The sequence below is a fragment of the Protomyctophum bolini genome, assembly GCF_963924005.1.
Source record: "Protomyctophum bolini genome assembly, chromosome: 24".
NCBI lineage: Eukaryota > Metazoa > Chordata > Actinopteri > Myctophiformes > Myctophidae > Protomyctophum > Protomyctophum bolini.
The window spans coordinates 15387825-15676182 of NC_137885.1; the positions used below are offsets into that span (position 1 = coordinate 15387825).

The window sequence follows — 288358 nt, forward strand, 5'->3', positions numbered from 1 at the left end:
CTCATATCCCCACCCAACACAACAATGGTCCCCAGGTCGATTCTAAGTCAGAGTGGTGGTCTCCCTCGTTCACAATTAGTTGAAAACCCTGCATTACTGCAGTAGTAAAATATTGCTGAATTAGCAATACAAGACTAGTAGTACTAGTGTTGTTGGTACAAGTGGATAGTTATCTCATGCAAGCTTTTCATTTTCAAGTTTTATAGGAAGGGTTGTGTGAATACACACACACACACACACACACACACACACACACAAACACAAATATATAGGCTTCAGGGTACCGTATTTATATTTAAGAATACAAATGAATATAATCATTTTCCTTGTTTGATGTGTTTTAATTTGAACTTTTTAAGCCATGACAAGGAGCTGAGACTGTGGCAGAAATAATAACATTGGAAGGACTTAACAAAATCCTATGGAAATTTTAAAATAACCATGACATGAAACCATGTCAACTTTAAAAGAGTCAACTTTAAAATAACTTCTCCAACCAATTTGGGCGAACATACAAAACTTAAAAATGCACTTTGGCTTTTATATTATCTTTTAAATTATTTGAGACTTGAAATGCCAGCAGCAATGTGGACATGAACAAAAGAAAACTATGTATTTTAAAACCAAACTTTTGTCCAAATAACATTGACTTCAAAACACAAGTTCTTAAAAAGCAATCTTCATGTCAACATCTTACATACTTATTTTTTCTTCTTTTTTTACATTTTGCTTTAGCTTGCTGCCAAGCACACATCCTCTAAACAAAAGTTGGATTCACTTGTATCCCTTTTGAATTGAAATTCATTGAAAAATATCTTTAAACTTTAGAATTTCAATTCATATCCCTCTCAGAACTGGCTGCAACCAGAACTATATTGCTGTCAAATACGTTTTTGTGTGTAGCTATGAATTTGCCACGGTGTCAAATGAATAAATAACTTTTGTCTTTAGAAAATTAGAATTTTCTTTCTACCTGCATTTGTAGCAGAAGTGGTAGTCGTTTACAAATGTAAAACACATACAAAACAAAAGGCAGAGTTTCTCAAACTCTGTGGACCCAGAATTCTGAAGGTCTTCAATATAGCCGGCTTGTCAGGTACCCGTTTTTACCTGACAGTTGAATGCCGTTAACTCCCTGGGTAGACTTAAATAATAGCAGGTTCAAATCAAATTCATCACCTCCCGTCACTACAAAGGAGGCAGAAACATCTGAACCTGGATCGGTGGGGAGAAGAATTACGTTCATGTCCCCATATCCTACAACGCACTCGTCTCCTCAACGGGCGAGGGCCGATTCACCACTTATTTACGTGGGGGAAAAAACACGCCTTTGTTTTTTAGCTTTTGTTTAGATTGACATGGAGGAGTGGACAAAGACCAGACGTGTAGCACGGAGACATTCGGCCACAAATCGGCCTCATACACGCAAATGCACATACAGGCGCACACGCACTCACACTCACACACACACACACACACACAAACACACGAAGGGAAGCACGTGAGCTCATTTAATTGCCGTTGTCTGAGGAGCTGGGCCACGGCTCGGAGCTGCGTCGGCCGAAGGTGGGTCCCCATGTGCTCCAGGGGTTGTAGGTCGGGCTCAGGTTGCCAGCGGAGTCCCGCGCCACCAGCGAGGGGGCGGGACTCCTGCTGTCTCCCACGCAGCCCATCAGGTCGGCCAGGTGGGAGGAGGAAGCCGCAGAGGGCACCGGCGCGAAGACCGTCGCAGAGGCCGGCGGCGGGAAGGAGGACACGGAGGGTGTGGGTGGGAAGGTGGAAACGGACCCCGGTGGAGGGAATGAGCTCGCCGAGGATGGCGACGGGAAGGAGGCGTGCAGTGGGGCGGAGTCCACACTCGTGGACCAGATGGAGGGGCTGAAGGGAGGACTGGTGGACCACAGGCTACTGCTGCCCAGAATGGACTGGGGGGGGGGGGGGGGGGGTGGACAAGAGATAACAGCTTTGTTTCAATTGAACTGTTACGCAACACTATTATTATTACTAATATGTTTATAATGTTTTTAGGATTGATTTTAAAATTATTTTACTTTTCTATAAAGCTCTCAATGGTCTCGCACCTTCCTACCTACATGACTGCCTGCCTAAATATGTCCCAAACCGCCGCCTAAGGTCTTCCACTGCTGGCCTGCTCGCATTGCCAAAAAAAAATGGCAACAAAAAAATACGGGGAAGCAGCTTTTTGCTTCTATGGGCCGTGGAACAAGCTCCCACTGTACCTTCGTCAGGCAGCCTCTGTAGACATTTTTAAAGCTCAGCTCAAGACCCACTTCTACAACATTGCTTTTAATTGAGTTTTAATTTGCACGTTCCTACCCTGCCCTGACTGATTTGCTGCATGTGGTGTTTTTATTATTATTTTATTTGTTTTTATTTATTTTATGTTCTTATATTCAATTTTGTTCTTTGCCATTGTTTTATCATTTTAACTACTTATGTTTTATTGTATTCTATTTTTGCCCTGTGAAGCACTTTGAGCTACATTTATGTATGAAAGGTGCTATACAAATAAAGTTTATTATTATTATTATTATTATTATTATTAATAAAGAACCCTATATACTTTGTTGACTGGGATGCCTCAGGGGTCTATTACTTGGTTCCCTCCTTTTTCCCCCCTCCACGTCAAATCTCTTTGGCGAACCTAGCATATCCAAAAAGTCGCATTGCAAGAATAGCTGATTTAACACCACACATTGGGACGTGTAGTTTTACTGTACTGTAAGTATAATTCAGGCTTAAGTGGCTATGCCAACTGATCCAACTAGACACCAAATGGTCATGGTAACACAGACTATTCACAATCCATGCACAGTCAACACGGGAAATGACACTGCTCACTGACGGATGACAACTTATGTTTTTTAAATGTCTGTCTTATGGTAGATGTTGTTTACCAAATGACAAGCTATTACATACCGAGTGTGTGTGTGTGTGTGTGTGTGTGTGTCTCTTACAGTGGGGGCGGTGGTGGTGGTGGTGGTGGACCTGGGGGGCCATGGTTCCAGAGGGTCGCTGGGCCACATGGAGGTAGGGGAGGTGGAGGTGGGCGCCGGGCGGGAACCACCGTGGCCAAACTCGGGCCAACCCTGCCGGGGCTCGGAGTTCCTCGAAGATGCGATCCCACTGAACACTGTGACAGAGAGAGGACATTCATAATTAGTATAGAGTAAGAATAAGTTAGCCCTCAAATTCATCTCAAGGTGCTTTACAACACTGGAAATATACAATGTATTGACACCAAGTTGACAAATTGTGCACTCAACTCTATTAACAACATCCACATTGAACACATATATCGGTGATTCCCACTATGTTTGTGGATATGCTTAACTAAATAAATCACCATCTAATGGGGACCACACATGATACGATATCAGCAGTGCTAGTACCTTCATCTTGGATCATACAGTGTGACAACATAAAAGGGCAGCCACGTTCTGGCTGTGACAGAAAGCTTGGGCCATGTTTGCAGTTCTGGCAGGTGCTACCTGTCTATATTATGGTTTGTGTTACAGAATCTGCCACTTTTACTGGGAAACTTACTATAAAACATTTATAGATTTTTTTATAAGAATCAATGACTATATGCTACTATGCTAGTCTACGGGCAGACAGTTTCATATAACATAGCTCAAGATAATATTATCTCCCTTAGGAGAATTGCAAACCTGTTTTATCAGGATCGGGTTCAAAATCTCCTTTCTTACCCTTCCTACTATATTAAAGTAAAGCAATTGGCCCGGCATACTGTACGTCTGTCAATGTGATAGGGAAGCTCTACTCATGTAATGAATATGGCCAAGGTCCTGCAGTGACCTAAAAAGCCTCATTTACAGTCGCACTGTGCATGCACAATGAAAGGCCAGTTCATTTATTAGTGTGGGGACTGTGGAGACAACAGTGTCATGCAAGACCACTGTATGCCCACTAGATGGTAGTGTAAGCACAAGTATCAAAGTGCAGGCACAGCAATTCTATTCAGTGACAAATCTTACCTCCTGACAGGTTGAAAAGGGGACTGGTCCCAAAGGCTGAGAAGGGGTTGCTCGCACCGGGGCTCCTTCCATTCTCAACCGGGCTGAGTAGTCCAGGACTGAGGAAACTGACAGATTCAAGCAAAAAATAAATAAAAACAACAACATACAAGGTCATTGCCGTTACAATATAGATATATTTTAGCATGTGTTGAGCTGTGAGGACGGCCTTGAAGTCACCTGTCTGAACAGTCGCTGTCTAGAGAGGACAAGTGGCTGAGCCCGGTCCTACACATGGCCCCTCGGTTGGAACTACTGCCCCCTGTGGGACAACAACATGGCACACTTTAATACAATGCATGCACTCGTTACGTTCCACTGTGGGGGACGTTGACAAGACGAATTGGAGGAAACGGGACTAAGCAGGGTTTCTCCAAGAACATTTTAGTTTTTTACTTCAGTCAGTGAGCAAGAGGCAGGGAGGAGCAAACGAGAGGCGAGTTTCAACCTCAAGACGGGGTTACATGGGAAGCCTGAGATGTGTCCTGACCATTCACGGGTACAGACTTTGGTTCCGACACTATTATTGGTCCGACAGTCATTAGAGCGACCTCAAACCATAACCCGTCCTAACCATAACCGCAAGCACGGGAGCAGCGCATGTTCGAGCGCTAGTCTGACCGTTCTTCCCGCATGTCGGACTAATGCTCCGTCGGATCCCACCATTCACATCAGAAAACATCAGTAAACAATGGTGTGTTTTTTTCTTTCTTATGAACACTAATGAAAATCCCTGCAAATAGTTTGGATTACGTGTTCTTCCAGTTTTGGTTTAACCCTAAATGGGTAAAAAAAGAACAGACCAGGAAAACGGATCCCATCGGCAGGCATGCCACTCACCTGGGCTTTTGTCGTATCCTGCAGCCACAGCAGCGAATGTGGGGTTCCCATTCTGACCGGGAAGTGAAACAGACTTGATGAGTTTGCTTTTACTGCCCACAGCAGATTTAGGCTCCATTTCACTGTAAAAAAGAAAAATAAATTACAAGGTAGATGTGATTATGGATGATGATCGTGTGTAAATGTTTACACATGTGTCTTGAAAAAGCAATGATTGACATGGATTTTTCTTCTTTACTGCTGGCCATTTTACCAAGCATTACCAACATTTGTATTTTTGTATGTGGAATAACAACCAATATTCCCCCATATATTTTATTCAAATGTGATGAACTAATCTAAATTATCTGCTTCCCCATTCATGTCACCATTGAGAAGTCAAGGACATTAACATTGTCTGTGAAACAGTTGTCTCACAACAACATTACTAGCGGACGAGTAGGACAGATTTAAGAACATCTGGCCTCATATTCCAAAAATAGCAACCAGTCAGTGTTTAGGGAAACTTGGAGGAGCTCCATTTAAAACATATTTTGGGCCAGATCTGCTGAATGACATCACAAGTCCTAAAACACGTGACCCCTGCAGATGTTTTAATCAAAGGCTTTCAAGGAACATACCGTGCCTTTTCATGTTCTAGCCCAGTGACTGCAAATCATGTATACTTTACATTATTGTTGACCATTTTACCAAGCATACCACCAAAAAGCAGCATAAAGTTCAGTGTTGAATTGTCTGTGAGAAACTACTTGCTTCATAGTACTGAAATGAATGAAATCCTATGACTTCCTGAACATTTAGGCAAATGTATATCAAAATGATGGTAATGGCAAATTTGGAAAATGTTCAGCATGTAATGAATACTATACAATGTGAACTGGAGTCAATGTAGTCCAATTAGCATACAGTAAATGTTTGTTGTGGGTTTACATTGGGCTATAGCTTGAAGGGCTGCCTGAAGCACAGGTGGAGATTCTGGCAGAGCTTGGCGAAGGGGTCCCGATGGGTCTCTTCAGGAAGGGGTCTGCATTTATCGTCTGCATGGAGATCTGCTGCAAACTGTCCATTAAGCCTGGGGGAGAGAGAGATGTCACTGACAGAGCCGACGCTGCCATTAAAACAAATAGTGTAAACTACATGAACCCAATCATCCCTAATCTAGGCGTGTCCAGAGTAATCTAGTAAGAGAGTGGCGACACTAGCGTTGACTCCCATTGTAACAATGGAATGCAGAAGTGCTCATTCTATCTCAATGGAATATTTCCAATGTTTGGAACTATAGCCCATAGGCACCCACTTTGCGGCGAGATCAAAGCGTGTCGCCACTCTTACTATTCCGTAACATTCAGCGACAATAGCAGCTCTATAAGCTCACAACACACAGAGCTTGTAGATCGACTATTTTTGTGGAAGAGATTTGGTGCAGAGAGAAAAAAGTACAGACCCCAGAGGGACGAGGTATAGGGTTTTAAGTGATTCAAGATGCTGACTATTTATTTTGGCCCACCATTCATTAATGTCATTCAGTCAGTCAACTTTGTAAACGCACTGTGATAACCCGTCTTTCTTTGAATTCTCAGCTGAGCGATTGGTATTCAAAGTGTGACGGCTGCAGCTGCAGGGTTTTGACCTATTGATCAAACTGTGAACGATGGAGCATTCACACACTCACCACTGCTGCTCTTACACAGCGGCACGCAGTCCCACTCCGGAGGCGGGGAGATGTTGTTCTCTCCTTCCGATCCGCTGCTGCTACTGCTGCTTCGGGGCCCCCCAGCCAGGAACTTGGACAGGGGCGAAGGACGAACGTCGTCCAACTTCCCACGAGGCACTGGGGGAAATTGGCGTGAGGCAAACAGTCACCAACATGTACTGTTCAGGTTCTGCATGAAGAGAGTCTACTGTACTTGCAAGGTGATAGAACAGCTGCACAAGCTGCAACATCGTGATGCATTTTGCAATGCAAATGTCAATTAATCATCCTTTTTTTTTTTTTGCGTCGCCTTAATGAGCGATCGGTGAATATTGCCCACTCAGACACTAATAAAAAGCAGACCGAAATTGTATTTCAGTTAATTACGGTATCGCTCACCAAACACGGCGAATGTAAATTTACTGGACAATCACCGGGTGCATTCAGATATAGAACAGTTTGAACCAAAGCGACTTAGGTCAAGGGTCCTGCCTGCAGAAAATCCGTTGCATGTCCGATGCTACCGATACGGAATGTTGCGTTCTTACATACAGCCCCTCCGTTTTTTTGGAAAACTTCCATAATACATATAGTATTATGGAAGTATAGGGAAACGATTCAATGACACTTCTGAAATACATACCGGTATACAGCTTTTCATTTAGAGGCTAAATGTAGGGCTGTCACGATTACAACATTTACAAGACATTTTATTTAGAATTGGCCTCCTTCCTGAATGGGTTAATAAATAAATAAAAATTGTGACAGCTCTAGCTTAATGGTATAGACCAGCGGTCCCCAAACTTTATTGGCCCTGCACCCCCTGTTACCTCCTGACCTAGCTGTCGCACCCCCCAGGGCTCAGTCTCAGTATTTGGCCGAAAATGATACATTTAGACATATAGACAGTTGTAACCACATCAAAGTATCAGACAGAAAACCAGGAAGCTGTGTTGTTCCTCTGAAAGAAAATACAGTATTTTCTTTCAGAGAAACAACAGCTTCCTGGTTTTCTGTTCACGTACGACTTAAAAACAAACAGAGAGAGAGAGTGAGAAGAGAGACTGACCTCTTGGTATTGAAGGTAAAACTTTGGTATTTGCTGATGAAGTGCTGGCTAGTGCATTAATAACACTCTTGGTGGAGGTAAACGCTTTTCTCTTGTTCTCCAGTGGGGTGACGTATGGCAGCTCCAGTGAACTGGGAGTAAGACAAATAAATTAAAGAAGACAGTCTATAATAATCCAGTCTTTAGCCATTGACAGAAAGCTGAATCAAGTAAAATTGAGGCCAACCTTGACATTTGGCTCTTTTCCTTTGTATTGACTGGCTTCTTGTTCTTGGACTTTATTCTGTGCTCCGTCATTTCTTCTTTGTCCTTTTCCAGTGTGAGTGGTCTGCCCTTCTTGTTAGTCAGCTCCTATATGGAGTAAAAGAGACTTTGTAGAGTGCATCCATGCAAATGGCTGACAAGAACCCCCTACCTAAACGATGTAGGCAGATGTTCAAAACAAAACAAAGTGCTGCCTTGTGTTACAGCCCAGCGTTACCTCTTTGAGGCTGGCCTCCGTGTCCGTGTAGGAGGCTTCTGTTGTGGTGGAGGAGCTGTCATCATTGTCCTCCCGCTGCGCCTCCTCTCCCTGAGCCTTTCCCTTTGGCCTCCCGTCGCCCTCCTCTGCCCTCTTTGGGGTTTTTGGCTTGCGTTGTACCTTCCCTTTAGCTCCTGAAGAGGGGTGAAGTTGAACGGTTACGCTGAAGTCTGAACACTCGCTTACACACACACTTAAACACACACAAATAAACAGCTCTGAGAGGAATGTATGTTTGACAAAAATATCTTTGAGAGAAAGTGTACTGCTAACCAGTACAAACACTTCCTGCAGTACCTTTGCCCTGAGCACTGGAAGAGGACTCCAGCTCTTCGGCTGTGATCTCCGGTCTGTCCAGGTCCTTGTCCATGGCCTCCACGAGGCTGGCATACTCCTGCTCCTCCTGCCCAGGGCTGGAAGCTCTGGACAGGAGAATCGGACCCTGTTGGCTGGCTGTAGAGCTGGAGCTCTGCTGGGGCTGTTTAGAGGCTGTGGTTCGAGCCTTGCGGTTGGTGATCTGGTTTGGGGATTGGGTGCCTTCGGGGGCTTTAAGCCCTAGCTGAGATGAGGAAACCGGGGTTTGGGTTGCGGAGCGGTTACCGCCTCCTCTGGAGTTTCTTGCGCTTGACCTAGAGAGAGGGGGAAGATGAGACATCATAAAATGCTTAAAACACCAAAACGCTGGTATGGTCCTTTAAGTTAAAGGACCATAAACAGCTCAGGCAAAATGCATCAGCTGCAACTAGTTAAATCACTACAACATGACTATCTCAAAATGAGATCGCTGCATGACATTCTATTGTGCAAAACGTCCCAATTTTATACATTGTTGGGCTCAACAAACAAATATTTGAATATATAACATATTGTGGTGACCCACATCTGGAGACTGTGAGAGACATTCACCCAAGGGGTATTGTGCCTTTAAGAGCACGGGGAAAAGATGGAGAACTCAGTGCTTCCGGTTCCGGGTTAATGTGTTGTTGTTATTCTCACAACAGAGTGTCTGTATTATATTTATGTGGAAGATCAGTAAACTACTCTACGCAATTTGGGTTTCCTGTCTCGCTGTTTCCTACTCCACAATATCATCTATCGGATGGAAAAATTCAAATAAAAAAATAGCGGAAACACCAGATCGACAAGCTTGGTGATCTGCTATTTCTTATACTTTTGTGAGATGCTGCAGTGTTATCAAGTAGGGCGCTGATGTACGCCAAACCACAAACTGTTAGAATATGGAGATAAGAGGTTTCTGCGATATGTACTATATATATTCTATAATATTGACAGTAAACTTAAAAAGGAGATACCAGATAACAGGAGATACCAGTTATTCATCCACAACAGGGTCGGGACACCTACTGTGCGTTGCTGCTCTGAAGCCGCACTATTTCCCTGAGGTCAAACGGTTTGCCCGTCTCCATGGAGGTGGCGGACGACTCGAAGCACAGGCGCTTCTGGAACAGATCCCAGATACCCAGAGCCTCCAGGTACGCCGTCACCACCACCAGCAAGAACATGGAGCTACAGCAAAGGAAAGATATGGGGAGGGAGTCAGAGGAACTGCTGCTAATTCCATCCAAAAAAACAACAGAAACGGCGTCTTGATGCTTCCCATTTAATTGCACCACCCAAACGGTGGAAAAAAATGCACAGAATAACATTTTCAGTGTTCATAAAAAAAAGGTACAGGTCCATTTGGTTACATTTGTACATGCTATGAGTTGCAAATGGATAAATAACGCTAAACTTGGAGAAAAGGTGTGTGTGTGCTTGTCCTGACCTCATGGTGAGAGAGATGAGGACATACAACTCCAGCTCCCAGGTGGGTCTGGGGAGGGTGGTGGAGCAGGATGCCAGCATATGGTAAGGCAGCGAGGCGTTCAGGGAGAAGACGAACTGAGAGCCCCCCGCCGTGGTCAACTTCATCTCTCGGATCACCCTGGAGGCCGTGAAGTCCGGCGTGAAGCTGGGGGGGGGGCAGAGAGGGAGCACACCATCACACCCGGAACTCCGAAAATGGAGGATTCACCGAGTGGCGTTCGCGCATACAAGAGGTGTTCACACAACCTAAGTTCTTTATATGCAGAAATGTATATAAAGAAATATTCCTATATGTGTCATGCGCCTGGACCACTAGGCCAGCGGGCGCCCCCATATATACTCCGTTTACCAGGGTTCCCAACTTCACATGTGAGATTGTAGATTGACAATTACGACAAAATGTTCGCCTATTATGACATGCCCAGAACAGGGATGCTAGGGCTCATGTAAACAACAACAAGGAATTCAACGCCAGTGAGTGAGTCATATTAAGCACATTGGCTCAATAAGGTGGTGTGGTGTATAAATAAAAATCCCCAAGTGCAGACTACACATGATAACAAGCGTGTTACTTACAGAATGAGCAAGTCTCTCGAGGCATTTGGTTGTAGGGAGAATTCTTGGCAATTGAGCACTTTGAAGCCGTATCCCTCACACGGGCGTCCGTTTATTTCTATGGATAGGATATCTATTTGCAGCTGGCCCGTGTTCTCCATCTTGAACGATCTCCTGAGGGTGAGGTTGGGCTCCCTTGGTTTACTTTCTGAGGACAACAAACAAATTGTCTCACATGTCTCGCATGCTCAGAGATTGCAACTCGATAATCAAAATGACAGGCCTGCATTGGCGGAAAGTGTTTGAATGAAGGGTGTTACAAGCCAATGTTGTCAACAACTTTATTCTATTTTGGTACTGGATAAGTGGATATCCATCTAGTGCAGCTGTTTTGGCCGGCGACCCCCAGCTACTCACCAATCTAACAACATACACACACTGAACAAACAGGTGTGTGCACACTGAACAAACACGTGCGTGCGTGCAGGGTGCACACACATACCGACTGAGACTGCTATACTAGATTAAAATAACTACATTAGTTCATCGTTAAGACTTTCTAAAACAGGGGTTTTGATAAGGAGAAACAGTAGAGTCGAACCTTGCATCCAAGTGGACAATATACGCACCTTCACACAGCTCCAGTAGCCAATGGCACTGGCCACAGACTGTAATTCCACCACTGATTTATCAATGTATAATTTGCCTGATTATCAATTTATCAATGTTTGTTTTCACTGACGTTAGGCTTTTGTGTGTCAGAACCTCTGAGGTTCACAGTGGGGCAATGCTCAGCCTCAACTTGCCCACTGTGAGCTTCTCACTTACGGGTCGAAGTTGACAACACTTGTGTGGTGTTAGGCGTGTTATATCTTTTCATCTTACCAACAGCAAGATGTATTCAACACACTGTTCCATCCACCGCCCACAGACTGTTGAGAGCCAACGTTTCATGTACAGTACTGCAACAGTTTAATTTACATTAACTTTTCACAGAGCAAGTTAAGTTTAAGTGGCAAAGGCAGGAGTAAATATCCCTTGTGCTCCAGTGTGAATGGTCTGTCTCAGTGTGACCAGGGCCACACATGCAGACGTGTGAATCCAAAACATTTTACCTACTTATTATTGGTACCTAAATATTCTGTATTGTGACTCTATATATTACTTTGAGCATATTCAGAAAAGCCACAGGTTGAAAACCACTGATGTAGCGCAGCCAGTGATTTTGATTTTGTGCCCAAGTCAAAATCTCAATTTGTCATTTTGACAACTAATGCCTATAGCAAATGGCCTTAGCATTAGTTTAACCCTCCGTTTTAAATTAACCATGAGAATTCCGTGCATCGACGTCCGACTTTGTACATTATTAGGGATTGGTTTTGTTGGAGATGTTTTTAAATATTCTTTATGTAGTGTATCACAAAAATATTTGCCTGGTGTGATGGACTGAGGATTAGCCCCTGAAGGCGGAGATACTTACTGTCTGTGCATTCTTTTAGATGGGACTCCACCATCTTAAACCTGAGGAACCCCCCAAGGCCAGGAGACTTGCCTCCCAGTTTTATGCTCTCATAGCAGCCGCTGCCCTGGACTACCACAAACTCCAGTACCGTCAGGTTGTTCCTACACACACACACACACACACACACACACACACACACACAAGATAAAACACTCAACATTCTGTAGCGAGTTTTTCTTGTTCACAGGTTTTCTACATACACAACAACTACTTTACAAGCACCTCCAAGTTGAGTGAATTTCTCCAGCGCCTCGCAGTCTTTAGATACATTATTCTCTAAAGTCATTAAATAGCAATTCGGTACTCCGTTCAACCTTATATGCTTTGGTTTGATGGACTTTTAACCAAACAACGTGTGGATGTGTTTCTGTAAGTGTCTCATGCCCATGTAGACAGAGTTGTCTTTGCACCCGTTAGTCGAACTTAATTCGAATTTAATAATGTTTCATATCCTTTTTAAATTAGTCTTTATGGAGTCTTCAACTAGGATCTAGTGCAATTGTATTTTTCTCCATCTCTTTAAACCACAAACGGTTTCAAATCGAGGGCCCTGGTAACGGGTTTCCTGCTCTGATGCACCTGCAGTTGGAGCAGTCGGCGAAGAGCAGGATGTAGTCTATGACATGCACAGACTGTCTATAACTTGTTTAAACTCCTGACTTGTACTGTAATCTGTGCTTCGACTGTACCTGTATGCTTGATGCAACCTGGAGACATCAGCTGATTATAAAATCCCCCTTACCACTTTGCACCTCGTCTCCGGAATCCTTTGTTTTGGTTATCACAGAGTTAACTCACTGGAGTTGTCACATTTGCACAACAGTGATTTCTGTGCTATGGCATTTGGCGATGCTTTGCGAGAGGACACTGTACAGAAAACCAAGTAATATCCTGTCTTTAAAAAGAAACGCGTTTAAACTTGCAAGCATATTCAAGGATCTCCAGCATCTGTGTAAGGACTGTGTTAATTTAACATTAGTGGACATAAATGACCCCATCTGTGACCTATGATGGAAATCCTGCTTCGAGTTACCAAAGACATAGTTGTATAATCAGCTAAGACACAAGAACAGACTATTTGCTCAAGGAACAAAGGCTACATGAGTGCTCTCAGAGTTCTAAAGGTGACAACACCGGTCCAGACGTTCATAGATGAAAGCACTTAGGTGAACTCCAAGCACACTCAGGAGGAGAGAGTATTTGTTACCTGAACATGAGCAGTGAGGTGACCGTGTGGTTGCTGATTGGAGAGAACTTCACCCTCAGGGTTTTGACTTCGTCTGGCTGCAGGGGCAGGTTATAAACATAGGGCATACGGGACCCCTCCACAAAGCCTGTCTTGCTTCTGGGCACAGCTCCCTGTGCAGGAAGAGAATGCTGATGAAATTGTGCATATCGACGGTGGGACATTCTGCACCTTTGCATGTCGTCGCTGCCGAGCGGAAAACCTTGAATGTCCAAAGCGGTTGCTTTTCACAAATGGAAAAATAACCTGTGGTCCAATGGATAAACTTTTGATAATGCTTCATTGTTTAAATATTGATCAAATACACAGATAGATTTACCCGTTGGCAACCTTATCTTATCTTATGAATTAAAAAATAATACCGGTAATCAAATATAAATATACAAGGTTTCTTCCCGACAGTGATGACATGAGACTTGAATTACTGCCTACTCTACATTTGATTTTTGGATTACCGTCCATTACTTCCTTCTTCCTTCTTCCAAAGTGCCTGTATCCACAAGAGCCATTATGCTAATAACACAATGGGCTGACAAAATAGGGTTGGGTTGATCTGAAACAAGGCCTAGGCCCATTTAGATAGGCTTGATCTTGTAGGTCTGCTATTTTTGAAAATTTGTGAAAATGTGCCTCAAATCTTTGAATATATATTATTACAGAATGAACATTTTAACTCAAATCTTTGCTTCTGGGGAAGTCCCTGGAACAACATATTTTTAGATGTGGGGGCGGAAACATATTACATATATTTTTTGGGGTCTTTGACATAAAATATGGAGCACCACTGATACAGAAACATAAGGTTTTTCAGAAAACTGTTGAAGACATTTTTTAAATGTCGACGTCAGGCCTAAATGACTTAAGAAAACGATTTAAGCAAGAGCGATAGGCAGACACCAAAGGAGTCAATCTCACCGCTGTAAATTACTGATATTGTGGTGTTGACATGAAAGAAAAAACTCCAGCACTGCCAGGGATTGAAAGTTGATAGGACTTCTATAGACAGACCTGGTTTCCGACGACTTGAAACTCCAGTGTTCTGGGGCTGAAGTGGGGTAGCCTCTCCAATGGGAACCTGGCATGGAACAAGGTAGTGTAAAAAGAACAAATGTAAAGGGCCACATACCAGACTTCCATGATCCGTCTATAGCAGGCCTTGGCAAGTAAGTTTGGCCTCGGGCCAATATTTTTCTAAACCATTAGATGGCGGGTCAGATCAAATTAACGGCTAGTTTAAGAAATATAATTTGACCACCAGGAATATACAATATCAATAACTATATACCAAAGCTATGAAAGTTGATAAATATCTGTGTGGTATAACTGCATACTGCTATAACTGTGTAATCAAAATGTTCCAAGTGCAGATAGAAATGCTTGTGTAGTCATTTTATACAGGCCACATTTTTCAATGTTGCACTTGCAAGGACATTTGGTTCATTAAAAAGTGAAAAATAAGATTTTATCTGAAGCTATTTGTTCAAGGTCTCTTCTTAGATACGGAGAGGAACCAGGTGTTACAAGTGAAACACAAGGGCCCATTATCTGCCAAACACATCACTGGAAAATGTTTCCTTTTGGTAGGGAGGCCCTTACTGTGCAACATACACTGCTGGAAAGATTTTCATTTCCCCCCCCCCCCCCCATCTTATCTTCCCTAGACAATTCTCAATGTGTACTGTGGTTCCTGTCATGGCCAACCCCCCCACACGATTGGCCCGGGGAAGGTGTAGACTACCATGGCATGTGCCTCCTCAAATACAGCAGCAGCGTCTTCAACTGTACGCCATGAGAATAATCTCGTCAGGATCATGCCACTTACATTTGTCCCAGCTTCGCAGTGACAGAGCAAAGGTTGGGGTAGTGGGCAAGAGGTAGGATCTGAATGTAGAGAGGGCTATCAGATGGATTCTCCAACACAACCTCCACCTCCTAGACAGCATAGAGAAAAAGAATAATTTCAACCAAACTGATTTTCACCCAATTTCCTTCCCCTTCAACTTGGGCTATTGTATTTCCTGTTTTCAGTAATGAAAGAACATCAATTGTGGAGGTACGGTGTTGAATTCATGTAGTCAACACCAGCTGTAAGTTGAGGTGACCTTGACAGATGAAGGCTGACGTGACTAGATTAGAACACTCAGCATTGTTGAAACTCTGCTCTTCTCAACGGGGGCAGAGCAAAGGCCTATTATTCCCTCAAGGTTCAAGAAGGAAGGACTACCGTAACTCCTGAGTTCCCATTAGCGTACGCAGTACGACTCCCTCAAGATCAAAGAAAGACTCTTTGTCTCCATATCGGGTACAGGATGTGTCGTGTGTCTAGTCCACTTAAATACATTTCAAATACATTTCATCTAATCAACCACAAAAACAGAGGATATTATACAACATCTGAAATCCCCCTACTATTGCCTTGAAATTGTTCCAACAGTCTATTTTAAATGTTTCAAATTGCATGGCCTCAGAACTACACATTGTAAACAAATCTGTTCTATCAGGTTTCTTCCCACGGGACCTGAAACCTGTCATCAAGCCAAACTTAATCTAGACACACCACTAAGAACAATCAACACTAAAATCATTGAAAGACTTTCAGCGGACTAAGAATCATAACATGAACCATAATTATCCAAATGACACACACATTTACATAACCGTATAACCAGGGGAGTGGGCTATTATACAAGCATTGAACAAATCAATGCGTTCGCATTAGCGTACGATGACTCCTGCAAGATGAAAGGACTACTGTACCTTCTGTGAGATCACATTAACGTAAAGATTGTGACTTCTGTTGTGTTCTTGTCTCTGGGCTTCTTAGCACATAACACTTTATATAAGGTTCAGCACACAAAAATGTGAATCTCATAAGAGGCTCAATTGGGGTGACTCACTTACCGAGGAGCTGTTAACACTCGTGAGGGGGAAGAACACACCAAGCCTTCCATTATCAGAGGATTTGATAATGGAAGGCCACTTGAGCTGAGCAGACACTCTGGTCTGCACGCTCTTCTGGAGGTCCGCGTTGGCCTCGAACGTCGCCTCGGCCCTGGTGAGAGGGTGGAAGGAAGGTCTGGGATGAGAATAGAGTTTTGGACTCACAGGTCTGGGAAAAAAGTGGTCAGAACTTGGGGTTGCTGAACAAAGTCTATTGTAGAATACTAGAATCCAATGCTTTCTTGCCACGTTCAACATTTGGGTTAAGCAAATCATACATGGACCAAAATATAGAAAGCAGAAATGGAATGCACTTTCAGTAGATCAATTCTTAACCGCACAAACCTTAGCGTCCCTATTCTGGGGGTGAACATTGGTGAAAAGAACCAATCTACAAGCTCACAATGCATGACGGAGTTTTGTTAGAGAGATTTGGTGTAGAGGGAAAAAGGAAGGGCCTAGTATAAAATCTACAATGCAGAAAATAATTAAAATAATGAAAGGAAAGGTGTGTCCAAAGTTCTCCAAACTTTTGACTGGTACCATTCTAAATTGCTCATTTCCAAATGACAACATACCTCACCCTCCCTGTTGCAAAAATAATCATTTAAGCGCAATAAATACATTTTACATTTATACATACGTATATTGTTGGCTTTCGTCCAGCTCTGCCCATCTTTTGCTCAGCGTTTGAAATAAATCAACATCTGTGTCCCACATGTCCTCCTGCATGACCATGCCTATCCCTGGTGGCCGTGCCTCCGCTGTAAACAAGGCACACAAATGGTTAAACGCAGACAACAAGAAGGCACCAATAATTCTGTAATGGCAGAATTGGTGTGGCTTTCAAAATTACTTCAGATCACTGTATAGGTGAGATTCTCCATGTATATTTTATTTGGTAAATGGTAAAGGGTGCATTTATACTTATAGCGCCTTTATCCAAGGCACTTTACATAGATAATAAATAATCCAAATACTCACATTTTGTAATAAATGGAACTCCTACATAACAGGAGTCACCGCAGGCAAGGCTGGCATCAAAATATATTTTGGCCACCTACAAAAAGGGCAATAATAATTATAAAAAATAATATAATAATTAAAATACACCGTGTGGGTGCATGTGTTATTATACATACACAATTATATAGATGGATAGATAGACAGACAGACAGACAGACATTATTATTTCCTCCCTATATAAAAAAAACAATTAGAAAACAAGACCATTTCACATTGGTCTGGGTGGTTAAACTATAGAAATGCAAAGTGCGTGTCATAGGAGGCGTTATGGCAGGTTTGTGTGTTAGATAGCATTTGAAACAGACTTATAGCATGTTATGTAGACAGCACTAGAATTGCATTGTATATAGTCATAGCACGCCATAGTACATATGTATAGCATAGTAGTATATATGTAAAGTTTATACGTATAAATTTCATTATATAGATATTCCACTGTTACTTTCTTAGCTTACGCATGTTTCATGATGAATGTTTTTATGTGATGTATTCCCATGCTTTTGTTCTTGCTTAATGTAAGTCGCTCTGGATTAAGAGCGTCTGCTAAATGCCTAAATTGTAAAATTGTAAATTGTGTGTGCAGGCGCTACCTTTGACTTGCGTTTGGGCTCCAGCTCATCTCTGCTGGTCTTGAGACGTCTGTAGTAGAAACGCTTATCGTTGCTCACCGAGTGGATGCGCAGAAGTCTGACGCTCTGAGAGAAGGTGCTGATGATGCTGAAACTCTGGTGAACAATTTTACCCTGGGAGAGAAAGAGATGAGGCAGGCTAGTAAATACGAGAAAAAAACCCAACATAAAGATAGCCTGATGAAGGCCTCATAGACCGAAACGTTGACGTTTCCCTATTAAGGTTTTTTCACTGCATTTGAAGACGGGTGTTAGTTATTTTTCATTGTCTGGCACTTTACCCTCTCCTACACACCTGTAGGTGTGCAAAAGCCTTGCTTTTTATAGGCTAGTAAATACAAAAGGGACAGACACAAGTCCACATTGGTGGAGCTTTGACTCCTGTATCCTGAGATTAGAAACATCATTCATGAACAGAGGCAGCAAAGTTACTTTTAATTTGTACTTGGTGGCTCATTCAACAACATTACAGGAGCCTATTTCACAAGCAAAGATGCTGGTGGATGAAACAAATAGTTTGTATAGTATACCAATACTACATATAGTATAGACACTAAAGACTGTACTCTACCAAGTATATAAAGGGGCTTTTGGAATATATATTAAAGACACATGTATAATAGGCACATGCAAGTATAACTGACACACAGACATGTAGCAGGGTGAAGATTCATAAGCCTGTACCTCTTCTCTGCCTCAGAGAATAAGTGCACATTATGATTCAATAAGAAACCTTTTTCCAACAATGGACAGTTCATGCAAACATTACAACATTACATGACATATTTTTAGTAGGTTCATATATCCTCTTGAATGGAAGAGACGATTTTCTTGCAAAGCAGGTTAAACACAGACTACATCACAGTTCCACCACCATACTAGTAGCTGGAAGACTGGGCTTTTACAGTGCATGCTCTACAGTATATAAAATAAATAAATATGCTGTGGCCAAACAGTCATGAACAAGTGCCCACATAATGCCTCATCAAGTTTGGCTGCAGTAAGTAGTACTCTTACCGGGAAAGATGGAGGCAGCACCATGAGCTTTGGGAAGCTGGTCAGTGTGCCGACTGCAACGACCGCTTTAACTGGTATGGTCAATATCTGTGGATTGGAAATAACACACACACTGCATAAACATAAATGAGACGCGCACCAACACACAGTAAACAATGTACTGTTGCCCAATAAAATGTAGACCCTTTTGAAATGACACTTTAGATGCTCGTTATATGCTTTGCCTGGTTTTATAAAGCTCTTCACACACTCTGCGATATTAGAGCAGCTTTGAAAGGGCAATTAGAAGACAGTTAAGAAGTACACTGGAAGGGAGTCCATGCTAATTCATACTTTGTTGCTCGGCAAAAATGGCTGATGTGATATTCCATTTTCAGTTTAAAGTGTTGTTGCTGAAAATAATACAGGTTGGTCGAACGACCGAAGTATATATTAGGCTTAAGTGCATGTCCAGAGCCAGGATACATGTGAATCACATAACTGAGACCTGTATATGTTCCCTCCTAACACACATACCTCAAAGTCTGTGGTGATGTGTATGGCTGCATTGTAGAGACCCTCCAGGTCTTTCGCCAACAGTGTGACACGGAACACAGCGTAGTAACCCGAGGCCAGGATCACCTTGGGTGTGGGGTGGGCAGAAAATCAACATAAAGTCCAATAAGTGTATGTGTCATTGTGAGAACAGTTTTTTCACCAAACAATGATCTGTACCGATGGGGATTCATGGAAACCAGTAAAGGGGGTGGGGGTACCGTTTTATGCGGGGAGGAGGAGATGTTATCTAACTCGTTCATCCTGGAAAAGAGATTGGTCCTGTTGCCTCGCTCTGTCTTCAACAGCTCCACACTCACACTCTCACCTGTCACCTGCCACGGCTGCAGCACCAGCTGAGAAAATGGAACGGAGGAGTAAAGGTGTGAGAATTACAGACAGACAGAGGGAGAGTGAAAGAGAATCAATTTAACACTATGGGGTGTTAAATTGACCAGACCAGACACTAGCTGTGTCCCAAATTTTCAGGGGCTGCATCCTTCAAAGACCGCATTTGAAGGCTGATTACCGTCACAGCTGCAACCAAGGCTGTTCTATTTCGAAGGCTACATTCACATGCAGCTTTCAAATTTGGCCTTCTTTTCCCGAATTTGAAGGCTGCATTTGATGTATGCTTCGGGATGGCCTACTTCCAACCACAGCAGCGGCAGACAGGGCAGCAATGAAGGAGGAAAACATTAACATTACACTAGAAGAAACCTCAACCAAGTTGTGGGAGTGCGACGCAGCAGCAAATGTGAAAGAACACACTGGAACAGCTGGGACTACTTTGAGCCTTTTTTTATGAATAAAGGTGCTGCTAAGACGACAAATGGGTGAGTTTCGATGTCGAGCTTCTCCAGTGTGGTCATTCACGTTTGCCAACGTTCTACTAATCCGCGCATTCACGTTATCACTGTTCACCTTTTGTCAATACGAGCCAATGATATTAAGAGTTCAAGAGTTCATTCATTTCATTAATATTTATTTAAATATATTTTATTGTATATCGGCCTTTAATTTGCACTATACATACAGACAAATGGACTGCAACATACACCCAGGTCATTGGAGCATCACATAATAACAAGGCCTGGTTCCGGCTCTTGCATCCTTCAAAGAAGGTGGCCTAAGCAGCCTTCGAATTCTGCAACCTTCGAAGGACGCAGCCCCTGAACTGGGACACAGCTGAAGTCTCTGTAGACATCCTGTAGCGTGGCTTTTTCAGCTCAAAACAGCATGACTCTCTTCCTTTTAACCTATTAAGACCTGAGACCGCTTATAAAAAGAAGTCTTCTAAATCCAGTTTTCTGAAAAACTCATGTCAAGGACCTCCAGAATTATCTGTATTTTGCCGCAGACCCCCCCCCCCCCCCCCAAGCTTGAGCTATGAGTCTCCAAGCTTGTATATGTGCTATTTTTCAACAGCTAAAGTTTAAAATAATGGTTAGTGGTCAAAAGCTAAGGTGACAGATGCGTTCCAGGTCAAAAAAGTGTTTCTTAGACTCTTTCACCATTACATTTCTCCCAAAAAAAAAGACTTATAGGTATAAAGGTGTTGAGGCAGTATTGCTTAATGCAAGATTTAAATAAAGTAAGTGGGCGACAGTGGCTCTACAAATCACTGAGCCAGCTACATATACTATTTGAACAGTTTAACTAAATTTGACCCCCACACACACACACATTTGTAAGGACTAGGTCTAATGGCCCCGTCAATTTAAAGTGGCACTTCCCTCTTGAGCTAGGCAAACGCAGCACAAGATCTGCCAATTGCACCTGTTTTTGTTTCAAGCAGCTAACAATTTTTTAGTTAGCTTGTGGGCTTACTCATGATGTGTATCTGTGCAAAAAGATATCCGATCTCGACTTCCTGTATTGCATGCCCTCACGTGCCAAAACAGGTTAGTCTCATATCACTTAGCAAGAAGTATGTGGCAGTTTTGCCGTAAGCCAGATTTATACTCAACGCGTCACATCACAATGTGTTGCGAGTTTGTAAATCAGCTATATTCGGTGCACTAGTATACAGCAGCACTATACAGCAGGCAAACTAGTATAAATCAGGCATTATTTGTGCGATGCATCATTGCAAATCTACTTTTCAATACAATTTCTTGAAGGACACTCCCCTGGCGAGATTTGCGCAACATTGTGTAATAAAACTTTCATCTTTGGACGGCTGCATACCTCAATGGGGTTACTGTTGAAAACCACGAACAGGATGCTGCTAGCATCTGTGGCGCTGAGCACACCGAAATCCAGGAAACGCTCACTCAGACTGGGGAGCAGAACCAAGGGCTGGCAGGGGTGGAAAGAGAAACCAGACTTTACATCCATAAACATGTCTTGTCTATGCATTTTTAACAGGGACACTATCTTGCTTTTGACATGTTTCAGTTAACTGTCGATGTTACCATAGTCTACAGAAACAACAATATTTACAATACAATATTGTTTACAGTGGGAATTTTAGTTTTAGGCTCTCTTTGTTCCTACAATTCCCAGAATGCATTTCACAGGTGAGCACAAAGCTACCACTATGGTTTTTGGCTGCTGATTGTTCTGCAGCCTGCATTTTAGACAAAGTACTGTGCAGATTTATGACTACTAATGCAACAAATATATATACAATTACGGCAAATATAGAGATCAGTTTGAGATCGACAATATCGTCCCTTAAAGAGAACATTTTGCAGAGAGAGACAAAAGGAAAGAACAAACGTCATCGCATAGCGTCTGCTTTTGAAAAGGTTAAAAACAAACAAGCAATCTTTCCCCACAATTACCTCCAGAAAGCCTGTGTAGGCCCTGATGGGCAGGTGGAACTTGGAGGCATTCGTCACCAACAAGATATTGCTGTCGATATGCGTGGAGGGCCGTAGCGGACTGAACTCCAAGGAGAAGATATAGCGCGACGCCTGGGGAGGGATCAGCACCGGATCGGTGAAGTTCAGCACCTGAGGGGGGGCAAATGCGTCGAACAACAACTTCAGTATATCGTTCCGTGGACTCCCTGGGATGTTAAGATGCTGTTAATGGGTAATTAATGTGATGTGACAAGAAGGTAAAAGGATGCGTAGGATACAAATAAGTTAATGCCCAAGGAGGTGAGTTGTTTACACACTAATTGACCATGAGAATGTTGTTACAGTATTCATAAAAAACGGCAACAGGCCATATGGAAATTAAAAAAAAAGAAAATCTTCAGCTTTTCACAAATCGAGTTTGCACACACTTCCTGACCTTATGGCTTAATTAAAAGATAATTTGAATCACCAGCTGTGACCACAAGGTTGTACCACATACACATGCATGAATCTAAAAGCAATTATTTATGCCATCTAATGATGTAACCACTTAAGACCTATATATATATATATATATATAACTCGTCCTATGACAAATAGTGAGAATAGCAGGTCAAGTTGTGAGCTTAAACAAAGCCCACCTTAAACATGGCGTGGGCTTCGTCAGGCAGTGCCACGTCATGGACGCTGATGTCAAAATGGAAGGTGTTGGTGAGGTGGATGGGCTTCACCACAGGTTCCGTCACACTGTCCCGGATGTGGAAGAGCGTGACCGTATGGTCAAAGCCCAGATACCTGCCACAAAGGACACAGGAAGAACCACCGTCAAAAGTGAGACAAGACGAGAGGCGGAGAGGGGCTTTGCGTTAGGGATGGAGCTTGTTCATTTTTCTACTGATAACGAGCACCTTATCGAGCCGGGTCCTTATGGAGCATTTTGTGGAAAGACGGTAGACGTAGACGACAATACATTATGAACAGAAACGGTATCTTTTAGGGCCTTCAAATACAGTGATTTTTGTTAACAGATGGAAGGCAATTGACCATTTTACTTTGACAATATTATTGAAGAAACTGTTATCTGGTTAATATGTGTGTACAGTCACTTTAAACGTGTAAATTTGTTTACCCGGACAGCACTGTTTGGCAAGTATCAATACACTTTTAGACTAAACAGCATGGATGATTACAGATATTTCTTGATCGCCTCTTGTCTTGATTGTTTAAACATGATGTCATGGGCCGCTATGCTCCATAACAGGTTTGATACGCCCAAAGCTTATCGTTACCGCGCATGTGAATGTCAAGTAGCAGAGTAGATGACTGCACAGTGCTGTTGTTTGCGTTTACCTCCAATGGCTGTGGGACTCTATTGCAATGTTGGTCCGTCAATCGATCTGTCTAACAATTTGGTCTTAAACATGATATTATGAAAACTACTGTCTGGATTGCCATATCTTGTTTTCTGTTAAGAAAATGTTCATTTATACATATAAAACAAACTGTCCACTAAATGTGATCAACATGGATGTTGGACTTGGGAAATTGACACAATGGGTACAGTACTACGCGATGTGCGGAGAACTGTGCAGTGCCGAGGTTGGTGCCTTGGGCCCAAAAACATGTGCACACCGCATGGTGGTTTACTCTCCATCAGTCATAGAAACGAGAAGTCAAGTAGGGGAAGTGTTGGAAAAATGCAGGATGAATTCATTTTGACAGTTTGATAAGCTATATTCAAACTGTCTGTCTGGGGTAGAAAGCTCTGAGCTGAGTGCACTAGTTTAACGCCCTAAACTAGAGACAGTACAATTATATAGCCAGAAAGTCTCAAATGTTTAAAAAGCTCACATTTGTGCAGGTATATGCAGACAGGTTCATAGACACTCAAGATTTACACACATGTATGTAAAAGTGAAAGAGACATACCCATCTAAAACCTCGGCTTGATAAGGGATTTCAAGCTTAGAGTAGCTTTTCTCTTTCGCTTTCACAGTAATTTTCCCTGAAGACTGGGAGGTCTTTTGAACCTTGGAAGCTGGAAAACGCAGAGATTATGAGCACTCTCATTTGAGCGGAACAGGTACATTCAAAAGCCATGAAATAAAAATCGAAAATACAAATCATAGCATGAAGATGGACATATTAGGACTATATTTAGTTTAATGTTAATGTTAACAAACACTGTTCAAAAAGTGAAAATTGTGGCATCTCCTGAACCTCTCAACAACTTACCATCAAAAATGATGCTCGCAACTTTGGTATATTTATGCTCGGCCGCTTTGAGCGTAACCGCTTTAAAATCTATTGTCACAGCATCATTTGATGGACTCACTCGAATACTCTGAAAAAGAACAAGTGACAAATTCACCAAATGTGCATACAGTATCAGTATATGTAATTTTCTTCACTATAGTTAAATATACATTGTGATTCTGATCATACTAATGTGTGTACTGTTCATCAGAAGGTACTCACTGTAATCTGTACATCTTTTGTCCCCGAGTTTAGGAGATGTAAATTCAATAGCTTTGGTTTGTCTGTGAGCAGGGAGAAGATACATTTATTTCCCCATTCAGTTCAGAGCTGACAAATCGCTCTTAAAAAAACAAAACAAAAAATGGTGTCTTTCCGTTGAGAAGATAGATGCATGCTTTTTTGTGTTTTAAAATCATAATAGTACATTCATGGACATGGAACAAGCTAAATCGACCTTTATGTGTTACAATTACCACCGTTTTAAAGTACATTATACAAATAAAAATAATTTCTTCCCACAAAAAAGTAAAAATGTTAAGCGTTCTGAATCTTGACACACACACAAATGTGTAACAAATATACAGCATAAACAACATTCTTCTGTGAAAGGATAAAGGTGGACTAAAGAAAGCAGGTTTACCTTGTGAGCGTAGGGTGCCAAAGTCGAGCATTTCTATTGAGGAATAGATTCCTGGTGCTGTGTGTGCACAAAACAAATAAAAATTATAAGAAACGGTGAGGAAATTCCTGGAGAGGAATCAACAGTGACTCCTCAGAAAAGCATTAATGGACCCTAGCATCCCTTTTCTGGGCACATCAACATAGGTGAACATTTGGCGAAAATAGTGGGCATTGGGATATTTCCGATAAATCACACATGTGTGAAGTGAGGGGCGCTGTTATCATCATACATCATTATACATCATCACATTGCGGCCAATTACAATTGGCATCCTCACTGTTCTGTAATCTTCAATTTTATGCCCTCACTTTTAATCCTCAATATGTAATTTGCTCAGCCAATCAAATCATCACTATGGGGTGATCATCAGCCAATCAAATTCACATGCACACACAAAGCTTGGTATAGGAGGTTCTAGAACCTAGCGCCCCTCAAAAATGGGCCCTGTATAGCCCTGGTGTACCCCAGTCAACAGAGTGTGTGTGTGTGTGTGTGTGTGTGTGTGTGTGTGTGTGTGTGTGTGTGTGTGTGTGTGTGTGTGTGTGTGTGTATGCATGTGTGTGTATATATATATATATATATATATATATATATATACACACACACACACACACACACACACACACACACACAAATCCACTTTAATTCAAGCATAAAACACATTTTAAAGGCCAGTGTCTAGGAAAAGTGTCTACAGCTTTCACTGTAAAATAATCATCAACTGAGGAACATTGCAATTCGAATCAGTAAATCATCCATACAGTGCAGATCTTTAGTGCCTTGACATTACACAGGAAACATCAGCCCACACCACACATACCCTAAACCGCCATTGCTAGTTAGCAGCTGCAGAGAAGATGCTGATGTCTTAAGGAAGAATTCAGAAACTTTCTGCGGTGACACTGGTAAGAGGTGTCGCAATTGATTTCCCTGAGACAGACCATGCAAAAACAAGACTAGATCAAAATCTAGGCTCTACCCTGCATGGAACAGTGGATACACATGGATAAACAACTGATACTGGAGGCGGTGAAACTCCAGCCAGTGTAACTTCAATCAATTGCTCACGCCAATTTAATAGATCTTCCAAGCTGACTGGAACCAAGCAATTAAGATATGTACTTAACTACTGTATGTCTCTGCAAGTTGAACCAGCCCCGGCATCTAATCATAAGAAAGGTTATAGGGATAGAATACATCCCATAGCCTGGAGGGCTCTGTGATTGGCTAGATCGTTGTTAGGCCAGCCTACTGCCCAATTGTGCATCTTCATTAGTCAGTGACACACTGGCACCAATCTAGCAGTCCAGCAAAACAAAACAAGAAAACACTTGAGAATATCAAAACTGTGCCAAAGGTCTTTGGTATCAAATGGTGGGAAGAAATCGGGCAGGCAGAGCTAAAAAGAAAAAAGGGCATCCGTCTCTTCTGTCTCATCCAATTACACCAAGGTGCCTTCGAGGAAGGAACCTCCAGGAACTCAATCCCCGGACTTGCAGTGGAATGCTGCTCAACAGTTGACAGAGGGTCGTGGGTTGTATGAGAGAGCTGTCATATGTAATAAATGGGGAAAGCACTTACACATGAATGAGTGTTTATCTCCACATGAGCGTTTATCTCCATGCAATGATTGTGCGACAGTTAATGGATGGCAGAGTGGTGCACTCATCTGGGCTTCAGGTAAAACATGCCTTTTCAAGTTTCAACCCGTATACTTTACGATCAATCTGGAACCCAGGCCAGACATCAGTCTGCCATCGCTGGTAGCCTACTAGCCAGGACAGGCAGTAAGTAGCCTTCCTCCTTAGATGGCATAGTGTTTAGCCAGCTCGAAAGGCCTGACGCCCCCCAGAGGGGGCCTTGCACCATCCCCACTGAGCTATAGTCTGCAATTAGACGTCTTTCCACAAATGGGTTAAAATTGGTCTAAAAAATGAAAGTTTTACTACATAAAAATGAGATGTGCCCCTCGCCATTTTCAACTGCCCCTGCAGTAATTTCAGCCTCGAAGCCGAGCCTGCAGCTCGACTGTCCTGCTCCGACAAGCGGCGAAAGCCAATGGGGAAAATACACTTACTGAGATGGCATGCGTTGCTTTTCTGCTTCATTTAGCAGCAGTGTGAGACATTAAGAGAAAAAGGATGACATGACAAAGGTCATGAGTCTAATCCACAGCCATGACAATTCAGGACCATGACTGTCAATGTGATACGTTTATTAAGGCCGTGCGGTCTCAGCTCTCCTAACTGTAATAAATGTGACACAGAAGTTGGTACGTATGCACATATGCTTTGGAAATGTACAAAGATACAGGTGTTTTGGAATGAGGCGAAGAATGAGCTGGACACCTTGATTGGATATAATTTGAACTTGTCACCTCTCCAGTGTGTACTAGCAGCTAAGGACGGTATCCAGTGCAAGGACCAGACAACACCAAATTAGTTGGAATACTACATAGCGAGAAAGACTATACTCAAGCTTTGGATACAGAGACACTCCTACACTGGGTGATTGGTACAAGGAGGTAATGACTGTGGTTCCTCTGTCTAGAGAAATTGACTTATCTCCTCCGCGATAACATGGAAGGGTTCACGAAGGTAGGTCTTAGATACAGTGGACCGGACCCCTCTAGACTGCGCTTTAATGTACCTTATTGAACAGTAGAGAAAAACTAAAAGACTCTAGTAACTTGGAATGTACAATCATGTCAAGACTGTGGTGTACTCGTTTGTCTTGTTTTTTGTTTCGTTTTCGATTGTGTAATGTAATGTCCGTATTGTGGTATTTGTTGGTTTTCTATGTTGTGTTAAAAAGAATGGGTGGTTCTATATCTATATGCATGGTATTGCGATCGAACAGCTGCGAAATTTCAGAGCCTCAATAAAAATACATTGAAAAAATAAAAGAGAACAGGCCGTGTGTGTGTGTGTGTGTGTGTGTGTGTGTGTGTGTGTGTACCTGAGGTGACTTCCACCTCCACAGGGAGGATAATAAACTGGTCTGGGTCTGATGCGTTGGTTTTAATCCTGATGAAGGCAGTGTGGTTGTCTGCCTCTCGTGACGAGAAGCTCGCCCGCATCACCCCTTTAGTCTCAAAGGGGGGTATCTCCTGAGAGGGAAAAGGCCATTTTAAAGTCATTTCACAAATTCAGAAATGTGCCTTCCAATTTATGAGCTGCATTTTGAGAAAGCAGTGATCAGTACACTGATTAATCTCTAAACCATTTTCAAGCGCTTAACTCTTTGCTGAACTTGAGCAACACAACACCTTCAAATCCAGATGGGGTACAATTTCTTCCACTCCCAAAAAATAAGTCTCCTACATGGAGCTCATCAAGTGTACTCTTGAATTCAATAAACTAAAATATTTATATATATATTTATTTATTTTTTCTCTCCAATTTGTATGCACCAGTTTCATTTCAGTGTCTCTACTCCATTGCTGTTATTTACAGTTAACTAGCGTTGGTTCTAGGGCATTCACTTCTAGTCATTTTTACTAGTTGACTACCGGTAGTTGCCTAGTTTACTACTACTACTTTATTTTTTTTGGAAATAAATACCTGATCTTGAGGCCTACAAATTCAGAAAAGAATTGTCAACTAGCACCAACAAGGTCGACTAGTGGATTTACTAGTCGACTAGTTGAATAGTCGACTAGTTGCTTAAAGCCCTAGTTGGTTCACCACCACCGCTGAGCTCTATTAGTATTTAGTACACACTGAGTGTATGTGTAGCGAAGAAGGTATGACAAATCACATATTTTATGATTCATAATTCATGCCCATCCTTGTACGCACCCACAAGTTTCGGGTACCTCCCTGTTGCCCTGTGGGCAGCTCCAGGTGCAGGTCACCCCCACTGGAGTACATTTCCACCACCTGTGAAGAGCAGGAGGCAATTAGACAAAAAGCAGTTACTTGTCATAGAGCAGTGGTTCTCAACCAGTGGTCCGGGTCCATTTGGTTTAATTTTACTCTCTCAAGTGTTATCTGCAATACTTACTTTACAAGAAGTCTACACTACAATATTAGAGAATGTAGAAGAATTGTTATCTTTGGTTTGCCTGTTATCTCTCCTAATGGTACCAACATCAATACAGAATGTATTGAAAAATATTCTTTCGTTTTGGGTCTGAGGCTAAATATTCTTTAGTTTTGGGTTTGAAAGGCTAAATCTCATCAAATCATCATTGGATACATTTTCATTGATTTGATCATCGTGCTGTTCAAGGAGGAGACTGCAAATCGGGTATGCAGAGGGGACGAGTCACAGGCATTTCATTAAAAGCTGGGGCAACAACTTTTTCACAGACATCCTGGAGTTATTTCAGAAATTTGATCCGTGAGGGATTTTATTTTTTGCAGTTATTTCAGTCAAACAAAAGAACATTTGTGTGACGGAAGTCATCGCTGAAAGGAGTCTTTCATGACTTGGGTCAGAACTTAAGGAAACTAGAGGAACACTTAAAGATGATTTTATGTTAAAATTTGCTTCGGCTGTCAATGTGGTTTCCAGAAAATTTAAAGCAAACCAAATGAAAGAGACAAGATCATGGATCATCATTACCCAACAACCAACAACCAAGGAACAGTGCAGAACGTACCATTCCTGACAGCAAGTACCAGGTGTGAGGTTGAGTTTACCTGTAGTGGTTCGCTGTGGGGGTTGTGAATGTTGATAAGAGGAGAGAAGCTGCTATTGACAGGCACCCGGGCCCCAATGAAGGGCCGTAATCTGTATGGGTTGGGTATGCCCACTCCGAATACCTGGAGAGAAATTTGGACAAATGACATTTTCCCAATTTGAGGTTCCACACTTTTTTTCTTCACTGCAGAAGAAAATGCAATCGGTGCACAATAGCCAGGGCTCTCCATTCATTTATCTATTATCTACTTCACACCAACCTGATATGTAAACACTCCGTGATGTGAGGTATTAATAAATAAAGTATTCTCTACGTTGCCGACTACTCGTGCCAAGAAAACTACGTCAAACGACGTGTTCCCCCCCGGATGAATTATCTGTAGAGAAAGGAAAGAGAAAAGGGTAAATCTGAATATTTCTTTCATCTAGTCAAAATGCAAGCTTGTCATTTGTTTTGGTGAGGTTACTGGACAGGTAAAGATTTAATATCTATGGTATAAATTCTCAAGGGAGATTTTCATTACATTTGGAAGGCACTTACTACAGTCATTTGCGCCTTCATTTACATACCATTAACGTAGACATTAACATTTTGCTAAAGTCTGCAATAATGGTGTTTTGGGCCATTTGCAGATCAGGCACAATATAAAAGGGGCTATTCCATGTCACTGTATCCCAAATATATTTCCATTCTTCCATTCCGTCATAGGAACACTGAAATGATGATTTGGTTTAAATTAAAGCATGAGCAATTGATTCATAGTGGGGAGCTAGGGACAATGAATCATAATGTTAGAAAAGTCTGATTTCTGTATTGTTCCAATTTCAAATGAATAAAATTCACTCCATGAACCCTAGGAGTTTGACTATGCGATTCATGTTAGATACATACTCTTGACTTAATTTGCTACTCTCAATGTACACCTACAGAGTAAACCTAGTGAGGTCACTGACTTTAGACTGCTTTAGATCATTTATATACTTCATTACAACGTCCCTTTTGACAAGTGTTGCTCGAAGGTATATAGGTCACGTGTGCGAGTGTGTCCCTAGAGGAGAAAGCCTTGACCCAGAAAACCACATACATCACACAATTTTAACTAATGACACTAAAGGGTATTTATTCTCAGTGACTGTATAGCACAATGGAAATGTTGAGCTTTAAATTTGAGAAAGACATTTTCTTCATTTACTCAGAATCCCATGAAAAACAAATTAAAACAGCCAATGATGCTTCAACTGTTAATGAAACATTCACAGCAGTGCCCATACCCGAGGTGGGGTTGGCGAAAGGGCCTTTCTGTGTGGAGTTTGCATGTGGAGTTGCAAAATCGTGGGATAAAATTTAAAGAAACATTCACAGCACACATGCATTCATTCATTTTTGGAGGCTTTTTTGGGCCTCCACCTGACCGGTAGGGGGGAGGGGGAAGAGAGAGAGAGAGAGAGAGCAGGGGAGTGACAAGCAGCAAATGGTACGACCAGCCTGGAATCGAACCAGGTACTTGTTGGCATTTAGCCTTGTGCCAGAAATACACACAAATACACACACAAACACGTGTCAATAGTGTCCTAAACACACCCAGTCAGTGGACACATTCAAGTCAGAAGACACTTTTGGCCAAATTGTATATTAATTATGGGTAATAATAAAGGGTAATAATAAATCAAGACTGCTGGTGCCACAGGACTTCCTGTCGAATTAATAACACAAAATTCAAAAACCAGGGCATGACAATGACTTTTGATTTACAGAAAATAAAATAAAGAAAAATCACCTACCCTGTTTTGAAAGAATGACGCATGGAAATGCGCAGTTGTGGCTGATATCGATATTAAGCTTATTTCCTCTTGGCTTGGGTTGTGCAAGTAAACTTTTTCCATTTTTGGCATGCCAACAGGCCTGGGCATATATGTGTGGGGCATCACATAAGGGACAAATACAAAGAAAGCACACACAAACATGTCAATAGTGTCACCAACATGGTGAGGCAAAGCAATGTTGTTTTATGCTTTAGCTTTTTGCTTTATTGCTCTGTAGTGTAAAGCACTTTGAGCTGCATTTCATGTCATGAACGGTGCTATACAAATAGTTTTATTATTATTACTAGTCATTAGACAGACAACCTACCTCAAACCCCAACCTAACCCTAAGCGCAAGCATGGGAGCAGTGCATGTTCGACCGTGTGCATCCCTCCAGAGAACAATGCTGTTTGTACCAGCTTGATATTATCAGTGAAGTCTAGAAAAAGATTGTTGAGTTTGGCGAAAGCAGCATGAATTTGACAGTCTCAGGACCCAACGTGGTAAATGACTAATTTTTGTATTAAGAGTTGTCGATTGAGAAAAACAGGAGGTAAATAATGCTGAGACAAGATTCCGGATGAATGAGAATAAGGGACATGGTGTGAAACACTACAGGTTACAAAGGTTTGACATACCTGTAGGCCTACAGAAAACAACACTTTGCATTGACTGCAAAGAGAGTTGAAAGGTAAATGTTTCTTGGTTTCCGTATTTTTAGGTCGGCCTGCGAGATTGTACAATCTCGGTGCGAGTTAAAGCTTCCTTTTGGTCCACTCTAGTCTTCCGCTCAGCCCTGATCTAGAGCGCTGTGGTGAAAACACCTAACAGATAAATCTAAATGCATTCGGCAGGTGCTGCAAATGTTGGCGCTTGTTGGGTCAAGTGGCCCTATTAGAACGAAAGGTAGTAATTATACAATTAGTACTTCTGGGAGTCTAGCCAACTCTTAAGGCAGTCCATGACTGACAGTCCAATACAATCTATACTAAACTGAGACCACTTAGCAGCAGCATCCCAGAGAGATCGAATTTACATTATACTTATACAGTCTGAGAAACTTAAAAGTGCAATGAGCTTCAAATGGTAAATCAGCAACTTTATAAGCAACCAATGGTACTGAAAACAAGGTTAGAGCTAGCATAATGTGCTAGTTCCATTACAGGAAATAATGAATACCGTATAACCTACATCATCCGAGTTAAGAGTTATTCCTTTCAGCTTTTCATAATATTGCAGTTGCTTTACATTTGTCAGATTCCTCTGGTTGCCAGGTGGCCAGTGATGGCATCGTGAACAGGTGGTCAGAAACACATCAAGAGTCCACACTGTCACACTTTCCTATGTTTTGTTATTCCAGACATTCCATTCATGTTGCACAGGCTGATTTCACAGATTTAGCAGCATGGCATTACGTCGGGGAAAAAACCACGAACATACAGTCGATACACAAAGATCTGCATGTTCTACATGATACAGTACAGCAACGCTCTGACCTACAGTGCGTGGGAGATAACGACAGACAGATTTGCTGGGAGTGGCTGAACATTAAGGATTTTGTACTCACTGTTCATGGAAGTCGAGCATAGGTGGCTCGAAGCGTATGGGCCTGGTGTTCCCTCTGTGCAGAGGCAGGCTGGAGGGACAGACAATGAGACAGGTTAGGAGGACACAGACAGCGGTGCACTGCTGTGTGTTCATGTTAGTGCCACAGTGTGAGTGGTGGTGGTGGCACTGTCAAAACAGACATACCTCGGAAGTTAAAGGGGTTTTGTGTGTGTGTGCGTGTGCGTGTGTCACACAGTTAACAGGAAACCTGTCAAACCTGAACAGGATGACGACAGGGCAGTACATATTATTTCTCTCCCGTTACAGATTATTCACTTCTATAGCTCACCGAGCAGTTTCATTAAAAAGAGAGTGCCAAAAACATTGGAGGCAGCGCAATGGTTATTGTTGCTTGGCCCCTCACTATTGAGACGCCTGCACAACACCAATGGCCACAATCAGTCCGCAAAAGGTAGCCTGGAGGTTCACATTTTGCATGCGTGTTTGCAAGAAGTCCTACAGCGTAAATAGATTTGAGAACACAAGCAGTTTGAAAGCTCCAGATTTCTGCAAACAGTGCATCAGAGCTGTAGGGTAAGGTTTGCAAGGTTAAGTCATAAATACTGTGCGAGAGTATATATACACAGAGTTCCTCCTGGGGGAGAAAAAATGTTGCTGTGCGAGTGCGCGTCATGTTAACATTTTTAATCATGTCATTTTCTGATTGGCCCACGACAGCACAGTGACACAAGACACAAACCGTATGATGGCAGTAGGTGATTGGTGTAAAAAGTGCTAGCAGAAGGCAGGAAGGTGTGAAATGGCCCACTATCTGTAGAGGGATCCATCAGCACTGCAAAGCGACCAACAGGCTGACCACAAGCAGCTTCCTGTTCTAGATGAGCGAGAGAGAAATACCCTATGAGAATTTAAACTCAGAAATGCTTCAGGGGCTCAATGATAAATGCAACGAAAAGTCGAACTAAGTGTTTCAGTTCCGTGGGAGGTGGGGGGGCAACACATTGGCAATTCATTTGGGTTAAGTTTGACTTTTCTGATTGTTGAGGAAACTTTTGTTGCTCCGTATCCATTTTAGGAGAAAATATTGACACAAAAACACAGAACGTTTAAGTGCATGTGGAAATTTGCCTGGGCTCTGCAAACTACACTACCGGTATATTGCCGTTTTGGATTACAAAAAAGAAACAGATTGCTGATACTGTAGAATCATTAGTCATTATTAAGAACTAAGCCTATACAGGGTGATAATAGACCCCAATGTGTATTTTGGAGGGGCCTTCATCGACCTGATAGTTAATTCAGTGATAAGCATTATTACGTTAAATCAATAATGACCAAATCAGAGTTTTAAATTCACAGCTCCTCCCGAGGCAATAGGCAAATTAGTGCCGCACAATTAATCGAAAAAGGATCAAGATCTAGATTCTGGCACCTAATGCGATCTCATTTCTAAATTTTAGCAAGAATCGTGCAGCACTAGTTGGCTGTCGAATTCATTTTAGTTACTCTTATGTTTTGAGAGAGGGTTAAGTTGAGCACTTTGATGATATCTGTTTAAAGCCACAGTAGTAGTTGGCTCCAGGTCTGAGGTGCCACATTTTTGTAACCCAGTTTTTATTTTCACCCAGTGCCAATTATCTAAGTAATCCTGGGCGCTACACTTCCTCTGCCAACCTGGGGGGGCAGCGGACTGACCTCATGCCTCCTTCTATGCATGAGGAGTCCAAGCTGCTTCTTTTCACCTGACAGAGGGGAATTTCCCCGGCCGGACGTAGCGCGTGGAAGGGAGTCAAGGGACACGTTATTCCGACCAGTTCCTTTCCCCTCCATCAGGCGCCCCGGCTGGCCAGGGGGAGGTAGTTTTAGAGACCAGGATTACGGCATGTTTTTGTGATCTCATTTCTTGTGGACGAAAATCGAGATACACATTTGAGCAAGAATGGTAAGGCAAATGCAGAAAATCCAGACATACTATATAGACACATCTTTGAGGGCTGTATAGAAAGGGGGGTCTGTACAGTATTAGCCAATTCAACTGCAGCAGCGGTGGTGATACAGTATCCTTATCACAAGAACTAATAGACACATACTGATCCAGTCGGCGGACATTGACCTCCTATTATCATCAAGCTAACTTTTCAAACACATGACTTTGGCTACAGTGTCCTCCCTTACAAATGACACAGTGAAGTACGCTCACAGCGACGTAGTGGCATATTACCAAGTAAAACTACAGCTACTGTATGCAAACTGAATTCAAAGCTTTGCCAATGAAAACAGGTGACATCTTCTCGATAGAAGCTACAGTCTGTTGTGTGTGCTTATGAGCCCTGATAGTAATCGGCTTTAATTGTATAGCACCTTTCACACAAAATATGAAGCCCAAAATGCATTACATTAAAGAGGTAAAAAAGAAAAGTTAAGATAGGGTGAGAAAAACGACAGGGCATTAACTGATTTATTAATGTCTACCTTGGCAATATTTCCAAAACAATGCTGTTGAGGTCACATTGTTAAAATAACACAGGCATATTATTTGTGGTTTGATCAAGGGAGTCAGGTTGCCAAGTAAATATAGCTTGTCTCTTTTTTCTTTGGGGCCAACCAATAAGGTCTAATCCTCTTAATGTTTAGAAAGTTATTATTCATCCATTATACATTGATCACAGACAGACAGGTGTCAGGCAGCTTAAGGCATCTGCGTTGTTAGGTTCAACAGCCTACTAATGAACAGTACAATTGTGCATCATTCGCTTCGACATTGAAGTTCAAATTAATGATATGACCAGGCTGAACTATATTTTATGGTTAACAGCAAAAGCCCAAGGGCCCTTGTGCAACACCACATTTTGAAGGATAAAGGATAGAGGATAAACAAATACAATTTTAAATGATGAAACAATATAATTAAGAGAAAATTGGAACCAGAATTCCATCACATTGAAGCTGATTATTTGTATTGGGTTCTCTGTCCTGATTGGATAACATTGGATTCTTGACAAGAACTTTCGTTTTTGTTATAGCTTAATCAAAACTCTCTCTCTCTCTCAATTAACCCCCCCCCCCCCAGTTCCCTCTATTTGTAGGCGTTTTCATCCTAAACATTGTGACTCTACGTTGTGTTTTAGCTGTGAATACTATAGTGGCTATTTCACTGGGACCGGAGATGGGGAGGGGCATGTTCTCTTTCAACCCATGCCCAAGGTGATGTCATTCCTAAGGCATGCTGTGTCGGGTACATGTGGAGGGACGCATCCCATTGCAAAAGGGATACTGGTGCAGGGCAGAGTTGAGTACACACACACACACACACACACACACACAGGACATACAGCTCTCACCCAGCCAAATTCACACGTGGGTCTCTATGGGCGTGTTCACAACAAGGCCAAGCAGCGCATGCCTCTGATCTGGAGAACTGTGATTGGACGAATTCCAGAGCATGAGAGCTGGACTCGCTTTTAGGGGATGTAAACCACCAGGAGGGGGGGTGAAAACAATTGCGTAGGATGTGCGTGTATGTGGTCAATAATCTTGAAACGTGCATACGTGTAAACACACATCACATGCCTAAAATACCTTCGAACTTTGCCAGAGTTTTTCCATTGTCGTTTTAATTTTCAAGAAGTCCAGACATTCGCCCTAACCTACCTGCTACTCATTTCCTTAGTGGAAGCACTCTGAGCCCCCCACCACACATATAAAAACTTTTTGGCCAGAAAGGGATTTTTTTTTCACCGTAGGAAAAATATTGTCTAAGAGGCAATTCTCGGGGCAATATCGGTAGAAGGCGCAGTGGAGTAACTAAAAGTATTTTTTTTTCGGTGGAAAGAAAATCCCCTTTTGGCCAAAAAGTACCGTTTATACGTGTGGTGGGGGGCTCAGAGTGCTCCCAGTGCTCCCACTAAGGAAAGTAAGCTTTCTAATGACACAACCCGCCTTTGTTTTGGTGAGTAGCAAAAACGTTTTTATTTACGCTAAAGAGGAGAGGCTGGTCTGCATTCATGCGAGCGGTGGAAGTTGAGAGTAACATAGCTCTAAATGCAACGCATTAGAGCTATGGACCAGAGCTACCTATAACCCTATGTGTATTAGTTAGATGACGATGCATCTTCAAATAGAATTGAAACAAATCTCTCATGAAAGTCTGACGAATCTAGTGTCCTTTCCGCCCCTGGGCAATCGGCTAGCCGACAGAGGCTGCAGGAAAGCAAGGTTGGAAACTAGGACAAGGTGTGCTATACTGCAAACGGTGACATGCTTCACTGCCACACCTACCAAATGCCAAGCCTCTTCGCTACAGCCATGGACCATAGTCACACTGCGGGCATGTTGCCATTTGGGATTTTTTTACTGGGAAAATCAACAAATCCTTGCATTGAAGCTCAGCTTACAAAAGCATGCATGCACTATGTGAGATTTCTAGTGACTGTAGCCTGAAAATATGTTTCAGGATGGAAGCAATTGCTATTATTGTGCCATTATTAAACCCTTCAAAGTTATCCATTGTCTTGCGTGCATGCGTGTGAGAGAGAGATGGGAATCCATATCTGCATCACAGAGAGGAAGGCTTTTTAGGACGGAATAAAATAGGCAGTTGCACATATTACATAATCTAATCATATTTGTAAAGATCAGGAAAAACAATTTGGATCGTTTCCACCTGCTGCTTGGAAATGCAAAAGTGAGGCGTTTGTCACATGGGACATTAGGAGTAAACATGTAGACCATGCCAGAAATACTTTGAAAAGGCAGCTCGACAACACATTTCTGTATACCTGACAAGTGACAACTTGCCTGACATTGCATTGTTCCGTCCTGGACTACTGATGCGATGCAAATGCCACATATGTGTCCTCCAACAACAAAATCTCCTCTCCCATCCGAGTCTAGACAATAAAGTCTAATCTAATCTTAGATTAGTTTAAAACAAAACGCCAAGGATTATTTATGAAAACTGTCCGACGCCTGTCAGAGACAATAATGCAATAGTAAACATAATCAAGTCTTACCTTTTTTGATGATATGAATTTATGTCAGACTCTGTCTGTAAAAGAAAGTAAGAATAGTTTCATTGGACATAACAGGAAATAGACAAGTTACAAATGTAACTAAGCTATAACCTTTGCAGTTTAAAAAAAACCATGATTAAAGTGCTTAACTTGAGGTATTACTCATAGGCTAAGAGATGAGATTCAGAATGCACTTAATTATATATTAAATATTTTGGAACATAATATTTAAGCTGTGCCCCAGGCACTGCTCAGTGGCTGCCCACTGCTCCAAAAAGTTAGGTGGGGTCAGGCAGAGGACACATTTCTCCACAGGGATCAATAAAGCATAACTCATCTTAAAAAGTCAGAGGGCATCTAGCAAGACAGAGGGGGTGCATAGTTTAGACTAGTCATTGGTTAGATATGAGTTACGGTTAGGTTTAAGTGTGCTGCCCCGTGGGAGGTTAGGGTTTGAGATAGGTTGTAGGACTAATGACTGGTCTAACCAATGACTAGTCTAAACCAGGTACTGTCATCGTTCACAGTCCTGAGTCAAATAAAAAATAAAGCTAGTCAGAAAGTCTAATTTTCTGGCTCCTTCCCCTTGAATGTGCACGCACACATTACATCTCCCGACTTGTTAGTTGTTATAAGGATTACGAGCTTGTCATAGGATAGTTTAGTGAGAAAGCGGCCAATGAATAATGGAAAAACTTGTGGTGCTGCTGAACGATGCCTTCAGCAGTGCACGTGAGGTCAACTCACACTCACGTTAGAGACTCTCTGGCTCAAACAAGAAGTAGCAAGTGAGGAGGTTAGGTTTCAGCACCACTAGCTACAGTATTGTGTTGCCAGCCACTGCTGCTCTGCCATTTTTTGCAGTTAATAATATGACTTAAAGCTGAAATCAGGCGCATACGCCGACAGCTTGGCTATATGAAATCATAAGATTAATAACAATGAGTTTCAAGTCAACACCTCAATCACCTCAACACAGAATTCTGTGTCCTTCTATTTGTCGTTTGAGCAAAAGAAAGAAATTAGGCAAATCGGTGGTTATTGGTTTCTGCATGCCTTTAGCACGTCTTAATAAATAATTAATAATCAATTTCAGTTATACTAAGAGGGCATTTTAGCATTGAATAAGGATGAACACCAGTGCAGTGAAGTAAATAAATATGTTTTTGGTCTTTTTCCCCCTGTCTCTTTCGGAGGGATGAAGAGCAGGGCATCAGGCAGCACATATTTTTGTTTATCTCAACAGAGGGGGTGCCGAGTATAGTTGATAGCAGCTATAGAACTTTACTAAACTAGCACTAGAGTTACAAAGCGCCACGATCATGCTGCCCCTTCATCATCTGAAAGCTTGGCATGCAACAGACCCTGCCGCTGACAAATGGCTACTGATAACGGTCTTATAGAGGAAGTAACGCAGGTGATACCGATCTGAACTTCACTCCCACATGGACCTAGCAATGCATGCATAGGTCCTGATAGTTTATCATACACCCACCCCATGGTTTATCAGCCAGACTAACCAGGAGGCAGGAAATGAGACTCATCTTACCTGCAAGAGGCCTTCATCCCCAAAGTGAAACACCTCTAAGATTGTGTCTGTCTGAATAAAAGCTGTGGAGAGAGAATGGTCAGCAGTCAATTTTTTTTATAAATACATACATATCCTACATAATACATACATGTTAGGTACAGTTGATTTTTTTTATCATTTTTAGTCAGATGCGAGCACCAATTATCAATATTCTATCAAAAAGGTGCAAACGTTTTTAATTTATAAAGAGAACATTTAACTATACTTGTATTTAAACTCTTACGCCATTCATTGTCACTTAAATACCAAATACACACGTATATCTTCTTGTAGATCTGCTATTTTTGTAAACTTTTGAACATTTTGACTTAAGAATGACATGCCCAAACTATAGGGACGGAGAGGTTGAAAGTGGTTAAAAATCAGGACACATCGTCTGCTACTGCGATACCAAAAAAAGAAAGTCATAAAGATTGATATATGGGTCAGGCTTGCACGTGTGTGTGTGTGTGTGTGTGTGTGTATATGTATGTATGTACGTACGTATACACACACACACACATATATACAGTATATAGTATATACACACACACACACCAAAATTACCTAAGCCAAGGCCACTTAAGCATCTCTCTGATGAATTGAAAATGGTGGACCCCGTTGTAAATAAGTGTAATGCTTTATCATGGTGTCATCTACAGTAACAGTTTTTGTATTGACTTGTGCTTTCGTTTGAAATGTACCCATTCTGCAATCAATCAATCCCTGATAACACTGCTTAAAATTAAACATTCATGACAACTTTTCTCCGATTGCTTTCAAGGAATAGTGGAAGCAAACAGCGAACAGTACTGCAACCATCTGTCCAGAACTTTTTCATACCTAGTTTCAGTGTCACTGTAACACGGACTGGAGCCTAAAAGCCTGGTTACCGAGGCCAACTGGAACCTAGCCTTCTTGCCCTTAAAAATCCTACTCCATTCTGGGAAACAAAACTGTTTTGTTTTTGTACTGCAGTATTACCTGTAAGACAAGTTGGCTTAAAGTCATCTAAGGTATGTGAATATATAGGTTTGTGATGTTGACTTAACTCTCTTCTCCAGGTAACATGGCATTTTATTCTCTTTTACTTTAAGCCAACTTGTAAAGTCATCTAAGGTAGGTGTGCAATGATGTTGACTTAACATTCTACAGGTAACATTGCATTTTATTCTCATGAGACATCCAACCAGGCTTAGTTATAATAGCTGCTACAAAGTGTGTGTGACAACTTACAAGTGACAACACCATACATGTTTTTGCTGTTTGTAAGTATTACAGTTTCGATTCACATAACAGAGCTTGGATTTGTATGGCAGATTGAAAATATGCCATATGGAACTTTATTAACCTATCCAATTAAATTAATAATAATAATAATATCAATAATGTAGCCCTGGATCAAGACTATCAAAGATGCATTTGATAGATTGACATTTGCATATCTATCATATATGCAAATGTGAAAATCTATCAAATACATCTATGATAGTATTGATTCTACGGCTATGATTAATTGTGAAAACAATTGCCTATACATAAGTTATTCACCGACTACAAACATAAGCAAAGAAAGTTGTTTTCTCCCCGTTGTCTCCATAGAGCTGATCAGTCAACCTTCCTTGAGAATCAAAACATGTCTGTCTCCATGGCTATGTTTTATTTGTGGTGGTGGGTGGCCAAAAACACAGTAGAATATTCAATCTTGTACTAAATGTATCCATCCATGTGTAACTCTGAGAGGGTACAAGAGAAGTTAAACAAAAAGGGAACAATTTACAGCACATGTCTTAACTTTTCGGGCAAGAGACGCCTGCGGTCGCAGAGAATAAATTAATGTGGGTGGTTGGTTGGGTTGTGTAGGAATTGGACTTCTACTTTCAAATATCTATTTTGGTGGTGGGTGCCTGGGTGGAGGCGGTGTCGCTTGCCGAAAAGAAACTGCTATATATTATAAAAAAGGTATCAATTAGTAACTCTGGGAGGATACAAGTGTAAAGGCTATATGAGAATGGTGTACTAACCAATGTAAATGTCTTAAATGTGGCCGCACAGAGTGTAAAATGAAGGTGGTTGTGTAGGAACTAACTTGCACTAAAACTTCACGCTAGCTCTTCGGCTAACTTCGTGTCGCTACCGCGGTAGATAAGGGAGGGCGTCCTGGTCAAACTATGGACAGTTTTGTCGTTTGAAGAAACATTTCACCGTGAACCCGAGCTATACAACCAACGACCAAAGCCGTTTTTAAAGAAGACCCAAATAACAAAAACAAAAAAACAAACAAACTAAAGCCACTTGTAGGAGGCTAACTTCCCATAGCTGCCCATTTAAAAGGCTCGATGACTAGACACGCTGGCTGGCTGGCAGTTCGGTTGCTGCTCCTCCTTCCCTCCCTCTGGAGTTTACACTTTATTACTTTACAGTCAAATTAAAACCCACAAACAACACCCAAAACGACAACAACAACAAACCTTTCTTGTTCGCCTGCGCCACGTGGAAAAGAGCGACGAATAGAATCCGCGCGAGGACGAAAAAACGCGTCCTTCTCGACATTAAAAACTCTGGGGGACTCGTTGCTCCTCTGTGCGCCATTCTCCTTCCCTGGCTGGCTTCTTCTTTCTGACTAGTAACTGACTGCCGTTCTTCTAACTTCTTCTCGGACTGCCTCCGATGTGATGTGTGTGCGCTCAGCAGCAGACGCGTGTTTCTCAAACATGACAAGACGGGTTTGTCTGTGTGTGGGGGGGGGGGGGGGGGGAGGGGGGGGGACAGAGTGGGGACAACAGTTGTGACATAGGCTCACGTGGACGCGCTGGAACAGCAGGGGGCCATGGGCCAACGTTTCAGAACACATCTCTTTTTTTAATGTCACGACAACCGTTCTTGACTGGTCTGGTCGGTGGTGGGGCCCGGCCAGACAGAAAATAGAGCCAATAATGAGAGTTAATGAGTGTATTACATTTTAATATAGTAGCTGAATGGTGACTACAGAGACATTATCATTAATATAAAGTTAAAAATGTGATGACTGAGCAGGCTACATTTTAATAACGCTAGATAAGTGGTTCTCAGAGAGATCCCTCATGGTAATTATGGGGCCCCTGACCTATTCACCAGTTAGTTTAACTCACTGTTTAATATAATAAATTAACCCTAGCACCAGTAGTATAGAGGGCTCCACTGTACTAGATTATTCCTCTTTTAACTTTATAGAATCAATTAACACTCAAACTTTGACACATACCAATTCAGAATGGACTTTCTCATGCTCCAAAAACGTTTCGCTCTCTCACGATCGTGACAAGTACACAGTTGCCATTGGATTCCACAATGGAGACTTCACTGCATGTAGGCCTAGGCCTACTGTAATGTAGTCCACTGTCTGTATTCAGATTGTATAATTGCATGAGATTAAACATTTATCACCAATAATACGGTACCAGTGGCAAGGCCCAGGTGAATGAATGAATTCCGCTCACAAGACTTGAACTATTGTGCTGAATTATTTGTGCATGTATGTATAATTAAACAACCCTGCCTTTTTATTATTATTTTTGCCTCTTGTTTTTAGTTCAATGTTTGTTTTAAAAACGCCATTGACAATGAAGGGAAAATGTACATCATATTGTCTCTTTATTGTTAATGGCATTTAATATTTGTGTTGGCACCGTTTGTTTTACAAGCATTACATCACCTAATCAACATGAGTTAGACTTTAATATATTAGCGCCCCTCAGTTCACACGGGTGTGATTTTTAATTTCTGTGTTGTGCTGAGTCAACTTGGCAAAAGCCTGACTGCTGGGCGCCGGGCCAGACGGCCAGTACACTTTGTTTAGTCATCTATCCAAAACCAACGATGTTTTTGTTTGGCAAGATGTTGTACAGTACGGTAGGTACTAAACCTTGCACACAGGCTCCACGTGAGTGTGGATTGAGTACTCTAGTCTACTAGTAATGTATGTCTCTGGTTGAACTCAAGAGGGCAGCAGAACAACACAGGAATGTACAGTAAAGTTAGCAGAGCATTTATTTTCCCTGTAGCCCACATTTTCCATGTTTCCTAAAATGTAAAGAGAAAGTTTGGTGACACTTTTTATTAAGGTAGGTAATGGTATACATTCCCCAGTCCCATTAACTAGTCGCTTATTAGCATGCATATTTGTAGCATAGCCTATTGCCTGTCATTGCTGTAGTTGCTGCGAGAGTGAGGTCTGGCCATCACCAACTCAGGATTCCTGGATCGCTGCCCTCCACAATTTCCTATCCAACATCAGGTTCTTGAGCTCTGCAGTGTTGTCAGCCAAGTTGTCGCGCCGCAGCACGTCTACATAGGTGGTACGGTTCTTTCCCCTCCTGGCTTTGCCCTGGGTTGGCTCCCATAGGGTCAAGTTCTGGGTGGCTGACGCAGTGCCCTGTCAGCCTCATCCTTCACTCTTTGACTTTGTCCTTGACCCGTGGTAGGTCCCCATAGAGGTCCACATTTCTGATGCAGTTCATGTGACACCTAGTGCCATTCGTAGCATTCTTGTGTATACTCCATCCAGAGCTTTTTCCTGTTGTATTGTAAAGGTCCATGTCTCGGCCCCATACAGCAGTACTGACTCCACAATAGCTATGAACAGCCGCCTCTTAAGGCCTTCTCCCATATCTGATTTCCACACTCTCCTCATCCCTGTGCAAGGCTTGTCATATAAAGCACTAATGCCGTAATCTGCATGGCCATATTCTACAACTACCAGACCATTAACCAAGATCTTTCCCTCAACAACCTCGTATTGATATTAAATCAGGTGTTTTCCTCAATATGGGGCTTATAAGGTGTTGGTGCCTCTATAGGCTAATAGTCTGTTTCATGTGACCAAACACACTTTCAGTGTTACTACCCAAAGTTCCAGGAATGTTTGTGAGTCTTTCAGATTTGATTGGTCTTACGATTCAAACTGTGCTACTTAAAGGAGATGTACCCTACAATAAATTGGAATTGAGGTCCACATGACAATCAATCCCCAACAAGGTCAGACAATCAGCTATGGAATCTTTAAAGATCCCTGTCAACTCAAGAACATTTCCCCGGTCCAAGTTACATCCATTCCACACTAATATGTTTTAGGTTTAAAAAAATACATAACTTCTGCTACTTGTAGAGGCAATTGCTATATTTCTTCTATTTTAAGGAGGAGTTTATTTTGTTCACTTGCAGAAACAGAACACAGTCTGGACTGAATGAGAAATATCTCCTTCCTTTAGTGCCATTGTATCCATATATGGTAATGAGAGCATACTATGATGATAATGATTAGAACCATGCAGACAGGAGGACCCTATAAATCTGTCAAGTCTTGAACAGAAGGTCATGGCAGGTTCAACTGTTGCTAATTTAAACACTCACTTGCCCTGTGTTTGCCCATCATATCTGGACAGAGACTTGTCACATACAAGAACATACAAGGAAGATGTGTCAACTTAAGATAGACAAGGAGTTCAAGCAGAACTGGCTACTTTCAATTATGCTTGCACCTAACATCCACACTATAGCCTACTCATAATCATTCTAATCTATATTATTTATTAAACAACTATTTTCAACTATTCACCGGCTCTTTGCGCCTCTGTGCTGGCGATGGTAAAGATTGCCAGTGACTTGTTATCAATGTTCCACCAAGGGGGAAGAACATGATGCTTCTAATGAATTTAATTGTTAGGGGTGGTAGGTGTGCTGTGACACCGTCTTGTTAGCACGTCAGCAACACTGGGAATTGATTAGACATGGTGATGATAGAAGCACGGCCCACTGAGACTCTCTTCAGGAGAGCCCTGCGTGCTGTTTCTGCATTGCAGTCACAGTGTTTGTCAGGTGACTCGGTTTTTCATCAGGGCAGAGTGTTTTACTGGAGGTTTCAAAACAAGGTCTTTCTTTGAGCCTGTATGCTTTACTTTAAAAACAATTAATCTACCTCTAATCCATAACTTTATTTATTTAAAGAAAGGTATTAAATAAGGAATTAAATAATACGATTCTGAAACACTATCATTACCCTAGCTTTGGTCCATAGCTCTAATGCCGTTGCATGCAATGGCATTAGAGCTATGGACCAGAGCTATATTACCCTAGCCTAGCATTTATGAATAATTATTTGGCTTTATTGAACTCTACTTTGAGTGACTTACGTAAGGCTTACGCAACAAACCCACTGATAGTAGTGAGTCATAATTGATCGTTTCATTGCAGACAAAGAGGCGAAATCTATGTCACAGAGGATTAGTAATAGAGGGGATGCGTGTGACATCATCATCATACCAGGAAGTTATGCGGAAATGCCTTCTGAGTGGCAAAAAACTACTTTCTGGCCTTGACAGCCCATACATCCACACAGAAAAGTCATATTTGATTGCATTAAATTACTTTAAACAACGTTAAATTCACTTTGTCACTCACTTTGCCACTCATCTGGCCCACAGATCACTCTGTCTTCCTAACCTTGCATCACCAGGCTTTCCACCTCAGAGGAAAGACTGTCTTCCTAATCCTACAGATAATAGAATTAGGGAACAACATAGACCAGTGCACCTGCTGGGAGCCTCAGGAGTCAGCAGGGTGAATCCAAAGGAGGTGGCCAATTATGAGGGCACCTGCCTGGGCTCAACCCACAACATAACCAAATGAGTTGGGGAAACAAGCCAAACAAGAGGTTGCTCTGATGCTCTCACAGGTAAGGCTCTTAGTAAGGTTGGAGACTCCGAACATGGCTTGAAACAACGGATAAAGATTTGTGTTGTTGTTGCTACAATTCACAAACTGTATGCACGAGCGCTAAACACAAATTGGAATAGCATTGCACAACATTTTCTATATTTTCCATATCCCTGGAGAAAGTAGTAAAACAGGCTGGTGCTTTGAATTATGGTGTAATGAAGCTGCAATAAGAAAAAATACATGCAACGTCTAAAACAATTACAGTATTTCTGCCTTATGCCCAGAAGTCGAGCCATGCAGACGTCACATTTACTATGAAAACATGATCTACCGTCATCACACCTCCATATATGGTCACGCCTCGTGACATCACGCCTCCATCCAGATCACAACACTGACCTCATCCATGGCTCTGACCTCAGCTAACCCTGGATACATGGAGAAGACTGGATCATCAAGATCTGCATATATGGAGCCGGCCAGCAACTCTACATCTGACCTCAAACCTCTAAAACCTTAGATCTCCATATATGGAGCTGACCTGTGTTGACATTCTATATGTTGTTGATTTGACCTCATCAAACCCTGTACTGTACACTCCATATATGGCCAGTACAGAATTAATTCCATATGTTGACCCCCCGTGCCAAAGCGCCAGCGCTCAGCAGTCTGCTGTCATCCAGGCGGATGCGTGGGTGACCCAGGCGGAGGTTGCTTCTCGCCCTCAGGGCGTCTTACTGGTTGTCATTAATTGTGTTTATGTTTCAGGAAAGTCTGTACTTCTTGCTTATTAGGAAAACAAACGCTTTACATGATTACTGACAACAGACATAGGCCATGCAAAAAAAAAGTTTTGCCATTAATTATAATAGTATTATTAATTTCTTTAAGTATGCTATATCGTCATGGCTGCACATCGCCCTCAGCCAGAAGATTAGTTCCAATCTCATTTGTAGTCACTAATCTCTCTTGACAGTCTGGTAAGAAAAAGGCCTCGTGCCCTCCTCGGGAATCAGAAGTCAGACATATTTCAACGTGCTGTGAACATTTGTTTGTAACTAATTACTGAGATTGTGCATGTATGGGTGATAGCTATAGGGAACTTTTTACATAATAATGTAGATAATAGCACTGATTGCCATGTACGGTATGCATTGTATTGTAACATACTTGATAACTAACAATCTAACGAATGACCCAGAAGGACTAGGAAAGTGTGTTCTTTACTTTTCTTCACGTCATCTGTCTCAAGACATTCAAAGGGGAAGGATGTCACCCCAAAATTGGCAATGCTATAAGGTGTTCACTGCCTTGGCATCTCAAGTCACTGGAAAGGCATGACGGATGCTGTTCTGTCTATTTAGTATTTGAGATGTGGGTGTGTGTGTGTGTGTGTGTGTGTGTGTGTGTGTGTGTGTGTGTGTGTGTGTGCTGGTTTTATGATGTGGAGGAAGAAAATGTCAAACTGTAACAGGATATATATATATATATATATATATATATATATATATATATATATATATATATTTATTTCTTTCTTCTTATTTTTACCTGCCAGACTGCCAGTGCCTACCGATGATATCACTGGTAGGCAGATTTCTGAACTGACAACCTGACATGTGCTTGCAGTTACAGTAGCTGAGGCAGACAGCCAGCCAGTGGTATTAGCAGAGCTCAGGGATACACCACACATTGATCTAAGATTAGCTTCTTCTCTTGAGCTGCAGCCTGCAGGTTGCCCAGAAGGATTTCCCTCGTATTTTCTGCCATTGGTGGTTGGAGCCTTGTGGCAGTTTTTTTTGTTTTGTTATCCATGCAGCCACCAAAAAAAAGCTTTGGTGAGAGTGGCGTAGAGTAGACTCTCCTATGTCAGCTGGGCTGGGCTTTAGTAGGCCTACTACATTTACATGAACCATATAGGCTATGCAAAATAATGCATATACAAGTGGCACCATACATATAGGCTAGACTTCCTTTGGGAAGTCAGCTCTGCAAAAAGTAATTGTGTTGTATTGCTTTCCTAGATAAATGTCTGACTCCAGCAAGTATAGATCAGATCTGGGTGGGTTAAACCAGTGGTTCTCAATGTGGGGTCCGGCCGGGGACCCCCAGGGGTACCTGAGGGAGTTCCAGGGGGTCCCCAGCTAAATGATAGTTTGGAATCAAATGGACCCTGACGGGTCCATTTGGTTCCATTTGTACACTCTGAGAGTTAAACTAACATTGATTTTACAATATAAATTGGGGGTCCCAGAGTTAGAAATGCCATTAAACCCATGGGGGTCCATAGACTAATGCATGTCAAACTGGTGTCCTTGAAATTAAACGGGTTAGGATCACTGCTAGAGCCGTAAAAATCTTCTCTTATGGGGTCCCTGGTATATATTTTCAAATTGGGGTCCGCGGGCTAATGAGTGTCAATTTGGGGGTCCTTGACACAAAAAGGTTTGGGAACCACTGGGTTAAACGTGTCCTACACTGCTTCCCAGACAACACGTGCCATAATATGAGTCATTTCCTCTGACTGCAACATGCTCCTTCAGTCCTTCTGCTCCGAGAGTGTAGCCGGCTACATAGTACACAAACGGATTTGGTTCCAGTTACACTCTTGGAGTTAAATGCACACCGAGTATTTTACTGTGATAGGCTAGTCTCGGCCTCCCTCCCCCTACCCTTTGTACCTTCTGGACTGGTGACTACAAAGCGCGCGCGCACTGCTGCCCAGATGGCCAGATCAGGTATGCGTCAACACGCGCGGAGCGGCGCTGTCCAGGCAACGGTGTGCTGAAGGAGCGCAACTTTAAACGCTAACCATGCAGTCAAAAATGACACATTGTTGGATTTCGAGAAGGATGTGATTTCCCCCCCGTCTCTCTTTACGCGAACTTTCTTTGGTATACGGATGGGGAAGAGCCGAGGTTGGAACTAGCTGACTATTATGTTGAGATTAATTCAAATTTCAAAGTGACTAATTGGATAGGGAGGGTCACGGTTTACCATGGCCTCGTCAACAAAATCAAGGTAGGCTGAATCGCATTTGTATATAGGCTATATGGTGATGTGTCGATCATGTGTGGTATATTTTTGTTAAATATGTGTGCAAGAATCATACACTTAAAGCTTGGAGATCAACAGGTCTCACAGACCTGGAGATCTAAATTTAGACTGCATAATCTGAGCGAAAAGGATTTGAGTTAAAGCTCTGCAAGCTAATAGGACTAAAATAGTTTGAACAATACTGCTCCAGGTCAGAATTATAAAGGTTGTGAGTTGAATATTAAAGCATGTCCAGGGAAATGCAAAGAAAACAGTGTACGGAATGGATATCAAGACCGATGAACAACCATATAAAAATAGGTATGTACCCATGCATGCTGCATTTGACTTCGCGAACACTATACATAGATATACAGTAACATTGATAGTTGAGAGATACTAGCCATGCCTAATTTAACTATAACACGTATTTATATCACGTTGATATAAATACGTGTTATAGTTAAATTAGGCAATTTTAAATGCTTGTCCCCTCATCACAGCACCAGTTAGCTATATATATATTTTATATGATTTGATCTGTTAATTCTGAACCTGTTCTACAAGAATCCCTTTGATTCACAACGATAGTTTAAGTTTTAATATCACATGCAGTGAGTGTTGGTGGTCAGGTGGTCCAAGGCATCTTTAGACCTCTTGAAGCAGTCAGTGTCCTATAGCTGGTTGGCCTACAGTAACATTGATAGTTGAGAGTGAGACCCCCTCTCCACAAAAAAATCTTTGTGTGATTGATGGTGGTGTTTTTGAGTGGTGCAACCTTAGGGTGCAGCCCTTAGAGTAGGTGCAGCCACTCCAATGCCCAGCTTTGTCCGTCCACGTGCGGTGTCTTGGTGTCCCTAATGTATGTTTATGGTACCAATAGGGGGCGCTGTTGCACCACTCACTTCAGACAGGTCTGATGTTTGGAGCTTGCATGACAACCCTGCATGGTGGTGTCTTGCACTCTGCATTGTATATCTCTTTTACCACCAACATCTGGTTTCAGATCAGCTCTCCCTGATAGACTCAGGGCACAATGCAGAGTGTGCGTGGTGTGTGATGTATAAAGGCCGGTCCACACCAAAGCAGAATGCAACCGTTACTGCCATTTGGGATAATGTTTGTATGTTGAAAGTTGCATCACAAATCATTGGTGTGGACTGGACTAAGAAAAGAAACCCACACAGACGCATGGACACACTCACAAACGCACATGCTTGTGATGATGCTTGGATTGTGTAACTGTAACATCACACCATGCTGATAACCTCCGAGTGCCCTGAGTCAAACAAGTTTTCAGTAAGATGGGTGGTCCCGGCATGGCACAAACTGTTTTCATGCAGCCAAATACGTTTTGAGGGTCCTTGATTGTACAATTGTACGATTGTACAATTGTAAAATGTTAGAGAACCACTGCAACAAGGGACAGATGTAAAGTAAGACAAAGGGTCAAATTCCAAACAGCTTCCTTGATACAGTATGTCCTGACCTACAGTACATGTTCCATATAGGCTTGTTTCCATCATTGAGAAGAAGAGAGTACTGCCGAAGCAGACAACCACTCCAGGTTAGAGAAGCAATGCTTCTAGGTGCAAGGCTTGATGATACATGATAGAATTAAGAAATGCCAGCACTCAATATACGTATGTCCTTTTCACATGATTTAGTTACCTCTGACGAGCAGTCAGGGGTAAATAAATCATGTGAAAAGGACATATATTGAGTGCTGGCATTTCTATTTTCCCCACTCCTTTGGGGTGTTATTTTGTCACATTATTATTATGTATATAGACAATAGTATGCATATACCGGTAGGTGAAATTCGTCCTCTGCTTTTACCCATCCTATAACAACTAGGAGCAGTGAGCAGCCATTCTGGCTCTCATGGAGCAATTCAGGGTTAAGAGTCTTGCTCAGGGACACATCATCGACACATTGCTGACCTGGCCTGGAATCATACGTTGGGACAACCAGGGGCTCTGGGCTCCCCAGGCGGTGTAATGATTCAAGGTGGCGACCATCTCTAAGGCCTCTAGAAGTCTTCATTCTAAACCTTTTGGGTGGTGGGGCGAGGATCCATCGCGTCGCAGGCACGCCAGAGAACACATGCCAACACACACTGATGCGTTACACATACATTCTAAAGTTTATTGAGCACACACAGAGGAATATATACAGTGGATCTATAGTAGATCATTGAAACCATGATGAGAACACAATGAGCAGGAACACGCAGGCATCTCATATCATATGTCCTCTGATGCGGTAGTAGACAATCATCATGTCATGGTTATCAATTTGCTTATGCAGCTATATCACTAACCACTCAGATATGGCCACCCATCCACTCAGTTATGGCCACCCATGATGATGGCCATATCCACACCACACGTGGTCACACCAGAGTGGGTCATAGAATTGTCGGTTGAGCCCCATGAAGCCTTATGAAGATCCAATCGAAACAATATCACTGACGTAAATTATTTTTTATCTTGTGCCCATCGTCGTACCTCTTCTGTCCCCCAGCTGTGTGTCAGCCTGACATCCTGGTGCAGAGAAAAGCCAGCGAGACTCACCAGTGAGACGACGACATGCCCAAGATTTGCACGGAGCACTCGCATCCCGACCCCCCCGTCCCCCCTCCATCTGCCCACAGCACTGAGGACGTGCAGGAAATGGAAGGTGGCAGCAGGTTAGAGCCATGTAGAAGGTTTACATACATAGAAGATCAAAGTGTGCCATTGAAGGACAACTTCACCCCTTTTCAACCCATCTTCATATAATTGATCATCACTAATGTTCATGATAAAATACCAAAATTCTAATTCTACTAATTCTGTCTCATAGGAGGGCTAGGGGCAGTTCAGAAACCCGTCTTCCAGTGATATCATCGTTAGGCAGATTTGTTTTATTATCGTGAGAACGATAGCTTCCATTATCACATTTCAGGAATAGAAAGCCTGCAGTTTCTATTAGCTTGATTCCCCGTCGATGATGTCACTGGAAGACGGGTTTCTGAACTGCCCACAGCCCTCCTCTGATACGCAGATCGAGTAGGAAAACAATTGTGGTATTTTATCATGAACATTACTGAGGTCCAATTATATGAATATATAGGTTGTAAAGTGGTCCTTTAAGTCTGCGTGTATTAGTCACGGTTATGGGTTTAACATTTTTGAAGGATGAAGGAAGACACTATGCGACGTTTTGGAATAATGTTTTAGACCTAATCTCAAAATAAAAGTTTAACACGTGCTGGGTATACAAAACTAAACTAATGTCTGCATACCTCCATCTGTACCTCCAGGCTGTCCCGCTTCATGCCTTCCTTTGCGAGGGGCTGGGGTTCCCAGGGTAGAGACTACCGGGTGGTCCCTGCAGGCTCCATCATGGCCAGCCACACTGAGTTCAGACAGGCTTGGAGGGCTGAGAGCACGACTTCCCCAAGGAGCCCAGAGCAGCTCCTCTGCGGGAAGTGAGTTCAGCTCTCGGGTCAAACAGTGTTTTGTCTGCGTTTCCTGGTTTGTTTGTTTAAGCGACACTGGCTGGCATTTTGCCTCAGATACTGTATATATGACAACACAAACTAATGAGAGAGTTTCGATAACGCATTTGAGGACCAGCTCATAGTGTACGTTGTCTGTGATTTGAGTAAACAAAATGTGACTCAACATACTGATTGGGGTCAAAGAGTAGTCCGACCTTTTGAAAGCAGGTCCTGGCCCCCCATGTGAACTGAGATCAAAGAATAAGAGAGTAATGTTTGGACCCATACTCTTCTTCAGACTGATACAACAACAAAAACTGCTACGAGGATAAAAGCAGAAAAAGCACCAAGACTTGTTTAGATAAGGGCCCTCCATTTTCAATTCATCAGAAAACTGGACTCAAATCTGTAACTGCAAAATAAAAAAGGGCAAAGGGAGCTATAGTGTGCAACTCTAAGTTTTACTCTTTGATCTCAATGTACTGTTACAGTAGTCGATACCCCCACACACCTATCTCTCTCACACACACACACACACACACACACACACACACACACACACACACACACACACACACACACACACACACACACACACACACACACACACACACACTTATTTAAACATATATAATATAAACTGATGAGTCCATTTTCTTCCATTTCAGCAATGGTCAGTTTCCACTGGCTGCACTGAACATGAACAACTGCAATAATACTGAGTAAGTGGAGTATGATTGAATAATAATAATAACATTTATGTATTTATTTTTGATGGTTTCTTTTAGTCTACTCTGTTAGAGCAAAACATCACAAAACCATATTATACTGCCCCCATGTGGTCTGTGAATGCATTCCACATGAAGTGAGGTTATGAACTGCTGCCGACCATTTGTGAATGTTGTTCACAGCAAAAAGGATGACAAGAAGGATGAGAAGAAAGATGAGAAAAAAGACGAGAAGAAAGAGGAGAAAAAAGAGGAGAAGAAAGAGGAGAAAAAAGATGAGAAGAAAGATGAGAAAAAAGATGAGAAGAAAGATGAGAAAAAAGAGGAGAAGAAAGAGGAGAAAAAAGATGAGAAGAAAGATGAGAAAAAAGACGAGAAGAAAGATGAGAAGAAAGATGACAAAAAGGATGCCAAGAAAGATGACAAAAAGGATGACAAGAAAAAGGAAGAGCCCCCGTGAGTATGGCCGCATGAAAATAGTAAACATGATGTTGTAATAAGTCATTCACTAGTTTCTAATTAGAATTCTAGTTCCTAATTGGAAATCTAAATTGCTTCTTGCATTCTTAGCTAAAGGGGAAGTTGCTTGTACTTGTGTAAATCATCTAATCTGTAACCACCATAGAAGACGTAATATAAGAACCTCTCTTAACACTTTATATATTTCATCTATTTGTTCTTTGAGCAAATTACTGTGGATACAACGTTTTGGTGGATCAAAACTACATTTTCTCTTTCAGGAAAGAGGTGTGGATTTTGGACCCTGCAACAGACACATACTACTACATGCTGGGTGTCATCTCCATTCCCATCTTCTACAACCTGATGATTCTGGTGACAAGGTCTCATTCCATTCCATACTATTTATTCAATAACGAATTTTACCCATAACACATCACCATACACTCAACTGGATTCTAACCTTCTGTGTAATAGAAGAGATTATTATATTTGGTTGTAATTCTTTTTTTGCTTTTGTTTTATATAACTAAGCAGCGTTATTCACTGTACTAAACAAGTATAGTAACTTGAAACCTACCGTTTCCCCAACATAATTTGTGAAGGCTTAAAGAACCATACAAGTGGTCTGGCTTGACGCAACTTGACCATTTTCCAAAGCAAACCGTGGTTCGTTTGACTTTCAAGGAAGTTGCGGTAGGCTATCATAGCCTACGGTATGACAATCAATTTGCACAGACTGTAAACTTGCTTGAGATAGCCAACATAGTGAACATTATGGCCCTTTTGTACTTTTGGCAGTTATCACTGTGTTTTAATTTGTTTTAAGAGCAGTTGAAAAGTTTAACTTAAACTAGTCCCTGGAGAAAATATTGATTTATAAATACAATTTGAATATTTACCAATGTACTGTTAGACTAATATTGAATCGATGATTGAGGTATGTTCTGTAACATTTATGATGATACAATATTACAATACAATATTTGGCCAAAGTTGTGAATAAACAATGACATACAAGTATTGACACCGTTATAGTCCTTTAATCACATGGCAGGTTTTCATGTGGTGGTTTTCGTCTTTAAACATTTTCATCTGAGTGTTCTTTTTTGTGATGCATCCCCTTGTATTTATGCTTCCACCACAGGTCTTGTTTCAATGAACTTCAGAAAAATAATCTAACACTCTGGCTGGTTCTCGACTACTGCTCGGATGTTATGTACTACATAGACACATTTCTGAGAACCAGGACAGGTAAGTACTTTGTTGAATATGTAAACACATGCAGTATTAAATAAAAATGTACGTACGTGTTTGATTAATCATTCATGGGTTCCAATCGTCCTGTGTGAACAGGTTTTCTGGAGCAAGGACTGCTTGTGAAGGATGAGAAGGTCCTGAGAGAAAGATACATGAAGACAAGGCAGTTCAAATTGGACGTGATATCGATATTTCCCACTGACTTTATATTCTTACAAATTGGCATTCATAACCCAGAGTGGAGATTCAACAGGCTCTTCAAGATAGGTCGCCTCTTTGAGTTCTTTGACCGCACCGAGACTCGAACCAACGTCCCCAACCTCTTTCGAATCGCTAACCTTGTGCTTTATATCATCATCATCATCCACTGGAACGCCTGCCTCTACTTTGCCATATCTAAGACATTAGGCTTTGGGTCAGACACTTGGGTGTATCCCAAAGTCAACCACCCTGTGTATGGACGCTTGGCCAGACAGTATGTCTATTGCCTCTACTGGTCCACACTCACCTTGACCACAATCGGCGAGACGCCGCCCCCTGTCCGAGACATAGAGTACTTTTTTGTGGTTTGCGACTTCCTCGCCGGTGTCCTGATCTTTGCCACGATCGTCGGTAATGTTGGTGCCATGATCTCCAACATGAACGCAACGCGCGTCGAGTTTCAGGCCAAGATCGACTCCATCAAGCAGTACATGATATTCCGAAATGTCACCAAAGATCTGGAGTTAAGAGTGGTCAAGTGGTTCGACTACCTCTGGACCGAGCAGAAGCACTGTGACGAGAAGCAGGTGCTGAGGAACCTCCCAGACAAGCTGAAGGCAGAGATTGCCATCAACGTGCACCTGGAGACGCTCCAGAAAGTGCGAATCTTCCAGGACTGCGAGGCCGGTCTGCTGATCGAGTTGGTCCTCAAGCTTCAGCCACAGGTCTTCAGCCCCGGAGACTACATCTGCAAGAAGGGTGACATCGGCAGGGAGATGTACATCATCAAGGCAGGGAATCTTGCGGTGGTGGCAGACGACGGCGTCACGCAATTTGTAGTCCTGAGCGACGGGGCGTACTTCGGGGAACTCAGCATCCTCGGCATCAAGGGCAGCAAGGCGGGCAACCGGAGAACGGCAAACATCCGGAGCGTGGGATACTCAGACCTCTTTGCTCTGTCCAAGGACGACCTGGTGGAAGCGCTGCTCGAGTATCCAGACGCCAAGACCGCTCTGTATGAGAAGGGCAAGTCCATTCTGATGAAAGACAATCTCATTGACGAGAATCTTGCCAAAGCTACCGATATGAAAGACCTGGAGGATAAGGTCCAGTTGATGGAGCGCCACATCGACCTCATGATGTCCAAGGTCTCTAAGATAACGGATAGCTATGAAACCCACCAACGGAAGCTCAAGCAACGACTCACAAATATCGAGAACGAGGTCTGCACTGTAAGAGATTAGGATATCCCAGACATAGGACAATATTTAAAAACAAAATTGTGAAATGGCAAATATACTAGTATTACTGTGATATACTGTACTTTGTATATTTTAGTTTTTTCATCACAAGATATGTACTCCATGGGTAGAACCTGGCACTAATAATTAGCTTTCAGCTCAGCCCTGCTATATGCATTTACAGTTCAGTACTGTAATGTGTTTTGGATAAAAGCATCCTCTAAAAGGCAGCTAGGTAACATTCAGTGTAATTTAGTATTGACACTGAATGTTTCCTTCTATCCAATATATTCCAATATACTGTTATAGAATAGTGTGATTCCCCACAATTCTGACTACTGTATTTTCCTAAACCACACTATGCATTGTTGTAATTATTTTACAGCCTACTATATTGATCGGGCAATGTTGTAAATATTTATATTGGTGTAAAAAGAGTTGCTTGTTCAAATATAGCTTATATTAACTATCATTAACGTTACACAAAGTTTTGCACAATTACATCATTTGTGACGTCTTTACCCTTTAAAATAAACTTATTTTAATACTATGCTATTTCAAAACACTATTTTAAGTTTACAGTATATCAGATTGTAAGTCACATACAGTACTATATATGGTGTGCTTTTGATGAAAACAGAATTAAATATAATAGTGATCAATTGTTAAGACATTTTCATGTTCATAATAAAACAAGGATCTTCTTAATAAAACAACATATCCATGGAGTTATATTAGTGTTTCTCAGTGACATTTCCTAAACGTTCAGTATACACATCCAGAAACTCTTTGAAAGTGCTGACAAACGCCTTCAAACTAGGAGTTGACATTATATACCAAACTGCTAAGAAGCAGCAGTTTTAACTGCCAGGGACATACCAGTAGCTGACCATAGATAGTGTGTTGACACAAATGCAAGGTCCCGGGTCCAACTCTGACTAGGGACCCGTGTTGTCATCACACCTGAGCCTCATCTCTTTTCACTGTCCGGTCTAAACAAAGCCAAAAAGATACATTCAATCTCAAATTCTATTATGTTGAATACCAAATTAATTCAGGCAGTATAGTCAATTCAACCACGTAATGTATTATTTAGTGGCATAGTTTCTGTCACAACACCTTTACAGCAGAATCAAATTATATATAAATATCAAAATATAGTCGATAAGGGAAGATAAAGACACCGAAAGTCAGAAAGAGCATGGGGAGAGGAGGGAACGAGAAACCCTTTTACCGTGGACTAAAAAGCAGGATTGTCAGGCAACAAGAGATGGAAAAAAAAGCAGTCACTTTTATTTAGCATGTTTTTTTTCACAACACAATACTTTTTTTTAATTTATTTTTTACCTTTTAATCAATTTGTATCCTTTAGAATGTAACTGTCGGCTCAAACCAACCTACAGACAAAGAACTGCTTCCCTTCCCGAGAACAGGTTTCAACCTTTCACCTTTTTCCTTCACTGGGCCCTAGAGTCCTTGTACATAGCTAGGTGAGCAGCATTTTCAGCAGTACAAAACAAGAGGTACAAAGTAAAGAAGAACAGCTGAGGCCAGACCTGGGCTTCAACAGAAATTGCGTTGGGTTTTTTTTAGCCCTCAGTGTTCCAGGGAGTGTAGCAGACAACGGGGGACATCTCAGATATTATCGAGGGAAGTTCCCGATTGTGGAAACCAATAATACATTGAAATGTGAAATACTTCTGTTGTGATAGGCTAACCTTCCCAGGCATGTGCTGTTGCTGTCCCATGTGGCAAATCTCCCCTTGTCTGGCACAGACAGTAGCAAAAAAAAAGAAAAAACGCTATAAATGATTTAGAAATGGTCTACCACCGTGGTCTGGCTGAAACCAGGAACTAAAGGGGGCAAAGAAAAAACAAACACAAGAGCAATGGAACACAGAGAGGAAGGCTCAGGGCAGTTGTGTACTGTTGCATTGGCTCTCGTCTAACACACAACCCCGAGCGACCTTTGTTTAGTGGCATACTGTGAGCGAACAGAGCTAGCATCTCAGACGGACAAAGAGTGCTTCAACTTTCCAGACGACATCCCTCTCTTCCTCTTGTCTCCTACTACTGCTCTGACAAGGCTGGGGTCAGGGTTTAGAGAAAACGTGGTAGGCACGATGCTCTCTCCTCTCATCCCTCAAATGTATACTGCTGAGGCGCCCTTGAGCAAAGCACTAAAACCCCCAGCTCCCCCTCCAGTTGTGTGCATACGAGTGTGTGTGTATGGGTGTGAAGTGAAACACTCACTACTACCTTGTGGCTCATGGGTTTTTCCACCTTGCAGAAGTCTGGAAGTTTGTTTTGCTCAAGTCCGATGAGAGCAGGCATGAGGTAGGAGACAACAGGAGTCGGGAGTGTCAAGTTATGTGACAGCGGCCAGACGCTTTGTGCAAGGACAGCATGTAGGCGGATGTCACTAGTGTCCTTATTATTTGCGTCCTTTTATAAAACAGTGATTACACCCCTATTTAACTGTCCAAAACCTTTTCTTGGAAGAAAAACAAACATCTAATAAACCCAAATAAAAAGGGGAACTGATGGGTGTTTGGGGGTGCGGGCTATTTTCACAGTTGGCATTCAAATCGAGGTACCCCGACAAAACAAAATCGATGCCATTAAAGAATTGTTACACAGTCAAGATAGAGGTCCATTGGTTTGCTGGGGGGGGGGGGGGGGGTGGGAGGTTTTGTAGGTGACAAACGTCTGTAGTCGATTCCTTTTTAACAGAAATGCAATGTAGCATAGCACACAACGCCTTGATTCTACAGGTGGAGGGTTACAACTAAACATAATCATAATTCATAATTCTCATAACAGGCTCTGCAGTGTGATGGTGTCTATTCATAGAAAACGACACAACGCGCCTGCACCGAGCAATTAGCAGGGAAGCGGATAGGGAAGGGATTAGCCAGTCAACTGGCTATATTAGTTGGCACAACAAGTGCATGCTGTATCTCTCGGTACAAACTCTTTGGCTCTAAAAGCGCTACATCACACTGCTGAGTCTATGTTTTGCCATCTGGAGTGGTCTAGAGGGGTACAAATCCTCCATTGGGAGGAGTGCGCCTGTGTGAATCCGTTTACCCCCAACCACACCGAGATCTACATTATACTGTTTTTCTCTTTTTGTTTATTGATAACTGTCAACACAGGAAGACGCAAGAAAATTAAAAACAAACAATCATGGCAACCCGTGGCCGAAAAACAACCAAATAAACAAACATTCTGAAAAGGTCTAAGTGCACTTACACAGCTCTGACATTTCAGTCTAACCCGCGGTATTCCGAATGGTGAAAATAAAGAAAAATGAAGATGTGCCATTTCTTTAGGTTTTTCTTTTGACAAAAATGACAATCACTTTCCAAATGTTGTAATTTTATGAAAAGTTGACAATATAATAATAATTTAAAAAAAATCCACAATCTTGACCAATGGTTGTGAGCTGAATGGCTGGGGGAGGAAAGTTGAGGAAAGTTGTTTTCAAGTAACCCAAGACCACTCTAAAATGACTGTGAGAGCTGTCATCAAATGTCAAGGTGTGTATTTATTTGATTATGCATTGTCCGGATTCATATGCATTAATAAGCTCGACTGTCCCATTCCCACAAACGTAAGAAGGAGTCACCCCAGTCACAGGCATGGAAAAGAACCGATTTCAACCATAAAATAAATAATAAGGAAAGACAATTCCTCTCTGTACATAGAAAAAAAAAGAAAGGGGGAATGGGAAGGGGCTGCAGCACATTCATGTACTGTGTGTAAGAGGAGGGGGAGGGGGTTGATCGCATGTTTGCTACGCTCGCACCGAGAGGATGTGGCTTTTTACAATGCAGGATTGACCAGAAGGACTACTGCTAGAACGCTCTATCACGTGAACCATCATGACCACATCGTCTCGCATTTCATTACATTACCGTGGAGTTATTTTGTTTGTTTTCTATTTTTTTTTGTTGTTAAGTTCGCTTTTTACTCAGATCCTTTTTTTTCTTTTCTTTTTTTTGTACTTTTCCCCCCGTGACCTGTGTTTCTGTCAGCTTTTTAGATGGGTACAGATAAGGGGGGGGAGTTAGGGGCGGTTAGGTGTGTTGGTGGGGATTTGGGTGGCAAGCCTCAGAGCATGCCAAACCCTTTGGCGTAGGTGACGGCTTTGAGCAGTCTCTCTCTTAGCTTCTCCTTGGTGTTGTACTCGGGCAACAGCAGCACGTTGAAACAGGTGTGAGACGTGGGTAGCCTGCGGCACAAGAGAGAAAGATGTACACCCAAGACAGTGGGACAAAGAGATACAGTATATACACACAGTATATTACTACTTTTAAATTTATAATGGAATCAACTGTGGATGTCAATGGAAGACTCAAACTTAGATGACAGTGAAATGTCACAGACAGACAACACAAAACCCGCCGTTCATGTAAATCACGTAAATAAGCTTTAGTCTGGCCACCTGCCGATCCTGTAAGTTACGTGATACGGGTCTTTTATTTAACTAATTCATGTTTTGATCCGATCGAGTCGACAGCCAAGTCCCGTTAGCATGCTAGTGTCGAGTGTGACACTGGACGGCGCCATCTTAAGTTCCGCATGCATCTACGTGCGTTCTATGTGCTGTTTTCAATGGCTTTTATCTCCAAATCGGCGCCATGAATGTTGTTTCTGGTCAAAACACGGTTTTTCAATGGCCGACAGCCGCTGTGATACTCGCGGGAGGGGGTTACCTGTCTGTGTCTGGGCCATTCTTTGCGATGATCATCTTGAGCTTTCCCAGACCGCCCACAGGTGCTCGGTCCGTGCCTGTGGTGAACTGTAGGAACAGTCGCTTCTGCTCCTCACCAAACGAGTGCAACGTTTCCCAGAACTCTCTGTCGGCACACACACAAACAGGTTTGAGGGTTGAGTGGGTGATGCTTTAATTCCAATGGTTTTGGTAACGGTTTTAAAGTAGGATTACTTTCAACAAGTGGCTGTTGCAAGTCATTCGGGGGAAATGTAGTAAGTTAGCAGTTTGTTTAGGTATAGTATACATTTCATACCATTTATTTAGGAGACAATGGGTAGTAAGAAGTACCAAAGACCATTTGGTTAAGTGTTACATTACAAAGATCTCAAACATTTACCAACACACATGGGTGTATAACACTGCTACACCGATGCTGAATGCCTTTATGCATCACTTGTACTCATCCAGAGTGACTTATAATAAGAGTGACATTACAACCGATAGTGAAGCCACAGAGTGAAAAAGTCATACATGCAGTGTCTTACTTGATGATTCGAGAATCTCTGTTGTAACCGCCGTCATATTCCGTCGTTTCTTCAAGTGCTAGGAAGTCTAGATTCTGTGTGCACAGTGTGACAGGAAGGATGGAATTTAAGGATTGTGAAACTAAATGAAAACACAAAGGAAAAGATTTACAGGTACGGAAGGGGCCCCCCTCAGAAATCTGAAACTGAAGTCAAGGAATTAATCTGTGTGAAACGTGTACTTACTGTAGAATCCCGCTTCACCAGAGAGTCCAGACCCTGTTTATCTGAACTTAACGTCCAACCGACTTGACTTTTCCTCTCTTTGTTGTGATCTAATGTACTGTAAGTGTAGTGACACATCAACATGCTGTGCGTTCAGATGCTTTTTTTTTTTTTTTACATTTAATGTAAGCTTGGCGTATTATTTTATGTTTATTATGGATGATATTTATTTGTGGTGAAGTTTAATCAAATGTCCCTATTCTGTGGGCGAACATTCAGCAAAGATAGCAAATCTACAAGATCACAAAACATTGCAACAACGCTTTGTGAGCTTGTAGATGTTCTCTTTTTCTCTCTACTCCAATTCACTTCACTGAAAAAAGCAAAGTATAAAGCCCTGGGGAACCCTGGTCAACTAAGTATATAGGATTTAAGTGGTTAAATCATTAAAGGCTGTGTAGCTTTTAACAGTTTACACAGAGGTTATGGTTAAAAGAAAGTGGCAGTACACTGTATTGAAATTCATAAATGTGATGGACAGACAGACAGAGGGCGAGTGATTACTATGACCGATTTAAAATGCTTAACCCATTCTGGGCGGGAACCCCTTTTGGTGTTTTAAGCATTATGTTATACTATAGCTATTGAAAAATAGCAGATCTACATATTGCACCGAGTGCCGTGCTACGAGCTTGTAGGTCTGCTATTTTTGAAATATCGTGAAAATGTGGCGTAAATCTTTGAAAAAAAAATATATATATATTGTTTTTAACTCAAATCTTTGCTTCCCTTCCCTGGAACAACATATTTTCAGATGGGGGTCGGCGGCCAAATACAGATATTTCTGTTTAAGAACCACCTGACAGAAACATGGGTTTTTCTGAAAACCGTCAGGATTTACACTAGAAGACATTTGTAGAATCAAACCAAAGGCTCACTCACCCTGCTCCCACAGATTAGGAGCTCAATCTCCTCTGGTCTGAACAGGTATTTGAGGGGCGACTCATTGGTCACCATGTGAAAGCCTCTCCTGAAGGCTTTGAACTGCTTCTCCACACTCTTGTTCAGCATGTACTCTGCATACTGGGTCACAAACTCCTGCACCAGAAGAGGAACAACAATTCTGTTACAGGCAAGTTTCTGTTCCAGAACGGGGAATTGCACTTTCTCGTGCTTCAATTTTTTTTTTTGCCAAGTAAGTATGTGCTGGAATATGTATTAGTAATTAAGACACTGCTGCGGTCGCTCTGCTGTCTGTATGCATTTCAATGCAGAACAGCCGATTACTATAGGAAATCTCTACTAAAACCATGTCCTGCCTATTTCCTATCATTGCATGCGTGATGTTTGAGACATTTTGAGTGTAAATTGCTACCAACTAAATGAGGACTTTGAGCTTTCTGATGTTTATTTTTAAATCTTTCTTGAAATCTTCAAAAATATGACGTCAGACAACACATCAAACCACACCAGGAGACGGATGTAAAGGAAATTAAATAATATGCAACTGAGAATAAAACACAATGGGAGGGTGGGTTGCATTTCAGGAAGACCTACTTCTGCCTTTTAGATTCAAATTCAACAGGAGAGAAATGATCAACCTTACTATCATTAAATTAATTGCACTGTATTCAGTACATTTTAATACATTATTATATAACATGGCCTGTGTTCTACACACTGTCTCCAATTAAGGCCTGGTTCTATCATGTGATTGAAGTCCACAGCTAACGTTCTCAAAGTCAATTTCAGACATATATTTTGAGGGGTGTAAGCGAACACACCTATAATGTTAACAAAATTCAAAATGTATTTTCCCTGTAGAAGTATAATCCACTCAAGGTATTTGTGTTAATCGCTGTTCTATGGACTCCAGTGCAACCAATCAGTGTGTGTGTGTGTGTGTGTGTGTGTGTGTGTGTGTGTGTGTGTGTGTGTGTGTGTGTGTGAGAGAGAGAATCACGCTACTTGCCTTCCTGTTTTCGTTTGTGACAGGGATCTTGTCCCCATTTTCCCTTAAGTCGTAACTGAGGGGGTTCCCAAACAGGTCCGTGTGAGAGATCTGAAAGGTGATCATCATGTCTTCCTCCACACTGCCCTCATACACCAAAAGGTCCTTCAGGCTCTGGTACAGAACCTGGAGGAGCAACACACACAACCAGACTGTTAGGGTGTCTACTAACCCATTTTTGACTGAGGTCGATAACAAAAAGGCTTCTAAATCCTAACATTTCTGAAAAACCCATGTTTCAGTGGTGCTCAACCTTTTTCATGTCAAGGACCCCCAGAATTATCTCTATTGGGCCAAGGACCCCCATCTCAATATATGTAGTTCCAGGGACCCCCCAGGAGCCAATATTTTTGTTAACAATGTTCGCTCTAAAATATATATTCAAACAAAGATTTGCGCCACATTTTCATGACTTTTCAAAAATAGCAGACCTACAAGCTCGTAGTGCGCCACAGAGTGGCGCGCTATGAGCTTGTAGATCTGCTATTTTTCAATAGCTAAAGTAGAACAGAATGCTTAAAATACCAAAAGGGGTTCCCGTACAAAACCGGTGAAAAAACTAAAAAAAACAAGATTCCAATGGATCCAAAGTAATTTAGTCTCAAGCTCTTGTTTATATTTTTCATTGGTTAAGTATTTATAAAAGATCCATGTAGTAGAAAGATGCAAATAAGCACTTTCACTTTCCAAAATTTCAAAAAAAAAAAGTACAACACATCGTAACTCGTTGTGAACTTGTAGGCTATTTTTGCTAGTTTTTCACTTAATTACTGTGGTGTCGAAATGTCCTGTGTCACAAATAAACTTGCCATGACATAATCCACTTTGTTTGCATTTGTTTTTGCGCTAAGAGTGTCATTTTGAGATAAAGATGATCGACCCTATTTGCACTTACACCATGCCATGTTCACTACACCGGCGTATACAACACAGAGTTCTTCCAAAGTTCAACATAGGTTTCAAGAGTAAAGTATAAAGAAGCATACGCAAGGACCGTTTTGAGTGTGCCTGATGCGGTGTACCTTAGTGAGGACTAAGGTACACATCATGCACACTCACACATCTGTATGTATGCATGTGAATACATAAACAAAGTTTGCACTGTTGTCTGGACAACCAGAGAATCATCACATTCCTAGTGCCTGCCTTTTAGTAACAAGATAAATCACATTTGCAGCAGTCCCGGACAGAATTCAGGTACGTTGTCCAACCAAAATGACCCAGGGGTGTGTGCATTACCCAGAGCAGCAATTTGGTTGAACCAATATTTCAGAGAATCAAAGAAATGTCAATGTTTGCATGCGTCTGTCCCCGACTTGCGTGGTTCCAGAGGAGGCAGGTGCGCTTTATGAAAATGTGGGTTGTTGTTTTTTAATCCCCCAGCTCTGGTGAGGAGAGGAGCGGAGGACAGGAAAGAAGGGGAAAAGAATGAGGAGAAAAAAGTAATGATCAAAGAGGTGAGCTTCCTTACTGGGTTGGAGTCGGCCAGATCCCTGAAGGTGCCTCTCTTGCCCATGAGTTTCCTGTAGACCACCATGGGGAAGTGCACGTCCAGAATGCAGTTGTTGTAGATGGCCAGGCCCAGCACGATGCCAATCAGTGTGTACTGCCCGTCGTTCTCGAACGACGACGCGTTGAACCAGAACAGCTTGGTGCTCTCGTCGTATGTGAACATTCCTTCATTTGGAGAAAAGAAAAAGCAAACATGGCAAATTGGGCTTTTTATTTCACCGTGGAGTCAGGTAAGAAGCTGCATACCTATGTGCAGAATTAAAACGCAACTTCATGCTGAAGCCTGCAGCATACTTCCAACAAAGTCAAACTTCTTTTTTGGCCTCGGCAGGTCAATAAAAACAAAATGTCATCATTGCAAGAATTTCTAACCAGCCGAATATCACTGCAGAGAGACCAATGTGAACAGCATGTATTCAATGCGCAAGTTATTTCAGCACCATGGACACGACAGTTCTGAAGAAAGCTTGTCTGAGGAGTTTTGGAGGTACTAGTACACTTCTATAATCCCTCTCCGGGGACAACAAACACAAAGTGATTGGAATTACTTAATGGAGACAGAGCACACACATTGGTCGACTGTGTCAGGCATCAGAAATGTCAAAATCTCTGAGACAAATTATGTCTAAGGCACAAAACAAGAACGAAGAGTGGAGATTGGACGTTAAATCACCATTCCAGCAGTGTACAATATGGCCGGGGTTTAACGCTCAGGGGGTTTAACGAATCAGCGAGTATGAGACAGTTTTGTCCTTTAAGAACTTTGATAATTTTGACCAGCTGCAAAACCTTTGACTTTGTTTGGAGTCTGCTGCCAGTGCCAATGTGTAGTGTTGTACTTGCACATGTTGAAAGTGAAACTGACAAATACTGTAGGTTGCACTACTCTGGCTACAATTGCAATGTAACAGTACCTGTTTTGCCCTCAGGTGTCAATGGTTACACAGGTACAATTACATCATGTTTAGGGTGTGGTCTGCAGTTGAACATATAGTTTAAAGTTTCAAACTACAGTGGAGTCCAATGCAATGGTAGTTTTCAGCTTCATATAATATGACTGAGGGTAATGTAATGCATCCGATGAATTGAAAATAGTGGACCCTGTTGTGTAAATGCTTTATCATGGTTCATCCACAAGTAACAGTTTTTGTATTGACTTGTGCTTTCGTTCGAATTGTACCCAGTCTACATACTGTGAAATACAAATTTCAATCAACTTTTAACATTTGTAACATCGTTTCCCTACCGATGTCTGGGTTGAAGATTTCCTCCACCACGAGCTGAAAGAACTCTTTGGAAACTCCCCCTTCGTCGACGCCTTGCTCTCCTTCAAACTCCACGTATAGCTGCTTCTTCAAGTCTGCAGGATTCTCCATTGCTATCATCTCCAACTGCATGGAGCAAAGCCCATGTAGTATAAGACTATGCATGCATTAAGCTTCAAAATATTATGAGATGGCATATGAGGAACTGGCACATGGAACCGTTTATACCTCATTTAAAGGAGATTTATATACTAACTGTACAGTAGGCTTGGCCACTGCTACTGGACTGCTGCCATTTCATCACTTATGTAGCAATTTCCAACCTTGCTGTTGAAATTAACCAATTTGAATACAGTTTCATATATTGTTATATAGTGGTGATCTGCTAAATTTGACTTGTTTTGTCTCTCCCTCGAAAAGAGAAACAGTAGTTGCGAGTGCAACAATCTTGAATGTACCACAAAGGTTTAGATGGAAGCCCATTTCCACCACTAAGAACAATTTTAAAAGCCTGAATTACTTGTGAGTTTGTTTCTCGCTAGGCTGACTTTAAATCACAGCAGTAGTTAGTTGTAGGTTTTTTTCCTCGCAAATGTGAGAGAAAAGGGAATCTCAGAATTCAGATATTCTAACATATAAGTTACAATTGTGGACTGAGAATTAGAACTTTAGTCGAAACGCGTCAACTCTCACAGTTTAGGCCTTCTAATTTGTATTCAGTGGTGGTAATGGGCTTCCATGGGTTAAAAAACTGAAGGGTCACACATACCCTGACCAGAGCATCGTCAATGATGTGGTCCCTGCGTACTTTGAGCCTCAGGTAGGGGTTGAGCTGCTGGCCCTGCACCAGGCTGTAGAGCACGGTGATGCGGCGCTCGCTGTACATGCGGATGCGGTTGTCATAGTAAAGGCCCAGGTTCTTGGTGACGGCGTTGAGGACGAAGGGGCACGTCATGAAGGAGAACTTGTTCTCTGTCTCCACCTTGAAGAAGGTGTAGTCCTTGTCCATCTCCAGCACCTCGTTGAGGGGCTCATTGACAAACTCCTCGAAGGCCACGAGCGGGCGCCGGCAGTCGTTGGTGCGCACGCCCAGCTCCGTCTCCAGCGGGTCGACGCGGGGCCCCTTCTTGTTGCGGCGCTCCTCGCCCAGCAGCTCCTGCAGCGTCAGCTCGCTGGACTCCGGCACGGGCTCCTCATCCACCTCGTCGGTGTGGCCGGTGTCCAGCTCGCCGCCCAGCGCGTTTGCATAGTAGACCACCTTCAAGCACTTGGTGGCCGCCACCACGGCGTCGTCGTCGTTCACCAGGTTGCGGCTGCTGAACTCGTTGCTGATCACCTTGTAGGTGATGAGCTGCTGGAAGGTCTCCATCATGCGGCGGATGCGCTCGGCGCCGTGGCACGACCACAGGCGCGCCAGCTTGGCGAGTGCGGCCAGCGGCAGCTTGCTCATGGCCTTGCAGAACTGCGGTAGGGCGATCTCCAGGTACTCGGGGCTGTGCAGGTTCGTGTTCTCCATCACGATGACAAACAGGTTCAGGTAGTTGGGGTCGCGCGAGTACACGTTGTGGTACGTCAGGTCGCACTCCACGTTGGGCGACAGGTACACCAGCGCGTTGAGGAACGCCGCCTCCACCTTCTCGTTGGAGAGCAGGCGCTCGTAGACCCGCCGCACCGCGTCGATGTCGACCGTCACCTCGTCGGGCCCGAGCTTTTGGGCGTCGTCGCCCGCGGAGCTCTCGCCGAGCCGCGACGAGGCGGAGGACGACGAGGACGACGAGGCGGGGGAGTCCTCCTCCATGGCCGTGGCGGAGCAGGCGGCCGCCTCCTTCTCATCCTCGTCTTTGTCCTCGTCCTTTCCCTGCAAGGACTTCAGCTCCTCCTTGGTGTGGGGCTTGGACCTCCGGAAGCTCTGCACCAGGCCCTCGGCGCTGGAGTACACCCGGCCTATGACCCGGATCAGAGGGGAGTAGTCATCCTTCTCAGTGCACAGGTCCAAGATCTCATACACCTTCTCCTCCGTCAGGTAGGTCACATCTAAGGAGAAGATCGGATGGTATTTGGTTATAAACAAAGAAAGAAAAGGGCCTACGACCTTGGGGAATGTTTCATGAATATCGTGCACCTCTGCCGAAGACCGACTAGAAAATTAAGAATCATGTTTTCAAGCCTTTTTTTGATAGCTCACAAAGATGAAAAATGATAGTATATATATCTGACATTTATACCACTTAAATGGTGTAAAAGATCGGTTTCTCCAGATAGTTGATATATTGGCCGATATGGCCGATCGGCGGCCAATTATCGGAGCATCTCTAATAGCTATAGTGGAGACAGACAGGAAGGAAGGAAGGAAGGAGAGTGTGAGCCTTAATTGTATGCGCTCACCAGGTGAGCCACCTGGTGGCAAGAATCATACTTTGTCCATTTTATGGACTGTACTCCCAATTTAGTCGCAAGCGCTTAATAATCTTCATAACATGCATCACCTTTAAAGTCGTCCCTCACAGAATGCACGTCCTTGTGGTTCATTTTCTGGCTGTTGCTGCACGCCGAGTTGTTGTGGGCACTGCTCTCCAGATAGGCAGAGGTGGTGCCCTTCTTGGACGGGTGGGGGTCACAGAGCTTGGCGTTGATCTTGTACAGGTCCAGGGCCTTGACGGCCGCAGCGTTGTTGTCCATGCGGTGGAAGCCCGTCGACGAGGCACACCAGGAGTTGGAACACGAGCCATTTCCGCAGCCCTCGGTTAACTGGTGGTAATAGCGCTCTATCAGATGCTTGGCGGCCGCACGCTTCCTGCGTTATCAGGGGGGTGAGGTCAAAACACCAGGGGTTATGATCAGATCAAACTCAGAGTCAGTCCCACTCCCAAAAGTGTCCACTTATTCGTTAGAAGTTAAGGACCTCTTTATATACGATAGTGTGATTTGTATTAGAAATACCATGTTCTCATGCTCTCAAACACAAAAAAGAAATCATGCTCATAATAAACATCCAGTAATTTGCTGGGAATTCAGTGACAATAAAAAGGTAGAAATGGATAAAGGTAAATGTACAGAAACAGAGAATATGCAATTGTTGCTGGAGTTAAAGAGAGAACTACAAAACTGGTCATGCTTCTGTGTTGTGGGTTTTACTGGTTGAAAGTTAATATTCACATGCATACACATCTGTATACTAGCATGAGATTAGTTTGACAATAGGTCTAAAATATAACTTACATTCGGCTTGCTTCTGGGTTTTCTACTTCGGGCTCCTCGTATTCTCTAATTGAATAACAACAAAATGATTGCAATGGTCAAGCTTGTTCCGAGTCGCTGGCATGACATTCAGGACAAAGATATGAATTAAACTCAGGTTGGGTGGCGGTTGATGTCTCATCTTATCAGACAGTTAAATAATACAGTGGTGTACAGTCCAACACTGCGGCACCGGGCTAGGCGGCTAGCAGGATGCCAGAGCCGGTGTCTCATGCAAGCAAAGCCCGGGTCAGCCCATGTCCTGATCAGGACCAGCCTAAAGATGACAGTGCACCATGCTAAAGTTGCTAACTGTGCAGCTAAATGGGAACTGACTGGCGCGTGTACTGTACTTTAAAGCAGACCAAACGTTAAAGACAATTGCCACTACAGACCCCAAAACCTAGCAGGGAATTTGAGCAGGAAATGCTCCCGGTTCCTCAACAATCAGACGGTTGGTCTTGCAGGAGCTTCATAGAGCAGTAGAGCCGGAGCTAGCTGGCTAATAGGATAACAGCACCAAGGATTCAGCAGGGATGTCACAACCAGAAGCGCCTGTCAAGCAGAAGTACTTTGCTCAAAACGGCTCTCAAAGGGCACCTACTACGGACGGCTGCAATTCGAAACTGGCCCAAGTCAAATCTGAATCGCCAACCCACCCCTCACCCCCCCGTACTGTATATGTTTTCTTTTCCCTTTATAATGATTTCCTGTTTTTTTGGCTATAAATAAGTGTATATTTGTATGTCTTTAAATGTTATGATCATCATAACATTTAAAGAACTGTTCAATTCATCATAATATGATGAATTGAACAGGTGCACCCTCTTGAACAAGTGTGGGTCGTCCACTCAGTTACGTTTTTTTGTATTGAGTTGTGCTTGAAATGTACCGTTACTGTAATTCTGCAAACTATAAATACATACAAATGCAATACAAATTCAATCAGCTCACTTCTACCCCATATAACTTTGTATTCCTTCTTACTCTAGTTATAACTAGTTGGTGTTAAGTGAATACAAAAATAAATAAAAACGGTATTGTGACGTCACTGTCAATTCCTTGCTCGCTTAGCAGCCTGCTCGTATTAATGACGTTTACCGAATTAGCATCCTAAGCTAACACGGTGAAATCCTACCTAAAAAACCATAACATTACTTTCTCCTCCAAAAAAACTCAACGATGTCCAACAAGACGCACGTTGCGTAAACCGTTACCACCTCATATAAAAACGGCTTATACGTGGCCGCTGGAGCGCAACGACGGCGCACAACTCAATTGACAGTTAGCATTAAGCTACATACAGGCTATATGATTCAATCCCCGGTCCTCTCCATGCTCCGTTGCCCACCTGTCGTATCCTCGTGCCGGGGTGGTCTCGGCCTGTGGTGGCGCTGCACACTCACAGTCCTCCTTCTCGTCGGGATTCATACGAGACTTTATATCCCTCTGTTGTCTTTGTTATTCTTCTGAGTATTTATGAACGCAGGACTCCCTCCACAGGCCCAGTGCAAACCGCCGCAAAACACGGGCGTCGTTCTGATCCAAGACGCTCTGCAATATTCGATATTTAACTTCATTCAAGGCCTTTTTGCTACATGCTCTTTCCTCTTTCTGCTGTTTACAGCCATCTTGACTTCAGTAACTGACATGACATCCCACAATGCACCACTGCTGTCCACTGCCACTGCCAAGTAAATGTTTTGTTCAAAGCAAAGCTGCAGGGCTCTGGTTCACTTCTATAAACACAGATGAGCTGTCTCACACTGCAAGAAATCTGTGTTCCAGCATGCAAACCAGGCTAAACACACTAGAACTGAACCATGTTTATTTACATTGTGAACAAAGGTTGAAATCAAACACTGTTCAAAGGTTTGTCCTTTTATTGCAGAACATAATGAACGTAAGCTCTACTATTATGACGCACAAGACTACTTTTACATTGTTATATTGTCAGCACATTGAAGACATTGTCGTTCGACACTTGTAGCTTAAAGCATAAATTGACCTGTTACTCGTCTTGTTTAAATTAACCAAGATGCAAGGAAAGTATGCAACATCTCCATGCTTGGTTACATTTCAGGTATGTCCAGTTGTCCACCTTAATAAGATGCAAGGAAAGTATGCAGCATCTCATGTTTGATTACATTTCACATCGCAGTGATGTACTTTATATTCCAAACCAGAGTAGGCCTATGTGACCTTTTCTTTTTAAGCAACTATACATATTTCCAGTTAAGCAACACAGCAACTGGAACTTTGAATGTCCACTAGCCACACAAAGCATGAATTGACCTAAACTGTAAATATTATCAAGAACTCGCTGTGAGATGGCCACAGCATATCAAATAAAATTCTGATACTTATTGACAAATAAGTAATACAAATTTTCTATAACTTTTTTTAAAGGCATATTTTCAAACAAGAGCCATGGCCTCATACTGAACCCAACTATAAAACAAATTCAGCAAACAAAATGTAAAAACAAACACTTGATGCATTAAACGTTAATGCATTAAAAAATTGACAAATGGCTACGTTAAACTAGCAGGAGAGTGGCAATCTATTCCCACTCATCATATTCATTCTGGGAAGCTGCTGGCTGGCTGGATGCAGAGTTAGCTCCCCCCTGAGGGCAAAAACAGAAGCCATGTTGTCAAGCTTAGGTTTGCTATATTGCACTTGCCTCCAGACAATGGGTTTGTTTGGATATAATGAATATGTGAGTGCACATATCCAAACGCACCCTATATGCACAAAGATGTGTGTTCTATATATGTTGCTATTCTATTGCTGCACCCCATTTGGTGCACATACTTTTTGTACAGTTCATATGTTTGATTGTTGTCTGTATACTGAACGTTCACATGGACCACCATAGAAACAAGCCTTTGGCTTTTGTGATTAACCCATTTGGCTTTGGTATAAATATTCAATCAAAAAGTATATTCTGTTAGCATGTGATGTCATTTTAACTGCTCATTTGAATTTCCATTTGTTCCAATTTCTGACGTGTTTTTATACATACTTTACTCACATCAGAAATATCCAATATCTTTCCACACCAGCATACAGTCTGTTCCTGTCCTGACTAATATAGGTTCTGGCCACATGTAAATGACCTCTGCAAATGTATAGTCTCTTCATGTGCTAAATAAAGTTCATAACATGCTGCGACACTACCATATACTGTCTTCATCAGGATAATTCTACCTTCCTAGAGTCTGTGGAAGCAAAGGTTCCTGGGTTGAAGCCTGTAGATCCACCGCCGCCCATCGCTGAATCCTCAAGCCATTTAGGCACCGCCTGCTGAGCCTATCGATCAGTCAAAAGAAACAGGAACCATTAGAGCTGTATTTTTAAGGCATTGTCAGAGCATGTTGAGGAGTCAGGTAACCTACAATATACAATATTGATAAACACGCAGTGATCACCGATTAAACTAATACCTAACCACTGTCCACCGACACTATAATTTAATCACAAAGCAAAGCAGGCACAATTTTCAGTAGAATGGGTGATACTATACCATGAATTTGCATGGGATCGGTTACTTAAAACAGAGTTTGGACCCTCCACCCAGTCACATCTTCAGTCTACATCCACCTTGAGCAGAGCACACAGAATAGTGCTTCATTCATCATTATCAAACAATTCCGCTTGCTTATTTATTTGAGACAACAGTTTTCATACATTTTCACCATGGACCAGTGTTCCAAGTTCTCACAGAATGCTCGCACATTTCACAAAAGTTCCACCACCAGATAGATACATACCTGCTCTATCTGGTGGGGCAGTGTGTGGGAATCACTACAAAAAGATGGCAAGAGGGAATCCAGTTTTCTGTTTCATTTGATTGTCATGTTCTCAGTATTAAATTCCATTCAAGGCATTTATGAAACTGTAGATGTTCTTTACTTTCTGCCGTTTTATATATATATAAGCGTATGACTTGTGTTCAGTGACACATCCTGACCTACACAATGTACCAGCTATCCACTGTCTGCCAAGCACGCGTTGTTCAAAGCAAGTTGCTGCAGGGCTCACTTCTAAAACGTAGACTGAGAAGTTGAGAACGGGTGTCATAATGTCATGCAATACATTTAGGCTCAAGCATACAAACCAGACTAACCACACTAGAAACACTCAACACATTTATTCACATTATGGGAAAAAAAGGATTGAGCACAAACATTGCATTGAATACTTTGTTCAGGCCTGACAGACATCTTTAAAAAGTGTTTGCCTCTTCCAAAACTTCAGTGAGCTTGTTATTGGCACGACTCAGAATTTGTTCTGTGTCCTTTTGAACTGGGTTTATAAGCTCCCTATTCTTTGTACGTAATGATTTGTGTATTTTCTGTCTGTTCTCTCTCCCTGGTCGTTCTCACATAGAGTGAGAAACAGGTTTCACACATCATTCCTCTTCAGGGATGGTATGGCCAGGATGTACCTGGATGCAAACAAGTTGCCCTGTATTGCTCCTGTGACATCAGGGGAGACTGACAAAGGAGAATCGGCCATCCGTAAATAATGCATCATGTCCATCAGCATGCAGAGCTGGAAGGACCTAATTGATGCTTTTGAGATCACGGCGGCCATGGTCCCCAGCAAATAATAATAATAAAAATAAAGTATTCAATCGTCCAAATAACTATTGATAGCCGCCCCCAGCAGGCTCAACATTAAATAACCAAAAGATAATACAGATAACCAAACTTCAATCTTTTTTAACACAAAGTAGCCACAGGCTCATACGAAATCTTATTCAAACTAAAACAAAATGAAATAAAGAAAACCAAAAAGAACAGCACACTTCATGCATTAAAACACCCGCATGCAAGTTTTAAGACAAAATAAAACATAACATAAAAAAAACTGCAAGAAACTCTTGTGGCGATTTATTCCCACTCATCATCTCCTCCATTCTGGGCAGCTGTTTGTGGCTGGCTGTCAGTGGGGAAAGCTCCCCCCTGAGGGTAAATAAAAGAAGCCAAGTTAGAACATTGACAGTCAAATACAGAGGAAACGCTCAAGTTTGCTTTGTTTCACTTTGCCATGTAGTATTTGGTCCACGTGTGCATGACATCTGCAAATGTATATACTCTGTGTGTGCTTAATAAAACCCAGAATATGTCGTCATCTTGTTCTGACCTTGTTCTTGCTTACAGATGGGAAATTATGGCGAGCCACCACCTCACTAGCCCTAAAAGGTCACATTGAGTGTTTACTTAATTCATGACAATTACCTTCCTAGAGTCTGTGGAAGCAAATCCTCCTGAGCTGAAGGATGAAGAACCAGTGGCGCCCATCGCTGAATCCTCAAGCCATTTAGGCACCACCTGCTGAGCCTGTAAATCACAGTCAAACCAATAGGAACCATTAGGGCTGGACATGGTGCTTTTTAAAGCATTCAGAGTGGCGTGCAGAGTAATCAGATCACCTACACTAGAGAGAATTTTAACAAGGTCGCGAGCCATTTGGTTGTCGTTTTCAGGATCATAGAAGGAAATGGCTTTCCCAGTGTTGCCACAACGACCGGTCCTCCCGATGCGGTGGACATATTCGTCAATGGCTTTGGGGAGGTCATAGTTGACCACGTGCTGCACATCGCGTATGTCCAGACCTCTTGCAGCCACAGAGGTAGCCACCAGGACGGGACATTTTCCAGAGCGGAAGTCGTGTAGCGCCTGCTCTCGCTCACGCTGCTCACGGTCGCTGTCGAGACAATAAAGTTAAAATGCTGCTCCATTTGAACGCATACTGGCTATAAAAACGTTTTTTTTAACAAGCTCCTACTTACCCATGGATACTAGTAGTAGCAACCTTCTCCTGACAAAGGAACGTTGCAATGAAATCAGCTTGTCTCTTTGTCTCCACGAACACCATCGTACGCTCAGATCCTGCATGAAACAACAAAACAAAAACTTGAAACAATTGTCGTTTATTTTTCAAGCCTATTCAGGTTGTTAATAGCAGAGGTTGGAGACGTTACCAGTGGTCTTTAGGACGTCAAGAAGTTGATCTCTCTTGGAGAACTTGGTGACCTCAATCAACTTCTGTTCCACATCACTGCAAGCTCCGCCCACCACACCCACAGCCAGGAACAAGTAGTCAGTCTTGAGGAACTCAGAGGCCAGCCTGTAAAAAACACCATGCAGAGAAATGGATCAGTATTGAGGAGTTTCACATAAAAACAACCTATAGAAGATATATAACGCAGTGTACCTTTGGATTGCCTCAGGGAAGGTGGCACTGAACATCAGGGTCTGACGCTCTTCTTTTGGTGGTATACCAGGAGAGCCCACCAACTTGCGCATGTCAGGCTCAAAGCCCATGTCCAACATCCTGTCTGCTTCATCCAACACCAGGTAACGCACCTTACTGAGACCCACCTAAAGGGTACATCATTATAGAAAGAATAAACTTATGAAATCCATCTCTTTAACAGTCAGTAGAAATAAAATGCAATGCATCTCAACAGATCCAAGCCTTGAACTAAGAAACCGGAAAGGTTCACTACCATCAAAAAATGACTGGTGAGACCTTAATTACCTTTCCTCTTTGAATCATATCCAACATCCTTCCTGGAGTCCCACACAACACGTTGCATCCCCTGCAGATGTCTCTGATTTGGTGTCCAGTTGCGATTCCACCATACACCACAACAGGACGCACACATGTCCTACACAGGTCAGATGAAAAGAAATGTGTCTATTCATGTACATGGTGTGTTTCATTGGCCTCTGGCCAGTGTGAACTTTTACAGACTCAAATTATTACTTTCCCTGTGCTACTACACTAATGAGTCTGACAGCTGTATGATCTAAAGTGATAAGCTATACATGTCACTTCCACTTAATAGTTAGAAACACTAAGGACTGCCTACGTGCCAAAACGCAGCCATTTCTTGTTGGACTGTTGCTGATCTCCATTAAACAGGACGAGAACGTCTTTTGGTGTTTTAAGCATTTTAGAGCTTGTAGATCTGTTAAATGGGAGTCCTCATCTCCTCGGGCCAAATACAGATAATTCTGGGGGTCCTTGACATTAAATAAGTTGAGCACCACTGACATAGAAACATTGCTTCTAATAGGATTTAGAAGCAATTTTTTTAGAATCGGCTTCAGGTCTAAATGGGTTAAAAGACTCCTGAAACTTAACGGAGCATGCAGATAATACTTTTCTATCCAACTATTGTGACAATACACACCCATGGGCGAACTTCCTGGCCTCCATGTAGATCTGATTGATCAGTTCTCTGGTTGGGGCAACGATCACGACCTCAGGTTCCTGCAGCTCACTGAACTGACTTGCTGCCACTCCGTCTGCCATCAGCTTCTGGAGCATTGGCAGCAGGAAGGCAGCCTGTAGGGAGGAAAACAGAGAACCAAGCTCACATCCACTACACCCATATGTAGTGGTTCATTACACCACTTGATGTATTTTTAATCTGAACAATGTGTCCTGTCCTGAACCATAAGTCATTTTAGATGAAAGCATCAGCTGAATCTCACCGTTTTGCCTGACCCAGTCTGGGCACAGGCCATGAGGTCTCTGCCCGCAGCGATAATAGGGATGCCATGCTTCTGCACTGGAGTTGGCTTCACATAGCCGGATTTGCTCACGTTCCTTTTCAGGGACTCGCAGAATTGTGCCTCCTCGAAAGTCTGAAAATGGAGACAAACAGGGTTTCATTGCTGTCCAAGAAAACTACTCACGACTACTGAACTGATGAGAACACTGGTAACAGATCATTACCATGATGGCCTTTGGTGGGTTGCTGCCACTAACATCCACCATGATCTGATCATACTTGTCAAAGTTAATGCCAGATTCGTAGTGGGAAAAAATGGATTCTTCATCCTCAGGGAGGGCTTCAGGAATATAGGTCACCGGCTTTCCTAGGGAAAGGGATAAGGTAAAGGTGGTTTAGTTAGAATGACTTTTGGACAAGTATACAAGAAATGTATCACAATGCATTTATTTGAATTACTTACTCTCTTCACCTCCATCTTCAGTGTTTTCTGTTGAACCTGTTACAGGTCAAATATATATTTTTAGCATGTGTACCCAATGCAAGCTGAAGCTAACCAACTCAAACATGGAACCTTATCCACACAAATTACCTTTAGAAAAGACTTCTTCATCTTTGCCACGATATCCTGCAACATTACACAAGAAGGATCAGTTGACATTCACTCATGAACATGACTTATTGACATTAATTCACTTTACAATTATGAATCATGATAAATTTACCTCCTCCAGAACCTTCTCTTTCACCTTCTGTTCCACCTAAAAAGACATGTCATGTCATTACACTTACATCAAATTTTTGCAGTTACACTAACATAGAATTACTTCAGGAATACATTTAAATTATTTCTCTCCTTTTCAGGCAAGTAGAGTACAGTTAAAGTACAAAGAGAAGATTGATGGCAGTGAGCAAACATTGCAGCTGCCTGTTTGCTAGTCGATAGTCAACCATTCCACAACGATCCGCCTCCATAAACTCCTGCACAGGAAGCGCTCATCCGTTCGTAATTTCAGGTCACGAAAATGTTTTTAAATATCTTTTGACATATATTTTTGAATTTCCATTTCTGCTAAGAAGCAAGATATAGGCTTCAACTAATTTAAATACAGGATTTATTTATGCAGCTGCAATTATGAATTGAAGTGGCGCAGGTGGGACATCTGAAGCATTTGTCAGTCTGTCTCAAGTCTAGCGAGTCAGTTGTGCAGGTGCAATACACCACGATTAATGTAAGACACTTCAGGACTGTCTTTTTTCCACAGTCAATTTTGACATGTTGGGATTCTACAAGCTTGTTGTGGAATTTTCCAGATAGAGCTGACTTTAACAAACTTTATTATTATTTATTATTACCAGAGAACTTAAGTTGGATTTTTTATACCTTGACGGAAGCCACCTCTGCCTCCACCTCCAAACCCTGGGAAGAAAAAATAATACAATCAGTTTAATAGCAAATCATTTATGGACAATCCAGTGGCCCAGTTCATCTAGTTTAATCCACTTCTCTCCTTCGTTACCTTCTGTAGATCCTCTATTATCTCCATCACTTCGACCTCCTCTGCTGCCTCCTGTCAAGTACAAATATTACCGTCATAAGCTGTAAGAACCCGATACATATTATTTTACTGTGTATACTAAACTTATTCCTTGCTTTATATTTCCTTTCAATTTTCAATGTCTATTTTTGGTTGTGGCTCTTTTGGAGCGGGACATTTGAGAGGTGGGAGGGGTGACATAAGAACCACTGATTTCAATGGCTGTCTTGTTAAAGCATGTTTTCACATGGATTTCTTTCAATAAGCTACTTCACCAGAATGAATAATATGTAGATCAGCCACAGCCCGTCTCACCTCTGCCTCCTCGTCCTCTTCTCTCTCCTCCTTCACTGTTCCAGCTGCTGCCGCCTCCTCCACTGTTCCAGCTGCTACCTGCTTCATCTAAAACACAATACACAACTCAGACATAGTATAATATAAACATGTACATTTGAGTGCCAACAGTCAACACCAATAATACTACTAGTACTTACCATTCCCCTTATCATCAGCTCCTGCAAAATAAGGTCAAAGGTTTAGCTATATTTAAGCTATCAATGTCACTGACACATGTACAGTATGGTAGGGCTTCATGAGACTTGAAAATAGAATTCCAGAATAATGTAATCTTGATTAATTTATACATTGCATACATTACAAGCATGTATAAGGGTTTAATGGTTTGAGTAAAACTACCGGTACAATTAGTTAATGTTACTGTATGGTGAAAGCAGAGCTGTTTTGACAGGCTTGCACATAAAAATGTATGTTTACTTGATTCATTCTGAAATGCACCTTTCTCTTTTGCATTCATGCGTGCATGAAGAGTTTTCTGCCTTTGGCAGTATCAAGTGAAGATGGATGGGGAGACATACGCAGCAAAGGTCGTCATGAACGGGACTCGAACACATGACGCCCTGGCAGGCCAGAGCCCATGTAGCATGAGCCTGGGCCACTTGGCCAGCGGGCATCCCTTGGTAACTGTCTTTACTTATCATGCGCAGTAATATCGATAGTATACCACAGATTTGTATGCAGCCCAAATGTGTTCTTACCCGAGTCGCTCCTAAATCCTCCTCCTCGTCCTCCTCTGCCTCTTCCTCCACGACCTGTATAAAACACAGGCAACCTCAATTTGGTAAATGACATCTAATGCTGGATGTTTATTGTTGTGTTTAAGTTATTAACCCATTCTGACCTGAGCTCAGATTCTAAAAATGTCTGTTTGAAAATGAGTTTTCGGAAAAAGCCATGTTTCTATGTCAGTCGCAAGTTCGCAACGCAATTAACTTGCCCCTTGAGACAGTAGTTCAATGGTTTTGAAATGTGGGACCCCCGCATCTTGCATTTACCATAAAGTCAGAGCAAAGTGTAAGACATTCAACTACCAAAGCAATTGAGCCGATTCAGACATCATGCAACTATTATCAGGCCCAGTAACAGTACAAATTTAAGGAATCATATTTCCCATAACATACACTTACCTCTGTCATTGTCATCCCCTCCTCCAAATCCTCCTTTCCAGGAGCTCCCTAAAAGACACATACATACATCACAGTCACCCTTATGAACATAATTCAACTGATAACAATATTAATTGTCTGTTGAGCCCACTGTTACATACATAAAGGTACACCATCAAGTCACTGGTAGCAATGTTCTTTACTTTACTTTAAACAGTATATGGCAATATACTGTAAATGAGTGTTAAAGCAAAGGGTTCATTTTCAGTCATAGTTAAAAGAACAGTCAGGATTTTGCTGTGTAGCTAGCTATGCATAAACCCACCACTGCTTGAAGCCTGGCTGGTGACTGCACCACCGGTGCTGGTTCCCTGTAAACATGGACACATTAAACGTGTTATGAGTTATGACTTCAACAGTCTCTCAATGTTTCAAACAGGTCAGTTAAATTCCCTCTCTGAAGTTACCTCTTCCTCCCATTCGTCGGCCATGGTTGTCAAGGTAGTATGTAGCCTATAATAAATAAATAAAAAGGCAATCTTTAAGGCAAACATGTAAAGTGAATTCATAGAGCATAATGTCTAACATTTAAATGTCAAGAACGTCCACATTGATATTAGGCAGTGGCCCCGCCAATTGAAACGATTTTAGTACCAGATGCACCCATAAGAACATTTTATTGTTGTATTGTAGAATTCTACTGTCTGTGGGGAGATAAGTGGAACCTATTATCTTAGTCTTTTTTTAATACATTATCTCACTGGGTTAACTTATAACTGGTGAAATAGTGGAAATGTGGAATTCAACTTGATAGTTTTGCTCAGGGCCCACATGTAACTTCCTCAAGGGGTCCCCTGGATTAACTAATTTTGAATACATGATGTTTCACAACTGTTTATTACAATTCACAACATCAACTCAAGTTAGAAGACAAAAAGACGACTTTGCATGTCGTTGAGCTTTAAGTGTCATTTTATTTGAATTTCAGATCAAGGAGTTAAAACAGTGGTCATGTTAATATAACTTAGTTCAGTTCGTTGTCCCTTCTAGTTGATTGAATACTTTTAAGTTTGCAAATAAAAAATAAAGTACAGAGGTACAGTTTCATACAAAAGTATGCTAAAACGTCGATAAACCAAGAAAGCGTTAGGCTATGGCTTGTTTCCAACTTTCCATTGGGGACGTCCCGTGTCATTTTATCGATATACTATGCAAAAAAGTTGGACGCAGTCACCCTCGAAGCATGCATTTATTGAACATAAACCAAACTAAATACTTTTTTATTAGGGTAAAAGTCGTGTAAAAGTCACCACACGTGGTGCGTTGTCTCATTCACTCACTCAATGATTACCCTACCGCGGTTCGTCGAAACCACGTTGGTTAGCTCCTCTCGGGACCCTCGCCCTCGGTTATACCTTTTCTGTATTTTGGACGGCGTTACCGAGAGCCCCGAAAGGGGCTACCACGTTGGTTTGTGTTTAATATAGGCCTAAATCCATCCACATCGTATCATGACGAAGGGTTCCGGCTTTTAAACTTTGAACGTGCCGTGGTCATGGAACCTCTAAACATCGCCTCGCCTTACACATTATTATAATGTTAACTCTCATGTATACATTCAGGTTTATTTATATTAAAAGTCGTGTTGCAGGCGGCCGACATTCTGCCTTCCATGGTGCGGCCTCTTTAGTCTATCATGACATCAATCAACTTATACATTCACGTCCAAACAGTCAAACTTAGCACTAAAACCCTGCTGTTTGTAACTACAGTAAATATTTCGACACCAAGTCACGCATATTATAACACATACATTTACATGAATACATTTTGCTCTTCGTCTTTTCGCCGACCTTACCTCTTCAAAGTTGAGAAGAAAAAGGATGATTAATGCACGATTGCACGTGTGCGTACCGAGCAGAGGAGATGATTGACAGGCTGATTGACCTGTGACAGGTAGCACAGAGCCTTTAGACCCGCCCTGCCACGCCCCTAAAATCGCGGCGATAAGACTCCCATACCCCGGCCGGTGGGTCGCACCCTGATTGGTTAGAACGTCGCCAGGCAACGGTTGGTTTCGTTTTGTTTGTGAAGGGGGCGGGTGGAGGTCGGGGGTTTGAGGAGTTCGCTGTCGCCAGGGTAGCGAATGGAGTTATTGGAGTATAATGTATAGGTGTAGCCGTGTAGGTAGGTAGGTGTACCATCATGTTTCTGAACTTTCATCTGTTCTGAGGAATGCACTGGACACTGGAGCTTCTAGATTATCTTGCTAGGATGAGGATCATGAGGATGATCATCCCGGACCCGAAATCCCGATGAGTTTCTCGGCATCTGGCAGGGTGAACTGTTAATCTGAGTTCCGTGCGCGCGCGCACACACACACACACACACACACACACACTGCCCTGGGCTCTAGCAGCTGAGCTGAACCAAAGTAAATGCAGATTGTGGTTTTGATTATTCAGAGGAAGATGCCTAATGTAAATTATGTAGTGTTGGGTGGAAAGTTGTTTCATAGACTGAAATCACTGTGGTTATGGTTAAACATCGGTATCTGTTCAGTGTTTCCCATTGGAAATACGGTAATATTCTTTAGCAGCAGTTGGAATATTCTTTAGCAGCACTTTACTCCCCCTAGTGTCACAAGGTAGGTAGAAGGCATTGTGACCAGCTTGGAGGAGGATGGATGTGTGAAACTGGAGTCATTAAAGTGAGGGGAGGAAAGTTGTAGCATGAGAAATAAATAATGCTCTCATTACATCGCCAAAATACTAGTGTAAAATATAATATAAACCTTCCTTTCAAAATGTAATTGTTTTTGTGGTAGCTGAAGCAAATGTGCTGCCTTGAAGACTAGGAGGGGCAAGTACAGGAGTCAACCCACAGAGCCTAGTCCTTCCATGACCAGATTGAGATTCAATGTATTGTCAATGTACAGTACAAGTACAGTACAGCAAGTATTTTCGCAGCTCACCAAAGAGCAATTTGGTCATGGACCTCCATCTCAAAAAATATTTTGTGCCAGGGACCTCCACAGGCAAAAAGTGAAAAATGTTTGCTTGAAAAAAATATAGCCCTATACTTTTCTAAAATAGCAGATGAAATACAGCTATGACCTCGTATATCTGCTATTTTCAAATAGCAAGTATAACATAATATGGTAATATGGTGACCCCTACCCCCCAAAGACCCTAATATACACCGTCTTCCTTCAGCTAGTTCTGCGTCTACTGGTGTGAGTAGATTGAGTTGATGTCTCCTATTTGAGCTGATAGGAGAGCCCTTCAGTACTGTTCAGAATGAAAGAAAAAGAAAAAAAAACTCTAAACAAAGGACATTTATTAAATGCAGTATATTGTATAATTAAATATTCAATTATTTCCTTTCCACAGAATCAAAGGTTTTATGCTCATGATTCACCAGGATGGCTTGATTCTAGGCTTAAAATAATTAATGAATTTAATCCATTTATTGTCAATGGGAATTGTGTAGGACAAAAATACAGATTTGCTCAGACACATGAGGTAAATTCTCCATTCACTGTCAATGGCATTTAATGTTTGTTAGGACGAAAATCTACACTAGCTGAATATACGAGGCCCTCCTACACTAGTTGAATATAAGAGGGGCTAGCGCCCCTCAAAAAGGACAGAAAAGTGAAGAGGCAAATGGCGATTGGCCGGAATGTGATGATGTATGACATCACGACAAGAGCACCCCTCACTTCACACGGTTGTGCTTTTTTTGATTTACCGAGCCGTAATCTTCCAGAAAATAAAAAAAGAACGAATAGCCTTTTTTCCCCCAAGATTACAGAAACTGGAGAATGAACCGCCATTACATGTATGAACACAAATGTAGCCACTACCGGATGACTTCCAACTTTAGTGCCCTTTGCTTTTGTCTTAAGAGGAACATCATATTGTTGCAAAGAATCCAGCAGATACTGCACTTCACAAGCAGAATGCCCTTTAACTGTCCAAGTGGAATGGTGTTTTATTATTAGATTACTGTAGATTGACCACCTTTCATCCCACCTTTTCATCCCACACTTTCTGATTTGCCTGTCCAGCATGTGGCATTCACTTTCTTATTTGCCTGTTGTCCCAGGACACATTGTCCATAACAAACTTCAAAAGCCTGATTGTTATTGAATGTCCTAAATGTATAATGTAAAACTATAATATAAAAAAACTATAAACAAAATGCTGCTCCAATATTGATTTACTCGTTTTAGTTCCAACTAGCAAACATGGCCTGCAGCAGCCTTTAAAACGTTCAAAGATGACACATTCTTCAAAATTCTCTCAGCTGGAATTTTATTAGTTGGTCGATGGCAAATCTCCCAGACAACAATGATGTGCGTTAACTATATCATTTTGTTTTTCACCCCAAAAAGGAGTGAGAGTTAGCCACTGACACACATGCTGTTAAGTCTTCTGACATTACCCCCCCGTGAGCTGGGGGCAAACAGATGCCATTTGTCCCCCAGGTCACACACTAGGAATTACAGATCAAGAAAAAAAATAAAAATAAAATGAAATTAAACAAAAATAAAATGATTCACAGGAGGCAGGCAGTGATCACCCCATGTGCACAGTGCACACGCCCCCCACCACCTCGTACAATTCAGCAGTCAAAGTCTCGAGTCCCATCCCCCTGTTTCACCATCTCTGGCCACCCAGAGCACTGATAATTCCAACCGTTAGTTTTCACTGGGCAATATTGGAGTAAAAGAATATATAAAGAACATCCCCATGAAAGACACAGCTAACCGTCAGGTAATGCACTCCAAGAAAAAGTAAATGACCAGATATGAGATCATTTCATTTGGAGTTGAGGGCAAATAATGTGATATACTCTTAGCTTTTCCCTCTGCGCCATGTTGAGAACCAACATCACTTCTGTCCGGAAGTAGAGAGACAAGTCTGCTCAGTAAAAGGATGGCGGGCGTGGCCCGACAGGGTTGTGGCTGTGGAGATGGGAGGGATATTGTCCATGGAAAACCAAAAGCGAAGGAGGGAGGGGGCCCTCCTTGTCGCTCAGTCCAATCTAATCCAGCACTTCCGGTACACCCAATTTCACAGAAGGTCATTTCATTGACTTATCGGAGTGGAAGGAAGGATTTCGGGTTGGGGTTGGGGGGGGGGGGGGGGGGGGGGTTGGGAGTGTGTGAAACCAGAGCCAGGCTACAAAGAAGTCCATACATACACACGCTTGCTCACTACAGGTCAGAGCAGGAGGGATTCTATGAGCCAGATGTTAAGTCATGGTCTGATTACATGGTTGTTTGCAGGTGAGGTGAGGAAGGGGTGGGTGGTTATGATGGTTCAAGCCGTGTTGAGGAGATCCTGGATGGCTTTTTGCTGAGTTTCGTTCAATGTTGACACACACTGCGTCCACAGTCCTCCAGACATCTGGCGGGGCAGAGAACAATATGGTAAATTGATTTGGGAGCAGCATTTAGATATTTTCAGGGTTCAATATACCGGTACTACATTTTCAGGGTTCTTGTCACCATTTTGAAAGTAAAATGTGAGACCTTTTATAAGACCATTTTAACTAAGACCTCGACAAAAGTAATTTAAGACCCAAATGAATGTTAAATATATATACATTATAAAAAAAATTAAACACTATATAACGTCCTGCTTCTCAAGACATACTCAATAACTGGGGAAAAAAAATACATATACATAAAATGTATATTAATCTGTAGTATTGGCACAACAGAACGTGAGAAATACCAGTAGTAGGCAAAGATAGATTTAACATCGCTTTAGCTTAACCAAATACAGTACATCGTCACGATTACAGTACAGAACAGTTCTGACCCTCCAAATGAACATAATTATTTTTTCAATTAATTTAAGTCCCAAGTTTTTACTTGAGCAGAACTAAAAGCCTATGGGTGCTTTGTCACTTTGTCAAGAAAATAAAATGGACAAAACATAATATAGCCTAATACAGATATAGTTATAGAAAATACCCCAATACTAGGGACATACAGCTGCTGCCTCACAGCTGAGAATGGCAACAACAAATGCATTGATTAGGTCACGTCACCGAATCGATGCAGAATCATGCACGGCTGCAACACTATGCAAGCAAATTGTCTTCATCTAAATGTTTTTAAGAAGGCCACTAGTCTGCCACACTGCATGTTTGTTTACTGTGCCGTGGAGTGTGCGCGGCTGCACTTTGCTGCAAGTATGGGCAGTTTACGTCACCGGCAGGAGAAAGGGAGCGCGTGATTTGTTAAACAAAAAACTCCCCTCCCCATCCACCCATGCCACCGCAGTAGACAAAACGGGCAGAGCCAAGAACAAACAAATGGTCATTTTCCCACTTCTGCTCGCAGCGGTCTCCAGACATAAAACTTTTATTAATGACGACAAACTACGGTAATCAAATGAATACGCACAGATGTTTATAGCTGTCCATTTTCCCATGAAGACTTAAAAACCTCATCTTCATATGTAATACCTACGGTCAGATTTGGTCAAATCTAAGACAAATTAAGACCTTAAATTAAGAAATTTTAAGACGTCATGGAACCTTAGTTTAGCCAAAAGAAGTTCAGTCTTTTCAAGACAATGTTCTGAGTAGAATCATGACCACTACACATTTCTAGCAATGGGAAAAACAAACAAAAACACATTTTCAAGGTGCATTTCTCTGTACCTGTACTTGACGGATGACGTTTGCCAACCGTTTGCTGCATGGATCCTCACTTTTCACAGATTCATTGGCTACTCCGTCCGCGATGATGAGGAATATTTTGGGGAGGTTCGAGTTGTCTGGTCCGAGGACGATAGGATTGTTGCTATGAGGATCAGGGACAAAAAGTTAAACATTGTGAGGAAGGATTGCAAGCCTTATCAGAATATAATTTAGGTGGCAACGTAATTGTGAATGGCGATGGCCTTTTTAATTTTGTCCTTTATTTTTTAATCGCTGCACTAATGATGGGAATGCATTCCTGAACACTATGGGAATTTATATTTGTAAATTCACATCAATTATCAGTATGAGGCGTTGTAGACAACACAGTAGAGACAACCTTCCAACACCTGTCTGTGATTGGCACTTCCCACCTTACCTTTCAATGAGATCACACAGGAAGTCAAAGGTGTGCACGGCCTCTTCCTTGTCCTCGTTGAGCGGCAGCCAGTTCAGCCAATGGGGCAGGATCTCGTTGACGTTGGCACACTCGGGCCGGTACCGCATCACCTTGCCCACGGCCGAGATGCAGTTCTCTGTGGCGTTGACGTTCTCCTTGGAGCGAGCCTCTGCAGCCTGGATGACTCCCACCAGCAGCGGGATGGCCTCTGGAGGGAGGGAGAGAGAGAGAGGGCACAGTAGTAGGAGACCACGGTTTAGAGCAATGGTTCCCCAAACTTCTTCACGACAAGGAAGAATTGACAATTAACCTGAGGTAGGTTCTACAACTGCCTTGTAAATCCTGACAGTTTTCTGGAAAGTGCATGTTTCTATGTCAGTCACTCAAAACATTTTCATGTCAAGGACCCCCAAAAAACATATATATACTGTATATATATTATATATATATATCAAGGGCCCGGAAGCAAAGATTTGAGTTAAAAATGTTCGCTCTGAAAGAATATATATATATATATATATATATTCAAAGATTTGCAACAAATTTTCACGATTAAAAAAAATAGCAGACCTAAGAGCTTGTAGATCTGCTATTTTTAAATAGCCAAAGCATAACATAATGCTTAAAACACAAAAAAAGGGTTCCCGACCAGAATGTGTTAACAACATGCGGACACCCATTTGAAACGATACGGCAGGGATCCCCCATAAGAAAAGATTGTTACAGCTCTAACAGTGATTCTCAACCAGTTTAATTTCAAGGACCCCCAGTTTGAGATGCATTAGTCTACGCACCCCCATTTAATGGCATTTCCATCTCTGAGACCCCGGTTTATATTGTAAAATCAATGTTCATTTAACTCTGAAGAGTGTACAAATGGAACCAAATGGGTTCCATTTGTACACTCGAGTTACCTACCGATAAGGGTCCATTTGGTTTCTAATTATCTTTTAGCTGGGGACCCCCTGGAACTCTCTCAAGGACTGTTTGGGAACCCCTGGTTTAGAGGATAAGATGGGGGTCTGCGTTACCTACGATATTAGTGTTATAATAGGAGGTTTGCTTCTACCTACAGATCACTGACATTTAACAAATTAAGAGTATTTACAAGCTCACACCGAATAGAGATACGTAGAATAGGGATAGTAGAGTTCAATTAAACCCTGGTTGTCAGGTACCCACAGTGCACACTACCAGGACAGTACCTGCATTCACCTGGAGTCCCAGGAAACCAGATAAATGCATTTTTACTTCAGATAGAAAAGGACTAGGGCTAGTAAAAAACAAATGAACACCCTTTGAACTGGGGGGGGGGGTTAGCTACCTGTGCAGAATGGCCTGTAGTTCTCGCCGCCATTCTGGGCCATGACCCCAACGCCATAGGCCGCTGCCTGCCGCACCTCGGGACTGGTATCGCACAGGGACTGGAGCATGGGTCGAAGGAAGACCTCTGCGTATTTGAAGGAGGTGGGACTGCAATGCTCCACCACGTCGTCAAAGATACACAGACCCCACTGTCTGTCTGCCCACGGCCTGCTGGGGCACTGGAGGAGCAGAGGGGGAATATTTAGAACATTAGAACTTAAAGCAGGGCAGGAGTTCCAACCTTTTTATCACCTCGAATGGCTGACAGTTAAAAAAATAAGTCACGTGTAGTTCATCGAGAACGAGACTCGACCGAAAAAGCGATGCAGAAAAAAGAAATATGGATGGTCCCTTACGGTAAAACTTCGTCACATTTTATCTTGCACCTCCATTTGGTTTAAACAAAAACAAAAACATTATTTAGGCTAGGCCCAGGGAAGAGGATGTCCCTGCCATGCATAGTCCGCCACGGCACCATTGGAGGTGCGACAAAGAAAGCAAAGAAAGCTGTATTAAATAATTATTATAATTTCTCGTTTCATGTTGAGGTAAAGATTGTTTTAACTTCCATCACAGCACAATGAGCACATGCAGCTGTTTTCCCGATAAGTATGGGCTTGTAATCGAAACAATATTTAGATTAGAATAGAAGTACTGTACTATCAATCATCCTTTTGATCTTGCAAGAGCGCGTTTCTTAGCACCATGAAATGTGGCCAGCGCAGAGAAAGAGACTTTCTTTGCTGTCTTTACATTTTCCCCCCGCATACAATATTTTATATAAAATGTCTGCTTTCTGCTGCATGTTCCAATTTTTAGCTCATCACTTCCACCCTATAGCAGAATATGGGAATTTTGGCTATTTCACTTATTTCAACACAAAAATGACCTCCCACTACTTAAGTGACAAGTACTCCTCCACCAAGTACTCACTATTAGCTGGACAATTAGCTGCAGGAGTTGTTCGAACCAAGGCAGTACTTTCTCTTTGTAGCTGCTGAAGACTGAATGCAGAATGTCTGACACTTTGGTAAGGATGTACACGTCATTCTCATCCTGATTGAAAATAAAAACAAACACAATTAAGCCGTGGTAGAACGGATTACACACGCAGCAATTGCCTGCAGTAAGGATGTTTGAATAGTACGTAGTAGGAATCAGTTATTCTTGAGAATTTGGTCAGGACTCAGGACAGATAGTCTATACCAGTGTTGATTTTGTCAATGTCTGTCGACTACCTTTTTCCAGACGAAAACTAAATGGAAACTAAGCTACGACTAAAACTAAATGTACTGACAATCGTCAAATAAAAACTAGACTATAATGTTAGATAGGGACTAGTGGACAAGAGATCCAGTATAAGTCATTTTACAATATTGATTACAAGCTGAAAATAGCAGATCTACAAGCTCACAACTAAAATCTTATGATATTTAGTAGACTAGACTGCTAAAAACACCACTATACAGAGTGAGGTAAGAGAATTCTTACCTCATCCTGTAACGTTTCCTCCACTTGTTCATCGTAGTCCTCATCCTCTCTCTTGGCTGTGGGGAAACAGATGAAGGTTCAGGAAGAACAAAAATCACACTTGTGTGAACCGAGAGGTGCAACTCCTCTCTCTCCCCCCACCCCCCTTCTCTCTCTCTCTCTCTCTCTCTCTCTCTCTCTCATTAGCAGGCAACAGTGCAGCACTGTCTCTCTCTCTCTCTCTCTCTCCGTTTCTGGCAAACAGCGCCCCTACTGGTGCTTATTATACTGGTGCTCATTAACGTCACATACATAGGTGAACCGACGTCACATACATAGGTGAACACGGACATTGCTGTTCCTTGGAGTGGTTGCACCACTCAAAAAGAAGAAACACAAATTCACCAGAACTAAATGAATCGGGGCTGGGAACTGAAATGAAAGCCTTTTTCATGGCAATGACTGAACACCTCGCATTGAAACATCTGCACCAAATGTAGATACCTAAGGGAGTGAATCTCAGGGTCAGTGAGCCAATAAACAAGCCTGTATGAGATCCAAGTTGCATGTAGTGAAAACAACATCACATGCAGAGAAAAGGACGTCATGTGTGCAAAGACTGCGATACATAAATAATAAAAAAAGGACAATACTGCCTTTTTACTTATTATAGTATTAGTCAAGGTATCAGTATCAACACCAGTATCGAACATTTCGGAACTAATCCCTACTAAGGACCGGCTGAAGGAACAAAGGACACACCATGTCTGAGATCCTGGTTCTTAAAGTGCTCCTCGAGTTTCCCTTTCAGAATGCCTCCCAGCTCCTCAAAGTGTTCGTTGTTAAGGCAGCCATCTCCCATCAGCTCGATGCACTGCCAAAGGAAGAAAAAAAATGATGAATTAGCAACGCAATAGCAGAGTAGAGAATAGAGTAGTTCAGGGATGAGCATAATCTTCACGCTAGGAACAAACGACAACCTTGGTAGCATGTCTTAAAACGTCCTTTTTAAATACCATTTAAAAAAAACACACGTGTCCTCAATTTAGTTATGTCAATTCCTCCTGACACCTTTGTGTGTCATCACTGCGGTTGAATCCTACTGGCTCACCTACTGAAGACCCGCCAACACTCCCGTGCGGACATGTGCCGCCCCAGCCTGTAGGAATACATGCAGTGATGTCACCCTCGCCGTCTGGCTTCCTCCCCCCCCATAGACGCCACGGTAGATTTGAACCCACAACCTCCGTGGTGGGCAGACCAAGGTTGTTGCGGTTTAATACGGTTTCATGTGATCTACCGTCCCAACTCCCGAGGCTAGTCATAAAATGAACAGACGAGAGGACACGAGTCTTTCTGCTGCCATGCTCTTGACTTGTCTCCCAGTCAAATGTTGTTCATTTTAGGTTTCTTCTCTTGACTCGTTTCCATAAGATACTTGTGTAATGGGTAAAATCACTGAGCTCCACTAGCAGATCAGACGTGCGTTATTCAGAGGGGAGCAGAGCAACAATACGGCAGGCACGGAGGGACAGCGAAACATGACAATACATTACAATAGGGAAAGAGGCCATCTTGTGGCGATAGACTCTAATAGCAGTCTCCGATTAACAAAATGTCACAGCAGTCATAAAACACCTTACCTTGGCGAATGAGTGCATGATTTCTGATAGAACGTCCGAGTCGGGCTCGGTGCCGATGGCTGTGATGAGGGCGCCGCACATGAAGTGCCACATCTGGGTGAGGTACTCAGGGCCTCGAACCCGCGCACACTCCAGTAGCAGTGGCATGGACTCAGCGGCTGCCACCCGGACACGTAGGTCACAGTCAAGGAACATGGCCGAACAGTTACAGCGTTCCAAAAGCCTATTCACTTAAACACCCAGCCGTGTGTCACTCGAGAGAGTCGAGAGCCCTTTAAGCATATTTAACCCATTTTGGGTGGGACCCCGTTTGTGTTTGAAGCATTAGGCTAAACTTTAGCCATTTTTGAAAGATCGTGAAAATGTGGCGCAAATCTTTGAATATAGATTCTTTCAGATTCAGAGTGAACATTTTTAACTCAAATCTTCTGGGTGGGTGGTCCCTGGAACAACGCATTTTCAGATGGGGGTCGGTGGCCAAATACAGATAATTCTGGGGGTCCTTGGACCACTGACATAGAAACATAGGGTTTTTCAGAAAACCGTCAGGATTTAGAAGACATTTGTAGAATCATTCCCAGGTCTAAATGGGTTAACCACATGAACCGGACTCTAGCGCTCTTTTTGGTGCTCGTCATAATAGGCAAACGTCGGCAAGAAAATAGCTACAAGCTCAACCCGTTGCAGCACGTAGATCACCAAAGGGGGGGGGGGGGGGGGGGGTTCAAGTAAAGACACCTTGAGGTACCCAGTCAGCGAAGTACTGTATAGACTTTAAATGGATAACACTGAGAGATCTTAACAACAATCTGGGAACAACGAGAATAATAACACATGTGGGGGTAAAAAAAACTGTGAGAGAAGGATATCATCATGGAAGTAGAATTTGAGCAGAGGCACCATCAGTTTCACCACCTGTTCCGTGTACTCCACAAAACCTTCCTTCAGCTCTTTGGCGTAGCATACCTGCAACAGAAAAATATCATAATACCATCAAATGAATCCAACACAATCATTGGCTATTGTATGAAGCGTTGTTGTGTTGCAGTGTCTCAAGAAAGTGGCCTAGATTTGAGCTCAACCAGAATGCAACACATCAGCGTAACACAATAAACCAAAATGTGTGAGCTTTTTTCAATCACAGCTCATGAACCTGTATCAGTCTTGGAATGAGACTGGCCTTTCTATCACAGCAGGAACCTGTATCAGTCTCGTAGTCAGACTGGTAATGGCCATTGACAGCTATACGGTACTTACAGTAAAGTCTTATGCAAGTTTCTAGTCAGTGATGACTCACCAACATTTGGCAGGCAGTGGCCTTCTCCTCCAGGCCTGCCGTCTTGATGCCGAAGCTCTGCTGGTCCCCCAGGTTGACAAACTCCCAGCCATCGTCCTCAGACATGTTCTCCATGTCCTGGGCTAAAATTAACACACACACACCACACATTGTGAGCTTGTAGATTGGCGAACCACAACTATGATGAGTAGGGATGCACCGAAAATTCGGCCACCGAAAATATTCGGCCGAAAATGGCTAAAAATGTATTTTCGGCCTATTCGGTTTCGGCTCAAATAAGCCGAAAAATATCACCGAATAGTAGTAGTGGTCCTAAAGTTGTGAATCGATATAATTCAACTAAACTGCGGGAAAAACACAGATGTACAAGCCCAAAGCGCTGTGCATTGCGACGGGTAGATAACTTGTAGATCTGCTACTTCCAGCGCAGGAAGGGCGCATGCTTATGACGCTCTTTAAGACAGTCACTCACAACACACGAGCAGCAGTCAGCAGACGGAATGCACAGACAGATCCGAGTCCGACACAACTTTATTGTTGCACACATCTGTGCTTTCATCCGCGCTTCCATAGCCTTTTAAATCTTATTTCCCATCCACGGGCACAAGCAACGTGATATCAGCAGCTGCCTTCCACCCGATCTGGATGGTGGTGGTGTTGTCTGACGAGGGTAGCTACTAGCTAGCATGGGAGCTAACATTAGTTTAGCTCTGGTCCATATCGTTAGGAGTCCTCCTTAATAACACTATAGTACTTTCCATCCGTTCCCCAACTAAACACCTCACACTCGATGCTGCGTTTACACCAGGTTTACACGGGCAGACACAAAGACGAATGGGAATATCATTTGGAGCAGCTACACGTCTTTGCATCAACATGTTGCTGGTTTCCATTATAAAATGAATGATAGACTATCCTTGCATCTGCCCGTGTTTCCACAGCAGGAAGACCTGTCGAAACTATGCACTTCTCAGAGACATGCTAAACCCACCTCTAGAATATTACTTTCCCCAGCTATCTTATTCCACTTTCATTTATTTTATTCCATAGTCTTAGTTTTTCCCTAATAAAGTTGTTTTTTATTAGTTCTCATGTTCCCCTTGAAAAGCATCTTTAAGTACTCAGAGAAGCATTATATAAATAATATTATTATCACTATTATTATTAGTACTTGTTTTATTGCCTATGCTTATGTAGAAAAAAAAGCTCACTGCTCAGGTCAAATAGGCCTATTGATATGCGATTAAAATGTGATTATTTGAGATGAATTAATCACAAAGCCTCCAATTAATTAGATGTTTTTTTAATGGACCCATAAGTGTTTAGGTTTTGCCATAATCATGTCTTTTTCCATAATCAGGTAGCTTTACAACAAAGATGTATTCGGCTATTCGGTATTCGGTTTTCGGCCAACTGTTTCCTATATTCGGTATTCGGTTTCGGCCAAGAATTTCCCTTTCGGTGCATCCCTAATGATGAGTATTATGGAAAAACAGCAAACAAACTGGCATATTGTGATGCATTTCAAACTGTAAAAGTAGAAAGTGCAAAGTAGAAAAAGTCCTTTTGCACACCTACTGAAATGGACAGGAGCTACTGAAATGGACAGGCACGTAGGAGTAACGAACTTGAGAAGAGAAACAAGGGGGCACAGTCTTCACTTACAAATACATAAATTGCCTAATGAAGGACCGAGCAACCAAAACGTAGTATCGGCATTCAACAGACAGATCTTGCAGCCGGAGCGGCATACACAAACGGGTTTTGCACAGGCTCTAAATAATGGCCCCTCTGGGTGCAGTAGTGGTCTGGATTTAAATACCATGAGGGAAATTCAACTCCAGCACATGCATCGATCGACAAGGCCAACAGTTAATAATTCGGGGGACTTACTGTCCAGGAGAGCGACCTCGGGTTTGATGGAGGCCGTCTTCATCAGGGGACCCATCACCACAGGCAGGTACTGCTGGAACTCCTTACCCAGGATTTTACACATCCTAGCCCATGCAGAGATCATGTAGGAGATCTAACACACACACACACACACACACACGTGTGAACATGCACAATAGCAGTTTTGCAGAACTGAACAGAATATAGACGGTTCTATTCCATTAAGATCTGGAACACATGTGTGACACCTTAGCTTTTACTTCTTTAACCATTATTTTAATTACTTTAGCTGTTGAATAATAGCAAATTTACAAGCTCATGTTGTAGATCTTGTAGATCAGCCAGTTGTGAAAACGTGGCAAAAATATTTGAATATATTCTTTCACAGCAAACGTTAACTCATATTTGCTACTGGGGGGGGGGGTCCCTGGAACAAAAACATTTTCAGATGTGGGTCCGCGACCAATTACATATAATTTTGGGGGTCCTCGACCTTAAATAGTTTGAGAACCGCTGGTATAGAAACATAGGTTTTATTCAGAAAAACCGTCATGATTTAGAAGACTCGGGTCTAAGGTCTCAATGGGCTAAAGAATGAAACCACAGTGTGTGTGGGTCTCTCCTTCTTCCTACCTGAGGATCGTCATCTTCTAGATCGTTGAAGTCCGTCTGGGTTTTGAGCAGCAGCTGCATCACGGCCGAAGCATCAGGCATGAACTATCACACACAGAAGACAAGAGGCATCAAGGCATGAACTATCACACACAGAAGACAAGAGCCATCAAGGCATGAACTATCACACACAGAAGACAAGAGGCATCAAGGCATGAACTATCACACACAGAAGACAAGAGGCATCAAGGCATGAACTATCAAACACAGAAGACAAGAGGCATCAAGGCATGAACTATCACACACAGAAGACATGGGGCATCAAGGCATGAACTATCACACACAGAAGACAAGAGGCATCAGGCATGAACTATCACACACAGAAGACAAGAGGAGGGTTGAAGGAGTGCATGTAATGTGATCTGGGAGTGCCACTTATACTTTAGTCCACTGGAGGGTGCTGTGGGGTACTTAAACACCAACAACAACAACCACATACCTGCCCCATCCCATTACATCCTACTTCAAAGCCACATACTGTACAGATTAGTAACTCCAAGATGGTTGTAATAGAACGATGGATTATAAAACAAAGGTGCTGTGTCCAATTTGCCAGTCCATTTGGATGATAGGAGTGGTATATACTAAGTCTAATGTCTTTTTAAAGTACAACTCCTTCCCAAATAGAAAAATAAACTGATCAAATGGTCTATCAAATGCGTTTAAGATTAAAACAGCACCTTTTCCCCCCCAAACACTAGTCGTCAACAGCGTCAAAGCCGTTTCACTGAGCAGAGCTGGTCAATGAAATACCAAAGCCATTTCATTGTCTAAAGCTGAATGTGAGTGTATCAAAGCAGTTTCATTGTCTAAAACTGGTCAATGAAATGTTGAGAACAAAGCCGAAACCGTGTCCTTGTCCAAAGCCGGTCAATGAAATGTTGTGACATTTCAATGCCAGTAACAGCCAGGCAAAGCAGCACAAGTATGACACCGATAACTTTAGTTGACCCTTTACTTGTGGTCACCATGTCGTTTTGTGTCAGAAAAGACAGAACATTGCTATACTATACTAGATTTGTTATACTGGTCTGGACTACATGCCGTCTGCTTAAAAAAAAGCCTAGCAGACAGACGGGGACAACATTATTTTAGCCGATGGTTAACAGGTTTTGGTTGAGTTGCCTCCAACAGCATACCTTGTCCTTGCCCACAGCCAGGCCGATGAGGCTGATGCACTCGATGGTCTTGCCACGGAGCAGCCGCAGCTCCTTCTGCACGGCGTTCTCCACAATGTGCTTGAGCGACGGCATGAACAGGTCGTAATACGGCACAAACTTCTCCTCCGCCGTGTCGGCTACGGAGGCAATGGACGTCACCACCTGCTCCAGGACCAGCTTGGTGCCCTTCTGGATCAGCTGGGGAAGAGAAAGGAGTGTGTACGGGGCTTAGTACGCAGGCAGGCAGGCACGGTGGGTTCTAAACGGTTACAACAACAACCCTGGTATGGTTTGATTCTGGCCGGACACCACTACCCTGTCTTTCTACTGTCTAGTATAGTTGGAAAAAATAAAGTGCCTCCCTGCTTGGAACTCGGCATCACGGGTTGGATTGGGGGTCCCTGGGAAGTCCCTGCGACATACTAGCGCCATGTCTAGGGGGTGTATTTGGACATCAAGCTGCCTCACGCTACAGAAACAACCTACGCTATATGGGCCTCACGGCTCGGCAAGACTTACCATGGTCAAGTTTCCAGGTAAAATAACGTTAACTATGCAATTTTCACCATTTTATGGAATACAGTACATCAAGCGCTAGCAAAACAAAAGACGGCACACTTGGTGGACAAATGACTACAAATAATAGTTATGACACCCAAACAAACGTCAATAGTTTTGCAGTGCTTTGCAGCTCAACTCATTTAGATGAACAAGATGCAGATTCAGATTTTACAGAGGCCAGTTTCAGTGTACATATCAGTGTAGTTTTTGGCAGCAATTTTTGATTTTAGTCAGTCTCTTTGTCACATTTTAGTCACCTGGAATGTTTTAGTGTTACGATATTTAGTCGACTAAATCTACAGGTGATTTAGTTGACTATAATGTATTTTGGCAGGCCTTGATGCCGTCGTAATTTCCGATCTACAAGCTCAGTGCGACACGTTGAGAGCTTGCAGATTGGCTATTTTCAGCATAACAAACATTTTTCGACTTAGTCGACGAAATCAACACTGCCGCATGTATACCTCCTGAAGCTTGGCGACCATGATGACGTGGAGATGCTGCACCAGGCTGTCCAGGTAGGGGAGGAGCAGCGACTTGGGACAGTCCTCTGTGAAGTTGATGAGGGCGGCCGCGGCGTGCGCCTGGACCCGGGGGTTGCTCTGGTCCTCCATGGTCTGTAGCAACGCCGAGATGACCTGGTGGTGCAAACAGAGGGAGGGGAAAAGGCGTGGGGGTGGAGAAATGTGTACCGCAGTTTACTAGTATGTCATGTGTGTGTGTGTGTGTGTGGCCAAGTTTGTGCGTGTGGCCACTCCCAATGCCCAACTTGGTCCGTTTGTGTGAATTTTGGCAGTGATTCGATTGGCTGATCAACCCATAACAATGATTTGATTTGGCTGAGCAACATATAAAGCAGGGGGCCTTCACAGCGGTTTAACCTGTTTAACCCATTTTGGGCGGGAACCCCTTTGTGTTTTAAGCATTGGGATGTTATACTTTAGCTATTGAAAAATAGCAGATCTACAAGCTCTATGAACTTGTACCGGTAGGTCTGCTATTTTTTTTTAATCATGAAAACGTGCCTGAAATCATTGAATATATATTCTTTCAGAGAGTTTTTAACTCAAATCTTTGCTACTGGGAGGGTCCCTGGAACAACATATTTTCAGATGGGGGTCGGTAGCCAATTACATATATATATTTGGGGGTCCTTGACATGAAAATGTTTGAGAACCACTTGTAGAATCGTCCTCCGGTCTAAATGGGTTAACAACTCAAAAGTGATTTCATACAAACCTTGTCGTGGAATTTCTTTTGGAAGGTGGGGGCAAAGTCTGTGGCCATTTGGCCGATGGCGTTGCAGGCCGCGTAGCGCACCCTGGGGTGCTGAGGGGGAGAGAAGAGCAGAGTCAAAACCACTACAAGACCTGCAGCAGTACATTCAAATCCTGAAAAACTGGCTTATGGGTAAACACGCACGTTAAAACATTTTGGTTCACTGTGTGAAGGGATGTGTGGAATGACAAACAAAGGGACCTAGCTGAACTTGCTGTGCATGCAAATCATGACAAAGCTATTAAGTCCCATTGTCCCAGTCCCAAGTACATTTGACCATTCTTTATCATTTAATGGACTCCATCTATGCACGCCATTTTGGAAAGAACTTGGACCCCTTCCCCACTTCCTTCCAGGGCTGGCCAAATGGAGACATTTTATTAGCCTTAACTGTGTTAACAGTTAAGGAAAAAATGCGGCATTTTTTTATCCTGACAAAAGACAAATACAACAGGGTTTTTTGAGTCTCAGAACACCTGGACATGGGAATTAGCAGCCGCAACATTGACGTGCGTTATCGTGATGCAAACAGTAGCCTAAAAGGTGTTTTGAGTTGTTCCACAAAATGGAACAACCGGGTCCATTTGGTTACACTCCCAAATTCTATTCAAACGGTTATTACAGGCGTTACCACTGCTTTGTGCATGTTGGTTCACTGGAAACACTCTGCTACACCAGTGGGTCTCTCAAAGGGTCCTTGAGTGGGGTCCAAATGGCCCCGTACAGGTCCATTTGGTTCAATTTGTACACTCCGAGTGAAATCGAAATTAAAGTTCGAGAACCATTGCACACTAAATGGAACAGCAACACCTGTGAACGTAGTAGGGAAGCGCCCCGGAAGTAGGAAGAGTTATTCTGTGTGCAAATAGTAAAATGGCTATAATATAGCCCATTGCAAAACTGCAAATGAAACAACACAAAGTGAAACATAAATCCAAGTTAATTTTTTTTGTTTAAGTGACATAATCTGTATGCTGTTTAGTGTTTATGTGTGGTTACTGGTTAGGCTATACTCAAACCAGTTAAAGACACAAAGCACTATTCAAACAGCGTGACTTAAACATGCATGTCTTACAGGGTCAGAGCAGAAGAGCAGGACGAAGCTGACTATCTCGTTGAGGATGGCCTCCATCTGCTGGTGGCAGCCCTCTCCGATGGCCGACAGAGCCATCAGGCCTGCATGGCGATACTTCCAGTCGGCTGCAGGCAGGTAACGAAACAAAATATTTATATTTTAATAAAAAAAGGGAATTGTTGAAACGTATGTCATGAGAAGATGGCTGCCATGTGAATATGGTCAATGTTGTTCGAAAGAGCGTGTGTGTGTGTGTGTGCGCATCATGTGAAAACGTACGGTTCTGCAGCATTTGCATGATGTGCTGTTTGATCATCGGCAGGACGATCTTGCCTCCCAGCCCACAGGCGATCCTGTCCAGGGCACTCTCCCCTGCCACTGCGTTACTATTGGGACACAGCGGAAAACACCTTTCAAATATCACCGTATCACCATAAAAGAACATGGCCACCCAGAGGTGTGCATAGCCGAACCACTTGGCTCAACACCTTTGATTGAGCAGGGCTTGATATTGGAATAGTTTTGGTCACATATTCTCCCGAAAATGTAATCCGTGCAAGCTTGAAATATAACCGGGAGCGCATTTGTGTGAGTGCAAATAATTGTACAGTGTACACTGTACAGTCTAGAGAGTACACTCTATATGTAGATTCTAGTAAATTAATTCAAGTGTCTTCTTGGTATGACAGCAGGTGCTCTGCAGTGCGGAGACAGTTTGCTCGTTGGAATGACGTGGCAGTGAAGTCGCATGAATGCTTTCTGCGGCAACATTCAAATCACACGAGGGAGAGATTGAAAGAGGAAGCTCAATTTTAAAACAGACTGTCCAGAACACTCGACATTTTCCTAATTTCCATTCCTAACTTTTTGAAGCTGAGTACTAGTGCTAGCCTTGCTGCACATTAGCACGGCATACAGTGAGTGAGTGAGTGCATTGAACAGACTTACACAAGGGCAGAGAGCCAATCATTCCTGGCCACTTTGTTGAAAATATGTTACCTGTCAAAGTCGTCATCCTCCAGTTCGTCGGCCATAGCCCACTCCTCGTCTTCCTCCAGGTCCACCATCATGGTCAGCATCTGGGGCACTGAGCACACACACAAAACCATGGTTAGCACTGGTACAAATACTATATTTGGTTAAAACACAATCATTGACTTAAACCCTATACAATTGACCTACAGCAAAGCCCCTCCCCAAACTGCTATGGTCCAATCACGGCTAAGCATAACACGGGTTAGACAAACCTCTCCTCCAATAGTTTTCCTATACGATAGAAAATTGTTTTGTTTTTTTAAATGTCACGCACATTTTTCCAGTGCATATGGCAGGATTTGGAAGAGATTTTGAAGGTCTCGTTCAAAAAATGAACCAGTATTTCCTGTGTAAAATCCATGATACTTTCCAGCCCATTTTCTGTAACTGCTTGGCCCGGAATAGGGGATGCTAGGGGTTCATGTGGTTAAAGTAAAAGGCAAAGCCTGAAATGAAATCTACATAACAAGTCTAATTAGGAGAGTTCAGGAGGCAGGTGAAGGGCAGTGATGCAAAGGACAGTTCATGTGTTGTGCCGTGAGAGCTGCTGCCGGCCGGCCTTCCTCCCTCACTCACCACTCTGAGCCACGATGGCCGTGTGCTTCCGCAGCATGGCCGCCGCCGTCTCCGACAGCGTGACGATGACCTCCAGGGCCAGCTGCCTCTGCATGTTGGTGAGGTTGGTGTCTGCACATAACTGGAGAGGAGACAATTAACAAAACAGGTCATCTTAATGCATTTACAACGTGAAATGATTTAATTTATAAGGGTTAATCCATTTAGGCCCGACGTCAAAAAAATAAGAAAAAGCCTTCTAAATCCCGACAGTTTTCTGAAATACCTATGTTTCTATATCAGTGGTGCTCAATATCTCATGTCAAGGACCACAACAATGATATAAAATGGCCACAGACCCCCATCTGAAAATATGTTATTCCAGGAACTTCAGAAGCAAAGATTTGAGTTAAAAACATTCGCTCTGAAAGAATATATGAAAAAAATAAATCTAAGATTTGCGCCACATTTACACGATCAGGCGTTCTCAAAATGTTTGGCTGGGGACCTCCAAAAATGCTTTGGCCATGTCTCGACCCCCACCCCCCCCCATGAAAAATACAAATTCATCGCTACAATAACTACAAGCTCATAGCGTGGCACCGAGTGCGCTATGAGCTTGTAGGTCTGCTATTTTTGTTTAATCGAACACACACACGCACACACGGGGGGGGGGTCGACAGCCAATTACATATATATTTGGGGGTCCTTGACAGGAAAATGTTTGAGCACCACTGACATAGAAACATAGGGTTTTTCAGATTTGTAGAATCGTCCTCAGGTCTAAATGGGTTAAGGAAAGTTTATGCATGCACTGGGACCTGATGGTAATTCCGACGGAGCATTAGTCCGACATGCAGGAACAACGGTCGGACTAGCGCTCGAACATGTGCTGCTCCCGTGCTTGCAGTTATGGTTAGGTTGGAGTGGTAGGTTTGTCGGTCTAATGACTGTCGGACCAATAATAGTGTCGGAACTAAAGCCTGCACTATGTGTACTATTATTTCCAATAAAATAAAATAAACAGCCAGGAAAAAGGGAACATGTGCACTCACCTTCAGACTGAGCTGCAGTGTGGCCTCCAAGTTGGGTCTCAGGTATTTTGGGGCCGTGTCTGCAATCTCGACTAGAGACTTGAGCACAGAGTCGTCTGCCTGATAACACGACTCGTTCACCGCCTGGTGGGAGACATTACGTTGTGGTCAGTGGTTAGTCAAGCGTGTGGAAAATACATAGTAGCTGACTGCAATAAAAAAAAAAGCATAAGTACCGGTACTCAAAACAAGATTCACACTTTGCAATAAGGGTTTATTTTCCACACACATGGATCCATTCAATTTATGTGAATCCTAGTGTCCCTATTCTGGGGAGAACATTCAGTGAAAATGACAGGCCAATATGCAAGATCAAGTTTTTAAAATGTGTACAGGGTTCTCCACTGACCTGCAGAATGCCGGGCAGCAGGTCAGCAAAGTGTTTGAGCAGGGCCGTGTTCCCCTCGTTGGACAAGACGAAGGAGCACGCAGCGCGTGCCGCTAGCATACGGATCTGAAAAGTAAACAAATATTTTTATTTTTTTACGCAAGATGTTGAGTTCTAGTGATTTGACTGGTTGATTTCAGCTTTTGAAAAACATATCAAAATAACGATAGTGGGTCGCACACATACACCAAGTCTTCAGTTCAAAACATTAATTTCATTTTTGAACCGGGACAAACGTTTTCGGCTTGACACAGATGAAGGCTGGATAGCCGAAACGTTTGTCCCTGTTCAAAAAATGAAGCACACCTACAGTCAGAGCACGGTGGTCACATGAAAAACAAAATTGTATTTGCATGATTATTAGGGATTTGCTAAATCAAATCAGTACGATCAAGTGTCCTATGAAGACTCTTTACCTGCGTGTTCTCCTGGTCCTGCATGCACTGGACCAGCATGCGTTTTATAACCTCCATGTAATGTTGCTGCTGGTTGCCAAAAATCCCAGGGAAGTTCCTGGTACACACAAGAAATAAACACGCGTGTCAGTGGCCAGTGACATGTGGCTTAACGGATATGAGACAACAAATATAAACAAAAGATTAAGAACTCCCACTTGCTGTAATGTCTGTAAAAACAAATTGGCAGAATATCTTGGAAAAGTCATCATGATTTCGATCCATTAGGTTGATACCATATGCATGCATTTGGAGGTTCTGAAAGCAAATATCTTAACTGCTGTGGCAAAAACAATGTTTTAGGTGGAGCTCACCAGAATATGTGCAGGGCAGCCTCTCGCAAGCCCACGTTCTGAGAGTTGACAGAGTCAAACAGGAACTTGAGCAACTCTGGCCATTGGTTGTTACCATCGTCATCTAGAGATGGGAGGAGGGGGCATTGAAGAAAATAGAACTTCAATCATTATGGTCAGAACTGACATCTTCCGTTATGTTCTTCTAAAACAGTGGTTCCCAAAGTGGGGTCCCTCATGGACAGTCCCAGGGGGTCCCCAGCCACTCAGAGTAAAATTAACATAGATTTTACAATATAAATTAGAGTCTCAGAGATAGAAATACCATTAAATGGGGGTCCGTAGCCCATTGCATGTCAAACTGGGGGTCCTTGAAATGAAATGAGTTGAGAATCACTGCTAGAGCTATAAAATTCTTCTCTTGCACCCCATTTGAAGAGATGTGCCCCTTCAAATGGGTAAGTGTTAATTTGGGGGTTCTTGACATGAAAAAGTTTGGGAACCACTGTTCTAAAAGCATGACTCCCTGAGGAGCGAGGGGGGCGTGTGTGAAGAGGAGGAAGAGAAAAAAAAAGGGTCTTTACCGATGAGATTGCGACACAGCTCGGCAGCGATGTCACAGACCTTCTTGCGGATGGTGGGCGCGGTTTCCTGCTGGATGCTGGAGAGCAGCTCTGTCTTTATGGCCGTCTGCATCTCCAGCGTCAAGCCGGGGTAGATCTCCTCAAATGACGACGAGAGCAGCCGCCGGAGCAGCACTGCCGCCATCTGTTTGACCTGGACCAGATGGAGGGGGTGATTTGATGTTACAGTTATGTGCGGTTCCAAAATAATTAAATACACGTTGGGGTAGTTTGTGTCATCAAAGCATAACCAAATGGTTTTCTAGTCATACCGGGGCGATGAGGGCATTTAAATGGCTCCATGTCATTCTAACTGTCATTTAGACCTCTGGGTCAACAGGTAAATGTAGCCAATTTAAAACTGTAATCACTAATCAGTACCAGAAGTAAAAAAACACAGGTTCTATATAGATTGTTATGAGAACAGGAGTGCTTTGACAGTTCCAACAACAAGAACTGTCTTGCAGCATCTCACAAAACATAAAGGCAGAGTCACACTCTGCCGGACAACCATCCATTTAGCTGCTCCTGTTTCAAAGCTCTAAAAAAATAATCGGTCATGAGGCAAAAGGAAGAGGGGCACGAAAGGGCCAGGCTGCCCCGTGGACGACAGCGAGTTGTCACTCGCCAAAATCATGACGCGCACCAATACTCTTGTGGGGGGGCCCATGTACACACATTTCCTAATAACGTCTCAGCTCAATACGGGCATACTTCAAAGCAAAGTTAAACCAGATTGACACTTTAGCTTCTTGCATGCATGTCATGTCATGTAAAATAGCAGATCTACAAGCTCACCGCGTGACACGGCAGGCTGGCAACGAAAACTAAACGAATCAGGAATTGTGGTGCGATGTAAAAGTAAGAATGCAAAATGCTTAACATCAAATGTGACGAGTCGAGAGGCGTGTATGCACACCACATAATTACATCAGGTTGCACGAAAGCAGCTCATGAGTCATGACCTACCAGTCATCTTACAAATTAGATGCAGGGACAAAACATTCCCCAACAACTTTACAGGGGAGAAGAGGAGATAAACAATAAGAATGTTGGAAACACCGACATCCAATTCTCTGCGGTGGATTGATTTCCTTTCGAGTCGAACAGCCGCAAATGGATAAAAGGCCCTGTGCACGTATACTGGTAATAGCCAAGGGCCCTAGGGGGACCAGAGATGATGTTGTCGAGCCGTACATACATACCTCCTCTGTGGCGGCTGCATCTCTGATGGCCTGCAGCAAAAATGTGATCTTGTTCTGGCCAGGGATGCTGTCGTAGGTCTCCTGCAAAAAAACAATTGGGGAGGAAATTAGATTTCTTGGATATGATTAACTACACACCGCGTACGACATCATCATGCCCATTTTGGTGCAAGCCACTTTCACAAAGCGAGCCCGAGCAACAAGCGTGTAGCCAAAAGTGTTGTTGATTTGTACCGAGAGTTAAAGGGACATTTCACAGCTGGAACAAACTCCAGTCACTTCAATGTTAATAGTATTCGTATCGTAGTAGATAACAGTAGCACAATTTGAAATTTGCACTCTATGGCCAGAAAAAGAATGTAGTCTGTGTGTTTGATTGGATTACAACAATGACCATAATGCTTTGGTGCACTGCTCCTCTTTATGGAGAAGTGGACGGGCTCTTGCTGAGACAACAGGAAGAAATTGAGACCAGTGCCTGTGACATCACAGACACTTTGAAATACTAAAATATCTAAAAACACATATTACCCACATAAAAACCCCAGGAAAGTGTTTGTCTCCCAAACAGTGGTGTCATGCTCGTAGAGCGCAGTACCTCGCCGTGATAGCCAAAATAAATGTGACGTGCACACGGCAGGAACTGAACACGAGCGTGCATGCTAGGTTTTCTGGCAGTGGGCGTGGCCCTTTATTTTCACAACATGTCAAAAAGTACTGTGCCCAAATTAAATGGCTACTACTTTGCATTAACCGTTTACCTGAACACACGTCTCTTATACAAGTTTGTCTGATTATTTTATGTCTACTTTTGTGTTTCTAAACTCTTATACACTACCAGTAAGACGCGCAAACGCGGGAAGCGAACGCAGCTCGTACATATTTGGGTTTTGGACGTATAGCTGCTTTGGGGACTCCTTATATGGTTATGGCTGAGTCATGGTGACGTAATCACTCAGCTCCATATATGGGCACAAAAGCGGGACAGACAGACAGACAGACACATACACAGACAGACATGATCTGCTAGGTCTCATAGTAAGTGCTCACTGCGTTCGCAATAAACAATATAGGCTTAGGCCATCAGCTGTTCTGTGCGCATGCCATGTGCACATGTAGGCGTGTGCAAATGAGTACACAAGTGCGCATGACATCATTAACATGCCGTGGTACCAGGGGGAGAAAAATAAAACATTATGGCACTGCTCCCTAACATCATTCAAATAAGATCTGGTTGCAAAAGGGGTGAAGTGGCCCTTTAAACTCACTGCCCCAAGCACGTTTCAGTGCAGCGTATCTCTGGGCTTGATATGGAATACAAGAACCCTCAACCGCCAGACCATTTACGTCAACTATGAGACGCAGCCAGTTAAATAGAAACAAACAATACCATTACTGTTATTGAGCTACACAGCATATTGTATTGCTTTACCGAGAAACAACACATTTCACTGGACCAGAGCGAATCGAGAGAGGAGCCATGCCTGCGGATGAGCTTCATTTAACACACATATACATGCTTTAAATTCAAACGCTTCTTGAAATATTCAAGGAATGTGAGGCTGGGATGCTTGGTGATGTAATGGTCGTTTCTCCTGCCCCAGCCATGAGAGCAGCCTTGGGGGGTGTGCTAGGCTAGGCTAGCCCACACTTTTGTACAGCTGCCAGTTGCTTACTTCAACTAGCTCAACGTGGTGGGGTATTAAATGTCTGAGGGGGCATCCCCCCACCACCACTGCCTCCTCCCCTGACCTTACAATCTCTCCGACATACAGACATCTGACCACAAATGTTGGGATGTTTCGTTTGTTTTTGTAATCTTGGGCCTCCAAACTCATGCATTGGAGGGGCCCACGCATACGCCTGGGTGACAGCAGACTGCTGGGCGAGCGCTGGCGCTTTGGAATGGGGGGGGGGGGGGGTCAGATCAACATATCTGCCTGTGTGACAGACTACTGGGCGACGCTGGCGCTTTGGAATGGGGGGTCAGATTATCTGCCTGGGTGACAACAGACTGCTGGGCGAGCGCTGGCGCTTTGGAATGGGGGGGGGTAAGATCTTAATTTCCGGTCCTGTTGAGAACTCTAGTTTTCACCGGCTGCCGGGCGCGGCTGCACTAATTACTTTGGAACAGGCCCATCTAGGAGTTTAAATGGACAGGTATCGGTCAAAAGGTAGACAGGTCAGCTCCATATATGGAGATCTAAGGGTCTGAGGTCAGGTGTAGAGTTGCTGGCCAATATTGATGACATCAGGGATCTGTGTGTGTGTGTGTCTCTCACTCTCAACCGGGTGGATTCCAGTGAGCTTAGCAATCGCGGCCAGTGGTTGTGTATTAGAAAGGAAAGTGCTGACCACTGAGTGAGGGATGAGGGCGATAAGATTCACCCAGCTGCAGCCTGCCATCCAAAAACGTGAGGGGAAAGCGTTTGGTTAACAACAATGCCTTGTATCCGCGGATGAGAGGCTAATCGCGGTGTCTGTGGTGGGGGCAAGAGAAAGTGAATAGGCCAGCTAGACTAGACAACTAGACATTCAAATCCCTTGGGACCGACTAATCCACTGACTCACATCATCAGACAGTGTCCGGCAGGGGAGGAACGGAACGCGCCAAATGGAGCTAATCAACCCCACAGATTAGCTGTAATCATATCATAAACTATAAGGACACGATGGCGAGTTAATTTGGTCTTTCGGGTTTTGTTTTTGAATATTTATGCTTCAATGAACCAAATCCAGGCCACAGCAGGGGCTTTGCGTGTGGTCTGCATGCATACTGATCAGTCCCCGTCCCCCCAAACTGAACGACCACTCAGTGAAAGCCTCTTTCACGTCTCACAGTGAAATGTGTTTCCATTTCAAGCTGGCTCATCGTCGCTTTATTAGTGCTGGCCAACACAAATTAGCCTGCTAGCCCAGCCGCTACGATGAGCTAGCAGGGTAGACGCTAACATCTATGTGTGTCACTGTGTAGTAGAGAGAAGTTGGGGGTTTATACGAAGGACCGGGTCCAATGATCTGGTCAACCCCGGGCAGCACGCCGCCTCGGCGGGCGCCACTCGTGTGGTCTCGGCGTCCGGTCCGGGTCGGCCTCAAGATGGTTGCCGGTGCCAAACTACGCAACATGGTTGAGTCAGTGTGTTTGTGTGGTTAGCGTTGGAGCTAGCGGTAGTTAGCGTGACTAGTGCCGTCTGTGAGGCTTCAGCGAGCTCACACGTGTTGCTACCGGGGCTGTGCTACTGCTAAGGATAGATGATCGCTCCCGGATAGCATGGGGCGTGCTAACGCAGGCTAAGCAAGCGAGCCGGGGACGTACGCGGGGCAGCCAGCAGGCAGCTCACTCTCTCCTCCTGCCCCCGGCCTCGGGAGGAACCAAACAACCACGGCGATCGGCTCTCACCTCGGACTGTTTCCTGATGTTGTTGTCAGGGCTCATCAGGTTGCCCAGGAGGAGGTAGAACTGCTGTTGCTCCGCCATTGCAGCGCGATGTGTGGAAAGAAGAAGAAGGACCAGGGGAGGAGGAGGAGGGCCGTGAGATAAACCAACCACCCGGCACTCACACACACAACGTTATGCCGAATGCCGATCGACCGCCTCTCTGCTGCTCCTCTCACCGGACACACACAATGCTGCCGCGGCCCCATTGGCTTCTCTTCACGGCCGCACTCGCCGCTCGTTGGCTGCTCTGTGCTGCGGTAAACGCACCCGGTTGGCCCACGGATTCGCCGCCAGACGATTGGGTGGGAATCCACACGGAAAAGGCGGATGGGTTCCCCCAATTGGTCCACCGCGTGAATCGCCAAAACGCGGGAAATGGACACATGTTGAGGAAAATAGAAAACAATATAAAGCATTCAATACAGCCATAATGTAGCCCGCCTGATACGCATGTTGATGGTGAATCTGCGTTGTCGTCATGAGGAGGCAAGGCAAGTTTATTTGTGCATTACATTTCAATAACAAGGCTTTTCAGAGTGATTTACACGAGATATGTTGCATTATGATGACACAAACACTTGTGCAAAAACACATTATAAGACACTTGAATACGAAACACATTATAATAAGATACTTGAATACAATATATATATGTTTAAAACACGCTGTGTGAAGTGAGGGGCGCCCAGATTCTTCTTGGTGGCCTGTTCTGTTGATGTTCTCATATCTGTGAAAAATGAAATAAATGTATTACAAGATGTATTTATATGATATATCAGCGAGATGACTCTTACGTTGTCAATTACTGCCCTAAACAAACATTAAAGTCCATAGACTTGGCTGGCACATGACATTGGGGCAGCGGTGGCGGTGGTTTGCGGAGCGGTCTTGATATCGGAAGGTCGCTAGTTCGTATCCCACCGCTGAAGTGCCCTTGGACAAGGCATTGAACCCCTACCATGAAATGTTCTATGAGCAGGGCCTGGCTGTAAACAAGATATTGAGCTTAGTCCAGTTACCCTGGGTAAACATAGTACCTTTCCTTTCCTTTACATAATTTCAGAAAGCCAAAAATAGAAAACCAGCAAGACGCCTGAGGGCAAGCGAGGTCGCGTGCACACATCTGCCTGGGTGACAGCAGACTGCTGGGCGAGCGCTGGCTCTTTGGAATGGGGTGTCAGATCAACATATCTGCCTGGGAGACAGCAGATTGCTGGGCAAGCGTTGGCGCTTTGGCATGGGGGTTAAGATCTTAATTTCCGGGCCTGTTGAGAACTCCGGCACTAATAACTTTGGGGCAGGCCCGTCTAGAGTTTAAATGGACAGGTATCAGTCTAGGGAAGACAGGTCAGCTCCATATATGGAGATCTAAGGGTTTGAGGTCAGGTGTAGAGTTGCTGGCCAATATTGATGACATCAGGGATCCTCATCCCTGATGATGTCACGTGATGTCACATGCTCCATCCCTGCAGGTGATATCACGTGATGTCACATGCTCTATCCCTGATGATGTCACGTGATGTCACATGCTCTCTCACCCCGACCTACCAACACACACACTGACGGGAAATGCACGATTCCTGTGATAAATACAAAAAGCAAGCAGTTTGTGTGTGTGTGTGTGTGTGTGTGTGTGTGTGTGTGTGTGTGTGTGTGTGTGTGTGTGTGTGTGTGTGTGTGTGTGTGTTCGTGCATGCATGCATGCATGCATGCATGCGAGAGAGAGATAGAGCGAGACTGCTCCCATATAAATACTGAAATTCATAAGCTAATTATGTCTACTCTATACTAACCTGCTATGAGTCATGCAGCATACATTAGGCTACATATAATAACATACATGTACATGAAAGCAGCATCACAGTATTCACAATCTGGGAACCCATTCTATTAGATATATTATTTCGGGGCACTACCCTCCCTCATTTATGTGTATAGAAACAGGAATTCCTCTCCTTTCTTAGTTCACTTCCTTAAGTTCCTTCTGGGTGTTTCTGTGTTTATTCCTACTAACAACGACACTACATTGTTATGAGAGATTATTATTATTATTTAATTCCACCCATAGCTATCTCACATTTAATCCTATATCCTACTGGAGGTCTGAAAATAATCATTAACATGGTGATTTTTTTACAGACCTCCAGTTCTAGGAAACACAGAATGGGGGGGACTTTTTTATTATTTCAGCTTTAATAAGGTATATTAATGACATGTAAAATGTTGAAAATGAGTGGAATGCCCCTTTAAGTGTTTGAATGGCTAAACTGAATTGTACGTGTAATATGTCTTCTTTGTGGTTGTTGCACTATCACCAAGTGGAAGTAAATATCTCTTAAGAATCATTAGAAAGTAATTCACTTGGGCTAGGCAAAGCAAGGCAAGGCAATTTTATTTATATAGCACCTTTCATACACAAGGCAATTCAAAGTGCTTTACAGAATAAAAACAAATACAATGCAACAGTGCACTTTAAAATGAATACAGATTATAATAGATACAATTAAAATAACATATAGGATCATATAAATTACAACAAATACCACCTTTAATAGAAACAGAAAACACAGTTAATTTAAAGTCCAGGCAAGACACAGCTGTTATTAGACATCACTGGGATATGCAATGTTAAATAAATACGTTTTTATATTGGATTTAAAAACGGCTATGGTTGGGGATTTCCTAATGTAACCTGGAATGTTATTCCAGGTTTGTGGTGCATAATGGTGAAATGCTGCTTCACCATGTTTTGTTAGTTTGTTTGTCAGATGACCTAAGGGTTCTGGAGGGTTATGGCTTCAGCATGTCTGAGATGTAGCTGGGCCCACAGACAGTAACAACATATAACAAGTAACAACATTTTAAAATCAATTCTCTGGGACACTGGTAGCCAATGTAAAGATTTTAGGACTGGTGTAATATGGTCATATTTCCTAGTTTTTGTCAGGACTCTAGCAGCAGCATTCTGAATCAGTTGGAGTTGACGAAGAGCTTTGTTTGAAAGTCCTGTGAGCAGACCAAGGCTAATGGTGTAGATGTATTTTACTGGTTGTGTCCCTCAACAGGCCTATTATAAATCAACTGTTTTCTGGGTGGGTTGATCACTGTAAAAAATAAAACCACCACTGTGAAAAAAGGAAACGTTTTTTTTACTTAGCAAAACTAATTGAAATGTTAATTATCCATGACTATAAAAAAGGTAAGATGTAATTTTTTGGAGGCAACACCGGAACACCCACATCCATGTAATCTGACTATGTTCAGCGAGTGTCTTAATTGAGAGTGCAATGCATTTACATAAAATATATAATTTATCTAAAACAAACTACAAAGTACTCCAAGAGGAGTGTTAGATCAGTGGTTCACAAACCACCACATCTTCAGTAACCCAACAAAGAAAGTCCCTATTCAGTTGAATAAGGACTGCAGGTAGTATAGAAGATCATCTAGGCCGGGTATGGTCAGTGTATGCTCAAATAACTGAAAGAAAAGGTAATGCCTGCACAGTCACACTTCATCATTATTCTCTGTGATACAGTATTGTGGCAGACATATTGCCAGTTATTGATTCCAACAGTTGTTGTGAATCATCACTGAATTGAGATTGCCTTCCTATAATGCAGTGATCACAATATAACACTAGATGGCAATGAAGGACTAACCAATTCAGTTTCAACCCTTTTACAGTCTATGGTTTCAACATGAGACTTTTTGATTATTATGTTGTTCATTGGCGTTACTTTAATTCCCCACGTCAACGGTTCTCTACATCTACGCCATTCAATTTCTAACATGAGATATATTTTTTTCTTTATATATATCCTGATTTCAACTTAAGGCACAGTTAGATAATGCTTAATTATCTGTTGTCTGCAGTTCAGGAGTGGTAATGTTTTGCATCAACTTTTTGTTCACAATATGTGCTGTTCCTGTTGTGAATGTGAAGTTATAACCGTTGTCTATAGTTGGAATGGGGGATGTTTTGCAATTTTATGAGTTGATGTGCGGCCTGTAGTCCACTTTGTGGTAAATTGTTTAGGTTACTCGTGTTGTGTTGGTCAGACGTCAGAGTAATCTAGTAAGAGAGTAGTGACATGCTTTGATCTCGCCGCAAAGTGGGTACCTATGGGCTATAGTTCCGAACATTGGAACTATCCCATTGAGATAGAATGAGCACTTTCCGCATTCCATTGTTACAATGGGAGTCAATGCTAGTGTCGCCACTCTCTTACTATTCCACTCGGGTGTTGGTCTGCCTTGAGGATACTGCAATAACAGAATGCACACAGGCATGGCTTTAGTTATAGACATCTGTCTTTCTCTCAATCCCCACTCTCTTGCTTTACTGTTTCTATCAGCATTGTGCAGGGTCACGCAAGGTTTCATTTAATATGCAAAACTCTTAAGGCATTGCTAATCCAATCCTGGCTAGGTAATTTTTTAATACACTTTGAATAGCTGAAAAACAATGTTTGTGTTCATTTGAAAGGAATCTGTTTCCCTGTTGGGCTGGCTCTGTGTCTGGTATAAGTAAACCCTCAACTCTATAACTGTCAGACATACTAGCCTATGTCTGTTCACCTTTCATGCAGGAATAAAATGGGCACACAAGTTCACACAATGTTTTCACATTCGTACAATTACACTCATACACATTACACACTCAGGTCTGCATTCATACTATTCCATACCACATGAAGTGCCTTGCTCAAAGGCAGAGATTTGACTTATTGAGAATGACAACATTCTAGTGACAGGACAGCCTTTTACTGAGAACCCATGCTCCCTAAACTGACAACTCTACATATATATCCTCATGTTGAAACATGTTTTGCTAGCAATCTCCCAGAGCAGATTTCCTTGTAGATTGTAGAAGACATCAGCTTTCTGATTTTATACTTCCCTTATATCACCAGCAGGTGTCAGTCTCCACTAAAAAAACTATACAAGAAATAGTCAAGGTATTATAGTGTGTGTGTGTGTGTGTGTGTGTGTGTGTGTGTGTGTGTGTGTGTGTGTGTGTGTGTGTGTGTGTGTGTGTGTGTGTGTGTGTGTGTGTGTGTGTGTGTGTGTGTGTGTGTGCGTGTGTGTGTGTGTGGAGACGGCAGGCAGACGGGAGGGAGATACTGGTGGTGGTGGAAGAGCCACAATGCTTGCACTATCTTACTTTGCTCAGTGGGCTCATTGTGCTCAGAACCACATGGGCCCCCTCCTCTGGCATGGCTTCAGATGTTGAAGGAGGGAGAGAGATAGAAAGTGTGTGTGTGTGTGTGTGTGTGTGTGTGTGTGTGTGTGTGTGTGTGTGTGTGTGTGTGTGTGTGTGAGAGAGAGAGAGAGATATGGGGGGGGGGGGATTGAGAGAAATTAAGGTCAGGTTTTGACACTCTTCAGGTGAACACCTTTGTAGTGTGCACGGTTAACAGAACCTCACCGCACAGCACACTACGTCATCTGGTCGGCTTTGACGCAGCTGTTCAGCCAGTTAAGTGAGTGTACACAGTAAACATTGTGCACAAATGAAACCAAATAGATCCATTTGGTTTCATTTTGTGCACTTTATTCAGAGTTAAATTAACACTAACTGGATCTTACTGTGCAGTACCACGCAGACAAACAACAAAGGGTCATGGGTTCAAACCTGTGGTAGGCTTGCTCTGCCTTTCTCTCTGCTCTCCTGTCCGCTATAACAGAATGTTGTAAATCATAAAATATAAAAAAAAACATGGGGGGAGAGAGAGAGATATGTGGATCCAGGTTGTGGGTGATTTTTGCAGAGATGCTGGGAGCATAACACAGACATATGGTAGAAAGATAGCAAAGCCTGTTGGCATATAGTACAAAATACATGGCACATGCAGAGAATGAGATGCAGAGAGGGAATTGGATCCAGATTTGCTGTTATTCTCAGGGGGTTAACAGGTGCAACAGTCACTGGATGCAATTTCATCCAGATTTACTACCATTTCTATGGCACCTTTATCAAAGTGCTTCACAATGTGCCTATATATTTCACACACACACATTCAGAACACACATGGTAAAAGACAATCATGCTAGACACCAAGCTGCTCATCATCAGGAGCAGGTTCAGTATGATGCTCAAGGACATCATACTGAAAATGGAGCCCAAATGGCCTCTTATCTCCTGATCCACTGCTGCCCGCACTGTATTTTCTGTTCTCACTGGTTTTGCACAATTTCCAAACTCATCAATGAGGATCTGTTGCATGCGTACAGTAAGTGCATATCGATAGCAAAACTAACGTGCACTATATAACATTTATATATGTCAAGGACCCCTGAATTGGTATTTATTTGATCGCAGACCCCCATCTGAAAAGGTTTTGTAGAGACCCCATCAGAGAACATTTTTTGTGTTAAATCTTTTCCAAGATTTTTCGTCATTCTTTGAAAATGCCAGATATGCAAGCTCGCAACACTGTTCTAGAATCTAACCGCTAACCACAAAACAGAAGGAGTTAAACTGAGTTTGATGCTATATTAAACCCATTCTGGGCGGGAACCCCTTTTGGTGTTTTAAGCATTATGTTATACTTTAGCTATTGAAAAATAGCAGATCTACAAGCTCAGCTACGAGCTGCTATTTTTTAATCGTGAAAATGTGCTGCAAATCTTTGAATATATATTCTTTCAGAGCGTTTTTAACTCAAATCTTTCTTCGGGGGGGGGGGGGGGGGGGGGTCCCTGGAACAACGTATTTTCAGATAGGGGTCGGTGGCCAATTACATATATTTTTGGGGGTCCTTGACATGAAAATTTTTGAGAACCACTGACATAGAAACACATGTTTTTCAGAAAACTGTCAGGATTTAGAATACTTTTGTAGAATCGTCCTCAGGTCTAAATGGGTTAACTCATTTTGTTGGGGACACCCTGCAGGAACCCCTCAAGGACCCCGCCCGGACCCCACTTCGAGAACCACTGGTCTAATTTGCTCGACACTTCGTGTCTCCCCGTGAGATCATGCCTGGTGATTGTCTCAAGAACACTGTGGAAATTGTTGTCTCTGATCGTCTTTAGTAGAAGAGGGTATGTATATCCACATTTGTGCATGGGTGCACGTATGCACACACACACACACACACACACACACACACACACACACACACACACACACACACACACGTTCAAGAGGAGCTGAACTCTAGTTTGTATACTTTTTTTAATACTTTTCATTTTCTGGAGCAAATAGCCTACAGGTGGTATGTAACAAAAAATGTGTTTGTGTTTAAAGCTAAATATTAATTTGATTATAACAATAGTCAAATCTTCTTTGCAAAATAGTCAGTGGGTTATTTTTTTATAATTGTCTGGCGTGCCAGTGGGCTCGGGTGTACATTTGGGACATTCACAGAAGAACACATTTATTCTCTAATTCTTTCATATTATTATTAGAGGTGGCTCAGGACTTACAGTAGAGTCAATTGGTAGAGTGCACGTCGAAGGTTTCTTCCAACATTAAATGCGGGGTAGGTCTCCCTAGTCTCCACATCTCTCCAACTCTTTAGTAAACTGAAAAATATTTTTCCGGTTTTCATTTTTTTGTCTTTTTATCTTTTTACTAAAACATATCACTTACACCCCCTTAAACTTCTCTGCATTCACATAAGCTCTCACAAAGTCAAATCCTTACGGGTCAATTTTTTACACTGTTAAATAAACATTGAGGAATGTACTGATTGTTGTGTCCTAGAACCTTGTAGCACCATGTGGGTACTGGGCTGGCCTAGTTAATACCATCACATGTTTTAACCTCATCTCACAACCAGCATACGTACAGCATGTTTCTTTCTTTTCTTTTTTGCATTGCATGTCACATCTTGTCTTACTTTTTGCAGATTATACTAAAGCCCTCTGTTTTGCCGTATGACAAATAGCAAAAATTGCCATTCTACAAGTTCACAATGCATCATGATCTTATTAAAAAATAATAATAAAAAAAGAAAGAATAAAATGTGGGAATACTAGGATTAATGAAATGAAATGAAATGAAATCTGCAAAACGTCCTGGCACTTATTGTAGTATATAGCGAACTATACTCATCCTTCCTGTGGCTCCAGAAAGATCAAACAAATGCAAAGTATGGAACCTATATCTTTGTGTCTGGCATTTTGAGAAGCACGGATGAATGGTGTTTCACTAGCACATCTTATCAGGGCTCAATGAGTTCAGTGGAGCAGCTGGCATGGTGCCTGGCAAGGTGGGCAATGCCAGCCTACAGTATACTGTCACCATGCCAAACTCTCCCCCCTGCTATTCTCTGTCTCTCTCTTTAATTTTCTATGCTGAGAGAAAACACGAGGGGGCGGGGGGGCATTGAGTGAGTGAGAGAGACTGTTTTAATGTGTTCACTGTACAGTGAAGGTCCAACTTTTGCCTAAAGCATTTCCCGCTAAAATTGCTTTTCATTCTTCATCTGTTTAAGAACAGTCCTTCTGCCAAAATCCTCATTCTTAAACAGACAGTAATTAACTAAAATGTATGTTTGAATCCCCACCTGGAAATGAGGACAAAACTAGAAAGCCAGGTCTGGGAGTGTTGATCGGCGGTCAGTGCCTGGTGGCAGGTCAATCCACATTTATGCTACGTTTTTATTCATCTGTGTCTTTGCACAACCAAGATTGGGAAAGAACAAAGAACTGTGGCAACAAAAGCAAGATAGATACTCCAATGGCATTGCAGATGCATAGTTCATACTCTCCGCAAACCAGCCCCCCGGACACCACAAGACAGCTTGTCCCCAAGCTAAAAGTAAGAGACACTGACCACGAAAAACCTAGTCTCGCATTTCCATAGGTATCGGAGATCTCTTGCTAGCGGTGACATCTAAATTCAGTATAGGGCATAGAACTGGGTGGAAACATTATAGAACCAATGGAAAGAAGTCTTGGCTGGCTCAGGACCAGGATGCTTGGAGAACCCTTTTTGACTAGCCTATATGCCCCAAGAGGGGTAATATGCGTTAGATAAGTAACTACGTCTAGTTTGGAATGAATGTAACATAATGTCAACAGGAAGCAAATTGAAAGTGAGCAGATGGTACTTTGCAGCTCATCCGCTGATTCTGGTCTTAACATCTCGATGACCTCAGAATCAAGTGTGAGTGTGTGACACACCCTTAAGATAAAATGCGAAATGTGCCCAAAGATGGTGCCGTGCATGGACATAAACCATTTATTTTGGTATTTGTGCCCTTATTTATACCCGCTATTTAATCATTTAAGCAGTGCCGCTGAATATTCTGAAATGTCTGTTCTCAAGAGTTTAAGAAGAGAGAACAAATGGATATACTTCACTGTTCAATCGATTAATCTTGGTTGGCAACTTGGCAGGGCAATGCAGGCCAAACTCCAGAGATCTCAGGAGGACCGGGTTTCAATTAAGTGAAACAAGCAAAGCGGATCTGCGAGGACTGACAGGAGGAGATAGTAGCCTGCCCTAGTACACACCAGGACGGCTCATGTCCAATAAACTGTGTCTGGTCCAGCAGTCACCGGTGCTGCGTTGCATTGAGCTGAGCCAGCAGAAAGCAAGCGCCACTTGCTGTGTATTTGATGAGAACGTGGGTATCGGGTGGTATTTACAAGCACCCGTTAGCTGTCGCTGAGTCATGCACCACCAAGAGCTGTGAGCAAACTGCCTAATGCCCATATCCCGAAGCACTTAAATAAATAAAGCATCATCTCTGTTAACCAGGTGACAGACAAACGCATAAACCACTACAGGCATGCATGGAATAATTCAATTCACTATTTACTGGAAAATTACCTCCAATCCTACAGACACAGATTTAATTACTGGTGACCCTTTGATTACATTCTGTTTACATGTTCACCACCTGTCACTGACATGATCTATGGCTATTTATCTATGTAATGATGATCACGTCAGGGCAGAGAGCGATATGGGAACAGTTGTGTGAATTGCTAGTGAGCACTTATAGCCTAGTAATTAGCTTGACTGATGAAATAAGTCTGTATAGTCCTATACAGTATACTGTGTGTGTGTGTGTGTGTGTGTGTGTGTGTGTGTGTGTGTGTGTGTGTGTGTGTGTGTGTGTGTGACTGTATATTTTATGTATACAAAACAAAATGTACAGAATATACAATAATACTGAATATAAATGGATGAAGGCCTATACAAAAATGTAGGATCCAGTACGTTACCATTAGACTGCTGCTTAATAATTTGAAATAATCAATGTATTGTACGTAATATGTATCTACTCCAGAAAAGATTGAGCACTGAAACGTATGCTGCTGCAAAAACGTTGTTGTAGGGCAGGCTAAATATTGAATATTACACTAGCTCACGCCTCACGTCATTCTCAAAAAGTTTTAATTTCAACTAAACCTTCCAAGACCAATTTGTTTCCATTATAGGCTGGACCTATCTGTAGCTCTTGGTCCATAGCCCTAATGCTTAATTCAGAATTAAGCATTAATTCTAATGCTTAATTCAGAATTAACTGGACCCCACTTTGTGAACCTATATTCTAGGCACACGCGCTGGTGTCCTCGGTCCCCATACAGGGGTCCTTCCTGCAGATTGCAGAGTGCAGAGTAGACGTCGATGTGGTCGAGTGTTGGCAGCCCTGTCGTGGTAGTAGTAGTACTAGTAGTAGCCCAAAAAGTTCACCACTGCTACTCTCTTGAACCCGTCGGACATAGTCTGCTTCGCAAAAGCTTGAACGGTGAGAAAGAAAGAGGGTGGGAGTCTGGGAGACAGAGAGAGGGGGGGAGTCGAGAGAGAGAGAGAGAAGAGAGAGAGAGCGCGCGCATTGGAGTTGCAGTGTTCTCCGTGCCTGTGTACCTCTGTGCGCCATCGCATGTCGACTGTCTGTCTGCAATTTACACAGCTGCGACCAATTTCGGCTGGAAGCCCTGAATTAAAACGCGCGTCGTCTCAGGTAAGATATGTTATTGTTATGCATGTTGTTGTATTCCTGTGCGTGCTGCACCGAAGCTTTGTTGTTGTTGTGTGTGTGTGTGTGTGTGTGTGTGTGTGTGTGCGCGCGCGCATGCAGACTGTGCCGCAAATATTCGGGAAAGTTTGACCGCTTTGGGGATTTGTAAATAAACATGTATGCTGCCAGCGAATCGCACTTTGGATATCATTTACATCAGTTTGCAGAAGGAGCCTAAGGTGTTGTCTACATTCTGAAATCAGTGAGTGCGTTATACTATCAGTAGTATCAGAGAATTGTTGTGTATTATTGGCTTGTTGTATGTATTCTTAAGAGCTTTGTAAGTTAAAATGATTTTGTGTCAGGATATAAGACTGTTGGTCACTTTCTCCTCCCATATCACCCCCTGTCGCGTTTGCAATCAGATATCAGATTCATCACATGGTCACATTATCCATCACCCCTGCTTCTTTTAGGCTACTGTGGTGACATTGACAACATCAAAAGTTATGTTGTTTTCATTGCAAGTTTAGTTTCGCATAAAATACATTATATTATTAGCCTGTGTTGCCCACTGGTATTGATTTTAGGAAAGGGGGGGGATAATGACGAACAGACCTTCTGTACAGCGCGTAGGCTACAGCGCAAACATTAACTGCATTGGCCAGTTGTGGCTAGAGAACAGCAGTGTCTCAGCCAGTGGGTATTAAAATGGCCCAAGGGTTGGACCTTAGTTTTAATAGGTTTGGTGTGTTTTTATTGACTTTAACGTGCTGACTTAACCTGCAAATGGGTCCCAGTGAGAAACCTGCATTGTACTGATACTGACTGTACAATATTTTAGTTGCCTAATAGACCACTGTGATTGGTACAGTAGATATAGATGCGCGTGTTTGTGCATGTTAGAAAGCTGTATAAGTCCTGAGGGGAAGACTTCTGTCTGCCTCTGTTGTGTCTCTGCCATATTTTTCAGTGGGATTGCTTTTTCAATTGCTTTGTTTTCTCATCAACACACATATTAAACAGCCTATGAATATCAACAGCACTTAAAAAACCCACTAAGTATACATGTCCACTACCATGTTCTAATGATTTTGCGAGGTTATTCACTATCGATAATTTGTTAACAGTAGCTTCAGTGCACCACTGCACCTGGTCCTATAATACCAGCACTTACATTTTAAAACCGTGTTGTTGTTATGGTATTTAGTGTCTTCACTTTCTGATATATAGGTGCTACACAGTACTGGTACTGTTACTGTATTATGTATGTGTATTGTGTACACAGTGTACATTTCATTGTTGCCCCTCATAGCATTTATATGTAGAAGAGATGTATAACGCTGCACAGGTAAATACGTCTGCAAGGATAATAATCTGGTAAATGTCAGACTGCACTGCAGGAATGACTTCAGTTCACGTGGCATATTTTATTTCTCAGGAAAGGGGTGGGGGGTAGAGTTAGTTCAGGGGGTCATTTGGAATCCCAACACCCCCACCTAGATATACTAAACAATAAAACCTATTAGCCCTGGTATCTGTTTGATGGCCCTCCCTTGTCAGCTCAGAGTCCCTTGAGATCCCTTTCCAATTGTTCACCCCTCTCTGTTCCCTCTTAAGGGTCCATCTGGGTCTCTTCTTTACACTCTCTGACCTGAGCTCGATTATACAAATACAAATACCTTCCAAAACCTGACAGTTTTCTGAAAAACCCTATGTTTCTGTGCCTGTGGTTCTCAAACAGTTTCATGTCAAGGACCCCCAAAAAATATGTTGTTCCAGGGACCCCCCCAGAAGCAAAGATTTGAGTTAAAAACGTTCACTCTGAAGGAATATATATTCAAAGATTTGTGCCACATTTTCACAATTTCCCAAAAATAGCAGATCTACAAGCTCGTAGTGCACCACTCTGTGGCGCGCTATGAGCTTGTAGATCTGCTATTTTTCAATAGCTAAATTATAACATGTCATACAGTAATGTTTAAAACACTCATTTGGGCTTCCCGCCCAAATGAACGCTGAGGACTTTACTGTGCACCTGGCTACTAGGCCCTTCCCTGGGCAAACAGTGGCAGTCTCTGATACGTATAGAGGTCCATGGCCTCCGCTCGCTGCCAGACAAGCGACAGCCGAAAATATATACGAGCACCTCTCCCACAGTGGCCCTTATATCATTTGATTGACCTGCCCTGCGGTGCACGCAGACACCCGAACCTGACACCCATGCTGACCGCACGCGCACACACACACACACACCTTTCCCCTCAGGATGAGGTCAGGGAGGGAAATGGAAAAGGGGATAGATAGCGATGGATGGAGAGAGAGAGGGCTTTACCCTCGTAGTGGGCAGCGTGGCAGGTGGGGTTTATGGGTGTTTGGGTGGATGTTGTTGGTTCCGTGAGTGGCAGTGGCTTGTTTGCTGCTGCTCAGTGGCCCCAGTGTTTGCATGCGCTCCGTGTGTGTGTGTGTGTGCAAAAACACACCTCCTGGCCTGTGTGTGTGTGTGTGTGTATTTTCTACAGATTCTTGTGAGCATTACTTTATCGCCCGAGCAGAAAGGTATACCCCAGTGAGTCCATCATGTGTGGGGTTGTCCAAAAGCAACACTGCTATGCTTGTCTTCTGATGTGTATAAAGTCAATATTTCTGCACTGCGCGTGGCAGCACCCACCCAGGCCACCCCCCCCCACCCCCCCACCAGCTCACAGTGGAGCGCTATGTAGCGGACAAGGCAACCATTGATGACCAGTATGGGGTGGGGGTCAGCCAGAGGGGGGGAGTGTGTGTGTTTGCGTGTGTGTGTGTGTGTGTGTGTGTGTGTGTGTGTGTGTGTGTGTGTGTGTGTGTGTGTGTGTGTGTGTGTGTGCATGTGTGTGCGACGTGTGTGTGTTGTGTACGGAAATTCTCTTTGACCATTTGCGTGGTTCAGATGTGATTTGATATGTATGACTGTGACTAATTTTAAGGAGAGCGGGTAGTCCACAGTCCACACCTCTTTTCTTTTATATGTTTTGTGTTTTTATAACGACTGAGACTGACTCCAAGACAACGTTTAGTTTAGTTTTCATGAATAACAACTTTTGCATGGATTTAGTAGTAAGCACAAAATCTGAGGTGAAAAAAAATGAAAAACACTTAATTTGTCATGTCCTGGTAATGACGTGTCAACTTCTGGGGGTGTTGAAGTCTCTCGCATGATGAATCGGGTGCATCTCGGCTATTTCAGGAGATGCATTGCACACACACATACAGTACGCTCTCATAACACATCGATGTTATGAGAATAGAATGTACCTCCTCAGATGGCTTTGTTCCTTTTGAACTGATTGGTGTACATGGAAACCGTCAGTCGCAGGTTCATTTTCTTTGGTCAATGCTAAGTGTGTTTCAATCCAATTCCATATCAGACAGGCCTCTAATGGCTGTCTAAGGATTGTACATTGGCATTCTATAGCACGGCTGATGAGCACTCAGGGTCACGGGCAAGATGATCTCACAGGCAGAATGGTAGATAGTAGACCCCAACAAAGACAGACAGACAGGTAGGTTCTGGACATATACTAGGTTTCCATCTCGGGTCGCTGTCAGGTGGAAACCTTGTATGTCCAATATAAAACCCACAGACAGGATTGGTTAGACGTTCCGGACTCTGCTGCAACAGGTACCGAAATGTCCAACAAGCACGCAAGGCTTCCACTGTGTAGACACGTGCATTATACTCATCTGTCAGAGCTCCATTAGAGAACTTCAAGCTGATGGCTATAGGTAGCAGAGCAGATATCTGGCAAATGTCCAGGTTTGGCGGTGCTCAGCCCTAAGGCATGTATGTAGTACCGTGCACTACCTGGTATGGAGGAGGAGGTATAGTCTTTCATGGTACGGGCCGGGGCCAACAAGTGTTGACGGGCTGAAAATGTTTTGTGTTTTTATCTCGAAGATGTAATGTTGGCATAGGTTCAATAGGTTGTCTCCGTGGTCTCATCTGCGAGTCCGTTTTGCCAGTGATTCCCAAAGTGGGGTCCGGGGACCCATAGGGGTCCTTGAGGGAGTTCCAGGGGGTCCCCAGCTAAATGATAGTTAGGAACCAAATTGACCCTTATGGGTCTGTAACTCAGAGAGTGTACAAATGGAACCAAATGGACCCGTTAGGGTCCATTTGATTCCATTTGTACACTCGCAGAGTTAAATTAACATTGATTTTACAATATGCATTGTGGTCCCAGAGATAGAAATGCCATTAGGTACCGTAGCCTAATTCAGTTCAAACTGGGGGTCCTTTAAATTAAAATGGTGTGTTCTCTTATAGGGGTCCCTGGCATATATTTTCAATATAGTGTCGATTTGGGGGTCCTTGACATGAAAAGGTTTGGGAACCACTGCCTTTTGCAACTAAGGGTTTCGTGGTTTTGAATTCACTGCTAGGGGTTTAGTGTCGGGCACTGTAATTGCCAGGGGAGTCACCCATGCTAACAAGTAACTACCGGTAACTTGCGTCACGGTAAAGGTGTTACTGGCATTCAAATTGTTCAGCAAAAGAGCTGTACTTGGTAATTATGCTTTCATTTCCACTGCTGTGAAGGCCCTGTGCCTTTGTTTGACTCGAATAGCTCCTTTCTCTCATTTGCATGCACAGTAAAAACAGTCCTGACTGTTAATTTAATTAATTTCATAGTAAAAACAAACAAAAGTATGTTGTTCTGTCTTTCTCTCTCTCTCTCTCTCTCTCTCTCTCTCTCTCTCAAACCACAATGTCATTAAACCTCCTAGGGGTCATGAAAACATGACTGAAATCCATTCCTCTCTTTTCTTTCTATACCTGTTCGGCTCGTTGCTCAACCCTCCCCTCCGTCTGTCTCCGCCCCCCACTCTTCTAGCCATGTAGCGATGACAGGCGGAGGAGACCAATGAAAGCAGACCTGCGGGTCATCACAAAGTTTGCACAGAAGACAGAGCCCCCCCCCCCCCCCACCCCTAACCCCCCCAACCCAGGGGGCTGCGAAGAGGCGGGTCAGTGCTCTGTGGCAACCGAGAGGCTTGAGAAAGATGAATCGCCTGGTCTGTAAAAAGGTTGGGGGACGACACACAAGGGAAGAGCTATTTGTCTCCTACGCTCCGCTGGGCACACCGGCAGCTAAATGGTACCTCACCCCCCCCCCCCCCCCCCCCCCCCCCCTGTTTTCTTTTTTTGTCTCCAGCGGCATCATGTATGATTTATGACCGTCATTAATTGCCATTACGTGAAGCTGAACGGAGGTCATTCGCTGTTTTGCCCTAGCTTCTCCAATCTCATCTTGGATTAGCACCTAAAGTCCACCAGGGCCTGCCACATCGAGCATGGAACCCTCTTCACGTTTGTGTAAGGACGCGCTGTGATTGGCCAGTAGCCAAGATTTGTTTTGGGGCTTTTTATGCCTTTATTGATAGGACAGTAGACTGACAGGAAATGAGGAGAGAGAGATGGGGGAATGACACGCAGCCAGCAAAGGTCGTCGGGATCGGGATTTGAATCCCGCGAGACGCTGTCAGGCTGTCATTGCAACGTTCGATGTGGCAACTCGCGCGCTTTAGCGCGTCGGTGGTGTCTCGTGGCTCAAGTTTGCTTGAGACGGCGCCCCTCCGTCACGGTCTAAAACTACTTTATTCCCTACTACTAGCAGTGTGACCATTTACTCAAACGCGAAGAGGATTCCATGCTCGCTTGGCTGTTTATGGGAGAATGCACACTGGTGATCTAACATCTTTAATTCTAAGAGGATCAATCACAGTCGACCCCACTCCATTTAGGCTTACTGTCATTGGCCTGTCAGTCTGCCAGTCAGGCTGTCCAGTGGTGTGCTTCCAAGCGGAGGAATTGGGGTCGACTGTCTCTGCTGTCCTGCCCTGGATGCCACATCTCAAAGCTGTTTGGATAGGTGAACAAATATTAGCCATGGCTAACGGTGGTCTGTATTGACATTGTCTATTTGCCTGTTAATGATGGCAGTGCTGTTTGTCGACGAGCATGGTAATGCGAGGCTCATTTCGCAGAGAAATTATTTAGGAGTCACTGCTGTGGAGAAGGAAAGCCAAACATGTCTCCCGGTGAGGACGGATCGCTGGAAGCCCTCGAGTTATTCACAGAACACAGGGAGTGATTTTATACTTACCGTATGAACTCCCTTATCTGGCTAAAGGGTATGTAAACTTTGTAATCAGTTGTAAGTGTCTCAGCCAGCTAAACACATCCCCACACACCTCAACTTATTCAAATATTTGAAAGTGTAAGGAAGCCAGCCAAGCACACAGAACACAGTTGGGCCATTAAACAAACACTGGTGTTTGTTTACGTTACATACTGTCCCTTCACTTGTATGATTATACACACACACACACGCACACGCACGCACAGTGGCATGGATGATTAGTTGTGTTAGGTGAAAGGAGAGAGATGTCTTTGGTCATTTGTCATTACTGATCTGGCAGATCTCCCTGGAGATGACGGCTGTGTTTTGGTGGTCTCCAGATGAATGACCCTCAGAATTCATCTGGAGAACAGGTCAGATTGAGCTGTTTTCCAGTGTTTCTCTCTTTCTCTGTCTCACTCTATCACGCGCACAGAACACCACCACGCATGCCTTCAAAGCTAACCTCAAACTGTAGAGATACCAGATGCTCGATGCTTCATGTATGGATTCCCTTTTCGTAGTATCTTTTTTAACCCTCCGCACTAAGAACCTTGTCTTTATGTAAGAGAAGCTGGTCACTAGATTTGTTGCATGAGCCCCGACATTTTAAAAGACTATAAACATCAAGAGCAGTAACTCACAAGGCAGGCCCAAGTCTCCCGACTGTGTGGCACTCTTGAGTGCACTCGGCCATGTGAAGAGTCAACATTCTGTACTGTAGAAGGTACAGGGTTTGTTATTCACACGCTTGCACAAATATTGTAATGTCATATTTCAACTTTAGTCTGTGCCATGGTTGTATATGGTCTGTGCCATGGTTTTATATGGTCTGTGCCATGGGTGACTGTGGCTCAGGAGGTAGAGCAGGTCGTCCAATGATCTATGGGTCGGCGGTTCGAATCCCGGTTCCTCCTGTCTACATGTCGAAGTGTCCTTGGGCAAGACACTGAACCCCAAATTGCTCCCGATGTGCTGGTTTGTACCTTGCATTGGCTTCCACCGCAATCAGTGTATGAATGTGTGTGTGAATGGGTGAATTTAATGCACTTGGATAAAGACGCTATATAAATGCACCATTTACCATTTATATTGTCATTTTAGAAATGTGAGGTTTATTTTGAAATGAAATCGTTGTCCAAGTGTGTTGCCAATTTGACAGAATAGCCCGCATTGATACAAGTTTATCTATAAAAGTTTGATAAAAGCATAGCTATCAAAGCAGAACTCATTCAACTCACCATCTCATCTTCATATTTAAAGTAATGATAATTGCAGAATCGTTCTAAAGATATATACCAGTTTTTTTAAATGGTTTGGTTTGGTTTTAAATGGTTTGGCAATCTAAGATAGTCTCTCTCCCTCCTCCGTAGGGGTAGGGAGTAGAAGGTGTGTGTGTGTGTGTGTGTGTGTGTGTGTGTGTGTGTGTGTGTGTGTGTGTGTGTGTGGGTGTGTGTGTGTGTGTGGGTGTGTGTGTGGGTGTGTGTGTGTGTGTGTGTGTGTGTGTGTGTGTGTGACTGTGTATATTTTGTGTGTGTGTGTGTGTGTGTGTGTGTGTGTGTGTGTTGAATATGAAGTCGGTGGGTATGAAGTCGGTGGGGCGAACGGTTCTCTAGTTATGTGGATTACAGACGTACACACACACACACACACGCACGTGCGCACACACACACACACACACACACACACACACACACATGCACGCTTGCATACAGTGTCATGAGGCATTTATTGTAAGAAGTGTTCTATCATGACAGCTTCAGTGACAGTGATAAGGAAAGCAACCATGACACAGAATATTTATCTGTATTGAGACAGTGGGAGTTGAGTTTCGGTGGTGCTCTGAAGCAACCTGCATGACTGCTACCATGTCATTACAACTAATAATTGACCTTGTTGTTTTACAAGGAAAGGTACTGTGTGTGTGTGGCTGTTGACTCGCGGCACCCGACCGCAAGCGGCGAGCAGCTTTTGTCATTAAACCGGATGCTTTTTATAATTTCCAACCCTGAGCTCCGCATCGCACAACTAATTACAACTACACAGGCGCTTCGGGCGCTCAACCCCACTCCATTATTCTCACTCTCTCGATGGGCGGAAATGAAAAACGGCCAGCTTTCACATCAATCAGGGAAATTGATGGTCGATCGGCAGTGTAGCTCCTGGTTTTAATTTCTCAACTCTCAAATAGGTTTTAATAGCTTTGTCATGTTTTATGTATATGAATAACTAACGTTGACAGGAACCGCCAGAGAAACTTGAGAGGCAGATTACAGTTGGTTGCAATAGTGTCTGTCATCCATCTGTCAGTATACTCAGAGCCATCTAATAGAAGAGGTACGATATAGAGGGGGCAGAAACCGAGCACTCGAGCGCTGTTCATGCAGCCTGAACTGAGCCAAGCTGGAGTTGGAAATACATTGTTTTCAATGAGGGCAGCGCAAACAAGAGCTATTTTAAGCATGTGTGCAACTTGACAGCTGTTTTAAAGTATTGTACAGTCAGTAACAACTAAAGTCTCTTTAATGTTTATGTTGTACTATTACTACAATCTAAAATAAAGGGACTTGGACTTGTACCAGTCGCAAGTCCCCATTCTCAATAGAAGTCTACGTAGGAGAGCCGCCCACCATTGGACTGGCCCCATGAAGTGAACGCAGTTTGCGTAACGGCTCTGAGTATACTGTACCCGCAGCCATCACACACATTCGTAGTATAGTAACCAGTAAGATGCCCTGAGGGCGAAAAGCCCTGCACGCATCCGCCATGGGTGACGGCAGACTGCTGGGCAAGCGCTGGCGCTTTGGCACGGGAGGTCAAATCAACATATGGATTGAATTCTGTACTGGCCATATATGGAGTGTGTCTTGAGTGTACAGGGTTTGATGAGGTCAGATCAACATATGGAACGTCAGAACAGGTCAGCTCCATATATGGAAATCTAATTGTGGCAGCGGGGGTAGTGTCTTGTACAGGGTCGTGTACAGGGTTTGATGAGGGCCCAGGTAGGCCTGGTCCTTAATTTTCGGGCCTGCAGCTGCCGGGCGCAGCTGCACTAATAACTTTGGGGCGGGCCCGTCTAGAGTTTGAATGGACAGGTATCAGTCTAAAGGGAGACACCCCAACACATTAAGCTCAGTGGCCTTGTGGTTTGAGTGTCCGCCCTGAGACTGGGAGGTTGGAGTTCGATCCCTGGCCCAAAGACTCAGTGCTTCCCTGCTTGACACTCAGCATCAAGGGTTGGATTGGGGGTAAGTCCCTGCGACATACTAGCGTCATGTCCAGGGAGTGTACCTGTACATCAAGCTGCCTCACGCTACAGAAACAGGAGATAGGCACCCGAGTCCTGTCCTGCTATCATGCCTCATGGCTCGGCAAAGGTTACACATGAAACCTTAGAATTTGCCTATACCTATACCGTCATGGTGTTGAATTTAGCAACTCGATGCATTGTTTGCATTGTCTGCACTGCAGCTGGCCTAAACGGGTTAGCAGCTGTGTGTACACCATTAAATTACGCTGATTGGTTTGAATTTATTAGGCTAAAGTTTTGTCTGTTCCACATGTTTTTTGTATTGGCATCTTTAAATATTGAGGTGCGATGTTGCATGCATGAGGTGATGAGTTTTGCTTTGCGTGTTTCTGCTCCTAAATGGTGGAGCGTTCTCGTGTTTAGCCACGAGAACGCTTGAATATTTTGTTTTTATTTAAAAAAATTCGCAAAATATGTTTAGCCATGGCTTAATCTAATTCCACAAGTGGGTTGCTCTGAATGTCATCCCACATTACTAGTTTCTATTCACCATTAACCAATATATTCATAAATTTACCATAATTGTAATACCTTTAGCTCCACTATGAAATAATTTCCCCTTTGATTCACGCCACGCCACATACTCCAAATTGCTTTTAATATCTGGAAACCTTACATGTTTTTAATGGTTGGTTTTTTAAAGTTTATTTGACATTCATTTACTAACATTCAACTTGTTGTTTTTGGTGTAAGGTCTGGAAAGAAATGACAATTATGAGCAATTACACTGAAGGCCGGGACAATGAAGGCTGAGACAAAATGTGTGTGTGTGTGTGTGTGTGTGTGTGTGTGTGTGTGTGTGTGTGTGTGTGTGTGTGTGTGTGTGTGTGTGTGTGTGTGTGTGTGTGTGTGTGTGTGTGTGTGTGTGCTGACCGCGTGTGCGTGCGTGTGCACGGGGTAATTGGAGAGATGCCCTCCGACTGAAAGATTCAATGTAGGTCAGTCAGAGCATAAGTGTCTCTAAAAGGAATATAAATGTCAATATTTTGCTGCTGATGTAGTTATAGTGTAGATTACTTTATTTATGACCTACATCCGTAATACTGTAAATCCTGCAATAAATCTCTGCTTGTTCATGTTATGTGTTCATTCTCCATGGCTGACGTGCTGAAGATATAGTGTAGACAGAGATGAGAATAACGCATACCAAAGCATGATGGCCATACCAGCATGTCATTGTCAGGAATAGCATTTCTACATTGGGTAATCGTCTGTGTGGCCTACAATATATGGGGAGTTAAGTCGGGTTCAGTGAGGTTGATTTAAGAAAGTTGGGGTGGAGGCCAGGGTCTTCCATATAGGTGGCCTTACACTAGCCGATAATCGGGCAATTTTGACGCTCAGGGCCGATAATCGTGTGTTGTGAGCTGCGTGCAAGTTTTAAAATCGTGTAGTGTATAAGATAATCTGATAAGATAATCGCGATTATTCTGTAGTGTGTGGGAGTGTGAATGCATTTGATGATCCAGCAGTCTAGCAGTGTCTGATATTAGCTGTATAGAGCGTCGCAGTCCCCTTTCATGAAGACGCCAGGCCCAGGAAAGAATTCCCAATGCATTTTCCTTACAGACATTTCAAAAAGTATTTATTTAAAGACCTTTTAAGTGTCGTACAAAGCCAACTCTTGTCGTGACAAATCATGACAATATGTCATTGGCCTGGATATGACAGGTCATATCCAGGCTTATCTCGGGCATGTTTCAAGTCTCTGAAAGTTGAAAAATGGTTTGGAGAAACCTCAACTTTGTCAAGTATAACCGTGAGTCATAATAATCACTGGACTAAACATGCTGGCCCTTCGTTGCAATAATTTTATCATTTCTATAGTGATTTCTATTTTCTGTGAATTCAAATGGATCGTTCTCCTCCTTAAATGACTGGTCTGTTTGAGGAGGAGGAGGAGGAGGAGAAGGCGACAGAGTGTGAAATGTAGTGGCTTGGGCTATAGCGCAACAGGCTAGTGATCTCACTCAGCCTTTGTCTGTGATGTGAACCCGACTGAAGAACAGCCAGGGGGAAACGCAACAGTCTCACTTTCTATGAGAGACAGAGCGATTGAGGGAGAGGCAGAGCGAGTGAGGGAGAGAGTGAGAAAGAGAGATGCCTTCCTCCTCTCAGCCAGCCCCCCAAACTTCTCTCTGTCTGGGTGTTGGACACAGTTGGGCAACCTGAGGTTGGCACGCACGCACGCACACACACACACAAAATGCACTCTCCTCTCGCCATTCAGAAAGTTAACGGTTTGTTTTTCACAGACAGGAATGCTTTGCAGCTCGCTGCACCTCTTACCACTCCATTACCCTCCACGCACACACGCACGTACGCGCGCACACTCCCTTCCCACGCTGTGATCGGCTAGTCAGTGTTTACAGACGGATAGTAAGGTCTCTCTCTCTCCCTCCTCTCTCTCTCTCTCTCTCTCTCTCTCTCTCTCTTTCTCTCTCTCCTTGCTTTATGTTGTTTTTTGTCCACACTGAGCCCTCGTTCATCTCCGCAATAATCTAACCATGCTGTGTTTGGTGAGTATCCCCTCACGTATTCCGCTTTGGCAGTCATCTGTGCATGTGTGTCTTGTGGACAGTTGCGTGTTTATGAGTAATTTATTTCAATTATCTTTGCTTCTCCTCTCTCTTTTCCTCTCTCTTTCTCCTCTCACGTGCTGTTCCTCAGTCAGTTCCTATACTCTGTCTGTCTGTCTGTCTGTCTGTCTGTCTGTCTGTCCATCTTTCAAACTGAGCCATTACCTGGCTGCACGTGCTCTCTCTCTCTCTCTCTCTCTCTCTCTCTCTCTCTCTCTCTAATCACTGTCTCTTTCAGTCACTCCGTCTGTCAGCAGAGGTATGTCAATGGACACGTCTTGTGTGTCAGTGTGCAAGTAGGTGGGTCGGGATCAGGGTGTGTGTGCGTGCGTGTGTGCGCACGCGTGCGTGAGTGCACGTGTTGATTAACATCTGCCTGGTGGGAGGGGGGTCTATTGTGTGGTGGTTCTGTCTTTGTTCTCAGGCATGTGTGCAGGAACGGGCTGGAGAGGGAGAGACGAGAAAAAAAAAAGAAAGACGAGAGGAGAGATAGAGAAAGAATTTGATGGAGAGGAGAGGATGAGGAGGATAGTATGTGTGAGGGGAAAGGAGGGAAATGAGAATGTGGATGGAGAGGAGTTGTGAGATGAGAAAAGACGGCACAAGAGCCGAGTTGAAGCAGCAGAGAGAGGTAGTAGAGGTGAAAAGAGGAGGTTGGAGAAAAGAGTGAAGATTAGGGGGTGGAGGTGAAAGGGATTGAAGAGTGGCGGCTGGAGAGCGGAGGTGGTAGAGGGGAGAGGAGAGGAGAAGAGATGAGATGAACAGAGGAGAAGATTGGAAGGACAATGAGACAGCAGAAAGAAGAAGCAAGGAGATTGATGGAGTAGATTTGGTCTGACTCTGAACTTGCTCTCGGAATGAGTCTACTGACCCCAACTGTTAAAGGACCACTTCACCACTTTTCAACCTATCTTCATATAATAGGTCCTCACTAATAATCTTGAAAAAATGGCGCAATCTTTTTCTACTCTGTCTGTGTCTCATAGGAGGGCTGTGGGCAGTTCAGAAACCGTCTTCCAGTGACATCATCGATGGGGATTACAAGCTAATAAAAACTGCAGGCTTTCTAGTCCTGAAAAGTTGCAATGCGAAAATGGAATCCATCGTTCTCACGATAATGAAAATCTAAACATTTTTGTAAAAAAATCTTGTTTAAAAAATAATCTGCCTAATGATCACTGGAAGACGGTTTCTAAACTGCCCACAACCCTCCTATGAGACACAGACTGAGTAGAAAAAAATCGTGCCATTTTATCATGATTATTAGTGAGGACCTATTATATGAAGATAGCTTGAAAAGTGGTGAAGTGGTCCTTTAACCCATTTAGAGCCTGAGGCCAATTCTTTAAAAAATATATTTTACAGTTTTCTGAAAAACCATTTGTTTCTATGTCAGTGGTGCTCAACCTATTTCATGTCAAGGACCCCCAGAATTATCTGTATTCAACCTGTCAAGGACCCCCAGAATTATCTGTATTTGGCTGCAGACCCCCATCTGAAAATATTTCGTTTCAGGCACCCCCCCAGAAGCAAAGATTTTAGTTAAAACATTGAAAGAATTAATATATATTAAAAGTTTTGATTCGCTGTGCACCTTCATTTTAGAGACCAGGATTACTGCATGTTTTTGTGAGGGTACCTACCCTAGGGGACACGGGGAGAACATGTGAGGGTACCTACCCTAGGGGACACGGGGAGAACATGTGAGGGTACCTACCCTAGGGGACACGGGGAGAACATGTGAGGGTACCTACCCTAGGGGACACGGGGAGAACATGCTCCCAGCAGGATGAACCGATTCTGGTGACCCCCGTGGCCTTAGGCCCGTAGGCCAAAAATATCCACTTTTAGGCTGTGAGTGATACAGAATGGAGAGAGTATACTGTAGACACAGCCGCAGGGCAGGCGGGTATTGATTCATGGGCTGGCGGAAGGGGCGCACGTGTGTCATTCAAGAGGTTGTCTTAACTGCTGTCCACTTGTCCACTTTTAAGAGACGAGACTTAATAATAATAATAGCTCAAAGTTATATAGCACTTTTCTAAATACCCAAAGCGCTTTACATAAGAACACAGGAACAGACTTTCATCGGAAAAACAAACAAAGCAAAACATAACAGATGCAACAACAGTGAAAGGTTAAAAATATAAACGAGGGAAGGGGGGGGACATCCTAACCAGACCTCAGCTGGGGAAAGCTATCCTGAAGAGGTGGGTTTTGGGGGCCGACACGTATAGAAGACCCTGTCCCCCCAGATGCGGTACTTGGCCTTGTGGACCTTCAGGAGGTTGGCTTTCACTGGACCTTCAGGAGGTTGGCTTTCACTGGACCTTCAGGAGGTTGGCTTTCACTGGACCTGAGGGAGCGGAGGGGCACTTTTCATTACTTGCCTTAACAGTTTACAGTGGAATTTATAGTTGTACTGAATGCTCTTCTTCAGCAATAATATATGCGATACAACTTGGAAAGTGTTGTGATAGCAGGGCGCAGATAACGCCAAAACGATGTTCACAGCCAGAAACGAGGGCAAGGCCGCTAGCTATTCTTGCTGAATAATGGTTATGGCAGTTTTTGTTTTGCAAGGCCTGCTTCACTTTCTTCACGTTGAACAATTGAACAATGGTTTTTTCCTTCTATTCTTTTGTTACAGATGCAAAAGTGTGAAACTAAACCAAAAAACAAATAATCTGGGAACCTGATCATTAATTCCGGAGAGGGAGTGTGGTGGAGCAGATGGAAATAGAGAGGGAAGAGAGGTGGGAAGAGAGAGGTGGTGTAATAATAAGGCAGGTAGGAATGGATAGGGAGAGAATAAGGAGTGTGTTGGGGCAGATAGGGAGAGATTGGTGGGACACAGATAGGAAGAGAGTCAGACAGGGGCTGGTGCAGCTGCGTGCCTATTTAACCCATTTCAACCTGATACCAGATTCTAGAATGTCTTCTAAATCATGATAGTTTTCAGAAAAAGCCATGTTTCTATATCAGTTGTTCTCAAACTATTTCATGTCAAGGAGCCCCAGAATTACATGTAATTGGCCGCCGACCCCATCTGAAAATACGTTGTTCCAGGGACCTCCCAGAAACAAAGATTTGAGTTAAAAACGTTCTCTCTGAAGGAATAAATATTAAAAAATTCGTGTCACATTTTCACGATTTTTCTAAAATAGCAGACCTACAAACTCGTAGCGCCGCACTCGGTGCCGTGCTATGAGCTTGTAGATCTGATATTTTTCAATAGCTAAAGTGTAAACATAATGCTTTTAAAAACACCAAAAGGGGGTTTCCCGTTCAGAACGGGTTAAGATTCTCTGTCTCCACCTCCTCTCACCGGGGCCAAGGCGGTATCATTAGCCTTGGCAAATAACCCGCGCAGCCATTGTGGCGGGGGCCATGGCACGTTAGTGTGTCCTTTTTAACTGTGGGCTCAACTCAGTCCATTCACTTGGAAAAAGAGAGCGGCCATTGGCAGATAGTTGGCAGGCGGCACAGAGAGACCATTCACCCCCCCCCCCCTACCTTCCCGGGTGGGGGTGTGTGGGTATAGGAAGGAGCTGAGAATACCACCGCCTCGGAAATGTCCCTCGCGGTACATTTCTGACGGAAAGCCTCCCTGGACAGGCCTCTTAAATGTCCGATGTTGCTCACAAACCACGAGGTGCTCCACGCACTCAACGAGAGTGGCGATGGATTGGACATATTATCCATCCATAATTCCATATAGTCTCGCAGGGCTGTCGACTGCAGTCATGCATTGATGACATCTGGACAGAGTCCAGGTCTTTATCTGCAGGGGAGACGACTTTGCTCAACAGACTGATGTACGAGGTCAGACGCTGTGTTTGCGATGCAGACGACGAGGGACAAATGAAAGTGATTCTCAATGGAGAAATAATTACACATAATTACCCCCCCCCTGCCCCCCTGTCATCTATCACCTGGGGTAAAAGACAGTTGGCCTGGATTTTAATGGAGGCTCGTTCATTCGCCTCCCAAAGACTCTTTTCTTTTGTTTGGACACACACGGTCTGGTGGGGGAATCTTATACGGAATTGTAGTTTAGGCCTTTTACAAGTTGTGCTTTTATGGCAAATGTGCAGACTCAGAGTCAATGATTATACTAACTGTATATGAAAGCTGATGTAGTTTGAGGAGGCAAGCTGGTGTGTGAAATAACGAAGTTAGTCAAATTACCCATGCAATTGCAATAGGCCCTAAAAGGACATTTTCTTTTCACAGTTTTCATTTCCAGGCGTCGCTTTGCTACAAAAGAGAATTTTGTCATGCAAACATAAACGGTAATAGATATGTCAAAGTTTCTCAAGTCGAGGTGGAGACTAGGTAACATTGCTGTTAGACCGGCAGTCCGGCACACAGCCTTATTCCACTGTGCCATTGATTCACTTATCCTTCTATTGATCTACTGTCGGAGGCTAAAGTGAATGAGGCACAAAGGGAGCCAAGCAGGGCCACTGTTTATACTCTATGTCATCACTGCACAGGGCTGCTGAAGTTTGTTTTCATCAAAACACCACAGCAAAATAGAGCAAGCCCATATCCCACCAGTAATAAACTTCAAAGTGAGACGGAGAGGTAGGTATGCCACTACTACCACAGTAGCTTCCCGAGTTTTCTTATTCTTAACCTCTGAAGTCCCACCTGTACGTCTTTGTTTAACAAATAGAAAGAAATATCAGATCTACAAAGCTACAACGCATCACACGGAGACACGTTGTGAGCTTGTAAATTCCACTTACATAATACACACAACATATTTGTCCCCACACGTCTCAAGATTTGCCATTGACAATGAAAAGGGAATTGACAATGAACAGAGAAATTACGTCAGAATTCCGCTAAATATGACGTAAATTAAACATCAAAACATTAAACGCCATTGACATTGAAGGGAAAATGTACGTCATATGTAAACGAGCAAATCGGCTAACCAATCACATTGGTTGGTCGGAGCGCCTGGCCAATAAGGGACAACATTATCTACCTTATGTAGCAATGTCAAATGTCCACTAACATAAATTGATGTACGATGACGATGACAAGAGCGTATTTAAATCTGTCTGACCAGAAGCAGGGATAAAACAAAAGCAGCGATACAAATAAAACCCTTGACCAGAGGGGGTCGATATTGGCACGTATTTCCCTCCCCCAGCACATTGAACCATGCTTCTATTCTATATATGGACACGGGCCTTAACGGGTTGGAAAAGATGTGTGTTTAGGTTTGAGAGTGTAAGCAGCGGCCCGGCTGTTATTGCAGGGCCAGGTTAAGGAGTGACCGGGCTTATTTGGATGCTCTGTTAAAGCTGACAAGGTGATGGTTTACAGGCCTTCTCGCTAACTGGATGCATGCATGGTGTGAGAACCCAGTTATTCCCAGACACTTTTCTTGGGCTCTGATAAGTTATAACAACGGTAGCCTCAGTTACGTGTAACCACATGAACCCTAGCGTCCCAAGTGAACATTTGGGCGGCAGTGGCAGATCTATGAGATCTATGTTTTTTTGTTTGTTTTCTTTTTTGATATAGTATCAAGTGAAGATAGACAGGAAAGAGGGAGAGAGAGAGAGAGAAGGGGAGAGACATGCAGCAAAGGTCATCATGAACGGGACTCGAACATGCAACGTGCTCTCAGGCCAAAGCCTGATATGTGGCATGTGCCTTGACCACTTGGCCAGCGGGCGCCTGAGATCTATGTTCTATGAGCGTATAGATCTGCGATTTGGTGTTAAGGGGGAAAAATGAGAGGGGCCTTGTATGTATGGACCCCTGGGGATGCTGGTTAAAACACTTTGAACGCATACCCCATGTTCCACGATATTTATTCCATTCCATTGTTCCAAAACGTTCACAGCATTACTTTAATACCCACCCACCAAGCTGGACATGGAGAAAACACACTGTGAAGGATCGAGGCCACGATCATTTTAAATAAACGACCTTTATTTAGAAGGGTTCTAAACACCTCTGCAGGATTGCCTTAAGCTGGTGATAACTCATGATAAACCCTTCACCCCTCCTCCGAATATAGAATGCAGCCTGTGCCGCTGGAGATAAGCGAGATTTTGAAATGATTGGCCAAGTTCTTTTGCATCCGAACAAATTTAATATCTTGTGTTTATTCCCAATCCCCAATGGATCCGTTGTTTTGCATTCATGGGCTGAGCTGATGTACTCGCCTTAATAATTAACTAAACTTATTGGATATTATTATTGTGTATTTATTTGCAGAGTAAGATCATTACATCACAGACAGAATGTCCAAATAAATAATTCCTCGCTCCTTAATCAGGGCCCAAAGATATCTGATGCACGCACAGGCCTGACATTTGACATTTTAGGCATTTAGCTGTCTGTGCGCCTTTGTGCTGGTGGACCCCCAACACACACGCTTTCGCTAACTCGGTCACAACCTTAATCGCTTGCTCTCTCTCTCGCTCTCTCTCTTCGATGGCTTGGGGATCACGGTCAAGTTCAGGGTGGTTCTTCAAGCCTGGCAAGTTGAGTAGTCTGTCTGCTCTAGGCACTGTTTAACCACTTAACCCATTTAGGCCCCCCCCCCCCCCCATCTGAAAATATGTTGTTCCAGGGACCCCCTCCCCAGAAGCAAAGATTTGAGTTAAAATGTTCACTCTGTAATAATATATATTCAAAGATTTGAGGCACATTTTCACGATTTTTCAAAAATAGCAGATCTACAAGTTCAAGAGCTTGTAGATCGGCTATTTTTCAATAGCTAAAGTATAACATAATGCTTTAAAACACCAAAAGGGGTTCCCGCCCAGAATGGGTTAACCACTTAACCCCTTATACAGTATACTTCATTGACCCGGGGTCCATCAGTGGTCGACGTCGATACTTGGTCGCCACCTCCCCCCCCCCCCCCCCCCCGACTGTCTACACCGAATCTCTTTGCTGAAAATAGCTGATCTACAAGATCACAAATGCGTCACATAGCGTGATGCGTTGTGAGCTTGTATATCTGCTGTTTTTCACCGAATATTTCCCAGAATGTTTTGCCTGTTGTGACATGAAGGACCAGGGCTTAACTGGTTAATCCCGCCGGGCAGGAACACTGGCTCACTCTCTAGTGTGGGAAACCCGGAGCTGTTTGCCACGATCCAATGCACAGCCGTCCTTAATCGCTCCCCCATGATTAGCCTGTTGTAGTCATTCCACCACTGTTGATTTCGTCAACTAAATCTAAGGCTAAAAATGCCTTTTTCACTGACTAAAACTAAATGAAAACTAAGCTATGATGACTAAAACGAACACTAAATATACTGTCAACAAATACAAACTAGACTAAAATGTTAGGCAGGGCCTAGTGGACAAGAGATCTAGCGGAAGTCATTTTACAATTTGTTGCATGCTGAAAATAGCCGATCTGCAAGTTCGCGTCTGCGGAGGAAAAACAAATACAAGAATTTTAGCTCAGGTTCACAGATTTTGATAGTTATAAGTGGTGGTCAATATTTGTCAAGGACCCCAGAAATTATATGTAATTGTCCAGCGACCCCCATTTGAAAATGTGTTGTTCCAGTGACCTCCCAGAAGCAAAGATTTGAGTTAAAAAAAGTTCACTCTGAAAGAATATATATTCAAAGATTTGCGCCACATTTTCACGATTAAAAAAAAATAGCAGACCTACAACGAGTGCCACGCTATGTGCTTGTAGATCTGCTATTGGTGACATTGATCAGTTCTTGATAAAAAGCTTCTAATATATTATTTAGGCCCCAACATCTATAAATCTGGATGGAGCCCGCACACCACAGGTACAAAAATACTTTCTTAATCGAGAAATCTGACAAAGTTTCAATCTATTTGATCTTCATCGGGTCATGTGAACATACATACACAAAAGTTTGTACTTTTGTACTTTTTTTGGGCTAAAGAAACTTCAGCAGATGATGGATGGAGCCCGCACACATTTTTAATTGGTGTGCACTGAAACATTTCTGAAGTTTCTTTAGCCCAGCTTTCTTTAGCCTGTCGATGTGCGTATTCTTACGTCTATCATGGTATGGTGTTATCGCACTCTTGTTTTTGTGAACACAATAACACAAGTAATTTTGAAAAGTGGACCGCTCAATAGCAAACTACAACTACAAAGTATTACATTAATATATATATGAGGAAAATCAATAACAATTATAGCCCTTATAAAGCAAAAGTCCAACATGTATTGTCTGATAAATAGTGCAGGGTTGGTTCCCACGGTCCTGAAATATTTTGAAATTGGGAAAAAAGTACTTTTTCCAGTCCTAGAAAAAATGTTAAAAAAAATATTTGGATATATATTTTTTATAATGAACCTTGAACACGAAATTTGGAACATAAGTAGTTTTTCGCCATGTGTACCGGATGTGACAAAAAGAACAGATCTACAAGCTCACAACGTGCTGCAGTGTGATCCTATGGCCTAGGATAGGTGCTGTAGCAAAACATTTGGCACGAAATTCTATATTCTATGCTTTATTTTTGCTACACTGCCTTTCTTTCACCATGGCACATAGGAGTAAGAGACTGAAGGGCTCCATTTTCGTCACTGCTAAAGCCCTTATCCCTAAACTTCTTTGCATTTTTTTACTATTTTGAAAAAACTTTTTTCAATAGTTCAACTATCTACATTGGCACATTGTGAGCATGTAGACTGGCTATTTTAACTATTCAGAACTTTAGGGATAAGGGGTTTAGCGGTGACGAAAGTGGAGCCCTGAGTCATCATTGTGCTGAATGATTGTTATATAGGTCTGGAAATTGAGTTAAATATTCTGGATAGGTTTTGGAAATTCATTGGTAAAGAATTGTGGGAATCCTGATAGTGTTTCTCAATGGAGGTGGTGATGCACATTTTCATCCTTGCACCATTTTCATCCTTTTCATTCGAAAACTGCAGTCAAGTGAAAGGCAGTTTGCGAATCCATGGCCGGTGGTGTTATAGTTCTGCTAGATGACCTATATATGTGGACGTCTGATATGGCTGGCCGGTTTCAGTCTCCATTAAATCCCAACTTTGGCTATTTTTCATAGCTTGTCGACAAACGAAATGTATTCCTTTTCACAACGCCTAATGTGTTCTCCCATTACATACTTCATTACATGGAAATTGATTGGTGAGTCTCTTACTCCTATACTGTATGTGCCATGCCCAAAGACAGGCCAGTGTAGCAAAAATATAGTATGTAATGTAATGAAGTATTACGACTTACGGTATGCAATTGCAAATGAACAGTAGCTCATATATGCATACTTGCTATTTACTGTTATAGACATTAGGGCTGGTCTCAGTGGCCTGTGTCATCAGTCAGAGAGCACAAGTTGACTAAAGTCCTCTCATTTCAATGGAGTTTTGTGGAAGCATGTCTGGGAACGGCTACTAGGCCTACTGTCCATAACAACTGTATTGTTAAGCTTCCATCATTCATGAAGTAAGCTTCCATCATTCATGAAGCTTCCATCATTCATGAAGTAGTGTGATCTGAACGAGTTACATAATCACACCAATTAAAAGTTGTCACTGTAACAGCGGCATATAGTGTGCAGCGAACATTATGGAAAAATGTGTTTTGTTTGTTATTCAGTACGCCACAAGGCTGCTCATCCATACTATCCATTATCCACAGCATTTTGACAATGTCAAAATGCAATTTTAGTAGTGGATTGAAGAAGAAAAAAGGGGGGGGGGGAGCAATGGATTCAGCAGGTCCGTGTATATAAATTGCACAGTAACCTTACCTTATATAACCTAGGATTCTTTTACGTTGAAAACCATGCAGGTGTGTACCGGATGTGTGCTCTCTGTCTTGAGAGTTGTTTTATCTCATGCTGACCACAGTCACTTAGCGCTCCTCTCCCCAACCATAGAGGAGAAAACAGTCACTTAGCGCTCCTCTCCCCCAACCATAGAGGGGAAAACAGTCGCTTAGCGCTCCTCTTCCCCAACCATAGAGGGGAAAACAGTCGCTTAGCGCTCCTCTCCCCAACCAGTACTACTGAAAACAGTACTACTACACGCAATATAGCAGTCTTATTGCATTGTTGGCAATTAAAATAAGCTGTCTGCTGCCATATGTAGTATTGTAGTTGATGTAATGGATTTATTGATTTTTTAAAAATGTTCATATAACTCTGTTGCACCTAATCAGCACTGAAACACTTAAGTGTTCAGTCCTTAAAACAAACTTTACAATATTCACTTTAAAAATCCTGACTCCATTTCGACCAATGAATATACATTGTAACACTAACGACCAGTTGTTTGTTGTGAACACTACATGACCACCGCTTCCATTTTTCCCTGGGAGCGGTTAGAAAAGCAATTTCACCATCAATAACAAGGAAAATGAGTTTCATCATTACAGTGAAAATTGGTTCTGGCTTTCTAAAAAAGAAAGTAATACAAAATATCTTAATGTGTCATAATGACTGAGTACTAAGAAGTCATGCTAGAGTGAGGCTTGCATGTCTCCAGATCATTTTGTTGTTTTGATTGATTGATTGATTGATTCATGTTCTCATTGACAAAAAAGCATATACAGTATGAACATATATTTGGAGTGTGTGTGCACTGCAGCAGAAAAATATACACACACAATTTCCAGTAGAAGTAGAAAAAACATCAACATGGGTACTGTATATGGAACCTGCTACAAGTAATTGATGGGTTATAGTCTAATTAGGTCCAGAGCATTTGGCAAACTCATTATGAAGGACTTAACAATAGAACTAATTGAGTTACAGTTTCTTCTGACATGTAATGGGGTGTTTTCTTGGTGTTTCTGCAAATTAAGCACTGTATCCCCATTCCCCACACAAAACCAAAACGTGATATGGCAAAAGGGCAACTTCGGGAGTAATTCCTGTTCAATCTTGGCTTTGTTTACTTTAGTGACAGTTACGTTTCAAAATGTAATTGATGTATACCGCCCGCCTGTCATATCTTCCTGACAGCGAAACAACATGATGATTTTGGGTGTGCCAGTACAGTACAGTACAGTACAGTACAGTACAGTACAGTACAGTACAGTACAGTACAGTACAGTACAGTACAGTACAGGGTACAGTAGAAGTAGAAGTCATACTGTGTAAGATTCGTTTAGAATCTTCTTAGTTGTTATTAGTACTGGTTATTTTTGGGGCTTTTGTCTATACGGATGTACCGCTCAAAAAAAATAATGTACAGGCTCCGATTGTCCGAGGATATTTTGGAAAAGTGGAAAGTTAAAAAACTGTGTGTATGGTAGACACAAATTAAAATAGTGTTTAAAGACATTGTCAAAAACACATTTATGTGCAATGGCTATTATAGCAAAGGGTAGCGGATAAATAGTGTTTCATATAACCTTTCAAGAAGAGGTCAACATTTATTTTTTTAAATAACGAAACTAGCAGAAGTACAAGGTCACAATGCGCTGCGTGTTGTGAGTTTGTAGATCTGTTATTTATTTTCTTGTTTCATAAAAAAAAATCTAAATATTTCTATGCATTACATGCCAATTATGTTGGCACGTGAAACATGAAATGTTTTCAATTCATCTTCATATGTTTTTGCTGCCTTTCACCCAAGAAAGTACAGCTGAAATGATATTGACTTTAGTGGTCTGATTTAAGCATAATGGAGTGTCTTTAAGAATTAGTTTGGAGAGGTATATGCAGGTCAGGGTGACATATTGACTTGTACAGGAAAAGCTGTTGAAGCCACAGTGGCAGCAGGAGCGTTAGCAATTCCACAGCAGACTGAGCGTGAGGCGAGAGTCACTATACGCCTGAGCTGCTGCCGCTAAGAGCAGGAACATATCTGACAGAGTGGCAAAGGAAATCAATCAATACACCTATAGTCATTATGCATGCGTGCTCTCTCTCACACACGCACGCATGCACGCACACACACAGATGCACACATTCATCACACACACACACACACACACACACAAAATGCCCACCGACACATAAGCATTCAGTGATGCACACCACATGCACGCAAACGGACGAATGAGCATGGATACACATGCGCACACGCCGCACAGACAACAGTACTACACGTGTGCACATACTGAGTAGACCCTATGGCCCTGCAGTGACGTACAGTGCATACAGTCCCTGCACACACACACACACACACACACACACACACACACAGCTTTAATTCACCAGGTTTGACAGCGAGATAGCAGATTAATTAAGAGGGCCATTTACGGTATAGTTGTTAAAGAGTTTTCAGTTCAATTCTCAGTGCTGAACACGTGAGCAATACCCTGTTCAACGGCATGCAAGACAATTCAGCAGAACCCATTACAATACATCAAACTGGACCAACATATATAACACTGTATCAACACGAATGAGTCTCTTGTACAGTGAGTATTGCTGGTTTTAATTTTTCATTGTAACTGTCTGTATCTAGACTAATTTAGAGCTGGGAAATCCAGTGACAATAATAGGAAACCAGCAGTAGTTGAAGACCTGATTTGGACACGCAAATCAGGTGATTTTAGTTGTGGCTAAACGTTTGGGGTAATAATCACTTTGTCTTTGCAGTGGCGGTGTAGTTGTTTTAAGAGGTTGTCACTTCAGTACGAGGTCCTCTCAGTTCAATCAATATCAAGAATCCTTTTCTCAAAGACACACGCACAGTGGGAATGTCAGCTGAGGTCTCCATCTCCTCAAATTAAATTAAAGTCATTAAAGTCTGGCAGCCGACAGGCTTCTTTTGTTTAAAATGGGACATTTCGTGTATAGTTTATTGGCCTAAAACATTGTCTATATACATACATTCATGAATCCACTTGCTGACCGGCTTGTCACTATATTGGGCAATTGTTTTTATAGGGGTTTCTTGTGACCCTACCATTAACATCCTATGGCAGGACAAAATTGTCAAAAATGTCAAACTTTCCTTATGCTTTAAGTAGCATGTGACATGTCAAACTAGGGGGTTTTCATGATTTCATGAATCCATTCCAAGCATTAGTTTTGCACAAAAAGCACTCCTTGGACTAAACACGGCTATAGCCGTCATCACAAATGTGTTGAGGGTCAGCACAAAATGTGATGAGGTCAGCACATTTGGGCAAAGTTTCCCACCCCCGTCCACCTCCACCCGCCGGACTATCAGAACTCCACAACGCCTCATTGCGAATGAGATTTTACAACTGTCGTAATAGACTGAAAAATTACACACATTCACGAGAATTTGGTTGCTAAGGAAATTGTTGGCATTCTGAGATGTTGTGTGAGGCCTAGGTGGTAGTGGTGGGGGGAATGGGCCAGCATGTGTGTGTGTACATTGTGCAGAGCCTCTCTCAACTGAGCCTGAACAAAAGGTAATCCTTGTTGTTCAGTAGGGAGAGCATCGTGCCAACACCTGCAGCCAGGGCTAGGTCACCAAGCTAGGGATTGATGTCGGCTCTGCGGGGCCCCTGGTGGAATTAACTGATTCACTCAGCATTTGTATAACTTGGCTATTGAGCTAAACTCAACGTCTTGGGATTGAATTCCCAGTTGGGGGGAGTCCTGCGTATACTAGGAATCCAGGTGGTTTTACACTGGGGGCTCCATCTGGAATGGGTTTCCCCCACCCCAGTGGGGGTGGAAGTCAAAGGAGAGTGAATTTACCAGGAGCCAAATATCTCCCATGGCCTGTGGGCATTCATTCCCCTTTGGGCTGAGCAGTACATTTTCCTGGTTTGCATCGAGGCGGTTGCACATAGTATACTGTATGTGCATTATATGTGCTCTTTTCTGCATCTTTCCACTGTGCTATTAAGTACAGTACTTAGGTACACATTTGAGGCACTGTACTTCAAATGACAAAGTACTTTTACTACACTACATTTATTTGAAAACTTTAGTTACTAGTTACTTTGAAGATTTTCATTATTATTACAGAACGTACACTAACCACGTCGGCCCTATAAACATTTCGGTAATTAAAATAGCTGATCTATGCACCACATCGCGGCGCATTGTGAGCTTGTTGATCGGCTATTTTCAAAACTTGAAATAGGGGCATGAGTATTGCTTTTGTACTTTTACTTAAGTAAGTAATTTTAAGTGAATTTTGAATTCCAGACATGTAACAGAGTATTTCTATATTGCAGTATTGCTAATTAGCTACTTTTACTTAAGCAACACATTTGAGTATGTTTTTCCACCACTGGTAGTACTATCCACATGTTTGAGCCTCAGTCTGCATCTGCCGAGAGTCTCTGTGATCGACTATAGGAGCTAAAGGATGTCTCTAGTCTTGACCTTCTGGCCTCGGCTTGCTCCTTCACAGGTGTCCTGGCATCGCTGAGTGGTGGTAGTGAGGACCTTCCTTCAGGGACAGCCCAGAGACGGCCCAACACACAAAACCACGGAGTAGAACGGAATGCGACGCCATTGAAACAAGTAAGGGTGCGAATAGATACATAGAATAGAGCGGTGGTTCTCAAACTGTTCATAATTAAGGACCGCCAAAATGTATTTTGGCCCACAGATCTCTATCTGAAAGCGTTTTGGTGCCAGCGATCCCCATACAAAATTTGTGTTGTTGTGAAAACTATGTTTTAAGAAACAAATGGAATAACTATACAAGCTCACAACTCTGACGGGACTAATTCTGGCTGATTCTCTGTCTTGAGGGAGGCAGGGCAGGAGGTCCCTTCCATTTGTAAAAGTTGGGCACGGGCGTATTAGAGATTTTTGGCTAGTAGTAGTAAACTAGTCGGCTAGTTGCTTAATGCCCTAGTTGGCACTTGCTTTGGATTGTGGCTTTAACCTATTTTGGGGCGGGAACCCCTTTTGGTGTTTTAAATATTATGTTATAATTTAGCTATTGAAAAATAGCAGATCTACAAGCTCATAGCGCGCCACCGAGTGGGTGGTGCGCTACGAGCTTGTAGGTCTGCTATTTCTGAAAAATCGTACAAATGTGGAGCAAATCTTTGAATATATATTCTTTCAAAGTTAATGTTTTTAACTCGGGTCTACATTGGTTAAAATGGCCCAAACATGTAAGTCTGGATTTTAAGATAGTAGTGTCAACCTCTTCCAAATCCTCTCCAGACGTGTGTTTGTCTTTCTGTCTGTCAGAGTCAGACTCCCTCAGGCTTTGAGGTCACGGGGTCAAGCCCTCCTGCTGTCTGCACTCGGTCATGTAAGCGCGAGGGGTGGGAGAGAGGGCTTTGGAGTCTAAAGTGATTTGGCTTTTTTTTTCACACATGGCATTGTTGAACAGACCTTTTTGCCGAGGAGGATAGATTTTGAAGCTTACGCTTGTGTTTGTAAATCATACATGGAAAAACATCGGGTTATGAAAATCTCTCACCGGGCTCGACATCTCCTGACTTAATCGAACGTGAAGTAGATGAAGCCAGATTCTACAGATTACTTTCCCTTTCCGTTTCTCTCCATCTGTATTTAGTTACTTACTGTTTCAGTGTCTCCCCCGCTCTTTCTTGCTTCTCTCTCTACCTATCGCCCTCTTTCTCTCTCTATCTCTCTCTATCTCTCTCTCTCTCTCTCTCTCTCTCTCTCTCTCTCTCTCTCTCTCTCTCTCTCTCTCTCTCTCTCTCTCAGTCAGTATACTTTGCATTTTAATTACCTCTGTTCCTTTTGTCAGTAATGGTGTAACACACACACACGCACAAGTACACTCTACATTCCCATACAACCTCCTGCATGATCACATAAACACCCACGCGCACACACACACACACACACACACACACACACACACACACACACACACACACACACACACACACACAGCCAAATCGCACTAGATTGTGGATCAGATAACCCAGTGTTCTGGTGCCAGGGATGGACCATGTTTACAGTTGGCCTCAATCACTCGCAAAATGTGTTGGCGGTTAGAGGCAGATGGATGCAACCCAGACCCCTACTCTATCGCACGCACGCACGCACGCACAGGCCTGGTTCCAAGGTTTGTCTTGTGGTCTTAATTGGTCTCTCTCAGCTCCCTAAATGCAGTCCAGGCCATCAGTGCAACTAAGAGCAGCCTTTGTTTGCGGTCTGTGTTTCTGTATTGACGCTAATGTTTTAGGCTTAGCCATTAGCCAATTCATGTGGTCAATGGAAATCAAATTGAAAGTCCTCAATCGAAAGTCCTCAGCTCGTTGTGAACTGGTGAGCTTGTAGATCTGGTATTTTCGGAATGCAACCTAGCATAAAACTGGATCTCATCTCCACTAGTCCCTCCCTAACATTTTGGTCTAGTTTTTGAGTGGTACAACCACTCCAAGGAACAGCAATGTCCGTGTTCACCCCCCTATGTGTTATACCTACAGGTATGAGGTATGTGACTGTGAGCACCATTAGTACACTATTAGTACCAGTAGGGGCGCTGTTGTGCCAGAAACAGAGAGTGAGATAGTGCTGCACTGTTGCCTGCTAATGAGAGAGAGAGAGAGCGAGAGGAGGGGGGGGGGGGGGGGGGGGGGAGGGGCGTTGCCCCACTCAGTTCACATGGGTGTGATTTTTTAAATTTGTTGAAGAAATTGTCATTATATTTTTGTCATAGTTGTGGTCATCATAACGTAGTTTACATCTTGTTTTATTCACCTGTTTCTGTGGGAATGTACTGGGTGTACTTGTGTGTGCTTCACTTCCTCCACACTTCCTATTCAGCCAGTGTTGCTTATTATAAGCAACCTTTGGCTTGTTTTTCTGTAAAGTTACTTGTAAATATTGGTAGTTGGGCTTGTTTCCTAAAGTGTACAGTAGTTGCCTATTTGGGCTTGCTTCCTAATGTTGTTTAAACCAGTGGTTCCCACATTTCTTCATATCAAGGAACCCCAGATTAATATTGTATTAATATTAATATTGTCCACGGACATCCATCACACACAAAACACAAAGGCTCATGGGACACTGGAAACGGGTGCATATTTTGTTTCTGTCACTGAAAAACATTTTTCGCCTTAGTTTTAGTCGACAAATTTGGTCGACAAATTTTTGGCAGCAAATTTCTATTTTTGTTTAGTCATAATCTTTGGACAGTAACTTCATTTAGTTTTTGTCATATTTTAGTCACCTGGAAGTCTAGTTTTAGTCGACTAAATATCATAAGACTTTAGTCGACTGAATCTACAGTTGATTTAGTCGACTAAAATGTGTTTCGGCGGGCCTTGATGCCATCGTAATGACTGTTTTTACACTTGCTGAAAATAGCCCATCTACGAGCTCACAACGCGTCTCAGCTGAAATTGTCAGTATATTTAGTCATAGTTTTAGTCTTCATGGCTTAGTTTTTATTCCGTTTTTATTCCGTTTTTGTCAGTGAAAAAAGGTAGTCGACGATTTTTTTTTGTCATAGTATTAGTCAACGAAAACAACACTGCTCGACTCTGCCTATAGGAAGTTCTTTGGGGAGACCTTTGGTGAGACGCAGGGGCAGCCTAATGGGTGTTTGATCAATATGTTTGCCTAATTTATCTTCCAATACTCTGTGAGTATATATATAGTCAATGCTACAGTAGTGAAATTTCAAGCAAATGCCCACGGTCACTGCAATAATGAATGAATAACTGAATACATTTATTGTAGAGTACTGGAAGGGGTCCCTTATGGAATGTTTATACTCTCAGAGTTAAATGAGGTCAATGTTAAATGAGTTAAATGGGGTGAATGTTAAATGAGTTAAGTGAGGTGAGTGTTAAATGAGTTAATTGATGACCTTACAGGCGAATGCAAAGGCCTAACTTATGTAGACTTGGATAGCATTTTATGTAGACTTGGATAGCATTTTATGTAGACTTGGATAGCATTTTATGTAGACGTGGATAGCATTTATGTAGACTTGGATAGCATTTTATGTAGACTTGGATAGCATTTTATGTAGACTTGGATAGCATTTTATGTAGACTTGGATAGCATTTTATGTAGACTTGGATAGCATTTTATGTAGACGTGGATAGCATTTTATGTAGACTTGGATAGCATTTTATGTAGACTTGGATAGCATTTTATGTAGACTTGGATAGCATTTTATGTAGACTTGGATAGCATTTTATGTAGACTTGGATAGCATTTTATGTAGACTTGGATAGCATTTTTATGTAGACGTGGATAGCATTTTATGTAGACTTGGATAGCATTTTATGTAGACTTGGATAGCATTTTATGTAGACTTGGATAGCATTTTATGTAGACTTGGATAGCATTTTATGTAGACTTGGATAGCATTTTATGTAGACGTGGATAGCAGATATTCCACTGTTACGTTCTTAGCTTACGTATGATTCATGATAACTATACTTCTTATGTATGTGATGTATTGCCATGCTTTTTCTTCTTGCTTAATGTAAGTCCCTCTGGATTAAGAGCCTCTGCTAAATGCCTAAATTGTAAATTGTAAATGAACACTCCGGTACTGTGCATATAACACAATTAGAAACACTTATCCTGAGCTATTTGAAGCCTAACTAAGCCTACAGTATACAGTATGTATAATATACTCAGCAGACAATGTATTACTCTGTCTGTCTGTCTGTCTGTCTGTCTGTCTGTCTGTCTGTCTGTCTGTCTGTCTGTCTGTCTGTCTGTCTGTCTGTCTGTCTGTCTGTGCGTGCGTGCGTGCATGCATGCTGTGTTGCAGGAACAGTGTAAGACATGGTTGAATACATACATACATAGGTGATGTATTTTATTTAAATTGATCCTACAAGCGGGATTGCAAGAAATTCTAAACCTTGGACCTTTCCCTCATGCAGTTGAACACTGCATGCCTGTTCATTCTTTCTCTCTCTTTCTCATCATCTTTCTCGCTTCTTTCTTTGTGATTCTCGCTTAGAATTTCATTCCTTCTGCACCATAGACACATTATAACGCAACATTAGCATCTGTTTGGCCAGTGTTCCAAGGTTCCGTACTTTCGGCAGAAATCACGAGAGAGCAGTACATCCTTATAGAGAAGCGGGCTATAAGCCCTGTGTGTGCGTGTCACTTTTAAATAAAGGTACATAGACGCCCCACAATAAAATACATAGTAATGTGCGTGTCCTTGACATGGCAGCTGTCATAATTGACATAAATCCTGGTGGTCCTTGAGAGGTATATCGTCATCTCTCCTATATGGTACCAACATCAATACCGCATGGAATTGTGGACAAAACGTTATCCAACGATAACAAAAAAAATCTTGGGTCTGAGAGGCTAAACGTCAACTAGTGGTCCGTGGCTCAAATAAATACCCAGTAAATAATGGACGTCGATATAAAAAATGGTTGAAAACCACTGACATACATTAAACAAGACGACCTCCTTTGTTTCCACAGGTGTGTCCCATCAAGGACCAGATTAGGGAAGCCGGGGCGTGGTTGGTTGTAGCCATGGTTATGTCCGGGGGGCGGGGGACGACGTCCCTCCCCGCCTCTGGCTTGGTGTTCGTGCTGTTCCTGTCCGTCTGTCCCGCCCAGCAGCCCACGCCCACACCCTCACCGGCGCCCCCTAGCGCCCCACCTCTGCGCTCCAGCGAATGCGCCAGGAAGGAGCACCCTGTGGTCTCGTACCAAGGTAGGTGCTCTACCCCTTTAGATGTCTCTTTTCTAGCAGTTGTTGATTTTTGCTCCCAAATCTTAAAATTCTGCCTCCTGGTGGCGCTGGAACAGTAGTTCCCAAACTTTATCATGAACATCAGTGAGGTTGAAAAACATGGTGGCATTTTATCATGAACATTAGTGAGGTTGAAAAATGGCGAAGTGGTCCTGAAATTATCTTTAAAAAAAACATTTGACATTTCGGTTTGATTTCTGAAAATGTTATACTTTCTGAAAGTCTTTTGGAGAAAAAAAAAATTATAATTATTTTGTAGTAGACAAACAAAAAAGGGATATTATACTCTTGGCCCATAAAAATGTGTCGGAGACCAATTAAAACATGGGTCCCGAGGAAGTACTCCCGAACAAGCGTTTGGGAAACCCTGGCCTGGTATTGACGGCTGGGGCGCGTATACGTGGTTAAAACGCGTCAGACCCTGCATGTGAATCAGCAGTGAGAAGTGGCCTTTTGCAAATCAAAACATGGTGGAAGACCAACAACAGAGGCGAGTCTGTCTTGCCGCTGCTATGGAATCTGTACACGCGGCCTGGACTTTCCAACAACAACACTCCTTTTGCTCATCTCTCCACTCGCCATGTGACCGGGAGGGCTCCTCTGTGTCCTTAACCAATTTAGGACTGAGGCACCATACAACAAGTCTTCTAAATCATGGCAGTTTTCTGAAAACAAAACCCTATGTTTTATGTCAGTGGTTCTCCAACTATTCCATGCCAAGGACAACCGAAAATGATATGAAATTGGCCACTGACCCCCCCCCCCCATCTGAAAATGTGTTCAAGGACCCCTAGAGGCAAAGATATGAGTTAATAACATTCACCGTGAAAGAATACATATTCAAAGATTTGCGCTACGAGCTTGTAGATCTGCTATTTTTCAACAGCTAAAGTATAACACAATGCTTAAAACACCAAAAAGGGGGTTCCCGTCCTGAACGGGTTAAATGAGGCACGCACGCCACGGGGTGGGGGGGGGGGGGTGATGGGGACCTCTGCAGATGTGTTCTTGAAAGGAGAATTCGAGCCAAAATCCGGGCATTAAGTTGCTCTTTAAAATGTAAATTTCGCCCTTCTCCTTCTTTCGACCTGGTCCTCATCTCATCCTCTGCCTCCTCTTAGGTCAGACGAACGTTTGCGCTCGCGTCCTCGGACTCCCTCCATTCATGTATAGACGTCCACTCACATTTATTCCATGTTTCCTCAATCTTCGGGCTCTCTCTCTCTCTCTGAGTCGAGATAGTTAGATGAAGAGAGATAAAGTTAAAGGAATTTCCACTGCCAAACTGCTTTTCAAGAGTCCGTAAGTGGGCCTAAAAATGAGAGAAAGAAAGAAAGAAAGGGGGAAAGAAGAGAAAGAAAGGAAAACAAGTCAATGTCAAAACGAGCGGTATAAAAATATAAAATATGTAAAGACAGATAGATACAGTAGATTAGACAGATGTCTCTGTCTTTCCGTTTGACAGTGTTGTGTTGTTTTAACATAGAGAACCTTGGACTTCTGCATTCCCTGCAGTTTTCTGTAGAGGTCAAAGTTGAAGGGACTAGAAAACGACTGGCCACGTACGGCCCCTCAAACCGTACATCCTGTCAGGAAGCTGTCAGTCATCTTTTGGCCGAGGCTGTCTGCATGCTACTACTGTGCGCTGTGACTTCTAGGTGTGTGTGTGTGTGTGTGTGTGTGTGTGTGTGTGTGTGTGTGTGTGTGTGTGTGTGTGTGTGTGTGTGTGTGTGTGTGTGTGTGTGTGTGTGTGTGTGTGTGTGTGCGTGCGTGCGTGCGTGCGTGCGTGCGTGCGTGCGTGCGTGCGTGCGTGCGTGCGTGCGTGCGTGCGTGCGTGCGTGCGTGCGTGCGTGCGTGCGTGCGTGCGTGCGTGCGTGCGTGTGTGCGGTCGTAAGTGTATAAGTATGCACGTTTGAATGCAAACCACAGCCACGTTGCCCTGCAAGGTTCCCTGTTCAACAAGCTTCGTATGCGTGTTCTACCGGCACTACTCTTGCTGTCCTTGCTGAAACGAGGAGCGTGCTGCCTGCTGTAGTGGGATGAATAATGATTCACTATTACCCTCAGAGTGCCATAACCTTCATCTGCTGCATGGGAACTTTCACGGGAGTGGCCCCCGTCCGTCCTTAACCTTTCAATAGCACAGCATAATCGTACAGGAGATTGCCGGTTGGTTTACTGTTGGCCAAAAAGATGGGGCATTATATGGATGATAAACCATGTAATGGGGGCAGCGATCCCCAAACCTAGGGGCCGGGGGCCCCACTGGTGGTGGGCCGGTCGGGATATTGCGAGTGGGCCCTTATTCAGACTATTATTCGACTATTAAGTGTCCGATATTGAGGCGACAGGTTGAAGGTGATTAACAATCCGTTCGTACTACAGAGGCGTTGTTTTCACTCACCATCGCTTTCATTGGTATACATTAAGCACTGCTGCCAGTATAAGCAGTGTGATATAGCATAATCCCCTAAAGGGGCATTGGTTGTGTCTATTAATTCTTTAACAGCACTGCTTGCACATTTTCAGGATGTATTTAACTTTTAATGTGCCGCAATGTAATGGCAAAAAGGCTGTGCTTTCTATGGCAGAGAAGTCATAAAAAACCCTGGGCTCTTGGGGTTAATGAGAATATGAGGAAGTGCGATTTGAAAAGGTTTTTTTCCCTGCAATGCGAGAAACAGACAATTTGCCGTCTGTTATGCTTCTTGTAGTCTGACACAGGATTCGACAGGGATGGAGTTGTTTTTCCTGGGCAATCAACACACTCCGCCTGTTTTAAGCGTTGCTGTTGATTGCGGTTGGCTGTGTTCCTCCATATAACAAGCTCTCCCGCTAATCAAACCAATAAAGCAAATGCAACAACTGAATACTAAATATGCAATCGTCACGTGAGTTGTGTCGATCCAAAGACATTTCAATTCTGGAAGGGTTTGTAGTGCCTGCCTTCCCTATTGTTCCTAGTTGATTTGCCAAAAAACGCCCTGCACCTTCGCAAACAGGGATTTTGATTTGGAACATTATTATGTTTTCCAATCCTTCGTCATGAGTCTGCAGGCCACACTTTGGGTGGCAGCTGAGATTAAAAAACTAAGCACTCAGAGGTCTCTCAGAAAGCGGCTCGACGAAACAACACTCCACAAATGCCAGCTTCTCCACACATGGTGTAGCTGATTCCAGCTCAGGGCCTTCAAAACGGAATACTAAACAAACATGAGGTTTGACACTTTCTGGGTTTTTAACCTGGAACGCGCAGGCTCTGCAGGCTGAGAGGATTATGGTCTGTGGAGAAACTGTCACCAGATTGTCACTTTAGGTTAGCTCGGCCTGTCAGTGGAGAGATGTGGCACATCCTACACTACAGTTCTAAACACGCACGCACACGTGCACATACAATCAGTACATACACACTGACACACACAGACATACAAGCACACACACACACACACACACACACACACACACACACACACGCTACCGTACGTCCAACCGGGGAAATTCTCCCCTGTCAGGTGAAAAGAAGCAGCTTGGACTCCTCATCCATAGAAGGAAGCATGAGGCCAGTCCGCTGACACCCCAGGTTGGCAGAGGAGTGTGTAGCGCCCAGGATTACATTAGATAATTGACGCTGGGTGAAAACATGGGTTGCAAAATCGTGGGATAAAAATTAAATACAAAAAATAAAAAATAAATACACTTTGGGAACCCCTGCTGTACAGTGTGTGTGTGTGTGTGTGTGTGTGTGTGTGTGTGTGTGTGTGTGTGTGTGTGTGTGTGTGTGTGTGTGTGTGTGTGTGTGTGTGTGTGTGTGTGTGTGTGTGGAAAAACGTCAGTGATTGACGTTATTGTTTTGGTCTCTTTCCTCTCCTCCATTCTTCTTCCTCTTGCCTTTCCCCTCTCTTCCTCCTATCGGGTTTTCCTACCTCACTCTTCCCACCCCGCCTTCTCCTCATGCCAATCTCTCTCCTCCTCTCTCCCTTTCACTTCTGCCCGTCCATCCATCCATCCATCCATCCATCCATCCATCCATCCATCCATCCATCCATTGATCCAACTCTTCCCTCTTCTACTCTCTCCCTCCTCCACCTTCCTTCCTTCCTCTTCCCTTGCTCTCTTTCCCTTCACGTTCTCTCTCTTCCATGCAGCGTTGAGGCTGTGGATGTCCCAGTTCTCCCATCCCGGTGTGAAGGACTTCTCCCAGTTGGCCCTGGACCTCACCAGGAACCAACTCGTTGTAGGAGCCAGGTGACGACCCGCCTCGACTCGCGCATGCGCGAGCACACACGCACGGACACACACACACACACACACACACACACACACACACACACACACACACACGAAAAAATAATAATCCAACTACATCGATTAGTCTGATTAACCAATTAACCCTGTTGATTGGCTGTTTTCATTTTAATCGTTCATTTAATCATAATTGAGCCAAAGGTTTTAAATACCGGTAATTACAATATTGAACACCTCTGACCTCAAGGAGGCAATAGTGTGTGTGTGTGTGTGTGTGTGTGTGTGTGTGTGTGTGTGTGTGTGTGTGTGTGTGTGTGTGTGCGTGCGCGTGGAACGCTGGGTTGTAATGCTTTGTTCCTCCCTCTCTCATTTCTTCACAGAAACTATCTTTTCAGGCTGAGTCTGAACAACGTCTCCCTCATACAGGTAAGAAAACACCCTCTTGTGTTTGTGTTTGTGCTGCCAATGACATATGGGTGAATTCCTGGGAGCTGTGAGAGTTATCTCAGAAAGTGTAAAAATGTACACTGTTGAATGTAATCATCCCATCGGGATGTTATTTGTTTGTCTGTTGTTCTGTGACTGGTTGTCACGGAAACGGTCGACAGCATGACCTCAAGCCATGACGTCACGTCGCCCTATAAAGTATAGCGAGCAGAGCACTAGAGCAGAGTTAGCAGAAGATTAAGAATATAACAATACTACAGGTCAAATATATCATTCAGTAAGTATCCTATGTTGTGAGTAGATATTTGGAGTAAAAAGAAGGAGGTACCTAGCTAGAACACTGGGCTCAAGTTACTAATCATTCACAACTCTCTCTCCCCCCAACGCCTAAGGCAAGATACAGACAGATCCTCTAAAGTCTAAACTATAAGACCTCAAACGGAGCCTCTTACACAGCCCACTGACCGCTCCCTGTGAGTACAGGAGATCTCAGTTACAGTGGCCGTTGCAAAACACAGGGTCATCTCTACAGCAACACGCTAATTCAGTGGTTCCCAAAGTGGGGTCCTTGAGGGAGTTCCAGGGGGTCCCCAGCAAAATGATCATTTAGAAACCAGATGGAGAGTGTACAATTTGAACACTCTCAGAGTTAAATTAACATTGATTTTACAATATAAGTTGAAGTTCCCAGGGATAGAAATGCCATTAAATGGGGGGTCTGTAGACATGCCAAACTGGGGGTCCTTGAAATTAAACAGGTTGAGAATCACTGCTAGAGCCGTGAAAGTCTTCTCTTATCGGGGTCCCTGGCATACCTTTTCAAATGGGGGTCTGCGGGCAAATTAGTGTCAATTTGGGGGTACTTGACATGAAAACGTTTGGGAGCCACTGCTCTAATTAACTGAGAGCCTGGAGAGTTCAGCAGGGTGGGAGGTCTTCCGTAACTCAGGAGCACTGTTGAAAATGGGGCTAATTGTGGGTATGCAGCGAAGAGTGCAAGAGGAAGAGGAAGGGGGAGAGAATAGAAAGAGATAGAATGAACAGGGCTTGAGTGGAGAACGTGACTGTTGCAAGCTGTGCACATGGTTGTATGAGATCGATCTTTATTGACGTCCTGCAGGAACGTGGAGCCAGATATTTAAGATATTTAATAAAATATATTTCTTCAGCAATTTTGTGGCAAATTGTTACAAGATTCAAGATTATGGACTGAGACCGAGGGACACGACGGACAGTGAAAAAAATAAAATAAACATTTTACCGTTAATGGTAAAACATTTAACAGACTTACTGCTTGTGACGTAACACTCCGCCATAAGGAATCTAATTAGCTTCCGCTTCTGGCGGAATGCTCCGTCTGATAAGCTTTATTATTGATATCAAACCGGATAGCTGATTTAAAAAAAAACATTATTATTTTGGCTTGGCCTTTCCTTCTTTAGCGATCCTAGACCGGGTTGGGCAACCTCACCCCCGCCCGCATCCCATTATACAGGCTGACTAAAGGCTGAATAACTCGAAATCTACCGAGCTCTCCGTGGTTTGGATAAAACGCGCGATGTTCGGAGGTCTTTGCTGATTATCCGGTGGTCTAGATGGAAACATTGGCGCTTTCTAGAGCAAGGATGGCTATATTTTGGCTCGCTAGCATTGACGCTATTTATTTAGCATCAAGATGGACGCCCACAACAGGATATCTGTCCTGTGTGTTCACCCTCTAAATCGCCTCGGGAGCCCTCGGCAGTCTGAGGTTGGCTTTGCGTCCAGCAGGTGGCAGTAAGAAAGGCCGTGGGTGTAGTCAGTGTGAGTTGGTCTCTAAAAGAGTCGTAGGAGGAAAGCGACCATAAAGGGCTATAGTGGTGCAGCAGTGTCCACAAACCAACCAGTTCACTGGGCTAGCTGGCCTGCTGTTTGTATGCGCCAACATCACACAGGAACGAGATCTCTCTCCTCTCCCCTCCTCTCCCTCTACCTACCCCTCCTCTTCTCCCCTTCTCCTTCTGCAGACTTTTCCTCTCCAGTCCCGCATCTCTGTCTGAATAAGTTTAGGTAAAACTCATTGAAATGGAATGACGCATACCATAGATTTCTGTACCTCCGTCTTGAGTTCTATCGTTGGTTACCCTTGTTTTGCGTCTTTGCCTGAATTATTCCGGTGAAATTGGAGTGTTAGTATTTCACAGGGAGTTGTAAAGTATAGTACAGTATGTTCATTGATTTTCTTCTTTCCTCATTCGTCATTTTTGCGAGGGTTACTGTAACTTTTCCAAATTGCATGATGCAATGATGCATCTGTCAAACCACTAAACTGATAATTTAGTCGATTCCACACCTTATCTCTCTCTGCCAATTGGCAAGGAAAATTATTATCCTACTACAGTAAGTAAGTAAAAGTACTAAGTATCTATATCACAAATTGTGATTCATAATATAGATACTCTGTTATAAAGTAAATGCCTGTATTAAACTTTACTTACAAAAAAGTATTTGCATCAAAATATACTTGGCACCAAAGTACTGTAAGTAGCCTACTTATTCTTCAAATGTGTCAAAGTTTGTAAAGGTAAAGGTTGTAATATCCATCTACATCTACAAAGTAACTAAAGTTTTTAAATAATTGCACTGGAGAAGAAAGTACAATATTTCAGAGATGTAGTGGAGCTGTAGTATATAGTAATGAATAGTAAAGTACAGTAGGGCAATTATGGCCTATGCATACTTTTATCTGTGGACTTGATGGATACCAAATTAAGAACCTGCTGGAGTTTTTGTTTTTAAATTTGCTTGCTTGTACTAAGCATTTATAGCAACTCTTTGAAATGTTCAAAGATATAGAAAGTGCAATTATTCAAATGCTGTCAATAGGAGAGCTATTTCCTCCCACGGAAATGTCATTTGCTTTAAGCAATGTGTCTGAAAAATAATAAAAGAAAGTCCTGTATGAAAAGATAGGACGACGGCAAATAAAAGAAAACAATTTGAGAGAGCTGATTATTTTTCCACTCTGCAAACATTGCAAACGACACGTCTTGCTGGAAACGGATGCTCATGGAATTGTTAGTAGAAGTCTTTCGGAAGCAGTGTTGAAGTGCACCAACCTGACTAAATTGAACCCCCCATAGCACACAAAACTCCTGTCATTGTTTGACTTGTCGTGTGTGTGTGTGTGTGTGTGTGTGTGTGTGTGTGTGTGTGTGTGTGTGTTTGTGGGGGGGGGTTTAACTCTGACAAATGTATTTCTGAGCTGTGAACTTTGGTGGCATGTCATCATTAAGAGTGACCCAAGGGGGAAGATGCGTGTGTGTGTGTGTGTGTGTGTGTGTGTGTGTGTGTGTGTGTGTGACACTGCGTGCTGCTGCATCCTGTCTTCCTGCGTGGTGATACAGACAGTTTATAGGGGCGCCATTTACGCAATCCCGGAAAGAAATCCATGCTCGCGGAGCAGAATAGCCCTGCCTGTAGCCTAGAAGCCCAATACACCCCCCAGGGGCCATGCGGATGATGCGGGAGACCAGGGTTTGAATCCAGGTGGTTAGACTTAAACACATACATATGTCTATCCATGGCCTGGGCCGGCAGAGCGGTCCAGGCACCTATAGGCTGGTGTCGCGGGTTCTATAATCAACATGGGTCTCACGTAGATTTAAAGCGGGACATTGCCTGTCAACCCCCGAAGCAATAAATGTGTCTAAACTACAGAACAGACATTCCAATCTCCCCCTTTTTTCTGTTTTTACAAGACATTTAATTTGCTCTTCTCTACATCAGGGGACATATTCGTCGATTCAGTCTCACGGCGCTCATCCACAGTGATGGAACGTTCACTCAAGTACAATTCTGATGTCCTTTTACTTTCCTTGATTCTTTCCATTTTCCAATCCTTTATACTTTCACTCCACTACAGTAAATTCCCGTGGCGAATACTTATTATTCCACTACAATTATTTAAGTTATTGCAGATTATTATTACAAAACGTACATTAATCAACTTCAGCTATATATAATAATTCTTCATAATGGGTACTTGGTACTTGAAAAATATTGTAATGCCATTACTTTTTTACATTTGTCCAATCTTATACATACTTTATACAATATTGTTGGTTGTATTTGGTCTCCCTGCTCTTCTATGGATACATTTAGATCGTGTCAAAGGTCATGTCTCACCAAGACCCAGGGATCTTACACAAATTTTGACCTCAAGACCGCCAAGAGATTCAATTTATCCCCTGAGCAAGCAGGCAGGCTCTATTAGATTAATGGTGAAAAAGAAATGTCAGCACCCACAAACCGGGTTCAAATTCAGGTTAGAAGGGGAAATTTAAGTATTTAATTTAACCCATTCTGGACGGGAACCCCCTTTGGTGTTTTAAAGCATTATGTTATACTTTAACTATTAAAAAAACAATATCTACAAGTTCATAGCGCGCCACCGAGTGGCGCGCTACAAGCTTGTAGGTCTGCTATTTTTGAAATATCGTGAAAATGCGGCACAAATCTTTGAATATATATTCTTTTAGAATACTTTTTTTATTATTTCGACGTCGGGACTAAATGGGTCAAGTAAGTAGTTTTTTAAGTCAAAGGTATTGGAGCTCTTCTTCCACCAGCCCATCCATCAGTGTTTCTGTGAATAGAGCATCCCTGGCAGGGGGAGGAGCTCCATCGCCACGGTTTCTCGCATTGAGGACTTTTGAAAGCAATTTGTCTCCAATCACAGCGGGGGGCTGACCCTTAAAGACGCGTCCACGGGCTGACCCCTGTTTAATCAACTGCTCGCGGCGGTGCACGGTGCCCATTGTTGTGACACAGTATAAATTGGTGTTTTCATTTTCCGCCATTCATTTTTAGCCTCGCAAAACTGGGCCTTACAAATGAGTCTTTTATTCCTTTGTGTTCACGGTTGTCGGGGAAACCACGGAATAGCGTAATTGGAAAACATTTTTAGTTCTATCCTGAAGTCTCAGGATTAGTTCTCTTTAAAAAAAAAAATGTAAACATCAGACAAAGCAGTATGTATTGTATACCGGGCTGAATTCACTGAACAAGCATACAACTATAAGTAACAAGACTCAGCAGTCAGTGGTTCTCCAATGTTTTTAATTTGTACACTCTCAGTGTACAAATTGATCCATCTGGGTCAATTTGTACACTCTCAGACCTGAAGAAGGTCAGAAGGGACCGAAACGTTGCATTTTTAAAAGAAAATACTCATGTACCGAGCAGATACACGGGTGTATTTTCATTCCTTTCATTGATGTCCACTGGCCTATACGCACGTAACGCACCTGTACATAAGCGGCTACGCCTGATTTCTTCTAGGTGTGCGAAAGCTTTTTCCTACACTCTCAGACCACCACTGACTAGAGTAAAGTCTGGGCTATACACAGTACAGAGTTCTCCGTGGGTGTTTGTTGTGCACCAAAGATCTACAAGCTCCCAACGTGTCATGCTGCAACGTGTTGTGAGCTTGTACATCTTCTATTTTCGGACCACAAACACTGCATGTACACAAAAGGTATATCAAGCCCTTAAGCACACCGACAAACATGTCATCAGTCCGGAATTATTTCGCTTTCAAATATGTTTGAAAGTGAAATATCCCTTTAACATATTGGTGATTGTAGAGAGTATGACATGGCAAAGAGAGTACAACTTGACAAAGAGAGTATGACTTGACAAAGAGAGTATGCCCTGGCAAAAACAAGAAATGGAATGTAATTTAATTACAGGTGGCTGCTTGTCTCAGCGGCACAAAGGCTTTTTTGGCCTGTACGAGGCGTTTAGGGCTTAGACTCCCATTGGCCCCATGATTGCTTAAAAGGCCATCCAATCATGAAAATCTCGCCACTACAGTACATCACCACTAGTCCTCTGGGGGTTTGGTTGACAGCTGGTTTGTCAAGCCACCTGTACAAAACCATGAGAGTGAATCATGACCAATGAGCAGCTAGCATCTTCCATGTGTCACGTGTGCGGGGCAGGAGGGTAGGACCCAAGTGCAGACAGCAAGGCAGGGGCAGAAGATCTCAAAACAGATTTATTTAACAAAGACTCAAGGAACAGAACACACCGAGACTTACAATAATAATCGGACAAGGAACTGACAGAACAGGGGAGTATATAAAGGCAGGGAAAAACGGGACACAGGTGAACACAACTGACAATCAACACTAGGATAGGCTAACAGGCAAACAGAACACAGGTGACTAGGGTTACAGTAATACAGGGAGGTGAGACAAGGCAGGTGACAGAAAACAAGGCAGACAGGAAACACTAGGAACAAAACTACAAAACAAGAGTAGAGAAAACTGGAAAGTGAACAAGGAAAACACAATACTTCAAAATCACAGGAACACAACAAAGGTAAAACAATAACTAAAACCAAGAACAGGGTACACAAGAAACAATGTCAACACATGTCACGGACCGTGACACCATGACCAAATACCAGCTGCGTTAAATCAGGTGAGCTGATGTGTGTACGACGTATAACCCCGACTGGGGTTCAGCTGCGGATGAAAGAAATATCCACACACTGAGTAATGAATGAATGGACCAAGTTCTTCAAGCCTCAATGCCTTTTGTAATGACCAACTATGAACATTAGCACGGAGCAGCACAGAGCATTGAGCATCACTTCCATTAGCGCTTACTGGACTCCACTGGAGACAGGTTCAGATTCAGGACTGTGGCCAGCATTAACCCATTCTGACCTGAGATCAGATTCATACGAGGTTTCCACTGGACACACACTGGTCTGATTAACCAAATCTGACCTGAGATCAGATTCTAAAAAATGTCAGTCGTTCTTCGATTTTTCAAAAATAGCAGACCTACAAGCTCGTATCGCGCCACTCGGTGGCGCGATATGAGCTTGTAGATCTGCTATTTTTCAATAGCTAAAGCATAACATGATGCCAACACCAAAATGAGTTCCCGTTCAGAATGGGTTAAGGACCAAAGCCATTATATTAGTTCTGCTCAGATAAAGGTAGTTGTTACTCATATACTTTTAGATGTTTCAATATCCCTCCACGTTACCGTCACTTTGCCCAGGTTTGCATCACATTGAGTCCAAATAAATGGCTCTTCTGAAGTAAAGATGAGCCATGCGGTTCTACATTGTCACGGTTTTATGGTTCTGTAGCACTTGTCCTGCATTTTGGATCGCTCTGCTCTCCCAGAATGGCGATTCCCACCCCCCACCCTTCTATGTTTAAGTGCTCTCCCGATGGATTCGCTGATCCAGATTTCCCCACTTGATTTTTTTCTTTCTTTTGTTTTTCGCAACAAAACGATGACCCCGTTTTGGCGTTTTATGATCTCAGTGGGCGAAATCGTTATTGTGTCGCCACTCGGCCGTATTTCACCGTGCGGCGGTTGGGACTCCGCGGGCGTTTATGAGTCCCACCGTGCATGTTTAAACCTCTGCAGCAGCTGTGAGACAACATGCGGCACACAGGAAGGACGGCATGGAATGAATGGAATACCGAGCTGTGCCAGCAAACTTAAAAGAACACGCTCCATAAATCCCCCTGCAGCTATACGCCCACAGGGCTGCTATACTATGAATAATGACATTGCTGTCTTTTCCCCTGCAATCCAATATAATATACTGTATATGTCACTGGCGTGATATCTTGATCTGTGACGCCTTACAGTACCGAGGCCCCATGCGTTTTGAGTGGCAGGCACTTGAACCTTTGCGTCCCTATTCTGGGCTGGACACTGGGCTGGACAAGCAATTATTCGCTTGAGATTTGCTGTAATGGGAAAAAGGAGGAGGCCAAGCATATTGACCCTTTGGACCTGCAGGTCAACGAAGCATACAGTATACTGTTTTGATCAGGTTCTCAATGTGGAACTTGTGTATTTATCATCGATCCATACCCCCAGATATTTATTCATGATGTTGGACTCTTTCAAGTGGTGCAACCAGATAACGTGCAAATTAGTAAATTAGTAAAGCCATGTCGACTTTGCTCTGGTGAAAAACACTGCATTTAAAACAAGTTTAAGTTTAAAAAAAAGATGCCGTGTGGCAACTAAACTAAACAGATGATATTGTCGTGTGAAAACACCGTTCATCCGTATACTGTAGCTGTGAATTATTTATTTTCCCCCAAACTCACAGGCATTTCTTGTTAAATCCCCCTCATGTGCTTACAGGGATATAAGCCGGCTGTGAGCACAACGTCTCCACGTTGCCTTTGTTGTTCACTGCCTCTAAATTCAAAGAGGGTTTTGGGATTATGATTGCTTTGTGCTTTATGTGGTTACACATTATTCTAAAGTGCTATATCATGTCTTTCAGATATCTGCCGAGTGATATTACCTTGTTCAAATGTCAACCAATTTAAAACATTTCAACATCGACTGTGATTTCGCTCTCATTCCCATGCAGGCGACGGAATGGAGCCCTAGCGACTTCACCAAGAGCTTGTGTCAGGCCAAAGGGAAAACTGAGGTAGGTTTTATTTTGCCAGGGTAGGAGGGTGTGGGGGGGATGCTTTCACTCCAATCCTGTTCAAAACTACAACTCCCATTCATACCAGAGGCTTTGTTTTCTCCAATGATGGTCCATATGGGGTTTCTGGAGTTCTGTTGGTTTTCACTTCAGCAAGCTAATGTATACATTGTTCACACAACTAACTGGTACAGAGGAATGGATAACTAGCCCAAGTCTAGGTATACTTAAACCTTTTCAGCAAATCATTTCCTACTGAAGCCTAACCGCTAATTTAGTGTACTTTCAAACCGCGACACACACGCACGCACGCACGCACGCACGCACGCATGCATGCACACACACACACACACACACACACACACACACACACACACACACACACACATACTCGTATAACTTACCTTCTTAGGACCACACTTTTTTTTCAGGTTATTGCTTACCTCGTTAGGACCACACTTTCTAGACATAGTAGAAACATATAAACTACACTCCTGAATGTGGAAAAAAATCTATTTTAATACAATCACATCAGATTTAAAGAAGGGCAAACTATAAATTACCACATTTTTACCCTACTTGTTAGGACCGTCTCCAAACAAAAGAAAGCTAAAACCTTTTGGTCAGTAACTTCACTGCATTGGCTCTTATGAGTTTAATCATCTATATGCACTGGGGAGGCACTCAGGGGCACACTGGGGGGGCACTGGGGAGCCTCTGGGGAGGCACTGGGGAGACAATGGGGAGGCACTGGGGGCACACTGGGGAGGCACTGGGGAAACACTGGGGAGAAACTGCAGCCACTGGGGAGGCACTCAGGGGCACACTGGGGAGGCACTCAGGGGACACTGGGGAGGTACTCAGGGGGACACTGGGGAGGTACTCAGGGGACACTGGGGAGGCACTCAGGGGCACACTGGGGAGTCACTCAGGGGACACTGGGGAGGTACTCAGGGGGACACTGGGGAGGTACTCAGGGGACACTGGGGAGGTACTCAGGGGACACTGGGGAGACACTCAGGGGACACTGGGGAGACACTCAGGGGACACTGGGGAGGTACTGGGGAGGTACTGGGGAGCCACTGGGCAGACACTGGGGTGGCACTGGGGGAGGTACTGGACATTTCATATCACACACACACCATGATTCAATAGCCCCCCTTTTTGTTTTTTTTCTTCCTTTTTTTTGGGCATCTTGGCATGGCACGATTTATGTTAGGACCGTCTCCAAACAAAAGAAAGCTAAAACCTTTTGGTCAGTAACTTCACTGCATTGGCTCTTATGAGTTTAATCATCTATATGCACTGGGGAGGCACTCAGGGGCACACTGGGGGGGCACTGGGGAGCCTCTGGGGAGGCACTGGGGAGACAATGGGGAGGCACTGGGGGCACACTGGGGAGGCACTGGGGAAACACTGGGGAGAAACTGCAGCCACTGGGGAGGCACTCAGGGGCACACTGGGGAGGCACTCAGGGGACACTGGGGAGGTACTCAGGGGGACACTGGGGAGGTACTCAGGGGACACTGGGGAGGCACTCAGGGGCACACTGGGGAGGCACTCAGGGGACACTGGGGAGGTACTCAGGGGGACACTGGGGAGGTACTCAGGGGACACTGGGGAGACACTCAGGGGACACTAGGGAGACACTCAGGGGACACTGGGGAGGTACTGGGGAGCCACTGGGCAGACACTGGGGTGGCACTGGGGGAGGTACTGGACATTTCATATCACACACACACCATGATTCAATAGCCCCCCTTCTTTTCTTTTTTTTCTTCCTTTTTTTTGGGCAGCTTGGCATGGCACGATTTATTTCAAGCATGGCGCAGCGCCATGCCAACAACATTGTGCAGTAAACCCTGCTTTAATACACGACAGGTGAGGTGATATACCTCATCTCTAGTGAGTGGCCCAGCCCTTCCTATATTTTTCTGTATGTGGCCCTCAGTGAAAAAAGTTTGGGCACCCCTGATATAGAATACTTGCCATATCTGACACATTTAGATGAAACATGTGATAAGGAATTTATGGTACATGGGTATAATATCTACAGGAGAGACAGAAATATTCATGGTGGGGGTGTGGCTTTTTATATTTTTTTATATTTTAAGTCCACTTGCCTAATATTAAACCTATATTGCTGTGTTGCTGTTACAGACTACCGGATTCCAATTCTCAGTAGTAGTCAGCAGTGTATGTGAGATGGTGCTTTTGTTCTTGCTTAATGTAAATCGCTCTGGATTAAGAGCGTCTGCTAAATGCCTAAATTGTAAATTGTAAATTGATGGTGGACAGAGCATCAGACAGTAATAGGGAATTGTATATACCTGCAGATATGAATATGAACTGGTTCTCTCCAACATGCTCACTTAAGAAAACCCTCCATGCTATTGCAGATACATACAATTTAACACAGTTAGCAAACAAGCCAACAAGAACACAAATAATAAATGGCATCTCCTCCACCTGTATTGATCATATCTTTACAAATGCAGCTGATCTATGCTCAAAGGTGATTTCTGTTGAATTTGGATGCACTGACCACAACATAGTAGCTTTTACGAGAAAGGCAAAAATCCACAAATATGGAAGGAAGCTAAAGCTGACTTTCAACACGCCTATAGAGATGGGCTTTCTACATGTACAGCACTGACACAGTTAATAGATGACTGTCTAATGAATGTGGATTCTAAGAGACTAGTGGGGTCTGTACTGTTAGATTTTAGTGCCGCGTTTGACATTATTGATCACAATCTATTGCTTGACAAACTTTCATGTTATGGTTTTACCTTATCTGCACTAAGGTGGATAAAAAGCTATTCATCCAGCAGATCACAGAGAGTATACTATAATGGGAGTCTCTCAGATACTAAACATATTCACTGTGGAATTCCACAAGGAAGTTGCTTAGGTCACTATATTTACAAATGACATGCCACTGGTCGGGGCCAATATAGCCATGTATTCTGACGACACTACTTTGTATATGTCTGCCACTAATGTGGAAGATCTGTCTGTAGCTCTTAACAAGGAACTACAGAACATATCAGAGTGGGTGGTGAACAATAGGATGGTCCTGGACATCTCAAAGACTAAATCCATTGTATTTGGATCACAGCATATGCTCAAGTCAAAACCCAAATTGAATCTGAATCTGAGCAATCTAGCAGTTGAGCAGGTAGATGAAACAAAACTTATTGGGGTTATATTAGACAGTCATCTAACATGGTCTACTCGTATTCAAAACATAACTAAGAAATGGGAGGGGGTTTGTCCATGATTAGGAGATGAGTTTTTAACTCCAACATCTGCTGTCCAGGTCATCCAGGCACTAGTGATATCCCACCTTGACTATTGTCCAGTTGTGTGGTCCTAAAAAGTACCTGCGTACATTACAAATAGCCCAGAATAAGGCAGCTCGCCTTGCCCTGAACTGCAATACTAGATCTAGTACACTGTTAAATCATCAGAAGCTGTCATGGCTGTTGGTGGAGCAGAGATTAGCTGCTAGTCTGGCTGGATTTTTTTAGGAACATTTGTTCAAATAAAAAAACAAAATGCTTATATAAAAATATTCATTATACCAGTGATAGACATGTACATAATACCAGACATGTTGCAATGGGTCGATTTACAGTGCCTAAGCCAAGAACTGATGCAGTGAAGAATACAGTCATGTACAGGGCAATGACTTTCTGGAACGCTCTACCAGTATGCATCACAGAAATTAAGGGTAAAAGGCATTTTACCCTGTCAATATACCAGTTAATGTAATCTAGAGTGAATGCACTAACCGTGGTTGTTATGCTTTAATGTATTTCTTTTATGATATCTGTAATGTTGTTTTTATTTAAATTTGTGTATGTATATTATTCTGTGAGGACCCCAGGAAGAATAGCTGTTGCCAGGTGTAACAGCTAATGGGGATCCTAAATAAACTAAACTAAACCTAGGAGTAAAACCATTAATGCAGAAATGAGAAATCAATGCCTCAAATGGCAGTAGTTTTGCAGTGGTGGAAAATGTAACTCTTTTTTTAATGAATACAATAACATTTTGTCCAATCTGTATGGTAGAGTATGTTAATACAATATAACTTATACAATTGGGCTGGTTGTATTTTGTCTCCCTGCTCTTCTGTTGAGACATTTAGATCGTGTCAAAGGTCATGTCTCACCTAGACACAGGATCTGACTCGAATTTGGACCTTATGGTCAAGATTACATTTATCCCCCGAGCAAGCAGTTCGGCTCGATTAGCTCAATGCTAAAGTTTTCAGCACGCAGGAAAGCGGGTTCAAATCCAGGGTAGAAGAGGAAAGTTACATACTAATGCTGCTTTAAGTATATAATAACTTCAATCAACTTTTGATTCATTAATTAATTTGATTAATTCATTAAATAACATTAATAAATTAAGATTAATTTGTATTATTGCTCTTGTATTGCTATTGGAGACACTGGGGGGACACTGGGGGACACTGGGCAGGCACTGGGGAGTCGCTGGGCAGGCACTGGGGAGGCACTCAGGGGCACACTGGGGAGGCACTGGGGAGACACTGGGGAGGCACTCAGGGGCACACTGGGGAGACACTGGGGAGGCACTGGGGAGACACTGGGGAGGCACTGGGGAGACACTGGGGAGGCCCTCAGGGGGACACTGGTGAGGAACTGGGGGGACACTGGGGAGGCACTGGGAAGGCACTGTGGGGACACTGGGGAGGCACTGGGGAGACACTGGGGAGGCACTGGGGAGTCACTGGGGAGGCACTGGGGAGACACTGGGGAGTCCCTGGGGGGACACTGGGGAGGCACTGGGAAGGCACTGAGGGGACACTGGGGAGGCACTGGGGAGGCACTCAGGGAGGCACTGGGGGGACACTAGGAGGCACTGGGGAGACACTGGGGAGGCACTCAGGGAGGCACTGGGGGGACACTAGGAGGCACTGGGGAGACACTGGGGAGGCACTCAGGGGGATACTGGGGAGGCACTCGGGGGGACACTGGGGAGACACTGGGGAGGCACTGGGCAGACACTGGGGAGGCACTGGGGAGGCACTGGGGAGACATTGGGGAGACATTGGGGAGACACTGGGGAGGCACTGGGCAGACACTGGGGAGGCACTGGGCAGACACTGCAGGGCAGACACTGGGGTGGCACTTGGGGAGGCACTGGGGAGGTACTGGACATTTCATATCACACACACCCCATGATTCACTAGCCCCCTTAAAAAAAAAAAAATGGTTCTTCTTAGGACCGAGTGTGTGTGTGTGATGTGTTACCCTCCCCCATGGGTCTTCTTAGGACCAGCAACCAGTTCCTCCCAAAAGCCATTTACAAATTTCTACTGAGACAGCTATTGAAATTTAAATATATTTTCAAATGGTTATTGGCGCTCCATAAATAATGGATATCTCGGCCGTCTCTGGTCCGTTTTTGACGGGGGGCATCTCGTTGCGACCGGGCCGCCCTCGGGGACTCTGCCCCGTGGGTCTCGTGCCCGGGCGGGGGTCCGCGGGGGTCCGCGGGGGTCCCCAGCGTATCTCAGCCGTCTCTGGTCCGTTTTGGACAGGGGGCATCTCGTTGCGACCGGGCCGCCCTCGGGGACTCGGCCCAGTGGGTCTCGTGCCCGGGTGGGGGTCCGCGGGGGTCCGCGGGGGTCCCCAGCGTATCTCAGCCGTCTCTGGTCCGTTTTGGCTGGGGGGCATCTCGTTGCGACCGGGCCGCCCTCGGGGACTCGGCCCCGTGGGTCTCGTGCCCGGGTGGGGGTCCGCGGGGGTCCCCGGCGTATCTCAGCCGTCTCTGGTCCGTTTCGGACAGGGGGAATCTCGTTGCGACCAGGCCACCCTCAGGGACTCGGCCCTGTGGGTAAACAATCACCACCCCTCACACTGACTGTTGAGCTGCAGTGAACCATTTGATTGGCCAATGGATATGTATCTTACTATGTATTACTTGGCTATTGTTCACAATTGCATCGAATAAAAAAAATTAAATAAAAAAAGCTGGCGGAGTGATGACAGTAAGGTTCCACTTCATTCATTTAGTGGCAGGAAACACATTTCTCTGTGTCAATGAGTGAGTAAAATAAATAAACAAGTCTGCATTCCTCAACACAACGACGTTATTATGGTTGACTATAAAGGATCACATTATATGCTACCCCTGAAAGAACGTATCAAAAGGTAGGAATGTGATTTTTGGAAGCTACTTGGCTCCAGCCAAACAGTGCTAATTATTTAGCAACAGGGGCCTGTGACAGATCACAGGACACCAGTCTGAGTGTCATGTACCTATACAGTATATTATACAGGAGAATTGATAACCTTGCATTTACCTGCATTTGTTATATGTTGCTATTGTAGGAATGAGGAGGGCCTATTTGTGCACTCTGAGTTACATATTCAGTGTGAGGTTTTAAAGTTAAAGCTATACGTTTTAATGAAGTTATCCCATCCTCTTTCCTGGTTCCATAGATCCTGCACTATGATTTTTGCACGAGATGTGAAAGGAGTCATACAGCCCAGAGGATCATAATGGCTTGACACTATTTTTTTTAAATGTTCCTCATTGTAGGCTGATGGTAAATAATGTACTTGTTCTTATAACTCAGTATGTCAGTAGAGCAGTTCCGTTCGAGGCCTAATGTTAGCTCCTTGGGGTCTCCTCCATTCTCTGATAGCCACGGTTCACTTTTAGGATCTGGTGAGAGATGGTTTATTGCAGCTGTGTCATTGCTAGCTCATTATCTGATGTCAAACCCACCATCAGCAAGTAGGGGTCTCATTTTTGTCAATTAGGGACTTGGCTTTGTGAGATGAAGGGGAATTTTAAAGGCAATTATCAACATAAGAACTATGGACAGAGTTAAGGATATCCTCATTACAACATGTTTTTGCCATTAGGGCCCTCTAAGCACAGCAACATTCCCACCAGAACATGGATAAGGGAAAAAATCATCCAAGGCCTTAACATTACTAATGCGAATAATAGGGGAATTCAATAATGTGACAATTTCACTCTGAAATAGCAGCCTTGGCAGGCCATATCGTTCTTGAAGTGCTCAGAGAGCAGTGGAATATGGATAAAAATAAGTGTGTAATATGCATATGTACATCATGTGTCTCCCTTTTCCCTTTTCCAAAAAAGTCTGTGCGATCCTGGGGGTAAGGTGGGGGGGTTAAGAAGCGGACTGGGTTGCTTAGCAACCACAGAACCGCCACTATCGGAGGAAGAGACAAAAGATGTTGCCAGTAGGCAAACCATGCGGGTACATAAACAATCACATAAGGACAATTTGTGTTCTAAAAATAAAAAAACATTTACTCCTGTAAGTTATTGTGATTTCGTATGTACATGCTCAGATAAATAATGTAATGTCTCCTCCCCTGAAAAGCTTTTAAAAGACAAATTAAATAAAAAGTTGGTCACAAGCAGTGGAATATGGTCTTGCATGCTGAATCTGGCCAATTTGAGTGTTGAAGATGGTCTCTAGTAGGATCTGATATTTATATTGTTCAGTAAGTTGGGGGTGAATATCTAGGAGGTTATCTAGAGCCATTTTCAGTAGGACAAATTCACTCTCTCGAACACTTTTGAACACAGGAAGTGATGACCTGGGTATCCCATTTGCAGAGGCTATGAACAGATCCAGAATGCATCAAAGCAACACAAACCAATTTGACATGGAATCCAATAAGTCTGTATATGTACTATTTGTGCATGACTTATTCATGTAGGAGCATATAGGGCAGCAGCATACTGTATTTGTATAAAAACAATGTGTTTGTATTTTGTGTACATTTTGCCTTTTAAGCGTCGTCCATTTGAAGTCATCTGTTCTGCTGAGCAGTAAAAAAACATTTAAACGGAGTGTAACATATTGCTGCTGTCGGGCAGAAACCTTGTATGCCCATATCATATATGCCATGCCAAGCTGCCAAAAAAGGGTGATATGAAATGTCCAGTACCTCCCCAGTGCCTCCCCAAGTGCCACCCCAGTGTCTGCCCTGCAGTGTCTGCCCAGTGGCTCCCCAGTGTCCCCCTGAGTGCCTCCCCAGTGTCCCCCTGAGTTCCTCCCAGTGTCTCCCCAGTGCCTCCCCAATGTCTCCCCAGTGGCTGCAGTTTCTCCCCAGTGTCTCCCCAGTGCCTCCCTAGTGTCTCCCCAGTGTCCCCCTGAGTGTCCCCTGAGTGCCTCCCCAGTGCCTCCCCAGTGTCTCCCCAATGGCTGCAGTTTCTCCCCAGTGCCTCCCCAGTGTCTCCCCAGTGCCTCCCCAGTGACTCCCTGAGTGCCTAAGCTCTTTTTACTCATAAAGGTCCTAAGTAGGTAGCAAATACGAGAACACAAACACACACACACACACACACCTGTAATTACATGGGTTGGTCAGAGGGGGGCGATCTCAAATGTAAAAATGACAACTTTTTAGGACCATCCCAATTTCAACACCAGGCATGCTAAAATGGCACCCTGTATCTGTTGCAGTGGTAATCCTTATAAGGACCATGATTTTGGTCCTAACTTGTCCAACGGTCCTAATATGGAAGCTCCTTTTAGGACTTTTGGTCCTAAGTAGGTAAGTTATACGAGAACACACACACACACACACATACACACACACACACACACACACACACAAACACACACACACACACACACACACACACACACACACACACAGACACACACACACACACACACACACACACACACACACACACACAGGTAAGGTTCACTCTGTATGTGCTGTACGTCCCGGTCCCGGTATATATATAAGGGGTATTGCAGTATCTTACGTCATGGGGAGTGAGTAATGTGCTGACTTCCATTGTTCACGGCCACAGGAGGACTGTCAGAACTACATACGAGTCCTGTTGATCAGCGGCAAGAAGCTGTTCACCTGCGGGACCAACGCCTTCACCCCGGTCTGCACCACCAGACAGGTCTGTTGCTTTTAACCACTTTATTTTATTTTATCGTGAAAGTCTTTGAATATATATTATTTCACAGCAAACGTTTTTAACTCATAACTTTGCTTCTGGGGGTCCCTGGAACAACATATTTTTTCAGATGGGGGTCGGCTGCCAATTACATGGGGTCCTTGACAAAGAAACATAGTTCTTTCAGAGAACTGTCATGATTTAGAAGACATTTGTATAGGTCTCAGGTCTCAATGGCTTAAAGGGGCATGGAACAATAGGCTAATCTAGTTGTTTGTTTTCCACTTTGGAATAAAAAACTACATACCAAAATCATGTTAGGGTGGGGGGGGGGGAAGAAGTCATTTTTGTTCTTCTTCCAAGTAGGGGACCTGCGACTTTTCCCCTTGCACTCTTGCCACCAAGGCAGCTCTCAATTTCATTGGCCAGAAACGAAGTAACACTGTTTCCTCGCATGATCCTCCTCCCCCCCCCTCCCCCACCCCCACCCTTTCTCTTCACAAAGTGAATTCAATACAAGAACACATGATGAACGACTTGGGAAATCAAGTGTTTGTCAAATCACAGGGGAAGTGGGCGTAGATTATAAAAGATGCCCACAAACTCCCCCTGCCCCCTTTCAACGCACAGCTGAATGGACAGGTCTGAATAGACGGATGAATTGGAGGTGTGGTCAGTCTAAAAAGTAAAAAATCAGTGTGAAGTGACGGGCGGTTCTTATGGGGAATTTGTCATTATGACGTAACATGTCTATTTGCTCATAGACACTATGACGTGAAATTGATTCATTCATTGTCAATGGGAATTTGATGTTTGTGTAGGACGAAGTTTACCCTAATAGCTGCTTATAGGAGGCCTAGTGACACACAGAGTCCTCTGTGAAGAAGATATATGTTTTATTCCTTAGAAGAAAGAAAGAAACATCCATCCTTCCATATACTTAAATGAGTACATGAGATTTTCCTTAAAACTTAAGAATAGTTTTATTTGTTTTATAGGAAAACTAAAACAAGTAGCATTATCTTTCTGCAGGGCCTTCTTAATAGAGGGGGGGGAATAATGCCCTGGCCATGAGTGGGCAGGTGGAAAATGTAGAGAACGCCTCATTATTGCAATGCCTCCCCTCTCTCTCTCCCTGCCGCCCGCTCTGGCGATAAGACGTAGATGGAGAGAAACGATTGCCTGTGTGAAACTCGCAGACAGAACATTGGGTAGTCTCTAAGTGCCTCGGTCTCTCAAGGTTTCCTCGCAACTAAAGGAAGCATCGTTTTGTACAAGAGGAAGGAACCATTATCTGATCAAAGATGCCATCCAAAACCTGATCATTAGAGGCCTTTCATTTCTTTCTTTTCCGTAGTTCATTGTTATCTCCATCCCTCCTTTATTCAACTGCTATTGATCTGCATTCTCTCTCTCCCTCCCTCCCTCTCTTTCTCTCTCTCTCTCTCTCTCTCTCTCTCTCTCTCTCATAGATTGGCAACATTAGCCGGGTGTTGGACACAGAGAACGGCCTGGCGCGGTGCCCGTTCGATCCGCGACACAATTCCACCGCCATGATGACAGAAAAAGGCGAGCTGTACGCGTCCACGGTCACCGACTTTTCCAGCCGTGACCCCATCATCTACCGAAGCCTGGGGAACATGCCACCGCTGCGCACCGTCCAATATAACTCCAAATGGCTCTACGGTAAATGACTCTCAATGCCCCCCCCCCCCCGCCGCTAGTGGACCCTGCTGCTCCTCACACCTGAGCCAGACCAAATGGTTTGAACCGACTGACATCGCCGTCCCTAACGCCCCAAAACACTTTAGAGTGCAGTTACAAAGCTACAAAGCTGTGGCTCAGGAGGTAGAGCAGGTCGTCCAATGATGCATGGGTAGGCGGTTCGTATCCCGGCTCCTCCTCCTGTCCACATGTCGAAGTGTCCTTGGGCAAGACACTGAACATTGAACATTGCCTCCAATGAGTTGGTGTTAGCTCGCCACCATTGGTGTGTGAATGTGGGAAGTGGCGTCAACTGTTCGCCTCCCAATGTATGAATGAATGAACCACTGTAAAGCGCTTTGAGCACTTGGAAAAGCGCTATAAAAATGCAATTCATTATCCTCTGGGTGCATGAATGCACTCCAAAAGTTTCATAGCATTCTACCCACTAGATATATTTTGTGCAAGTGGATAGTGTGATCTAAGGGTGGCACTAGAGGAAAGGTTATAAGGGTCACCAAAATCAGTCGGGTTCATATTTTGGGGAGCATGAATGTGCTCTTATTGCTTTTGCACAGGCAAGAAAAAAATACTATATTGTGACAAGTGATGAATACACTTTTGGACAAAACAACACAAACAAATTTGACATCATTCTTGGCATTGGTATTGGCTGCCGGGGAGGTCTGCTTGGGAGCCTGTTCGGCAGGGTGTGGAACTGAGTTTGTTCCTCACGCGGCACGCTCTCCTGAGGAAAACTCCCCGCTTTAATGTCAAGTGAAAAGGAGAGGGTGGGGCTTAGTAGCAACAAGGACCATGCGAGATAAGATACGATAAACCTTTATTGATCCCCGGAGGGAAAGTCATGGGGGCATACTGGCATAGCGGTGACCACAGCAATGTTGAAAGTATTTGGGTTCATATATATCTTCTTCCCAAAAGGACTTTCAAACTAGGAAGGGTATTGCCTGGTCAGCCTGCAATGACATGCATAAGATCTGGTCATCCCAGCTTAGTAAGATCTCGACCGCAGTCGAAAAATGATGATGATGAACATCCGACTAACAGTAGAATATCTGTACAATCAAACAGATTGCTGCTATGTCTACATAAAATGCTATCTAATTTACATAAGTTTAGCCTTTTACGCCTGTAAGGTCGTCGAGGCTAGTGCAAGTGCTACGGGCTAATATAGAAGAGGTGGGTTTTCAGACTACGACGGAAGATTGGGAGTGAGTCTGCAGTTCTGATTGCAACAATGGGAAGTTCATTCCATAGTTTTGGAGCCAGAAGGGAGAAGAGTCTGGGACGTGTGGAGTGTTGTCCCGTGTGTTTTAGTGAAGGTTCTGCCAGCCTCTATATTATACACAAAATAATATATTTTGTGTATATACAGTATACTGTATGTGACCCACTCCGACAAACGCCGATCTACAAGCTCACAATAAGTCATTTGTAGATCGGCTATTTTCAATCGATTTTGTACACATTTTGAACTTGTGAAATGGGACATTCTGCAATATGAATACTTTAAGTACATTTTGATGCCGATACTTTTGTACTTTTACTCAAGTACAGTACAATCTTCAATTCCGTATACTTTTACTTGTAACGAAGTAGTTCTAAATTGCAGCATTGGTATACTTTTCCTTAAGTAAAACAATGGACTCCGTTCCCCCCTCAGAGCCTCACTTCGTGTCCATGTTCGACGTGGGCCTCTTCGCCTACATCTTCCTGCGCGAGAACGCCGTGGAGCACGACTGCGGCCGCACGGTGTTCTCGCGCGTGGCGCGCCTCTGCAAGAACGACGTGGGCGGCCACTTCCTGCTGGAGCACAGCTGGACCACCTTCATGAAGGCGCGGCTGAACTGCTCGCGCTCGGGCGAGATCCCGTTCTACTACAACGAGCTGCAGAGCACCTTCTACCTGCCAGAGCAGGACCTCATCTATGGCGTGTTCACCACCAACGTGTGAGTTGATCCTCTCCCTCTTTATCGCTCTCTCTCTCCTCTCCCCCTCTTCATCTCTTATCTATCGCTCTCTCTCTCTCTCTCTCTCTCTCTCTCTCGCAATATTTGCCTTTGAGATGTAGTGGAGTTATAAGTAAAAGTACTGGAAATTGGAAATACTCAATGTGAAATAAAAGTACAAATACCTAAACATTGTACTTAAGTACAGTACTTATTTACATTACACCACTGCTCTGCTGTTCCTTCAGTCTACCTTTCATTCCTTCTTTTGTTTGTTCCTGGGCTTTCATCCATTTGTTTCGTTCTCTGCTTCGTTTATTTGTTTGTCTTTCTTTCTTTCACTCTTTATTTATTTATTTCTCACCCTGTGTTCCACTCTGACCCTGTCTTTCTGCCTTTCACTTTCTCTCCTTTGTCTGTCTTTCTCTTTCTCCATCTTCATTTCCCTTTCTTGTTACTCTCTCTCTCCCTCTCTCTCTCCCTCTCTCTCTTTCTGAATTGTGCTGACTATGGGGAAGGTTGTAGCCTCTGAATGAAACCAAAGGAGAAGATGTTTTTGGGCTCGTCAGAACATGATTGTAATTTTAAGTCAGACCAGTCAGTCTACACACCAGATCAATTTGCTGCCAAGACACAAGGACATTTTAATTGAAGTGCACCCAGATTCCCCATGAAGGTTTGGGAACAGTAACGGCTGCTCCTGCAAAACCAAACAAACCGAAGGAGTCACGCATAAGCAGCAAAGCTAGTGCACTGTATGACGCACCATTTACCTTCATTACCGCAAAATAGACTCTCTCTCTCTCTCTCTCTCTCTCCAGAGACTCTCCCCGGCACATTTCCAGCCTTTTTTCGTATTTATTTTTATGTTTTTTCTCTTTATTTACTCACTGACCTGACGGTATAGCCCTGGGGGAGCCCCGAAGGTTTTATTTTGCCATGCACTGCTGAGGAAACGCATTACAAAAGTGGAGAGCGTGAGCTTGCTGAGCAATGAGCTCAAGTCATTTCAAGCCTGCCTGTTCCCTGAATGCTGCCAAGACCCCCACCATCACCACACACACACGCACGCACACACACATGGACGCACACACACACACACACACACACACACACACACACACACACACACACAATACACGCTGCTATGCTTGGCAGAGTGGAAAGTGGTTTGTTGAAGAGAGAGAGAAGGGAGGCCGGTCTGGAGGTCTGAAGGCTGGTGCGGAGGAGAGCTGCCTTGTTGCATCATCATGAGAGATTGATTGATTGATTGATTGATTGAACATTTTATTTCACAGTATGTAGAATGGGTACAACGAAAGCACAGGTCAATACAAATGACAAAAAACTGCTACTTTGAGGATGACAGCGAGAAGCACTAAACCTGTTTACATCAGGGCCCTCCGTTTTCAATTCATCAGAACATTAAGGCTTACAGATATACACTTCTATGAAAGAAAAACCAGGAAATCATCATAAAAGTAAGAAAGTAAGATAAAGGGCAAAACATGTACAGTATGGGGGACGGTTAGGTGCAGACTCTGACTTCTTGTATTTTTTACGGGGGCCAGTTTTGAATTGCAGCCGTGCGTATAGCTGCAATTTGAGAATTTTAAGAAAGTTTGAGAAATCGAGGATCAAGGGATTCACTTTCTTAATGGCTGTTGGTGATGCTTTTACTCTACTGACCAATGACCATTACGCCCGACTGACAAGTGTCGGTGCGCGTGTGCGTGTGTGTGTGTGTGTGTGTGTGTGTGTGTGTGTGTGTGTGTGTGTGTGTGTGTGTGTGTGTTCGTGTGCGTGTGCGTGTGCGTGTGTGTGTGTGTGTGTGTGTGTGTGTGTGTGTGTGTGTGTGTGTGTGTGTGTGTGTGTGTGTGTGCGTGTGCGTGTGCGTGTGCGTGTGTGTGTGTGTGTGTGTGCCCTGCAGCTCTCCTTTTAGTATCGATATATCCCAGCAAGTCCAGTCCTATGGAGCAGAGCACACCAACTACTCTGCTGCCTCAGGCTGTTAGTCGATGTTTACACTTCCTTCGGCCTGTTCTCTGTCGCCTAAAAATAGAAATTGAGCCTCTCTCTTGGGTATAGTGCTCACACAAACAGCGGCATGACAGAGATGGTACGAGACATTCAATCTGAAGCGAGTTTGAACTCAAGCTTTGACCCCCAGGAAAAGCTTGTAATTGAAATGGTTTTGGAAGACTTAACCGGCGAAGCCAATGGGACTGCGCCTTTTTCTATTTCTGTCTGTGTGTGAAATACACTCGAGGGCAGGTTATACTTTAGCTATTGAAAAATAGCAGAGCTACAAGCTCATAGCGCGGTCCCTGGAACAACATATTTACCCTAACCCTTCAGATGAGAGCATCACAATGCAGGCCCGGACGGCTGGCGTAGCCGTCTGGGCACATAGGCTGCTAATGCCGCCTGACAGAGTGTCGCAGGTTCGACTCCCGATCCCGACGACCTCATCCCCCATCTCTCTCCCCATTTCCTGTCAGTTGAGTCTACTCACTGTATCGATCAATAAAGGCAGAAGAAATGTCTGCCGCGTTAGACCCCTTTCTAGTTGCACTTGCCACCGTTTTAATTTCACTTCAAACTAGATAAAGTGCCCCTCGGGGCACAGGTCTCCACCAGGGCAGGGCAGGTTGTGGCGCTAATGTGAAAAGCGTGCCATTTCTTCTTACACCTTGAATGGCAATTGGATGATTTGAGGCATTTTATTCCAAAAATGGGTTTTTCAAACAGGCCAATGTGAAAAGGCTGGGATATATTCCTCAGCCTAGTAGAAAAGTCTCTGAAAGATTTCACGTAAATCACATGCTGCGTTCATTATTTGAGGCCTTTTGTTAAAAATTGGCCAAACCTGCAAACTTTGAAAGCCAATGTTAGCCAATTAGGATGGAATATAAAATATCGGACAGATGCGTCTTGAACACATGACTATAGAGATGGTGTGGGATTTGCAGGATTAACGGTGGTAACAGATGGACGGACGGACTCACACACACACACGGACACACACACGGACGGAGTGCAAAACATACTCTCTCCCCATGCCTTCGGCCTGGTGGAGATGACTTTACCTTTGAAAGCATAGAGTTGACAAGCTGACTGGGACTTGGCATGTACATCACAAGGGACCAATTCCCACTGCAACTTGCTATCTCAAAACCATTTTAAAGCAATAACCGACTTAATCTTGCTCATATACTGTAGGTTAGTCAAATATTCGAGAATTAGTTTTGAGATTTATACGGATGTTTTTCTTATATAAAACAGATTGTCACAAAAAAAACGAATAGATTTTTTTTATCATCGACTAAAGCAATCAGTCTGATTATTACGTTAATCCTCATACAATGGTCGCTTACAGAAATAGTGAAAATATCCGTATAGCTCTCTGTGTGTAGTGTCGTGAGACACTTTGTGAGCTTGTAGATCAGCTGTCTTCACTAATGGAGCCAAAGGTTTTAAATAATCATGTTGTATAATAATTTCTTGTTGTGCAATGGTGGAAAGTAACTAAATACATGTACTTAAATACTGCACTTAAGTACAATTTTGAGGAATTTGTACGTTACTTGAGTATTTCCAATTTCCAAAACTTTCACTTCCACTTCACTACATTTTGGATCAAAATATTGTACTTTTACTCCACTACATTTATTTGAAAACTTTAGTTACTAGTTACTACCACTACAGCCCCATATACATTTTGCTTACTAGATTTATTTTATTTATTTTCTACATCACGGTCGTACTAAATGGTTAAAATATCCGCTCACACGAGTATATGCCTTGCATTCTTTTGCCTGTCTTTAAATAGTAAATAGTCCATTTATATAGTGAAATCCAATCCCTGGTTCGAACTGGGAACCTCACAGGTCCCATCCAGCTGCTCTACCGGCCTCTGCTGCCCCCTATGGCAGTGGGGCGGCACTACTATCACTATCACTAATCACTACTGCCATGATCCTCACTGGAACGTCTGGATGTGGCACTCCTTTTAAATGCACTTAAGTTGCCACCAACTCTCTGAAGACGATAATAACTTTCACTCCAACTGTTCATCGCATAGAAAGGGGTTTGATAATAATATGGTCCCAAATGTATGCATGATTACCTATTTTAATTAAATACATGGAAAATAGCATCGGAGCACAAGAAGCTTTTTTTTGGTAGCACATTTAGGGGTGCATTTCACACTTTGCTGGTCCTTTTGGAATTATTATAGTGTCTTTTTGTGTGGGTTTAGCTGCCGCAAAAGGCTTTTGTGAATTCGCCCCTGAGACTTGAAACTTGCTTGGCATTGGCATAGCTGTTTAAGCTTTGTGAAAACCACAGTGCTGTTTATGTTCCACAAGAATTCACTGTACTACAGTACAGGCCAAAGGAAAGTTAAGGAGGACTTTAATATTTAATATGCCTGAAAACGTCTGTTTGTTGTATTTGAGCGATTTTAACCGCAAGGTTTAGCTAAAGATGCCTTTATTATTCAGGTAAGTTCAGTAACATTTTAAACATTTTAACCATCCCTATTTCGGCCATGTGATTATTGACTAGATTATTGGATTCTACAGTTGAGATGGACAGGGAGGGAAGGGGTGATAAGGGGAGGGGGGGGGGCACAACTTCAGTGCCCGATTTGCGCCAAGGATTTCACCATGATGTGCCCAATGAGCTGGCACGGTGGTTTTCAAAGAGGGGACCGGACCGCTGACCCTAAACAGTCCTTGGTCGTCTTCCAGGGGGGTCCCCAGCTAAATGACTGATACTGTAGTTCTAGGACCCAAATGGACCCTCATTGGTTTGTAATATATGGTTGTCCTGTTCCCTGGTCTAATCTAATGCATACCAAACTGGGGGTCCAAGTTTAAGAATCACTGAGCTAGCATAATACAGTAGAGCCCCCTGACACAATGAAAACACTTGGAGTCTCTCTTTCTCTCTCAATTCAATCCAATGCAGCTGGGCTTTATTGGCATGAGAACATAACATTTACATTGCCAAAGCAAAAGAGGGAAAAAAAACAATCAAAACAAAGTTTATGGAATAAAGAAATGTGAAAATAGAGTTGTGTTACATTGCAACTTAGAAAACTTACTTAAAACCATAAGGAATTACAATAGTGCATTTGCTGTCAGAAACAAACATATAGGAAAGGTTAGTTTGGGATAAAACCTTTGAAACAAGTTGCTGTACAGCTGTATTTCCATGTTTTGCATTCACGTGGTATAGCATTTTGTGGGACAAAATGGCAGCAAAGTATTAAAATGTATGCATCTCTCTCTCTCTCTCTCTCTCCTCCATCAGTAACAGCATCTCGGCCTCCGCTGTGTGTGCCTTCAACTTGAGCGCCATCACCCAGGCGTTCAACGGGCCTTTCCTCCACCAGGAGAATCCACGCACCACATGGCAGTCCACCCCCAACCCCATCACCAACTTCCAGGTAAAACCTTGGACCGGCTCCATTGACCTTACTATCTTGCCATTAACCCATTTTGGGTGGAAACCCCTTTTGGTGTCTTAAACATTACGTTATAATTTAGCTATTGGAAAATAGCAGATCTACAAGCTTGTAGGTCTGCTATTTCTTTTTAACGTTTTTAACTAAAATCTTTGCTTCTGGGGGGGGGGGGGGGGGGTCCCTGGAGCAACATATTTTCAGATGGGAGTCGGTGGCCAATTACATATATTTTTGGGGGTCCTTGACATGAAACTGTTTGAGAACGACTGACATAGAAACATGTGTTTTTCAGAAAACTGTCAGGATTTAGAAGGTATTTGTAGAATTGACCTCAGGTCTAATGAATGGGGTTAATAAATAACCTCCCCCCTCCTCCTCCTCCTCCTCCAGTGCGGGACGCTGGAGGAGCGCGAGCCGGGCGAGAAGAACCTGACGGAGCGCAGCCTGCAGGACGCGCAGCGCCTCTTCCTCATGAACGACGTGGTGCAGCCCGTCAGCGTGGACCCGCTGCTGGCGCAGGACAACGTGCGCTTCTCCAAGCTGGTGGTGGACATCGTGCAGGGCCGCGACGCCCTCTACCACGTCATGTACATCGGCACCGGTGAGGGTGACGTACAGTACCAGATCCAAAGCTGTTCATTTGAGAGGGGACAGGCGTATTGTTTGTGTGTGGGGCGGGGGGGGGATGGGGTGGGGTCAGCAACGTATTACTTATTACTACACCTTTTGGTGTTTTAAAGCATTATGTTATACTTTAGCTATTGAAAAATAGAAGATCTACAAGCTCACGAACTTGTAGGTCTGCTATTTTTATAGATCGTGAAAATGCGGCACAAATCCTTGAATATATAACGTTTTTAACTCAAATCTTTGCTTCTGAGGGGTTCCTGGAATGACATATTTTCAGATGGGGGTCGGTGGCCAATTACATATAATTTTTGGGGTCCTTGACATGAAATATTGAGCACCACTGATACAGAAACATAGGTATTTCTGAAAACTGTCAGAATTTAGAAGATTTTTTTTTAATTTCGATGTCAGGCCTAAATGGGTTACAGTAAATGCCTTGATGTCATATTCGATTTTTTTGTTATTATACCCCTCTGGCGTTTTGTATTTAAAATTATGATTTATTTTGTCATGGGTGGTATGGCCAACTTGCTACTTAGGGTTAGCCTAGGGGATATTAATCATGTTATTTGAACTGCATAGCTTAAAAATCTGTGAGGAACAGAAAAATCCAACGGTTACGGTAACTATTCGAGCATTTGAACGCTGATGATGCCCAGTCACAATGTGGGACAGTGTCTCAATTTGTGGGACGCCTGAAAAATCTTTGAAATTAAGGACTGGCCCACGCAAAGGGGACTTCTGGTCACCCACTGGTGACTGAGTGGGTCCCCGCTGGGGATGGGATTTTATTGTACAAAATGGTAGTATTTTGTACTAATAATTATGGTTCAATGTGCATTTGATATGCTAACTTTGAATGGCAAAACCTCTGTTGAAAAGGAGCCTTTAATGTTAGTATTAACCCCCTCAATACATTCCTGTGAGCGGCGAGCATACCCTGGTTGGAGTCCGTCCCACATCCGTCTCACATGTCTCTCTTCCCTTGGTTTACTTTCTCTCTACACTGACATATTTCAAATAATACTACTACTAACAACAATCATCATCATCTTACACAAAATAAATTGCCACTTGAAACTGCTTTGAAAAAGAGACACATGGGTAGACCTCACACATTCATTTGAAATATAGCTTTTGAAGACGGGCTTTATAAATACAGTAAGCTACACATCAGAGAGAGATGATAAACAAAAACGTCCAGCACCTCTGAGGCTCTCACAAATTGGATTCAAATCTATAACAAGACAGAACAGGACAGTTATTTCACTTCATGATCATCTGAATAGCGCAGTTAGAAATTAAATGTCAAAAATGAATCTACAGAATAATTTTAAGCTGCATTCCAGAACTTATGTTAATGAATAAATAATTGTAACCAATCTCTATGGTATGGAAATACAATATAACTAGCACATTTGGTGTTGGGTATAGGATAATTCCATACTAGAAGGCTTTCTTACCTTTTATTTGTATAGTTACGTCCCCACCAAAGAGGTCCAGGTGTTATTTTGTGTCCAGGTGTTATTTTGTGCAAAAGCGGCGCACTTTAATTTAAATACCAAAAGGGGTACCGCCCCAAAATGGGTTAATGGATAGGATACCACTGATGTGATTAACTTACTGTATATCATCATTTCAGATGTTGTTGTTTTCCATGACTATTTCATCATCTTACTATTTTAGTGTAGTATGGGTGGGAGGGACTGAGGTCTGAGGGTTCTTTTTTTGAGACATACCGAGCTTTATATTTTGATATAACACTTATGCCATATCACAATAGCAAATATCCTAATGTATGTCACTCTAGTCTATTCTGTTGTGTTGCCTTTCAATTATTGAAAGGCAAAATGCTTTTTTTAGAATGACTGTCATTGTGGGGGTTTTCTTTCTTTCTAGTCTTAGTTTGATGACCTCTGACTGGGACCATTTACAAAATCTCATTGCTTATACATCTTTCTTCTGACCAATACCAGAGCACGGGACCATCCTGAAGGCTCTGTCCTCCACCAATGAGAGCCTGGGGGGCTGCTACCTGGAGGAGATGAGACTCTTCCCCGACGACGATGGCGGCGGTGACGTACGACACATCCGGAGCCTGCAGATCCTCCAGGGCGACCGCTCGCTGTTCGTAGGGCTGGACGACGGGCTGCTGAAGATCCCGCTGGAGCGCTGCTCCAGCTACGCGTCCGAACGGTAGGACCCCCCCACTATATCAGATCTCTATAATAACAGATGAAACTGCCGAAGCAAGCATGCAGGCACACGAGGCAGAAGTAGAACAAACACGGGAGCAAGTGTTGTTTTTGTCGACTAAAACTTAAGACGAATTTTTTTCGTCGACTACCTTTTTCCACTGACGAAAACGAAATGGAAACTACATGAAAACTAAGCTATGACGACTAAAACTAAGATTAAATATACTGACGATTTCGCCAACAAATAAAAACTAGACTAAAATGTTAGGAAGGGATTAGTGGACAAGAAGTCCAGTATAAGTCATTTTACACTTGGTTGCATGGGCTGCGACGCGTTGTGAGCTTGTAAAGTGTAAAATGAGCCATTACGACAGCATCAAGGCCCGCCAAAATACATTTTAGTCGACTAAATGAACTGCAGATTTAGTCGACTAAAATCTTATGAAATTTACTCGACTAAAACTAGACTAACACTAAAACATTCCAGGTGACTAAAATATGACTAAAACTAAATGAACTAAATGTTTCATTCCAAAGACTATGACTAAAACTAAAATCTAAATTTGCTGCCAAAAACAACACCGGTTGGAAGGCCTAGGCGAGGCCGTTATGCGGGACAGGGTCCAGGTTCGTCGAGCAGGTGATTTGTCTCGAGGTATAAGTAGGACCAAGAGCAGAGGTTACAGGGAGAGGTCAGAGCGAGAATAATCGGTCAAGAATGAACTGGATGAAATCCATAATGGTTTTGCAGGCTTTACGGAACAGAACACAGGTCTGTGGGCGGGGCGGTCTGTATATCACTGTAATTGAGTAGCGAAAGTACTGCTTTTTTCTTGACGATTGATTTCTCGCTCTTGGTTGAGAATACTTGTTAACTGAACTACGCAGAACGCCTAGCATGCCAGCAAGCTGGAGAGGGCTCTGTCTAATTTGTAAATGCCCTTGAAGTGGCATCAAGATGAGTTCGTTCATTCATAAATAATTCAAATAGCGCACTAAGCACTCACAGACAGCTGTCTGGAGGAGTTGTTTGTAAACAGCATTGGGGCAGATGAGAGAGAGAGATGGAGGGCAGAGGATGAGCATGCCTCGGTAGTTCAACACAACTTCCAACGAGAGTGATCAGAGATGCTCCATACACACACACACACACAGAGCCCTGCATGAGCCCAAAATAAAGTAATAAAGTGTGCGTGGTCACGTAACTATGGAGCGGCGCGTGCATGCCGCGCTGCAGAAGCAAGTCCAGTCTAGGTAAAATTCATTGCGCAAAATTAATATAACGCTCATAATGGTCAGGTACAGAAACGGCCCGGGCAAAACGGACTTGCAGGGCTCTAGTGTGTGTGTGTGTGTGTGTGTGTGTGCGCGTGTGTGTGCACGTTGCCAGTAGAGGTTTAGCTGGTGATCCGTCACCTTCACGAGGCAGAGAGCATCAGCATAAGCGGTGAAGACATCCTGACATTACAAAGGAGAGCTGTGGGACTGCTTTCACATCGCTACGCACCGTCAGCCTGCCGCGGCGTGAAGCCGCACGTTAAAACAGAGTCAAAGTCCATGAGCGTCTGTCTAGAGATAAAAGGAACCGAAGCGTTGTTCTTCTCTCAACTCTTTCTTTAGACCTCAGGAGATCAATCACTGATGTGGCGTATATATACGCATACTATACTGTAGATTGTGATGCTCATTTTGTTCATGAGGCCCAGAGCATGCTTAGACTTGCGAAGAGTATCTCTTCTGACCCCTTACACGTTTTAAAGGATGAATATCAACTGTTGCCCTCCATGAGGCGGTTTAGAGTCCCTACATTTAAGAAAAGCAGACTAAAGAACTCGTTTGTACACCAGTCTGTCTTGCTGCTAAACCAACATCGTTAAACCAGTGGATATGTTCTCGTTCCTGATTGTTTCTGTGATTTATGTCCTGTAATGTCTACCATTTTGCAATGTATGTCTATGTCTTGTCTGTTTCTTGAACGGTGACGTCATGGACGCAAAACAAATTTCAGTGCAAGCTGACAATGAAGTTGTATCGTGTCGTATCGTTATCACATATCAATAGCCTTGTTTGTTATCTTTTGTCACAAGGACCGTGCCGAAATTAGTACAGTATAACTTTGAAAAAGTTGAAAACATACCGAGACAAAAAAGCTCAGCGATGAAAGGGCCGGGAGACTCGCAATACTCGGTCTCCATTAAGGCCTGCTGAGCCTAACAGAAACATCTCCCTGGCTATAAAGCACGTCATATTGAAGCCAAAAGGACAATGGATGCCCATCGCTCATTTGGAGCCAACGCAGCAGAATTCACAAACCACCCTGCCCGGACCCCCCCCCCCCCCCCCCTAACTCACACCACCGCAACTACACTCAAGTCAAAAGTTTATTTAATTAGAGAGTGGCACATTTCATGCAACGGGAAATGCTTGGCGGAGACAATAATTCACATTTACTACAAAGACTGTGTGTGTGTGTGTGTGTGTGTGTGTGTGTGTGTGTGTGTGTGTGTGTGTGTGTGTGTGTGTGTGTGCATGCGTCCGCTTCAGATCAGATTCACTTTATTGTCACGCTTGTGCATAATATCCGTCTATCCGTGTAAGCATGTGAGTGAATTAGGGGCAAAGGGGGATATTATATAGGATTGGCGTGATTGGCTACTGTATACCGCAGTATAGTGATATGTCACTCACACGGTAGCAAATTTACAGACTAATAGTCTGGAATATCAAAACACAGTTTTTTGACTGGTAAAGAGAAAATCATGTTTTTGCAGCGTTTGTTGCATTTGTGAAAGTGAAGTTGCTTTGGGCTCTGCAAATTTGGGGTTCATCAGCCGATGCCTTCATGATTTCTTTCCCGCAAACCTTTGAAGCCATTTATAGCCATTCGTTGTGGAATATCAGAAGTCTGTATGGTAAATGTTTAATGCATGACATTTGTGTGAGCTTTGGACAAAATCTGTCTATCTTTTCGAAGAAAATGGCAATGAATCTAGTCAGGTTTAAATGGCCGTTGCCTATATAGGGAATTGCATCATGATCCAAAGGGAAAATACATTACGGGTCCGTTTGGTTCCATTTGTACACTCTCAGAGTTACAGTCCCATAAGCATAAGGGTCCATTTGGTTCCAAACTATCATTTAGCTGGGGACCCCCTGGAACTCCCTCAAGTAGGGGAGAGCCGCCAAGGATGTAACACTTTGCACGTTTCATTTTTTTACTCAGAGATCCGTTTATCTAATATTTTCAGGCAATTTTCATGTCTGCTACCATAAACCACTTCAAGTTATTTTTTTTATAAAACATGTCGGGAGTTATTAAACCGAACGTGGACGCTGTTCCAGTGTTACAATTGCTGCGCATATCGGATTAATTGTAACGGCATGCATTATAAATGTGACAACGCTAAAAAACACCATTAAACATATCGTTTTCAACTTAAAGCAATTATATTTCATTGAAGCAACTCCTTAGCATTGTTTTCATACCATGGATGTGATAAGAAAATGTATCAAAAATAAGGGAAATATTAAATGGTATCGGGTGTACCAGTTTGGGCGCTTGAGTCAGTTCAATGGGAAAATACATTGATTAAACAAACGTTTAATTTATTGAGTTGTACAATGTTATACAACCCTACACTCATTTTAGAATACACTCTGTAATGAAGACAGCTGACTGAACATATAATATTGGCCAATATGTCAACTGTGTAAATATGACCTATAATGGTATTGAATGGAGCCGCTGTGTGTTACAATTGATCCACTTTCGCAAGTTTTCTTTGCCGTTGCTTACAGACCAGAATGAACGTGCATTCCGTCTAAACACGATGCAAACTAATGAAGAACATAAGCATGAAGACATCCATGTGGATTTTTATTCACCAACATCAAAGAAAAAAATTGTAGCACACATATACTCCAGGTGTAACATTTTTGCTTTTTGAGAAAATTCAGTTTTTCGCCAATAGCTCCCCGCAGGATGAAGGTAAACACTTCAAACTTCCTGGGCACGTAGAGTACGTTGCTGTACACATACTGACGCGATGGCGTCATGATGGCGTTGACCAATCAAGAGATAACGTTCATGTTACAACCATAGCGCGTTACAATCGTGGCGGCTCTCCCCTACCCCTGGGGGTCCCCGGACCCCACTTTGGGAACCACTGCTCCATAGCATTGACTTGGAGACTCGACAGCAGCCTCAGAAGCAAGCGTCAGTTATTTTTCTTCACCCGATCCAAACGTGTGACGTGTCACAAAGTATCGGCCCCGAAAAACTTCGTAAGTCTTAAAAGTGACCGAAATCGGTCAATAAAACAAATAAAACATGACTCGGTCGAGGTCTTCATCGATAAAGTCGGGGAAACTCGGGTCTAGCAGTAAAACTATTAAACTAATGAGGGACAATGTTCAGATTCAGAGGACCAGGTAGTATACAACAGTATACAACAAGGTTCTACCAAAAGTTCAACATAACTTTAACCAGACCTATCCAACCTTGTTTATTATGAGGACCCTGCCCCCTGGGCCACAAGCAAACCCTGAAAGCATGTTGTTTGTTATAGGGCTTCCTCCACTCCCCAGGAAGCCTCTCGTCTGCGGGGGTTTTATGGCCAGTGACTGCCGCCAGTCAGCCAGCATGGCGGTTCTGAGGGGAAGTGTGCCTGGGGGGGGGGGGGGGGGGGGGGGGGGTCTACTCTGGATCCGCACTACTCAAAAAAGTATGTGCATTTCAGTCTACTTTATGGAATGAACTTCCGGAAGAGATAAAACAATAGTTTAAACAACATCAATATAAGAAAAGCATTTTTAAGAAGTACAGTAATGAGGAGGGAACACACGTACAGTACCTATATATATATATATATATATATATATATTTATTTTTTTTAAGATATTTTGTATCTTTACTTTTATTGTTTTATTGTGATGTTTTATTGTATGGTGTTCGAAACAAATAAAAAGAAAGAAAGAAAGAATGAGGTCCTCGGCCGTAGTCGTTGTCGCTTTGGTATTCAGGCTGTATGTGTTACTGACCTCTTTGATGATCTCCAGGAAATCCTTAGATCTCAGCTTAAGAGCATTCTGGGCGGGGGCGGAAAGCAAAGTTAGATTTTCTTGCGGAAATGTATTCAGAGGGCCCACTCATGTGTGTGTGTGTGTGTGTGTGTATGTGTGTCTGTGTGTGTGGGGGGGGGTCTCCTTTAAGGAGCCTCAATTCATTTTCTTCCCTCGACGCAATTCACGGCTTTCACGACAATTGAAATCTAGAATTGCTTGACGTGAACAGGGGGGGAATTTGGGGGGGGGGGGACTCTTAAACATCCGTCTGGCCGTCCGTCCGTCTGGTCCTAGGAGGAAAAAAATACAAGCTGGCTCCCCAGGTTGAATGTGAGCTCTTCCTTTCAACAGCTGGCACATTCGTGGGGGGGGGGGGGACGGGACAATGAAAGAATAAAAAGAAGAACTAGTTTTCATGTGGCGAATCATCTGGCAGACTCCCTGAAGTGTCGCTGGCTTTCCAACGGCCCAGACTTAAACGCTTGTCAGCGTTTCGCCGGGTAATTGGACTGAATGACTGCAGCTGAGTGCAGCCGGCGTCCCTGCGTATACCACTGCACCTGTCTTATATCGCAGGAGAGAGGGAGAGAGAGAGGGAGAGAGAGAGAGAGAGAGAGAGAGGTGTGTTATAGGGTGTTAGAAATTGGAGACAAGGAGGGTTCGGAAGATGTATGATTTTTTGTTTTGTTTGGAAGGTGGGGGGGGGGGGTGTTGTTATTCTGTATACTTTTTGCTGTCCTTATTTGACACGAGCAGAGAACTGACTGTTGCGCAAGCAGAGCGTGCAAGTACTGTGATCAGCTGGGTATGCATGTATGTATGTCGGTGTACTCCACCGGCCAGTAAAGGGACCACTTTTCTTGATGACGTAACTAAAGTATGTTTCAAGGTTGGTATAAGGTCAGCTCGCTAGGACTCGGAGCAGCAGTCGTACCCAGACAGACAGCAGAGAGCTCTAGGACTCAGAGCAGCAGTCGTACCAAGACAGACAGCAGAGAGCTCTAGGACTCAGAGCAGCAGTCGTACCAAGACAGACAGCAGAGAGCTCTAGGACTCAGAGCAGCAGTCGTACCCAGACAGACAGCAGAGAGCTCTAGGACTCAGAGCAGCAGTCGTACCAAGACAGACAGCAGAGAGCTCTATGACTCAGAGCAGCAGTCGCTTGCGCACAAGTAGGCCATACATGGCCTACTTGCTGTGGTTTGTTCAACGCTGCTTCCAAATGAGAATTGTGGGCTTGGAAATTGCTTCAATTTGTGGCTCCGTGCCAAAACTAGCCAGTGTGCAATTCTTTATCCCTTCATCCTCCTCACCGACTCTGGTGCTGGCAAGGAAGCAGACGCCACATGGAGAAGGCACTGACCGGTGGCCAGCATGGATGGTTTCAAGTGTAAAGTGACCTTGACCTCTATATACGCACTGTTGTTTTGACCAGGAAATTGATTTCTTGCTTCCCCTCTACCCATTGCTTCTGCCACATTGCAATTACAATTTACGTGAAATCTTTCACAGACTTTCCTACTAGACTGAGGAATATATCACATTGGCCTGTTTTAGCGCCACCAGATTTTTTAAATCTATTTCTAGGTACTGTCTTTGCTGCTCTGTTTCTTATTTCATTGTTGGTTTATCTTTGATTGTGATGTTCTTGTTTTATTCCTATTATTTTATTGTACAGTACCTTGTAACAACTGTTTTGAAAGGCGCTTTATAAATATAATTACCTACCTACCAACCTACCTATACCTACTTATTATAGTGCCACCAGGAGGCCACACAACCTGACCTGACCTGGCCTGGTGGAGACCTGTGCCCCGAGGGGCACGTTATCTACATACCGGTAGTTGTCAATGGCATTGTGTGGCATCGTAAAAAGCTGTAGAAGAAGGTGTAGAGTACGTAGCCCAGAGGGAGATCCACATGCTCTGGTAGGATTTGCGGTAAGACCATAGGCAGGGCCCTTAGGGGGGGTTTTATAATGCTTCATTATAATATATAAAAGCACTACTACACCCTCTCTGGGCATTTGTCCAACAAACACACTTCCTGCACTCAGAGGTGGGTTAATAATGATAATAGAATCATGATCCATTCAAGTTTACTCATCTTAGAGCTTGGAGTAAATGTACTTCAATATACTGTAATAATTTGAATAGTGTGGCCACTCTGCTATACATTTGAGTGATGGAATACTTCATTGGTCAGAAATGTAAACACGCGACGTGAGGTCCTTGTTTCCATTGTGGTCCTAATGTATGTATTCAATTAATCAGAATAGCATAAAAAAAATAACACAATAATACATGCCTCCTTGCGGTCTCCGTATAGATAGTTTTTCAGCCCAGTTTTGAAAGACGGTTTAATTGATGGTGTCAGGGAATTCCACACATTTTGGGGGCAGTAGTAGAATGAGAATTTCCCCATGTTTGTTTTATAGTTGGTTGTTGTGTGCAATGTGCATGTGGTATTCAGTGGCGAAGCTGCACAACACAGGGTGACTGCTTGTGTTCATGCGTGTCCGTGTTGTGTTCATGGCGAGTGTGGTGACTTGTCTTTTGTCTCCTCTGAACAAATAGAAATTCATCCTTTGTCAAGTCCCGCCCCTGGTTGTGCCCCTCTTTGCATGCATTGGTTGCCGTTTTCTGGTTGGACAAAAACCCTTTCTCTCCATCCACTACCAATGAAATGACGTGTTTTTCAGTTGCTTTGTATTGATATTCTGTGCATATTATTTTATTATATCTAGACACTCTTTTGTATATTCACGCACGCACGCACGTAAATACACATGTGCACGCACATACTTTCTACACAGACACAGATGTATAGGCAGTTTTATGTGCACATTGCATACATGTACAAACATGCATGCACACACACACACACACACACACACAAATAAACAAATCACAACAGGAGAAAGACCCCTTTTACAGTCTTGCAAGGCAGGGCTGTGCTATAAGGCTGTGCCTTTTTTCCGATAAAGTTCCATCCTCCAACTACCACTGAGGGGCTTTCCTGGAACCCTGACAAGCTCACCTCTTTCTCAGTGTGGGTTTATAGATTTAATGACCCTCTGCAGCCAGACTGTGTTTGTCTTGTGACTGGCTAATCTGTTTACTAGTGCAGGGCTCAACTCATTTTCACTTCGTTAAAGTCGCAGCAGCTTAATGGAAAGGACGGGGGGGGGGGGGGTTTCCGCACGACGTGTCGCATGAGCACACGTCTACCATGTTTATACGACCGTTCTACATATCCATCAATTGGGAAATTATCTTTGGAATAACATTTGAAATATTTATATGAACAGCACTTAAGTTTAGGTAATGATGAAACGATTAATTTGCAACCATTTTCGTACAGTATGTAGCTTGGTTTATAAGAGTCCTTTTTTTTCATTATAGAATTATACTACTTTCTAAAAACTTGACCATGGAACGAAGAAACTTGGTATTTATACTAGGGCATTAAGCAACTAGTCGACTAGTTTACTAGTCAACTAGTTGATAAGAAGAAAACATTTATTTTTATTTTTTTCCCCCACGATTTTGTAGGCCTCAAGATCAGGTAGATTATAGTTATAGTCACCAATGTACACAGTTTAAAAAAAGGATATATATATATATATATATATATATATATATATATATATATATATATATATATATATATATATTATTTTTTTTTTTACATAATAGGTAGTTAAACAACTAGTCGACTAGTCAACTAGTAAACTAGGCAACTAGGCAACTAGTCAACTAGTAAAAGAGTAGAAGTGAATACCCTAATTTACACTACTGCTGGAATTGACTGCGAGTCAGACAGAACTTAGTTTAGACTAGTCATTTGGTTAGTCATTAGTCCTACAACTACAACCTATCTCAAACCCTCACCCTAACCTCCCGCGGGGCAGCACACACCCAAACCTAACCTTAACCCATGTCTAACCAATGACTATAGTCTAAACTAAGTATGATAACGTCAGTGTGTTCCCTGGTGGTACAGGGACTGTCTTGGAGCGCGTGACCCTTACTGTACAGTAGATAACGTCAGTGTGTTCCCTGGTGGTACAGGGACTGTCTTGGAGCGCGTGACCCTTACTGCGGCTGGGACAGGAAGCAGAAGCGATGCACCACCATCGAGGAGAGCTCCAACATGAGCCAATGGAGCCAGAACATTACAGAGTGCCCGGTAAGTCTTAACCCTTTGTTTCTGTATCAGTGGTGCTCAATATTTCATGTCAAGGACCCCAAAAACTATATGTAATATGCCTCCCCCCCATCTGAAAATATGTTGTTCCAGGGACCTCCCCAGAGGCAAATATTTGAGTTAAAAACATTCGCTCTGAAAGAATATATATTCAAAGATTTGAGGCACATTTTCACGATTTTTCAGTTCAGTGATGTTTAGTCAACATTGACTAAATTATTCTGTCCTAAATTTCAAATTTCTTGGAATTATTTTTAAACAAATGCAAACAAAAACAAAAAATTGGCGTGGCATCTGGGAATTCTGTCCCAGATGCACATGTGACATCAGTTGTCTATGACAGATAATTCCAGACACACACACACACACACACACACACCCACACGCACGCACTCACGCGCACACACAGGCGGCTAGCTTCTTGCAGAGCCACGCCATATAAATAAAGCCATTGACAGGACACATTGAATTACGGCTGAAGCTATGAATAGACAATGACACTTATTGACGCTGGCGCGGTACTCTAAAAATAGTATACGCCCACATACAGACCATCTCATTGAAGTGTCCCTGCACAACACACTTAATGACGTTTAGAAGATTTAGAACACTTTCCTGGGGTCTTTATGTGTGTAATATGTGGTTTTAGATATTTTAGATTTTAGCAGTGTCCATGATGTCACGGACACTGCGGGCTCACTTCTTTCCTGGACTACAATTCCCATACTGCTTTGGTGCACTGCTCCTCCTTGTGGATAGGGGGAGGGCTGTCTTGCTGAGACAACATGTAGTCCAGGCAAGAAGTAAGTGATCCCAGTGTCTGTGACATCATGGACACTGCTAAAAAGAATATACATTAAAAGATCTGCGCCACATTTTCACTATTTTTCAAAAAATAGCTGATCTACAAGCTTGTAGATCTGCTACTTTTCAACCGCTAAAGTATAACATAATGCTTAAAACACCAAAAGGGGGTTCCCGTTCTGAATGGATTAACACCCCTCCCCTCCCCTCCCCTCCCCTCCCCTCCTCCGCAGGTGAGGAACCTGACTCAGGACGGCAACTTCAGCCCCTGGGCGCCGTGGAGAGCGTGTAACCATGACGACGGCGAGGGCTCCAGCAGCAGCTGCATGTGTCGTGGTCGCTCGTGCGACAGCCCCGTGGCTCAGTGCGGAGGGGCGGCCTGTACGGGTCAGACCATCCAGGTGGCCAACTGCTCCAGGTGAGGTTCAACTTCACTTCACACACGGTTTAAGACCCCGAGAACGATTCTATACAAAATGTCTTCTAAATCCTGACAGTTTTCTGAAAAACCCCATGTGTCGTTCTGAAACATTTTCATGTCAAGGACCCCCAAAAATATATGTAATTGGCCGCCGACCCCCATCTGAACATATGTTGTTCCAGGGACCCCTCCCCAGAAGCAAAGATTTGTGTTAAAAACGTTTGCTGTGAAAGATTATATATTCAAAGATTTGTGCCACATTTTAACGATTTATCAAAAGTATATTTTCAATATGTGTTCCAGCTCGTAGCGCGGCACTACGAGCGCTACAAGCTTGTAGATATGCTATTTTTCTAAAGCTAAACATAATGCACCAAACGGGGTTCCTGTTCAGAATCTGTATCTCGAAGGTTGATATACATTTAGAAAAATGGGCAACGTTTTGGGGGCAGTTATTGTTTCATTGTGTATACCTTTTTGCAGTGTTGAGTCTGGTCTGGTAACGCAACGTCGATAAGTCTTATGTAGAGTTTGTTGTCGTTTCTCATTTATCCAATTGAAAGAAGGAATTCCTCAGCTGAGGAAGGCCCGCCTGGCCGCTGGCTCGTCAGAGGTAAATAAACATGTGAAAAAGGACATTCATTCAGTGCTGGCATTCCTTCTTTCAATTGAGTATCTTTGAGCCTTGCACCTACAAGGATTTACCCTTCTAAATTGGAGTGTTGCGGTTTTGTCTGCTTCGGCAGTCTTTGTTTCTCTCCGTTTCTCATTTATTGACAGCATCTACAGTATCTACTGTGATGGCGGAACAGGCTCACTGTGGAATAATAATAATAATTCAGTCAGACAACTCACGAATAGATTTACCAATATTTATTACGAAATGAGTAACAAGTGTGCATATGATATTTGACTTGGCGTCCGGCTCTGCTGGATTTCTCCCTGCTCGGCACGATTAAGCAACAACATAAAACATAAAGAGCAGGGAGATAGATATACAATAACCCCCCCCCCCCCCCCCCCCACCCCTTGAGTATAGTATGTGCCTTTGAGCATGGCATGAACCCCCTTGAGTGTGTCTGCCTGAACTGACTTGCAAGCTACGTCTCATTAATAATACTGTATTTGGATTCCGGGACATTCGTTTTCCGCTTCCTGAGCATTTTTCCCCCTCTTTCTTATCAATTACAAAGCTTAGCGAGCAGCACAGGGGCTCCGCAGACAAAATGGCAATGAGGAAAGATATGAGAGCGATGGCAGTAGAATTTTGATGATGGTCATTTAAATTATTTGTGATTGGACAAGACCTACAGCAATAGAATATCTGTTATTCTTACGTTGCCCACATCTACTGTTACATTTCTGTACAATCACCACTACAAATTGGCACACAATATCTCTGTGGTCATTAGACCAAACGGGTCTGTGTCAGACTTTTCATATTCCATCTTGATTGGTTAAGATTGGCTTCCAAAGTTTACAGCTTGATCCAGCTTCGAACAAAATGCCTCAAGTCATGAAAACAACTTTGCATGCAGATTTCCATACACTTCAAATGGGACATTCTGCACAATAAGTACTTTCTACTTTTGGTACATTTTGGTACACATGAGCAAATACCCCCAGAATCTCCCGAGAGGAGGGGAGGAAAAGAGACTCGATAGGACAGATTCAACAACAACGACAGAGACACAGACACAGAGAAGGGGGGGGTCAACGGCCAATTACATATATCTTTGGGGGTCCTTGACATGAAAATGTCAGAAAACCACTGACATAGAAATTAGAAACATAGGGCTTTTCAGAAAACTGTCAGAATTTAGAAGACATTTGTATAGAATCGTCCTCAGGTCTGAAACATTTGAGAACTTTATCCTCCTACCTTTATAAAGCTGTGCTAAATGGATGCCTGATGGCTCAGCCAGTTAGTACACACTGTACACACTGTACAGACCATATGCTTCTCGTCACGACGGCAAGGACCAGAGTTTGAATCCTACGCCTGTCTCGTCTTGCATGTCACTCCCCTCTCTCTATCCTTGGTTTCCTGTATCTCTTCTACATGGATCTCTAATAAAGAATAAAGAATCCGTTCAATCTTCTAATAACCTTTAGTCTTTTACACTATTATATTCCTTGAATCTCCTGACATTTCTCGACTCTCCTGACAGCCTAAGTATACAGCGAATCAATCATCTCAATCATCTCTAATCTTTAGAATAATTTTCCCAAGGTTCAAATGTGCCTTTTCGAATATTCCAATGGAAGCATCACGGACTGACCTGCCAGCTCTTTTAATGCCCCCCATTCATCACTGCTCTGAAATATAGGAATAATTTCCCTACAGTGATTCTTTACTGTGATCATGGATTCAACGATTCATCAAAGAATCCATAATTAAACCTGACGAAGACGTCTGACAGATGTAGAAATGTTGGCTGGTTCAGAACCCTCCTCACTGCCATGTGCAAACAGTTTTTCTTACTTTGTTATGAGCAAACCAGTCCATTCCATGAATTATTTCGCTCCATTGTGCAGTTTAATAGTAAATAATAAAAAATAGGCTCTCATAGACTTCCATTGTAACGGGGAAACAGCTCTCGGTCACTATTTAGCACATAAGCGACCACAACAAAAGCTTTTTCGTCATATGAAAGCAGGGAATCATAGCTTCACATTGACATATTGGTTGTTCAGTTTGACCCTCCAGTTTTGGAGATATGGCTTATTATAGGAATAATGTCTTGCAGAAAACAGCGAGTTGAGAAAAAACAGGCTTGAAAGGTTCACTTCTGTGTAAATTACACCTAGCTACATGTTTAAGCATTTATTTCATGGACATCAGACATGCTCTAGTCTGTGAAGAGCCTGCCTGTGCTCATTAACTCATTTTGGATAAAAAGCTGGGATGGCAGCCCCTCAGTTAAATCTGGTCACAAATGCATGGTGCTAAATCTGTGGTGCTCAAACTTTTTCATGACTAAAACTAAAATAGAAATTTGCTGCCAAAAACACCACTGGTAGGGTGGCAGACAGACGAATGGTCCTCACCTCACTTTACCTCAGCTTTACGGCCAAGGGGGGGGAGTGGAGAGGAGACTGCTGTGATTACACAGCCAGATCTTTAATGTATACGCTAAATAAAACTGAGATTGAACTCCCTGTCTCACTCCACACAGTCCCAAGGACGAAGAACTCCATTCCTATACTTATCTTTAATCCCTAAAAATTTCATACATTTAAGCACCTCGTATATTTGCTCAGTTGTTGTTATTTTTATTTATTTTTTGCAGCCTTGTGATTCCAGGTTAAGTCCCAAAACTTGTACAAAGCTGACTTATCAGGGGCCTCGTTTATAAACGTGGGGACACATTGTGAATATTAATATACCCATATGGCAGTGGTTAGAGCGCAGAACTAATAGTCGAATGCTCTGTCCTTCTCTGGACCAAAGTCGAGTCGTTAACCCAGTAAATCCGGGAAAGCATCTGTGTCGTTCTAGATTTGAGCTATATATTATATAGAAATTAATATATACAAGCTCACAGAGATCACCGTGCCGTGCTATTTTTTTTTAAACTTGAAAGAGTTTTTTTTAAATAATCTCAATTTTTTTACACAAACCTCTTCCGTGCCTCCTGGCACAAAACACTTTCATCCAAATACATACCATTTTGTCGGTCCTTCCAAAAATTAAAAATAAATAAACATTTGAGAACTACCGATTTAGAAGGCATGTGTAGAATGGGCCTCAGGTCTAAATGTGTTAAGGAGTCTAGACACTGTGCGGTGCAATACAAGTACAGAGGGAATAATACGCCGTCTGCTCATGTTCAGTCAGTGTATTGAACACATGGGTCGATTCTGCATTCCATCATACTTGATCCGGCTGTGTTGGTGGTGTAATTGCTCTCTGTTCTCTTGTTCTCTCTCTCTCGCCCCCTCCCTCTCCACTCTCTCCCCGTCTCCTTCCTATACTCCCTGTGGCCTGACCCTCGCTATCTCCTCTCGCACTTGTCTATGTCCCCCCCCTCTCTCTCTCATATCTCTCTCTCTCTTCTTTCTCCTTCTCTCTGCTTCTTATCTCTCTCTCTTCTGTCTTTCTTCTCTCATTCTTTATCTCTCCTCTCTCATGCCCCCCGCTCTCACTTCGCTCTCTCTCTCTCTCTCTCTCTCTCTCTCTCTCTCTCTCTCTCTCTCTCTCTCTCTCTCTCTCTCTCTCTCTGTCTTTCTTCCCCCCAACCCTGCAGGAATGGCGGCTGGACCCCGTGGTCGTCTTGGGGCCAGTGCAGCACCAGCTGTGGCATCGGCTTCGAGGTCCGCCAGCGTTCCTGCAACAACCCGTCGCCGCGGCACGGCGGCCGCGTCTGCGTGGGCCAGGGCCGAGAGGAGAGGTGAGAGAACGCCGTTGACCGCTGCTTGCATCTCCACCAAATGCTGAGGCCAATGAAGAAACTGTGACCCCTGACCGCTCGGGTCAAGATTGGCCGTTGACCATTGAACTTCATTCAAAGGTCAAAAGCCACATCTTGAGGCAAATATGGGAGCGGTACACACACTTTTCCGTTTGAAATTGCAGTCTGTTGAACAACTTATTTATTTATTGTTATTTGGACCATGTGAGGATGAGTATGTTAAAGAGAATTCCGCATGCTAGAAGGCTTTCTTACCTTTATTTAAAGAGGTCAAACGTGCATTATTGGCTATTTCCCCTAATATAAGCTGTCTGTCCACCCATCCCCTCCCTCCCTCCATGTGTGTGTGTGTATGTGTGTGTGTGTGTGTGTGTGTGTGTGTGTGTGTGTGTGTGTGTCCAGGCTGTGCAACGAGAAGGTCCCGTGTCCCCAGCCCGTGCTGTGGACGTCCTGGGGGTCCTGGGCCCGCTGCAGTGCTGACTGTGGAGGAGGGGTCCACTCCAGGACCAGGACCTGTGAGAACGGAGACAGCTGCCCCGGATGTACCATGGTATTAATATTACACCTCACCACCACCAGGATGTACCATGGTATTATTATTACACCTCACCACCACCAGGATGTACCATGGTATTATTATTACACCTCACCACCACCAGGATGTACCATGGTATTATTATTACACCTCACCACCACCAGGATGTACCATGGTATTATTATTACACCTCACCACCACCAGGATGTACCATGGTATTATTATCACACCTCACCACCACCAGGATGTACCATGGTATTATTATCACACCTCACCACCACCAGGATGTAGGTGGTTGCTTTAGCAGACATTTTGAGGGTCCAAAGTTTTGTCCAAAACACTTTTTACTACTTTCCATTGGTTCAATATTTTCGAAACAACACACATACGTAAAGAGTGCTCAATAGCACTGATTTATGCCAAAAATTGAGTTATGAGGTTTCCTCCCGAGTCCCGGCAGCAACGAATTATACTGTACCTCATCATGTTTTGCAGGGAGAGGAGAGGACAGGACAGGAAATTATAGAATTTCACTAATCCTCAATTAGAAATTGGGCCTTTGCAAAAGCAAGTAAAATATCATAAAATTAGTAACAAAGCTGCAATGGAGGGAAAATACAAAAGCATGACAGAAATAGAAATAGAAATACACTCAGGCTGTTCGTGGGCGCATTTATTCCAAACAACTTGTCTGCTGCAGTATTATCCAACTGAGGCGACGCTGATACCTTCAGAACACTTTGAGACCCGTGTCAATTGAATGCTTAAAAACATCACCGCTGCTACTGCTACGATCGATTACGACATCAGAACACATTGATTTGTCCATTCATCACAGCCTCTCTCTTCCAGAGTGAGAGCCAGTATATTCAGCCCCCTTTCTCTGTAACTTTTTTGTCTTCTCCTTCCATAACTTATGCTCAGGCACCAAACCACTTAGTTGTGTCCCTGCTATTTTACCCGCCCTCCTAATTCACTGAGCCCAATAATACAGTTCAGCAGCTCCCAAAAATGGAAAATGAAGATAAAGGTCCCATTATGACTCCGCCGCCACCAGCCTGCCTCAGAGTTACATTCATTATGGTGTCATTTGTTAGCCAAGGCTGCGGCAATCTGCCCATCTTCTCGCGTGGAAACGCTAGAATATAGACACAGCAAGTTTAAATGTAATAAAATGGATAGATAGATAGATAGATAGATAGATAGATAGATAGATAGATATTTAATAATCAAGTTAAATATATAATCAACCAGTGAAAGCAAGTCTACAGAGGTCGGTTTTTCAAAGAGGATACTGACTTTTTCAAGTTGTTCAAAATGTCACGCTGTGCCTTCAGTCCAGACTCTGGAGCAGCCAGAAGGACACGGCCGAGATATATACTGCATGATATTTCGTCGGCCTCTCTTTTTAAGTGTTTTTTCAATTAAAATAAATAAATAAATGAGAGACTATTGATTTCTCCGACGTGCCATTAGGCTGGAGACCACCTGCTGTTCGTGAGCTGGTTTGAACTCTTTATTATCGTAGCCTTTCTGGAAACGATCCGCGCCAAAAGGTATATATGTGCGATCGTTATCTCGCCCCTATAAGACACGGCTTCTCAACGGGGGGGATGCAAGACTTGCCAATTAACCCACTTTAGACCTGAGAAAAGATTCTACAAATGCCTTCTAAATCCTCACAGTTTTCTGAAAAAACCCATGTTTCTATGTCAGTGGTTCTCAATTTCATGAGACCCCGGGGGGGGCATAAGCAAAGATTTGAGTTAAAAACGCTCTGAAAGAATGTATATTCAAAGATTTGCGTGCACATTTTAAAAAATAGCAGACCTACAAGCTCGTAGCTATGAGCTTGTAGATCTGCTATTTTTCAATAGCTAAAGCATAACATAATGCTTAAAACACCAAAAGGGAGTTCCCACCCAAAATTTGGGTAATGCTGTCGGGGATGCCATGTCCACACCACTACATTTAAAAATATATATATATCTTGACTAGTTTCACGGCTCGTTCTGAAAGTTTTCAAGCTGCTAGCGAAGCAGCAAAAAGGACTGAAAGTTATTATCCACATAAATGAAAACGCACACAATCACAAACACACGCACGCACGCTTATACACAGAGTAATGGCAGATGCCATGGTGCATTTATGTAGCGCCTTTATCCATTCCAAAGTGCTTCACAATCTCCTAGCGTTCACAACACGTCTTTCTTTTTTCTCAAACTCTTTTTTTATGCAGGTTTTATATTGCAGAAGCCCAGGGGCAAGCATGAATGTCACCAAGTAACAGGATCAAACATATTCATGATACAAGAGTACAGCCTTCAGTGGTCAAGTGTAGTCAGTTACATAGAGTATAAACATTAGGTACGACCACTCTTAAAGGGCCACTTCTCCCCTTTTGCAACCAGATCTAATTTCTATTATGTTTGGGAGATAAGAAACACTTTCCTGGGGTTTTATATGTGGGTAATATGTGTGTTTAGAGATTTTTGTATTTCAAAGTGTCTGTGATGTCATGGACATTACTTCCTAGACTACTGGATGTTGCCTCTCCACAAGGAAGAGCAGTGCACCAAAGCATTATGGGTATTTTAGTCCAGGAAGGACGTCCATGACATCATGGACACTTTGAAATACTAAAACATCTATTAAAAAAACACAATTTTTTTTTCAGATGGGGGTCCACGGCAAAATACAGATTATTCTGGGGGTCCTTGACATGAAATATTGAGCACCACTGATAAACATAGGTATTTCAGAAAACTGTCATGATTTAGAAGATTTTTTCTTAAATTTCGACGTCAGGCCTAAATGGGTTTTAAATGGTAATTTACACACCCTGTCAATTCCCAATACCTGAGAGCCTGAGAGTCAAAGTGTGACAATGGTTCTTCTTCATTCAGTACGGTTGGTTTCATATATTGAACCATTCAAGCTCCACAATTTGTAAATTGGGCTATTTTGTTTGTGCCTGCGTGGGTGTTGGATGTCAGTGTTGATTGGTCCGAAATTTGGTAGGGGGGATTCTACATTATCCATGACACGAGTATCAAATGCATTGTTTCGCCCCTTTTATTGCTTTTATTCGTTTATTACTGGCGGCAACAATGTGAGCACTGCACCGAAGTGAAATGAAATGTTCTCTTTTCAAATTATGTCATAGCATTGAATACATTTTAATATGAGCATCTTTTATCGTCCCATTTTATGCTAAGCGTGTCTACGGTGTATTTTATGGGCTATTATCCAACTGCTCTCTTATGTAAATGTTGTTCTAAGTGCTCTCGCGGGCACTTCCATTGTTCCACTTCCACTGTCATAATAGCCAAGATGGAGCTTTTTGTGTTTTCCTTTCCTTTCATGCTGTTAACTTTATACACAGCCCACAGTGTACGTTTTGTGTAATTTATTATGTATTTATTACAACAAGTTTAATTCCGGAGTAGTGTTGTTTTTGGCAGCAAATTTCTGTTTTAGTTTTAGTCATAGTCTTTGAACTGAAACTTAATTTAGTTTTAGTCATATTTTAATCACCCTGGAATGTTGTCTAGCGCTAGTCTAGTTTTAGTCGTCGAAGTGTCATGCGATTTTAGTCGACTAAATCTACAGTTGATTTAGTCGACTGACATGTATTTTGGAGGGCCTTGATGCCGCCGTAATGACAGATTTGTCAATCTGGGGGATGCTTGGCACAAAAACCTTTGAGAACTATTGATTTAGAAGGCATTTGTAGAATCAGCTTCAGGACTTTACAGTTTGACTGCGGAATTAATTAAATCGCAATGCCTGGATTTCACTAACCTTTGATAGAACGACCACGCCGACATGATCTTTTCATGAAAATCCTCTTTAATATGGTGTAATCGCTTGTCGTAGTGTTGAAAAAGAATCCAAAGTGGCGTTCAGGAAAACCGCGCCCGCTGCACACCTCCGCCGCCATTGCAATGCATTGGGCCTCAATTTCCCAGAACCCTTTGCATGTCAGTGCGAAGGATGTTTTTCTGATGACGTCATCATAACGTGACACCTATCCCGTGTAACTCGTCAATGGGAGGGAAGCTGTTCTACAATCAATTAACTTGTGTAACTCGTCATTGGGAGGGAAGCTGTTCTACAATCAATTAACTCGTGTAACTCGTCAATGGGAGGGAAGCTGTTCTACAATCAATTAACTCGTGTAACTCGTCAATGGGAGGGAAGCTGTTCTACAATCAATTAACTCGTGTAACTCGTCAATGGGAGGGAAAGTGATTTATTAATGGGTTCTTTCTTTGATTCCCCCCCTTCCCCCGCCCCCCACCCACCTTCCAGGAATATAAAGCCTGCAACCTGGAGGCCTGCTCGGAGGTGCGTCGCAACACCCCCTGGACCCCCTGGATGCCCGTCAACGTCAGCCAGGACGGGGCACGCCAGGAGCAGAGGTCCCGCTACACCTGCCGCGCGCTCCTCCCCGACCCGCACCAGCTCCAGCTGGGCAAGAGGAAGGTGGAGACCCGCGTCTGTCCCAACGACGGCTCCGGGGCCTGCGAGACTGACCGTGAGTCAGGGTTTGAGTCGGATGTAGACGTATTTAAGTGTTTATCAATATACTGTAGAGACCGTGGGGGGGGGGGTCCGTAATTCTGAGAGTGTGAACGGTCCATTTGGTAACGTTCTCAGAGAGTTAAATAAATACCCAGAGATAGCAAGGTATTAAGGACCCTATTTTCGCCGTGTTATTGTATACGCCTTATCCTTACACTTCTTTACAAGTAGTTTAGGGATAAGGGGTTTAGCATGGACGAAAATAGAGCCCTATATGCCTGTCCGAGGCCCTAAGCTAATGCATATCAAACTCTGGGTCCTTGACATGAACAAGGTTTAGAATCACTGGTTTGTTTGACATTTTGCTTAAAAGAAAACACGTTGGAATGCAGATATATGCTTCTCAGGGAAAGAGGAACGTCACGGATAAACTTTTGTTTCCACTGTTAAATTCAAACCAAACAAAACAAAACAACATCAGTATATGTGCTGATGTTTGGATACTTGTGTGCTTGTATATGTATATACTGCACGCACGCACGCACACACACACACACACACACACACACACACACACACGCACACACACTGTACACACACCCATCCTCTACATACAAGGGAGCGTGCTAAGCAAGCATAGTGGCACGGTGAGCCCTGATCTAAGCTGACAGAAGCCTTTAACAGCCATCTGGAGCGCTGCGGTCTGGCCAAGTTTCTTTTGTCTAGCACTTACGCAGCCCTTTGAAATGAGCAAAAACAAAACGTCTGAGATACGGATGAAACATTTCTACTGACCTAATGGGAAGCCTCAGGGATGGCACCTGTTTTCCATGTACGACGTGTGTGTGTGTGTGTGTGTGTGTGTGTGTGTGTGTGTGTGTGTGTGTGTGTGTGTGTGTGTGTGTGTGTGTGTGTGTGTGTGTGTGTGTGTGTGTGTGTGTGTGTGTGTGTGTGTGTGTGTGTGTGTGTGTGTGTGTGTGTGTGTGTGTGTGTGTGTGTGTGTGTGTGTGTGTGTGTGTGTGTGTGTGTGTGTGTGTGTGTGTGCGTGCGTGCGTGCGTGCGCGCGCGCGCGCGCGTGCGTGCGTGCGTGTGTGTGTGTGTGCGCGTGCGTGTGTGCGTGTGCGTGCGTGTACTTGAGTGCTTGTGCTGGCCCATGCTGCAATTACGTGCATATCTGTATTGTCTGGAAGAGGAACTAGTTCACTTCTGTCGCGACCCACATTGAACCTCACAAATGATTTATGATGGAGAGTGGTGGTGTGGAATACTAGTCTGAAATACTTCAGCCTAAAGCTGCAAGGTGTTTATATTTGTGATAAACCAGCTTAATCTGCAATAGGAGTTTGAGTTTATATAATGATATTGTCCTTTATACAACCTACGGTTTAGGCATTTAGCCTTAAGCCTATATGTGGTCGTGAATCTATAACTGTGCGTCACCAGGATCAATGATAATGGTCAATGACAATGATATAACGTAATGTTGTAGGGTTGTGGATCAGGCTTTGAAGGTACGGGGGGGGTTGCTTTGTAGGCCAACGTCAGTGTTTCTGTACTAAACTATGTGGGCAGTAACTGTCTGGGAGCCAAAGGCTTGGCTGGTTGAAGACCAAGCGTGCTGCAGCATTCTGGAGCATTTGGAGGGGCTTAAGTCCACATGCTGGGAGGCTAGTGAGGAGCGAGTTCCGTCGTCAAGTTTTATATGAGGTCTGGATAAAATAGGAGCTATACGTAGGTTGACTCTTGGGTGATACAAGTCTGCACTAAAATGTCTTCTCACTTTCATGGCTTCAGTTCATAATCCTTTTTTCCTAATTATTCTTTTTTTGTTTCAACTTTTTCTTCCATACGTACGACATCCAGTGAGGATGTCTGCAAGACACTTTGTTCCATCCCACCCATTCCAATTCCAAGCCCAGTAGACTAGATTCTCTCCTAAAATGTCGAGTGAATGGGTATGTCGAATATGTACTGTGCGGTAGTTATATACCCTATAAACTTTGTCACATACTTTGTTTTGTATTACATTTTAGGAAAATGTTTGCCTATAATAATGACAATCTCGAAATAGGGACAAAGCACATTGCATCAATACAACAGCAGAACATACTGTAATGGAACACAAATAAACACAATTCTGTATTTAAGTCCGACGTCATTTTGTAGTCCTAGTTACGTCCGGGTCCAAGTTGCACCAGCTCCCGTCCGCATCTCATTGTAAATAGAATATCTAAACGTCTGAATCTTTTTACGATGGCATTATTTTTCAGAAAGGAAGCCATTGAGGGTTAAAATGGGTCTCAATGCTTCCAACTCCAGTAGAATTATTAATGTTCTGTGCAAGTGTGTATGACAAAGAAAATATATGATGTGGAGACAATAAAGACTATTATTATCATTATTATTGAAGGTGGTAAAACAGTCCATTTGCTCAGTACAATATTTCGGGGGCATATTTAGAACGTGTGTTGAATCTAGTTTCCATTAATGAGGATTTAGTTGACACAATGAAATAAAATGGCGATAGTATTCAGTGTGGGGCAGACGGCCTGTCACAGCCAGATTTGGGAGACCAGTAGCTTTGTTGTTGCAAGGAAAGCGGTAAAATGAGCCTTTGTGGTTGTTTTCGTCTCAGATTTAGTCAGACGGAGGGACACAGTATAACTCTATACTCTATACACAAAAGCGACACAAAAGTAGGACCCGGAAGCATCTCAGGAGGGGGCGCTCACGTCACGGCTAAAATACTGAATGACTGAAACGTCTGTATATTCCAGCTCTGGTTGAAGACCTGGTGAAGACCAGCGGCCGACCCGTGACCCGACCCCAAGGCGCTCGCTGGGGATCATGGGAAACGTGGTCCGCCTGCTCCCGGGAGTGTTCCAGAGGGTTCCGCACGCGCAAGCGCACCTGTGCCACTCCGCAGGGCAAGGCCACGCCCAACAGCTGCTCGGGCTCCCCTGTCGAGTACCAGGACTGCAACTCCCAGGCCTGCCCAGGTAATGAGACTCTAAAAACAACCCCAGAAACACCCATGCATGGCCCCTCAAAACGTTCTCATTCATCAAGTGGCAACAAATACATTGAGGAGAAATGGGGGTTAAAAAAAGGTGTAGCTGTAAAAAATGGATGTTACTATATTATGAACTCTTAGAAGACAACAGATAGTTATATATATTAGGCTAGTATTTACTGTTACTATTTGTTTTTACTTTGTTTGTTTTATTGGAAAGATATTCAGTTGCTGTTGGAAGTCACGGCTCTCAGTTTGCACCTCATGTCATGTCATGTCATGTCATGTCATGTCATGTCATGTCATGTCATGTCATGGGGGGGTGATTTCGGGGTTTTAAAAATAAAACTACCGACTGAAGGTCCCGGCATGGAAGACCATTTGAAAGAGCGCAACCGCGGCAGTGGATGAGTTTTACAATGGTGTGTGTGTGTTTGTGTGCGTGTGTGTGTGCATGTGTGTGCGTGTGTGTGTGTATTTTCTGTTCCAGTGAGTGGCGCCTGGTCCTGCTGGTCGCCGTGGACCCAGTGCTCGACCTCCTGCGGAGGAGGCCACTACCAGCGCACGCGCACCTGCTCCAGCCCCGCCCCCGCTAACGGAGGAGACATCTGCATCGGCCTGCACACGGAGGAGGCCCTCTGCAACACGCACACCTGCGAAGGTACGGCGCACGCACACGCACACACTCACACACACACACACACACACACACACACACACACACACGTGCGTGCACGTGTGTGTGTGTGCGTTAATATTTATAATTATAGAACTTGTGAGGGACGATGATTTTATTAATGTAATTAGTTTTTTACCCATAAGGCAGAAAAAGATTATTACCTCTAAATGAAATGCCTAATCCTAACTCTATTCCCAACCTGTACATTTTCCTAATTGTAAACCTAACTCTAAAAGCAGATTTTAACTATGATAGAATTAATTATCTTGAGGACCAGCGAAATGGTCCTCAAAATGTCTATTTCTCAAATTCCCTCACATGTATAGTAACGCACGCACACACACACACACACACACACACACACACACACACACACACACACACACACACACACACACACACACACACACACACACACACACACACACACACACACACACACACGCGCGCGCACGCACGCACGCACCTGTGGAGGTGTTCATGCATGCATTCTCCTCTCTCTCTCTCTACCACGCGTTCCTTCAAGGCTGGGGCGGGTGGAGCGAGTGGGGCGACTGTGACGAGGAGGGTCTGCAGCGGCGGAGTCGCGCGTGTGGCGAGGACAGGGAGCCGGAGGCCGCCAGCCTCTGCCAGGGCAACCTCACCCAGGCCAGGCCGTGCCAGGCCCGCGAGGTGCCAGGTAACTCCTACCACTTAAAATGCACTAGTAAAACCCCCATTAACCAATTTTGGGGCACACTTTGCAATGCATTGTGGATTTAAGCAATAAGCCACGAGAGGTCTTAGGTTATCGGGTATTTTAGACGGCACCGCATGGCATGGGTTTGTAAGGCAATCAAGCGCTCCCCTTCCCCAGTACAGCTACAGAGATGCGGAATCGGCTGGGAATTATATAAAGTGATTGAAGGTGTGGGTTATCGGTGAAATTTACGGTCACGTGACTAACCGTTTTAGAACTGTTCTTTTTTTAGCATGCACCCCTGTGCTAAACTATAACATGCAGGAAGATAAGGACTCATGGGCGAGGTGAAAGACAGGCAAACTTTCCACACCATGTAGTCGTTATTTTGAGTTTGTGTCTGTCAAAGATGCAAATATTGCAAATATTCTCTGCCCTGTCCAAATAAACAAACCTTGAGCAGACAGCAGCAAATTGCTTTTAACCATGAATAATTCAACGTCTAATTTGTTGAAGCATCTGCAAAGGCAGGTTTGAGAGGCTGCAATGTGTGCAGTTCCGCTGTTTGGCAGATTTGTGACTCCTCCTGTAAGGATAATTATTGTTCCAATCAGGGCAGGAGTTTCAACGAGGCCATAAGGCCATGGCCCCTCAGATTGGCCTCACCGGACCTTGTTAAACCAACCAACCTCAGCAGTTCTTTCTTCCTTACAGGACATTGGAGGTAGCCTATAGTACACTCTCTCTTGTTTTTGTTTTTTTAATATTTGCTGTGACAGACAGCAGGAAGGCCAGGAGAGGGTGAGAGACAGCGTGCGAGAGAGAGAGAGAGAAGTGTGTCCTTGTAAGCCACAACGAGGTTATAATATGCACAAGTTGTTTTTGAAGGAAATAAATGAGTGGTCATACTGTACATCTTTCATCTTCCTGAGATGTAATTACATATATTTAATGGATAATCTTGCCGTCGCAATTTTTTTTTTTGGTTTTTATAACCAAGCGTTTGCAACTTTGTATAACCTCACCAGGAAAATGAGGAGGAATTATCTTTCCCAGTGCAGTGCCGCTCAAATGTGGAAATATCGTTTTGTCTTTCTGTCTGTTCCCCACAAAAGAACATACAAAGGAATGCTGACTTCCTAAATCTTTGCCTGTGGAAATAAGATGGTAAAGAAATTAAGATAAAGGAGAAAAGAAAGTGGATTTGTACGTCAGCATTCAAAATTTCTGGTGTGTGTGTGTGTGTGTGTGTGTGTGTGTGTGTGTGTGTGTGTGTGTGCATGTGTGTGTGTGTGTGTGTGTGTGTGTGTGTGTGTGTGTGTGTGTGTGTGTGTGTGTGTGTGTGTGCGTGCGTGTGCGTGTGCGTGTGTGTGTGTGTGTGTGTCTCTCTCTCTCCCTGCAGTCATCTTACCCGGACAAGAGGAAGATCAGCGCTGTGGATGTAAGTTTTTCTTACCCCTCTCTCTCTCTCTCTCTCTCTCTCTCTCTCTCTCTCAAAAAAGATAATAAAATTAAAAGAGTAAAAAAAAAAGAAAAACATAGTCTTTCTGACTTACGCACGCACGCACTCACTTGCACGTGCCCACAACAGCCGACACTGCTCACCCTCTCAGTTAATCTTTTGGGGAGCTATAGGGCACTTGTTGTCATGCCCTGCCAAATCCCGTCGCTTCCCAGGACGAGTCCACGCTACCCCAATTCATCACAGTCTGTCTCCCCATGGACGACCCCTCCCTACCCGGCCCTTCACCCCCACACTGGCTGCTAAAGAAGTCAACGGGACTAGATGTCCGATTCGCTTATTGTGACGCGCGCACAGCAGTCGCCGGGCGGAAGCTCATGAATCTTCATTCTTTTAATGTGCTTTTTATTTGTTTCTTTTAGGCAGCATTCCTAAATCACTCTCCCTCTCCTTACCTCTCGTCTTTTTTTACTCTCCTCACCCCTCCCCACTTCCTCTACTGTCCTTGTCATCTCTTGTTCCCTTCGTCGTCCTCCTCTCTGTTCCCGCTGCCTGTCCAACGATCCAGTCTGTCCCCTTGTCCACCTCTCAGATCACTTCATTGATATAGAATCAATGAACGCACTATACTCACTATTGTCGAGGCTTTAAGTGGTCTAGCTCCTTAATACATCTCTGACCGGCTCACTACCAACATGCATGCATGCCCTCGTGGGAGTGTGTGTGTGCGTGTACGTGTGGGATGAGATTTGTCAGTTTGTTCATAACATCTCTCTTGCAACGTTTTAATTTAGTAACCTGGACTATTTTAGTTTTTAGTCTAGTTTTAGTCGACTAAATATACAGTTGATTAAGTCGACTAAAATGTGTTTTGGCGGGCCTTGAGGCCGTCGTAATGACTGATTTTACACTTGCATGCAACCAAGTGTAAAACGACTTATACTGGATCTCTTGTCCACTAGTCCCTTCGTAACATTTTAGTCTAGTTTTTATTTGTTGACAAAATCGACAGTATATTTAGTCATCATAGCTTAGTTTTCATTTAGTCTCCATTTAGTTTTCGTCAGTGGAAAAAGGTAGTCGACGGACATTTTTCGTCTTCGTTTTCGTCGACGTAAACAACACTGCGGTATGAAATGTGATAATAACAAATAAAAACAACTTGACTCTCCCCTCCTCCTCCTCCTCCTCCTCCTCCTCCTCAGCCTTCACCTTGTTCCAGTTGGTGGCGGTGGGCGTGGCCAGCTTCCTAGCGGCGGTGCTGCTCTCGGTGATGGCGTACGCGTACTGCCAGAGGACGAGCCGGCCGGCCGCCGAGTCGGCCGCCGTGCACCCCAGCACGCCCAACCACCTCAGCTACAACAAGCACGGCAACGCCGCCGCCATGGCCAAGAACGAGAAGTACACGCCCATGGAGTTCAAGGTGGGTCGACTAAAACCAAGACGGAAAATGTTCGTCGACACTAAGACAACCAACCGGTGACTAAAATGTGACTGGAACTAAATGAAAACTATTGAAGAGACTATGGGCTGTATTTTGTGTGTCTTAAGTACCAGGTCTTATTCCCTAACTTGAGTAAACTAAAGACCTGGAGGCGTGGTCAATGCTCTTTGGCCACTCAGTATAGCCAAATGGCATTGATCACGCCTCCAGGTCTTTAGTTTACTCAAGTTAGGGAATAAGACCTGGTACTTAAGACACGCAAAATACAGCCCATTGACTGAAACTACAATCTAAATTTGCTGCCAAAAACAACATTGGGCAGAACCCTGTCATCTCGATATTCAGACTTTATGTGTTTTTTAATAAATTAGCCCCTACTTGAACACACTACAGCGTCACACAAAAGTATCAAAAGTAGCAGCTAGAAGCTGGGTTCATGGGGTTAATTATCCTCGTTTGTTCTCGTTAACTTGTTTTGGAAAGACCATCACTCAAACAGCTGATCCCCGGTGATAGGATTACCCAGGCTAATTAGTTCCTGCCTCCCCCCCTGAAACCCTCGTGTGTGTCTAGTAACTCCCACTATTGATTGGAGATACTAGACACGTTTAGTGTGTGCGTGTGCCTCCGCGTATCGACACTATGTCACTGACTGTAGGCATGAATTGTGGTGTTTGACGCCAGGCTCTATATCCTATACTGAGCTATCTGCAATAATCCAAATGAGGTTAGTGACGGTGGAATAGAAGGAAGGAAGGTACATTATTTGACTGTACACGGTGTACTTACTTGTCAAACTGAATGTCCTGTTCCCTCGTTGCACCTCTTTGAGACCTGAGTCAGCACACAATGTATAAAGTGAACAGATTGAAAGTGTGAAGGTAAAAAGAGAAAGAGGTTGCACTGCAATGGGGGAATTCAGACGCAGTAGGAAAAACTAAAAGTAAGAATGATCTGGAAAGTTCATCTTTAGTCCGAGAGGGGTGTTCAAAAATCCCCCGCACCGCCATCCCCCGCTAAATAGTTTTCTTCTGGGTCCTGAGGATCAGAACCGTGAGCTGCATAGAAGACGAGGGCAAGTCAAAGAGGTCAGATTGATGGTTGGAACAGTAGACTCAGACCTAGACCCAGTGAGTCTGACAGCCACCATATTGTTTCTGCACATTGTCTGACCTCCACTCTACTGTTTCTCTACTGCAGCCAACTGGTCATTCAGAGCCAATATGAAGGCCAGTATACAATATATATCAGGGCTTGACATTAAGGCTTGTCCACTTGTACGGGACAAGTATTAAATCTTCCTGGACAAATGCATTAAGATTTCAAAGACTGAGGTTTTGCTTTTTCTGTGACGCTCACACCAGCCAATAATATTGTCTGCCGTTATTGTCTGGCTTTCCTAATCATCACCTTTCCAATATTGTTAATAGCCCTAGAATGTCTGTAATCTTTGTATACATTTCATGTATTCCAAATACCAAATACACAGCCATATGTCAGTCCTATCTGAGCAGTTAGCAGACTGACCACGTCAGCATGTAAACTTGTAGCACTGCGTGTATACTCACCCAGTAATTCATTCGTAAGACTTTGATTCAGATATTGTCCTCTAGTTTCATACACATGTGAAAGTTCCGGCAGAGACATGTTTTACACTTTTACATGAGGAAACGCTAGACTGAAAATATAAAAACTTCCTTTGGTAACAGTCGATGTTTGGGAAGCACAAACATTATGGCGCACACAATTGACAATTGTCTTAGGAATTAATTATTGGGTGGGTGCACAGTTTAAATGCCGACGAGGTCAGTCTGGTAACTGTGCGCGGAATATGACCGATCTATGGCTGTGTATTTGGAATACATGACATATATGTAAGATCATATAGACATTCTTTCTTTTCTAAATCTTTTTATTGTAATTTCTCAGAGAAAACAATCTCAGAGATCATAGGGCAGACATAATGAAAAGACTATTATTGCGCAAAACATGCCCCTTCAAGACAAAAGAAAAAAGAAAAAACATTTTCTTCCCTTCAAGTCCCAATTTAGTAAAGCCAATTCCCAATTCCCCATTGGGAATTATTGGGAGGGTGAAGATCCAGTCTTCTCCATGTATGGCTATCCAGGGTTTGATGAGGTCAGTGTCGTGATCTTCATATGTGGTGACACGAGGCGTGATGTCACGAGGCGTGACCATATATGGAGGCATGATGTCACGAGGTGTGACCATATATGGAGGCGTGATGTCATGAGGCGTGACCATATACAGTACATGGAGGCGTGACCGAGCGACTGCCGGGAAATGCAGGTTTTCATTGTAAACTTCGACCCAAGGTCACAAATAGACTTTTAGTTTTCCAAAAGGCAATGCTTGCACCATCTCAGTTTAATCCATTCTGGGCGGGAACCCCTTTTGGTGTTTTAATTATGTTATGTTATGCTTTAGCTGTTGAAATATAGCAGATCTACAAGCTTGTAAGTCTGCTATTTTTGAAAAATTGTGGAAATGCAGTGCAAATCTTTGAATATAATATATTCTTTCAGAATGTTTTTAACTAATTTCTTTGCTTCTGGGAGGTCCCTGGAACAACATGTTTTCAGATGGGGGTCGGCGGCCAATTACATATAATTTAGAAGATTTTTTTTTTAATTTCGACGTCAGGTCAAAATGTGTTAAATGAGATCTCGGGGACATTTGGGGCCTCAAGCCTCAATAGTCTCTCCCCTCCCCCCCACCCCCAAATATCTCTCAGCTGAGCTCGTTAAAGGTCACAGGACAGCACTTCATCAGCCCGACCTCCACCGTCATTTGGAAGAACTTTGAATTTCCTTATAATAATAATAATATCTCAAATTTATATAGTGCTTTTCTGAGTACCCAGTTTAACCTCATCTGAACCTCATATCTCTCTCCCTCCCTCTCTCGATCCTCCAGACACTGAACAAGAACAACCTGCACGCCAACGACGAGACTTGCAACTACTTCAGCTCACCTCTCCCCTCCAGCAACGTCTACACCACCACCTACTACCCCCCGAGCCTCAGCAAGTACGACTTCCACCCCGACTCTCCCTGTCGGAACTACATGCACAGCTGAGAGGCGAGCCCACGGATCGAGAACGCCCACCCACCCGCCACCCAACGAAGGCACCCTCCCCCCCCCCCCCCCCACCCCCAAAAGAAAAGCGAGATGCCTGGAGGTCCTCCCCAGCCCCCTTAAACAAAAGCCCCTGTTGCAAACTGAAACCCCCCCCACCACAAACTGTTTCTTCTTGTATTTTGCAGCTCCTCCATTCGTGGTAGGGGGTTCTGCGTAGGGTTTTGCCAAAGCGTAAATGTGGGCTTGGAGCCAGACCCACCCCTCCCCGGAGCTTCTGGCCAAGGCCAGAAGCTTCCACATCCAAGAATGCATTCGTATTCAGCAGCACAAAACCATTGTGTGCAGAAGTCTACAAAATCCCCACAGGTCCATCACCACGGACCCCATCCGTGGTCTTTACAGTTACTCCGTGAAGCACGATATTTCGTCTTTACTGAAATTGAGAGCCTGTGCTGTTTTAGGTTAAGCGTGCGCTAAACTACAGTACACATCGTTTTTTTTTGTTAAATACCATGTGATGTCTATACATTCAGACAACTTTAATGTAAACCTTTACAAGACTTTGCGGCCGCTTGTCTCGCTTGCCTTTTTCAAAATGAGCCAGACCGCCTGCATCAAATCCTTTGAGTGTACGAGCAGAAAAAAAGGATTCCGACTATGATTCACAAAAGAAATGCAATGCGGCGCGGTGGCGGACAACGTGATAATCACATTTCAGATGAATTCACTGCATGCATTTGCTGCTTTTTCGATGCGAACTGGGGATGAAGCAAAGGATATATCACACTGAAGAGAAACCCGATGAATGAGCTACGCTTCTTTTTAGCATTTTCATAATTTCTGCTCGCCGAATGCACTCAAATGTTTGTCAAGGCAAATTCTAACGAGGACTGAGTCCCAATGCTGTGCTATTGTGGAATAACGGGCAGCTTTGGGACACGTTTATCACAAACTGTGCTCCATCTATTCTCGCAAGAACGCACGATCACTCTTTCTGATGTGGATGTTTTTCTGTGACAAAGCGGCACTATCCGTGGGACGAGGACCAGAGCTAATGTGTCGTGAGAAATCCTCCCCTGAGTCGTTAGCCTCGATCTGGGGTGTTTGTGCGTGCATGTGTGCGTGCGTGCGGGGCAAAGGATTCAAGGGGTCAGAAGATACTCACAGAGGCATGTTGGCAGCCCGCTTGCTTTCATTTTTCATATTTCACGGATGGTAGACTGGAGTGTATGGGGGTGAAACAATAGCGAGGAAAGACACGTTTGACAGGCTTCCTCATGCACGGCGCCCGGGACACTAGCTTGCGGACCTTTTTCCCGCGGGGCAAGACCGCGGCCGGTCCGTGACGGACGGACGGTGTCGTCAGATCTGTCGGGTTCACCTCAGTGTTATATGAGCTACCTCTTCCACTTGAACCCTATAAGCATCCCTAATCTGGGTTGGAACGTTCGAAATATAGCAGGTCTACAAGCTTACAACACGCCATGTTTCCACGCGTTGTGAGCTTGTACATCGGCTATTGTCAAGAGATTTGGTTTTGAGGGGAAAAGAGGACGTACCATGTACAGAGCCGACCGCAGTCAACTAAGTATTGATTTAAAGTGCTGTACAAGTTTCCCTCTTGCCTCCATATTCTACTTATTTTGTATTTTTCGGAAATGAACGCCCTTTGATCATACTACAGCGTCACACAAGTATCAAAAATAGCAGATATACACGCTCGAAACGTTTGAGCTTGCTTTGAGCTACTTTTCTTTTTTGGGAATCCTGAAAAGTAACAGTTTTGAACATATGAGATTTCCACCCGACAGAGACGATAGAGGGTTTAAGTGGTCAAAAGTTTTTAAAAAAATGCCCCGTCACAGTACAGTGTTGTTACCGACAAGTGTTTGGCCTGAGCAAACCCTTGCACTACAGTGAACTGCTGCAAAATCAAAATCCATTTCTTGTCATGTGACTTGACTACAGGAATAGGAGCAGATGCCCGTTCATCCAGGCTACATGTCTTTTTAAGCGGAATGTGATTTTTGAGTGAACAGCAAAAGGCACAGAGAGAGATAGAGAGGGTCTTGGAGAGAGGAAAACTGTACCTCACATCACTCACTGCTCAACTGGAGGGGTTCTGCTTGACATTTTCTCCAGGAGGAAAATTTAAAAAAGACTCCAGTCAGGGGCCGTCAGAACGCCCTTGCTGATAAGCACCGGCAGCAGTGTGATCTGTTTAGTAAAGGGTGCTATTCTAGTTTGTTTTTTTACACGTCATGTCAAAGGGAAATGTTATTCTTGTTGTCATGCGTTCTGAATTTAGAGCACGTCGTAGCACCGGCAGCCCTGCTGGCTCCCTGGACAGACGGAGTGAGATAAGTGTGGACATTATTACCGTGGGCTTGTGTAAACACTGCTTTCTCTCTCAGCACATTTTGCATCACGGTATCATTTTTCACAAGTCCTTTCCGTGGCCTGGAGATTTCTTAGTAATGAGAACAGCACGTTTTTTGTTGGTTTTTTTCCCCCGACAAATGGTTGATTGGTGTGTGCGTGCGTGTGTGTGTGCGTGTGTGTGTGTGTGTGTGTGTGTGTGTGTGTGTGTGTGTGTGTGTGTGTGCGTGCGCAAATGCATGTTTGGAACAGCCCATATCATACAGACAAGCGGTTGGTGTGTGGGCCAAAACCAGACGATGATGGTGATGAATGGGGCGAGATCACGTCAAGTCCCTTAACACACGCTACAACACGCCAAGATTATCCACTTTCCCCCTTCGCCTCATAGTTTCTAAGCTGTCAATTCTGTGCAACAGCATTCCTCCAATGACAATAATCAAAGGTACTGTGTGTTGTAAAATGTACATTATCCCACATACATGTTGTTGTTTTTTGCTTACGGATGTAATTACTGTATGTACTTTGTAAATATCTTGAAGACCAAGCAATGAATTGGAGGCATTTCTCTCTGTTTTATATGATTATGTAGCATGAAGCACCGAGCCCCAGTGATGTAAGCAACTGCATATTCCTGACACAATGTGGCATTTTACCGATGAATTAATTACGTCTGGCTGTAAGTATTGGTTTGTGTGAGAGTGTGTGTACTGTATTGTGTGTGTGTGTGTGTGTGTGTGTGTGTGTGTGTGTGTGTGTGTGTGTGTGTGTGTGTGTGTGTGTGTGTGTGTGTGTGTGTGTGTGCGTGCGTGCGTGCGTGCGTGCGTGCGTGCGTGCGTGCGTGCGTGCGTGCGTGCGTGCGTGCGTGCGTGCGTGTGCGCGCTCGTTCACGTTTGCATGGTTGCGTGCTTGTAAGTGCACATGCCTGTGTGAGGAGTGAACTTGCATGTGCTGTAGATCTACTTAAGTATGACCGTTTTTTGGACAAATAGCATTCTTCACTTGAGCCCAATGTACACTCCGCTGAAAATATCCGCTTTTACTAATGAGTTATTTTGGGGGCGAGCCACACCATCCTATATGACAATATGTAAATTAGGCTTAAATTCTTTACACTAGGGGCACAGTGGTGTCTTGACTGGATGTGCTGCTATTTGCATGTATAAAGGGCTGCATTGCCTTCTATGCAACGAACACTGGTGGTACTCTCACATACATCGTGTGTATCTCTCACACAATGTGTTGATCTTTAAAGGAAAAGTCAAAAGGAACTTGCTTGACCCCCCCTCCCCCCACACCCTCAAAAAAAGAAGAAAACTCCCACACATCTGTTGTTATTGAATATGATTGATTTTACGTGAGTTTAACTGAACACTGCCTTTCGGACACTGTGAACTTTTGGTACTTTATATTTTTGTATATTGTTCACTGTAAAAATGAGATGAATAAAACTTTGAACTTTGGTGCCAAATGTGCTGTAGTTATCAGTATTGTCAGAATTAGTGTTTTTCCCCTATGAATTGAAATACAGTTTGAGTTTCCTATTCACTGTCCCTCAAATGAGCTATACTTTATATTTGAGGGCTGACGTAAAACAATATTCTTATTTTAACTGAGATTGTAAAAATGTACCTATAAAACGGATACATTTTGCATTTACTTATAAATTACTTTGAGAAGAAAGATTTGGCCTTGTGGGGTAGAGTCTGCGGCTGCGCTGACACTGGAAGGTTAGAGTTTGATCCCCAGCCAGGTCATACCAAAGTCCCTGCGACATACTAACGTCATGTCCAGGGGGTGTACTTGTACATCAAAGTTAGTTTCCATTTGCATTGTTTGTATTACATTGCTACTGTATGGTACGAATAGGGTGCACTGCAAGGTACGGTAAAGTAAAAGAAAAACTAGGGATTCATTTGAAACACACGAAAGGCGTATTCATACTCGGTTACACAGTTTTAGTTGATAAGGTGACCACCGAGAACTACAACATGACGTCACGCTGCGGTGGTGAACGCTTCAACGGCGCTCACCCAAACATCTCTCTGTTTTTACTAACCACCGTTTCAGTGGCCACCTCTTCACCTAAAACTGGAGTATGTATATGAATAGGCCTTAAGGAACTCTCCAAAGGTTCTCCCAAGGGACAGGAGGTTTCAGGAGAGGTGGGGCTTTTTTTTCCTTGCCCGCAAACCACATCGACTGCCTTGGCTTCGTGAAGCAGTCAGACCATCGAAGCATTAAACTGTGATGGCTTCCTTTTAATCCTTATGTCAGTGTCTATACCTGTGCCAACCCCAACACCACAATCCTCCTCGGGTCCTCGGTGCCGTCAGCATCCATACTGAATCAATCCCTGCTCTGAAGAGATGCAAGGAAGGTGCGGTCAGTGGGAGATGTTTTCCGGTGAGTTGGCTTTGGGAATTATACAGTCACTTACTTTTTAACACCACTACTGTCTGACAATGTGTCCTACGGGGAGGCTAACGTAAAAATCAATATACTTTGTAGCAGCAAGACTGTCAACATGCAGTAAGTTGTGGAGTATAAATTATAGAGTGGACTCACACGCCTCTAAATGCTTAACTTCACTAGTAGTGAGGTGATGATCTCCATTTGTCGCTAAAACTAGGCATAACCAATTATAGAGTTAAAAATGATACATTCATTCATACATATACAGTACATAGTACACATGAGGAGTGTGTGAGTGTGTGCGTGTGCGTGCGTGCGTTCTGACAGGAATAACATATTTGGCAGACCTGTTTAAACATACATTATTGTTTGGGGAACACATTATGACAGGGATAAGCACCTTGGTACGATGTCGGTCAGAAGCACTAGTGTTTGTATTAAGTGGCAGCAGGTGGAGAATAATAAATAACTGCTTAATAGTTTGGCAGTTAAAGGTTTTCCCCTTGAGGAAGACGGAAGCCATCCATTTCCTCACAGCTGTTGTGGATTAGGAAGCCTAAGGCCGCTCTCCAACCACCTCTTCATCAGTTCAAAGGGTTAGGTAGGCTACGAGTTAATTTACTTCTTGTTGTATAATGGTGTGGATCCATTATTTTTTCACTATTATCCATGTTAATGGGATGAATATCATTTTCTCTGAACGTAGGCTTTTAATCTTTAAATGTACAGTGCACTTGTATTTATTGACATTTAGTCTTTAGCTAATGGAATTGGATTCTCTTTGATTAACAGATCACATCGTATATTACAGTCTAATACAATTAACCCGATTTCATCATCTTCCTTGATTTGGCTTTCCAATACTCGCCTACAGTAGCATCATTGTAATGATAATGAGTTTTGGCTCTGAGATGTATAGTGGAGTAGAAGTAAAAGTACTAGAAATTGGAAATACTCAAGTAAAGTACAAATACCTCAAAATTGTACTTAAGTACAGTACTTAAGTAAAATGACGTAGTTACTTTCCACCACTGATAGATACACAGCCCTAGTAGTAGACCTCTATGGACCCTTTATAACTGTCAATCATCAAAACATCCTTGCCAGAGGATGGCCACAGTTTTTGACTCTACTATAGTCCGCTGTCTTTCACTAATAGAAGCTTTTTTTCTGGTTTTCCGCTCAGACTTTTACCACCTTTTCTGTGGTGGACGGTCTATGTAGATTAGAAGATACAGAGCTGCATATTCACACTAATGTCCCAGTGAGGTTCTGTATCCTACCAACCATGTCTCTCTGTTGTCAATTCATAACAATGTGAATTCAATCAGATTGCTCAATTGATGAGTGAAACACGATGTTTGAAATGTTTACTTTGACATGTTTATTTTGTTTGAAATGTGTTACTTTTTATTAAAAGCTTAATGTTTTTGCTGTTTAAGCTGTTTTGTTAAATGTGGATGTCATTTTACATGTTATTTTACAAATAATTAATTGTGGCCTTTGTTACACAGGCCAGGTTTTTCATAAAACATGACAGTGTTTTCTGACTGCAGTTATTCTGTGAAGATGATATGATGGCAAGCTAACCCACTTGGACTCTTTTCAACCCGATCTTCAACAATATTCTGGACAACAACTCTTCTTGTTCTGCCAGGGTGGTAGGACAAATCAGCAACCAACACACCATTCACACAATTCCCCATCTCTCACACACCCTAGCTTTCAATACATCTGTCTTTTGAGTGTTCTTCAGTGTTGGCATCAGTGTAATTTTACTCCTTATCACACCTCACTTCTGATGCAGTAGCTACTCCAGAGTTATATACCGGTACTTAAATCCTGCAGTATAAGCTGCTACAAATGTTTATTCTGAAATTCTCCTATTTGGCCCCAAAATGCCACCCACTCCTTCAGTCTCAGCTTGGCAGCACAAAATGGACTAAATTATTTTCGATCCTATGGCACCAAAATGTGGAACGCCTACCAACAGTCATTAAGACATGTGAATCCCTTGACTCCTTCAAAACCGCTCTCAAAGGGCACCTATGGACGGCTGCAATTCGAAACTGGCCCCCGTAAACTGGCCCCCGTAAAATCGGAATCCCGAATCACCGAATCGTAATCAAGCGAAGCGAAACCCCCGTTTTTGCTCGGAGTAGAATGCGGTTCTTTGATACGCATTAGGATTCGAATGAGCCTTCACACCTACCAAACGAAGTGCACTTTCTGAAAATGCGCAGCAGGATTCGTTTTAATCGCAGCAACGCTCTCTGGTGTGAATGTGACCTAAGACTGCCTGTATAACTCCCTGTAGTGTACTCTGGGCTTAGTATGAAATCTAATTCACATTTAGACTACCTGTATAACTCCCTGTAGTGTACTCTGGGCTTAGTATGAAATCTAATTCACATTTAGACTACCTGTATAACTCCCTGTAGTGTACTCTGGGCTTAGTATGAAATCTAATTCACATTTAGACTACCTCTATAACTCCTGTAGCGTACTCTGGGCTTAGTATGAAATCTAATTCACATTTAGACTACCTGTATAACTCCTGTAGCGTACTCTGGGCTTAGTATGAAATCTAATTCACATTTAGACTACCTCTATAACTCCCTGTAGCGTACTCTGGGCTTAGTATGAAATCTAATTCCCGTCTCCAACTGTTGCAAACTCAGCTGCTGTAGAGTAGACTATTAACTGATTCTAAGAAATGCAGCCATATTCAATAGATTATCTTCGCTGGTTTCCTGTGAATATCTGGATAGATGTTAAAGATTTTACTGCGACTCTGCAAGGCCAGGCTCCTACTATATATTTACTACTAAAAGTCGACTCATTATACAGCAAAGTCAGGGCCTTCCTTCAAACACATTCTCAAAATGTACATCAATGTAAAGGTCTTGTCATATTGCTTATCGTATTGCCTCGCTTATTCATGCTTAATATACAGTATCACTGCTGTCAGGCAGAAACCTCGTATCTCCATATTTCAACTTCTTTTTGTTTTTGTTTGTTATTTTAAAATGTTTAAAATGTTTGTTACTGCGAGAGTGAGGTCTAGCCAACACCAACTCGGGATTCCTGGATCGCTGCCCTCCACAAAATCTAACATCAGGGTCTTGAGCTCTGCAGTGTTGTCAGCCAAGCTGTCGCTCCGCAGCACGTCTACGTAGGTGGTACGCTTCGTTCCCCTCCTGGCTTTGCCCCTGGGTTGGCTCCCATAGGGTCAATTTACTTTCCTCTAGTTCTGGATGCCTGACGCAGTGCCCTGCCAGCCTCGTCCTTCTCTCTCTGACTTTGTCCGTGACCCGCGGTAGGTCCCCATAGAGGTCCACATTTCTGATGCAGTCCATGTGACACCTATAGTGCCATTCGTAGCATTCTTGTGTAGACTCCATCCAGAGATTTTTCCTGTTGTACTGTGAGGGTCCATGTCTCGGCCCCATACAGCAGTACTGAAATGTTTTTGAAACAAGGAACGTTGTAGCAGTCTGCTGACACCCAGGCAGATATGTTGATCTGACCCCCCATTCCAAAGCGCCAGTGCTCGCCCAGCAGTCTGTCACCCAGGCGGATGTGTGAGCGCGACCTCAGGCGTCTTACTGGTATTATTTTCCTGGTGGAAATAGGCTAAACAAGTAACAAATATGCATGATTGTACATTAGGAAGAAAACAGGTAAACCTAGCAGAATGTTCAATGTGCCTGACAGAGTCGCTCTGGCTGTAATAATTGTGTGATGATCATTGAATACAGATGTGAGCTATCATTGGGCCCTTATCTGAGAGTAACAGTGCAGGATGTGTGTCGCAGGTGAGCCATCTTCAAATAGATAATTTACCTAACAAGCTGCTCTGTGCAAATCAGCTTTTTCTGAACGAATGCATATAAACATGAGGCAGTGATGCTGGATGTAATTCTGAGCCAAAAATATATTGTATAATTGACCATAATGGAGCTCATCAAGGTTATGAATATGCATTTTGATAATTGTTGTCTAAGCACCTTATGTGAGGGAAGATATTTCCAGACAGTGTTAAATAAAATATATGAATATAATTCCTTCGGAAAGTAGAAAGTTAGGTTTTGACTTCTTAGTACTCCAACACACGTAGCCTATGATGTTTTCCCCAGTGGGTCACCTGGAATTGAAATCTTTGTCTGCCTTTCTCCATCCGTCTCTTTCACTTTCACTCTTTTTTCCCCCTCTGGCACCACTAGCTGAATGAACTATAGTCAACAATTTTGCCAGCCATGGCCTATAGAGACTACAGATGAGCTGCCCTTGTGGGACTGTATTATGGTTCCTGGAACAACTGGTCGAATGCTGTAGTGTAGATACACTGATTGTAGGGTCCTTCAAATCGTACCAAAATTACCTCAGTAATTGTTGGCTAATTTCTCCAGGAACTATTTTCAGTTAGATCAGTTGCATCAAATCACAACAAAAAAGTACTATGATATTTAGTGTATATATATCTATAGGTCTACCTCAAACAAGTTTTTTATCATACTGTACTGAAATTAATGGAATCCGGCTTCCAGTATATATACCTACCACACATACCATACGTACATACGTCCAGGGGGTGCATACTTAGTTTAGACTAGTCATTGGTTAGACATGGGTTAAGGTTAGGTTTAGGTGTGTTGCCCTGTGGGAGGTTAGGTTTAGGAGGGTTTGAAATAGGTTGTAGTTGTAGGGCTACTGCACCCACGTCCAGCTGACCACAATACTTGTGCGCTCTCCGTGCGCAAGTAATGACCACCAGTATCGTCCTTTAAAGTATCAGGAAGAAGAAGGGTATTGATTAAAAACAACAACATGCATGCGCTCATAGCCTAGGTTTGTAAACATATCAAGGCCAGGCAGATAGCATGGCCTACAGTGTACATACAGTACCACACTATGTATTTGGGCCCCTCTTGGTGTGTCAGTTATAAATTATATCTGTCATGACATACAGTATAAAGCAAGTAATTGCCTCTATCTGCCCAGCCATTCGTCATTCTTCATTAATTCGTTTATGCAGACTTTATCATTCGTTTATCATTCCAATAATGCTTTGTTGGAATGACAAATGACGAATGCCTGAGAAAATGTCAGTGGCAAGGAGGGAAATGGAAGAATGTGCTGAGCCTGATTTATTTTGATTTCATCAGCCTTCCTCTTGCTCTCTATTCCCTCTATACATTTGCTTTTCTTGGATTTAAGTAACTTTCCCAACATGTTTTTTTTTCTCCCCACACATGGTGAGCTTGTAGACAAGTTTGTTCAATGACTTTAAAAAACAAATTGGGGTGTCTCTCCACAGTGCTGTGGAAATCACCCGTGCACACAAGAGGAGGTTAACAAGCAGTGTTGTCAAAGTTAATCTAAAACAGTAATATCATTATGACTTTACTTATTACTCCCTGCCAAAAAATAACTAGTTACTTATTACTTTACTTATTACTTTTTTCCCCCCGCCCCCAGTATTTGCATCTTTTGTTACCAAAAGTTTTACTTTGCATTTTCGTAGTAGTATGGAAACATCCGCTGATTCCAGTAACATCACTGACCAAAAACAATGCATGGAACAGAGAGAAATTAAGTTGGGATTTGAATCCATGTCCCAATCAATGTTCAATGAAAGTCTCTCTCTCTCTCTCTCTCTCTCTCTCTCTCTCTCTCTCTCTCTCTCTCTCTCTCTCTCTCTCTCTCTCTCTCTCTCTCTCTCTGGTCATCCTTAACATGTGAGAATGCTGCCTGGAGCCCATATTGATATTGTCTTGAGAATTCTTTATTCTTTATTCAGATCCCCATTAGCGATCGTTGGCTACAGAGACACACTGAATATTTCTTAATAATATTGGCAACAGTGATCACAGGAACATAAAGCTCTCTCTGTAGATGCAGTAGAGTCGCCTTTGTAACCTTTACATTGACCATGCTTGGCAATTATATTTTTCTAATCTTATGAGAACACGCTCTGCTTTTCCTTGTGTTTTCCATGCTCTCTATTCCCTCTATACATGTGATACACACAGTGGTACAAAACAGCAGAGTGAGCATTTTCCTCTTTCTGTCTGCACGAGTGATTATGAGATTGAAAACACTTGTGAGAATAATTCAAACAGAATATTCTGGTATCACTACCATGCAATTATTTCTTACATCTTCTAAACTTTTGGGTACCATGAATACTTTTGAACAAACTATTTTATAATTCTTTTAGCACAATAACCTCTTTGCTTTGTTCTAAGAGATAAGCATGAAAATATATTATTTATTTTCAACACTTTTCAGGACAAATGGTACACTATTTTAGTGGGGGGGAAGCCCATAACCCCTGAAATCTGTTTTCCCTCTACAATTAATAAGTCTTCACTGAAAATAGCAGATCTACAAGCTCACAACACACCAAGTTGCTATGCATTGCGAGCTTGTAGATCAGCTATTTCCACTCAATTGTGCCACCACAGCTGGGTTGCTGAGATACAGAGGACTAAGCAGCAGGGGGCTTCCAGGTGGTCCACACACGCGTTGACTCTGGGTTTGAATCCTTTCTGCGGCACATCTGGCTTGGCTGGCGCTCCAACGAACTCAATCAGCCGTGTTCAGCCGAGGCGCACTGCTCAGTGGGGTGCGGAACTGGGTCAGATAGTGTGGGTCTTCCGCACGTGCTGCGCCTTCCAGGTGAAAACCAGTGGTGGAAAGTAACCAATATACGTTTACTTAAGCACTGTACTTAAGTACACTTTTGAGGAATTTGTACTTTACTTGAGTATTTCCAATTTCCAATACTTTCACTTCTACTCCACTACATCTCAGAGCCAAATTTTGTACACATTTTTAACTTGTGAAATACATTCTGCACAATGAGTACTTTTACTATTAGTACTTTAAGTACATTTTGATGCCGATACTTTTCTACTTTTACATTTTCAATTCCGTACTTTTACTTGTAACAAAGTAGTTCTAAATTGCAGTATTGGTACTTTTACTTAAGTAAAACAATTGACTACTTTTTCCACCACTGGTGAAATCTCCTCGTGGTCACGTAACGTGAAAAGAAGAACGTGTAGGCCTGTCAGAGGAGGAGACACGTGCTAGTCTACACCTTCCCACATGACATGAAACATTGAGAATTGGCATGACAACAAAATAATTAAAAATGGGAGAAAAGGGGGGGGGAAAGAAAAAAAGCATTAAACAGCTGGAGATGAAACCCCCCTTACTTCAGTTGACATGAGGGTTCCCGCCGCAGCGGTCTATATGCCTGGTCGAAAAGTCTCACTAAATCTCTTTGACGAAAAGAAAATAGCAGTTGTGAGCTTGTGTAGATCTGCCATTTTAGGGATGCTAGGGTTCATGCGGTTAAAGTGACTGCGGTACGTTCTCCAATTCCTCCCCCTTCTCTTTAGTAATTCACATCCCTAGAGAAGGTGGCAGATAGAGAGGGTACCTTGACTTTACAGTATGACCCCCATTTTGCAGTTGCATTCTTTCAATATTTCATAAGTACGGTTAAAGTGGGGGGGACAGTGGGTGCAGTTGGGTGGATGTTGATTCGTGAATAATAGAGCTGAGTGCACCATTTGTATGGCGTAACAGATGAACCGTACGTGATGCCACACATCAACACAACAACGGTTTAAAAGGGCACACACTAGGCTGATTATAGTCAGAATTCATGATCAATGTAAACTATAGAAACTGTGTCTAATGGGGCAACAATCTCAAATTGAACTTGATATTGAGTCAAACTGGCTCCCCGTCCCCAAGAGAATGTCTTTTTTCATTCATTAAAGATCAAAATCTCTGGCAGTCCGAAAGGCCTCTTGAACTGTAGGTCATATAATAATTCCCACCCCCATGGATTCCTTGGATGGTGATGCGACTCCCCATGTTGGCCATGCCCAACAGTTTGCATTTTTCACAAAAAAGGAACGTAAATCATACCCAAATTGCAATCGCATGTTGTGGGGCCTTTATAGCAGTGGTTCCCAAAGTGGGGTCCGGGGACCCCCGGGGGTCCATGAGGGAGTTCCAGGGGGTCCCCAGCTAAATGATAGTTTGGAACAAAATGGACACTTATGGGTCTGTAACTCTGCGAGTGTAAAAATGTAACCAAAAGGACCCATTTGCGACCATTTGGTTACATTTGTACACTCTCAGAGTTAAGGGGCCCTAGCCCCTCCTGTACAGCTTTTGTCCCCACACGTCTCAATATTTGCCATTGACGATGAAAGGAGAAGTTAGGTGAAATGTCCGCCAAATATGACTACATTTGTGGCAACACAAACGTTAAATGGCATTGACAATGAAGGGGAAATTTACATCATACGTAGACGAGCAAATCGGCTAACCAATCACATTTAAATTCAGTTTATATTCATTTGGTTAATATACTGTAAGGGTATGCTTAGACTATCTACATGTATGCAGATGCTCACATACAACCGTACATACTTCATCAACAACCCATGCTGTTCCTATGAGCAGTGAATATGTGGTTGCTTGCGTGTGTTGCTGTGTGTACTGTATATGAGTGAGTTGGTGTGGAGTTGGGGTACGACACAATGCTGTGTAATATTGTGAACGTGGGTTCATTAAAAAAACAATATGTGTAGTGTAGGTGAGAGGGTGGATGGGATTAGTGTAGCATTATGCACTTACTGCATGGGCCACATGCGGCCCTCACCTTCACTTAATGTGGCCCTCAGGTTAATAATATAATATATAATATAATAAACATGCAAACAAGACCCACTTTAATTAATTCAGTCTATATACAGTATGTAGCTTAATGACTAGTATTAAAGGACCACTTTTCAACCTATATTCATATAATAGGTCCTCATAATAATCATGATGAAATGGCTACTCAGTCTGTGTCTCATAGGAGGGCTGTGGGCCGTTTAGAAACCGTCCTCCAGTGACATCATCATTAGGCAGATTTATTTTTACTAAAATGTTTCGATTTGTATTATTGTGAGAACGATGGCTTCCATTTTCACATTGCAACTTTTCAGGACTAGAAAGCCTGCAGTTTCTATTAGCTCGTATTCCCCATCGATGATGTCAAAAATAGCCGATCTACAAGCTCAAAACGTGTCGCAGTGCTTGTAGATCGGCTATTTTTGCTACGACAGTAATATAATGTGGCCCTCTGGAGTGAGTGTGGAATTATAGTGGCCCTCTCCATCGTCGAAGTTTCCCACCCCTGACTTACTGTATACATAATGTTTTTTTATGTGAAGCACAATACGTTTACCACGGTATGAAATGTGACATCTCGCGTGACAAAGAGCTCATACTATGTGTATGCTGTTGTTCCCGTGTTTCCGACATGGAAGCGAAGCTGTACTGTAGATTAGTTCAAATGGAATTACAGTGCCTTGATCTCATCTACGTGGCCTGTCGGCTGTATAGGAAAGAAAGAAAAGAAAAGTTATCCAAGCCTTTCACCGCTGGAGGGGATTAGCTCTCCCATGGTATAAAAGGTGCTGTCTGGCCCATTTCTCTCCATGGTCAAGGCAGTAATCCTGTGTTTGTGTTTCCCCCATTGACGCTGGACAGGTGGCTTAGGAGGGCAACGGGGTCCATGCAGCGATGGCCATTCAGCGGTCTCTCACACGCTATCAATCATCCCAGATGGCCCATAATTATTTAGTACCCCCCAACCCCCGTCTGAGTTCTTCTTCTAGCATTATCTGTATTGATCACTTGCTCAATTAAGATCTGCGCTAAAATTGTTGGTAGGCCAGTTGAGGTCGCGTTGCGTTCCTTTAAAGAGGCGACCAAGAGCATGCTTAGACTGGCAAAGAGTATCTCCTCCGACCCCTTACACGTTTTAAATGATGAATATCAACTGTTGCCCTCCATGAGGCGGTTTAGAGTCCCTACATTTAAGAAAAACGGACTAAAGAACTCTTTTGTACGTCAGTCTGTCTTGCTTCTAAACCAAAATCGTTAAACCAGTGTTCTTGTTCCTGCTTGTTTCTGTGATTTTTGTCCTGTAATGTCTACCATTTTGTAATGTATTGTCTTGTGTCTATGTCTTGTCTGTTTCTTGTCGTATCGTATCGTATCGTATCGTATCGTATCGTATCGTATCGTATCGTATCGCATCGTATCGTATCGTATCGTATCGTATCGTATCGTATCGTATCGTATCGTATCGCATCGCATCGCATCGCATCGCATCGCATCGTATCGTATCGTATCGTGTGTGTGTGTGTGTGTGTGTGTGTGTGTGTGTGTGTGTGTGTGTGTGTGTGTGTGTGTGTGTGTGTGTGTGTGTGTGTGTGTGTGTGTGTGTGTGTGTGTGTGTGTGTGTGTGTGTGCGTGTGTGTGTGTGTGTGTGTGTGTGTGTAAACAGTGGTCCACTTCATATGCCCTGATCACTGTTTGGTGAGAATTGATGGGTTTTCTATTTGCAGCTTGCCTCTAATTAACCTTTCTAATTACAGCTGTGGACTTTGACAGAAATGAGAGAAGGAGAGGAGAGAGAGGACTTTATCTTAAAGAGGAGTACGTTTGGTCAAACTGAAAGTATTTAGTATTCTGCAAGACTTTACAATATGACTTCTTGAGATTTATATATATTTTTCTGTTGAATAATATTAATGCTACCAGTCATGAAACTGCAGTATATTAAATTAAACAAATGCACGTTGGGGTGCGTTGGGGACCAGCATCTCTTGCTGTCTCAATTCAAGGTCACAGTCTCTTGAATTGTGACCTTGACCTTTGAGCTTTTCAGCCCAAAAGCATTACTTCGTGGGCAGCCTACTGATCACTCTCACCAAGTATCGGGAAAAAATGGTATCTATCGAGTTATTTTGCTAAGACTCATACCTTGATCTAATTATGACCTTTTCGACCCAAAAGCGTGTTCAGGGCAAGCTACGCATAATTCAAATGAAAATCTTTCCAGAGAAATCACATGAATTGAACACATTATATAAATTGTTTTATTATCTTACATTTATTCATATTTATTTTTCCTTTCCTTCCAGATTGAAACTTTGAAAACCGTTCGCCTACTTTATACTGTCGGTAAAGCATGCACGCACACTGCCAACACACGCACGCACACACACACACGCACGCACACACACACACACACACACACACACACACACACACACACACACACACACACACACACACACACACACACACACACACACACACACACACACACACACACACACACACACAGAGAGAGAGAGAAGCCCTGTATAGTCTACTGTTCGTCCACACTTGTTTATTTACCTGTTGGTTCTTATTTCTGTCTCCTCCTATTCCATTTAGCACTTGCAAACCGGAGATAGCCATTAAATATTTAACATACCCTGAAGGATGCACTCACATCTACTAGAGCGCTTTCATTCACTTTCTCTGTCCTTTACGCCACACTTCCCATTCATATTGACACATTTTTTATTCATAAGAGGCAGTATTGACATTACAGTTCAATTTCTTAGTCGTTTTTTGGCTGGTGCTGCAGTCCAGAGAGTAAATGTAGGTCACATTGTAGCTTTACTGGGGGAAGTGGTGAAAAAGTGAAAAGTGCAAATACTTTTGTGCTTTGTACTAATTCTGATTTTGCTACCTCATGTGGCCACTTTCAATGGACAGACACAATCGGTTAAGGTTTAACTTTTGTCTGGGTGACTTTTGTACTAAATATGCACTCTGCTGTGCAGTAAATTGTTGTTGTCCATTACTTTATGTCCAGGTTACAGCAACAATTTACAATTTAGGCATTTAGTAGACGCTCTTAATCCAGAGTGATTTACATTAATCACATAGGCTACTCTAAACAATATCAGCGGGTCAACAGCTGTGAAGAGACCCATTCCTCTCCTACTGAGAGAAATACAGCAAATTAATTCACTCCAAAGGCTCTAAATGTCTCAAAGGGGGGCGGGAGTCTGGAACCACCGTCAGATGCATTTCCCCCGTATATGATATTTTCCCGACCAATCACAACACTTTCATTCACAGAGAATGTAGTCTCTGCGTGAATTCTCTACTAGACTGTTGCCTCTCGCAATTTTCAAATGCTTAGTATTCGGAGATTGTGAAATAGTTGTCTGCTGGCTACACGAGACTACAGAGAATGCAGAGAATCCATAGAGTAAAGCCCTAACCACACCAAAGGGTCAAGACGGTTTTAGCGTTGTCCCTGCGGTGTGATATGTCTTGTTGCATGTTGACCCACGTTGACCCACGTTGACCCTAGTGATTCAACGCATGCAGGAATTCAATGGCCCAAACCACACCAAAGGGTCGAGATGGTTTTAACGTTAACTCCTTACAACCGTTTGGACCCAAGGAGTTGCATGGTGACCCTTTGGTGTGGTTAGGGCTTGAAACAGAGTTACGACAACTCTGTTCACTTCATGGGGCCAGTCCAATGGTGACTCTTCTACATAGACTTCTATTGGCGAATAGTGACACCGGAAGTTTACAGAATGCATTGAGTCTATGGGATCGCGCGAGTGCATGAACCACGTGACCGGGCTGTTTTCTGCAACTCTGTCTATACTGATTTGTAAAGCATCAACGTAATTTCCTTGAGCGGTATTCCTGCCCAAATCCCGCAACTTTCCACCCAAAAGAAAATGATAGCGTCTACAGCGTAGGTCATGACATATACGTGACATACACTTAACTCCAATTAAGCATCGATAGGGTTGCGCCAAGACCCACCCTGCAGCACTGTATAATGCAATTTATTTGCATGTTATAAGTATTTTTCAACAGTACTGTATGTTTATCCATAACATAAGCAAGCACTCATTTTATTATTATTTTCACAATTATATTACATGGAGCAATGCTCAATAGCATGGCGTAACGCTGCAGTGCGTTATGCAGCTGGTGGCTACTGACGTGTGATGATTAGAGATGTAACGGGCGCAAACATGGCAATGCAAAGTGGGGGCAGTGATAACAGCTGCACGATAGCGGCTGCATGATAACGGCACCACTTCCTCGCCACTCGTAAGACGGGATAGGTCTGTGTAGTGACAGATTACCTCTGAGGTTCATGTCAGTACTCCACCATGCTGAGCACATCAGATCAAATGGTGTGGCGAATGCATTGATTTTTCTCCAAGATCTTTTTAGGGTGGTTTTTGTTTGATTTCTTGCAATATATGGCAACAGAAAATGACAACAGAATTAAATCGCACATTTAACAATGACAAAATGAAAAGGTAGACAATACATTTCATACTATAAGCACTGAAATATGGAAAACATTCATATCCATAATATGTATCTATAATATTTCAAATATATTATGTTTTAAAAGCAAATACAGTATTCCAGCTATTGTGTGGTTAACAGCTTGACCCACTGACCAATGTCTCCAGGCGGTTCCACAATAAAGCAAAACTATTTAATCCTCACATCTTTAACTCTGTTAATCTGTCAGTGTCCGGTTGTTAGCGGATTTGTCTGATCAAACTTTCTCTTAACACGTGAAGACATAATTCCTCCAAGACAAAATGGGTCTAGTGGAAAAAAATGTCCCTTTGTTTCACATCAAAAGTATATCCCCAATCCCATTTCATTTCATGAGATTTTAAATTAAATCTATTTAAACTTGAATTAAACATTTGAATAGCTTTGTGGAATTCAGGTTGAGGAGTAATGGTAGTATTCTGTCTCATACTGCTGCTTTTAAGGGGCAATGGTGATGTATATCTTAATGTTTATAGATGCAGTGACCTGGCCTAACAAGGTTATATTGCAAAGATATGATCAAAATTGTATCCCACATCAACATAATTCAAGGAAATATTGTAGAAATGTACACTCTTCTTCTAGATGTACATTTTAACTACAGTGAAAATATTTCCTGTCCTGATTCATACAGTATACCGTGCTACATATTTTGGTCAGAGTTCTTATAACCTCAATTGGATAAAAGATTATCCTGAACTTTCACCTTTTTGTTAGAGTCAAAGAGGACGTGTGAATCAATCACAAAGGTGTCCCTTTGTTCCGCTCATTAAGGGCATACTAGTCTGGGTTATCTCTCTGCACCTTGACGACCACCTCTGAGCTCAGGCCGCAGTCACACCTTTGAGACAGCCGTCTTATCAATGTTTTATGGTTTCATCTGTCTTGTCGTTTGTCGCATCAATTGACCACAATGCTTTGCGTAATCTGGGCGGTGCGTGGGCGGTACGAGGACATGCGGAAACAGATCCACGTGTTCGTGTTGCCTGTTGTTGTCCTTACGCTGTTAGCCGCGGGACACAGTAGCTAGTAGCTTGTTGGTTGTGTCAACGTGTTTGTGGTGACAAAATGTTTTTTTGGAGGAGAAAGAGGGCTCTTGTCCTGGCGATGTTGGTGGCGAGGAGAAAGAGGGAAAGGGAGACGCGCCAGAGAGAGCTTAGCAACGACTCCATTATTTTTAATAAAGCGCATCCATTTTACCACAACACACGACTTTATTGCTACATTTCAGGCTGTTAGCCATGGGGCACCTGGGCGCACGGCTCTCTCCTATCTGCAGTCAGACCGTTCAGCGTTACTTAAGAGAGGAGACGACAGATGCCAGTGGACACCTCGATGTTATTAAAAAAAATGAGAGAAAAAAAAGGGGGGGAATCATAACATTTCATGCCCAAAATGATTGTTTGCGAGCAGTAGCATTTTCAGAAATATAAGTCATGGCTACGACTCTTTCATAATCTCCAGTCCAATGCGCACTGCCCATGCGAACTGAAAACATGTTCATTCATATTAACAGTTTTATTTTATTTTAACAACCAAATCATATGATTTTGAATCATATGAATCATATGAATCAAAATTTCTGCTGAGACAGTATTTGACATTTTAATATAGTCGCGTAGTTTCAGCGATGAACGATGCACACCGAACGTTAAGCAGCTGAACCCTGAAACACAGCAGCAGCTCAATGACGAAGCTCCGTCTTTTTAAGCTCTTTTTAAGCCCTGTTTTTTAACCACTGCAGACAGCATATGGATTTTAAGGTTCGGATACACAGTTTTACTGATGTGCTTTTTAACTGGATTGCCGACATTCGGACTGTCAGCCCTGGCCTGTTGCTAGTTTTACAGCTAGCCTGTTGCTAGTTTGACAGCTGCAGCTGCTAGCTGTCACAGCCGTGGCACGTTAAACAAGCGACTTTTTCAGTTTATAAGTAGCTCCGGTCCATTCTGTCAATGCAGGGTGTGCGTGTGTACACGATAAATATCTAGTACATTTGATCATAACACAGGGCAGAATCATATACTGGTAAGCATTAGGAGTGAAAATGCATGCACCTTGAATTATAACGTTTGTTTTAATTTTCTGTTCGGCCACGACGGGCAGGGATTATATTTTCCTGTTGAATTGCTTACTGGAACAGACCAAACTACTTTACTTAAATTAATACGAAAGTGCATAGGCTTTCCTCTTCCGTGTCTGCACTATGCAGAAAAAAAAAAACAGACTCAGAGTGTGAAAAGACCGCCCAGTGCAGCGTAACAAACGGACCTTCTCTCCTATTGGTTGGCGGGTAAACCCAACCCTTTTTGTCTTGTGTCTGGTGCCGCCTTGTTCTTCAGCATGTCGCCTACAAACTGTTTTATGCCTCGTGTCTTGCCCCCCCCCCCCCCATGAAACACGTTTGTCTGATGAAACCACGTGACTCCCATTAGAAATGCATTGGGAGCTGTCTTGTCTGATGCTTTTGATCAGACAACCATAAGACGGCTGTCTCAAAGGTGTGACTGCGGCCTGACAGGCAGGTTTTAATGATGGCCAGAGGGAACCAGACAGGGCTGCTTGTTTAAGTGAGTGTGACTTTTTACACCGTGTCATCACACCACCGGATTAATCACACTAAGGCCATAAGAGAAGAAAGAGTGATATATTGAAACCAGTAGGCTTTCTTTTTTTCTTTTTTCTTTATGTCAGGCATCTATGCTTCTATTTCATTGCACAGTAGAAAGAGAAGCATTCTGCCTGCCACATACATATATTTTGTCTCTCTCTCTCTATCTCTCTCTCTCTCTCTCTCTCTCTCTCTCTCTCTCTCTGTGTGACCTCAACCTTTTCAAACCGAAAGTTAATCATATCTTCGGGTCAGCATGCTGAATGCTGATCATTCCTACCACCAAGTCTCCGGGAAATCCAACCATCCATTATCGATGTTGAACTTGACTGTGACCTTCACCTTCTCAAACTGAAAGTGACCTGTCTGATTGCCTACTGATTATTGTCTACAAGTTCCATGAAAATCTTTGAATCCATGAGACCTGTTGCAACACACTGTCACGCTTTGTTGCAGGCAGATAATTGATAATTGATAACTATTTGGAAATGTTTGACCCAGGACTGACAAATGTACTGTACAGAATATTTTCAGTACTAGGATTAGTGCTATAAATAAGTACAAACGGGTGCACTTCTAACCACTCTCGCTATGTCATAGTGTCTTAATTTTGGCTCGGGTGACGCTAACTGTGGTAATGTCCCTGCCCACCTACCGCCACGGAGGCTGTGTGGGTTCAAATCCACTGGCTTTGTCTGGCGTTTACACGAACACAACTGGCCCGTGTTCAGTGGAGGGAAGCCGGCAGGGAGGGTGATATTTGTCACTGCATGTGTTCCTACAGGCTGGGGCAGCACCTGTCAGGACGGAGTGTTGGGCGGGAGGAGTATAGGATGAAGGCTGGAGAGAGAGAAGGGGAGAGAGAGAGAGAGAGAGAGAGAGAGAGAGAGAGAGAGAGAGAGAGAGAGAGAGAGAGAGAGAGAGAGAGAGAGAGAGAGAGAGAGAGAGAGAGAGTGCTCCAATAAAAAGTGGTCACCTTCGAACCGGAAGGTTCCTGGTTTGAGTGACTTGTCTTTGAGCAAGACTAACTCCCAGTGAGCAGGTTGGTGCCTGCAAGGTTACATTCATCGCCGGTGTGCAAATGTGCGAATGTAACAACAATGTATTATGAAGCACTTTGGATATCACCACTTTAGACATGCAGAAATGCTGATTCTTTTTTTAATTTTTTATATAAAAGTCCTACAGCCTCACTTTGAACTTTTTAAGTCGAAATGGTTCTATAAGTGGAATCCATGCCATGGGACCTCAGTGTGTTTAGCTCATCCAAGAGACTCCTTAATGACAGGTTAGGAAACCTATAAATGAGAGCTCTATTCTGAGCTAGGGTTCAGATACTGGACACAACAGAGGAAGGAGTGCTTGAGTATCTTGGAAAGCCTTCCATTTACTTCCAAGTTCCTCCGTCACTCAGGTGAAAGAAAGGAGAAAGTTGAAGTTATGAGTTGGAATGTTTAGGGTGGGTATAGCTCTACTGCTATCCAAAGTCTAATCACCTACAAAGTGTGCTCTGGTATTTTTGACCAGCAGGGGAGGTGAATTGAAGCCTGGGCTGAAAATTGCAGTCTTTTTTTATTTATTTTTTAGCTTTTCCAACCTCTCAAGAAAGAGGGGGGTGAGTTTTCGGCAAGGCACAATTTATTTTTATTCTTTTTCTATCTGAGCTACTTGAAATGAACAGAATTTCCTGTGCTTGCTCAGAGATATAAAGTTCTTTAGAACAAATAACATTAAATATATATGGGGGGAGTGGGACTAAGTAAGCCTGCAGAGAATTCGTTAGAAAAACACATTAAAGGAGAGTCTGCCTCAGAGTTGATCAAGGTCAAGTAGCTTTTCTGCTCATGTAAATACTCACAAGCACAAAACTCCATTCAAGTCAATTAGATCCTTCAGCATTCCTACCTATTACAGAGTGTGAATTCGTTCAATGCAGGCTGGCTCGGCTGGCCATAGCTGGCATGCCACTCTTGCAGTGCCGTTCACCTGGCTGCACTGCCAGTGAGGATTAATGGCCATCTTTGTGAATAAATAGGCAACACATTCCATCACTACTGAGACTTGACACAAATAGGACCTGAACGTCTCCTTGGGCTGTCTGTTGCAATTCTGCAAGGAACTGTAGAGCGTCACGAAGACTTTGAGGAGCCTTTTCTCTGGCTCTCTGAGAGGGTTTGTAGTCAGTTCACATATTTTGAGGAACCAGCGAGTTATTGGAGTGGTAGTGGAGGTGGGGGTGGGGGGCTGAATGGAGGAACCAGCGGTCAGTATTGGAGTGGTAGTGGAGGTGGGGGGTGGGGGGCTGAATGGAGGAACCAGCGGTCAGTATTGGAGTGGTAGTGGAGGTGGGGGGTGGGGCCGTGGGGGGCTGAATGGATGGGAAATGTGTGTAAGTGGTTCAGCTGAACAGGGGGACTCTCACTTCACGTTTTCTTTCCCTTTTTTTTCTCCAGACTGCTTCCCGTTGAATAGATCAAGGAAGACATCAAATAGATGATCACTACATTGTCGAAGAACTACGTTATTTTGTATTGGTCCCTGAGGATAAATTAATCCCACATTAGGAGCCGTGGGTAGCCACTGAGCACTGAGCAGAGTCAGCAGACCAGCTCAGAAGTTAGAGGCCAGTGCACTGGCTGGATAGTGGATAATACTACTACTAATAACCTAAATGATTGCAACTCCGTGTGGGGGTCCCGGGGGGGGGGGGGGGGGGGGGGGGGAGTTCCACCACTCAAAACTTCATATCTCTGATACTATACTGCACTGTACGAAACTGTACGAAACTGGACCCCGTAAAATCTGAACCCACCCCTTTTCCCCCTCACTGTATATGTTTCTTTTCCCTTTTTACCTCCTTTATGATGAATTCCTGTTCTGTTCTTTGACTATATAGAAGTGTCTATTTGTACGTCTCTAAATGTTTTGATGAATTGAACAAGGTGGACCCTCTTGTAAACAAGTGTAATGCTTAATTGGGTCGTCCACTCACAGTTAACAGTCTTTGTATTGAGTTTGTGCTTGAAATGTACTGTAATTCTGCAAACATATTTCAATCAATCAATCAATCAATCAATCAATCAATCAATCAATCAATCAATCAATCAATCAATCAATCAATCAATCACTCTAGGCTTACTAAACTGAAAATGCAGCTTTGATCCTTCTCCACTATTAAGAACTGTGTCAATATCCTTGGTAATACCGCCATCTTGTGGGGGAATGCAGCTACAATGTTTTATTTGCTTACTGTAGGCCTAAATCTGGATTAAGAGCGCCTGCTAAATTGTATAAATTGTAAATTGTTCAATTTGACAGTGTTTTTTGTTTGTTTTTACATCTGTCCAAATGATTAAACAAACAGCCATCCCACTCCCAGTCCCACCCCATGAGCGCTCATCATGACCATGGAGTTCTTGTGCTGCCATCTGCACTTTTGGGACTTTGTGTTGGACGGGGTTACTGAAGACAGACGGCAATTGATGTGTTTTGCTGTCACTGTGTTATTATATACCATTTATTTACTCGTTATTTGTTATGATCCATTCTAGGCTATGCATTTGTGCTATGTTGCAATACTTTTTATCCTTTATTTTGTCATATTGTGACCTTTTATTGTGATTGATTGTTCGCTATCTGTTTAAACCATGTTTCTCCCCCTGTGTTTTGCTATAGTTGAGCTTTGTTGTAGACAATTTGGTTTCACCGAATCACGTCTGCACACTTTGGTGCTGTCAAGTTTAGGTCTGCTCTCATTAGATGCAAATATTTTCTGCACTGCAACATCCTGAGTGTAAATTAAACTCAAAGTTCTGTGTTTGCAGATTTTTATTCCAAACTAACACTACTACAGCAGTTTAAACTATCTGAGTTTAATTATCAGTTATCCCAGTATAGTTGGTGCTGCTGAAGGTGTTGTAGCGCTCTCTGGTGGATAAGACCTTCAGGTTCACTCTATTCAATAAAATACATAAATATATACAAAAACAAATGTAAACTAAAGTAAGCCTACCACTGAATCTGAACAAAAGAAAGCGACTTACACAAAAATTACAAGTTCGAAATTACAAAACAAAACAAAAAAAACACATGTTGCCTGGCGACGAACTAACCAATCAAGGTGCGACCGCATGCGGCTGGAACGGGGCGTAGCAGGGCGGGTCAACAGCACTCTGCTACCTGTTACAGGTCAATCAGCCTGTCAGTCATTTCCTCTCAACGCTACGCAGTGATACACCCACCCCCCCCTATGAACGACACACGTGCGTCAATTATCCCGGATTCATTCCTTTTCTGCGCAACATCGACAGGGTAAGGTCGGCCAAAGAATGATTAGACGATGAAGATGTATTAATAATAATGCTAAATATGTATGTGTATATGTACTTCGTGTCGAAATACTTCATGTAGATACGGCAATAAGCCGTCGACAAAGTTGACAAAATAGTCAGCTATACTACAACTTTATGTATTCATCGTAGTTGACGCTGCACCACGTGGAGGAAGACACAATGGCCGCCGCAACCGACGTTTACAATAATTAACATTAGCCTACGAACGATAATTATGTTATGCATTAACATTTGTTTGACAAAGAAAGTCACACCACCAGTCTAGGATATAGTGTCTTGAGAAAGCCCAGACGGGCGAAACTGTTAAACTAAAGAGAGGACGGGGAGAAAACTTATGTGTGCGGACATCCCCACCCTTCTTCATTTGTTCCAGCACCTTATCTAAAAACTGGGGACCGTACATAACTTATTTCTCTTTTGCATATTATGGTAGCGCTGTACGTGTACGTGGTGTCGAGTTGACCATGGTGAACAACAGATAGTGCTAGCAGCCCCTTTCTTAACCGAGGGTTCCGACCGTGCATTTATTAAACGAACCAAGAGCATGCCCTTCATGCCCAAGCCCGAAAAAGACTCATTATTTGCTTAAGGTGCATCAAGGTTCGACTGCTTCATATTTAATTAAAAATAGAAAAAAGTCATATGGGGGTCTGCATCCTAATTATGTATCCGTATTGGGATCCATACATTTAGTAGTGTTAAAATAGTTTTCTCTTTTCTTTTATTGCAGGCTTTATACATCTTCATTCCGGCTATATATCTTCATTTTTCATTTCTCCAAATCAGCTGACAATCATGACTGACGAGTGGGAGGAAGAGGTAACTTAAAATGTAGAGAATAGATTTGATTTGAAACATTCAGACTCTGTTGAAGTCATAACAGTTTTCATTGTGTCCATGTTTACAGGCAGCCGCAACCAGCACCACCACTAGTAAATTCACTGGCTTCAGCACAGCTTCAGACAGCGGTGGGTTTACTCATAGCAGCTCCACACAGCAAAATCCTGACTGTTCAATGAACTATGACATAGTTCTAATGTAGTGTACTCGGGGTTTGATTAACTCCCATGATTGTACTGTTAAACTAGTCACTAAGTAGAATATGAATGATGAATAATGGAATACCCTCATGTATGTAAACAGTAGGGGTAACATTTTACCACTTGAATGTTCATATGGGTGATGGAATGGAGTTACTTTTGTATCCAGGAAGCTCCTGGAAAGATGATGGAGGATTTGGAGGAGGTGACAGAATGGGTAAGTGTTTGTGAATGGAAATGTGATTCCTCCTTGATCTTTAGTAAGTTGCAAGATATATCTGAATGGGCTCAAGTTTAACTTTGCTAGAGGGACATCAGGTAGTTGACTCTATGGTAAATGCAAATGTTGGTCCCAAATTGTGAAAACTGTTGACGTACTCAATGTCCTAATGAGCTAATTCCCACATAAAATGGCATGCAGCAGACGACACCAGGGTACTGAAAAGCACAGTACTGTAAGGGTGATCCCTTCAAAAAGTAAAAATTCTCAGATAATTTTGTAATTTGACTTAGTGGGTGCTGGAGGGCTCCGGCACCCTTGGTAGTTTGACTTAGTGGGTGCTGGAGTGCTCAGGCACCCTTGGTAACTTCCCACCCATGGTGTTTTCTACAGGTCGTGGAGGAAGAGGTCGCGGTGGACGAGGAGGAGGATTTAAGAATGGTAAAAAAAAAAGAAATTGGGTTGCACACTAACGATACAGTATTACTTTTTTAGGATCCATTTCATTTGTCAATAATCTGGTAACAAATCGAGCATATGAGTTCAGCAACATCATGGCTACTCAAAATCATTAAACTCTTATACACACTAGGGATGTCAGGGGTTAACCGTTGTTAAGAAACATCCGGATATTTTTATCAGCTTTAACGGTTAATTTGCATAATAATAAATACGTGTTCTGATCTTAAATCCCTTTATTTTAGATCGTTTTTAGTAATAGTACAACATAAACATTACAGAGACTGTACTTGTCACTGTACAATACTTTAAAACAGTTGTCATGTTGCACACATGCCTAAAATTGTTCTTATTTGCGCCGCTCAGCTTGTCACACTCCAGGCTGCATGAACAGCGCTTGGGCTCGGTTTTCTGCCCCCTCAATGTCCCAAAGTTCTCTGTTGTACTTCTGGCTTGGCTAAATGGCTACAAGGGTAGCTTTGCGGAAATTGCGGTAGTCGAAATGTAAGCGAGTGACAGCGAGACGAGATGAACACATGTCGACTGTATAAATGCAGAGACCTACTTGGCATTATTAATTCCATTATTATTTATTATTATTGCTCAGATCTGGACTGGATTTATTTATGTTTTGGACTAGAACCGGCGGACCTCTGTACTGTAGACGCGCAGATGCATGCATCATGCAGATGCGATGCGTTGTTAATTGATGATTAAGCCTACAACAATTTATTTATGTTGTTAAATGTTGCTTTTTTGTTTGTCTTTAAAAAAAAGGAGCATAAATAAATGTACAGTATACCATTCGTCTACCAACTTTAATTATGTAGCCTATACATGCCTATTACATTTGGGGTAGCCTATTGAAAAAAAATCAACCACTATCCGTTATTGACCCGGTTAATCCTGTCGGCTAACCGGCTGGGAAACTATTGTTACTGACATCCCTAATACACACCAATACTTTATATTTTGTTATGTGCTAAAAATATAATCAAATTGAGGATTGTGCCGATGTAGTGATTGACTCGAGATTGCTACATTTCCCAATATCATGAAGCCCCATGTGACATTACCATTGTCCCACGACACGCATACTATTGTTAAACCGGTTTACCTTTCTTTTGCAGGAGCTGATGAGAACGCTAATGGTACGTACCAGTGTTTTTGCTTGTTGGGATGGGAGTAGACTGTTCACACTAGTGATTACATTAATTATATATCTGAGTTGTGTATTTTGTTTAGACGAAGCAGGCAGCAGCTGGAACAGTGGAGGAGGCGGCGGCGGCGGCAGCAGCTGGAACAGTGGAGGAGAGCAAAGCTTCAGAGGGCGAGGCAGAGGTGAGATGGGATGTAGTTCACACTGAAGCAGCTTTTTAATTAAATCAACGTAGTAACAAGACATCTGTTGAAATCAGTGGTTCTTGCAGTCCACCGTAATATTGTCACCTCACAGGGGGCAGCAGAGGAGGTAGGAGTGATGGAGATGATGGAGGATCCAGAGAAGGTAATGTTGGGGGAGAGGCAGTTTAACCTAGGTTAACTAGTAATTTTGACTGTAATGGAATTTTTCCTCTAGTTGTTTGACTATGAATGTGATTCAGCAAACTTTCCTTACAGAAATGTATTTTTGTTAAAATATTTAAAAAGAAAATTCTCCTCAGGCTTTGGAGGTGGTCGCGGAGGAAGAGGAGGAGGAGGAGGCGGCTTCCGTCATGGTATTCTAAACACCAATTTGAATCCTCTCCTAATGTGCTTAGAAATTCTAAAGGTTGTTAAACTGATTCTTCTGGAAAACTCCACAACAAGATTTTAGCATTCCAAAATGGAACGAGACGAACACAGATAATCAAAATACACATTTAGCATACCTCAAAGATTTCTGTACATTTTCCATGGTGAATTGTGCCTACAACAAGTATGCTTTTTGCTAACTGTCTGTCTTTTTTTTGTCTCAAATCAATATTCCTTTTATAGTAAAACCTGAATGCAGTTGTAATCTTTCAAATGTATATTTTGAGTGAAAAGTCCAAGTGTATTCCTGAACAATTTGAGGAATTAACAGTTAAGTGGTTGAAGTGTAATGACACTTGAATGACTCTTTTAGGTGGAACAGAAGATGGAACAGAAGGTTCTGGAGGAGGTAAATGAGCCATAACTATAAAGCGAAATACTGAATCATGTTAATGAGTCAATGTCAACTGATCGTCCTTTTGTGACACTGCAGGATACCGTGGAAAAGATGAAGAAGTCTTCTCTAAAGGTAATAGTGTGATTTAGGTTCCATGTTTGAGTTTGTCAGCTTGGGAGTTGGGGCTTGGGGAAACATGCTGCAGATATTTAATTGTGTGAATCCGTTACAGGTCCAAGTGGAGACATGGACGGAGGTGAAGAGAGTAAGTAAATGCGTCTATTGTGAACACACTGAAAACTTGTCTTTTCTACTATGCCTCTGTTTAAAATCAGTCTAAAACACTGAAGATGGAGGTGAAGAGAGTAAGTAATTCAAATAAATGCATTGTGATACATTTCTTGTATACTTGTCCAAAAGTCATTCTAACTAAACCACCTTATCCCTTTCCCTAGGACCAAAGCCGGTGACCTATATTCCTGAAGCCCTCCCTGAGGATGAAGAATCCATTTTTTCCCACTATGAATCTGGCATTAACTTTGACAAGTATGATCAGATCATGGTGGATGTTAGTGGCAGCAACCCACCAAAGGCCATCATGGTATGGATATGTTGGCAGCGTCTTCACAATCTGTTTCATTTATGAGTTTTAGTTTTTCTTCAGACTGCAATGAAATCCTGTTTGTCTTCATCTTCAGACTTTCGAGGAGGCACAATTCTGCGAGTCCCTGAAAAGGAATATTAGCAAATCCGGCTATGTGAAGCCAACTCCAGTGCAGAAGCATGGCATCCCTATTATCGCTGCGGGCAGAGACCTCATGGCCTGTGCCCAGACTGGTTCAGGCAAAACGGTGAGATTCAGCTTGCTGTTATCTGGAATGACAGGGCACATTGTCCATTTTAGGGATTGAACTTGAACATACTGTATATAGGTCCTGCTTCCAAATTTGTCCTAATATTAAAAGCGTGATTGCTGCTTATCAGAAATGGTAATTATAAAATGTAAAGAGATTTAAAATATAGTTCCAGGCTCTACTGTACCATTCGGGAAGTGTGCAATAGTGTTCTGACTATGCGTGACTAGTCGAGATCCAGAAGTGGATGTGAGCTTGGTTCTCTGTTTTCCTCCCTACAGGCTGCCTTCCTGCTGCCAATGCTCCAGAAGCTGATGGCAGACGGAGTGGCAGCAAGTCAGTTCAGTGAGCTGCAGGAACCTGAGGTTGTGATCGTTGCCCCAACCAGAGAACTGATCAATCAGATCTACATGGAGGCCAGGAAGTTCGCCCATGGGTGTGTATTGTCACAATAGTTGGATAGAAAAGTATTATCTGCATGCTCCGTTAAGTTTCAGGAGTCTTTTAACCCATTTAGACCTGAAGCCGATTCTAAAAAAATTGCTTCTAAATCCTATTGGAAGCAATGTTTCTATGTCAGTGGTGCTCAACTTATTTAATGTCAAGGACCCCCAGAATTATCTGTATTTGGCCCGAGGAGATGAGGACTCTCATTTAACAGATCTACAAGCTCTAGCATGGCACTGAGTGCTGCGCGATGAGCTTGTAGATCTGCTATTTTTCAATAGCTAAAGTACTATAAAATGCTTAAAACACCAAAAGACGTTCCCGTCCTGTTTAATGGAGATCAGCAACAGTCTAACAAGAAATGGCTGTGTTTTGGCACGTAGGCAGTCCTTAGTGTTTCTAACTATTAAGTGGAAGTGACATGTATAGCTTATCACTTTAGATCATACAGCTGTCAGACTCATTAGTGTAGTAGCACAGGGAAAGTAATAATTTGAGTCTGTAAAAGTTCACACTGGCCAGAGGCCAATGAAACACACCATTGTACATGAATAGACACATTTCTTTTCATCTGACCTGTGTAGGACATGTGTGCGTCCTGTTGTGGTGTATGGTGGAATCGCAACTGGACACCAAATCAGAGACATCTGCAGGGGATGCAACGTGTTGTGTGGGACTCCAGGAAGGATGTTGGATATGATTCAAAGAGGAAAGGTAATTAAGGTCTCACCAGTCATTTTCTGATGGTAGTGAACCTTTCCGGTTTCTTAGTTCAAGGCTTGGATCTGTTGAGATGCATTGCATTTTATTTCTACTGACTGTTAAAGAGATGGATTTCATAAGTTTATTCTTTCTATAATGATGTACCCTTTAGGTGGGTCTCAGTAAGGTGCGTTACCTGGTGTTGGATGAAGCAGACAGGATGTTGGACATGGGCTTTGAGCCTGACATGCGCAAGTTGGTGGGCTCTCCTGGTATACCACCAAAAGAGGAGCGTCAGACCCTGATGTTCAGTGCCACCTTCCCTGAGGCAATCCAAAGGTACACTGCGTTATGTATCTTCTATAGGTTGTTTTTATGTGAAACTCCTCAATACTGATCCATTTCTCTGCATGGTGTTTTTTACAGGCTGGCCTCTGAGTTCCTCAAGACTGACTACTTGTTCCTGGCTGTGGGTGTGGTGGGCGGAGCCTGCAGTGATGTGGAGCAGAAGTTGATTGAGGTCACCAAGTTCTCCAAGAGAGATCAACTTCTTGACGTCCTAAAGACCACTGGTAACGTCTCCAACCTCTGCTATTAACAACCTGAACGGGCTTGAAAAATAAACGACAATTGTTCCAAGTTTTTGTTTTGTTGTTTCATGCAGGATCTGAGCGTACGATGGTGTTCGTGGAGACAAAGAGACAAGCTGATTTCATTGCAACGTTCCTTTGTCAGGAGAAGGTTGCTACTACTAGTATCCATGGGTAAGTAGGAGCTTGTTAAAAAAAATGTTTTTATAGCCAGTATGCGTTCAAATGGAGCAGCATTTTAACTGTATTGTCTCGACAGCGACCGTGAGCAGCGTGAGCGAGAGCTGGCGCTACACGACTTCCGCTCTGGAAAATGTCCCGTCCTGGTGGCTACCTCTGTGGCTGCAAGAGGTCTGGACATACGCGATGTGCAGCACGTGGTCAACTATGACCTCCCCAAAGCCATTGACGAATATGTCCACCGCATCGGGAGGACCGGTCGTTGTGGCAACACTGGGAAAGCCATTTCCTTCTATGATCCTGAAAACGACAACCAAATGGCTCGCGACCTTGTTAAAATTCTCTCTAGTGTAGGTGATCTGATTACTCTGCACGCCACTCTGAATGCTTTAAAAAGCACCATGTCCAGCCCTAATGGTTCCTATTGGTTTGACTGTGATTTACAGGCTCAGCAGGTGGTGCCTAAATGGCTTGAGGATTCAGCGATGGGCGGCGGTGGTTCTTCATCCTTCAGCTCAGGAGGATTTGCTTCCACAGACTCTAGGAAGGTAATTGTCATGAATTAAGACTCAATGTGACCTTTTAGGGCTAGTGAGGTGGTGGCTCGCCATAATTTCCCATCTGTAAGAAAGAACAAGGTCAGAACAAGATGACGACATGTTCTGGGTTTTATTAAGCACACACAGAGTATATACATTTGCAGATGCACACGTGGACCAAATACTACATGGCAAAGTGAAACAAAGCAAACTTGAGCGTTTCCTCTGTATTTGACTGTCAATGTTCTAACTTGGCTTCTTTTATTTACCCTCAGGGGGGAGCTTTCCCCACTGACAGCCAGCCACAAACAGCTGCCCAGAATGGAGGAGATGATGAGTGGGAATAAATCGCCACAAGAGTTTCTTGCAGTTTTTTTTTATGTTATGTTTTATTTTGTCTTAAAACTTGCATGCGGGTGTTTTAATGCATGAAGTGTGCTGTTCTTTTTGGTTTTCTTTATTTCATATTGTTTTAGTTTGAATAAGATTTCGTATGAGCCTGTGGCTACTTTGTGTTAAAAAAGATTGAAGTTTGGTTATCTGTATTATCTTTTGGTTATTTAATGTTGAGCCTGCTGGGGGCGGCTATCAATAGTTATTTGGACGATTGAATACTTTATTTTTATTATTATTATTTGCTGGGGACCATGGCCGCCGTGATCTCAAAAGCATCAATTAGGTCCTTCCAGCTCTGCATGCTGATGGACATGATGCATTATTTACGGATGGCCGATTCTCCTTTGTCAGTCTCCCCTGATGTCACAGGAGCAATACAGGGCAACTTGTTTGCATCCAGGTACATCCTGGCCATACCATCCCTGAAGAGGAATGATGTGTGAAACCTGTTTCTCACTCTATGTGAGAACGACCAGGGAGAGAGAACAGACAGAAAATACACAAATCATTACGTACAAAGAATAGGGAGCTTATAAACCCAGTTCAAGAGGACGCAGAGCAAATGCTGAGTCGTGCCAATAACAAGCTCACTGAAGTTTTGGAAGAGGCAAACACTTTTTAAAGATGTCTGTCAGGCCTGAACAAAGTATTCAATCAATGCAATGTTTGTGCTCAACCCTTTTTTCCCATAATGTGAATAAATGTGTTGAGTGTTTCTAGTGTGGTTAGTCTGGTTTGTATGCTTGAGCCTAAATGTATTGCATGACATTATGACACCTGTTCTCAACTTCTCAGTCTACGTTTTAGAAGTGAGCCCTGCAGCAACTTGCTGAACTCCCTGAACAACGCGTGCTTGGCAGACAGTGAATAGCTGGTACATTGTGTTGGTCAGGATGTGTCACTGAACACAGGTCATACGCTTATATATATATAAAACTGCAGAAAGTAAAGAACATCTAGTTTCATGAATGCCTTGAATGGAATTTAATACTGAGAACGTGACAATCAAATGAAACACAAAACTTCAAGATTCCCCTTTGCCATCTTTTTGTAGTGATTCCCACAGACTGCCCCACCAGATAGATAGAGCAGGTATGTATCTATCTGGTGGTGGAACTTTTGTGAAATGTGCGAGCATTCTGTGAGAACTTGGAACACTGGTCCATGGTGAAAATGTATGAAAACTGTTGTCTCAAATAAATAAGCAAGCGGAATTGTTTGATAATGATTAATGAAGCACAATTCTGTGTGCTCTGCTCAAGGTGGATGTAGACTGAAGATGTGATGGGGGTGGAGGGTCCAAACTCTGTTTTAAGTAACCGATCCCATGCAAATTCATGGTATAGTATCACCCATTCTACTTAAAATTGTGCCTGCTTTGCTTTGTGATTAAAGTATAGTGTAGTACGGTGGTTAGGTATTAGTTTAATCGGTGATCACTGCGTGTTTATCAATATTGTGTATGAGCCAGACAACCAGCAGTTGTTTGTAGGTATAGGCCACAGACTGTAAAAAAAATAATAGGTATAGGCCTACTTATGGCTATGTTTTATTAAATTATATTGATTACTAGCCTACTTAGCTCTGGTCCATAGCCTTACTGCTTCTATGATTCTGCCCTGCAGTAAGGCTGCTAATTTCCTGCCTCTCCTGTTTAGTGTAAATAAAAAGAACATTTTTGCTACTCACCAAAACAAAGGCGAGTTGTGTCATTAGAAAGCCTACTTTCCTTAGTAAGAGCACTCTTGACAATATCACACGAAAAGATGAAATTACCTGCCTAGGTTCCATCCTGGAGGCTAATCTTTCCGGTGATAAAATGGCCACCAAAGTAATCAAAAAAGTACAAGAACAAGATTCCTTTACAAGATCTCCTCACTGGTCAACAAAAACACCTTGAAGACCCTAACAGGAGCCCTCGTACAAGGTTTCTTCGACATGCACCTCTTGATACCACAGTACCTCAAAGGCCCTTAAAACAAGGCTCCAGACTTCCAAAATAAACTTATCAGGCTCCTACTTGACCTCACCCCTGCCCGCTTTAACTGGCTGGAATGGCTTAGTGTCGAAGACAGTACAGCGTCTTGCAATGGGTCTGGCCCACAAGATTCGATACACCACCAAGATACCCATGTACCTATCTAGATATTTCCTTAATGTTAACGAAGTCCACACCCACAACACCAGAGGGAGTGCAACAAACCATGTGCAACCCAGATTCGGCACAAACAACTTAAACAAGGGACTAAATTATTTTCGCTCCTATGCCACCAAAATGTGGAACGCCCTACCAACAGTCATTAAGACATGCAAATCCCTTGACTCCTTCAAATCCGCTCTCAAAGGGCACCTATGGACGGCTGCAATTCAAAACTGCCCCCCGTAAAATCTGAATCGCCCCAACACCACCCCTTTTACCCTCACTGTATGTGTTTCTTTTCCCCTTTTCCCTCCTTTATGATGAATTCCCGTTCTGCTCTTTGACTTTATAGAAGTGTATATTTGTACGTATCTAAATGTTTTGATGAATTGAACAAGGTGGACCCTCTTGTAAACAAGTGTACTGCTTTATTCGTCCACTCACAGTTAACAGTCTTTGTATTGAGTTGTGCTTGAATTGTAATTCTGCAAACTGTTAATAAATATTTCAATCAATCAATCACTGAGGGATTTTGTTTCCACTGGGAAAAAATACTTTTAGTTACTCCAATGCGCCCTCTACCGATATTGCCCAGAGAATTGCATCATAGAGAATATTTTCCCTCTGTGAAAAAAAATCCCTTTCTGGCCAAAAAGTACTGTTTATACGTGTGGTGGGGGGCTCAGAGTGCGTCCACAAAGGAAAGTAGGCTTTCTAATGACACAACCCGTCTTTGTATTGGTGAGTAGGTCAAAAGTTCTTGAGATTTCCACTAAAGAGGAGAGGCTGGTCTGAGTTCCATGTGAGATTTAAAAGCGAAAGTAGCATAGCCTTACTGCAGCAGTAAGGCTATGGATCAGAGCTGTAGCCTATTTACTTACAGTAGGCTTCCATTGACAAATGTTGAGCCGTGCAAATGTCCCTCAACAATTTGAAATTGTCATGTAACAAACATTACGTGAAGTCGTGACGTCTTATTACTGTTGGCCAACGGACAAGGTCTATAATTCTATTTCATTGAATCATACTGTAAGGATTCACTCACTGCGACACGAACGAGCCCAGGCCAGGACGAGCGCCTCATGCCTAAAATAGTTCTCCCATTGAGCCCTATATACTCTAAGATTGAGCCACATGTGTTTGTGAGCGGCGTGCGCAAACGTGCGCAGGGATGTGCGCACCCGTCACATCCAGCCGGTAACCAGTTGAGAGAAGAGCTGCCTCCCCACTGTGTGTGCACACTCGACTCATGTTCTGTTCTGCGGACATTTCAGGTGATTGAAGCTGGAGCAAGCAGTTCAGAACCCACCACCACACTTCCACTGGGCTGGGGCTGGGCCGGAGCGGCAACCACCACCCCTTTGGACCGATGTCCTGGCCGAGATGTCTCGACATATCTACATACGGAACAAGATTGGCGAGGGCATCCAAGCGCCTATCTTCCAGGTAGGAAACCTGCACGCTGCGCGCAAAGAGGTCCCTCTATTTGACTTTTCTTTCTGAACGAAAAAGTTGCGCTTCGTGTGCCTACACGTTTCATTAAGTTTATATGAATTATTGTGGGATAGTGGTGGCTCAAGTAACAGATTCCTTACAGTTTAAATGTAGGGGTATTTTTTTTGCCTATGTGCAATACATAAAGGTTTTCATTTTGTTATGATTTGCAAGTTATCTGCAATTTGAGTGTATTTTATTGAAAGCGTCTGTAGTAGTAGCTGCTTGCTTCTTGTTTTATTTGAGAAAAGAGTACAAACATAAATTTGTGTTGTGCTGCTGGTCCACTATGACCAAATATAACATAAATGTAAAGCAAAATAAATTGATCTATTTGACAAATGTTGGACATCAAACTGAGAGGGTAGTCTTACATTAGGAATTATAGCCACAGTAGTCAGCTATCACACACAGGGCAGGTCTCTAAAATGTACCCTGTCTTTTACATTTTTACTGCATTCTCTCTATGTATTTATTTTTTATTTATTCGCTACTATCTCTCCAAAGTCCTTTTTGTTCTTTCATTTTGTTCTTAATTTCCATCCTTAGCTTTTCCAAAACGCTTCAATCTAAATATAGCAACAGCGGTCATCTCTAGAGAGACAAGTTAATTATCTAGCAGTGATTTGCCCCATTTCTGGTAAATTCTCCAGAGTTAGCACCAATGTCACCGCCGCTGAAATGTCTGAACTTAGCCTACTTCCCCCAAATTGAATAAAACAGGGACATCTAAACTGGGCCATATATATCTGTAGGCTACTATAGATACTCCCCTGTGTGCTTGTGTTAAACAGTAACACAGCAAAGGCACTCACATAGAAGTAGGTAGCCATTCCAACCATTTGGTTCAAGCAAGTAGGCTACTACAGGTATTAGTATTGCCCTAATAAGACAGAGTTTAATATTTGTTTCGTCTTTTTTCATGAGTTTTGTGAATTATGATAGGCATAGAGCTGACGGCACAATGTAAGAATAAGGAATGGAAGGTATAAGCCCGAGTTCTGGTCAGATGATCAAAGTTTTCCTTTAGGTGTTTCTTACAATTTCCAAAGAATAAATCTTACTCTGATTGGTTAAGGGGGGTCACTGTCTACTCACTAGCAAGAGGTTGACAATGTTGAGCTTCAAACAGGCATCTCTCATGCCCTGTTTGACAGTTGACCTACAGCCATCTTGTACACATACTTTCCCTACAAGAAACCGGAGGAACAGGCAGGCATTCCATTTTTGGCCCATGAAAACATTTGCATGCATTTATCTTTTTGCTCATTTAGAGCAAAACGGTGGTATACTTTTGTAATCTGAACAGGACACCCTGCTTTCCAATGATGATACCACATGTGTGGGATTCAGTGGGACCCCGCTGACAACTTTCAGCAGGGGTGGGAAACTTTGACGATGGAGAGGGCCACTATATTTCCACACTCACTCCAGAGGGGCCACATTGCATATTAGTGTTGTAGCAAAAATAGCCGATCTACAATTTCAAAACGTGCAGCGCTGCGACGCGTTTTGAGCTTGTAGATCAGCTATTTTTGCTATATTTGAATTTCAATCCTGAATATTCTTTTTGCAATTTCTAAATTGCAATCCTGAAAAGTTACATTTTTATTTAATTTGTAATACCTTTCAAATGCCTTTAATTATAGTTATGTTAATTGTTAACTTTATGACTTTATGACATAAAAAAATATATACAAAAAATAATACTACTCATTAAGCTACTAATTTAGACAGAATTAATAATTAAAGCCGGTAATGTTTGCATGTTTGGAACAGCTGAAATCAATAATATATCAGTATTCTGATATTATTGCATGCGGGCCACATTAAGTGAAGGTGAGGCTCCCAGTTGACTTTCAGGTTCTACACTCTGACCTCTAGCGTTCACTCACTGTCAGTGTCCCCTCAACCCTTCCCATCCCTACCTGGCTACACTCCACCCGAAACATCCATACTTAGGGCTATCACGGTCATGACATTTTAATTGTTTAATTACATTTTCGCACAAATACGTAATTGCAATTTACAATGTAATTTGGTTTTTGGCATTGAGCGTTAGCACTTAGCAGACTCCTTCAAGGACCCCTGGGTGAGAACAACAGCACATATTAGCTTCAGACAGAGTTAATCCTCTCAACCCAGTTTTAGGGAAACTGTTGAATGGGTAATTTACAGAAATATTAGTAGGTCAAATTGGCATGTGTGAAATTTGGTAATGGCATATTGGTGCAATAAATTTGTGCTTTTGCGTGCCAGTCAGATGTTTTATTACACTTATTTTATTGTATTTCAGTGCTTTGCCATACTGTGTTTGAACTGGTTAATTACATCCTATTTGTATTGCTTTAATATTTGTTGAAATGAAATGTTTAATGCATTATGAGTCTGACTCGTCTTTTATGTTTCAATCATTTGAATGATCTTACTGCATTTGCTATTGCTTTTGCGTTTGAGTTTTAATTGATTGGAGTTTTATTTTAATGTTGATTTCTGGCCCAAAGCGTTTGTCTGCAAACTAAGATTTGTTCGCCCCCTACAGGTGAACCGGGGGACTTACTCAAGGAGGAGCCGGTTGAAGAGGTCTGATGGAAGCACCACCTCCACCAGCTTCATCCTCAGACAGGTACTGCAATGCAACCATTTCTTACAGTGGGAGTGGCACTGAATTATATATATTTTTAAAAAAGTATTGTAGTTGCATTTGAGGTGATTATGGAACAATGCAACACCTTGAGGTACTTGGAGCACAGGAGGCAGGTAGATAAAACCCAATAAGGAAGCATAATGACAAGCGAATGCCCATTTGTCCTTTAATATAAAAGTGTAAAGTGGAGCTTGTGTTCAGAAGATTGCCTGTTCTGATCCCTGGAGACTGGACCAATAGGAAACCGGAATGAGTGCTGTCTAGGTCTGGGTGATGTGGACAAAATCCACATTTCTTCTTCTTTCCAAAGGCGCCCTCTGGTGGCCTCCTTGGGGTGTTTCCGATCAAAATATTGCGTTCTATTATATTGTATTTTACTTGAAATCTTTGGAAAAAACTGAATTTGCTAATATTCTCAATTAGGATAGAAATATATTCAGATTGTTCTCGACTCCCCTCAGTCCAAGTCTTGAGTTGACCTTTCTTGACCCCCTTTTGGTGTGGGCTTTGACTCGAATACAACGTACAGTAGATCTTTGTGAACTATCTTTGATTAATTATGATTATAAAATGAAAGTCGACAAGAAAAAGTCAAAGACATATTTGAAATGGCTGTAAAATGTGTACGTAACATGAATTCTTAATAAATGGAGGCGTGGAGGTGCCTGGTGGGCTCAAAACAGTTGGCAGCATTGGTGAAAGGATCCAAGCTGTATATATATATTCTGAAAGAATATATATTCTTAAGATTTGCACCATATTTTCACGATTTTTCTAAAATAGCAGACCTACAAGTTCATAGAGCGGCACTCGGAAGCCATGCTATGAGCTTGTAGATCTGCTATTTTTCAATAGCTAAATTATAACAATGCTTTAAAACACCAAAAGGGGTTCCCGCCCCAAAATGGGTTTAAAGATCTCATGTCACACTGTTTGAGAAACCTCTGCCATATGTAAAGCGTGGTCATTTGCCCATGGTTACATATGGCGTATGAATTTTCATGGCACACATACAGTATAAGGTACACCTCCTGCGATGCTGCTCCATGAGTCACACACACAGTAATCCGCCGAAAGGAATGTGACGAGCAACACGTCACACAATCATCCGTACACTGCACGCTCACACGACACCTCCGATCCCATCTACAGCCTATTATGTATGTATGTACGGCAACTGATCACAATATTGTTTTGAATTAATTTCAGAAGCCCAGACACTTCACACACAATAAGAATAAAAATAGCCATAAAGATGGCTATTTATTGCCATTTCTCGGAATCCACAAGACCTCGAATGCGTTCCTCCATAACAAAGATCCCATCCACCCCCCACCCCCCCCCTCTCTCTCTCTCCCTCTCTCTCCCTCCCCTCCTCTCTCCCTCACACACTGTGGAGAGATAGACAGACGAGCGATACAGTAGAAAAGGAGAGACAGCCAGGGTGGGTGGGGGTGAGGGGCACTGCTGCTGTTTCCCAGCACACTCCCCTCTCCAATCAAGGAGAGTGTGTGCACCCCAAGCTGAGTGTGGAGGGTTCCAGCCAATCAGCTCCTTGCAACACTGGCCCTGTCATCATCTCTGGCATTGAGGAAGAATCCTCTCTCCTCTCTCTGCTTTGCTGCTATTGCTGCTGTGCTGCCTTTGCTGCTAACCGCCGCTCTCTTCGCCGTTATAACTGCTGTTCTATACGCCAGCAGCTCGCTGCGTGTGTTTTGTGTGCGTGTGTGCCGTGCCCTTGGAAGCGGCAGACAGAACATGAGAATGCTGAGAGCTCAGGCCCACCTCTGGGGAGCGAGGAGTCTCGGTCCTATAATGTAAAAGCTAGCGGCGAGCCTGTTGTTGTGTTTTTCTTTTTTTTTTTTTTTGGCTGGCGTGGGCACCGGGTGGGGGGGAGGGCATACTCGGGGGCGGGGGTAGACGTGAAATCTATTCCGTGGAACGGACGGCGGGCCTGTGGAAGGAGCGGCGGGTGGACCGGAGCAGGTGGGGGAGGTGGGGGAGCATCCTGTCCACACAGCGTCTTCCAACAACCGAGAGCCATTTCTCCTCTTTATTTATTCATCTTTATCCACCTCCTTCCTGCTCTCCTCTCTTCGTCTTCTTTGCTTCTCCATCTCCACCTCGTCGCCGTCCGTCTGTGCTGTGGAGAAAAGGAGGAACGTTGTCATCGACGCCCGTCCGAAAGCCCACCCCGCCCCCTTCCCCTCCTCCATCCCTCATCCATCCATCCTTTTTTTCTTCCTTTTTTGTGGTGGATCCTACCCCCCCCCCTCCCAGCTCCCACTCTCCTCCCCCCTCCTCCTCCTCTCCGCTCTCGTTTTTTTCTCTCCCTCTCCCCTCCTCCATTCTTCTAGAGCTGCCGTTGGAATAGCAGACCTCCATGTATGACAATTTGTACCTGCATGGATTTGAAGACTCGGAGGCGGTGAGTGAGTGTGTGTGTGTGTGTGTGTGTGTGTGTGTGTGTGTGTGTGTGTGTGTGTGTGTGTGTGTGTGTGTGAGTGTGTGTGTGTGTGTGTGTGTGTGAGAGAGATACAGGGGTGATATGGTGAGGGGGTGCTGATTAAAGCACTCCTTTGGTATGAGTTTATTTGTGCCATTTCTATGTGTGTTGCCTATGTTTGTGTGTGGGGTTATTGATGGGAAGCTGTAATTCTCATACATACCACACACACACACACACACACACACACATAGACCTACATGCAGGCTTTCGTGGCTGTAAGCATCGTTACAGTGTAGCGTGAGATGAGGTGGGGGGCTGGTGCACACATTAGGGAGATGGCGGCTGATGTGTGTGACATGCACACCGTTACGTGGGTGTGTGGGTGCATGTGACCATCCGACGATGTTGTATGCCTGCATGGCATTAGTCCAATGGACCCTGAATTTGGCCGCATCTCGCCCACCACAAGCCCTCCCCCCCCCCCCTTCTCTCTCTCTCTCTCTCTCTCTCTCTCTCTCTCTCTCTCTCGTGTATGTGAGGCTGTGTTCACACTCGAGGAGCCATTTAGTGTACATCACACACTGTAGCTCTCATCTGAAAATAATACATTGAATTAAATATATACAAAAGGACCTGGACATTATTTTGTGAGCCAAAGATGTTCATTCTCACTGCCACCCACCTCCCGCCTCCTCCCCGAGGCCCATTCCTTGCCGCCTTTGTGGGACCGTGCAGGGTGGGAAGGACTGATCAATCTCCGCTCGTCGCGGCGTCCCCCCGCTGCGTTTCTCAGCCTTTGTTAAAGGTGCAGTCAGTTTCTATTTCTGTTCTCTTCGGTGCTTCTTTTCCTTTGCCACGCCGTGTCGTGCCTTTTCCAGGCATCGTGTGGGTACTAGTGATGTCATCTCGTGGACTCTGATGTCACATCATGAGTCACGTGAGTCACGAACGCCTCGAACATGGCTGATTGGATCATGTAGCCAGCGTATATCGCAGAGATGTGCCCACCAGGCTACCAGCTTTCATAACACTCACTGTAAAACAACATCCAGGGTTTCTTGTTGTGATGGTGGTGGGGGTTACAGTCCATAGATTGGACTATACGGTATATAGAATGTGCTTATTCTGTGAAAATATGCCAGACGCCAGAGAAACCTCACTGTATGGATTCCCGAGCTTGGCACTTTGTGCTTGGACACGCGTCACACACACGTCACGCACGCACTCACACACGTCACGCACGCACGCACGCATGCATGTACTCACGCACGCAGGCACGCACACACACACACACACACACACACACACACACACACACACACACAGACAGACAGACAGACAGAGTAGTTCAATTTAGTGGTGTGCTGAAGTAAGGCTCAGTCAGGCTTGCTTCTTGTAAAATAAAAAAGTGCTTCGCCATGATGACTACAGTAGCACTAGCCGCTGTGTCTTTCTGAAGCGAGTGCTCTCGTCTCTTGCTTAATTCAATCATCATTAAACTGCTGAACATTTCAGATGAACACAGCAGAAGGCTACACTGGTCATCATGTCCCAGGAAATAATCTAAACTGCTGCCCTCCCTCACTGCATGGCATTGGCAAGCTGGCAAAATGCAAAAAAAAACAAAAACGCCCATAGCTCTGCTGCAGCTGCAAAACAAAGTGTGTAACGTTTTGGGAAGGTGACAAGTTTTAGGGGAATTGTTGTTGGGCTTTTGTGCTCTGCTGGACAGTTTGGTGGGTAAAGGCAGAAGAGAGGGTTGTGAAGGACTCCTATTTGGAGATTGTATTCCCACATGATGTGACAGGACAGCACCCATCGTGGATCATTCATTCCCTAATTTAGGGGAAAGATATAAGAAGATTGAGACGGACGGCATCAGGTTGTGCTTTTAGATTGCGTCCGTCCCACGCCAAAAACCTGTACTTACGATGTTTCTGCAAGTAGGCACGATTACTTAATGTACTGAATGTCGTATGACTGTACAGTATTTAGTAGTATCTAAATGAAAACCGTTGTTATTATTATTATTTATAGACCCTTGGTGGATATCCTTTCGTTGGAAAGCTAAAGGATAATGATAATTTGTCTAGTTTGTCTAGAATCTTTTCATCTGATCTGACACAATGTATGCATGCATGCAACCATGGAATTTATTAAGTAAAGGAATAAGAAAGACAACATTTCTGTGACAGACTAAATGCAGTAAAAGCTATTTCAATTTATTATGAATGATATATGAATGAATGAATATGCACAGACCTAAGCATATTAACGGACAATTCCATGCTAGAAGGCGTTCTTACCTTTATTTGTATTTGTTCTGTCACCACCAAAGAGGTCCAGGTGTTATTTTGTGCAAAACCGCATTATTGGCTATTTCCCCTACCATCAATGAATTGAATTGAATTGCATTGAATTGAATGGGGCATTGGGGTGTTGTGCTAATTTGCTTATTTCCATCGCTCAAAAATCATTGTATATATCCTCTCTTCATAATGTAAATAGTATCCCGAGCGGAACACTTTACTACTTATTATTTAGTACTTATTTACTACTTAAGCGAATTAGCACAAAAACTCAACCCCCATTGAGGGCTTACTGTATATTTGGGGAAATAGCCAATAATGCACTTTTGCACAAAATAACACCTGGACCTCTTTGGTGGGGGTAACAACTAAATAAAGGTAAGAAAGCCTTCTAGCATGGAATTCTCCTTTAAATCAAAGAAATTGCTATCACATTTTCCTATTTTCTTCTTTGGAAATGTTTTTTGGTAGATGATGTCTTTGTTGTAACAATGATTCTTTGCAATACATTTATATCGTTGGAAAGCCTGTTTATTTCCATTTTAAAATGGTGCCCCAGAACAGGATGAGCAACCAGGATGAACAAAAAGCATGGGTTGCGGCAATGGGAAATGGGCAAATTGGCATCTATGTATTGTATATATAGTAGGGATGCACCGAAAGGGAAATTCTTGGCCGAAGCCGAATATAGGAATTATATATCCTTTTTCCTACCATTACTGTCATGGCCGTACCTTAAAGCTACCTAAAAATAAATGGTTATGGCAAAACTTAACTTAAATAATAATAATAATAATCACTATTATGGGTCCATAAAACATTTATTCAGCTCTTTTAAATGCATTAATTGCATACACTATTCGGTGATATATTGTCTGCCTATTCGAATATACCGAATAGGCCAAAAATGCAAGAATCCATTTTCTGCCGAATATTTTCTGCGGCTGAATATTGGGTGCATCACTAATATATAGTGTGCCAATCTCTCTCTCTCTCTCTCTCTCTCTCATGCTAAAGTATGTACTTTTGTCCATTGGTTGTGTTGTGTCACTGTGCAGGGCTCAGCTGATTCCTACACAAGCAGACCATCGGACTCGGATGTCTCTCTGGAGGAGGAGCGGGAGGTGCCGGCCCAGGTCCCGACCGGGCCGGGCCAGAGTCCCAGCCAGAGCCCGGGCCAGGCGCCGGGACAGAGCCGACAGGAGAGGGAGCAGCAGGCCGCCATACAACTGGAGAGAGCCAAGGTATACGTCCCTGTGTAACACCACTGCCAAATTGACCCATTTAGACCTGAATACGATTCTACAAATGTCTTCAAAATCATGACAGTTTTCTGAAAAACCGTATGTTTGTATGTCAGTGGTGGACGGTGGTCAAACCTTTTCATGTCAAGGACCCCCAGAATTATCTGTATGTGGCTGTGGACTCTCATGTGGAAATATGTTGTTCCAGGGATTCCCCCAGAAGCAAAGATTTGAGTTAAAAACGTTCGCTCTGAAAGAATATATATTCAAAGATTTGCGCCACATTTTCACGACTTTTCAAAAATAGCAGACCTACAAGCTCGAGTGGCGCGCTATGAGCTTGTAGATCTGCTATTTTCCAATAGCTAAAGTAGAACATAATGCTTGAAACACCAAAAGGGGTTCCCACCCAAAATGGGTTAAACTGGGAATCACTAACATTTTCATGTCAAGGACTCCTGAATTGTAAATGTATTTCGCCATGGACCCACCCATTTGAATTGATTTTGTTCCAGGGACCCCAGAAAAGAACATTTGTCAACATTGTGAACACATTTTGTTCGCATATTTCCATAGATAGTTTTGAGCTTATACAGATTTTCAAATAGCCGAGCCCCTCAAGGACCCCCGGGGTTTCCCCGGACCTTTTTGTGCATCCACACAGGTAGCTATCCACACATGTAGCTAGAAGTCCTACTTCTAGCTACATGAATTCTAGCTACATGAATACATACGTTCACCGTTGTGCTGCTTTCATTCTATTGTCTACCACCACTCAGACTAAAGCCGTGGCCTTTGCAGTGAAGACCAATGTCAGCTACTGCGGTGCGTTGGACGAGGATGTGCCAGTGCCCGCCACCGCCATCTCCTTCGATGCCAGAGACTTTCTACACATAAAAGAGGTACATGAGTGGGTCAGAAACATTATGAGGGTACAGTGCGTGCTTCTAAAATCTTAACACACCCTCTATGGAACACATTTGTACAGTAGGCTGTCGTCGGCATTGCAATAACAGGTTTGTCGTTGAATAAATTGTAAGTTGCTGTGTAGTTTTCGTCAGAGTTATTAATCGACTAAAATTTGAATCGATTTTAATAAAATAATAATGATTTAATAATGATGTTTGTGTGCACGCGTACGCATGTCCATGTGCGTGTAAAAACACTTCTCTGATAGAATAGAATGGCTAAGAAAATAATCCATAGTTGCAGTCCTACTATACGGCAGAGTACTCTGCCAAAAGGTTGCTGTTTTTTCACGAGGAAGTGTCACAGATCACTAACAGTAAAGGCATTTGTAGCTCAGCGTAATTACTCCCCTTTTTGAGTGGTGCAACCACTCCAAGGAACAGCAATGTCTGTCCATCCCTTAGAGTATGTTCTCACCTATGTGACTATGAGAGCGAGATAGTGTTGCATTGTTGCCTGCTAATTACACAGAGAGAGAGAGGCAGGGGGAGGCAGGGGGAGAGGGTAGTTGCACCACTCAGTTCACATGAATGTGATTTTTTCCTCACTTGCAACCTCTTCAGAAGTTCAACAATGACTGGTGGATCGGCCGGCTGGTGAAGGAGGGCTGTGAGATCGGCTTCATCCCCAGCCCACTCAAGCTGGAGAACATCCGACTGCAGCAGGAGCAGAAGAGAGGCCGCATGCAAGGGTAAGACACAGACCCACAGAAGAAGGGAAAAGGAAATTACAAAATGATGAAGGCTCATTTATATGGCATCGCACCAGCCTTTCGTTCGATAAAAAAATAATTGTGTATTTTCAACTGAAAAAAAGTGTTGCTTTGATACTTTTAAATTTGTCCCAGTTGAAATCAATGTTTTTGTTTAGCGGCATCGAAAAGTTCATGCGAGTTGAAACCAACATATTTTGTTGAGCCTCACTTGTGAAAAAGGTTGTGCGACGAAGTATAGATTTATGCCCAAGTCCATGCAAAACCCTGTCCTCAACAACGGGTTCTAGATGGAGTCTACAATAAAAAGGAAATAAGAAAATAGAGCCTTCATATCTATCCAGATAATTAAAGCCTCACTATGTAACTTTTTTAATGAATAAATATCACTTACTCTTCCTTTAACACTTTGTGTTCTTTGCATAAACCTTGTTGGCAGAATACAGTATGCAGGCTCTACTGTTTCTTAATAAGTCATAAAGTTCCCTCCACTGCTGACCCAGTGTGTGTCCATTGACCAGACTTGGGTTCATTTGGTTCTTTCCATATTAGCAGAAATAAATTCCATATACGAGGGTCACGGTGGCGCAGTCGGTAGAGCTGTCGCCTCACAGCTAGAGTGTGGAGTTTGCATGTTCTCCCCGTGTCCCCTAGGGTAGGTATACCCTCACAAAAAAACATGTAGTAATCCTGGTCTCTATACTGCCGGGGAAACTCCCCCCTATCAGGTGAAAAGAAACGGCTTGGACTCCTCATGTATTGAAGTCTATGAAGCATGAGGTCAGTCCGTTGCTCTCCCCAGGTTGGCAGAGGGAGTGTAGCGCCCAGGATTACACTAGACAATTGACACTGGGTGAAAAAAATAGGTTACAAAAATCAATGTAGACAAAAAAATTAAATACATTCTATATACTGTATGATAACTTCCTGTCAAGATTCAAATGAGATTTGTTATGGATTTGATTGACCTTTTAAGGTGTATATTTCTTTCTCGGTTCCACCGTGCTTGTCACATGCTTGAGTTTGTACTATTTACCAAGCCAAGTCAATCACCCTCTGAAATGCATAGGCATTATTAGGTGGCGTATATGGATTTGCAACTGTATCCTGACCCAGGTCTTGTCTCGGCTCACCGTATACAGTATATACACCCATTAACCCAGTGGTTCCCAGTGGATCAGGGCCCACTTGAATATGTGTTCTGTTAAGTGGGCAGATGGGTGGGCCGTGTGCATTGTCAGGGCCTGCTTATTTGAATGATCGATCAATCGATTCCAGTTTGGATCAGTGGAACTACCGTAGTATACTTAAAAAAATATATATATCTATATATATTATTACTTTTCTCCAAAAACACCATGACATTTTTTGTTTTACATTACTTGTTTTATATGAATTGTTATATTATTATCATTCAAATCTTAGTGTTTTGCCAATTATTGATGGGCCCACTTGCATGATTCACAGCCCAGCAGTGGGCCCGGCCCACAGGCTGAGAATCACTGGATTATTAACCCATTTCTCCACCTTTCTCTTCGTGCAGAATGTAGCAATGTAGCCATTTCTCAGAGCTGTATTATTTAGTAGTTGCCTCCTACAGTAGCGGCCATGTCCATGTAATCGCTCTTGAATTCGCCCAGGGTTTATGCCCTAGTACTACACGCATCCACTCAAGCTGCGCATGGAGCTTGGCTGCTGGGTTTAACGCTAATTCTGCATAATTGCACAGCCACTCTAGGTTAGGTTGGTTTTGCGTCTTTCCTAGACTCTCTCGGTCAAAAAGTGAATGTTTTTAACTCGGGTCTAAAACCAAGTCCCGTTTGTGCCGAGTTTGTTCGTTGGCTTCCTCACGTATCAAGTATTTTCCAATTTTCCATAAATATAGCCCCGGGTCTCAAAGGTTATTTCAAGATGTGTACACACTCGCACAGTACTCGTGTGTGTGAGTGTGTCGTCTATTAGTGCCTGTTATTAATACAAAAATATGAATCCCTAACATTTTACAATGGAGATAGCAGATGTAATATTAAACTGTCTAACATCAACAGGCTGGCAAAAAAATAGAAAATAAATTTTGCTTAGATTTAGTTTAATCATTTTTCAAAATACATTATGTGGAATGTGCGTTTGCTCAATAGTCCCCCTTCAACCCAGCCTCTCCCAGCTGTCCTTGATCAGCATCTTAGCTCTGAGGCATGTGATCAATATCGATGAGAGTCTATACTAGCCCTGTATCATTTGTTTCGCTTTTTTATTTATTTTTACTTTAACTTTTTTCTTCACTTCTATTTTTTCCACATTAATGCCATGGTATGTTTGTGTCTTTCTTTATCCCCTGTTGTCTTTTTCAGTAAGTCTGGGGGGAACTCCTCTTCCAGTGTGGAGGATGAGGTGTCAGCCTCAGTCCGACCCCTCATCTCCTCCACAGGTGAGCGCATCAGACAAGGAGGGGGAGGAAGGCGCAACCGCTTAACTCACCAGCCGCTATAGCTTAGACAACCCAGCTTCCATCGACCGAGCCATCGTAGACAGAGAGAAGGAAAGAGTGTGAAAGAGAGAGAGAGAGAGAGACACCCACGCTTAAAGCATTCCCATGCCTCTGCATAGAGCCTAAGTTCATGTTGTTATTGCTGCGTGCGTAGAGTTTGTAGAGTTGTTGGTACATTTTCCCATGATCCTCCTCTTCCTCCAGTTGAGGACTGCAGGCGTTCTGAGCGTGGGGCTTACCACAGTGTGAAACCAACGACAAGGCTATGACACTTCCCCCCCCTTCTGAACTGCACTCGTGACTTTGTGAATATCACAATAGGACAAATAGAGATCCTTCTTTTAAAACAACATATATTGTACATATAACTTGTTGTTAGTCATACCCTTGTTGGGTTTCAACTAATTGATGTTCTCTTTTCTTTGGTGATATAAAACGTTTCCCACAATGTCTCGTGACTGACGATTATCTGTTGTCTCCCCCCCCCCCCCCCCCCCCTCACAGGAAAACAGAAACAGAAAGTGGTAAGTTGGTGATGGTAACACCGGATCATTTGCCATCCACTAGAATCTTGTTATTGCCAGTAGAAAAGACAAATAAACGACAACAATAGGAGCTAATAACAAGCAGTTAGGCCTGATTTATACTTCGCTGCGTGCCAGTGTCTTGCGTCAACAATAGCCGAACAACAAGCTCTGAATGTGTCGCGGCGTGATGCGATGTGGGCTTGTCGATCTGTTGTTTATGTTGCGAGACACGACGTGCGACCATTCCGACCAGGTATAACTCAGGCTATAGGACTCCATGCCACATCCCAAGATGCATTGCACGTTACTACCACGCTACCAAAATCTGCAATACCAGTCCTGTCGCAATACTTGGTGCTAAAGAACTCTGAAGCATTGTGGTCAAATGTTCAATTTATACATCATAACAGTATAAATTGTGCATACGGGGCTGCAAATAGTATTAGTTGCAATAAAAAATATCAATTAAATAAATTAAACCATTGGAATAATACAAATACAAAAAGAATCATAAGCCTGCCTGTTTGCACCATTAGACTGCCTCTGTGCTAATGGACGTCCTAACCTTCCATGACATTCGACATCTTTACTAATTGACATACAGTACGACTGGTTTTATAATAGTGCGTGGTATTGCGATACAACATGGTATTGTGATACTACATGTGATTCGTGATACTACATGGTATTGTAATATGACATTGTATATATTACATGGTATTGTAGTATGACATGCTATTATAATAATCCTTGGTATTGTTATTGTGGTACTACTACTGTATATGATATGGTATTGAAATAGTACATATTTTTGTTCTAGCTGGGCTAGTGTATTATAATTTAGTAGGTATAACTGTGGTATAATGACAATTCTGCCACGTCAATCTAGATCGCAATTGGGAGAAAAGGAAAATGTGTTAATTGGGAGAATAGGAAAATGTGTTGACATCCCATTCAACGCAACACACTCCATTCCTTCAGCCACTGTTCTACTTAAAGCTGCTATAAGGAATATTATGTGAAAATTGTAATGATTATTTTTTGGTATTCAGACAACAATGGGTAAAACGCTCCCACAAAACTACTTCCTGATTTTGACCTGACTTTGACCAATGACAAAGTTTCTAGGAACATCTTTGAATGCAGATTGTGGCCCCTAGATGTGTCACAGAGACTACATTCTTTGGGGAGCATTTTACTCATTGCTGGCTGTCTGAATAAAATCAAAAAGTCATTAATAATTTGACATAATATTGCTTATAGCAGCTTTAAATATAACAAAATCTAACCACTTGCAATCATCCTCTCATGCTGATTCTTTTCATTGTGTTATATTAAAGGGATAGTTAACCCCCCAAAAAGTATTCCTTTTTCTCCTATCGATTACTCCCCCATGGAGCCTTGAATTCATGGATATTTATTTTGTATTTTGTTGCATTACTAAGTCAATACTTTGATGACCGGCAGTGGTTCCCTATGGCAGTGGTTCTCAAACCTTTTCATGTCAAGGACAGCCAAATTGACACTAATTAGCCTGCGGACCCCCATTTGAAGAGATATGCCAGGGGCCCCCATGAAGAGAAGACTTTTACGGCTCTAGCAGAGATTCTCAATCCGTTTAATTTCAAGGACCCCCAGTTTGACAGTCTACGGATTTAATGGCATTTCTATTTCTGGGAACTCCAATTAATATTGTAAAATCAATGTAAATTTTACTCTAAGAGCGTACATGTGTACACTCTCAGAGTTACAGACCCATAAGGGTCCATTTGGTTCCAAACTATCATCTAGCTGGGGACCCCCTGGAACTCCCTCAAAGACCCCTGGAGGTCCCCGGACCCCACTTTGGGAACCTGAGATACAAATAGTCTACTCAAATCATTGTGTAGGAATCCGACAAAAACAACAAAATGTCCATGAATTCAAGTGTCCATGGGGTAAGTAAGCGATAGAGAAAAAAAAAAGTAATTTTGGGGTTGAACTATCCCTTTAAGCAGTGCTACCCTGTAGATCTTAAAGGACCATACCGGGTGTGTCTGGCATGTTCAGTCCATTGACAATGACTCATGCCATACACTACAGTACTTGACATTTTTGCTGCTGACCATTTCTTTTACAAAGCATACTATGGTATATTGGATTTTTAGCGGCATCCATTCACTTCAGCATGGTATGAAAATGTAGAGACTTGAAACTTGCTAGAGACGGTGAATGTTACATTATGATGTGGTTGATAAGTCTAGCAGAATATAGTTCACTGGAGAAAAAATTGAATTACGAATTCAATTCGTACGCCCATGACTCATAAATCCCGCAATATCGTTGTCCAACATTTACTCTATCAGGTTTTGCTCATGTTTTAATTACTATCGGGAAAAAAATAAATCTTCAAATAAAGCCATGAACAGGAACATCGTCTTGTTTATGAAATAATAATACAATACATGGTTGAGGCTGTGAATAGACGATGACATGTATTGACGGTGGTATGTTCCTTTAGGCTGTAGGCTATTGGATGGCTAGATGTTACTGCTGATGTCCGTCGAGTTTGCCCTGCCCTGGAGTGAGTCCACTTGGTGACTGACTGGCATCCCTTCCCCCTCTTCTCCCCCCACAGACAGAACACGTACCCCCATACGACGTGGTTCCCTCCATGAGGCCTGTGGTGCTGGTGGGACCCTCGCTCAAGGGTTACGAGGTGAGCAGCTGGGAGCGGACATACTGTAGCCTCTCCTTCAGTCACGTGGTGCTCCACCATCTGCTCTCACTTCGAGGGTTTCACCTCTCTCTCTCTCTCTGCCGTTCCCTCTCTCTGTCTGTTTCTCCCTGTACACAGTAAAATCCTGAGTACTGGCCTGGGCCGTGGCTCAGCGGTCCAGGCACCTTGGCTGGTAATCCAGTCTGGCAGTGTGCCGCGGGTTCGACTCCTGATCCCGACGTCCTTTACTGCATGTCATCCCCCCAGGCGAAAGCCACGAAAATAATCCTGAGTACTACTGCAATTAACCTGTTTTTCAAATAACGCAAAAAATGCATGTGACTAATAAAAACACACTATAATTAGGTACCAACCACGTGTTCTAACAATACAAGTTTCGGTTCACTTCTTCTTCGGCTTACTGGCAGTGTGCGCAGGAAATGTGGTACTGATCGGTCCAGCGGTGTGCGAGATTAGCTCTGGACAAGCACAGACAAACACGACATACAAGATCCTCTTATAGAACGCTAGCCTCCAGCGGAGACACAGCGTGTCGTGAGCAATTATTTCTGCCAAGGTGCACGAAAAAAGGAGCAAGGGCAGCAACGATATTTGCACGACGTCGTTGTACGTACGACGTACTATACAAGTATAATATAGGGCTTAAGTGGTTAATCGATTAAAAAGTGAATTTCTTGTGTGTCCTTTCGTTGATATAGAAATTAAAAACACATCTTTTAACAAACATGATTATTCTAAAAAGAAAATATTTAATAGTTCCATTCCAGCCCTCCATCCATTCTTTAGAATCTGAATAGTCTGCAGCTTCATTCATCCATCACCCTCACCACACCTCTATCTCCTCCCTCCCTCCATCTCTCCATCCCCTCCTCCTCTCCCTCCATCTCTCCATCCCCTCCTCCTCTCCCTCCATCTCTCCATCCCCTCCTCCTCTCCCTCCATCTCTCCTTCCCCTACTCCTCTCCCTCCATCTCTCCATCCCCTCCTCCTCTCCCTCCATCTCTCCATCCCCTCCTCCTCTCCCTCCATCTCTCCATCCCCCCTTCCTCTCCCTCCCTCTATCTCCTCCTCTCCCTCCCTCCATCTCTCCATCCCCTCCTCCTCTCCCTCCATCTCTCCATCCCCTCCTCCTCTCCCTCCATCTCTCCTTCCCCTCCTCCTCTCCCTCCATCTCTCCATCCCCTCCTCCTCTCCCTCCATCTCTCCATCCCCTCCTCCTCTCCCTCCATCTCTCCTTCCCCTCCTCCTCTCCCTCCATCTCTCCTTCCCCTCCTCCTCTCCCTCCCTCCATCTCTCTATCTCCTCCTCCTCTCCTTGCAAGTATCACTCTCCTAAACCCGCCCCCCCCCCCCCAGTGTGCACTGTTGCCGCGGTAACAACCTTCTGGGTGCAAACGCATCAGCATCAGAAGTAGAACAAGGTTTGAAATTAGAACGGGAGAGCAGAGAAGCAGCCCCTGAATGGTGCGTGCGTGCGTGCGTGCGTGCGTTTGTGTGTGCGTGCGTGCGAGTGCATGAAAATGTATGTAAATGTATGTGTTTTTCTCTTTCTCTCTCTATTGGTGTTTTGTCTTTTATGCATGTGGTTGCGACTGTCTATGTTTGGGATATTATTACTTTAAGATCACATACATAGGTTTTTTACCACACTTAACAAAACCATTAGATAAAAATAATGGTATAAATATAGTGATTGAAAGTATTCATCAGAAAATAATTATATTACCTATGCATCAGTCCATCATGCACATTTTTCAAGGAGTGCAGGGTTATTGTTTCCTTTTAACCCATTTAGGCCTGACGTCGAAATTAAAAGAAATTTCATTTTAAATTTAAGTTCCAGGGACCCTCCAGAAGCAAAGATTTCAGTTAAAAACTGAAACTCTGAAAGAATATATATTCAAAGATTTGACGCACATTTTCACGATTTTTCAAAAATAGCAGACCTACACGTTTTGACAGTTTGTAGATCTACTATTTTTCAATAGCTAAAGTATAACGTAATGCTTAAAACACCAAAATGGGTTAATTCTGAGGTTTATAGACAGAATAATAGGCTGATCTAATTACAGATCTGTGTTCAATCACCACATAACTCATAGCCGATTTATTTTTCCTTTCTTTTAAAGTAAAAATGTCAGGCTTTTCTGAGCCTTTATTGACAGGTACAGGTACTGTCTTTTTATTACTGGTGCACAGAATTGTGGCGGCAGCAAATCTCCTTTCCTTTGGTAAAGGATGATGCCGTGTTCCCCATGCTAAAGGAGATAAGAAAGCATTGAAGCACCTTCCTTTAGCATTTAGAGATAAGACTGGCTCTTATCATGGCTGCCACATACTGTAGAATGTAGATAGTTCTGGGTGATTTCTATCATTTAGCAAAAGAAAAGACTATTCAGAGACTTTCAAAGACTTTTCTTATTTTGCCAGTAAATTAGCTCCCTGTGTTTACTAAATCCTTTAACCCATTTTGGGGCGGGAACCCCTTTTGGTGTTTTAAGCATTATGTTATACTTTAGCTATTGAAAAATAGCAGATCTACAAACTTGTAGGTCTGCTATGAAAAATCTTGAAAATGCGGCAACAAATCTTTGAATGTATATTCTTTCAGAGCGAACATTTTTAACTCAAGTCTTTGCTTCTGAGGGGTCCCTGGAACAACATATTTTCAGATGGGGGTCGGCGGCCAAATACATATAATTTTTGGCGTCCTTGACATGAAATATTGAGCACCACTGATACATGAAGTATTTCAGAAAACTCTTTTTTTTCCCCCCGACGTCAGGTCAAAATGGGTTAACCTGCTGCTGGTGGGGGAGCTTTCAAACATCAGGGATGGATTTCTTGCTTGAAGGTGACATGCACGTATGCACTGTACCGCTGGTAGTAACACTCTGTTCTATAAGCTCATTCTGAGCTCATGGAACAGCTATTTATTGTGCGAGGCACCGAAAAGGCAACAAACTAAGACAGCAAATGAATGCCTATAAAATATAACAACTGTAGGCTAATTTCTTTACCAATGAGTTGACAGATTTTTCTTGTTCTGTCCTAGGTAACAGATATGATGCAGAAAGCTCTGTTTGACTTCCTCAAGCACAGATTTGACGGCAGGTAAGCTGAACAAGCCCAGCGCTTCCGTTTAAAGCAGGACAGCAGTGGTTATTTTGTGTGTTTTACTTTTAAATCAGGTTTTTCGCCCTGATGAAGACGTTTCATGGTCGCCCTTTAATTAAATAATGGCTGTTCCTCTTTTTTTTTACTCTTGAGTGCCCGGATTGTCTGTTGTTTTTTCTGTCTTGATCCTGTTTGATCCATTTTTACCCCATGTGAGCACCTGGTTACTCCTGTTCTTTCTGACGTCATGAATAGGAATTTAGACTTTCACATCACGGAATCATACCTCTGGGGCTATGTTCAGACTGGCAGCCCAAACCTTAGTTTTTTGGCCTATGCAGATTGAAATCTGATGGTTTATTAAGTCTGAACGGAAAAATACCACGTGGAAACAGATTAGTGCCATGATGATGATTTCTAAAGATTTCTCTCAGTCTGGGCAATTGGACACTGAAGCCTGATAAAAAAAAGAATAGACAATCTACATGCATCGCTTGTGACACCGTCATACGACAGATCATTATTCTCACGTCACGTGGAACGCCTACAGTATGTGGTTGGTCGTTACCACATCAACCAATGCAGGTTGACGATGTCTGATGAATACACAAATCTGATCACTTGCAAAGGTCAGATGTGAGAAACATCAGATTTTCCTGTTGTCTGAATAAAGCTACTAATGGTAATGCAACAGAATTGGCTTTAGTCCTATTGATATGCACACGGCTGCCATCTTGCCAGCAAGGTGCTACCTAGGTGCAAATTCCCATAGACAGGCCATTTATCCAAACAGAAAAGTCCTATTTTATTGTATTAAATAACGTCAAACTCACCAACAGTGCAGCTGTACGAAAAGCTTGAATTATCGTCTTACTATCTGCTTGTACTAAGTGTTGTGTTGTTATGAGCTACTTCCTATCAAGCAATTCCTTGCAGATGATTATTTTAAGTGTCAGAGTTTATCAGTAAAGCAACGTCCTGCTGCCTCCTGCATTATGTGCAAATTCTAAACAGGTGGTACACATGGGCTGTTGTGTGATAGTCAACGAGCACTTCCAAACTCCAGCACTTAGAAAACAAATCATCTGCAAGGAATTTCTTGACAGGGCTCATAACATGTCTACAGTGGATTTGTATTAAACAACCACATTGCAGATAGAAAGAGGGAGGATAATTCAAGCTTTCCGTACAGCTGCAATGTTGGTGAGTTTGACGTTATTTAATGGAATTAGATAGGACTGTTCTGTTTGGATGAATGGGCTGTCTATGGGAAGTTGCACCTAGGTAGCACCTTGCTGGCAAGATGGCAGCCGTGTGCATATCATCAATTCCAGGCCAGGTGGACTTTTGGTAGGAGAGAGAATGACTCAGAAGAGTGACACTATGTTCCCTCAGTTTCACTGCTCTTATTGACTTTGTTGGGCAAAGCACACGCCTGCCTACCACTGTGTCACCTTCTTTCTGGCTTTGATACGCTCAGACGCTTATTAGAGGCTTCCAGGCTACCACAGGGGAGCTCACCTCATGGAATCATGCTAATAATAAACCTAGGAATTTGCCTTCGGTAACAGCAGAATGTATGATTTTATGATAAGGTTTTTTTGTGGTACAACCACTTCATATCAGAACTGTGTGTGTCCCTGGGTCCCTGGCTGGGTCCCCACACGGAGTTGCACCACTCGCTTCACACGGGTGTGATTTTTCACTCACAGGAGCTATTTTGCAGCTTTCACTTTTCAAGACATTTGAAAGCTTCCGATTGGATTTTTGTTAAAGGGTTTTTCTCCCCCTCTGTTGCAGGATATCCATCACACGAGTGACAGCAGATATATCGTTAGCCAAGCGGTCCGTTCTGAATAATCCCAGTAAGAGGGCTATCATCGAGAGATCCAACACCCGCTCTAGCCTAGGTACAGTATGTATGACGCTTCCACAAGCAATACAAGCTATACAAGTAAAAGTAATAATTTACTTGTATAGCTTTTAGTATCTACCCGTGCCAAAAACTTTGTGAACGTTGAATTGAGTCATTGCAAATAATATAAATAGTGCATTTGTTTCCACCCCCCTTTTCTAGCGGAGGTGCAGAGTGAAATTGAGAGGATCTTCGAGCTCGCTCGTTCCCTCCAGCTGGTGGTCTTGGATGCTGACACGATAAACCACCCCGCCCAGCTTCTGAAAACCTCTCTGGCTCCCATCATTGTCCATGTGAAAGTCTCCTCGCCAAAGGTAAGGCATATGGTAGACCTTAAACTATATTAACCACATGAATCCTAGCACCCCGAACATTCGGCAAAGCTCACAATACAGAATGTCGCAGTGTAGATCGACCATTTTACAGGGAAATATGAAGGGGCCAACTGAAGGCAGTTACATTGCGACTACGTTTATCATATGAACTTCATAATAACCAACACACTACCCGCCAGGATTAATTAATACATTTGCTGTAATTCACGCCAGGATTTCCCCCCGTTTTACCCTTATTTTGAAGAGCCAAACCCACGACCGGATGTTACAAATGTTACTTACAATGTGTGTGTTGTCCCATCCACTTCCGGTCTCCCGCTCGACGATGAGTTAAAGCCTAATCGCGATGATCACAGCGTCGGCTACGTATGTCCCGTGGAATAAACCTTGCTTTGACCAGAAATGCCATCTGCAACAAGGAATTGAAGATAAAGGCGATCGTAAGAAAACAGATATAGTGGGTGCGTGCGAAATTCAAGATGGCGCGCTCCATTGCTAGCAAACTAGTTAACATTCTGGCCTTCGCCTCTCTGATGTGAGGTGATGTGAGGTGTACAGTAGCATCTATTTGTGACATTAACAAACTCATACTGTGTCTCCTTTAAACCTTACAAAGGTAGCCAATTTCAATGACCTTTATTTCTCCTCAGAACAGCAGTGTTTAGTGGGCCACACGGGCTCACCGTCTGGTCTTGCGTAGCTGATCGGAAAACAGGTGACACAGGTGGAAAACGGTGGAGCACTAATTGCATCTCTCAGTTTTGTCCACTGCAGTTGTCACACAAAATGTCTCAATTGGAGTTTATTGATTGTGAATGTTGATGAAGGCAAACCGCATGAACACCTTAAATAAGAATTCCCTCCTGCTGAAAGCATCCGTCTATATCACAGATGAAGGCTGTCAGTGTCCCTTCCCTCACTCATGCAGTTTCTTTAAGCTATAAGCAATGTTATGTCTCAAAAATAGCCTTGATTATCTTCTTAAAGGAGAATTTCGGGCTAGAAGGCTTTCTTACCTGTATTTGTAGTTGTTACGTTACGTCCCCACCAAAGAGGTCCAGGTGTTATTTGATGCAGAAACGCATTATTGGCTATTTCCCCTACCATAAGCCCTCAATGGGGCGTTGGGTTTTAGTGCTAATTCGCTTATTTCCATCACTCGAAAATCTTTTTTTTAAATATATCCTCTCTTCATAATGTAAATAGTATCACAAGTGGCACACTTTACTACTTATTTAGATGGAAATAAGCAAATTTGCACTAAAACCCAATGCCCCCTTGAGGGCTTATGGTAGGGGAAATTGCCAATAATGGGATTTTGCACAAAATAACACCTGGACCTCTTTGGTCGGGACGTAGCAACTACAAATTAGGGTAAGAAAGCCTTTTTAGCTGAAATTCTCCTTTAACCTCACCCTATAAATGCAGGCATTTTTTTGTCATGCAATGGTAGTAGGCAGGGGCCCAAAATTGCGTTATTACTGTGATATTGCTGTATTTATGCAATATCGTGATATTTTTTATGTATCCATGATTGCATGTCACCATGCATGGAAAAGTGTGTGCACATCAGCTGCCCTTTTCTTTGAACACTGGGATGTATCCCCCTCATTTAAAAGGTCAAGTCAATTAACCACATGAACCCTACTGTCCTTATTATGCGACAAACATTAAGTGAAAAAAGCTGATCTACAAGCTCACAACGTGGTGTATTGTGAGCTACTATTTTCGGTGAAGAGCAAGTACAGACCCCTGGTGAACTGCGGTCAATGAAGTATATCAGGCACGGACCGGCACAGAAAATCGGCCCTGACATGTGTTGTCTTCACCGGCCCAAAGACCGCTCAAAGGGCGCTACTATGTCTTTTTTATTAGTTTTTATTTTTATTTTGGCCCAGCCCCGGCCCCATGACTGCCCAGCCCTTCTGGCATTTGCCAGAATTGCCAGACTGTCCAATCCGGGCCTGAAGTATATATTGTAGGGGTATAAGTGGTTTAAGTGAACACCTTTGCTTCTACAGTAGAGAATGGGCTAATGATATTATAAATTGCCTTATGGAGTAGCTGCACAGGCCTAGAGGTTTTGCACAGATTCTCATTTACCTCCACACTATCTCCACCCACTTCGAATGCTATCAACCTATAATCACCAGTATGTTCTTATCAAGACGATCCAATGCAGCCAGTATGGACATTTCCGCATACTGCCTACTGCGAGCAGGAAATGCGTAAGTGAAATTATTGCCGCCGAAGCGAAAACAGTATGAAACTGTCTTACATGGCTGATTAAGGGGCCGTATCCGGATCCAGATGGCATCATTCCAAGCTTTTTTCTGTGAGTAATACACATTACTTCTAGCGATTAAGACCGCTGAGGAAAGTATTCCTCTTTGGACGAGTGCCTCACTTGCACCTTGGAATTCGTTGTGCCAAAGTGGTGGTTTTACACTCACGGATGCAGAACATCAGTATGTGGAACTGTCCGTACTGGCTGCATAATTGAATGGTGTTGATAACGGCTGATGACGGACATTAAATACGGAGATAACATCCGAAACCCCTCGCCGGCTATCAGGGTGTTGTACCGTCCAATGCACCAATGCAGGCCTATCAAAGCCACAGAGCTCTAATGTCAGGTCCTAGTCTAGTGCCATCATCCTCTATCCTCCCATCCTGTGATCTATAGGTTCTGCAGAGGCTGGTGAAATCCAGAGGAAAGTCCCAGAGCAAACACCTTAACGTCCAGCTGGTGGCGGCTGACAAACTGGCCCAGTGTCCACCGGTAAGATCATCATAAGAACCATAACAAACTTTATTATAGTGGGTTTTTTCAGTGGAGCCACACAGACACGATACAACTTCATTCTAATGGTACCTTAACCCATTTAGGCCTGACGTCAACATCTAAAAAATATATTTTTAAATTTTCTTTTTTTCTGAAAAACCTCATGTTTCTATATCAGTGGTTCTCAATATTTCAAAATATGTTGTTCCAGGGACACCCCAGAGGGGTGGTCGCCAAATTATTTTCGAGGGTCCCCAAATTATTTTCAAAAACAAATTTGTGCAACTGAATGGATGAAATATGGAAATGAAGAGTACATGCATAAACTTTCCTTAATGATTATATCTGGTTTCAGTATTCATTTATGATATATTTTCTCTATTATATAAGGTTATTTCTGTCAGTTTGTATTGGGGGTGGGGAGGGGGTGCGGGGCGGGGGTCGCGAGACATGGCATGAAGCATTTCCGGGGGTCCCCCAGCCATAAACGTTGAGAACCCCTGCCTGTGTAAATCTGTTTTCTAGCGTGCATGTACTGTTTACGTAACCCAGCAGAGAACCCTCTTTTCGCTCTTCATCCATCTCTTCGTCTCTGGTCCACCTAACAGGAGATGTTTGACATCATTCTGGACGAGAACCAGCTGGAAGACGCCTGTGAGCACTTAGCCGAGTATCTGGAGGCTTACTGGAAGGCCACGCACACCTCTCTGGCCACGCCCCTAAACCCCCTGCTGGGGCGGAACCTGGGACCCACTGCCCTCTCTCCCTATCCAACCACCATCTCTGGACTGCAGGTAGAGGCTCAGCAAAGCAGGGAAATAAAACAAACATTGCATAACTTTCTTTTTTTTATTCCACTTCTTTTCACCCAGTGTCAAATATCCAATGTAATCCTGGGCACTACACTTCCTCTGCCAACCTGTGGGGGGCAGCGGACTTACCTCATGCTTCCTTCTATGCATGAGGAGTCCAAGCTGCTTCTTTTCACCTGACGGGGGGATTTCCTTGGCCAGACATAGCGCGTGGGAGGAACACGTTCCGACCAGTTATTTTCCCCTCCATCAGGCGCCCCGGCTGGCCAGGGGGGGAAGGCAGTTTAGAGACCAGGATTACTGCATGTTTTTTGTGAGGGTACCCTAGGGGACACGGGGAGAACATGTCGGCACTGATGACGTGGAGGAGGGAACACACCCACAGCGTCCCCAGCAGGAATTGAACCCAGGACCTTCTAGCTGTGAGGCGACAGCACTGTGCCACCGTGACCCCTCTGATTAAGTCACATGACTTAATCAGAAAATAAAGAATTCTACCTTGAATTCATAACTACTAGAATGGCCATAAGTGATCATTATATTTGCATTATATTATATATGCATACAAATCTCATAATCGGTAGAACATCACACTCGTGTGAAGTGAGGTGCGCCTTGGCTGCCACATGACATCACAATAGGGCACACACAAAGCCAGGCTGTTATTTGTATTTTTTGTTTTAATGGTCGAAATGACTGCCTTGATATTATTGTCGCCAAGTCATTGTTTAGCCTGATCCTGAGTTCTCATTCAGATCGTTTTAACCTAACCTCTGCGTTCACATTCTCAGTGTAACCTGTGTTCTCGCTAACATTCTTGCGATCAGCAGAGCCAAAGAATGAAGCAGAGCAACCACACTGGAGACCACTCCACCCCCAACGAGCGCCGCAACTTGATGACGTCGGACGAGAACTACCACAACGAGCGTGCGCACAAGGGACGCAACCGCATGTCGTCAGGCTCGCAGCACAGCCGGGAGCAGCAGGACCCTTACCAGGACTACCAGGACCCCTATCAGGACTCCTACAAGCCCCACCGCAACCGCAGCTCGCCGGGTAGCTACAGCCATGATTCCCGGCACCGGCTCTGAGCACCCCTCCTTTTTGCCAATTTTACTTATGGCCTGAACTGAACCTCCCCCAACACCTTGTCCCCTTAAAAGAAAACACTGCAACAGAACCAAGAGGCTCCCAAATTGTTCTTATTGTTATAATTTATTATGTTGATACTAATTTGTTGTCCTGTATTTTCTTTTCTCCTCTCTAACAAAGTCCAACAAGCTACACAGTCAGATTGTGTTCAGTCAGCCTGCCAGGGAAACCCTGTCGATCCAAAACTCTTGATTAATCAGCATGAGAGAGAGAGAGCCACCATTAGCTAATTGCTGTGATCTCTGATTTATTTTAACCGTCCGTATTTCTTCCTTTCTGGGGACTTGTTGGGTTCGTTTGCACTAACAGTACTCAGCGGATGCACGCTCAGCGGACATGCAGTGCAGACTGACCCCGGGCGATAACGTTTCCGCGAGGTCCGCAGGGGGAGTGCGGTTGGATGGTACACATGTACAGGCTTTATAAGTGCCTGGGAGGAGCTACCGGCCTTGGATGGAACCCCGCTGCACATGGACACACAGCTGTCCCTGACCCCCCACCGTGCTCAATGTAAATCCTCCTCACCACTTAGCTGTTTGCATGCTGACGACGGAGTATCAACCTCCACTCCGCTGAGGTTTAGTACCCGCCTTTCATGGGACAACTCTGCTGAACAAGGCGCTGACGCGGAGGTCCGGGTTTTTTCAATGACTACTGGTTTGCCTGCTGGTTTTGTCAACCAGCACTTTTTTCCACTTGCCAGATAATAATACCGTTTGACATTCAGTTTGTGGTTGGCCAGTGTTTTTCAGTAGCATAGCGTTTTACGATTTTCATTTTTGAGGTGTGTAGAGATTGAAGGCCCCTCGTTCACCCGTGTGCTTGAGCATGTCTGATGGTGCCGGGATCAGATCTCGACACAGTGGGGACTGTCGAGGCTGGCTTTGTTCTCAACAGTTAGCACTTGGACATTTAGAGATCGGCAATAGATGATAGAGTTATGACAGTAAAAGCAAAACAAGAAGATGAGTATGGTATTTGATGTCGTCTTGGGACATGCACTCAGAGTGGAATAGATACTGTCACGCTATAAGAGACGGCATAACATTTCTGGATATTCTCATTCGCCGGCTTCACTAAAACAATAGAAAACTGGATGTTAGATGGATTGGTTTACAAGAGCATCTCCTGCTAAACGATTGTTTGGGTTTGCAAACATTATGGAGAAAGTCACATTGAGGTAACAGTAGAGTTAAAAAAAATATATATTAATAGTCAACTACAGTAGGGTGGTCTGTTCACTGATCGGCCTTGTGTGATTGGTCCATCACCATCTATGTGGCTTCCATGTTGGGTTTTTGTTTCTTTCCTAGCTTTTGAGAAGCTCTCAACTACTGTAAAGCTTAATCTATACTTAGTCGTGCGACCGTGTCACTTGGCGAAAATGACCGGTTTCAAACTGAATACGCGACGCGTCATCCTATGACAAAGTATAAATGTCATTCTATGACAGATGATTTGTGTTGACATTGGGGATATCTCAACCCCCGGTTCCCTTTGCATCATGTCCATTCTCTGTGTAGCTGGCATGTTGAGCATGATCCTTTCAATAGTAAAAATAGAAACCCTAGTGTTATCAAGTGAAAGTTTTTAGGAAGATGTCGTGCACCCCCTCCCCCCAAAATTGCAGATGAACGGTAATGCCTTGAACACTAGGCTTATAAGACATTGAAGTGGCTTACAAGACAACCCTCAGACATTTGTTTTATTTGGTTTCCGAAATGCCACGTGTTAGCGAAGTGCATGATTGAAATGAGGGTGTGTTTTTTCACCTTCCATCATTGATTAATTCATACTCCCTATCTTGGCAGATATTACAATGAATCAATCTATATATGTTTTATCAAGTCATAATTAGTCGGCAAGAGTTAGTTCTCGACAGTAAAGGTTAAGCCTGGGGTTCTGAATACTGCCCCGTTTTTTTTGTTCGTCTGGCACTTTGTAATGTTATAAATGGATGTTGCAGGAGGTGATTAATTGGCCCCATGATCATCTGACGCCTAACCATTTCCTTTAAAAGGGATCATTTGGCCCTGCCATCCTCAGATGAAAGTTTCTGTTGAAACGTGGACTAAGGATTTTTAATAAAAGTATCAATGCAGGTGCTTAGAGAGTTAGAGAGTGAACATCCAAGTGAGAGAAGTGATTTAGTTTGAGGCCTCTGTCTGCTAGGACAATTTTTACTTTTTTTACTTCAGTAAAAGTAATACCACAAAACAGAAATACAAGTTTTACCTGCATTTTGATTTAAGTAGTCAATTTGATCAAACTTTGTCGTACCGTTTCACAGCTTTTTCAAATGGACCCTTACAGGTCTGTAACAGACTTTACAAGTGTGTACTGTACACTTTGTTTATATCGTCGCCATTGGGTGGAAAGCCATCCAAAACTGTTACTTAACTAACCCCAATGAAGATCTCATTATAATGGTTATAACGATAAGCAAGTTTTTAAAGTAAATTTACATGTTATGCAATAGTGGTACTGTTGGAACCACTTGGAACAAGGAAGTCAATATTTATTTTATTGTATGGTATTGTAATTGCACACACCTTCATTTTGAAAGATTGACCAGTTTGTCATACATTGAATGATCAATTCATAATTTGTAATCATTTATATTAATGATTATGTATGATTAATTATTCATTATTTTCAAATAACCATTGTCACTAGCATGAAACAAAGCGCAGAGGTTCCGTGTAGTACACACCCCTTACAGGTTCAATAGGTTCCAAATGTACCCTGGAGTTATCTTATCATTAAGGACTTACTGTATGGTTGAGGATCCTGTTGATAACGTTGCCAAATTCAAGTTTATGAGCAGGCCTCAGTTGTGTAATACTAGTGTCCTATGGTGGAAATAATAATGATTTAACAGGGAAGCCCCCTCCTTTATACTGTACATTCACAAACTGTACATGCTAATGCCTAATTTGTGCTCTGTTCTGTTGTGCCGACAAAGTATAACGGGCTTAAACCAGCCAAGATTCAGCATGGCTACTCACGACAATCAGAGGGGATTTTAATTCGTTCTGTTTTTTCTTTCATCATCCTCTGTCACTTTCCCCCAGCCATGATGATGTGGTGCAGGTGGATACGACGTCCGCTTTTGTCACATTCCAGTGAACAGGAAATTCCCCCGCCCGCCCATGACCTTCACCATCACATAAATCAACTTTTCTCCCAGGAGTATGGCATTCCTCCTTGAATTTAACTTTGAGCTTATTCATCACTATGGAACTTTGCAGAAGTTAAAAGTAATTTAAATTAAATTAATGTCACGGTTGTCACCCCCCACCCCTTTTTGCTCCTTTGAATGCCCTTCTAGGAAGAAGAGCGAAATTGTTCTTTGAACAGAGTAGATATGTCGGTACAAACAATGTCATGCTCTTTCTGTTTAGGATTAAGAGGCCAACGCCCAATTCAACATGTCTAAAGCTAAAGTTTCATCATGATCCTGTTTTATTTAACAGCATTGGGCCAACAGTTCTGTTGATCATACAACACAAGGACGTTTTCTTTCTTTAGAAAAAAGGAGGAGAAAAAAAAGAACTAAATAAGAAAGAAACAAAAACAAACATTTGTCCCAATAGGAAAAAAGTGATAGATTAATATTTGCTGGTGATTATTTTTATAACAAAATTACATACATGTACATAATGTCTTTGAGAGATGCTATTTGCTGTATACTTGTGCTCGCATTGAAAATGAGTGGGACACTTAGAACAGCAGCAAGGTCCAGCATACAAAGTTTCAGTAATGTGCAATACAAAAAACGGCATGCTGTTTTAAAATGAGGAACGTCACGTACTGTACTATGCAACCGCAACCGTGTACATCTCTTCCTGCTGTGGCTTCTCCAGTCCACCTTTTCCAAGCAGCTTTCATCTGAACTCTTATAAGGGAATTTTGTGTTAATAGTTATTTTCTTTATTTCTTTTCTTTTTTTTTGTTCTGTGGGAGATGAAACCTTAACGGCTAATGCGGTATTGCATGCATAATATACCATTCTAATTTATAAAAATGAATTAAAAGAAAAAAATATGTCAAACAGGAGATGATTGTGTCAAAAGGCAAAGTTTAAAGTGAAGGAAAAAAAAGCTTTTCTTTTTCAAAATAAAGAGTCGTACTAAAGTTGCCTCCGGTGGTTTTGTCTCAGTAATGTTTATTGTACTATTTTAAACATGCATCAGAATAATAATCATTCAAGGTTTTATGACATCCGCCCTAGCCTAGGGCAGAGTTTGATCCAGCCCATACCTTAGACCCCGCCAAAAATCCTAGGCTACTTTCACCTAGAAATCCTGATTCACACTGCAACATGTTCATCTTTCTGTGGATATTTATGCTTTTTCATGAACCGTTGACTTCAACATGCTTTAACTTAAATATGTTTAGCGATCTTAGGACTTGACATGACTCGCTGTGATCAAAGTTGAAAACCTTAACACAGAAATGATTTTACACTGCTATTAAGTGGATGCCTCGGTACCCAGGCTTTTATTTTTGTTGGCTACAGCTCCAAAATTTTTAAGTGGAGGGATTTGCCATGGCGAATGGGGTGGTACATAGGCAGGTTAATACAGAATGTAAGATATCAATTCAGTACTGTAGAAGTCTCCTCCTGTGTGACTGTCCCACAGAATGGCTATAGGTATTGCCATTCTGGACTGTGACCTGCTGCTCCTTTGGCGAGGACATAAGACTCTGGACCACTTTGACCTGGACTCTGTCTCCGATCACTTCCTCCTCACCACGTTTGGCTTCCCAAGGGAATTCATACTGTATCTGGTGGAGTTACTCAGAGAGGTGAGTTGATTCCGTTTGACTCCATTCTCCGGAGTCCTGACTGTGAAGAGTTCTTCACTCTCTATCGCTGAATAGTGTGAGCTGTACTGTTGGGTCAATTATTATACCCCCATAATAATCATATTTGAACCGGGGACCTAAACCCTGACAAACTTGGAATTGTAGGAGTTGAGGCATACATTTGACTAGGTTCAATGTGCCTCGCAATGTGAGGTGTAAGTGTTGGAATAGACTAGGCACTAGGGTATGCGCATGAATAAAGTTTTTTATGCTTGTTGACACTATTTTCTGACTTGTGGAGTGATAATTAGAGATATCTAAAATCCCATCTGTAATTTTCTTTGTCTCTAATGTGTCAACAAAATGAAATGATAATTTTGAACCTGGCTTTATCTGATCTTCAGATTTAACGTCCCGAAATGTATGCAAATTAGCGCATATAATGCCTAATTTGCATATTTAAACATATAATTTCAGAAAACTTGTAATACAAAAAATCTTAGTTTTAATATAAGTAATCAACTGGAGAAGTTTCATTGTGATAGCTATTATTTAACTTTTTTTCCCTATTCACCTACCATGTCTCACCTTAACTTTCCAGGCTGGGGCTGGCTAGGTTGTCACTGTGCCTGCTTTTTGGAATCACAAACTTTAATTTTCATAAAAAACTAAAATATACAATACTGACATGACATCTTTTCTGCCTCAATGAGCACATAACCAACGGGTCGTCCATACGACGTCAAACAGACCTCTCTATAAACGCCAACCGTTCGTTACCTGAGCGCATAACCAACAGGACGTCCATACAACGTCCATACGACGTCAAACAGACCTCTTTAAACCCAACCCCAAAACGTCCAGGTCGCCGTCCCAGCCAGACGTCCATACGACGTCCATACAACGTCTTCGAGACGATCTGACTGACAGACAGTCAAACTCCTCAGCTACGACATGCACTCTGAGCACATAACCAACGGGACGTCCATACGACGTCCATACGACGTCAAACAGACCTCTCTGTAAACGCCAACCTGAGCGCATAACCAACGGGACGGGACGTCCATACAACGTCCATACGACGTCCATACGACCTCTTTAAACCCAACCCCAAAACGTACGTCCAGGTCGCCGTCCCAGCCAGACGTCCATACGACGTCCATACAACGTCTTCGAGACGACCTGACAGTCAAACCCAGGATACGACATGCGTATCATTCCGTTGCAAAAAAGACGTCCATGTGACGTCCATACAACGTTGACAGGACCTACTGCATTGGGATAGCTAAACGGAAACGCTTTCCCGTTCATTCTCTATGGTAGGTACTAGTAGTAGGTAGTGTGCTGAACCTACGGATGTAATGACATTTCCGGCCACAACTTGGGTGTCAATGCGCTGTGGCGCTGTTCCACATTTCACTGCCAATGTGCCACCCAGACTGAAGTAGCATTGGGGAGGGCTTCTCAACCATTTCAGGCCGTGACACCCACTGTGTAGCTTTCTAATTTATTGTGTTTGGGCTGCATGTTGTTTGCCCATAAGCAATTACTACTTGCCAGTGGAGTATTTTCGTAGTATTTCTTCACCACATTAAGAGCCATGGGGTGAGGATATCAGAAGGTTAGTGTGTTTGGAGCTGGGTAGGGTTTTCAAGCTGACATGAATAGCCTAACTAATAACTAAATACATATAGGGGCTGTGGCCAAAACGCTAACCTGGGCTGAAGGAGAAGAGTGTGAGACATTTCATCAAGTTTCTCAGTGAGTATGATGCTATCTGGGAGTTGTTTATAACGTGAAAACAGCCACGTCGAGTCTGTGGGGGCTATGGGGCTATAGCCCCCATGAATAATTAAATAGCCCCTTTTAGCCCCCATGAACATTTTCGTGGACATTTTATATTAACATTAGTTACATTACAGATTTTCTGACTCTGTCACAGACTGCATACTATGTACCCATTCCGAAAATGTGAACCTCTCCACTGGCTGTTCAGAGGTGTTAAAATGGGTTGAGTGCGGCCACCAAGTACTCAAATGCTAATCAGGTTTCTTTTGTTTTCACCTAGCCAGGTATGTATAAATATGCCTACAGTACAGTGTCAGTGTGATGCTTACTTCATTCACAATGAAACCACCACCAGCTAAGAAGGGTCGCTTCGTCCAGACAGAGGAAGCTACAGTTCTCCAGTGATGCCAGCCTGCCGCCGCTTAAACCTGCCGAAGAAGCTACTATTCCAACGGCACTTTTATCGGGCCGTCGCCGTGTTCTGTCCTTGCCGGGCTCACCGCGCCGTTATATTAATTTTCCAATGTAAATTTCACCCAGATTGGACTCGGTTCAGCGGCCGCATGCTGCTGTCCGCCCCACACACACACACCGACAGTCAGAGAACTGACTCACTAAACAACACTAAACAACGTTGGATTCGTACAGTGCAGAATGCAGATAAGTGTAGGCCTATGTTCTTATTAGAATTGTGAGTTTGTTTTTTAACATGCAGCGCGAGTCCACGGGAGCCGATCTACAAGCTCACAACGCGTTGCACTGCGAGTAGCCTAGAGAAGGCTGTCAAGTGAGCAGCGCAATCGCATGCTATAGAAATATCCTAATAAATAAATAAAAAGGTGTCGCTTGCAGGGGCAGTTTCCTTATGGGACTTGCCTCTAGAATGCATGCATAGGCAATGGCATACAAGTGCAAGTGCACTCGGCATTTATATATCATATATATAGACTAGTACGAAGTATAATTAAATGATCACAGGCATTCTAGGTCTAGGTCGGGACACATGAAATCCACGTAAATGCCTTTCCGCTAGCTTCACGTCATTATATCAGCGTAAACGCGAGAAAACATCAACTTCTTTTTTTTCACCGCTGGGGGGGGGGGGGGAGAGGCGGGGCTGCGGATAGCCCCCATGAGGATCATCAGAACTATTCGGGTCTGCGTGAAAATGTATAAAGTATAGCATTAATGAACTAGCCAAGATGAATAATTCGTGCAGCATTATGTTGGCTACGTAATTGGCTCACTGTATTATGATCTGAACGAGGTTGTGTTGTTGGGTTCATTATTATAGACCGCATACATTGCTGTGTTTTAGTTGAACACTGGGTGACGCTGTAGTGTTGTATTATGGATTAGTCTGACTGTAGCTATAGTCTCTCAAAACAGAGAGAGTGTGTGTGTGTGTGTGTGTGTGTGTGTAAACTTTTAGTTTTTATCTTTGGCAGCCTAGGGCATGTGCATAAGTTGGTTGTTGTGAGGGGCTTACAAATCCTTTATCCATGATGTATGTCTGCTGGCTGCTGCCCTGTGTCCGACATGTCAGCTGTACTGTATGTAACGATGCTTTGCCGTCCATGCACGTTGTAACTGGCTGCTCTCACACTGTCAAACTGCACTGGCAGTGTTTATGTCCTTTGTACAAGGTATTCCTGTACTTCTCATTATGTGGACATAAATAAACATTTCAAATGTGTGTGTGTGTGTGTGTGTGTGTGTGTGTGTGTGTGTGTGTGTGTGTGTGTGTGTGTGTGTGTGTGTGTGTGTGTGTGTGTGTGTGTGTGTGTGTGTGTGTGTGTGTGTGTGTGTGTGTGTGTGTGTGTGTGTGTGTGTGTGTGTGTGTGTGTGTGTGTGTGTGTGTGTGTCACATCAAGGCCCTGGAGCGCTTCCATGTTGGATGCCTGCAGCGCATCCTTGGCCTCACCTGGCGTGATCATGTACCTCAGACTGAAATACTTGCTAAGACCAACTGCAGGAGTATTGAGGCCATGATCACCCAGCACCAACTGCGCTGGCTCGGACACGTGATACGGATGCCCCAAGATCGGCTGCCCCGTAGAGTGCTGTATGGCCAGCTCCATCATGGCCAGCGCCTGGCAGGAGGGCCAAAGAAGCGCTATAAAGACCAGCTGAAGACCTCACTGAGGAAATGTAAGATCAGGCCTGAGGACCTGGAGGCTGCTGCTGCTGACCGTGACTCATGGCGGCAGCGCTGTCACCAAGGAACCCAGAGGCTGGAGGAGGACAGGACTGTCAGAAGACAGCAACAGAGGCAACAGAGACACAGGAGGAACACACCCATCACTGCCATTACCACTACCACCACTACAACCTACCCGTGCCCCACCTGCAATAAAACATGTAATTCCAGGATTGGACTCTTTAGCCACCAAAGAACTCACCGTTAAGTGGACGTCATCATCGGATTCGATGGACAACCATAAGCAAGTAAGTGAGTGTGTGTGTGTGTGTGTGTGTGTGTGTGTGTGTGTGTGTTTGTTTGTGTGCGTCACAGGGGGAAAACTTTCATCACAACTATACTTGTTATGTGGTGATGAAGTTATGAACATTCCAAGTGACCTGTTCCGACAAATAGTTTTAAAATATGCCTTATTGATTTGATCGTCTAAAGAAAAGATTGGGGGGGGTCCAGAGATGAGGCCCAGAATGTTATTCATTCATTGAATGTCACCGATATGCAATGTCTGTCATGTGTGTCAGCTGCCGCTAGATGGCGACAAATGCATTCCATATTCTTTGCATTTGGGGGAGAATTGATTGACTGCT

The 288358-nt window shown here is 43.1% G+C and overlaps 8 protein-coding genes across 12 annotated transcripts; 4 read left to right on the forward strand and 4 right to left on the reverse strand.

The window, feature by feature from the left end:
• Positions 1-623: 623 nt before the first annotated feature.
• On the reverse strand, positions 624-42535 carry LOC308311950 (transmembrane protein 131-like). 2 transcript variants are annotated; one of them, XM_080758766.1, is made up of 41 exons: positions 42301-42535; positions 39809-39870; positions 38260-38294; positions 33246-33314; positions 31657-31777; positions 30135-30251; positions 29874-29996; positions 29028-29108; positions 28186-28336; positions 25186-25242; positions 24765-24826; positions 24522-24630; positions 24216-24324; positions 22928-23081; positions 22266-22436; positions 21667-21777; positions 19698-19832; positions 19459-19563; positions 18943-19029; positions 17887-18039; positions 17255-17330; positions 16914-17034; positions 16232-16382; positions 15153-15262; positions 14339-14405; positions 13292-13443; positions 12043-12185; positions 10584-10770; positions 9967-10152; positions 9546-9707; positions 8478-8809; positions 8142-8314; positions 7887-8008; positions 7661-7791; positions 6571-6729; positions 5829-5970; positions 4899-5020; positions 4239-4320; positions 4020-4126; positions 2979-3154; positions 624-1925 (listed from the first exon to the last, which is right to left on the reverse strand). In XM_080758766.1, exons 1-41 carry the CDS (start codon positions 42419-42421, stop codon positions 1512-1514), a joined length of 5448 nt encoding a protein of 1815 aa, XP_080614892.1. In that variant the 5' UTR covers positions 42422-42535; the 3' UTR covers positions 624-1511. The 2 variants fall into 2 exon arrangements, with proteins under 2 accessions (XP_080614892.1, XP_080614891.1); XM_080758765.1 differs by having other exon boundaries at positions 7887-8011.
• A 9701-nt stretch (positions 42536-52236) lies between these two features.
• On the forward strand, positions 52237-56940 carry LOC308311788 (cyclic nucleotide-gated channel alpha-3-like; the record flags this gene model as incomplete). The annotated part of the gene is made up of 7 exons (XM_080758566.1): positions 52237-52253; positions 52869-53036; positions 53717-53770; positions 53960-54232; positions 54517-54618; positions 55383-55489; positions 55592-56940. The coding sequence occupies 7 exons, from the start codon at positions 52237-52239 to the stop codon at positions 56938-56940; spliced, it is 2070 nt and encodes a 689-aa protein (XP_080614692.1).
• Positions 56941-58206: 1266 nt separating this feature from the next.
• Positions 58207-72066, reverse strand: LOC308311624 (ubiquitin-protein ligase E3A-like). Its single transcript, XM_080758386.1, has 11 exons — positions 71786-72066; positions 70417-70461; positions 69684-69991; positions 67967-69231; positions 67179-67323; positions 65892-66097; positions 64382-64546; positions 63352-63507; positions 62206-62279; positions 61659-61802; positions 58207-61174 (listed from the first exon to the last, which is right to left on the reverse strand). Exons 1-11 carry the CDS (start codon positions 71863-71865, stop codon positions 61054-61056), a joined length of 2709 nt encoding a protein of 902 aa, XP_080614512.1. The 5' UTR covers positions 71866-72066; the 3' UTR covers positions 58207-61053.
• A 931-nt stretch (positions 72067-72997) lies between these two features.
• LOC308311789 (putative ATP-dependent RNA helicase DDX4) lies at positions 72998-81463 on the reverse strand (the record flags this gene model as incomplete). The annotated part of the gene is made up of 19 exons (XM_080758567.1): positions 72998-73063; positions 73648-73749; positions 75882-76152; positions 76238-76337; positions 76430-76575; positions 76663-76829; positions 76990-77119; positions 77648-77802; positions 77952-78104; positions 78196-78338; positions 78431-78470; positions 78564-78599; positions 78697-78732; positions 79356-79391; positions 79492-79542; positions 79825-79911; positions 80565-80618; positions 80994-81041; positions 81440-81463. The coding sequence occupies 19 exons, from the start codon at positions 81461-81463 to the stop codon at positions 72998-73000; spliced, it is 1845 nt and encodes a 614-aa protein (XP_080614693.1).
• Positions 81464-85274: 3811 nt separating this feature from the next.
• kpnb3 (karyopherin (importin) beta 3) lies at positions 85275-109753 on the reverse strand. The gene is made up of 26 exons (XM_080758279.1): positions 109558-109753; positions 106158-106238; positions 104914-105106; positions 104351-104453; positions 103998-104094; positions 103543-103647; positions 103155-103277; positions 102121-102241; positions 101509-101596; positions 100789-100895; positions 100510-100634; positions 99396-99485; positions 98621-98794; positions 97575-97793; positions 96397-96480; positions 95764-95896; positions 93871-93992; positions 93443-93539; positions 92574-92746; positions 91693-91804; positions 90952-91007; positions 90394-90516; positions 89420-89639; positions 88075-88303; positions 87657-87798; positions 85275-86389 (listed from the first exon to the last, which is right to left on the reverse strand). The coding sequence occupies exons 1-26, from the start codon at positions 109633-109635 to the stop codon at positions 86303-86305; spliced, it is 3282 nt and encodes a 1093-aa protein (XP_080614405.1). The 5' UTR covers positions 109636-109753; the 3' UTR covers positions 85275-86302.
• Positions 109754-120425: 10672 nt separating this feature from the next.
• LOC308312006 (semaphorin-5B-like) lies at positions 120426-220430 on the forward strand. Its single transcript, XM_080758851.1, has 23 exons — positions 120426-120527; positions 146877-146989; positions 151879-152116; positions 156301-156400; positions 156781-156826; positions 165255-165317; positions 174165-174263; positions 175733-175946; positions 177649-177934; positions 183254-183389; positions 183798-184008; positions 186014-186233; positions 195373-195490; positions 196546-196730; positions 200984-201127; positions 201551-201698; positions 205998-206223; positions 208988-209209; positions 209714-209884; positions 210429-210581; positions 211984-212022; positions 213249-213466; positions 216425-220430. Exons 3-23 carry the CDS (start codon positions 151933-151935, stop codon positions 216584-216586), a joined length of 3345 nt encoding a protein of 1114 aa, XP_080614977.1. The 5' UTR covers positions 120426-120527; positions 146877-146989; positions 151879-151932; the 3' UTR covers positions 216587-220430.
• A 21965-nt stretch (positions 220431-242395) lies between these two features.
• Positions 242396-249109, forward strand: LOC308311790 (putative ATP-dependent RNA helicase DDX4; the record flags this gene model as incomplete). Its single annotated transcript, XM_080758568.1, has 16 exons — positions 242396-242419; positions 243254-243301; positions 244776-244826; positions 244984-245037; positions 245427-245462; positions 245683-245719; positions 245906-246051; positions 246149-246301; positions 246586-246740; positions 247336-247465; positions 247626-247792; positions 247880-248025; positions 248118-248217; positions 248303-248573; positions 248670-248771; positions 249038-249109. The coding sequence occupies 16 exons, from the start codon at positions 242396-242398 to the stop codon at positions 249107-249109; spliced, it is 1692 nt and encodes a 563-aa protein (XP_080614694.1).
• Positions 249110-252645: 3536 nt separating this feature from the next.
• Positions 252646-278910, forward strand: LOC308311332 (voltage-dependent L-type calcium channel subunit beta-4-like; the record flags this gene model as incomplete). Of its 4 annotated transcripts, XM_080758009.1 has the most annotated exons (15): positions 252646-252744; positions 255335-255418; positions 261256-261321; positions 261391-261441; positions 262221-262343; positions 262974-263101; positions 265474-265550; positions 266115-266134; positions 268755-268835; positions 271911-271969; positions 273773-273882; positions 274050-274201; positions 276909-277004; positions 277616-277801; positions 278650-278910. In XM_080758009.1, the coding sequence occupies 15 exons, from the start codon at positions 252682-252684 to the stop codon at positions 278908-278910; spliced, it is 1557 nt and encodes a 518-aa protein (XP_080614135.1). The 4 variants fall into 4 exon arrangements, with proteins under 4 accessions (XP_080614135.1, XP_080614133.1, XP_080614136.1 ...); XM_080758007.1 differs by having other exon boundaries at positions 252682-252744; positions 261256-261441; XM_080758010.1 differs by lacking the exons at positions 252646-252744; positions 255335-255418 and adding an exon at positions 257823-257867.
• Between the last annotated feature and the right edge of the window lie 9448 nt (positions 278911-288358).

Excerpts from the sequence above, each read along its gene's own strand:
- LOC308311950 (XM_080758765.1), bottom strand. The coding sequence starts at position 42,421 with ATGGCGCACAGAGGAGCAACGAGTCCCCCAGAGTTTTTAATGTCGAGA. Across the intron at positions 19,833-21,666 it reads TCAACAGTAACCCCATTGAG|CTGGTGCTGCAGCCGTGGCA; the intron begins GTATGCAGCCGT and ends CCATTTTCTCAG. Across the intron at positions 5,021-5,828 it reads CCTTCAAGCTATAGCCCAAT|TGAAATGGAGCCTAAATCTG; the intron begins GTAAACCCACAA and ends TCTTTTTTACAG.
- LOC308312006 (XM_080758851.1), top strand. The coding sequence starts at position 151,933 with ATGGTTATGTCCGGGGGGCGGGGGACGACGTCCCTCCCCGCCTCTGGC. Across the intron at positions 186,234-195,372 it reads TCCAGCTACGCGTCCGAACG|GGACTGTCTTGGAGCGCGTG; the intron begins GTAGGACCCCCC and ends CTGGTGGTACAG. Across the intron at positions 206,224-208,987 it reads CGGGGCCTGCGAGACTGACC|CTCTGGTTGAAGACCTGGTG; the intron begins GTGAGTCAGGGT and ends TGTATATTCCAG.
- LOC308311624 (XM_080758386.1), bottom strand. The coding sequence starts at position 71,865 with ATGAATCCCGACGAGAAGGAGGACTGTGAGTGTGCAGCGCCACCACAG. Across the intron at positions 69,992-70,416 it reads AACCCAGAAGCAAGCCGAAT|GAAGCGTGCGGCCGCCAAGC; the intron begins GTAAGTTATATT and ends CTGATAACGCAG. Across the intron at positions 66,098-67,178 it reads AATCTTCAACCCAGACATCG|GAATGTTCACATACGACGAG; the intron begins GTAGGGAAACGA and ends CTCCAAATGAAG.
- kpnb3 (XM_080758279.1), bottom strand. The coding sequence starts at position 109,635 with ATGGCGGAGCAACAGCAGTTCTACCTCCTCCTGGGCAACCTGATGAGC. Across the intron at positions 103,278-103,542 it reads TGCTGCCCGGCATTCTGCAG|GCGGTGAACGAGTCGTGTTA; the intron begins GTCAGTGGAGAA and ends GTCTCCCACCAG. Across the intron at positions 91,008-91,692 it reads GAACCAGGATCTCAGACATG|CCAAGAGAGAGGATGAGGAC; the intron begins GTGTGTCCTTTG and ends GTTTCCCCACAG.